The 278,255-nt window shown below is 40.7% G+C and overlaps 21 protein-coding genes and 1 non-coding gene across 43 annotated transcripts; 13 read left to right on the forward strand and 9 right to left on the reverse strand.

The window, feature by feature from the left end:
• Positions 1-14,980: 14,980 nt before the first annotated feature.
• On the reverse strand, positions 14,981-18,905 carry slc52a3 (solute carrier family 52 member 3). Its single transcript, XM_044038675.1, has 5 exons — positions 18,551-18,905; positions 18,319-18,396; positions 16,308-17,398; positions 16,100-16,223; positions 14,981-15,871 (listed from the first exon to the last, which is right to left on the reverse strand). Exons 3-5 carry the CDS (start codon positions 17,312-17,314, stop codon positions 15,662-15,664), a joined length of 1,341 nt encoding a protein of 446 aa, XP_043894610.1. The 5' UTR covers positions 17,315-17,398; positions 18,319-18,396; positions 18,551-18,905; the 3' UTR covers positions 14,981-15,661.
• Positions 18,906-19,291: 386 nt separating this feature from the next.
• Positions 19,292-24,646, forward strand: LOC122777435 (ubiquitin-conjugating enzyme E2 variant 1-like). 3 transcript variants are annotated; one of them, XM_044038678.1, is made up of 4 exons: positions 19,292-19,364; positions 21,040-21,188; positions 21,850-21,975; positions 23,592-24,646. In XM_044038678.1, the coding sequence occupies exons 1-4, from the start codon at positions 19,343-19,345 to the stop codon at positions 23,736-23,738; spliced, it is 444 nt and encodes a 147-aa protein (XP_043894613.1). In that variant the 5' UTR covers positions 19,292-19,342; the 3' UTR covers positions 23,739-24,646. The 3 variants fall into 3 exon arrangements, with proteins under 3 accessions (XP_043894613.1, XP_043894612.1, XP_043894611.1); XM_044038677.1 differs by lacking the exon at positions 19,292-19,364 and adding an exon at positions 19,414-19,619; XM_044038676.1 differs by lacking the exon at positions 19,292-19,364 and having other exon boundaries at positions 20,763-21,188.
• A 7,198-nt stretch (positions 24,647-31,844) lies between these two features.
• Positions 31,845-40,811, reverse strand: peds1 (plasmanylethanolamine desaturase 1). Its single transcript, XM_044038588.1, has 6 exons — positions 40,606-40,811; positions 38,536-38,655; positions 38,362-38,453; positions 38,128-38,272; positions 37,805-38,017; positions 31,845-36,709 (listed from the first exon to the last, which is right to left on the reverse strand). The coding sequence occupies exons 1-6, from the start codon at positions 40,739-40,741 to the stop codon at positions 36,588-36,590; spliced, it is 828 nt and encodes a 275-aa protein (XP_043894523.1). The 5' UTR covers positions 40,742-40,811; the 3' UTR covers positions 31,845-36,587.
• Position 40,812: 1 nt separating this feature from the next.
• LOC122777379 (kelch-like protein 12) lies at positions 40,813-81,534 on the forward strand. 5 transcript variants are annotated; one of them, XM_044038584.1, is made up of 13 exons: positions 40,813-41,104; positions 52,802-52,879; positions 73,633-73,859; positions 74,074-74,227; positions 74,809-75,026; positions 75,907-76,056; positions 76,169-76,283; positions 76,395-76,501; positions 76,592-76,787; positions 76,884-77,042; positions 78,466-78,564; positions 78,656-78,842; positions 80,589-81,534. In XM_044038584.1, the coding sequence occupies exons 2-13, from the start codon at positions 52,843-52,845 to the stop codon at positions 80,713-80,715; spliced, it is 1,776 nt and encodes a 591-aa protein (XP_043894519.1). In that variant the 5' UTR covers positions 40,813-41,104; positions 52,802-52,842; the 3' UTR covers positions 80,716-81,534. The 5 variants fall into 5 exon arrangements, with proteins under 5 accessions (XP_043894519.1, XP_043894518.1, XP_043894521.1 ...); XM_044038583.1 differs by lacking the exons at positions 40,813-41,104; positions 52,802-52,879 and adding an exon at positions 71,570-72,091; XM_044038586.1 differs by lacking the exons at positions 40,813-41,104; positions 52,802-52,879 and adding an exon at positions 71,570-71,876.
• Positions 46,081-47,783, forward strand: cebpb (CCAAT enhancer binding protein beta). Its single transcript, XM_044038589.1, has one exon. The coding sequence runs from the start codon at positions 46,305-46,307 to the stop codon at positions 47,223-47,225; it is 921 nt and encodes a 306-aa protein (XP_043894524.1). The 5' UTR covers positions 46,081-46,304; the 3' UTR covers positions 47,226-47,783.
• Positions 60,927-70,067, reverse strand: ptpn1 (protein tyrosine phosphatase non-receptor type 1). The gene is made up of 9 exons (XM_044038587.1): positions 69,795-70,067; positions 68,228-68,318; positions 66,219-66,319; positions 65,281-65,379; positions 65,035-65,172; positions 64,367-64,576; positions 64,021-64,182; positions 63,731-63,891; positions 60,927-63,335 (listed from the first exon to the last, which is right to left on the reverse strand). The coding sequence occupies exons 1-9, from the start codon at positions 69,849-69,851 to the stop codon at positions 63,005-63,007; spliced, it is 1,350 nt and encodes a 449-aa protein (XP_043894522.1). The 5' UTR covers positions 69,852-70,067; the 3' UTR covers positions 60,927-63,004.
• Positions 81,535-82,953: 1,419 nt separating the features above from the next.
• Positions 82,954-95,255, forward strand: tuba5 (tubulin alpha 5). 3 transcript variants are annotated; one of them, XM_044037679.1, is made up of 6 exons: positions 82,954-83,152; positions 84,940-85,165; positions 91,111-91,259; positions 92,071-92,751; positions 92,822-93,124; positions 94,954-95,255. In XM_044037679.1, the coding sequence occupies exons 1-5, from the start codon at positions 83,150-83,152 to the stop codon at positions 93,116-93,118; spliced, it is 1,356 nt and encodes a 451-aa protein (XP_043893614.1). In that variant the 5' UTR covers positions 82,954-83,149; the 3' UTR covers positions 93,119-93,124; positions 94,954-95,255. The 3 variants fall into 3 exon arrangements, with proteins under 3 accessions (XP_043893614.1, XP_043893613.1, XP_043893612.1); XM_044037678.1 differs by lacking the exon at positions 94,954-95,255 and adding an exon at positions 93,302-93,529; XM_044037677.1 differs by lacking the exon at positions 94,954-95,255 and having other exon boundaries at positions 92,822-93,529.
• A 2,629-nt stretch (positions 95,256-97,884) lies between these two features.
• kdm5bb (lysine (K)-specific demethylase 5Bb) lies at positions 97,885-116,868 on the forward strand. 2 transcript variants are annotated; one of them, XM_044037673.1, is made up of 28 exons: positions 97,885-98,268; positions 99,672-99,749; positions 100,677-100,799; positions 100,892-101,062; positions 101,545-101,601; positions 102,372-102,527; positions 103,120-103,213; positions 104,053-104,174; positions 104,413-104,571; positions 104,719-104,838; positions 104,929-105,087; positions 105,249-105,430; positions 105,594-105,756; positions 105,881-106,000; positions 106,204-106,398; positions 107,322-107,503; positions 107,689-107,813; positions 108,169-108,319; positions 108,436-108,550; positions 109,071-109,426; positions 110,223-110,361; positions 110,447-110,626; positions 111,073-111,234; positions 111,837-112,322; positions 112,423-112,501; positions 112,591-112,799; positions 112,878-113,144; positions 115,805-116,868. In XM_044037673.1, exons 1-28 carry the CDS (start codon positions 98,116-98,118, stop codon positions 115,934-115,936), a joined length of 4,635 nt encoding a protein of 1,544 aa, XP_043893608.1. In that variant the 5' UTR covers positions 97,885-98,115; the 3' UTR covers positions 115,937-116,868. The 2 variants fall into 2 exon arrangements, with proteins under 2 accessions (XP_043893608.1, XP_043893609.1); XM_044037674.1 differs by lacking the exon at positions 101,545-101,601.
• Positions 116,869-120,415: 3,547 nt separating this feature from the next.
• LOC122776902 (ras-related protein Rap-1A) lies at positions 120,416-129,899 on the forward strand. Of its 2 annotated transcripts, none has more exons than XM_044037680.1 (9): positions 120,416-120,478; positions 122,151-122,322; positions 124,516-124,603; positions 125,302-125,370; positions 125,461-125,517; positions 125,615-125,755; positions 128,016-128,159; positions 128,521-128,635; positions 129,187-129,899. In XM_044037680.1, the coding sequence occupies exons 3-8, from the start codon at positions 124,547-124,549 to the stop codon at positions 128,605-128,607; spliced, it is 555 nt and encodes a 184-aa protein (XP_043893615.1). In that variant the 5' UTR covers positions 120,416-120,478; positions 122,151-122,322; positions 124,516-124,546; the 3' UTR covers positions 128,608-128,635; positions 129,187-129,899. The 2 variants fall into 2 exon arrangements, with proteins under 2 accessions (XP_043893615.1, XP_043893617.1); XM_044037682.1 differs by having other exon boundaries at positions 122,151-122,318.
• Positions 129,900-131,491: 1,592 nt separating this feature from the next.
• On the forward strand, positions 131,492-141,210 carry xkr5l (XK related 5-like). Its single transcript, XM_044037675.1, has 3 exons — positions 131,492-132,077; positions 135,336-135,535; positions 138,673-141,210. The coding sequence occupies exons 1-3, from the start codon at positions 131,530-131,532 to the stop codon at positions 139,626-139,628; spliced, it is 1,704 nt and encodes a 567-aa protein (XP_043893610.1). The 5' UTR covers positions 131,492-131,529; the 3' UTR covers positions 139,629-141,210.
• Positions 141,211-143,550: 2,340 nt separating this feature from the next.
• On the forward strand, positions 143,551-152,097 carry cables2a (Cdk5 and Abl enzyme substrate 2a). Of its 2 annotated transcripts, XM_044038717.1 has the most exons (9): positions 143,551-144,101; positions 144,700-144,792; positions 146,486-146,563; positions 146,730-146,829; positions 148,321-148,495; positions 148,595-148,692; positions 149,015-149,121; positions 149,238-149,442; positions 150,175-152,097. In XM_044038717.1, exons 1-9 carry the CDS (start codon positions 143,551-143,553, stop codon positions 150,313-150,315), a joined length of 1,548 nt encoding a protein of 515 aa, XP_043894652.1. In that variant the 3' UTR covers positions 150,316-152,097. The 2 variants fall into 2 exon arrangements, with proteins under 2 accessions (XP_043894652.1, XP_043894653.1); XM_044038718.1 differs by lacking the exon at positions 146,486-146,563.
• Positions 152,098-152,403: 306 nt separating this feature from the next.
• LOC122777456 (proteasomal ubiquitin receptor ADRM1-like) lies at positions 152,404-160,357 on the reverse strand. The gene is made up of 10 exons (XM_044038719.1): positions 160,286-160,357; positions 157,483-157,714; positions 157,273-157,389; positions 156,126-156,249; positions 155,932-156,018; positions 155,747-155,846; positions 154,891-155,132; positions 153,511-153,668; positions 152,993-153,095; positions 152,404-152,737 (listed from the first exon to the last, which is right to left on the reverse strand). Exons 2-10 carry the CDS (start codon positions 157,690-157,692, stop codon positions 152,634-152,636), a joined length of 1,245 nt encoding a protein of 414 aa, XP_043894654.1. The 5' UTR covers positions 157,693-157,714; positions 160,286-160,357; the 3' UTR covers positions 152,404-152,633.
• A 1,782-nt stretch (positions 160,358-162,139) lies between these two features.
• LOC122777693 (oxysterol-binding protein-related protein 2-like) lies at positions 162,140-169,453 on the reverse strand. The gene is made up of 14 exons (XM_044039088.1): positions 169,367-169,453; positions 168,957-169,077; positions 168,773-168,854; positions 167,552-167,627; positions 167,027-167,161; positions 166,648-166,745; positions 166,357-166,539; positions 165,862-165,969; positions 165,688-165,777; positions 165,473-165,596; positions 164,850-164,969; positions 163,720-163,843; positions 163,555-163,642; positions 162,140-163,251 (listed from the first exon to the last, which is right to left on the reverse strand). Exons 2-14 carry the CDS (start codon positions 168,991-168,993, stop codon positions 163,149-163,151), a joined length of 1,368 nt encoding a protein of 455 aa, XP_043895023.1. The 5' UTR covers positions 168,994-169,077; positions 169,367-169,453; the 3' UTR covers positions 162,140-163,148.
• Positions 169,454-170,909: 1,456 nt separating this feature from the next.
• Positions 170,910-182,028, forward strand: si:ch211-197l9.2. Its single transcript, XM_044039143.1, has 9 exons — positions 170,910-171,733; positions 172,998-173,222; positions 174,118-174,276; positions 177,129-177,203; positions 177,286-178,473; positions 178,580-178,699; positions 179,990-180,039; positions 180,121-181,273; positions 181,544-182,028. The coding sequence occupies exons 1-9, from the start codon at positions 171,113-171,115 to the stop codon at positions 181,697-181,699; spliced, it is 3,747 nt and encodes a 1,248-aa protein (XP_043895078.1). The 5' UTR covers positions 170,910-171,112; the 3' UTR covers positions 181,700-182,028.
• A 4,252-nt stretch (positions 182,029-186,280) lies between these two features.
• Positions 186,281-203,237, reverse strand: dnmt3ba (DNA (cytosine-5-)-methyltransferase 3 beta, duplicate a). 3 transcript variants are annotated; one of them, XM_044038255.1, is made up of 26 exons: positions 203,155-203,237; positions 201,267-201,399; positions 200,691-200,836; positions 200,210-200,375; positions 198,381-200,104; positions 198,198-198,294; positions 198,021-198,080; positions 197,841-197,890; positions 197,390-197,539; positions 196,812-196,874; positions 196,529-196,678; positions 196,343-196,450; positions 195,897-196,026; positions 195,384-195,500; positions 195,240-195,284; positions 195,073-195,152; positions 194,807-194,919; positions 194,516-194,699; positions 193,872-193,956; positions 193,500-193,645; positions 191,453-191,543; positions 191,219-191,367; positions 191,033-191,118; positions 190,865-190,934; positions 190,053-190,171; positions 186,281-189,011 (listed from the first exon to the last, which is right to left on the reverse strand). In XM_044038255.1, exons 2-26 carry the CDS (start codon positions 201,388-201,390, stop codon positions 188,870-188,872), a joined length of 4,395 nt encoding a protein of 1,464 aa, XP_043894190.1. In that variant the 5' UTR covers positions 201,391-201,399; positions 203,155-203,237; the 3' UTR covers positions 186,281-188,869. The 3 variants fall into 3 exon arrangements, with proteins under 3 accessions (XP_043894190.1, XP_043894191.1, XP_043894192.1); XM_044038256.1 differs by lacking the exon at positions 197,390-197,539; XM_044038257.1 differs by lacking the exons at positions 186,281-189,011; positions 190,053-190,171; positions 190,865-190,934; ... (1 more) ...; positions 191,219-191,367; positions 191,453-191,543 and adding an exon at positions 192,706-192,978.
• A 1,961-nt stretch (positions 203,238-205,198) lies between these two features.
• Positions 205,199-241,431, forward strand: nol4la (nucleolar protein 4-like a). Of its 2 annotated transcripts, none has more exons than XM_044039057.1 (11): positions 205,199-205,217; positions 225,930-226,085; positions 228,446-228,557; positions 230,023-230,132; positions 232,587-232,728; positions 233,550-233,842; positions 233,966-234,151; positions 234,687-234,875; positions 234,998-235,117; positions 236,047-236,236; positions 237,547-241,431. In XM_044039057.1, exons 2-11 carry the CDS (start codon positions 226,014-226,016, stop codon positions 237,759-237,761), a joined length of 1,629 nt encoding a protein of 542 aa, XP_043894992.1. In that variant the 5' UTR covers positions 205,199-205,217; positions 225,930-226,013; the 3' UTR covers positions 237,762-241,431. The 2 variants fall into 2 exon arrangements, with proteins under 2 accessions (XP_043894992.1, XP_043894991.1); XM_044039056.1 differs by lacking the exon at positions 205,199-205,217 and adding an exon at positions 215,916-216,544.
• Positions 241,432-246,404: 4,973 nt separating this feature from the next.
• Positions 246,405-248,666, reverse strand: LOC122776898 (pancreatic progenitor cell differentiation and proliferation factor B-like). Its single transcript, XM_044037672.1, has 5 exons — positions 248,530-248,666; positions 247,243-247,332; positions 247,073-247,150; positions 246,898-246,964; positions 246,405-246,802 (listed from the first exon to the last, which is right to left on the reverse strand). Exons 2-5 carry the CDS (start codon positions 247,295-247,297, stop codon positions 246,610-246,612), a joined length of 393 nt encoding a protein of 130 aa, XP_043893607.1. The 5' UTR covers positions 247,298-247,332; positions 248,530-248,666; the 3' UTR covers positions 246,405-246,609.
• Positions 248,667-249,335: 669 nt separating this feature from the next.
• Positions 249,336-249,407, forward strand: trnae-cuc. Its single transcript has one exon. It is a non-coding gene; the product is annotated as a tRNA-Glu (tRNA).
• A 190-nt stretch (positions 249,408-249,597) lies between these two features.
• On the reverse strand, positions 249,598-254,193 carry LOC122776896 (tumor protein D54-like). 3 transcript variants are annotated; one of them, XM_044037665.1, is made up of 9 exons: positions 254,109-254,193; positions 252,667-252,791; positions 252,431-252,579; positions 252,130-252,177; positions 251,494-251,595; positions 250,652-250,678; positions 250,304-250,339; positions 250,124-250,172; positions 249,598-250,025 (listed from the first exon to the last, which is right to left on the reverse strand). In XM_044037665.1, exons 1-9 carry the CDS (start codon positions 254,119-254,121, stop codon positions 249,960-249,962), a joined length of 615 nt encoding a protein of 204 aa, XP_043893600.1. In that variant the 5' UTR covers positions 254,122-254,193; the 3' UTR covers positions 249,598-249,959. The 3 variants fall into 3 exon arrangements, with proteins under 3 accessions (XP_043893600.1, XP_043893603.1, XP_043893601.1); XM_044037668.1 differs by lacking the exon at positions 254,109-254,193 and adding an exon at positions 253,903-254,045; XM_044037666.1 differs by lacking the exon at positions 254,109-254,193 and adding an exon at positions 253,890-254,044.
• Positions 254,194-256,192: 1,999 nt separating this feature from the next.
• LOC122776897 (dnaJ homolog subfamily C member 5-like) lies at positions 256,193-261,986 on the reverse strand. 3 transcript variants are annotated; one of them, XM_044037669.1, is made up of 5 exons: positions 261,828-261,986; positions 260,869-260,988; positions 260,567-260,780; positions 260,294-260,465; positions 256,193-258,579 (listed from the first exon to the last, which is right to left on the reverse strand). In XM_044037669.1, the coding sequence occupies exons 2-5, from the start codon at positions 260,976-260,978 to the stop codon at positions 258,476-258,478; spliced, it is 600 nt and encodes a 199-aa protein (XP_043893604.1). In that variant the 5' UTR covers positions 260,979-260,988; positions 261,828-261,986; the 3' UTR covers positions 256,193-258,475. The 3 variants fall into 3 exon arrangements, with proteins under 3 accessions (XP_043893604.1, XP_043893606.1, XP_043893605.1); XM_044037671.1 differs by having other exon boundaries at positions 260,869-260,992; XM_044037670.1 differs by lacking the exon at positions 261,828-261,986 and having other exon boundaries at positions 260,869-261,821.
• Positions 260,485-268,420, forward strand: LOC122776894 (glucose-induced degradation protein 8-B homolog). 3 transcript variants are annotated; one of them, XM_044037662.1, is made up of 5 exons: positions 260,485-260,513; positions 264,738-264,865; positions 265,825-266,021; positions 266,289-266,486; positions 267,842-268,420. In XM_044037662.1, the coding sequence occupies exons 1-5, from the start codon at positions 260,500-260,502 to the stop codon at positions 268,013-268,015; spliced, it is 711 nt and encodes a 236-aa protein (XP_043893597.1). In that variant the 5' UTR covers positions 260,485-260,499; the 3' UTR covers positions 268,016-268,420. The 3 variants fall into 3 exon arrangements, with proteins under 3 accessions (XP_043893597.1, XP_043893598.1, XP_043893599.1); XM_044037663.1 differs by lacking the exon at positions 260,485-260,513 and adding an exon at positions 264,103-264,281; XM_044037664.1 differs by lacking the exon at positions 260,485-260,513 and adding an exon at positions 264,535-264,662.
• A 1,961-nt stretch (positions 268,421-270,381) lies between these two features.
• On the forward strand, positions 270,382-277,442 carry LOC122776758 (solute carrier family 17 member 9-like). Of its 2 annotated transcripts, XM_044037448.1 has the most exons (13): positions 270,382-270,497; positions 271,395-271,592; positions 271,713-271,852; positions 273,137-273,236; positions 273,919-274,043; positions 274,739-274,829; positions 274,942-275,038; positions 275,143-275,230; positions 275,339-275,373; positions 275,746-275,867; positions 276,217-276,272; positions 276,818-276,847; positions 276,952-277,442. In XM_044037448.1, the coding sequence occupies exons 1-13, from the start codon at positions 270,412-270,414 to the stop codon at positions 277,098-277,100; spliced, it is 1,317 nt and encodes a 438-aa protein (XP_043893383.1). In that variant the 5' UTR covers positions 270,382-270,411; the 3' UTR covers positions 277,101-277,442. The 2 variants fall into 2 exon arrangements, with proteins under 2 accessions (XP_043893383.1, XP_043893384.1); XM_044037449.1 differs by lacking the exon at positions 276,818-276,847.
• The last annotated feature ends 813 nt before the right edge of the window (positions 277,443-278,255 follow it).

The following is a 278,255-nucleotide window of genomic DNA, read 5'->3' on the forward strand; positions in this document are numbered from 1 at the left end:
CCCCCTCCTGGAGAAACTTGACACTTGGGTCGACCCCTCTTTTGAGTGCGCCCAGTCTAACTAGTTCATATGTGACTGTATGAATGGCTGGAAGGTATTACACTGCTGAATATGAATAGCAGACCAATTACTTTGGCCCAGATGGAGCTCTGTGCTCCTCAGAGAACACGCTATCCCTCCATAACACCCCTATCCACACAAACACACAATTCAGCACATACACACTATAGTCTCCCTGCACTCTCTAGTGCATGTGGAAGAGGGTTAATGAGGTTCACGCGTATGAATTCAGACCGATATCATGCCTCTGCAAAAATCTCCAGTCAATTCATGCAAGATTTGTGTCCTGGCAACAACAATTCCCCAGTTCCCAACAACGTTTTTGACTGTCAGCTTATTCCCGGGGACGGGTAGCAATTTGTCATTTCAACACATCCAAACCTCAGCAAGAGAGAAGGGGACTGTTGATGAAATGCTTCATCTGACCAGAAGTGAGTGAATAGGCGCCGCAGTCGAATCCTTCACCATCCCAGAGGAGCTTTTACTGGGCCGTTCCCAAAAGAATCCAGTCTCAAACCAAGCCAGTGTAGCTGGCACTCACACACACACACACACACACACACTCTGTGGACATATGGCCAATCTCTCATCATCTGCTGTGCTATTTACGGCTCAGTGGCCTGTCATTTGTTTTGCCTCTCAGAAACCAGTATGACACCTGTTTGAATTCTCAATAATAGAAGAGCTTTTTATGTCTGGGAGAAAGCTGTTGTCACTTAATATTTCTCCCTACATCACCACTAATTGCCACCGTGCTTTCCTCATGAGATTGATACTGGTTTTTATTGATGAGCTCACATCCATTGTTACTGTAAGTCAGCGGTCAGAAGTCAGGGAGTCCATTTTTCCATTTCACACGCTGACACCGCAGATAAAATATGATGCTTAAAGGAAGCTATAGAGAGCTGCTGACTTGGTGCCAGTTTCACTAATGTGCTGTCCATTATCTGCTCTCATGTTCTTAACACACTTCCCACTGAATGACTGAAGACTCTCTCAGCATACACCAAGCCAAATCGAGCATTTCTTATGGTGTCAGTATGTCATTTTGAAAATGCATGAAACCTAAATGTATCCTGACATCATAACTGCTGTTTATTATGAGTGCTGGCTGTGACACACTGGGCTTTGTTCAGGATGTACTTCGCCAGTTGCCCAGTGTGAGCTGGGCTCTGTCCCAGGAACCCCAGTGCAACTCTGCACATGACAAGCAAATATACTTTAGGGTTGGATGGATGGATGGATGGCTGGATGGATATTAATAACAATCTGATGAACACAAGTGATTCCATTAACAACCCAATTTACACCCGGAAAATTGAAATCATAGTTGTTGTTTAAGTAAGAGCGTGAAGTCACAGTAAAATTGCCTGTGATGTGGTGACTCATAGAAAATCAGTGTGCAGTTGTATATGAGGGGTTTCATTCCCTCCTACACTTGTGTTATTATATTTGTTGGCAAAAAACAAAACAAAGGACATGTGAATTCATTAGAACATCCCAACACTCTTTTTGAATATGTCAACATAATGGAATCCATGTAACGTCGAGTCATATTTGATTAGATAGGTTTATGTTCGGACCTGGTATTGACATGTCTCCTGAGTGATCTGATCACATGCTAAAGGTCTGAACTCATGCAATGTATCCTCACATCTGATCACAGAAAAACCACATAAATAGGTGGTTTGAGAACATGTGTGAACTTAATCCTCACGACGGATTAGAACCTCTGCACCTTCTTAGCTGGCGTTTCCTGATTTTTTACAGTTTTACAGTATTTTCACTTTATTTGTATCCAACACTGACCAACATGCAACTTGTTTTTTTTTGCAATTTAAATCTCATTTCATGTCATGTTACTCAAATCGCTCACTGAATCCGTCCTCACTTTAAAAATTAATCTCGGTACAAATACCTCTCCAGCAAAAATAAGTAGCAAAATCACAGGTTCACCACCAACACCACTCTCTGAACTATATCAGCGACCCATCTCGCCCACTCCATCACTCCTTTCGGTTACTGCCATCAGGCAGACGCTGTAAAGTCCCACTGGCCCTTTATTTTATTTATATAAAAAGTCCTTTATTCCCTTTGCAATATCCACCCCGAACAAAATCAAACAGCCATCACGCTGCACACGACTTTATCTGCCGTCGTAGCTCTTGTAACCGTGTTTCCTATTTTACTGTTTTTACCTTGTGAGTTTGAATGTGTCTTGAGAGGCTCGAATGTGTTGCATTGTATTGTTTCCGTTTGAGAGTGTCGAGTGTACTGTATTTCACTGCAGCCGTTTCAAAGGAAAACGTCTGTCACTGATTGGGACAGACAATAAAGTTTATCTATCTATATCACAGCAGCGGGAGTAGAGCTTTGATTCACACAGCTCCTATCGATCATTTCTCTCTCTCTCTCTCTCAAACACACTGACAGCAGCCACATCTGTACAGATGTTTAGAGATGTACCGTATGCGTTTGTATACAGCCTGCAGACATGAGATCACGTCTCATTTTAATACCAGGTGTAAACAGTCACTACTTGTGATCAGATCTCTCAGGACAAAGTGTCACTAGGCCTTTGGTACATAACAGTTAACACAATGACGTGGATTAGAAGCCTTAGACTTACATATGAACAGATCTATGCTGTGACAGGCAACACCGGTTTAATGGTCTCGCTGAGTAATCATTCGTGGGTCTCCGCTAACCTTAAACGCATCGATCCAGTTTGATAAGCCCGTGAGCAGAGGTTAGAGAAATGAATCATCCTTTAACTCACACATGCATGCCTCATCAATAACAGGAAAAGGGACAGGCTTTCATTTTCTGTTTGTAATGACGCCTTTCTTCATTAATTTGGCTGCAAGTCTTCGCTCTGGAGATCAAAGGTTGTTTCCGGAGCAGATGTTTGCTCAGAGCTCTGTGGGCCATAGGAGGCAAATGCACAAGGCCCAAGGGGCTTATGTGCCCTGGATGTGGAATCATCTTTTGTAACTGTGTTGAAATGCCTTCCTCCTCCACTGGCTATGAATGCAGGAGACAGCCACAGGCAGTTTGCACCGATAGAGAGAAAGAAAGGACAGAAGATACTCCAGAATGGAGATTAGCATTAGAAATGTGGGGGGAAATGGAAGAATAGTTTGACATTTGCAAGAGAAAGTGGAAAATAGTACATCTTGACCAATATTTGCCACTTCCCTTATAAACCTTAGCTGTGGCATGATTACATTCAATGGGCTGTGGTGGAAGACATAACTGGAGGCATTTTAAATCAAATGTTTTACAAGTTACGAACATGTCGACATGTCAATAGGGGGAAAATGGGACATAGAACAGTAAGGTCAGTCTGAATTGTGTCAGAAATGTTTTATAGTTCTTTTAAAGTTGACAAATTGACAATTTGAATTTAATTCAATTTTATTTAAAAGCATCAATATCCATGATTAAAGAAAGTAATGTGAAAAACAAACCTCCTCTATCCTCATTCACCTCTGAATTCCCAAGGCTCATTTGAATAAATGTGTTTTTCAATGTTTGGGGGATTTACTTAAACTCCTCTGCAGAGGCCTGTCTTGTTTTGAAGGTCACAAACTAAAGTATTAGACAAAGTTAATAACTGACGTGACGATTTGTGGAATTGTAATCAGTTTTTACAATTGATCCTGAGGGCTACATCAATGTCTGTACCCGATTTTGAGCCAATCCCTAATAGATAGTTAAAAATGTGTTTGTGTGAACTACATGGTGCAACTGAGGGAAGAGACGATTACCACTTCAGGTGTTGAGATACATTATTTGACAGCCATGAAAGTTTTCCCAAAATGTCACAGCAAGTTCTCGAATAGTTGTTGAGATATCTTCCACGTTACACACTTCTCGTGTAGTTGAAAGAAATGCTTTGACTACAAACTTTATCAGAACCTCGCACATCCAGTATGTGTCATTATACGACTGTGAGCGTGCCTGATGTTTTTTTTTGCTGAAGGTGACTTTCACACGTTACCAGAGCAGCTTCTGTCACGGCCGTGATAGTTGTGATAGTTGTGATAGTAGTGAAGTTGTGTCCACTGTTGTTCGATAAAATCCATCCAACAAAAATAAGACAAAAACGCTGACAAGAGAGAGAGAGAGCGACAAAAGCCTTGGCCAAGTTCAGCTCGAGGCTCTGTAAAGCTGTGTTTCCACTGAGTGGATCGTTATGGTATATATTTTTTTGCATTTCCATTAGGAATAGTACCAAAATAACTGGCCCCAAACCATTTTTTGGTAACCTTCCCTTGGGGTACCAGAGTAATGGTACGGTACTCCCTTGCGACCACTGTTTCACCCGCAGTCTGTTCTCGTACAAAGCTCTTTACGCCATGTTTAGACAAACAGCCACAAACCCAACCTGTCCTCCAACTGAAACGCAACCTCACTAACACTTACCGGTGCGCTAAAAACATTCAGGGGTTGGCCAACACGAACCATAGGTATGTTTTTAGCACAGGCAGCAAGTTACAGACAATGACATTAGAAAAAATGAGTGTCGCGAGGAATTGTGTGTAAATGTCTAACGTGGGAGTAGAACCCATGTCGATCACACCTAAGTACAATGATGTAACTACTCTGGAAACCTCATCAAAGCGACTTAATGACAGCACACCCAAGCTACCAGATTTCTGTTATTTATACTACCACTAGGGGCGCCTATTTTAAAAAGGTACCCGTGTGTTGCAATTGCTGAATTGCAACACACGGGTACCCACAGTTGCTTTTTGTTGTGTCCACAAACAGAGCAGGAAATGTCACGTTCTATGTCGTGTTGTAATTGCACCGGTACAACGTCACACATACATATCTGGTGGACACAACCTTTGTACACCGCGCGCACACCCCGCGCACACCCCGCCCCACTGTTTCCAACCAAAAAGTGGTTGGCCACATGAAATGGACTGGAGGAACGTGAGTTTGAGACCTCTGAATTAGATGGTGTACTGTTTTAGCGAATGCATGTGGTGGAATATTTGCATCATGTTTTTTGATTGGCATTTTCCAAAATCTTTTGACATTTCTGACACGCGACGCAGCCCCATTCAAAGTGAATAAGGAATGTTTCAGTTCAAACCTCCGGCGTGTGTGAGTGCGTGCAGGGTTGTAACACTCAGTAAATCCATAACAAGGCTGCTTTCTCCTTTCTTTTATCTGCTCTGTACTTACACGATCGTATGACCGCCGACACGGACAAGACATGCTGTTGCACCACAACCTGTTGTGGAAGGAACAGGATGCAACGCTCAAATATAGAGTGTCACCCTTTGTCCATGGAGTGCTGAGTCAGTCGTCACTGACAAGGTCTCCTCGCCCTGCTTTTGCCCCGACAGCTGAATTATTCATTAAAGCAGAGAAAAGCACAGGGGACCCTGCTAATTTCTCAATGGGATTGTTGGCTGTCCTCGCGGTAGGCCGTCCAATGAAAAGACAAGCCCAGAGGGTGGGTTTGGAATGATCTGTGAGTATTTTACCCAATATATTTATGAAATGGACATCACCCTCAATCCACACAATTAAAAGTGCTCTCAGTGACGCATTGACTTGTGGCAGAGCGGGGGGATCTTGTGTTTCCTGAACAGATATGGACATTAGCTGCTTTCAAGGACACTGGTGATGATGATGATGTTGTGTGTGAGTCTGAATCAGACCCACGCAGATTTATTGAGTGCACTCACACACCATCAGATACATTCAGCAGCGACAGCTCAGGACGGGGACTCTGCCAGTTGTCGTCATCACGGAGAGTGTGTCTGCGTTTGTGTCCTTTCATAACTGGCACCGGGCCAGCGAAGCGTGCAGAGGTTAACTTAGCATATGACATTCTCTGCAGCACCAAATCCCCGTAATGAACTAAATCGCGTTAAAGGAGAGAGCGCGCGGGGGGCAGAGGGCAACAGTATGAACATGACACATTACTGTTTTTTCCACTTACAAAGCAGAAGTGCAGCCGTGAGACGGATCAATAATGTCTATAAGATAAAACATTAAAGTTTAAAAACCCCACTCTGGTTCCTGCCAAACAAGAACAAGCAACTCCACTGATACCAATTAAGAGGGATTACAATGTCAAACACATTTCATAGAAGCACACAGAAACATTTAATTTGATCTCATTTTCATCACAAAAGAAGGAAACCATGCAGAACAAGGCCGCGGAGCAACAGTGCAACACATGCGTCTTTTCTATTATTCATTAATTATTTACCCTGTTTCTTATATATTATGTACATCAGATATGACCAAGGCCCGCGCAGCGAACAACAGTGAATCAGGTTACTTATCGCACATCTAAAAGGTTCAATATTTACAAGGTCAGTGGTTACTAAGAGCTCCACGGATGCACTTACTCTTCACGGTAATGCAAGTTTAAAATGCTTAGATTAAACACCGCGTGTCCCTTTTTTAGATTTACAAAGTTGTTGCCCATTTGTTTCTTGCCTTTTTCCGCCTGGTGTGTTTGTTATCTGGTTTTATGTGCGTGTTTTAAATATTCATCTCAAACCTAGAAAAGAGCCCTTCATTAATATTTTCTTTGGACCCTCCCTGTGACTTTAACATCCTCCCCCACAAAACAGGACTGAAAATGGTACAGTTTGTAAACGTGATAATATTAATTCAGCCTGTTCACAGGTCATTTTTAGTATTATTCTTAGTATGGCATCAATAAAACAATCCTTGTAACCATAAATAGCACACCTTCTGTATTTGATAGTGCACGTTTCCTCTTTGAAATACGTTTAAATAAGATACACTCAATGTAAGGTTATGATTGGTTGGTGTAATGGTTAATACACCAGTATATGAAGAAGCTAAATGCTAAAATAAGATAAGGTCAGATAATCCTTTATTCTAATTTGCGGTGTTACTGCAGCACACAATCACAACAATGTGGAAAAGTAGAAATAGTATAAGACTATTAAATACTATTAAATATGTGCAAGGCGACAAATGAAAACAAGGTAAACAATAACATCAGCAATTAAGACGTCAAATTATAGTTATTTACTTGCATTCCTGAAGAGAAAAGTTAGATTTAGTGGTTGAATGTTATGCTACATTCATTTCTGACTTCTTAGAGACGAAGCCCAGTGAGCCTGCTCAAAGTTTGTTATAATAAAATGTGTTGTTTTAAACAAGTTGTTTTTTTGAAAGATTTCTAATAGTTTTATGTTTCCTCATTTTTATAACTGATGGGCTAATGAGCACTGTATGTTTACACATTTTGCATTCAATGCCACCATCAAAAGGTTTTTCTGTAACATTCTCAGAGAAGATCAGGCGCTCATGAAATTGTAATGTGCAAACTCAGCAGGAAATAGAGACCTGCTGTTACAGTATGTATAAGAAAGAAGGCATCTTTACATCTTTATGTCTGGTGATAGAAGATAAGATAAGGTCATGATATACTTGTTTCCTCCCCAAGCGTTTCCCTCCAGCTCTTTATACCCACCTCTGTTTGGACTAATTACACACCTCACGTCTTTACCGCGCGCGTTTGTCACCTCTCTCTGCTTTAAATATCACTTTCATGACTGCACAGAGTGAGAGAGCAGCACCGCTGGGAGCAGAGATGTCAAACGGGCGTTAAAAAAAACACAAATCACATATTTTCTGCAACCGCCCACTCTTAACACACACACACACACAGAAACATGCCAACCTGTACACTGGCACATTCGTCCACATCCAACACATCCTCACAGCAACAGATGGACGGCCTTAAGGCAAAGCCTGAGAGGCTCCTGTATGTGTGTGTGTGTGTGTGGAGCTGCCGATTGATTGCTAAGATCAGGTGTGCGTCGACACAAAGGCACCTCCTGCTCTTTTCAAGTATCAGGGTGATACTAGCCTCGGGTTAAATGGAAACACAAAACAACAGTGGCATCTGTGGCAGGTAATGATCCCTTGGACGAAGAAATCTGGATAATGACATACCTCGACCATTTGTTGCACTTAAAATCACTGCTGCTCGTTTGGAGCTCCACGTGTGTCCTGCAGCAACATGTGCCGGAGCATGCAGAGCGGATTGGTCCGGTTACAACCCAATACAGTATCATTGCTCAGCACCTTTTATCTGTTGCCTGTTCAACCTGCATCAGCCACACACTGCAGAACATCACATACAGAGGTGCACCAGCTACTGAGCTTATTACTCTATGTCTTATTTGCATAGATATGTTTTCTGTTATCAAAATAGTACAAACAATTGCAAGGTTTTTAGGGTTTTTAGTAACTGCTTGTCCTTGTTCTGTCCTTGTACTCTGCCTTATCTGATGTTTTTAAGCCAGTGACTTAAACTACTATTGTTTTATTGCTGTATCTTTTAGCTTCTTCTTTCTTGCTTGCTTTCTTTCGATCGTTTGATCTATCCATCGTTAGTTCAATTGTTCTATGTATCGTTCTATCTATCATTCTATCAATCATTCTATCGTTCTTTTGTACTGTCATTATAACTATCATTCTCTCTATTGTTCTATTGTAGTATCTATCTCTCTGTCTCTCTCTGTCTGTCTGTCTGTCTATGACATTTGTCACAACAATAATGTGACCATTTACTTTACTTTCCCGGAAAACAAATCAAAATACAATAAAACCTAAAATATAGTATAATTTGTGCAATCACTTCAAACTTTATCTAACAGATAAAAGTTGAAGGACAAAATAATGTGATGGCTGCAACACACTCAAAATAATGTTTTGCAGTTACAACAACCATGTTTGCAAGACTGAAAAAGTAATGATGTTCTGGAAAGTTCCACACTGAGCAGGTTAAATAGTGACAGGAAAGGGTTCTGAAAATGAGGTGTAAAAGGAGCATCTACCAAAGGTTTAGTCTTGGCAAGCAAAGGTGGGTCGTGACTCACCATTTTGTGCCAAACTTAATGAGACAATGTTTCTCAGTGCAAGGGTGAAAGCAATTTAGGTCTCTCACTCGACACAGAAGATAATATTTTTGGAAAGATTCAGGGATTCACAGGGGAATCTGTGAACATCGAGCAGTCAGAAGGTATTGCACTTTGGAAAAATCCTTGTCATTTAACACTCCGTCCAGAAACTGTCACAGAGAGGACGCCCCTATTTCCATTTTGTGCAGAAACCTTTTCTGATTGTCATCAAAAATGGACTTCATGAGATTGGAAACGTGTTCTGTGGTCAGATGAGTCCATGTTTCAGCTTGTTTTTTGGGGAAAATGGACATTAGTAAAGCATTTTTTAATGGTGTGTTGCAGGCATCAATCTCTAAATCTGTTCATTCTTAACAAAGAGAATTAACTTTGTCAGCGAAAGCTCATAAAATCTTTTCTTTGTCCTTTCAGCTGTTATAAGGTTAACTTGAATGAACAAATTAGAGATTTTGGTTTTTATTTCATTTTCCAACTTTTGGATTTTGGATATGTGGTTTGCATTTAAATTGTAAATTTATACAGCCTTTAAACCTGTAAAGCACTTTCTAACTTTGTTTTGAAACAAGCCTCACAAAATGTATTATTAATATTATTGAAGACAGGACTAAAGACAGTGAATAGCTTTACTCCAGATGAATTATAATGCCACTATTAGAAGTGTAAATAAGCAACAGTTCTAAGCAACTGTATTTTTAGCAACTATTTTAAGTTTGCAGCATCAACTCAAGACTCTCTGATAGAACAAATCTTTTTGAATCAACTTCAAGGCATGTGTACATCTGACAGCTAGGACGAGGAAATGCATAAAAGATTGTGCGTATTACCGTTTTTATTTGGCATTTCGTGCCAAAGCATCTGAGAAAAAACTGTGAGAACAGGAGTTATGTGAGCTGCATAATCTGACTGAGGCACAGGTAGTTTAAGTGAAGCCAGATAAGACGGCGTAAGGCAAACAACAACACATCATCACACCGAATACATTCTTTCGCTAAAAGCTTGACTGACATGTTGGAACACAATCTCCACCTGGCTATGAGTGATCCCATGTCATGTTTCCCCCACAATGCCACCGCGGCGTGGATCAGACGAGCACAGAGCACTACACACAGACTCAAACATCCGCACCCAGTGTCTCTCCTTGATCCGCTCTCCTCTGCTTTTGCTTTAGTAAACACGATAATAGCGGTAATGTGTCCGTGTGGGCTCCGTGCTAACGCTGTGGCTGTCAAAGGCCATCATGCCCCTTCAAAGGATGATGGCTCTCTAAAGTGGGCTCTCTCGGCAGCAGCCATTTTCCACTTGACTGGCCCCACACACGAGGGGGACTGGTAGCCCCTAGCAGCTGGGCTGGTCACTGGGGGGGTGGGCAGGAGTAGGAGGAGATGAATAGGTTGGACGAACGTAAGAGAAAGGGGGCTAATAACACGATGGGAAGGGCTTCCATATGCATCAAATGGTGGTTTTGATATTTTGTCCTAACATACACCCTCTGTTGAAGTTTACCCATGTGGTATGAGTCCTGAAATATTCTACTCAAGTAAAAGTACCACTATTTTGATATCATTTTACTTTAGTACAAGTAAAAGTAGCTTGTTTAAAATCTACTCAGAGTAAGCGGGGTTCTTTCTTGTATCGTGTGAAAAGGACAAGGGGACACACATCTCACATGAATTGTTTTTTAATTAAATCAAACCTTTACAAATTAAAGTGCTGACAAAATTATGTAAACTCATAATGTATCCGTCAAAATGGGTCAAAGGTCACAAATGCTTTGACTGGCTCACTTACTCACCTAAATTAGTGCCTGTTCACCTGTCCTCATCGTTCACCTGTCCTCATTGTTCACCTGTCCTCATCGTTCACCTGTCTTCATTATTCACATGTCCTCATCGTTCACCTCTCCTTATCATTCATCTGTCTTCATCGTTCATCTGTCCTCATTGTTCACCTGTCCTCATCGTTCATCTGTCCTCATCGTTCACCTGTCCTCATCGTTCATCTATCCTCATCGTTCACCTGTCCTCATTGTTCATCTGTCCTCATCGTTCATCTGTCCTCATCATTCACCTGTCCTCATCGTTCACCTGTCCTCATCGTTCACCTGTCTTCATCGTTCACCTGACCTCATCGTTCACCTGACCTCATAGTTCACTGCCAAAGTTTCCGGTGCATGAATTTCCTTTATTTATTTTATGTTAAATTAAAAATAGTTAATACTTACGTAAAAGTAAAAAAAAAGTCATAACATGCAAAAAACTGCAGCAATGCGAGTCATTTGTAATTCATTGCAAAACCCAGATGAGCATGTTCTTCGTCTGCTTCAATTTATGGCAGCACAGCAAATTCTGGTGTCATTTCTGTTGCAAAGCTAAGACCAAGGCCATTGGTGCAAAGCTAAGCCTAAGGCCATTAATGATGAATGTTTGGAGCAATCATTACTTTTTAAAACTTCAGACAGTGCTCAATATTTTTTGTATTTCACGTGACTTCATTTAACTTCAATTTTAATGGATGTAGCTGCTAACGTTTAGATCTATATATATAATTAGTGATTTGCTTGTTTGCTTGTGTTGTGGTGGTTGTTTTCTGTATTGTGTACTGATGCTGCCGTCTTGGACAGGTCTCTCTTGAAAAAGAGATTTTAATCTCAATGAGACTTTTCTTACCTGGTTGAATAGGTTATACTGTATATATAGTAAGGAGAGTGCCGTTAATCACCTTTTGTAGCAGGTTCACCTTCGTTTTAAAAATGACATTCATGGATTTTAGTGTGAAAAGGGCTTTACTCATTATTACTTGTCATCAAATACCCAAGGTCTATTTTCATTGACCAGCACTGACATAAAGCATTTTTTTGTGTGTCAGCTGAAACACTTTGTGGCGCTCCTTGATGAGAAACAGACTGCCAATATCTCACCAGGAACTGGAAACAAAAGCCCATTGAGATGTTGTGATAAGACTGATAATTCAGTGAGTGCCTCTTGGCCGGGCAGTACGGGCTTTGTGTCAACACTGCAGGTCTGGTCAGGACTCACCCGGGACAGCGAGAGCAAGATGCATTTTCATAAATCATTTCTTGACACCACATCAAGGTTATGTGGCTGGCAGCCCGTAGCTTGTAAATTGCCTTTGCATTGACAATGCACGGGATTTCCATTGGGATTTATGTAGTTCAGTGGCTATTTATGGCTGGGAAATTAGGATGACCTTTTCCCCCAAACTGTGATAATGATGTGATTAATATAAACTAATTCCAGGTAAAGAAAATGCCTTATCTTTATTTAGAAGCCGTGAGCATTCAGTATATGCTAGCTTTTGTTTCCCATCCATGATGCACTGGCTCTTTACTACCCAGTGTGAAGGTAATAATTAGCTCACTACAGCAGGGTAACAAGTTTGCACCCCGTCCTGCTGCGCAGCACTGTAATTGGTCCCCTCATGTGGCACAGTCGGGCCCCAGAACAAAGGGTTCCCAGAGGGGGAATCTATGCTGACCCATGCTGAACCCTCCACAACAATGACAGGCAGGAAGCATTTACATATGCTGACAGACTTGTCTCTTCCTAGGGTGGAGTGCTAGGCACTTCATTAAAGCAACATCAATACCTGCTGATGGAAACTAGGGAGGGGGCCTGTGTGCATCACTGTCTGCTCCAAGACATGATAGTGGAATGACATAGGCCTGTCACATTCAATTTTGAATAAACAGACAGCATTTATTAAATGAGGTGTGGGTGGAAATTGATGGGAGAGAGGCTGCGAGATGCTGTCTGAGCTGCGGATCGTCTGCATGCATCAGCAATTGGTTTACCCACAAGCTGTTCACCCGAACATCAGCTGCCAAAATCTGTCGGCCTGCGGGTTTACCCAAGCGAAATTTTCACAATTTCCGTCGCGTTGCTTTGTTATTGTTGACCTGCTTTTCCTTTCCTTTAGTGTGGCCGTGCTCCTGCCGTGCTCCGTCAGAGGTTTACAAGCTGCTCAGACAGCCCTGCACTCATGCATCACAGCGGCGGGATCGTGCAAAGTCAGACACAGGTGACATATCTGTCGATTCAGCAGCCCGACTGCCGGAGCGGAGGTGAGTTCGTTCATTCATTGCATTGCGGTGTTGTGAATTCACTCTCTTATCCAGTTACAGGAAGGGTAAATCCTCCTTCCCTTTGACACGCTGCTCATTTAGCTGAGAGGCAGGGAGAACGGCTGCAGGGAGGGGAGCTGAGGTGGAGTGGGGGAGAGTGGGGGAGTGTGCTCTTTGGGAGGTGTCGTCCTGAGCAGATGGACCTCTCAGTGGCGTAGTAAGTGGAGTCTTCACATGGCAGAGGAGACTACAGGATCTCACAGGAGCGGGTGCAGCATCCAGGTGGCCGCAGCCCCTCCTGTCCAGCTGGAGCAGCGATATGGGACCATCTGACACTTGCAGGAAAAACGATACACTTTTCTTTCTTTGTTTTATCCCAGACACAAAAGCCCTGAGCCAATCAAGGAGCTCAGCTAATGAAGCTGAGAGAGAATCGCTTTGATTACATGTAAGCACTCAAGGTCATGTTGGCAACAAGAGATCAGTATTCACATTCAGGTGGACACTTTCATGCAGATTCTTTTTTGGTTTCGTGACAAAAATAGAAATATTTAACACACGGGGGTGATTCAGATTTCATACAAGCCCATATATTTTCAAATGTGCATCATCTACTGAGCACAGTGATTTGTGTACAGCTTACACATGCTGCATTGTAGATTCAACAAATCCAAGTGAGAAAGTCCCATCTGCTCTCATCCTCCACTGATCTCAGGCCCTGGAGGCTACATAGGGCTAATTGTGGCCCCATTTTCCCTTCCTTATCTTCCTTATCTACATAGGGCTAATTGTGGCCCCATTTTCCCTTCCTTATCTTTTTTGTTTTTACTCAGTGCTGGGGTCATGGAGGCTCCCAAGTGACCAGCGGCAGGAGCAACAGCCAATGGCCCCTGCTGAGCATCAGTAATTAGAGCCCTTCTCTCCCTCCTCCCTGTGCTTCCCTACAGACCCAGGCCAGGGAACCTCTCGCTCTCCTTCTGAAGGTTATGGGGGGCAGAGAGAGGGAACAGCTGCTGGCGGGGTAGCCATCCTCCAGCTCCCATGGATGACCAGCATCTCTCCCGTCTTCCTTGGTGGATGTGCAGCAGCATCTCTGAAGGCGATTATGAAGGCTTGATCCAGACATACACAGCATCATCGTCTCCTGCCATCTGGTTTCTGGCTCATTGTTATCACCTTCATGTGACTAGTTGGTTATATGTTAATCTATCGGTGGTTCATTACGACAAACATTTAAATTAGAATTCCAAAAGGTGCTGCAGCAAGACACGTCCATGCATCGCATGACAATAAATTACAGTAACTGGGCAATAACATTAGCATAACCTGTAATAAATGCTGCCTTCGAGAAGCTCACAATCACCAGTTTAATTGAAAATGAAGCTATCTGTTGCACTGTGTTATAATCCGTCGACAGGTGTGGTGAAAAAAGTCCTGCTTTAAGAGCTTTAATGTAAATGTAGTAACATTAAAATGTCGTGTCAGTGGTACTTTAGACCCCTTTTTAGAATCATGTGCACAATATTATTGCTATTTAACAAGACTACTATACTACTTGATAAAACATCATAGTGTATTATATCTATAAAGGCAAAAAATATTTCCCTCTGAATTAGTGAAGTGTCCAATAACAGAAGATTAACAATTAACCATGTATTTCACTGACAATCTGTGAGTATATCACACAAATTTTTTCAGCATTTTGAGAGACATAATAGGTAATTACATCATACATAGATATATTTACCGTTGTGTCATATTGTTTGCATTCTCATATACAAACAATGCACTTTTATCACTTTTGTCATATTCAGAGAGGTAAAACTTATTTTTTATGACTGTTTCTCATTTTATATTTGCATGGATTTGGTTTGAAGCTAAATATCCCATAGAACAGGTGTTTAAACGTCATCATTTGTATTTTATTTAATTTTCACATGAAGGCAGAATACACATATTTTATGGGCCAGGATTGGTGGTGGCTTCTGCAGTGTGGGGAAAAACTGATGTTAGAAGTGTGCTGGGGCCACCTAGTGGACAATGAACTGAAATAGTTTCATGGACGCTGCAAAGCACAAGAGGCAAAGGCAAATATGAAAAATGAATTTACTATATTTAATAAACTTAGACATTAATTAAGTGCAAACACGGTTTAGGAAGTTAAATCTGCAAAAATATGTAAAATATAAAAATCATTACTTAATACACATAACATAATATATGTTATAGGAAAACTACTCCTCATAAAAGCACAAGTTAACATGTTACTTATTTCACAAGCAGTTTTTTATGTGTTTTAGTTTGTAATCAGATTAAACAGAGAAAGTACAAGTTTAAGTGGTGTTGACAGGCGGATTTTAATAGGTGTGAGAGGGGATGGGAAAAAATACATGGCAGCATGTGCTGCTCTCTAGTCGTTCTGCTACTAAGCTAAATTCACTGGCCCCTTCATCGCCCCCCCATGAGAACTGTGTCAGTCGTTTCAGTAAACTCTTGGCAACCACCTAAATAAGAACAATGGCATGATTTGCGTGCGTCTCCAGGTGCCTTCCAGTGCCGTGGTTCCCAGATTAAAAAGCCATTAAGGACAGTAAGTGTTACAAAAGTCTCCCGGCTTAAAGAGCCGGTAAACATTTACCAGTGGAAACATGGTGAGTGAGCCGACGAGAGAGCCCATCTGTGTTACGGCTCCACACCAAACCAGGGCACTGTGGCTCCGGTCTCTCAGAATGACGCCCACCATTACTTTGACGTAAGACAGTGTTCCAGTGAAGAGGAGCCATGAAAGCACCTGGTGAGAGCACAAGAAGAGAAAAGACTCAGCACGTAACCTGAATGATCTGCACGCCTGCTGAAACCTTAGCGACAGACCAAAAAGCCAAAGTTACCAAGTCACCCATTATGAAAGGAAGCACAGTTGTGCAACACTCAGGTGTTCTATAAAGGCGGAGTTGAACTTTGCCACAATTGTTTCCCCACTCAAGCCACAGATACATGTTAGTAAGCTTCTTTTACTTACAATGACCACCTCTCCGATCACAGTCCCCTGAAGCAATGGACATGGACTCATAGCTGCCATAGCCATGTTATAGCTGCCAAATCCTGTCCCTAATGTTGTCAGTAAACCAAGGAACACCAGTGACCTGTAAACAAACAGCAATTGTTTTCTAGAGATAAGATAAACAAAAACTAAATGATACAAACTCATGATAATAATAAAATTGTACCTGTTTTGGAAGAATGTTGCAATGGTGCATGCCATTGGGTTAGCCACTGAAGCCAAAGCAGCAGAGAGGTGAAAGGCAAGGTTCCCATAGGGCATACAGGAGTATGTCTGCACAGACGGCAGCAGGCCGTTGGTGGCGGCATTAATCCACACCACCATAAGATAGATGAAGATCATCTGGTACAAGGAGTGTTCTGGACCATCCAGCAGAGGCCTGCTCTGAGCTGCACCCTCACTCTGGCCTTTCACAGCCTCTCCTTCAGCCTCCACTCCAGGGTTATCCAGGCCAGAGCTGACAGACGCCCCAGTGTCTGGCACAAGATTTTCAGTGGACGGCTCGGCTGTTCGGGGGAGCCTGTTCAATGCGACAAATGCAGCCAGGCTTATGCACATCATGACCGTTAGGAAGACAAAAAATACCTCTGTGGAAAAGTTTGGAGAGAGATACTCTGTTTGTAAGAACCACACATCCTCGCCCGTGTTATTTGCCACAGTCTGAGAGGAGTTGACACACTTGGCGATGCCCACGCCTTGTGCCAGAGCAATGATGCCAGGAACTAAACCACTTAACCCTTCCCCGATATAAAACGTTGTGATGTAGTTGGCTGGGAGATGCATCATGAAAGGCAGGAAGGTGACTGAAGAGGTGCAATCGACCAACGACAGAAAGAAGGTAAGGATGAAAAAGGCAGTGCTATATGTTCCCCCGGCCACAATCGTAGTCTTGTGCCAGAAGAAGACCAGCAAGATGCAGGCCAGGATACCAATGGAGAGGATAGTGTAAATGACAACATTCTCTTTTAGACGACCCGGGCACAGTTTATGCATGAGAGTGACCAGCAGAGGTCCCACGTTGGCCAGTTGGATGATGACAGTCAGGTATGAGGGGAGATCCCAGCCCTCGGGGAGAGTATTGACGATGAGTGGTAGTTCCACCCACAGGCCATTTACTGCCACCCAAGAGCCCAGACCAAAGGCACAGGCCAGTATATGGATGAGCAGGGCCATTCTGAAATTGGGTGAGTCTGATGAAACCCCCGAAGAAGACTAAACAGTCTGACCAAATGGATTTGATTCCGATGTGTGTAGTGCCTACAGAAACAAAAAATTAAGGCAGAAGCATTATTTTAACAAAAATGAGCAGTGAAAGTTATATCTCAGCTCCCTCTTGTTCTTTCTCTCCTCCACCTCTCCTCTGTCCCCCATTTTTCCTTTCATCCCAACCGGTCGAGGCAGATGGCCGCACATCTTTGAGTCTGGTTCTGTCAGAGATTTTCTTTCTGCTCTCTATTATATTGTTAAGATTTTAGCCTTACTATGTACAGTGCTTTGAGATAATGTACGTTGTGATTTGGTGCTAGTGCTACACAAATACATCTAATTGAATTGAAGTAATCAGGAAAATAATCAAGATTAATTGATAACGACAATAACGTTAATATAAAGCAAGGCCTCCAGGAAAAGGCTTATTCTAAGGCTACAAGTTGTACTTTACAGCAATTATCCACTTGTGCAAACATACTTATGAGGTAGTATATTCAACTTCTGCCAGTAAACCATCCTAAATGTAACAAAATGGACCTTTAAAGCAAGACAAGGACAAGAGTCTTTCGCTCATAGATCAATGATTGCCTTGATAGAAAAACCAGCATCACTTCTCAGATAGGTTGAGCAGACATGAATCAAGCAGCTGATACAGTCTTCACATCCTTTTCACAAGCACCATATGCACTTCCCTGCATCTGTATCTGCCCACACTAATCTCATAATGAAGGACAAAACAAGTCATAAAATGTTGTAAACCCCAATCATATGATTTGTCATTTCTATTCAAGATAGCCGACACTAGTGCTGCTGTGGAGGAAAAAAAACAGGAACCTGTTGTGCTAAACAGTGTGATCACATGATATCATATTTGAGACAATGTGGTCCAAGTATAAATGTTGTTTGGGGTGTTTACCATACAATAATGCAGCAAATAAGCTTCATTTAAGGCGAGGGAATGTACTTACAAGTGTCTTCAGTCCCTGGAGGTGTTGGAGACGTCTTGCTGTCATCTTCTGTAGAAGTCAGTGACAGATCTCTCTTGACTGTTGTCTCACACACACACACACACACACACACACACACACACACGCACACACACACACACTCTGATGAAAATCACATGGCTCCTGGGTAGGTCAGGGTCCACCGCAGCCACTGATCAGCAGCACTAGATAGCAGAGGGCAGTGAGCTTTTACCTTGCTGCACCCACGTTGTTATTAGGTCACGTCAGTGAGGCTCCTCGATATCCACTTGACAGTTTTTACCTCAATGCCTGTTCAAGTAAAGAAAGTAAAAGTGCCCTAGGAAGAAGTTTCCTGTTTCCACACCCATCCAGACTCAGCAGGGGGAGGTGCGGAAGGATATGTCCAACGTGCTCATCTGTTATAATGACTAAAATCGAAAAATGATAGTAGGTTTTTAACTTTTCTTTATTCTTAACGGATAATTAAACAGGACAAAGTTAACGTCCCCTTTACGTACTACATAAGTACGTAAAGTCTGAACACACAGACACAGACACATAATGTATAACTACATGTCCACAAATCCTCTAAGAAACCGGGAGCACGGGAGACCAATGAAAACCCGTCTGAGATATGCTTGTGCCGCCTACTGGCCTTAAGTGTTACTGCAGTACAAACAAAAGATGATACTCATCCGTAATTCAGTTTATACTAATCAGAATGACGTCACCTTTGCCATTCATTTGTATGAGGGGTCTACAGATAACTGTAACTGAAAAACTGTAATTTTGACTTGTCAGAATGACGTCACAGATGTTTCCAACTACACAATTCATTCTCGTCACAATTAAATCACGATTAGTGTAAATGACGTCACACATGATCTGAAATAGATCATTTCAGATAGTCAAAACAAATATTAAAACGGCTCTGTTTCACATCAGAGGAAGGGACTGTGCACGCGACCGCGCCGTTAGCCACTATAGCAAAGCTACGTGCGCGTGCCCGCCTAGTAGCGACAAGATGGCGGTCGCCGCCGGATCAGGTAATGTCTTAGAGAAATTAATAACCGTAAATGTCTGTCGTTGAATTGTTGGCTCAGTCAGTGTTCGCGGTTTAGCTGTCAGTGTTTGTGCTAAAGTTAACTGTCCACTAACGCGCCTGCTGCGAGTAAAAGTTACATGCTAACGCAGAGCTGCAGCTGCCGAAGAGAATGAATAGGAAGCTAAGCTAACGTAAGTTGAGTTGAATGGAAGGACATGGCAGTCTGACAGTCGATAAGAGGAAATGCATGTCGTCTGTGAGTATTTCATACGCAGATGTTGGCTTTTATTTAATGAACATAGGAACAGTGATCTGCGCTGACGCTAGTGAACCGTAGCACCACCGCCGTTGTGTTCGGGTGATCATTTGCGGAATAACGGGTTAGCGACTCAAGACAGCGGATGTTTGGAAAATTTGGTCATTGACATTAAAATAAAACTCAATCAAATAGTGTTGAGTTCACGTTCGGTCTTGGTGCATGTTGAAGATTGGGTGATGTGGTTGTAAACAATTCAACATTTTTTGCGACTCTCAGTTAGTCGAGAAACCGTGACCCAGCGTTTTAGAGGAGGCACCCCGAGCCCGACTGCTGCATCAGCTGGCAGCGCGGCTGTGTTTGCATGGCTCAATGCGGCTGCAGCATCATATCTCACTGCAGAGGCCAAATGATGCAGCACTGCTGGAGCCAGATGTTCATTAAATCAGGGGAATAACATTAAAAGAGAGACTGATGAAATCTCATATCATTCGTGTCTTTGCACTTGATCAGACTGCTGCCAGAAATAAATAAATTTTTCCCCCTGACGCATTAGGCAGATTTGTTGCAATCTGCAGTCTCACCGTTAGATGTCTCTAATTTTTACACACTGGACCGTTAACACAACAACACCTTTAAAAACAATAAATCTACAGAGCCATATCAGTGTCCACTCTGGCTAAGTTTGCCATGTGACATAGAGTAGTTATGGGAAGATACCACTCTTTTGTGTCCCATACCAATATTACAAACTTGAGTGTCTACTGATAATATTAGTCTGATGCTGTTAATTTAGACCATTTTTTGAGCTATGAATGAAGCTGTTAACAACACATTTGTGTTGAGTCTTTTCAAAGACATAATTCTAAAAACAGCCCAAAATTAAAATGTCTTTTTAAAAACGTTTTTACTGTCTGTGCTTATATATGTGTGTGTGTGTGTGTGTATATATATATCTATATCTATATATATATATATATGTATATATATGTATATATATATATATATATATATATATATATATATATATATATATATATATATATATATATATATAGATACATATATGTGTATTGTATCAAATTTTACATTGTTATCTGTCCCATATCTGATCCAGTGATTTTAACCATTATCAGACCAGATCATTATCAATACTGATTCCCATCCCTAATATAGAGGAGTTCTATTTTTCTGTAGAACTCCGAGCCACATGTGGGTACGACTACTCTGCTAGTCTACTTGCCATTGTGTTCTTGGGCAAGACACGTTGTTCCTGCGTCCTTAAAAAGATCTCTTTTCAGGAGAAAAGAAGCCATAACCATATTCATCGCTTCTGAGCAAATCACGCGTTGAAAGCTCATACATTTATTTCTGCGAGTCGTTTCAATGGCGAGCTTGATGTGTTTGGCCACACACACAGGTGTTAAAGTTCCTCGCAATTTCCGGCTCTTGGAAGAGTTGGAGGAAGGCCAGAAAGGTGTGGGAGATGGGACAGTCAGCTGGGGTCTGGAGGATGATGATGACATGACCTTGACACGGTGGAGAGGGGTCATCATTGGCCCTCCAAGGGTGAGTGGAGCAAATTTTATTTTTTTAACACTTTAATGTTCATGCACTTTCCTCATCCTTCAGGACAACATGTAAGCAGGTCTGAGCTTTGATCGATGCAGCGTCAGCTGTCGTTGGGCTACACCGCAGTAGTGTACTCGCTGTTCACTGCTGTGAATATATATGAATATATATGTTGTATATGTATATGAGAATATATGTCCTGCTTTTTCTTGCCATTAAATGGAAACTGAAATTTGTATTGCATTGTAATCTCACGCTCTGCACCAAAGTCACTGATTTTACATCACTGCACACAGGATGTTGATGATCCACTGCTGCCTCCATCTCCTCTATCAACTATGTGATGTGACTATGAATCCACAGGAAATACACACGTTTTTGTAGTTCATCACACCCCTCACAGTTTTCTAGCAACCCTATTGCATATTACTGTGTTAAGTTACTTTAATTTAACACAGAGAAAATTCCTTTACCGTGACAACCTCAGTCAGACAAGAGCTAGCTCAGACAATTCAGAGTTTGAATATAAGTCACAACTTGGATTGACGGCACTTTATTTCATTGTTTTCACATTTGTTACTTGCATTGTATATTGTTTTACAGTTTTCTGACGCTGCTGTACAGAAAACTCATGCCCTCTCACGTTCTCTGTCCACAGACGAGCTATGAAAACAGGATGTACAATCTGAAGGTTGAATGTGGGCCAGGATACCCAGAGTCTCCGCCATTTGTCAGATTTGTGACAAAAATAAACTTGAGTGGTGTGCACAGCTCCAACGGTGTGGTATGTATACTGGCTACTGTTCTAAATCAATTACCCATTTTGAGACAAAACTGTTCGATTTTTAGATATTCTCAGTGTACCACAAAAAAGCACCAAAAGCGTCTCCTCATAACTGCAGAAAAAAAATCTAGAAATTCCTTGAGGAAAACTTACTGAACACAGCTCAGTTTCCCAGTGTCAATACCCTCATCTGTCTTTCTTTTTTTTTTTTATCATGAATCCAGATCCTTATCTGCAAATCTATATAACCACTCAAATCAAATAACGTCTTTCTCGGGGACATAACTCACATTCCTGAAAAAATTCACTCCACTTTTCAAGTTATGCTGCTGCCAGACAAACGCAGCCAAAAACTCAATCTCCTCTGGTAATGTTTTAAATAGAGATGCAGAGATTATTGGCATTGGATAGTAACTGTCATAGTATTTAATGAATTGGATCTTTATTATGTGTTTACACCAGCTTGATAAATGTTGCTACATGCAATACATCATCCAAGTTTATTTGACATTCAGTTTTTGTCTTGAATTTAATATTTAGTTGACGTTTATACATCATTTCTTATTTACAATATACAGTAAAGGTGCACTGCTGTGCTGACACAACATGCAGATTAGAGAGGCATAAGTGTCGTTCGTTGGGTTTGTATTATGAGACTGTTATATATATATATATATATATATATTTTATCGGATTTTAGAGAAACCTTTATCAGTCGAGTTATTTGATTAAAAGTACGGGTGAAACGGTTCACAAAGTCCGCGGTTCGATTCATATCTCGGTTTTGGGGTCGCGGTTTTCGGTGCGGTTGTTTTTTTTTTCATATCATGCAAAAACTGAAATAATGAGGCATCTTGATTAGGGATTAAGCACATCATTGTAACAATCCAGAGATTTTGAAACAGTAAGAGGAGAGCCATAGCCGCATATACACATTTATATATTGTGTAGTAAGAGCCACGTAAACTGTGTCAGACAATTCTTTGACAATTTGTTGTTGTATTTCTTCATAAAGTTCAGAAATTACTGTGTTGCTGAAGTGACAACGGGATGGAATATTATACCGCGGCTCAAGTGCTGAAATCCTGCATCCTCCACTACAGCATGAGGCTGCATATCTTTCGCTTTAAACACCCCCATTGCTTTCCTTATGCTTGGTCTGACTTCTCACCGAGTGCCTGTTTAAATACTGCAGGGAGCAGAAGTTGCTTACCCGACTCTCTTCCGTGTGCTGTCACACTGGGGTGATGTCGCCGCAGATGCGGGAGTATATTTGAAATGTTGCTGCTAGTATAAGTAACGCGTGTTGGGGTTCCTGTCTTCTCTTGACATTTATGCAACTGACCTGCAGCACTTAACAGTACACGCCTCCTTGTAGCAAATGGGAAAAAAAAACTCCACTGGGATCCTTATGCTACATTGCGTGTCATAAACCCAACGGTACACACGTGTCCCAAACCGTGACAAGCGTACCGAACGGGACAGATTTTCTTTAATGAACCGTTCCACCCCTAATTAAAAGGTAGTAACTCAGTTCTGGTCTAACATTTTGCCCCAAAATGTAAAATCAGAGATGGACTGTCAGAGTGCATCTTCTCTTGTTCTCTGTTGTCCAGGTTGACATGCACGCAGTGACTCCACTGGCAAAGTGGCAGAACTCCTACAGCATCCGGATAGTGCTGCTGGAGCTGCGACGGCTCATGACGTGCAAGGAAAACATGAAGCTTCCTCAGCCACCGGAGGGCCAGATCTACTCCAACTGAGCCCCCTCTTCTTTTAACTTTTTCTCATTCCCTCTCTCTCTCCCCCTCCCCACCCAACCCAACTCTTTCTGTTACGCTTTTATCCTCTTAACTCCGATAATGAGCTACGTGACATTCCACATCCTGTCTACGCCATGGCTGAGCACACATACACACACATACACAGACAAAATGAGCTGTCATGAAACCCATTCCAGGCCTCACGCTCGCTCCCTCCTTCTCTCATCACTGGAGCTCTGGGTGGACTTGATGTGATTAGGCAAGGTGGAGTCCTCAGTCCACGCCAGATATGATCATTCGAATACTGTACATCTTACTAATCTTTTTTTTATTATAATTATTATTATTATTATTTGTTAAAGAAATGCAGATTGTACAATAACATAAATAATCTTATTGAGTGTACCTCTTTTGTCTGTTGCCTTTTTGTAACATTGCAATTGCCACTTACCATCTCTGACCATGGTTCATTAGAGTTTGGTGTTTTTTGTCAGGAGATGACCCTTCTCGTATAAAATTCCATAATCAAATAACTTGGCAAATGATGTTAAGAATGTCTTACGTCATCAATCGAATTAAATATTTTCGTCATTGTGTGTTGACATTGGCTTGTACACCGATAGTACTCACGTGATTATGGCTCAGGTGCCTGGTAATGGTCACCTTAGTTTCACATGGATTGTCCAAAGTGAACTTTTTAGCTACACCATTATATCAGATTGTTATATGCATATTAGCATAGTATGCATATCTGCTGTCGGTCTACAGAAGTTCCAGTTTAACCATGCTTGAACGTAGCTACCTCTTTGGTCCAGTGTATTGTCAGAACAATAATCAGACTTGTGAAACTTCTTCATGTCTTTCTTTTTTCGCTTCCTTCATAAATCCTACTTCATGCTTTTCATGCATTTGTGTCTTTGTGTCACACAATTATTGATCATATGTGCAGTCTTTATATATATACATACATATATATATACATATATACACGTGTATATATATGTACATATGTATATATATGTACATATATATACATATATACGTTTCCACGTGTTTGGAAACGGACTTCTACGTCCAGCTTAGCTTCAAATCTCTGAAAACCCAACCAACATGATCAGCTGTGCTCATTTGATGAATATCTTGCGATGAAAATTAAAACTGTTTTAAGCTCACCCTAAATATTAAGTACATTTTATTTCTATACAACATCACAAATGCAGTTGGCCTCAAAGGGCTTTATAGTCTGTACACCCCTCTATCCTTAGACCCCCACATCGAGGGACAAAATGGGAGGAACTTCAGGAAGGTCCACACAGGAGGGATCCCTGTCCCAGGATAGACAGGTGTGCAGTAGGTGTCATATATACAGATTACATGTCACAATTTCAGCAGATTGCTAACAAAAGTTTACAAAGTAAAAAGAGTAAAAACATAAAAAGCACAGAATGTGAAACGTAAGAAAAACAAAAATTGTGCCAGGGGCTAATATTATATTAGCCTAGGGTATTAAAAATAAATACCGGACAAGTTCTTTGCATGATCCTGAACTGTTGCCCCTAGTGATTTCTTTTGGATATATTTTGTATTCGAGATATGTTTCATAATTGGTGCGATTTCTCATTTTTGAGTTTTTGAATTTATTTTCATAAAAAAATAAATAACTTCTCCGTTTTCCTCCCACAGTCCAAAAACATGATTTGGGGATTTTGCAAATTGGACACTAAATTCCCTGTGATGTGTATCCTGCCTTTCGCCCTTTGTCAGCTGGGATTGGCACCAGCAGATAAAGAGGTAGATCAAATCCGAATTACAAATATATAGATTTTTTGCAATATTAAAAAAAAATAAAAGTGTTTTAATGGAGGTCTGTGTAAAAATGTGCCTATTTCACACTCATCAATCTCAATAGCAGAAACCTAGAGGTAAATAGGCAATAAAGCATGACATGAATGACTGGACACCAGTGTGATTGACAGGTGGTGTCATCCAATAGAAGCCTCTGAACTTTTGGAATCAAAACTTTAACATGGTGCCTGTCAAATCATGTTTTTGGAGGTTTCAAAGCGCTTGCTGCCTAATCTCCTTGGTGATCCTTTCTTCCTCTCACGCTGTGACCTAATTGTTGTCACAGTCTCGTTCATGATCCAGCTTCTTCTTTACCTCTGTTGTGACACATCCCTGGGTTCTCCTACTGCAGGTGGAGGTGGACAAACCTGCAGAGCTTTTCTGGCCCATCCTTTTGTCGTGTCCTAACCACAGAAAAAAGGTTTTGATTTTAGGCTGCGCGTCGTCATCATCCAGCTTTCTTTTTTTTCCTGATCTACGTGAGATTGGGCCCTGGGTGTTGTTGGTGCAGAGTTGCTGCACCATGCTGCTGCTCTCATTAGATTGAAGATGGAAAGCATGTGTGGAATTGTGCTTGTTGCTGCCAATTCCATCCTCAATGCATTTTCTGTGTTTCCTCCTCTCACGATGTGACCTCTCATTGTCGGCATGACCTCGATCCAGCGACTTCTTAACCTCTGATGCAACACACGTCTGGCTTCTCCTCCCACAGCAGGACGTGGTCGGACCTGCAGTTTTTTTTTGGCCCCGCCTTCTGTTGTTTTCTGACCGCGGAACATTGGTTCTGTTTTTAGGCTGCACATCTTCATCGTCCATCTTTCGCTTTTTCCCTGATCTGCCTGAGATGGGGGCCTGGACGTTGGTGCAGGGATGTGAGATGGTGTTGTTGGGCTTGGCCATGCTGCTCCCCTTTGCCTGAGATGTAGAATTCCTCTGGGCAATGTTGGCAGTTTTTAACTGTGGCCGCTGCCCTGACCCACACACAGTTTTCCTACTGTCATTGGTCAGGGAGTTCTTCAAAGAGGTCTCCATTATGAAAGAACAGGATCTGGCACTGCAATACAATGAATCCAAACAATAGCTGATCACGCATGTGAATTAATTAAACGGGTGATATGTAAGAAATGTATAAAGTCATAAAATTACCATGATGAAGATTCATTACACAACACATGCAAAAACATCTATCTCGTTTACCTATTCAAAATAATAGTGTTATTAGCTGGAATATTTCTATAACTTATGTTTATGTAAACATTTGCTCTTGTTGCATTTTATATTTTTTAATTGGTCATATAGTTTGTCATCTTTTATGATTTTACTATTTTATAATAGGAAAAGATTTGGATGATGGATTTGACGTTGGGCTTGATCAGATTCTTGAGTTTGGAGTATCATTTTCATGTGGAAGTTGTATTTTATTTTGTGGAGTATTTTAATCTAGAATAAAGAAACTGGTAGGATGCACATCTGAAAACTTTTAATCACACACTAAAATCTCACCCGCCAATGTATTTCAGTAACTGTTGTAAACTCAAAAGTAGAGGAAAATTAGTGGAAAAAAATAATAATTTGCATGTATGTAAAAAAACATATAATTAATTTGCATTGTTCCCTTACTATTTGCTGTAGCAGCGCATGGCGTCAAAGTGCTGCATGCTGATGAATCGATGCTGCAGCAGCTCCTGTGGTGTTGTCCGCTTGGTGGCTTCGAGCTGAAGCGTTCCCTTCAGCAAGTCCACAAACGCCTCCTTATCGGTCATCTCTACAAATGCGTCTACATAATGATGTGACCGCACGCACCAGATCTAAAACAGGACGACAGAGCAGTGACTACGGTCAGGGTGGCATCGTCAGTTTGATTGTATTCTGTCTATGCTGAAGAAGTGAAGAATGAAATGAATGAAAAAGTTAGAACTACATTCTCAATGTCATCCAGAGATTGTAACTTTAGCCTCCTGGTTTCCACTGACTGAAGTCCCCAGACCTGTTTTGGTGACTGATCAGAAATATACTTGTTAGCAGTCGCAATTGGCTTTTAGTAAATAACCAAACATACAAAATAAGTTTAAAAATCACATTGTTGATGGATTAGATGAATTAGCTTTCATGTTCACTGATTAACTATGATATTAAAGCCAGCATGGCGGCAATGTGAGAAAGAAACCCATCAGGTGGTTTTTAGTTACCTTGAGTTTCCAGACACTTCTAGTAGATCTGACGTTTTTCTGGAAAAATCTGTAAGTGTTCCATCCGGCAGAGAGCATGGAGTCAGGTGGCTGACCCTGAGTCTGCACAATGAGCCTCATCTGAAAATACAACACACTTTAAAACTGCAATGCGTAACTTTTAAATAGAAATGTCTGTTCCATTCAAACCATTGTCACATTCAAACGAGTTCACACAATGTTGTTCGGTCACAGTGCGTTTAATCGAGGGTCATAGTACGACTAAGGCAATCAGACAACTTGCCAAGTCCGTTTGTACATGCGGATGCCGTGTACGTCTGACTCCGCCTCCTTAGGCGCTGTATCTCTCTATAAGCTAGTGTGAATTGAATCCTGTTGCCATTTACAAGACAGAAAAACACACCGAGACTATTGTGTTGTGTTATCTTGGTGCATGCACAGAACGCCAAGTCCAACTCCAGTCCGATTAAGTGTATACATGCAGGAGTAATCGGACTATGTATCCCATTATCCAGGTATGTTAGTCCGACTAAGACTAGACTAAACCAAATTATTGTTTTAGCCCGACTAAAATCTGACTTTTAACATGTCAGAGGCAACAGCACTATTGTGCTAGTAAAGTGTGTGACTGAAAACACAAAGAAGCGCTCGCGACACGTTTCAGGGGCAAATTCTTCTGCTCAAAAATGCTGGTCATTCAGCAGTTTGACAGGATCAAACCCTCTTGTCCACACCTTCCCCCCGTACTGCTACTGTATACACACAAGCGCTCCCTCAGTCAGGTCCGATTGCTTGCTGATCGTTTCTGTTCACTGTTATAAGACCGAACAGTCAAAATGTTACACACAGCAGCTTTAAAGTCACTCTGGAATTCATGTTACCTCCACCTTTACATATTATTTCAGTAAAACATAAAACCAGATTCTTTGAGTAAAACTTTTATTAGTGCGCACCATATCATACTCATTCTTGCCAGGGTAGAGATGCGTGCCGAGGAACATTGTTGCCGCCAAGCAACCCAGAGACCACATATCTATGGCCTCTGTGAACGGAAGACCCAAAATGATCTCTGGAGACCTGAGGGAGGACAAGCAAACCATGATGACATTGTCCATCAGGTCATATAACTCACAGTTTGGAGGCTTGTGATTTTAATGTGACTGGAGTTAAGATCCTCACAAAGACATGTGAGTGAGGAGGCAGGTTTATTAACTCACCGGTGTGGGGTTATCTGTCCTTCTGTCTACCATTTTTGACAGACCAATCTGAATGAGTAATCACCCAAGTATCTCCCATTAAATGTAGGTAAGAAGCTACCGACTGATGATGTCACAAAGTTTTTTCAAATTTTCAAGAAATCTGTCTTTTATAATTGGCAAAACTGTCAAAACTCTTCAGATTTAAAAAATAATAATAATAATAATAAAAATGCAGGATCAGGCACTCCAACATCAGACTTCGATCAGATCTGATCACAAATTCAGTTTAGAATTTGGATCCAGATTATGGATTTGGCGGCAATTTAAATTTAAAGTTCAGTTGTGTCTATCTCAGTAACATCTGAACAGATCAGGATGAATTTTGTCATGTTTATGTAAGACGGCAATAGCTATGAGCAGGTAAAGTAAACATTTCAGGTGTGCAAAGTGAAACCCTTGGCAGTCTGCTCTTGTATAATTTCAGCCACTAATGCACCACCACAAAGCTGTGATCCGTTTACGGGTGTGTCATCCCACTCACCGGTATGGACGGGTCTGGAGTTTTGTGCCGACTTTGGCGGCGGACACTTCACAGGCAATGCCAAAGTCGATGACTTTGACTCTGTACGGCTCCCGCAGATGGTCCACCAACATCACATTTTCCAACTTGATGTCTCCATGAATGATCCCAGCGGCCTTCAAGTGACTGAGTGCGTTAGCGAGCTGAAAGTTATTCAAATTGTTAATGTCAGCAGTGTTGGATGAATAAGATTTAGTTAGGTTAGGTGTCTGCAACCTCGAGTATGAAAAGAGACAGTTTTGTTAACATCAACAACACACAGCAAGTGGGGGGCCGTATGAAATTGATTTGGGGGCCACATGTGGCCCATGGGCCCAAGTTTGAGACCTCTGATTATGTACGTTTTATTTTTGGTTTTCAGCTACTTTGACATAGCCTATCGAGTATTGTACTTTCTCCCTGCTATTTATAACTTTCGGATCCGACCTCTCAACCCCTTTTTCCTCCATTCAAAATGAATGGAGACGAAACAAAGCCAGATCACAGCACTGTACAGCAGCAGGACGTACCTGCAGGATGATGGGTCGGATTTCTTTCAGGAGAAGAGGATTGAAACGTCTCTCCTTCATGAATTCGTACAGAGTTTTGTCCAAGTGCTCAAACTCCAGGAAAATGTGTCTCCCGTCCGTGAAGGCCCGGTACCAGTGGACGAGGTTGCATTTGTCCGACTCCAGTGATTTGAGCTTCCTCATCATGGCCACCTCTTCATTCGCAGGCTCGACGTCAAGGCCCTGTATCTTCATCATTTTGATGGCCACCGTCTTCATGTCGTTTATTCTCGTGCATTTCACGACTTTTCCAAACGTGCCTGACCCCAGGAAAGACTCCATCAGGAAGATGGTGTACTCCGAGGTCAGAGGGCCTCCGGGGTCAGGTCCAGCAACATCCCTCTCCGAACCCATCACGTGTCTGTGTCCTCAAATACCGCTCTCAATAATGCTGGCCCGATGTGATGTGATGTGAATTCATCTTCACTGAGAATGTACAACACAAACGGTTTCTATTCTGTACCCAGTGATTGCTCGTGGTATATGTTGGGTTTTTCCATTGATATCCACATCTTTTCAAGAGAAACCAACAAGTTGAAAGGTTAGGTTCAAAGATTGAATGTCCCTGCTGAATGATGCACAGCCTTTGATTTGCACACAGGCTGGAATTAACATTAACTTTGATCTGTGCTCTACATTAGTTTCCTATGGGATTTTTTTGTTTTGTTTTTTTTTGCAGTTTTCTTTGCCACATTTACTGAAAACTCTAAGAAAAATAGACTTTGATGTGCGAGTTCAGCACGTACTAGTTATAGACTGGAAAAAGAAGGACGGGATAAAAACTTAACATTGCACTATAGTAACATCATTATGTGGTGTCAGTAAAGTATCTTATTTTGTATAGTAATAGCTTGATATTGTGGAACAGTGGAAAAGTATGTACATATTGTTATTACCAAGTTGTTACCACAATATTACCTCCATAATAAAAAAGTATTACCATAAATGAGTAATAAGTGACACCAAAGATGGACAGGAAAGAGAGGCTTTATCATCACCACCACCACCACCACTACTACTACTAACTATAACTAATAACTAACTTATGTCCTTGTTATTGTTTACCATTATTTTATATTTTTTACTACTATTTAACTATTGCAACCCAATTTAAAATAGAAATCATGACGTACATTTCTTATTATTTTAACCCTAAATTTGATCTTTTAATAGTATGATTTTTTGTTCTCTTCATGTGTGCCATTATTGTTGTACTAAATTCCCAACATAGTGGTATTTATGCTTGTTTTAGTTTCCTACAGTGACAAACTGTTTAAATACCTATATATTCAAAAAGTATTCACATATGAGCTCCGATGTTTGTATAAACAGGAAGAAAAGTTTAAAAAAACCAAAAAACAGTTGAGTGTAAACATCAGGCTTTAAGTCATTTAAATAGGCTCGATAGAAACTGGTTTACAAACAGGTTAGAAAGTGAAAGGTGTTTTTTTTTTTTTCATAAAAACACACTGAGACTATTGTTTACTACAAACAAACATCTCAAAATATCATAGGCCTTTTCCACAGCTGACATTTTAACACATTGCATCATGAAAAGCACAGGATAACAATGGCTCTGTTCAGTAAAGACAAACAGTGCGACAGTGTCACCCTGACACTGAGGAAGCCAAATGGAACTCAGCTGTCATTCCTTTGATTATTTACACCTGTGGTTTTCCTGCTGTGACGTCCAAATGGCCATTAGAGCACAAAAAAAACGTCACAAGACAGACGACAAACAAAAGTGATTATCAACTCTTTATTTAGTTTATTTTATAAATACAGTTTAATATGTACATTGTACGTCTCCCACGTGGAAGACAACAAAAAGGCATCGAGGCATTTTCCTAGATTTCTAAAACCCAATCGCCACCAGCAAATGTCACCAACATCCATGTTCAATAACTCGCCTCAGGAGGAGCAAGAGGCAAACGAGGGGCAATTTAAAGTGAGTCAGTGAGCTTCTTCTTTTTTCTTTTTTTTACTTATGTCACTGACAAGATCTACAGTAAAATCAATCAGGAAGAGGATAAGGCCATTCAGTAAAAAGTCAACGACTGCCAAGCCCGCTTACTAACAAGATGATTTGATTTCCACAATATTGTTTCCTAGTTGGAACATATTTACGGTCACAAAATACCCTTCAGAACCACAAATGAAAGCCCAGAACAAAAGAAAAAACACACACAGCTTAATCACAAATGCTACCTCAAAAAACCTTGCTGATGTATAATGTTTATGGCAGAACCCATTTTTGCATTTTAGCTATTTTAGTCAAAGTAATGTGAGTAAAAGGAGTGCTTTTTGTCCTTTTTTTTCTTCTAAATATGTCTTTACAAATGTAATGACCCTATAACCACAATCCTGAGATCATCTGGAGAATAAAAATGAACGATAAGTGATCTCCATATTCACTCCTAACAACTACCGCCCTATATAGTATTTATTTGTTTTATTACTGTATACTTTCAAAGTGAAATAGTCCCTCAAGTTAATCTTGACACCCTTAAATTACCTTTAAAATGACCACAAAAAGCAAGCGACTAAAGCACGGAAACATCACGCAGAGAAAAAGTTCAGCTGTGCTGAACGGTGGGTGCACCGACAATGTTTTGCCTTAAACTAATCCAAAAAAAAAAAAAGAATTATAAGTATAGAATATGTATACTGGTCTTAAACTGTGATGCAGTGACACATAAAACCTTCCATTTTTAAAAAAAAAAAAATGAGACTACTACGTAATCTATAGCATCATTTTGGTTTCAAAGTCAACTTTACTATAATGAAGTAATCTACTTGGAGGAAATCACTTTATCATTCATTCTTTCAATATTCAATTGAGAATCAAAAATTGGAAATTAAAACGGCATCATTTCATGACATGTTTTCCGATCTTGAACGAAAGGGTTGTTGTTGTTGTTGTTGTCGTCATCAAATGTGCATGAGAAAAACTTTCTCTAAAAAGAGCAGTCCACATTCCTAAGCACAAACAGCTCAGGACGGTACCAGCTGCAACTCGCTAATCACAAAGGCCTCGATGTAGCACTGGCCGCTATCATCTGTCTACAGAATGTGACTCTTTGTATTTCCACTGAGGCTAACCACAGGACTGATAACTCAACTACGCAGTCCTCCCCAAGGTCTGCTCTACAGGAAGGCGCCAGACATCTTAACCTGACGTCTCCCTTTTCTCCCCCTTTTCTCCAAAACCTTTTAAATACCATAACTAATCTCAGAATTTTGACTCATTTCTCAGAATTCCGACTTTAATCTCCAACTCATCTCCGACTCCAGAAACTGCATCCTTGCAATCGCCGCAACAAAATGTAGCAAATAAATCTAAAAAAAAACAAAAAAACAATTTGGGCTGAATGTGATGTGGATATTTAATTTCTCCCACTCACATTGAAACTGGAATTTAGTTTTATTCTATATTTAAATGTGGTTAGTTTATGGCTTTATTTGTCTTAAGAGATGAGCTCGTCGTAAATAAACAACTTCTAGTTTCAATGCGAGTGGGAGAAATTATAATATCCACATCACGTTCAGCCAAATTTGTTAAATTTGCTACATTTGATTAATGCACAAACTCAGTACGGAAAACAACCCTAAAGTTTCTTATTCTTTCATTCAACATTGGAAAACAGTTGGAAAACAGTTGTATTTATTTTTTTATTTAGATCCTCAATTGAATGTTGAAAGAACAAATGATGCATGGATCGGAGTCTTAACACCAGGGAAGCCAAGTTGACCCGGTGACTTCAACTCATTTTTGACCTGGAACCTTGGCATGAAGATAACATTTTGGTAGTTCAAACCTGGGACAATTTGGTCAAACGGTTTTGGGGGTTTAACTTAGTGAAAGAGGTAAAAATGAAGTTGATTTGGAGCAAAGCACAATTCTCATTGGTCAGAACACAAAAACAGGACAGCTGGTGACCCAGTACAGTATATCGCTCGCACAGGCCGACATGCTCTGTGCATGCATGCATTCTTTACGCCTACTGTATGTAAGTGACATCTTCATTAGTTTAAATCATGTTGTCATGCAGTTCATACGTTGGTACATGGTACATGAGCTCCAGGTTTATGTGTGTGTGTGTGTGTGTGTAAACTATTAAAAATAGAAAAGGCATTGAAACCCACTCATATTGAATTAATTAAGACATAGCCTCTTATTACACTGCATAGTCACTTGCTGTACAATACATTTACAAATTATTATTTAAAGCACTTAAAAAACTACTTCAACCTTTTTAGTTCAATGACATAATCTCATCTGAAGGAGTGAAGAAATAACAAGTTTTCGACAGCCGTCACCGAAGCCCTTGCAACGTCGCCACGGCAACGTCACTCACTGGGAATGTTCCGCTCTGAAACTGAGGCTTCCCTTTCCATATATATTAAAAAAGAGCAAGATGAGAGGAATGAATACAAGTACTCTTTTACACCTGGCATTAAAACACAGTTTTGAACCCAGAATTAATACACTTCTATGAACAACAAAGGTTGGTGGTAGACGTCTGTCGTTTGGTTTTTTCATGTGTCATGTGACAATGGAGGAACACCACTTCCTTAAGGGATAATTCAGGTTTTTCGAGTGGTTTTATGAGGTATTGACACAGTGAGTGCACTGGCGTTTCTGTGAACACTCCATCTTATTATTATTATATTATTGTTTGAATTTAAGACACCAAACAAAAGCCTCACCTGTTAACTTCTATCGTGTGCTTACATCTATGATTCTATATCTATGGAAAGGAAAAAATGAAATAGCATGAATATTGAGAAAAAAAGTCAGATAATCTTAAAATTCTGACTTTTTACTCAGAATTCCGACTTTTTTTCTCAGAATTCATGTTGTTTTATTCTTTTTACATGTGGCCCTAATACTCTTCCGTATACATGCTTTATTTGGCCGTTAGACACAATTTCCAGCTAGAAACTGAAAGGTGTCAGTACCTCACACAACCATACTTCCAAACCCCTGCAGAGTAGCTGTTGTCATGATTATTAGAGCGACTACACTTTGTGCTCAATGTGGTCAAAGAGCGTCTCTGACCACTTCTCTTGGCTCCATGCGTTCTCAGTACATTTTCCTGTACGTGGTCAAGCATCGTCTCATCGCACTTCGATCCCCTATTTTACTGCCTGGTGTAAACCGAGTACATGTTACATACATACAGATGGCACATAACTTTGGAGTATCTGTGTCTGATTCTCATGAAACACAAATCCCAGAATGATGCACAAGAGGTGCTGCAAATAAAAGATGAAATTAAGACACAAGGATTGCATTTCCAGTGTGTAAGGCAACCAGACGAAACAAATGCAAATGTCTCTTTTCTACAAAACTCCCAAAAATGCCCCTCTCTGGGCCTCATCTGTGAAGACGACTTAAGAGAATAACCCAGAATGATTCAGCGGCAACAATGTGATATGCATCAACGCTGACAACAGTTACAGTCATTGCCGTGTAACCTGTTGACATCGAAATGACTCGACGTTCCCACTGAGTCTGAACATTTCTGTGTTTATAGAGCGAAAATAGCCAAATCACATCAACAAATTCAACTGAAAACACCTGCTTAGAATCATCCGACAGCAACATTAGCATTTATTTATACATTTAAAATGTGGTGTTTGTTTGTTCGTTCATATGCTGGTGACTGATTTGGCTTGTAAATAACTGTAGTCGTTGTCCTTGCCGCGACTCTGCATTTTGACTTGTAGCTCGTCACTGGAATCAACAGTGGGTGCTGGTTAATACTGAAGAACACAGACCAAAAAACTATTCTCGTCTTCACCACGACAACAGTCAACAATTGTAACAATAATCTACCACTTTGTTTATGAGCTATCAACATTGGTAAAGCATCCTAGACTGTATCGACCCTGTCCTATGACACAATATGGCCTAAATCCAAATTTTATTTATTACTCCACAATAAATAGATGAAAAAATATATGATCCAGAGAATATAAAGCGGTTTTAAATATATGCTTCATTATCGACGTTTCAAATGAACAGTTCACGACTCTAAAAGAGAGGAGACTAATTCAATCTTCTCTCATGGGTACATTTAAATTTTCTGGTAAGAAGGGAAATATTTGAATCACCTTAGGACTGCGATCTCAAATGATGTATCCAACCAAACCCTCTTAGCCAAAGCCTTTGTAAATCACCTTAAACAAAGTGATGAGTGGTGTTAAACACACTGGGAGTTGAAGATATATATTGCAGTTTACACAAACGATCTCCATGAGTGAGTGATGAATATTTCATTCAACAAAGCCCTCCTCTTAAGAAGCAGACAAAAAAAATGTGCAAGACTTAAAGCTATGGCATCAGAAACTGTTAGTTTACCTTAAAATGGAGGATTCAGTTTAAGTGAGGCAAAAAAAAAAGTGTGTGTGTGTGTTTGTGGGGGTGAGAAGCCTGGACAGAGCCAGCATCTCCTGAGGTAGGGTGAAATTAGCCCGCAGCGTTACTTGACTTTTTGAGCCCATTTCAGGTCGTCCGCTCTGGGCTTCTCTCCCGTCACACCCTGGATGAGATCCTCCAGGTTCCTCCAGAAGCCCAGCTTCTCCAGTGGGTAGTTCAACCAACCTGCAGAGACACATGTCACTGGTAAATATGCCCCAACAAAATCTCGTCAAAATCATCATCTTTAAGATACTTTTTTTGGCCTGGCATACAATCTATGATTTAAGGTTGTCCAAGACAAAAGATGCCAAACATGAAACAATAACCGGGATTTATTTGATCTTGAGAAGTGAGAAGTCGTAAAACCTGGCCTTGCGACTTAAGATCGCTTGATAAAAGTTTCTGACACTCGTACGTTTACATGCACAGTTTAATGGAGCTAAGGCTGTAGTCTGACTAAGACAGGCAAGAGTCTGAGTATACAGGCAGAGGAGAAAATCGCTTTATTGGCCATAGGTGGTACTGTATCTCTCTGTCAGCTGGAGCGTATTGACTCCTGTTGACCTGACTTCCTGTTGACCTTTACATCGCAGGAAAACAACAGCATATGGCGTGATGGGGGCAGTGAAGTGAATGGTACTGGGGTTCCAAAGCATAAATGTTGTCTGTCCGTCAGTCCAGAAGTGGGTCTTCTTTTAGCTTTCACTCTTGCCAACGTCATCATGTTGTTTGTTCTTTTCTAACAGTACTGCAGTCTTTATGTCGTCAAAGACCGGGGAGAAAATCTTGCGTGTGTGTGTGCATAATTCCAAGTCCGACTTCAGTCCGACTAAGTGTTTACATGCAGGAGTAATCGGACTATGAATCGCATTATCCAAGTATGTTAGTCTAAGACTAGCTCGATTTTAGTCGGACTAATGTGTTTACATTAAGACAAACAAATTACTGTGTTAGTCTGACTAAAATCAGACTTTTTACATGTTTGTAAAACGTGTCAGAAACTTAAAATGACCACAGTTTGACTGGCTGCTACAATCTACATCTACTGACTTGCAGTGTTACATGAAATCAGTGGCAGCGTGAGACAGTCAATTTGCGACGGTTGTAAATGGAATGACAGTATGTGAGAATGTGGGTCAGTAGAAAAAACCAAAGCCAATCTCAAGTCTTGTGTCGTAACCTATGACTCATAAGTGTCAGCATCATACAGACTGTTTGCGTCAGCCTTGTACGATCATGATGATTGTAGAACAGTGTTGAAATCTCAAAAAGACGAACCTGTAGTGATGCAGAAGTATGTCTCATGGGGGGAGACATGGTGGATGCGATGGTGCTTGCGAGGAAGGATGACGTGGCAGTCCTGCAGCAACACAACCCAACCAGGAAGGCCGAAATACGTGTGCGACCACTTGTGGATCTGGTTGGTGAGCGTCACAAAGATGGCGAGTGCAAACAAGAAGCAGTACCATGGGTAGACGTGGTAAATCTCCGCTGCAATTAAAAGGAAGAAAGAAACAAAGTGGAAGGGAAACGTAGATCAGATTACAGTTTTTTCACGCAGCAGAACATGTCAGGCTCGGGTTGTTGATATAAAAACACACCAGGGCTGAGGGTGAGGAAGTTGAAGGCCATGTTTGCCAGAGGGACGATGGTCAGCATGCAATTGTCCCCGTTGGTCTCGATGAAGTCGTGGCGGGTAATGGCTGTGGGGTCGATATGGTGCTCTCTGAATGGTCGTATGAAGGCCTGCAGGTCAGATCACATCAGTTCAGAACAAAAATGGATTCTAGCTTTTTTAAAAAAAAAAAAAAAAACTTAATTAATGCAAACTTCACCTTTCCAAAGATGGGTAGATCCACTGATCCCCAAGTATCAGCGGCCCAGTGAACAAGTCCTGATGCAAAGTCTGCTGTGAGTATTCCTGCAACTAAAAATGAGTTGGAGGAGTAAATATTTACTATTCTTTTTCTTATTTCAATTTTTTTTTCTCTCCAATCTGCAACACTTACCAGTGCCCAATGGGATGTGCCACAAATGCCCAACGTTGAAATTGGCAAGGAGGTGAATGAAATTGAAGGCCATGAGAGAGAAGCAGAAGACGACACTAATCCATTCTTGGCATCTTTTACCTTAAAGAAAAACAACAGGAGCACACATTTTAATACAAACAGAGGATTGCTGCACATTCAAGTCCTTAGTCCACAGCACCTGGACTTGATGAGGACATTATGGAATTGAAAATAAAATGTCCAAGGGTTTGTAAACCAGAATTAATAATCAGATGCATCTTTATGACAGTGACAGTTACACATTACCCTGGACTTTGCTAGTTGTAAAACACCGTAGAGGAACTGGGTCAAAGATATCAGTGTGCATCTTTAAAGAGTCTGATCAACTCTTAACTCAAACTGTTTGATTACAGAGTGGGTGCACAGGGCAGAGTCTGTATGAAGTTTACAGTTTTGTTCTGAGAGTCATAGAACTCTGTGTACACAGTGTGACGTCATAACACATTTATAAATTCCACAAAGAAGAAATATTGCAAGTAAACAAAGACCAACAATGGAGGACATGCAGCATTTCATGTTTGTTTCTTCTTTGCTTTCTGGGCTGCACCAAACAAAAAACCCATTTTTCCTGTCACACATAAGACTTTGTGAAGACTCTGTGAACAAGGCAGGTGACAGTGAATAGTATCTGGACAGTAGGGTACCAAAATCTAGGATGGTACGGATCAGCTACTTTTGCTGTGTTTCCATCATGTTGCAGTTTGGTTTGGAACAGTAAAGCCCTGGGTCAGGCTTGGGTTTCGACTCAGAACAGTACCTTTTACTTGGTAGGCGGGGTGTGGGCTGTGCCCGATGGCCATGTGGCGTGACGTCATACTGGTGTGACAATGGCGAATGCCACACAACAGACAACAACACAGCGCACAATAACAGAGGACTTCCAGCAGCTCATTTTGCCCTACCTGGTTGTTTGTCTCAATAAGACATCAAACTCTGTATGAGAACAGACGTTAAAGAAACATCAGTCACAAAGGACCAACACTTTTCTTTCAGGTGTAGCTCCTCACATACCATACTGTACCATTACTCAGGGACCCCAAGGGAAGGGAACTGAAAAATGGAACAGTTGGGGCCGGTTATTTTGGTACTGTTCCAAAAAAATGATGTGCCGTACCTGTAGGATTTGTGTGACTTTCCCCCCACAACCACTATAGGAGTTGTATTATATTTCTTATATTCTGTCTGAGGCTGACACCGGCTCCTGGTCATGCAACAATACCTACCAGCAAACAATCAGAAGCCAGTAGTGCCACAGTACAGGACTTAGTCGCTACAGTACCGAAACATGGTTTTATGCACCCTTCTCTATGTTTGACAGGCCTGAACTGAACAGAATTGTACCACTTGGTGGGAAACAAGAATAAAGAGATGAGACAAGTCACACAGACCCATGCCCCAGTTCACGGGGAGGGGAGAGAGGGGCTTCTATTTGTCTGTGCCCAAAAGAGCAAATATCTCATGCTACGCCCATGTTCATAAAGTTCTCCAGTGTTGGTGAGCTGCTTAAAAGGAAGCCAGTATTTGTGCAATGGGCGGAAAGGCCTGTCACCCTTGAATGGTCAACTCCAAATGACAATATTGTGGAAGGACTGGGTCCAAACGCCAAAACTACGTTGTTTTTTTTTGTTGTTGTAAGAGTTATAGATTCACAAACAAGGGTCATGAAAGGTCACGGCGGGTTCCGTGCAACACGTGCAGCTTGTCACGAGAGCGTGGACATGTCAAAAAACGCACAAAAACCAGCCAATTTCAGATCATTCATGTTGTGTAACAACAACAATAACACTGACCAGACCAGAGCTGTCGCTGCTTGTTCCGCGTCACCTGATTCTGCCATTTCACTATAAACCGGCGATTTTTATTTTTATTTCGTGGTTTAACAAGTTGTTTTGTTTCAGTCTTGTTACTTGGTAACTACATAAAGACCGTCGTTACATCACGCCACTCACGTCCACTTGGGAGACAAGCGCATAGGACGCAGAGCAACCACACAAAGATCCACTCACTCACCTGGCGAGTACAGAGTGGCCAGTTCCCTAGCCCCGGCGTGTTGTGGACCCCATCTAGCCACCCCTCGACCCGGTCCTTGCGGGTCCGGGCTCTGATTTTCCTCTACGCAGCCGTTCTTGTTAACCATTCTCGCCATTTCTCCCCGTCAGAGTCTCCACTCTCAGTCAGGAACCATCGGAGTCATCGACTTCCTCAGCCCACGGCCAACGTAGAGACTTAAGCCAATCACGAGCAACTCGGTGAGCACCACAGCCAATCAGCGGAGGGAAGACCGTTTCGGAACGCGAACGTGACCAATAGTGGCTCGCAGCGGAAAGACCGCATTTCCCGGCCCCACCCGTCGTGTCAGCGCTATCCACCTTCACCGGTAGAGGGCGGTGTCGGTTTATTGATAAACACCGGAACATGTGTCACAGCGATTTCGCTCCCCCGTTTGAATATGCTTCAACGAGCTTCAACTATGGAGAAAAAGAGCCAAAAACTGACAACATATATTGAGGTGAGTTGTCAATTTGTGTTAGAACTAGTTGCTGCAGATTTAAGGAGTCTATTGAAATTGAAAAACTATTAAAATAAGTCACACATTTTTAGACTACTTGGGCCAACAAAAATGTGACAATTCAGTTTTTGAGGACGTCCTTAAATGCATTGTTTTGTCCACATATACCAAAGATTTTCTTTTCCTCGTTTTCTTCTTTTGTTATAGATAACAGTAACATTAGACGTAATGTTTCAGCAATGCTAAAACGACCACATCTCTAACACTTTATTGGAACACACCACAAAATAGAGAAAAAGCAGCTACTACCGGTTAAAGTGTCAAGTATTTAGTGTGACCTCAGACCTGCCCTTTCACTGAAACCTGGAGTAAAACCTGTTTGTCGTGTTGAGAAATATCTGCTGTGAAAAAAGTCTATTACACCAGGTTTATTCAAGACAATTCTGAGACTTACAGACACATGTTAATCTGAGTTAAACTCATTGCTAATATACAACACCAATTTTCAACCAATGATCACAGAATTAGACATAAAACTGACAACAAAACAAAACTGGTGGCGCCTGAATACTTTTGCACAATGCTGAGAAATGTGAGTATATGCTGTGTTTAAGTAAAAAATAACAACCTCAAACTAGTTGATATGTGATGAATCGATGAATCGTTTGCAGCCCTAATAATAACTAATAACCTGCCACCACCGAGGCAAAACTAAGTTCATAGGAAATTAAAGCAGCCTGGATAATCTATGGATTATGACAAAATGGTCCCCTGGTATAATAGGCCTACAGTTACTGGTAAAGAACAAAAGAGGCAGATTAGAAGAGAAACAAGACAACATTGTTTTGTGCTTTGTGTTCATTCTCTGTGTATTCAGCGTAGCTATTTACATTGTTTAGTATTTGAAAATAAGAAACAATGATAGTTGCTAGGGCCACAAGACTGAAATAGACACATACGTTTATGTTGTTTTGTGATTGTTTTTGTCTCTTTGTTGATATCTTGTTGTCATTTTATGTCTCATGCTCACTTGTTTAACTCTGACTTGCACAAAACAAATATTATTGGTAACAGTAGTGGTGGCCTTTGTCTATGGTCTATAATCCTGGGCCCGTGTCCATTTGGCATTTGATAATCCATCCAAGGCCCTGCTTAATTCATTGTATTCAAGGGGTTTACTGCCACTAAGATGACTATGGCTTTCCTCCAGAAGTAAAGTATGCAAGTTTTATCAGGGGAAAAACATTACAGGGAATTTAAATGCATTTTCCTTGTGAAGTGAAGTTTTTATTGTGATATTTATTCCTTAAATTAAGTAAATGATCTAAGTAATTAAAAATACTGTGTCTGAACTACCAATCAGGCTAGGCAAGCAACTAACCACCAGGGGGCTCAAAGGTTCCACAATCATATAATTTATTTTCTTTTTAATATAGAGGTATTTGTTTCCTTTAGACCCTTTATGATTTAGAAACACTGGTGTTTTTATTTCTCTAGGGCTTGTGACCATAACAATGCCAAACTGTGTGTGCATTCCATCTATGGAGTGATTTTTCTTGATGGCAGTAACAGTAATTAGCAATTGAGCCAAACCAAAAGGAAAAAAAAAAGAAAGTCAAAATTCCCAGTAAAGCCACAAAATCTAATTAGTCACAAAATAAAACGTAACCTCAGATCGGGCATATGCTCTGGATTCCACGTGGGAAAAGGGAAGAGTGTATGTTTCTGGGAAAGGCAAGCAGTGTTTTGAAGACATATCCGAACTGAAAAGTGTTCCTGGCCTAACACCAGGGGAAATGCTTTTTGAGGAGATACACACAAACTAAATATTTACACTGACGCTGTTGTCTTAATGCTTAGATCCTTTCAGCTCCCTCCTAGATCTCAGTTCAGCCAATCACAAATCTGTATATGACTAGAGCTGAGATTTAAGTGTGCTATTGGACTGGATTAGATCCTCTTAAAATCACACACATATATATATATGTGTGTGTATGTGATGCCTAGGTGACATCGGAGGGAATTAACTGTATCAGATTACTTGTTTGTGATGTTTACTTATTTATTTATTATGATGACGGCAAAAATCACAACATTTATGAAAATCAATTCTCTCAACACCAGGCTAGGACAGTTTTGACCAAAACACCCACTATGACTCTTAACACAGTATTGGAGTGCATGCATCATCGAGTACAACTCAACCACAACACAACGCAGACAGACTGGTTTAAACTAGTCTGTGTGTGTGTGCGCGCGTGCGTGTGAGAATGTGTGTAAATGTTGTGGGGGGACTGCTGTGAGTGTGAAGATGTGTCCAGACCAGGGGTTCTTCCATGAGCATCACTGCTTACAGATTATTACGATGGTAAACAGGCTGCCACTGAGTGGTATTTTTCCATTATAGTCGAGTTGATGATTTGTGACTGTAGAGGGCGTGGATGGACACTTTGTCAACAAATTCTGGTTAAAGTGTTCAGCAGTTAGTTGTGTGGTTGCTCTGAGTTAAGGAACTGTGGTTGGTTTGTGTTTTCATTTTGAGTTTTAAGTTTGTTATAAATCAGTGGAAGCCAAAGAGACATGTTCCCATCAGTCTGCTACACAAACTCAGTATTCGCCACAACCACCTGTATCAATATCTTACAAAAACATGTTTTAATCTAGTCTTTTTTATAGTGTTTCCAAATATTTTCTACATTTTTAGATATTGTGTAAAACATTAGAAATACTTTTTTTTAGTTAACAATCAAAGCCTTCTTCATTGTATTCAGCAGTTTTATGTTATTTTGTTATTAGGTTTAAGATATTCTGGGATGTGGTTTGTAAAGAGGAGACAGAAAGAAGGCGCAGATCTTCAGGCTATTCCCTTTTTTTGGTTAATGACTGTGTGAAATTGATCTGTGTAAATAATATGGACGAGCTGATGTGATCAGTATCAGTATTGGTCTAAATCACTGGATGGGATGTCGGGAAAAGAAAAGGAAAAGAAACCCACAAACTCTGACGTGCTCCAAAAAAACTTGTGCCCCATGAACATCATGTGACCAGAATGTGAGTGAGGGGTACACACGTCTGTCACTCTGCGTTGATCATGTCAGCTGTGTGGACTATTTTAAAACAGGAGGAAGTAAAAAAAAAAAAAGAAGAAAAAGAAAAGCGTGACAGCAGAGTGTCATTGTTGTTAGTGAGAAAATGTAAATGAAAAGCAGCAACAGTGTTTTCACGGAGTCATGTTGTGGGCTGTTTGTTTCTTATTTGTAACACAGTTACAGGAGCATTATGTTTTTGAAATGACTGGCTGAGACGGGGCGGCATAAATACATAAGCCCAGATGTGTTATTAAAGGTGCAGTGTGTAAGAGTCAGTAATCCTGAGACAGTAGATTGTAACATGTGGCCTTCACATACTAGGAAACTTGTTCTACTTCATTTAAGAAGAAAACTTCTTCAAAATGTGAAACCTGTGCTGCTGTAGAAACATGGCAGCACAAGAAGGCAGCGTACGTTAATCAAGGCCCTTGCCTAAAGCCTTATAACAGGGGTCTCCAACAAGTAGGTCCCAGTCTCGTTCCAAGTAGCTCGCCAAAGGTTTCAATAAACAAACTTAAACCTGCTTACATTTTCACCCTATCTCCCCTTCAAGCTCATTCGGTTTGTTTGGGTTGAAATGAGCTATGAGAATAATAACGAGGTAATAAAACACGAGTAGCTCTCAGAAGCAAAAAGGTTGGAGACTCCTGCCTTATAATAAGGCAGTGAAAACCAAACAATTTTTATTTTAAAGCAAGTATATGCTTAAACATGCTTGACCTTTTAATAACTGGTTTGGCAGATGTAAAACAAAGGAAAAGAGGAGGCAAAGGAAAGAGAATCCAGTAATCATGGACTTAAAAAAATCTAAACTTTGAAAAGTGAAGCAGTAGTCAGCCACCAGGGTGTGATGTCAGTTTTGTAAACTCCCATTTGGAGGAAAAGAGATGATAAACGTGGACACCAGAGTGATTGACAACAGGTTTTATTCAAATAGAGCCTGGTTACAGGTGTCTGTGAATTTCGATTTTCATAAACTCATAAGGCCTTTGTTTGGAGCTGCAACTAAAGATTACTTTCGAGTACTTCTTTGGTACTTAAAATGTCAGAAAATGTTGATTGTTGTTTCCAAAACTAGAAGTTTTCAGTTTTATGATTCCTTTGTCAAAATGGAGCAATGCAACCGGAAAATATTCACATTTGTGGACAGCGCATGTGCGAACTGAATTTCCGCCCCACCAGTAGGTGGAGTAGACGCCCCCCTCACCAAGCAGAAAAAAACATTTCGGCAACAGAAGAAGTATTCGCTAAGGATAGTCATCCGAGCCTCGACCTGGCGACCCATGAATCGGCTGACCCCTGATTCCGCTCCCCGACGGACCTTTCAGTAGTGAACCGCTCAAATCAGATGTGTCCGAGGGAGCTGTAGCATCTTCTCTCCTTCTTCTTCTTTGGTAGGAATGTGTCCTATGCCCTGCGTCCAGACTTGTACCGCCACCTGATGGTGAAGTGGGATACTACAGTACCCTGACGCACAAGTATACCCGGATCCGTGGTATGTGACGCGCACTTAGGCGCACACGGAAGTATACCACAGGCTTTAGGCATTTATTTATTTGTTATTATTGTTATTATTATTACTAGTATTATTAATATTATCACTTGTATAGTTATAGTTAAGCCATAAAAGAAAAGCGAAAAAAGGGGTGGGGGAACCAAATCCCAATCTCGCCTAGGGCACCAAAATTCATAGGACACCGCTGTCCAAGTATTTTATAACTTTATTATTCATACCACAAAATGAATTTATACCATTTGTCCAATTGCAAACAGTCGAACGAAGAGGAAATGTCCCCTCAAACAGCTTCAGGTTTTTCGGTTTGCTCCGCCTCATACACCTGCCCAGCTAAGCCCCGCCCCTCCCAAGTCATAAAAACCTCCCGAGACTCGACGACCTGTCAATTCCTACCAAACCGAGCGCGCAGTCTCTCTCAGAGTTTCCCCACACACATTGCTCCACACAGTTCAGTCTCAGGCGGACTAGAGTGCTACGAGGGGGGGATTTAAACTCGGCAACCGCTAGACAACGCACAAGAGTCAGTGAAGTCAGACCCACCGTGAGCGTCTACTCTGCGCTCCATGCTCCTGCAATCCGGCGGGTGTTAAGATCCATGGAAGTGGCCGGCTTCTACGACGAGGGCAGCTTTGCTTTCCACAGTCACAGAGACAACGCGATCAGTCCCGTCAGCTCTTACTGGAGGCTCGGCGACTCGATGACGGAGGTGGGCATTGAAGAGCCGGAGAGAGCGATAGACTTCAGTGTTTACCTGGACACGGCTCTGCACTGTCCGCAGCTGACGCACCAGCAGCAGCAGCAGCTCCAGCAGCAGCACCAGCAGCACCAACAGCAGCAGCAGCAGGGGAGCGTTTACTCTGATTTCCTGGCGGAAAACAAGATCAAGAGAGTTCCAGCTTTGCAAAACTACAAGAGCTACTCCCTGCTGAACGAGCTGGAGGCGAGTCAGTGCGACAACTTGCGGGACCCGAGGGAGCCATACTCTCTGGGCTACACTGAGCTGCAGGAGACGCGTGTGGACAGTGTCCTCAGTCCGGAACTCGTCGGGAGTCGCTACCGATCCGCTGCTGCTGCTGCTGCTGAGAGAGACGACACCCAGGAAGACGGAAAGATGGAGAACGGGTCGTCCGGCTTTGACATGAGGTCGTATCTTCACTACCAGTCCACCAGCGGCAGTCTGGGGAACATTTCCACCGCGTCCTCGACCTGCTCCAGCCCGCCCGGCACACCTGCCCCGGCAGGTAAGAGCAGGTCGCCGTCGCACGGCGGCAAAATGTCCAGCGGGAAGGCGAAGAAGCGACTGGACAAGGACAGTGAAGAGTACCGGCTGCGGCGGGAGAGGAACAACCAAGCCGTGAGGAAGAGCAGGGACAAAGCCAAGCTGCGCAACTTGGAGACGCAACACAAAGTGCTGGAACTGGCCGCGGAGAACGACCGTTTACAGAAGCGCGTGGAGCAGCTGTCCAGAGAGCTGGCCACCCTGCGCAACCTGCTCTCTGCCACCGGACAGTGTTAGAAAACCTGCTCCAGCTCAGCGTGACCTGCGCACGGATCACATCTCACATCTCCGGGCTCCGCACGTCTGATCACTGATGGACTTTATCCCCGGAGCTGATCCACTGAGCGAGTGTGTGTTTTTTTAAACAAAACAACAGAAAACGGTACGCTTCACAGGTGAAGACTGCGGCTGACCACCGGTTTACAAAGGACACTTTGAATGGGACTTAAGAAGTGGGTGCATGGATTGCGCAATCATTCTCGATTCTTCACATGTCACCTGCGCTTTATTCTCAGATGTCATCTTTATTTTTATTTCTTTGGTGTTTGCAGTATTTCTGTGCAGGTTTTTACATACGTGCGAGTGAATTAGTACTTTTTGTGTGTGTGTGTGTGTGTGTGTGTGTTCACAGCAGTGGTTGTCAAGGGAAGAGTTGTGCTGCAGTGAAATGATGCAACTCTTTGTAATAGTATTGGCAATGAATGAAATAAATCTAATTATTTAATATTAAAAGGTGAAATGCTTTAATTGTACTTGATATTTTATTGAATTAAACAGATTTATACTTTGTCTTAACAATTTCTTTGGCCATTTTCATCCTTTTTCGTGTGTGTTTTTGAGGGTGTAGGCTGAGACAGATGGCTGCAGTGCTGGCTTTAAATATTCACATGTATGATGATAGTCGCCATGTATGTCAATTACAGCATCATACAGATGAGGACTCACTTGACAATATAAGGCAACATTTCAGCCTATTTAATTCACAACAACATACTACAACTAACAAGAGGCACCCAAATTGTAGGAATTTAATGTTTTCCTTTTGGGGAAAAGCGTGAAATGTACAAATCCATTCACCACAGATAAGGACAGTCCAGACAAAACACTAATACTCTCATATGTAATCACACAATGCCGCACCATTAATCATAATTTGCGTCAGTGGTTTTACAAGCAGAGCTCTTAATATCAAACAATCTGTGTTTTTCCATTGCTATTGAATGTAGCAGCAAAATGAGGCAATTCCTTCAATTCTCAAAGACAGACTCTGTCACACTGTTACTGTGTAACTCAGCAACAGCCATTTTTGTTCCTCCATGTTTACTTAGCGATTGGACACAAAAGTCATCAGATCCTGAAATGCATCCAACCGATTTATGCTGAAATGATACTGCTGAGAGCAGCAAACAAAAAAAGGAGGGGGGACAAAAGGGGCAGAAAAAAAAGAAAAAATGACCCACAGCACGTAGCACAGAAATGTTAGTTTTATCTTTAGCACATGGCTCTGTCAATAGTCTGCTGGGTCCACTGGCCCAGTGAGGGGTTCAAGGTCGCGTGGAAATTAATCAGCAACTAACCTCCTCACACCACTTCAGGTCACGCTTCAACAGCCAAGAACTGACTGGGAGACGGCGCGAGCGAGATATGATTAATCCTAAGCAAACCTCCTTTAACCCCTCAAGTGAATAAACACTCAGCAGAAAATGTTGGAAGTTAAAGAGAAAAAAAGAAAGAAATGGGAGTGACAAAGGAGGTTACAGCAGACATAATAGATAAGTTGACTGTTGGTTTGCTGTGGAATTTACCAAGCCCTCGGACTGCATTTCACTGTGTGCACAACGTTAAACATATCTGCCACGGACAAGCAAACCCCAGACAGAGGAGATAAAGAAAAGGAGCACACAGGGATTTATATAGGTGATCCATAACAGTGAAGGGGGTGGGGGGATGTTTTTCCAAGTCTTTCAGTGCGCTAGTTAACAGAGAACATATTGACTTATCCAGCATGTATATGTTGTTGTTGTGTGTCGTTGCATTGGCTGAGTAAAGTATGGAAACTGTGTGATGTTGTTTTTGGTGGGCAGGCAGGGAGAGATGATATTTTGAATACAGTGGGATATTTCAACACACACACTCTGTGATGAACACTCAAGCTTGTAGCGGTTGTGCAACATCCTCCCTTTCCAACACATAACCACTTTAAGAATGTTACACCCACTGTTAAATAAGACATTGTTATCCAGCATGTACAAGACAATGGCTGAGAGTAGCAGTTGTGGCCTGGCTTTAGGTCTCACTAGGGCACAAAACAATAATCATTTGTCATGACAAGGTAAACAAAAATGTGATCCAATCACAGACAGTAATCTTACAATAATCTAGAAATCCAACACTCCACAGTTGTGTCTCTTCCAGCACACAAACCCCTCGTCTTGCTGCTCTCGTTCATGTTTTTGGCGCAGAGTCAGTGAAACATTCTAGGCATTCTTTTATCGATGACCCCCACATTTCCCATTTGAGCTCCTGCGCTGTCTTTTCCTTGCTCCTGGCTCAGATGCTGACAGGAGACAGGGAAATTCCCACACAGGGTGACCTCTTTTCTTGAAAGTTTAGCCCAGCCCCTTCTTCAAGCATTTTACCGTCAATGGGCAGTGTCTGTCCGTAAACTCCTAATTGCATCATGGCCCCTCCACAGTCCAAGTGGCCTCCTAAAAAAAGTCCTCTGATAAAGCAACACAAACACACACATGCACACCTGTCATTTGGATGTGCACTGTGTACCAGCTGTTGTGAAATGGAAGACTTTTCTCTTTTTTATGCCTATTATCAGTCGTTTGTTGCTTAAAACATGTATAGTAAAAAGGTTACATGCTGAAAACACAACAGCCTTAACACTTTTACTCATTGAATCTGGCTCCAGCTGCAAACAACAATTATTTTTTATTATTTATTAAGCTGTCGAGTACTCTGTCATCCCCGAATGTCTTGTTTTGTTCACAAACCAAAGAGTTTATTGTCACAGGAGGAGCAGAAACACCAAACATATCAAAACAGTTTGCAATTAATGAAGTAGTAATTCACTCACCAGTGAATTGCTGCAGGCCCACTCGTGGCTTTGGTCCAGTTTTTTGCCTCGACAGCTTCTCCGCTGACACAAAACACAACATTTGTTGCCGCTTCACATCGGCAAAGTGAAGTGTGTTGAAATGGAAAACACAATGAACATGGACTGAATGGGTTTTGTGGCTTTTAAAATCAGCAACAGTTTTTATTGCAAAAGTATTAACATACGAGGAATTTGCTTCAGTTTTCTGGCGCATAACAAACACAGTGACAAGAGAATGAGAAAAGACAAAGGCAGGTTAAATATCTAAAGGCAATTACCGGACAAGAATGGGGGGTGGGGGAAGAGACAATACAGTAACATTAAAACTCAAATATTGTAAAAAGCAGTAGACATAATATTAATAATGTGTGTGCAGGACATGAAGAGAATATCAGATTAGGAGGGGAAAAAACAATTGTTCAGTAGGCTTGGGTTTAAATTATATCACAATATTTCATCAAGATAAAAATATTGTGATGATATTTCAGAGAATTTCAAATTTAAAGTGTCTGTAGTGATATGGCACGATACATAGTTCCTAATTAAAAACCTATTTATGATGCAAAATAAATCAAAATTTAACTCATAACTTGATACTAAATGGCATTTGGCCTACATGTGTGACAGATTAACACGTCTCACAGAACAGCAGTTATGACGCCAATAGTAGACTGAAGTCATTTGTACCTTTTTGTATTTTGACAATTGCGCAACTAAATAAATATCTGTAATAGTTGGTGTTTCTGGCTCATGTGTCACATCAGTAAACTGAATATGATTGACTTCTGGACTTTTGAACAGATGAACCAACAACTGGGTTCAAGACAAGAACATGTGATGTACATTGTCACTGCACATTTTTATGTGTATGTTTGTCATTTTTACCACATTAATTTGCTTTTTATTTGTACAGATAAATGGTCAAAATCGAATCATTGTTTCAACAATTATTGTTCATTTTTGTCTCTTAAAAAACCCCAGAATCATACATTTTGGTGAGTGCATTCATAGTATTGTAAAAGTGCATGTATGTATCTGTGAATTGTATTTAAACTGGTTCAGGTGCACAAATGTGTACAAAATTGTCTTTAAAAAAGGAACGCATTTGTACCCTTTCATGTTCTCATCTGTACTTCTGATGACATTTGAGCATGATGTATTTATGTCACTTTTCAGGATTATTTATAGATATAGATAGATAATTGGCAAATAAAACAAACAAACAAATTGGCTCTCTATACTCAATAAAACTCACCTATAGCTGTATCAAAAATGCAAAGAGTTTGTATTCATTCAGAAAAAAACCTTCAAATCATTTAAAGAATAGTTGATGTTGTATTGCAATATCAATTTGTAAATTTTAATAATTTAATAATTTGTATTATTAACTTAACTTACTATTACTCCAGGTAGATACGCAGCCACAATTGTAGAATTGTGGAAGCTAATGTGAAATCAATAAAACAACACATCATAAACAATTGATACAAAGCAGAAAACAACACATTACAGCTATTATAAAGTAATTATTTTACAGTAATATGCTTAAAGATTGTGACTAAAAAAAGTTTTTCCAGGCATCTAAACAGAAGGCTGTTGGTGAATTATATGAATAGCACTATGTTTGTCAGTCACTCATAACATTTCTACTTCCCTATGTCATATCTGGGGATCCTGAATCTCATTGACGCTTACTAAAGATAAAAACCTTCAAAAAGAGATCAAAAATGTATGTTTTAATTTCCTTAAAAAAAAAGCTTAGTGACTTCCTAAAATGGCTGGCTGATGTCGTTCTGTGCAAAATGGGGACTATTCCCAGCCATACACGCACAAACAAGTGTTTTCGATGGGACGATGAGTCAAAATAAACAGTGTCCATGTTTATGGCAATTAGAGAACATGTCACGTATGGCGCAACATTTTGGGAAAGGTGTGTTTTGAAAAACAATCTGGCTTTGTGGCTACCCGGAAGGCAGTATATCATAGACTACCCATAGTATATATATATATTTCTTTTTTCTATTTGCTGTTGTTGGTTTGTATGTTAAACATAAAGTACGCAATTAGCTGATTCAAATTTTACTGATGGACCCCGCCCTCGTTTTGTCTCATGCTGTCTGTTGTTCTGCATCCACCAGACCACAGTGCAGACATGGAGTACCTCACAGTTCTATTCTGGGCCCTGTTCTGTTTTCTATTCATGTCCTTTTTTGCATATTATATGTCTTAAATTTATTTCGCTGACTGAAAGGATGTCACACCTCAAACTAGGTATTTTTTTATTAAAATGTGTCAGTGACAAATCACTTATAATAGACGGGAGATAACCGCAATTCTGGTCTGAATGTTGACAAATAAGAGATCTGTTGTCGTCGTTTCTTCTTCCATGGATCCATGTTTGAAGTAACCAGACGAAAATTAATTTTATTTTTGCCCAAAAATGTGCTCTAATTTGCCTTTTGAGTAAATTGCGGACCTTAAAGTACAAAGTTTGTGTACAAAGAGAGAAAAGAAAACACTGAACTGACCATTCTCAACATTTTTATTCTTAAACGTCAGTATACGAGGATGAGGATATCACTACAGCCACTAAGCCTCAGATATCTGTGTTCGCAAACTTGTGTCGTCTTTAAACCTATGATTAAAACAGTAATTAATAAACAGCGTTCCTAAGTAACAGTGTGATTTTTTGCTTGTTTTATTACAGTTTCTTCTCTAAGTGAAAGGGGAGCACCGGACATCCGGACCATGGGTTGTAACGGGAAGCCAGATCGCCTGAGCTACGGTAAATGCATCAGAACATGATCTGTCTTGAAGTTAACCAAGATTTCAACATCTTTGTTCACTTCTGCTATTTTGCTGTAGATGACTGTGAAAAACACAAAACTGACGAGCAGAAGTGACTTGCGGTCACTACACAGCAAGTACCACTGCCCAGGTCTTGTGTAACATCAGGTCCTCCTTGCAAAATGGACATTGGTTTATTAGAGTAACATTTGAGTGTGAGAAAGAGTTTATTTCAGTACAATTGCAATATGTGTGTTAAAACCTTACATTGACCTCTTCTTTTTACAACATTTTGGAATTTTACACGGAAACGTAAACGTTAACCATAGATATAAAACTTGTTTAGTGCAATTATGGCAGTTTAAATTATGCTTTAACCTCTTCAATTTAATTTTTTGTCATCCATCCAGTTATAAACTATATACAATTACAAATATAGGCCAGCTACATTAAAGTTATTATTATGAATAAAAAACTTTATTCACATATTTTTTAATGCAAAAAATAATAAATTCTCTCAAACTAGATATGTTTCCTTAGACTTCAGTCAGGTTTCCGTAAGTGTTTTTTTTTTTTTGCTATTTTCTAACATTATACACCCTTTCACTCTAATTTAAAGTGGGATTTTATTCATATTCTTCACTTGAAAATAGCAATACTGCAACAAAAACACATCCCAGTACTGTGAAAGAAAGAAAGAAGAAAGAAATCCTGAATCGCTATAACAATTATAACAAGTAAGCATACATGATTTACTGTTGAGTTTGTTCAAATTCACGCAAATTAAATTTAGAATTTATGTAATTAATCATTTGTAACAACAAGGTTAAACATAGAAAGTTATATATTGTATGTATGTATTGATGTACGTGCACCAAAATACAGCATAAACTTGAATGATTTATTTTCCACCAGTGAACAAAATCGGACATTTTCATTAAACAGTACAGTAATTAATCTTGAATTCCACGCAGGTGTGACTCATTTTCACTATGCAGTGAGTGTTACCTCACACATAAGCATTCATCACTCCTCACCAACAGCCTTGTGTTCATGTCACCGTCACTCACACTAACACTGATATTAATATTAACGCCAGTTGAACTTCTGTTACAATTCCCGCTGTTTTCTACATTTTACATTTCTGTATTTTACACACCTCTCTTTGTAAATGTGATGTTTTCTGCTAAACTAAGTTGTAACACTTTATGCGCGCCTGTGCGTCCTGGGAGAGGGATCCCAGAGTTTTTCCTCATGTGATGTCTAACGATATAACGGAGAGAGCGTGTCACTTAAAGATAAAGATTAAAGATAAAGATTCCTTTGTTGCCACTATAGGCAAGCACCGTACAGTGAAATTGGTTTCGGATTTTTCATTAGTTTTATTTTTTATTTAGTTTTGACTTTTTATTTTTAAATTTAGTTTGTTTCAATTAGTTTGCTAGTTTTTATTTTTGTAGTTTTAGTGTTAAATTTATGTAATTTGGAGTGTACCTACTGACGTCTGCACTTTGTTGCAGATTTAGGTAGGTAGGTACCTATGGAGTATAGAGTACCTCACAGTTCTATGATCTCTGATGAGCCAACATTGATGAAGTTTGGTCTTTCTGGTTTGTTCAGACACACTGTGACTTTAGAACAAGGAAGATGATGCTTAAGTGAGCTCTCTAGGTTCCAAATGTTCCACCCATATAGAAAGTTCTGTCCGTGGCACTGTTCCTCAAAGCTGCCTCTCAAAACTTTCCTAGATTACCAGAACTGTGACATTGCTGGCTGATGAAGTGAACATCCTGTTTTATTTCGACAACTGGGCCCTGAAAATTGTGAATATAATGGAAGTGAAATTTAAACTGTACTCCTGATTTTGAAGAAATGATCCTTCTAATTGCACAGACGTCATGGTGTGAGGTGAACAGTTACAGTAAACTGCACGTTTTCATTCAGCCCATGGTTGTAGGCCAACAGTGCAGGTCTGTTAGACAGGTAGAGAGAGGAGAATAAGGATCTGTTACGGAGCGCACTGTGTTCCTTATTTTTGATTATCAAGTCGGTGCAAAACCATGACAGAAAAATTAGTTCATTAATGAAGATTGTGCGATTTGTATGAGGGATAATAAATAAAGAAAATCCTCCTTTTGCTGTTAGGCCCTTGATCTGCCTGTGATTCATTACTATCCAACAAAAAATGGGCACTTTTAATTGGTCCCATTAGGGGTAGGTAGGTAGATCGGTACACTTTCGGTAAAATTGTTAAAAAAAAATCAATAAACACGATGTTGGAAAAAATGTACCCTATTTTCAGTAAAATAAAATAGATTTAATAAATTCATTAGGTTTCTTAAAACCATCTGTAAGGTAGGCACAAACAGTTCACTGGCCCTTTTTAGCAAGAGTCATTTTACCACTTGCAGTCTCTAAAAGCTTCCTTTTTATGAGTACACCATAGATGTGCAGTGTATAGTGCGGTCCAATATGCTTAAAACAAATACAGCTTCACTCCATCGGTGCAGGAACCAAATTTCCGTGACAGTGCATTTGCTTGAGCGTATAACACAACACAACACTGACGATAAATATCCTCATCATCTGCCAGTCGAACTGTACTGTTCTAAAATGTCCAAGACATTTCACCACACTGAAGATGCTCAGGACATTTTAAGCCAGACAAACTTAAAGTCAGGAAATTATGTTTCGGGAGATCATAATAACACTTTTTTTTGGGATTAGGGTTATTGTATTTACCGTCACACAGAACACACATTAAGCAGCTGAACTTGGGCTAAAAACATGAGATTCACTGCGAGTCCTGTGTATTGTAGCAACGAAGACGCGGCAGGATAAAAAAACATAATAAAATGACTATATTGAGTTTTATACTCATATTTAGTTGATAGAAAGTTACATACAGTGCTTAACAAATGTATTAGACCACCCCAAAGTCAGGTTTATGCCACAGCTGCCCTAAATTAACAGCACTGGTAATTGTCAAAATCTTTTTTTTTCTGTTTCTGGAATGGTTTATACATCAGAATGTAGAAGCTCTTTAACTGAAATAATAATGATGCACATTATTATTTCTTGATTAAGATGTCAAATTATACCTATTTACTTCTAAAATATATATATATATATGTATATTCTCGTTTTTATGACAGGTAGTTGTGAATTTGGACCCAGAAATATTCAACTGCTTCTCTTACTCAACTGTGAAAAAAAAGAATAATTTAAACTGAAATATAAATGGTTGTTTTGTTTTAGAAGATGTTGTGTGCAGTAACTTCCCGACTGTACTCTTGTGAAATCATAGATGTCAGACACATGTAACAATATTAATGATGTGTGGGGCTTTGACATGCACAGATTATGCAACAGGAAGTAAGGTGTGTTGACGGCAGTAGTAGGCCTGACAATATCCACCACCTACAACAGCTTAACTCCTCATGTTCAACATGTTTTTAATACCTTTTACCCAATTACCAAGTGTTGTTGTTATTATAACCACAGAGTCACTGGCGAGCGCACAAACACGCATCACATGCAAACGTTTTGTCACTTTTTCCTGCAGTTGCTATGATGAACACATCAACATGAACCCAAAAGAACATCAGTGACATCTGCGGTGAGGCAGGCCGGTCGACTAGCTTTGTTTACATGTGTCGCCGACGACGTCAAGCTTACAGGGAGAGGAAGTTTGTGGCAGCTTTGAAGCGTACCAAGGAGGAAACACCATCTCCAATCTCTAAGTATTTACGCTATGACCTAAATGTTACCTACGCTGTGACAGTGGAGGTAGAATATATCACATCAGTGTGTTTGTCTGACAGTTGGTCCTCAACAGCAGCAGCGGGGGGGGGGACAGGAAGAGGAACAGGAACTGCTCACGAGTGAATGTCTTAACAGACAAGACTGAGAGGCTGCAGTTTAATGAGAGCAACAACACGGTGCTTTTCCATTTTCTATTCAAAACAAACAATGAGGCTGCTTAGGAAAAACACACAATATACATACGTATATGTACATATATGTATATATGATTCAAGATTCAAGGGTTTTATTTATCACACGCATCGTAACACTCGTATAACCCACGGTGAAATGTAACCCCGGGTCGCTCTAAGACTGTTAACATACAAGAATATAAAGGGAAAAGGAAATATATATATGTGTATATATATATATATATATATATATATATATATATATATATATATATATATATATATATATATACATATATTAAGAAACTATATTTAATACTCTAATTTAAGTATCTGTAGATATATACATACTAAGTACTAAATTCTAAACAACATAATAAACAAGAAACAACAGCAAGTAAGAAAAATGAAAGTGAGTTAAAGTGACAAATAATGCAGGTTTAGCAGCAGCAGGACTTGGTGTGACAATGTGTCTATAGCCAAGTGGTATGTCCTGGTTGAGGATTCCCTATGCTACGCGGATAAAAATTCCTCCCAAGTCTTATGTATATGTATGTGGTATATTTACATGATTATTTAATCCAGACTACTGATGCGATGCTTAGAGGAGGAAACTGCGTTGCTCTGACAGGGGCCCCCAATGAGACGCTGCTTGTCGAGGTCACAAGCCAAATGATTTTGATATCGCTGCTTCCATCTTTACTGAGTAGTTGTTTCCATATTTTGGAAAGCATGTTGCACACTGAGACTTTAGAAGAAAAACAGTTGCCACAGCTTTGCATAAAGTATACATGTACATATATATGTATACTTTATGTACATATAGACATCCTCTGTCTGTGTGTGTGTGTGTGTCTTTGTTACCTGCTTTACCTGCCTTTTATGGCTTAAACATTGACTTTGTCATGTTCTAATCTGGCAGAACCTCTGAAGTTAAGATTAGGGATAAGTTTTTGCTCAGTTTGTCCAAATGAGTGGAAGTCAGAGTGCAGTGTCCTTCGAAGAATAGCAGCACAGACCTGTGTGTGTGTGTGTATGTGTGTGTTTTACACAATGCGATTTTAATGGTATGATGTAATATATTGGATTAACAATATAAAGAAGGATCATGGAAATACTCCCGTCGAGTGTTAAGTACTACAGAGGTGTAGTGTAGGGTTACATTCCAGCTGCGCTCGATACTGAAAGCTGTCAAAGTCTGACTCACTCCCACAACTGTTTTGAAATAATAAAGACATGAGGAGACATGGTATACCTGACGGCGTACTAAGTCTCCTCAGTGTGAAACTTCCAGTGTACTGCGTTGGCGTTTACGGTGACTCAGACTTTGCAGAGTCATGCTTGGAAAGACTTGACTCCCCTTGCCTTCAGGAATTTCCTGATCCCCGCTCGGCTCGGCTGTGAAAAAAGATCTGCATGCTACGAGTTACAGTCAAACATACGTAGTCCTCCTCCTCCTCCTCCCTCTCTACCCCCCTCACTTCTTTCACAGCTGGCCAGCCTTTGGGAAGTTCCAGGTTAATAACTAAACTCAGGACACATGTTGGAAGAGTCAGCAGGGCAGAGCAGATATCCCATGTCGTCGATTTGTGAGTGTGGCGTCAGCACTGTGCACAATTAGGCCGAGTAAGAAGTCACTGCCTCATATTTTCATACACATTTCATTTCCTCAAGTTACTTTTCTGTGCTCAACTGGAATTTCTCGCCAAAATCGAAAAAGGTCCGGTAGAAGACAAACATGGATATGACATGAATTCAAACTACTCTGTCATTTATTTATTTATTTATCATAAGCAAATGAGGGGTAATCTTCACCACCAGCCGTGAGTCATGCTCAGACAGACTATAGATTCAATAAAAAAGCAACTGTGGCTTTAAATGACTTCCGGTCCCTGGTCACACCTTGATTGTTTTCCTAATGCAGCTTGTTCTAGCTTGCTGGCTCGACGTCAGCAGAGCACGTTGGGAGTGCTATTACTCACTGTTGAACTTGCATTCCAGTACATGCAGCACGTACCAGCGCCTGCCGCCTCTTATTTCCCAAACAGGAAGTTCAAGCCAAGTTTCTTGCCAAATCATCTGCGCTACACCCCGAAAGGGAGCCAAGACTCAAGCAATACATATGCCTTCAGACATATTCTTCCTTCCTTTAGAGTAACTGTGAGGTCCTGTGTTCTAATAATAATAATGATAATAATAATCAAACCCAGAGAGACTTTGGGGCTGAGTTTAGTGGCACAGTTTGTGCTTTAGTCTCTGAGTGTTTGTGTCAAAAATAAACTGGGTGTGTTTTTTAAAAAACACTAATGATGTTATCAGTTTTGATTCTGGAGCCAGCAGGTTGAGTTTTTCATCAAGATTTCATGAAAAAGAAACATTGTCAAAATGTAACCACTCAGAATATAATGGCAACAACAATTCACGGCGTAGCCACCACTAATCCCTTAAAACCTGTCTGTCTGTCTCTGTAAAAGAGGAAATCTCATGACTCCACACTACTGACAGGTAAACGGTGTTACAATAGAGAGAACAGGAAAGAGTGGGCGGCAACAAAAAAGGCAAGGCTCCATATTCAGAGTGAAGCAATGTGAGAGAGACGGAGAGTTTGACAGTCCCACAGAGCCACCTGGTGTTGGTGTAAAAACACTCAAAAACTGTATTTACCCTCTGGTTACAAGTAAAGTTCCCTTTCCACTTGGCCACGGGCTTATAAATGTGTTTATATTGTGAACTAAACATCGTCCCATATCAGAACAAACACTTTGAAATGCTGTGGAACATGACCATAGATTTTGTTACTGTTTATATATAATATATATATCCCCAATCCCAACTTGATAGTCGTTTATTCCCAAACCGCTGACAACTAGACCTTTATTGGCCCTTAGGTCATTTGAGTTTGTAACTCACATTAATGGATTCAAGGTTATTTTGGTATATAATATTTTACTGCTGTCAATCATTTAAGACGATTTGCTGATTTACTTGCATCAAATGAATGGACTTTTGTCTATTTTCGATTGAAACAAATACATATTTTCATTGACTCTCATGTCTCCTCATAAATTCCACCGTTACTGCCATTTTAAAAACACCCTGGATTGTAAGAAAATCATCTACAGGATAGGACTCCTGTGGGATTTTGAAGACTCATCAGTCTGCTGTCCAAATTAGTGTAAAACCAAGCCAGTGTTTGTAAAAAAACTTCTAGTTCTAAAGTTCTAAGTTGCATAATTATGAATAGAATTCTGTTCCTGACACATTTTTAGTTTTCCGTTCAAGACATGAATTTATTTCTGTTCATTAAATTATTACTGCATTTGTGGACCAGCTTGGTAGCAACACATTTAGCAACACATTTTTCACACCAAGAATTAGTGGAACTAAGGACGCCATTAGTGTTGTTTACATCTTTACAGGCACTGCAATGTTGAGCAGTGGACGACTGCGTTTCTCTGCTTCGTTTTCATGCCCTGTGTGTGATTAAAGCAGCTGTATTTTGATTAATTCTGTTCCAATTAAAGCCACTTTTCCTATGGTATAGTGTTTTAAACACTGATATAGTTCTCATTTCCGCAGTAATACAATGTACATCTCTGATGGAAAAGTCCTAAAGTACAAATACACCTGCCCAGCCACTCATCATGCTACAGTAGCTGCAACACATCAGATGAAAACAACAAAACTATTCATGTTTTCGATTTGTTGTGATGATAAAACAGCTACAGCTCTTTCGACAATAGATGTGGTGCATTGCCTTCATTTGTAATAACCAGTACCAAGATACCATAGTGACTGCATTCATAAAAACTGCTGCTTTAATCTACATCAGTAGTAATTTGCTCTCTCATCATCCTCCTCTTCCTCACATATACTTCACACTGATATAGTGAAATTAGATTAAGATGGAGTGAGAGATAAGGTCTAATTATTGATTTTTATTTTTATTTGTTTAATTTTCTACACATTCTGGTCAAAATTCTTCAGCTCTGCTCTGATCACATACCCTGGTATATTCAGTAGAACAGTAGGTACCACCAGAGGAAGCCCGTGTACCACTGGTGCTACACATACCACAGTTTAAGAACCATATAAATTCTATAAATATATTAGTCAAAAAGGTTATCAGCTTTAATGTTCATGTCTGACCCACAATAAGTTTCATATTCACATGGCAATTGATCAGGACTGAGAAAGAGTTCAACTCAAATCTTTCACAAACCACAAAGATACAATCGTATACTTGTTTTTTATTTAAAAAGGAAAAGAACAAATGTAAATAAAAAAATACATGTTTTTTGAGCTCAGCATAAGTATAGAAAAACAGGAAAACCTGGTGCAATGGCTGCACAGGTGCTGAGATATAATCCCTCACTAAATCAGAAAAATAACAGAAGAAAACTCAGCACACTGAAACCTGATTTGGAAAAAAATATATATATCTAGTAAGGGTGTGTCCTTGTGACAGGACATTCATACATTCTAAAAGGAAGGTATACAGCTGTCAGACTCAAGCACTGGACTTTGTCGAGTCACAAAGGTAAACTGAAGGCTAGCAGCTTAACTAATCTCTTCTTAGGACAAACCTGTTGATTCACAAATGCAGCATGCTAAAAAAAAAAACAAAGAAACAAAGAAAACAAACTCAAATTATACAAAACAACACTGCCAGCTCAGAGCTGCTCCATGATGCAACAGATTATTATTACAGTGTACTGTTTTCATCCCTGTGCTGGTGTTTGATTTTTGGTTTGTTCAAAGTCCTTGGTTACCTGTCAAACTGAGTTTGTTTGAGTAAAGGGTGACACGTTATTCAGTATTTGTATTGCTGGCGAAAAAGAAGTTGGGTGTTGGCTACTTTTACGTCTCCGCTTATACTGGACTCGACACACATTCGATTACAACATGCATCAGCTGCTCTCAGGTTATGGTACACATTCTTTTGGCATTAAAAAAAAAGCCTCCACACTATTTTTTTATGTGACTGAAAAGTTGTTCTCCCAAATAAACACAAACAAAAAAAGCCAGGTGTTTCCTTTAAAAAAATACATCTATTATCCAGTGTCAATTTAAGAATGCCAAGGCAAATGGACAAAGTCACATATCACCCTGTTCTGGCACCATTTTTTTTTTTGTTTTGTTTTGCAGCAAGTCTTTTGGTGATGTCACTGTTGAACTCCCGGGGAGAGAAAATGTACGGAGAAGCAGTTCACTCAGTCTACATATCTCACATTTTACATACTGTAAATGTTACATTAATATTTCTCACTGAGTAGGTTTTAACTCAAGCATCAGTAGAACATTTTCAATAACTAACACTTGCACTAATATATGCACACAAAAACACTCACACACACACACACACACACACACTGTATGGGCTCAACCAGCATGCCTCCTGCAGCCCGACACGAGCTACAAGTGATGACAGATAACAATTCAGTGCCCACCCCAGCATGCATCTCCTATCTAGTGGACACAGTATGGTTTCCCTCTTACGTTCATACACTTCAGCTTACTGTTGGGTTTAATATTGACCCAAAACAATCAAACAAAAAAAAAAAAACTTACTTTTTTTCATTAACTGGCATATTTTCAGGCAGGCTGGTCAAAGATCTGGATCCATGATTTCTGATCCATTTGTGTAAGCAGAGGAAAAGAAAACGAGAAATCATAACGGACACATTCGCAAAGGATGAAATGGAAGAACTCATACAAGTATCGTTTGGTGAATGAGAGACGAGATGTGTGTAAATATGGGCTGAGAGGCCATTCATCCTGGTTCGTGGGACAGAGAGCTGAAACAAGCGCGTTTCCTCTACTGACTGCGATATGTGTTGTTATTATATTTATGAAACGGTTGAGTCTGTGTTTAAGTCGGTTCACGCGACATGCGACACCTGAAAAAACTGAGGCCCTGAGAGCATCTAAGATGACACACTGACATGATGTTTGGGGCGGGTTGATGGTGAGGGGTGGCGGCAGTTTGTCCCAGCCAGCCACGCCCCCTCGCACTGAATTTGAAAAGAAAAAAAATGAAAACGAGTGAACCCGAATCTGCTGGAGTCCAGATAATTCACTCACTTGCAGAGTAAACACCGGAGTCAAAGCAGGCTGATGAAGTCAGTGAAGTCCACTTAGCAACATCAATGGAGAGACGGGGACACAAAGGAGGAGGACAGGCATCAGTGGAAATAGACTCGATAGCAGACGTAAGCACTGAGAGCCAGCACTGTGCACAGGCACACGTTGGCTAAGAGAGGGGACCACGTCCCTGGAACAGGAGAGCTTTCCTTTGGCTGCTCTGCTGCTTTGGCTGTCTCCTGTTCACTGGCCTCATGCTGCTGCTGTTGTTGCTGTTGCTGCTGCTGCTGCTGCTGCTGCTGCTGGGATTTGGTTGGAGCTTCAGCGGTTAGATCCTGGATAACCATGTGGCCGTCTGGCTCATCGCCTTCATTGAGAGGAGGCTGGGAGGCAGCAATGTTCCTCTTTCGCAGCTCAGACTCTTGTGAGGACCTGAATAAGTGGAGAATGTGAGAGAGAAAATAGTACAGTTTAGTGTGAAGTATTGACACAACCTACTGCCTCTCTCACTGCATTCAAATTTAGCGATTTAGTCCACTCTTTTTTCACTCTTTAATTTGTCATTCTCTTTTCACTCAGTGTGAGGCTCAGACTCCGCCCCTTTTTTTAAACACTGGAGCTACCGCTCCGTCTCCTTTCTCTCTCCACTGCTTGAAGCAAGGTGTGAGCACCTCCTTAGACAGTTGTAACTCAGTGTCATATTTCACGACAAGGCCACGCCCCCTCACTGCTCCCTCCTCACTCAAGTCTCAGCCTACTTTTTACATAACGTTTCTTCAAAATCAGGGTTTGTGTGGCGTTAGCTGCATAAGCATTAGAATAAATACCCCAAACTCCAGATCTCCATGTGTTGAGTGATCTCCTCATTTTCTGGGAAAAAGGACGGCTCCACTTTGCCATTGTAAGGGTCTCTGGGCGGAGGAAGAGGAGGCGGAGGTGTGAACTCTGGAGGATCGTCTTCCTCGTTTGACAGCTCCTTCCATGACTCCTTTAGCCAAAAAAAAACACAAAATCCCTTTTCAGAAACACTTGATTAAATAAATTTTTCATGGTAAATGTAAAGATGGCAGACCAGAAAAGTGAAAAACAAAGAGGAGAATAGAGGAGAAGGACTTGCCTGCAGAGAAGTATCTCCTTTGATGTACTTGGCACCTTCGATGACAGCAAGGTAGGAGAAGCGAAGTTGATCTGCCGTCTGAATCAGACCCATTCGATGGCGCCGCATCTCCAGCAGCACATCGCGAATACGGACCGTCGACGGGTCTTTACGCATCGACATCTACAGTTCACAGTGAAAACATTGAATGAGCCTTAATCTTAGGTTTGGTCTACTTATAAATGTCAAGCAACTTTGCAAGACAGAGCTCCTTGTACGGATGATCAAGACAGATAAGTGTGAGCTAATTTCCTAAAAAAAGTGGTGCAAACGTCATGATTTCTCAACAGCAGAGGTTTGTACAAACCAACAAGAGGCACGTATCCACAAGACAAAAGGTCCCCGAGCGGCCGATGCCGGCACTGCAGTGCACCACCACTGGTCCCTGATCTGAATTGAGGCACCCGGACTCTCGGACCTTGAACAGGAAGTTAAGGAAGGAGGCGGGAGACTCTGGCACACCAAAGTCCGGCCAGGTGGTGTAGTGAAACTGTAGAATCTCACGAGTCTCTTGAGTCTGCAGAGGAAGATCAAAGTCAAAAACATCATTTTTGTATTTCCACAATTTAACTTTGAAAACTTCCCACTTGATTTAATCAATTCATGCCATGAACATCAACCTTGGAAGCAATCTTTTTTAATGATCAGACTGAACAGACGGAAAGATTCCAACAAGAAAAACCTGATCTAAAGGCACCAAACTCTTCATTCGCTTCATTCTATTGTATTGACAGACTTGCAAAACTGTAAATATGTGCTTAAAAAGACTACAGCACGAGACCATGTCAGCTTGTACACGTTACTTGAGTGATGGGCCATCGTTTTAGGCTTGTTGACTCAAAGTAGAAGACGTATGACCTGTTGGCTGTCTTTCTATAGCTTGATGGCCCGTTGTGGTCCACCATGGTCTAATTTGTCCCACCAAACTTTCAGTTTCCCCAGCTCCCAGCAATGCACCAGTGTTGGGGTACTTACGGACACATTTTCCAACTCCAGCTGACGGACTGTGTAGTAAGACTTGATGTCTTCTGAGACAAGGGTGAGCTTGAAATTGGTATCTTCAAAGATGGCATCTCTCTCTTCTCTGTGTGGCCAGTATTGGGCACATTTGACCTAAAACCAATTGAAGGGTTACATTAACAGTGTTACAGAAAGAGAGAGAGAAAAGCGAAGTGGTTAAAATGTTGGAATGTGGTGAGAAAACATTAAAACACTGCTTACCGATCCTTTCTCTATGACTCGGTTCAGCATCAACACACCACGGCTCCTCTGCTCCCACACCATCTCCCAGAAATGACCACATGTGTGTGGAAGGGGTCCCTAAAAAAACAAACATTGACCAGCATATTTTTAACTACATGACAACAGTGCATTTAACAATCTATCTATAAGTGCAAGGAACGTCTGTTCAACAAGTGTGGATGAGAAATGTGAGGCATATTGGTACACACTAGCTCTTAAAGATAAGTACAGTGAATTATGTATGCTGCCTTAATATCCAAGGCCCCAAATGCATAGTATTTTAAACCTGTGTAAAAAATACTAATGATCACAGTTGCAATTTCCACTAATGACAGATGAGATGACGAAAGCTGATACAAAACACTAAAAAAGGTCCAGGGTGTAACATTTAGGAGGGTTTATTTGTAGAAATTCAATATAATACCTATTAGTATATTTAAAAAAATAGCTTTAAAAACACTTGCTAAGATTTGTATATGTACTTCATGCAAGGGCCTTGCTTTATGGAGGACACCATCTTGCACCACCATGTTTCTACAACAGCCTGAATGAGCAAACCAGCCAGAGCATACATTTTACCTTTTGACGGCAGAAAACACAACAAACTTGGGAAAGAAAGAATCTAAGCAGAGAAGTCCTCAGTTTGTTACAATCTGTAGGATTTATTTTCTTTCACTTCATACTTTAATTACCCATTTATACCTCAGCTAGTTTTTGGCAAACATTAATATACACACCAAGAAAAAACTAATGAATAGTCCAGAAATAAATCTTCCCTTCATCAAGACTCAACTGTGGTGTTGATCTAACCATGTAATCTCTTTGGATTATGCAGTTTATAGTGCTGCTGATCCATCACCTTATTCAAAAGATTGTTTATAGTTATAAGGATAATATAGTTTTATCTCCACACTTACCTGAGTGAGAATGTAGTTCCTCTGCGCCTCTTCTACCGAGATAAGGCTGGCATTAATGTAATCATTCGTACCCAGCTGCAGACATATTCTGCTGTGGTCAACTGAGGAGGAGAAGAAGAAGAAAGAGAATCATGTAAATACTGCATGTGTGTGTGTGTGTGTGTGTGTTCGTCATATGCCACAACCCCCAGGGATTATCAGTGCACTTCTCAGATCCACAAACAGCTGCTGAGAACAAATGGCTCGTCTGTCTGTCATAACACAGGTGTTGGTTTGCAGCTTCAACGCTGAGGTGTCAATGTGTTTTGATATCCACTCAAAGAACATCTTAGTTAAAAGTTAAGAGCGTGTGACTCATTTTCATGTCAAGTTAAAAAAAACATGCCTGGTGACATTTACAGTAACTATTTGCAGCCTTATCTCTACAATTTGCATTTCTCATTTAGTGTAAGAAAGAGGAAACCACATAGTTAGAGAAAAGCAACTTGTTGACTGATAATTCACTTCAGACCCTGAGCTACATTATTTAGCATCAGAGAAACAAACAATTTAAGGCAGGATGACTGAAGAGGGGCAAAATAAAAGATATAACGTACATTTAGTAATACGTTTCCTTCTTAAGAACACAATTCATCATAAATGATTACTTTTAGAACAAGTGGAACTTCATGATGCTCTCAACATTTTTTAAACAGGAGTTCTGCATTTTCTACCGGTTTCTTGCATTATATTACTTTACTGTGTTTTCATAATGTTCTATTATTTCTTATAGAAAATAATATATTACTATTTTTAAATAAATCATAGTTTCAAAAGGATGGTTGTTAGCCCTTTTCCAATTTGTGGTTGTGGTTTTGCCAATTTGTGGTTCCTGGGTTCTCCCCAAATAATACAACTTTGTACCACTGCATAAAATCACACAAATTGGGGATAGATTAAAGCTGCCATCAGCAATGGCCATCACTTTGAGGACTTGTCATTCCTGATAGGTGGAGTGTTGTGCGGTACTAGAAATGTTCCTCATATCAGATTTACACAGAGACACCTAAAACATGGAGACCCATACCACTGACCTACCACTCTGCATCAGTGATGGCGGTCAGAATTGAAAACATCTATTTTAATTTAAATTAAAGATTTAAATTGAGACTTTTAGGGGCCCATACACACAAGTACAAGTCTATGAGAATGTTTTTTGTCCACAGAGAATGGGCATTTTGAAAACCATAAGACACTTTTATGTGTCTTTGTATATACAACTAATACATCCCTTTGGGGAAACAATAACATCATAACTCTTAACCTGCTTTTATGCACATGATCCATGTTGTCCTCACCATTCTGTGGCAGTATTACAGCGCCACATACAGGCCTGGCATATATACTACAGTGTTTATAGAGTCATTCTTGAAACAATGCAGTGGTTATGGAAAATATAGTATAGGGAAAGTTCTGTTTGGTGTGGATTAGGCCTAAATTGCCCTTACATGTGAATATGACCCGTCCAGTGAATAGATGGATATCAGATTCTATCCAGATTGCTTTTAACAAGTCTGTACATCAAAAACCTACATGAAAAGCATTTGGATTTGGTTTGTGATGTTTTTTTTTGAATAACAGTCACCTGGGTTAGGGTTAGCTTCAACTACATGTGCTATCACCAGAATGGCAACTTCAGTAAATACACAGCAATAACAAAAGTTATGAACTGGAAATGAGATCCTTTTTTTTTTTTTCTAAACGTCAGTCTGACCTCAGAGGAGCAATGTTCTTCTTTCTGTCTATTGTGCAACACCAACACTGCGTCATTGGACATGATTATTACAATACCTGACTTGAGAACAGACATATTTGTGAAGCCTACAGCCGTGGAAAATCCAGTAAAGAATAAGTCAACACTGGCTGTTTGGGGAAAAAAAGTATGCTGTCATAAACTTAGAAGAAATTTAAATGTTTATGACTGTTTAGCATGTAAGTGAGTGCACGGAGCCAGAGGAAGGGCAACTTACATGGACTAACATCTCTGTAACGATTCCGAGTCTTGTTTTCGGGTAATTTGGCAACTTTGCAGGGGAGTTCACAAGACTGGTGACGAATCTCCTGTAACAGAACAAATGTAAATAGCATTACATAAACGTTATGTCACACTACAGTTCTAATGTGACATGAAAAGTGCAGGCAGTGACTTCCAATGCTTAAATACAGAATCTAAATCTTTACAGGCAGGGTTGGCAAGGTGTTGTTACATGTTAGCACACACACACACACACAGGTGAGTTCATATTGTTTGTTAAACATATAACAATGTAATAATAATAGCTACGTTTAAGTAAATGATCCTGATTGATGGAGCATCAGTGTAGTCAATTTAGTGTTAAGTCTGTGTATACTGTTAAAAACAGCTTTAACAATAAAGCTGATATATGAATAGTATTTGTATTTGTTGTTATCCGTTTGTTATTTTTTTGGAAACACCTGCTTTACAAAAAAGGTTACTAATTGTTGGGTACAGCTTTACAGTGAACAAAAACAAAATAAATAATTGTAATAATAACAACATATGACAAATAACATTTTCATTAATTGTTTTTCTATAAAATGTCAGTAAAGGATTAAAAACAAATTGGTAAAAGATGCGAGTATGTCAAGTTGATTTGGTGAATTTCCATCATCAGAATAACCATGAATGGAGATAAACAATAATATCTCACATGAGTGACTTCAAAATGCTGACTACCTCTCCAACAAGGCACAAGACATTCCAGGACCTAATAATGTATAGCAATCTTATTAATATTATTATCTTATTAAGTGATCACTGTAAAGCTGTACCCTTAACAGCATATTTTTGTGACATTAAAATGAGTAACTTCTTTGTAAAGCACGTTATGTTTTTTTAAACATAAACAATGTGTGATCTTCACTTCATTTAGTAAAATGCTGCGGTAACTTAAGTCATGTTTTAGCGCATTTAAGTAAGATTACAACATGTTGTGACATTACTTATGGCAAGTAACGTTTTTTTGTAAACGCAAGTTGTGTGTGTTTTTGCAATGTTAGTAACGTGTTTTATAACATGAAACATGAAAACATTATCAGTTAATCGCAGTCCTTTTTTGAAAGACTCTTCTGAAAGCTTACAGATATGAACCAAACGTTGGTAGCGTGTGCAAAGAAGCCTCTGCCCATTAACATTTACATTTGCACTAGAAAAACTATTAAAACAACAGCTTCAAAGCACATTCAAACAATAATAACTGCAATGATATCGCGAATTATTTTAGCCACGTTAATCGCAACATGTTCGTGTCGTTCCATGCCTGCAGTGGTCTGTAAAGGGGTTTAGTCTTTGGTTGGGACCCAGACAGACTCATCAATCATCGGACTGGTATGATCAAGCGGAACCCGGGCTACACTACAGCAGTCCGGCTCACTGACTGACAGGCGGATCGCTGCTGCTGGTGGTGGTTGTTGTGCTCAGGCTCTCTGAGCTGTAGAAAAAGCTCAGGGCCTGTAAAGGTGACAGCTTCACCGACGGACGGTCTATGTCCGCCTTCATTTACCGACACCTCCTACCTGGTAAACGCTGTTCCAGCTCCCGTTCTGATCGATTTCCCGAAACTCGGCTTCCATTGCTGACAGTCCAGCTGCTGCCTCCTCCTCTTCCTCCTCCTCCGTTTCTTCTTCCTCGTCGTCTTCTCGGCGTGAACACCCGCAGCTCCCCGGCGGTCAGACTGACTGTAGTCTACCAGAGTCCCCCCGGTTTCACACAACTGTTCCGCCACTCTTCGGTAATTTCTCCGCACGGCTGCGTAGATCACCCCTGTGGCCTGTTCAGAGCGGAAACACGCCGCTTGCTCCGCCCACTCCGACGAGTTGCCGTCCTTGAATGTTTAAAATAAATAAACAAAAATATGCTCATGAGCCGTTTTTCCTCCTTTTTATGTGTTTTAAGTGATAATAACATATCACTCTTGTCTTTTCTGGGTTTAACAGCATTATAGCTCGTTTTAGACCCGGAAATGTGACTTATTACAGGCACTTAGCAGTCAGGAAGACATCTTTTTTCTTTTTCTTTTTTTTTTCAAATAATCTTTATTGAACGTAATACAAAAATACAACAGGCACAGAACGAGGCGGAATATACAATAAATACAATATATAACAAAACAAAGAATAGGGAGAAAAAATATCAAGCTGAGCAGAAATCCATCTAAAAATGTTGTTTTAGTTTGTCAAACATTCCACTGAATTGAGCTTCAGTGATGCTCATTATAAACCACACAAAAATCCATAGGACCACAAGCAACGTTTAGCTGTTTGTGGACTGGACTGCAACTTATTAACACAAAATGTATCTGGAAAAATATCCACAGGAAAAGAAAAATATTTATGATTTTTACTGTGTCACACTTTTCCCCTTTTTGTCCATAATGTTGTTTTCTTTATGAACGTGACTTTAAAATGATCAGTATGACCTTCTATTTCTGCCTTTTATCTCTTTTATCCCTTAATTTCCACTTACTCTTCAAATTTTGACTTTTCTATGGAATAATCTTGACTGGCAAAGTTTATCATTTAGGGTGTTTTTTCTAACTAATCTTGCAGGCCCATATATTATAAGAAGACTGTTAAGTAACACCACAAGATGGCAGTAATACCACACCTTGGTTGCCATCCGCTGTTGGATCTTGAGGAAGAAGAAGAAGCAGAAGAAGAGGAAGCAGAAGAAGGTCAAGAAGTAACTTTTAAGTAAAAGTCTGAAGTATATGACATTTACTGTACTTAAGTATCAAAAGCAGTTTTCTGATATAAAATGTACTTGTTTTAGAAGTAAAAGTAGTGAGGAGTAATTGTTGAGCCATTGTAGCTCAGTGGTGGTAGGTTGTGGGTTCAATTGCTGGCCCTCCTTGTCTATATGTGTCATTGAACAAGACAATTAACCCCATGTGTGAATGGCAAAACTGTAGTGTAAAGCAGCTCATCAAGACTAGAAAAGCTCTATATAAATACAGACCATTACCAACTCTTCTGATTTTATTTGGTAGTAACGAGTAACAAAGATAATTAGAGAAAATGTAAAAGTAAACGTTTTTAGAAATGTAAATAAAGTAAAGTACAGCTACGTGAATTGTGTACTTAAGTACAGCAACAAAGTATCTGTACGTAACAGTGTTTCGTATAAACAGTCATGTTTATACGAAATACAAATCCCAGTCTCATGTGCTCATCGCAGTACACAGGCAGACTATGGCCAGCCTGTCGCGCCGCATCTGGGTGATATCAGAACTGAAAACGCACATGGAGCGCGCACGGCACGCACACGAGGAGCGCGCACGCACACAGACACGTAATGGTGTGTTTATCAGTGTAGTCAGTGCAGCCGACGTGATCCGCTGCTGCAGTGCAGTCCAGTCCAGTCCACGAATTAGCTAGCCTGTACTCGTATGGAGAATAATATGAAGGAGTAGTGAAACTGTAGACATATGTATGTGTCCTCTCGGAGGCCACGCGCTCAGCGACCTGACAGAGGTCACCATGGATTAGCCGTAGTCCAGTGGGTTTGTTTCTGACTGACAGCAAGAACTGGTGCCACTGACATTAGCTAGCAGCTACAGCAACTTTAGCCTAGGCGTTTTTGAATCACTGCAGCGACAGGTATTCTGCAAACTCACGATAAGTCCTCGTGTGTGTGTCGCTTTATGTGTCGTCTCTCTGTGGCCGCCAGCTCACTTTCTATGGCTCTGTTTTCTTAGTTGTTGTTGTTGTTGTTGTGTAGCATTAGCCCTCAGCTGTTGTTGGCTCCTGCTAGCTAATGTGTAGTTATAGTTCATGCCTCCCAGTGGTGGAAAAAGTATTCAAATCTTTCAACGGTAAGTTCCATTAGCAATACTCACGTAAGAATAGAAAACACTGCTTTAAAACTAAAGCTAATATTCCTTATAGAGGCCATATTGAAGTGTCAACAGTTTCCCACAAGAGCCCAGTACTTATACATTGCTCATATATACATATATAGAAGTGGTTGATTATTAGTGGTAATTATTTATTAAGATAATCAGATAAACTAGGTGAAACACCTGCAACTATTTTGAAGTTACATTTTAATGTAAATGTACAGTGCATAGCTTTTGTCTTTGGTGATGTTCTTTTTCTCTCTTGTTCTTTTTCTGCTTCTCTTTGGTCTTTGTGAACAGAATGTTCTCTTCTGAAGCTTTTTCCTTGGTATTTTTTGTGTTTTCATTTACACTCTAATATGATTTCAACGCCTTGCTCTCGTAGCACAATGTTGCTGTTGCCTCTGTCTTGACGTACAACACATCACTTCCTGCAGCCTGAGAATGTTGCCTGGCAACATGTGATTTCCTCACCACTATACTGAGAAACATGTGGAGCTGGCACGTTTAATCATCTTTGTGTCAACGTATTTGATAAAGGTTTAAACCTAACAGACATTTAAATGTTACATGCTACAGATTAATTCATTTTTAAGGTGAAATATCAAATATTTGATAGATTATGCTTCTTGGCCAGTCTAACCAGCCTTACATTGCATTAAATATTATTGATTATTGGCCCACTGAATAAAGTTATGACAAGACAGCTCTGTCTCAGATTTATAGCTGAAGTAGGCAAGATGGAGAGATAGTTGAGTGTTTTATTGGCAAGTTATCAAGATACTTTCTTTCTTGATCACTGCTCACCGTTCTGAGCTCCTCATCAGATGAGCATGGCGACACTTGATCCATACACAATGAGGCAATCTATCCACCTTTGAAATTCTCTGCTAATATTCACATGTGTTTTATTGCTCTTTCTTTGCTGCACAGGAAGTATTTCTCAGTGCTGCATTACCAGAAAGGACCCTATGCAGAGTAGGTGTGGTGGAAAATCCGATAGGAGCACACTCTCTCTCACTCTTAATTCTTATCTTTTGCCGGTCACCACATTATTATTTTTATAGTTACACTGTTGCTCTCATGTTCTGGGTTCCCACGGGTCCTTGAAAGCCATTGACATGAGATTCCATGTAGAACAATGAGTGAGTAACATTAAGCAAGAGAGAGCAAATTATGTGATGCCTGGGAAATGCCAAGTCCAAGATCTCTGGCTGACCAAAGAAAATTACAAAGACTGACTTACCCAAGATCCCAAGGACAATCACATGGTCAGATGCAGAGAGTGTTGCAAATCAATAAAAGTGGACACCATGGGAGAAGTGGCTCTTACAAGTTGCCCTCCCATCTTTATCTGTGTCAGCACATTTGATTGTCGAAATATGAGGGAATTGGTCCTGGAAAGTCCTTGAAAAGTAATTGAATTAGATGTCAACCAATGTGTGGGAACCCTTCCTGTTGTCATAGTGTAAAAATGCTCCCTAGTGATTGCAATGGGTTTTGTTTGTGCGTTTCAGATTCCTTGAGTAGTTTGAGATCCTTGAGGGATTCTCAAGGCGTCATGGCACCCAAAGACATCATGACCAACTCCCACGCCAAATCCATCCTCAATGCAATGAATGCACTTCGCAAGAGCAACACACTCTGCGACATCACCCTGAGGGTGGAGAGCACAGATTTTCCAGCTCACAGAATTGTCTTGGCTGCCTGCAGTGACTACTTCTGTGCCATGTTCACTAGTGAGGTAACTCTTTAAATCTTTATTTGTTGGGTAAATGTATCAGGTTATTTTTGCCGTACTTCACTTGCTAAACAAGAGAATACTTTTCGTATTCTTATATAATTCTTGTCTCTTGAGTTTCTAAGACACAGCTACATACTTAATGCTCTAAGGTAAATCCTTAATGGCATGGTCCCAGTCATTGTACCTGACAATCTCTGGTGATTTGGTTCCACAGCTTGCAGAGAAGGGGAAATCTTTTGTCGACATTCAGGGGCTCACTGCATCGACTATGGAGATCCTGTTGGACTTTGTCTACACAGAGACAGTCCTGGTGACAGTGGAGAATGTACAAGAGCTTCTCCCAGCAGCATGTCTGCTGCAGCTGAAAGGTGGGAGTGAGAGAAGCAGCTGCACCTTGATGTGAAAGTTTGCACGTAAGCCAGCAGATACAGTTGTGAGGATAGTGTCAAAGGGCACATCTTAAAGATGGCATTTGATGGGTTTAAATAAAAACCTTACATGTAATGTATTCCAATGTAGTCAGCATTGATGTGACATAATCTTCTTTGTTTCTTGGTGTTGTTCCTCATAACCTATGTAAGGAAAACACTTATTGGTGGCATGTAAGAACGCGGTCACTGCTGTTACTGTCACAGATGGGTTGTGTTAGTGAGTTCCAGAGTTCCAGTTATGAAAACGTATCAGTGTCTCTGTAGTTTTAAAATTATAAGTTAATTATAAGTCTTAAATGTGAAACTTGCACAACTTTTGAGGCTGGACATGGCACAGTTTTTCATGTAGAGATGATTACATTACATTACATTACATTACATCACATTACACCACATGTCATTTAGCAGACGCTTTTATCCAAAGCGACTTACAATAAGTTACTTGCAAGTATTTTTCTGGATTTGAATGATACACGTATATGAACTGTCGATTAAACTGGATATTTGTGTTTTCTCAGGGGTGAAAAGAGCATGTTGTGATTTTTTGGAGAGTCAGCTTGATCCCTCCAACTGTCTGGGTATTCGTGACTTTGCCGAAACTCACAATTGCCTTGACCTGATGCAGGCAGCTGAGCTTTTTTCCCAAAAGCATTTCTCTGAGGTGGTCCAGCACGAGGAGTTCATGCTTCTCAGCCAGACAGAAGTGGAGAAACTCATCAAGTGTGATGAAATCCAGGTAGGAAAACTCCCATGTCATGAAGCGGTTAGAATAAAGACACACTATAATACTGAAAATGTTTGTTAGCAATTGGCAGATACAGTGAGCAGTGTTTATTATTATTATATTTGGGGTGGGTTAAAATATCAATTTGGTGATATATTGCCGTCCCTCCTTGCGCAATGGGAGAATTGATATGACAGTGCATTCGATATCAATACTTTAATTATCCCTGCCATTTTCACTCGGCAGATGTCACTTCTTCATGTCTATTGTAATACATATATATTAACCCATTTCCCCCAAAAAACACTTTTCACTTCACCGGTCCTTTCCTGACCAGGTCATTTCAGTTTGAGACCCTGCTACACCTGCTGTAGTGCAGTGTTTAAAACTGGTGTTTTTACATAAATATTGTGAATTGAGCTCCATTTTCAGTTTTCCTACTGTCTTTCAAACACCTGAGTGTGAAAAAGTGTGAATAGCAAGTACCAACCTGCTGTTTCCTCAGTCAGTGTGTTGCCCTCCAGTTCCACTCACGTTTGTGGAATGGCCTGACAATGAAATTGCAGAGAACAGAACCTGATTTAAGTTTTACCTTCATGCTCAGGAAATTCCTATTCCCAACCAAACATAGTTATTATCTAACAATGATTTATAGATTGTAGTGTGTAGTTCTTGTTTTCTTTGTTTTTGTAAAGATGTAAAGAATTGACTGCATAGTTTTTTCCACTTATAATAATTATGGATAAGTGGCTCAGCTACAGTGGTTGCATCACTAATGAATATTGTACAACATTTGCAACTGGAGCTGTCCACCAACTGTTAAATCATTCTGTGGATTTATGTCTTAAACGCAGCTGTAATTCTTCTCACTGTGCCTGCTGTCTGTACGAAGGTGGACTCCGAGGAGCCCGTATTTGAAGCAGTGCTAAATTGGGTCAAACACAACAGAAAAGAGCGAGAGCCGTATCTGCCAGACATGCTCGAGTTTGTCCGAATGCCGCTGCTGACCCCGCGCTACATCACAGATGTCATCGATGCTGAAGTGAGCAACAGGGTTTTTGTAAAATCACACAGCACCCTTCTAATAAAAGAATGCCTGTTGACATATTTATGACAGTTAACATCATAATGAAGTATGTTTTGGCACGTTTTAGCCCCTCATTCGGTGTAGCTTGCCTTGCCGGGACCTCGTTGATGAGGCCAAGAAATTCCACTTGAGACCGGAGCTGAGGAGTGAAATGCAGGGCCCGCGCACACAAGCCAGATTAGGTGGGGATTCTTTTTTTTGAGATGCAATTTAGCTGCATGTGCAGTTTTTTAAATATCTTTGTAATCCACTCCTTCTTTGACAAGTAGAATGATTTATGTCCTGTTGTGCAGGTGCCAAAGAAGTCCTGTTGGTTATTGGAGGGTTTGGCAGCCAACAATCACCAATAGATGTAGTTGAGAAATATGATCCAAAAACGCAAGAATGGAGCTTCCTCCCTGTAAGTATTAAATGTGTGGGAGACAACCTGTGAACTTCGTATTATATCAGTGAATTTGGTGATAAACGCGGATCAATGTGTCTTGAATAGAACATTGCACGGAAAAGGCGTTACGTTGCCACAGTGTCTCTCCACGATCGGGTCTATGTGATCGGAGGGTACGATGGTCGGTCGAGGCTCAGTTCCGTGGAGTGTCTGGACTACACGGCGGATGAGGACGGCGTTTGGTACACGGTTGCCACCATGAACGTGCGGCGCGGCCTTGCAGGGGCCACAACACTGGGAGGTGAGGAAGATTTTTGTTTCTCATGCCATTACAGTTTCTTATTTCCTGGTTAAATATCACTGTAACTATACACATGTGTTTCCTCTGTCTGCACAGACATGATTTATGTTGCTGGAGGATTCGATGGCAGCAGGCGTCATACCAGCATGGAACGATATGACCCAAACATTGATCAGTGGAGCATGCTGGGAGATATGCAGACAGCTAGAGAAGGAGCTGGTCTGGTGGTGGCCAGTGGACTTATATACTGTCTAGGTATGGATTGTAGTTTTCAGCTTTTTATCAGTAGATTATTGTCAAAACTGATCTATTTGTGTTAATTGACAGTTTTAAACTTGAAGACATTCAGTTTTACTTTACATTTCAACATTTTATCCATCCATCATCTACCATTTTATTCTCGCTGTGCCAATCTCAGCTGACATAGGGCGATAGGTGGGGTAAACCCTGGACAGTTCGCCAGTCCATTGCAGGGCCATACACATAGAGACAAACAACCATTCACTCTCACATGCAAGCCTATGGTCAATTTACCTAAATTCCATATTGCATGTTTTTGGACTGTGGGAGGAAATTGGAGAACGCAGAGAAAACCCACCCTCGCACACATGGGAGAACGTGCAAACTCCATAAAGAAAGACCCTTGAACTGGGTCTTCTTGCTGCAAAGGCAAGAGTGCTAACCACTACACCAACCGCGTGGCCTCAACATTTTATGTTACACTTAAATTCACATTTCATTGCTCTGAAAAGCTTATGTAACAACATAACTTTAATTAATTTCACTTTTGTAATATTTTTTTCACCAAAAGAAAATCCCAAACGTCTTAGTGGAGGTAAGGTCTGGACTAAAAAACAAATGACTCATGGTCCCTGAACCATTCTTTCACAATTTGAACCCGATGAATCTTGGCGTTGTCTGGTTATGTCCTAAGAACCTGGTCAGTCAGTGTATTTATAGGCAGTTGTTCTCTGTGTTTTTGGGCACGTTGCTGCGTGTAGACCAGACCAACTGAAGCAACCACAGATCACAATACTGCCCCCACAGGCATGTGTGGTAGGCACAAAGCAAAAATATTAGAGTGACCTTTTTCTTTGCCTGGCAGTGTGAAAAGACCAAACAAGTCCGGTTGTGAACTTTTTCCTGAAAGACTGCTACATCCTACAACATGAATACTGGTCCGGACATGTCTGCTGTTTACACTTGACTAAAATCCCAGCACTGTCCATTTGAGTTAAAAATGTCAGGCTAGCGTTAAAGTCTAGACGTGCAGAAACGTAGACCTTTGAAAATACCACCTATCCACAAACATCAGCTCCAGCTCCTTGTCTTAATTCCACAGTTAACATAATTTACATGATCAGTTAAGTTATTCGTTCATTCCTTGGTTACCAGTTTTGAGTGTCAGGGGGAGCTGGAGCCTCACATTCACACCTAAGGGCAATTTAAGTGTCAAACGCGTGTCTCTGCACGTTCACACGGGAAAAACATGCCAACGACACACAGAAAGGCCCACAGTCATCCCGGGTCACAAACCTGCGTCTTCTTGCTGTAAAGCAACAGTACGAGCCAATACCCCACTGTGTGGCCCTCAATCGAGTTATGTATTAATAAAGAAACAACTGCAGTTTCAGCTCTTAATCAATCATTAAAAAACTGGCCTAATATTTCCTCCCAGGTGGATACGATGGACTGAATATCTTGAACTCAGTTGAGCGGTATGACCCACACACTGGCCACTGGACAAGTGTTACACCAATGGCCACCAAGAGGTCAGGTAGGTGAGACAAGGGACACAGAAAAGTGATAAAAGATGACTACGTGTGTGCGTGTGACTGTTTATCTGAGACTGTTTATTCTGTCCTCAGGAGCTGGTGTGGCTTTACTCAATGACCACATCTATGTAGTGGGAGGCTTTGATGGCGTTTCCCACCTCGATTCTGTCGAAGTCTACAACATCAGAACAGACTACTGGACCACTGTAGCCAGTATGACTACTCCTCGATGTTACGTGGGAGCAACCGTTCTCCGAGGACGTCTCTACGCCATCGCCGGGTAAAAGACAGATATACTAGATAGATATAATTCATTGATCCCAAGCTGGGAAATGACCGCACTTTTCTATTAAAAGAAAAGTGTCCTGATGTGGGTCTTTCTGTGGCAGTGGGTTTTAAAGGGCTGATGTGAATGCACCCCTAGTGACAAGCTTGTAAGAACTGAAAGAGAAAGTCGATTTTAACTTATTTTTGTTGGCTAAGAATTGCAAGAGATGCAAGTTGGGTCAGGGTGTACTGTTCCAAACCACACCATGGCAAACTGAACTGTACCCTTTCACATCCTCTTGCCTATTCCTTTCGGAAAATAAAGCTCAACAGTATTTGTATTGTTTTTGCACTGAAATTCAAAACGATTGCGAGAAACTTTCCCACAATCTTAATATCCATAAATTGTTGTGCAATATGCTTTGGCAGCTGACGATCCTTCAAACTCATACGTCTATTACTCAAACTGGATGTTTTAGATTGGGTTTCCCACCTGGATGTGAAGCAACACGCCCTCACCAACACAGGTGTTTTTGTTTTTATTGCAGATTTTTTGTACAAATAATCATTAACATGTCACATCATGTTCATCAAGCAGTAAAATTGCCAGACTGGAGAGGATCAAACAAAGCAGATTTACTGTAGTGCTTTGTAGTCAGGTAATAAGCATAAAGAAACAACAGTATAATTATATACCACTGACATTTCAATTCAATGATGCGTTACTATTTAAAGTCCACTTTGTAAGATGTAAGAAACTAAAGATACTAACCATAAATAAGTTTGTATTAGTGTATAATGATTTTGTTTTTGTAGCCTTAGTATAAGCCTTAAGCATGTACTTTTGGCAAGGCCTTGCTTTATGTTGGACATCTTCCAACACCTTCTTTGCCACTATACTTTCGTAGCATGGCACAGCTCGACTCTGCAAGGTTTGGTTCGTTGTCCGTTATTATAGTATCTCCTCAATGTGAGTCGTCATACCACGGCTGCAACAGTGACTTGTAAAGCAGTTGTTGGTGATGACTCATTAGTTACAGTCTGACACAGTCACTGAACTAAAATACAGCTGAACAGGTTGAAATTTCCTTGCTAAATGTTGGAGATTAACGCACGTTTTCAGGGTTTTCAGAATATAAACAAACATGGAGGCGGACTGTCAGCTGTCATGTGTTGCGATGTTTTGTGCTGAGCGGAATCTACTTGGCTTGTACAAGTTACGGTTCTAAACAAAACTACGTAACATCCGTTTCCTGGTCAACTCGCTCTCGTAAATGTCAAACATGTTCAATACTTAGGATTTTAAATTGGGGAGACTCTGATGTATCCAATGTTAAAATCACATCTGTTAACCCCTCACACTACAGGATTATTTGACCCGATAATCTGTTCAAATCGGCCTATAATCAAAAGGCACCCACGATTGTCAGGAGGGTCAGATTGGGAGCGAAATCTGGCCAATTATCCTCTAGTGTGGGACAGGCTTTACGAAGAAGAGGGAGAAAGTGTGGAGAGAGAGTTGTGAAAGAGAAGTTTTAATCACTTCTGGTATGTGAAGGCCATCATTGTTCCCCTGAGATGCTTATGTAAGGGAGGGGTTAATGTAGGAGTCTCTCTATTTGTTGTGTCACTAATTCTTACACACTGCCACACAGGCTGTTGCTGTCTTCTTACTTAAACCATGTTTAACATCACTCTGTGAAATAGTGTCGATTGTTAATGTTGAGTCTCTTCACTTCTTCTGTGATTGTCTCTGCAGATACGACGGGAACTCTCTGCTCAGCAGTATTGAATGTTATGACCCGGTCATCGACTCCTGGGAAGTTGTCACTTCAATGGCGACGCAGCGGTGCGACGCAGGCGTCTGTGTTCTACGAGAGAAGTGATCTTTCGCAAAGACCCCACGAGAGGAAAAGCAGACAGGAGGACATGCAGCTAGACTTTGTTAAAAACGGCCTCTGAACCAGAGCCACAAAGGGAAGATGTTTTGTTCGCCAGAATACGACTCGCGTGCAGCAGTTTGGGCCGCCGCCTCCTCTGGACGGTTGTCGTTCCTCCAGTTGGACCACACGACAGAGCTTCAGCTTCGCTGTGGTCGACTTCACCGGAAAAAGAGGCCCCCGGGAGCCCATCATCACCACTTGCATGACTCTCATTTGGTGGTACTTGTTGCTGTCTTTACCTGTGAGATAATTTTTTTTAGTTTGTTTTCAAAGTGCAATATATTTTTACTCATGATAAGAAAACATCAAACGTTGGAGCACAGTTAAGACTCCAGTTGCTGCTATATGCCTTATGACTTTGGCCTACATCCAAACGGTGGACATCCATGTTGCCTCCCGTCTGACTTTGACACTAGCCACAGTACATTGTCTTTATCGAGCGTACACATTTGACATCTGCGAGGTCATTCATGGGTCAATAATCCAACCACTTTTTTTGTACAGTGCTTTTAGATTCCAATCACTTTATTACAAAGAGTTTATTTCTTATTGTCGCACACAGAATATACAGTATATTTAGAGATTAATATTGTTTTAGAGAATGACTGAATTATACCAGTTGACTTTATTTTGTCCTTCTGTTGGGCAGAATTGAAGAATCACAGAATGAGAAGCATGTGATTTGTTTTTGTTTGTTTCCTCAGCTTATACATTTGAGCATGTTCACTTTTGCCTGGAAAGTGAATAAATCCTGAACAGTGACACGTTTTTCTGCGTGGTTCATTTGAACACCTGTACACTCTGTGGATGTGAAAGACATCCACAGAGCAAACCCCCCAAATGTTTCTAATGTTTTATCGCTGTATGACTTCATGTCTATATTAACAGCACGCAAAAAGGTGAATTTCCACGCATGCCACCAAATTACTGGTTTCATTCACCAACTTCCCAGGATGTCTTTTTTTAATAAAGGTAAACATTTTGTCATATTTGGATTTGGTTTTTGTCTAATGCTGCTGAGAATGCCTGCTGACGTTTGTGTCGTCTGTTCTCTTTGGTCCAATCTGATCTCAACAATTATTGCCATGGAAAGTTCAGTTTTCACAGACAGCCATCTGCAGGGTTTACAGAGAATTGTCTGAAAAGGAGAAAATATCTGGTGTGCAGCAGTTCTTTGCCTTGTTGATGCCAGAGGTCCAAGGAGAATGAGCAAGTTATAAAAAGGCAACAGTAACTCAAATGAACCGCTCATTACGGCCACGTTAGGAAGAAGACGATGGAACTGTGAAGCAGCAGAAGACCACGTCTGGTGAGTGTAAGTTTGTTTTTTTTCCTCCTGAAATCAGACCAAAAGAAAAGCAAAATGTTGAATTGTAAAGGCGACAAGAAACGATTACACCTGTGTGGAGAGAGAATCTGAATTCTGTGTAAGTTTGATGCAAAAAATCAAACTTTAAACAACACTGTATTGACCTACATACACATTTAAATAAGGGTAGGTCAAATATTGATTTGGTGATATATCTCAATCCTTCGTTTTGCAATGCCGGAATTGATATGCCGGCACAAATATCAATATTTTGCTTAATAAATTAAGATGCTTTAAAGTAAACAGTCCCTGCCAGTTTACTGAATGAGGAAAACTCAGGTGGACGTTACCTTGCCGAAGAGGAGTGAGTTTGTTGTGAATAAATGGAGAAATCCTGCACTTTTAACTTTTCACATTTTTAACGTTTTGTTTTCTTCAGTGACAGATATCGTAGTGTATCGCTATAAAATTGTTCTGCAATGTATTGATTATCACAGAATCGCTGTATTGTGATATTATTGGCATCGTGGACCATGTATCGCATATTGTGAGGTAAATGTTTTCATTTTTTACAATTGATATATGTATGTATATATATGTGTGTGTATATATATATATATATATGTATATATACATATATACTTACACCTGCCTACTGTCTACTAACCCTATAAATGGTGAGTGTTTTCTAATTTATGTGCATATGTGTTAATTATCCAGTGAGACACTGCCTAACTGATCTAAACCTGAGAGGCAGCAACAAAAGTCCAACAAAAAGGTTTTAAGGAGGAGTTGACTTCAGTGGGAGAAAAACCATCACCTTTTTTTTCCCTCCTCCCCCATCGATCTACACCTTCCCCAGTCAAATCTAGCGTCGCTGTGAGACGACGCAGCAGTCAGTGACCAAACCTGTGTGCAGGTATAAAAGCAGCACCAGCAGCAGCAGGGACAGACAGACGGAGCAGAGCTGTGTTGACAGAGACGAGACACTTGACTTGTTTCCTGGGACACAGGTGGGATCTGTCTGGAACGTCCACTGTTCTCTACTCTATCATCTGCATCAGCAACATGGTACGGGAATTTAACATTTTCTTATTGATTGTGTCAATATGAGCATCTTTTAAATGCTTCAGTAATGTCTCTGCATGTTTTTATGTGTGAGTTTAAAATGACTGACAGGCTGTTTATTGCAGACTGTCTGCAGAGAGGAGCTCAAGCCATTGTCATTACTGTCATTAAATCTTAAATTTTTTTTTTTAAAGAAAAAAACTCCTATTGTTTATAATCTTTGTTTTCTTGGTTTTGAAGTATATTCATATTCTAGACTATAATCTACTCATATATAACAGATGTCACTCGGTGGCTAAAAATCATCTTGGGGGGAAGTTCATGTTTCCCTTACAGGAAGAACAAAAGCTGAAATTCTCAACATGTTCAAACACGTTTTGTTGGAAGATGCAACAGTGGAGTGGTGAAATAATCCTGTCCTCTTTTTGTTTACGCTTGAAAAAAAAGAAAAAAACTGTGATGGACAATGCAGTATCACCAGACACTGTTTGCAGTAAAGTACCTTAAAGGGATACTTGAGTAAAAGTAGCTTACCAGAAAAGGACTTTGGTAGAAGTTGGAGTCACTTTTTTATAATATCACTTAAGTAAAATCTTAAAGATGAAATTTACTTTACTTTCTGATATAAAATGGACTTAAGTTTTAGAAGAAAAGTGAGGAGTAAGGATTGAGCCATGGTGGCTCAGTGGTAGGGAGTAGAGTTGTCTTTCAACTGGAAGGTTGTGGGTTCAATTCCTGGCTCTGCTAGTCTGTATGTGTCCTTGTGTAAGACATTTAATCCCATGTTGAAAGATGTGTGAATGGCAAACTGTAGTGTAAAGCAGCTCATCAAGACTAGAAAAACTCTAATATAAATACAGACCATAATACCAACTCTTCTACTACTGATTTTATTTGGTAGATAGAGGAAATGTAGTAAAAAGTAGTAATGTAGTAAAAGTAAAAGTTGCTAGAAATACAACTAACAAAGTCAAGTACAGTAACACTATGTGTACTTTATTACATTACAACACAAAGTTATATTAGTCTTGGATTTTTCATTAGTTGAAATGTGTTAGCTTTAATTTGTGTTTCGAGTGGGTTTGCTAGTTTTTATCAGTTTTTATTATTTTTTTGTAAATGCTAGGTTTTAGTTTAGTTATTTATTATTGTTAGTGTTAGTTTTAGTTGTTTGTAATATGGAGTATTTTTATCTCAAATACAACCTTTAAAAATGGCAGGCATTCATATGAACCCAAAAAAATGTACAGATAAGATAATTAATAATAATAATTAATTAATTAAATACGATAAAGATAATTAAGCACATTCAAATTCACTATAATTTTAGTTAGTTTTAGTGATAACACAATTCAGTTTCATTTAGTTATCAGGGGGGGTTTTAAACTCTACTTTTCCTTTTTATTTCAGTTAACTAAAATGTTTTTCAATTTTAGTTTTCGTGAACTATAATAGCCTTGTTGCAACACTGCATGTTTGCATTGCAACCTCGTAAAAATCAATGAATATTTTAAATAGTTTTTGCTTTGAAAAACCATGTTGTCTGAATTTCTTAAATTCCTTCTGGGGAAAAAACATCACTGCTGCAAATTCAAAGTCCACAAATTCACTGTAAAACTCTAGTGGCCTAGATTTCAGCTGCTCCTCTTAGATCTTGTATTTAATATTTATTTTTCCTTCTGTTTTTGTGAAAACAAATAATCCCAAACATGTGGAAGAAAAGGTTGTGTTCACTCTTCAGTACTCTTCTTCTCCGGTCGTGATCATGGTTTTTGTTTCCCTCTGCACAGAGAGAGTGCATCTCCATCCACGTGGGCCAGGCAGGAGTGCAGACAGGAAACGCCTGCTGGGAGCTCTTCTGCCTGGAGCACGGCATCGCTCCCGACGGCACCTTCCCGGACGGCCATGCACAACCAAACTCACGTGAAGATCCATTCAGCACTTTCTTCAGCACTGGGAGTCGAGGGCGTCACAGTCCACGAGCGTTATACGTGGATCTGGAGCCCACGGTGGTCGGTGAGTATAGTCCTGGAGACTGTGTGTGTTTATTTTTATTTTTTATTTCTTATCTATTTTCTTTTATTGAGTGTTCCAGTCAAGTTTGTGTCTGGCATGAGTTCCTCTCCATCACTTATGGCCTTGTGCAGTTACAGTAACTGCTAATAGGATACAGACTCTGGTATCCAGGCAACGAGTGCAGCTGTGACTCCTTTTTTCAATGCTGCCAACATTTACAGAGGTGTTCTATGTAAACAGTAGTCTAACGCTCCAGTGAGTATTCAGTTGATTTTAGCAGGTGATTTGTGATTTATTTATATAGAAACATTATTATAGTTTCAATGAAGCCGTCTAGGATCACTACATTTATGCTGTGAGTTAAATTATTTAAATTTAATGATTTATTATTTTGCTTTTATTTAACACAATTTCAGACGCAACAGTTCATCCAGTGTTTTTATTGCATTTATGTTCATGACAGAATGGAATAGGGATTGGGTACCTTGCTCACAGGTGCCTCGAACTTTGTCCTGGCAGGGATTTGAACTGGCAACAATAATCTTTACGCTCATCCATGGGTTGTCAAAAATAAACAAAATAAATTAAACATTGATTTTATTAAAACAAATTCATACTATTCCATTTATCCTCTATACTCAACATTTGCACTTTTTTGTTTTCTGTTTTTTATACTATTATTAATATTATAGCAGCTCAGCCTCAAACTTCCGCTACTGAGGTTTCTGACTCCGGATGACCTGGTTGACGCGCTTTGCCTTGGCGATCGCTCTTTTGTACTCTGATTGAATGTCCAGGCTGTTTGTTTAGTTGCAATATATTGGTTTATTGCTGTGCGTTTCTTTGCATAATGAAATTCCTTCAAATAATCCACAACATTCACGAGTAGCGCCTCCGCGGTACAGCGGTCGAAAACCGTTTGCCCTTCCGGTTCACAAACCTGACAAGGACAGTGATATTGCCACCTATATACACACCTGAGCTCCCCCTCTGAGAGCACAGCGACCCCACACACACATTGAGTGAATTACACCAAACCCTCATACCACAATTAAACACATTCGGCTTCTATACACCGGCCCCTAATTGTTAATGGCAGCCTGACATAACAATTCAAACACAACAAGACAGGAGCAAATAATGTGTTGATACAGTTACATTAAAGTGCAGTACAGACAAATCTATATTCCATGTACCAAACAAAGTTTCGTCACTGGCCTTTCAATAATGTTGGCCCTTGTCTGTAACCTCACGGAACCAGCCCTTGTTTATCTGGAAAAACCTCCAGAACCCTGCCAAGCAGCCATGAGTGGTTCCAGGCCATAGCATCCTCTGAGAGCTTTGATTGGCTCTCTGTCTGTCTGTCCACTTCTGTTTTCAGCTGCAGATTCTCTTGCTGCAGAAGCCGATTCTTCTGAGTCTCCTGGTTTAATTCCTCCTTCTCCTTCTGACCACGCCCTTCATGCTCGTCCCAATTCTCCTTCTGCTGCACCAAAACACAATACTTGTTGTGCAGCGTCCTGTGTTCATTCTCTAGTGCCCTCTGTTTGCCTTTCAACGATGCATGCTGACTGATCAGCTGCTCATACTCGTACGCTTGCCTTTCCTGAACACTCAGCAGGCGTTCGTGGTCACTGAGCACACTTTCTCGAGCCCGCCATGCCTCCTCACGCTGTCGCTGCCATGACTCTACCTCCGTCTCCAAGGCTGTGACTTGACCTTGCAGCACAGCATTCTGGGCCGTCAGAGACACACTCTGAGAGGAGAGTGTGGAGTTCTCCACCTGCAGTTTTGCCGTTTGTGTGAGTAAGCCTGAATTCTGTTCCTGTAGGGTGGTGGTGTGTCGCTGCAGTGCCACCATCTGGTTGTTAAGAGAAGTGTTCTGGTTCTCCAACTGCTTGATCTGGTCCTTCACTTTTACCTCACGGACCCTCGCCTCACTGTTAGACTGAGCACGCTCCTGAAGAGACGCCACTGCCTCAGACAGGTGCTGCTTCTCATTTAACTCATAGCTGTACTGCTTGACCAGCATTTCTTCGAGCTTGCACACAGAGATCCTGTTCACCATCGCCAAGGGCAGCTCCACCTCCGAAGCACCACTGTTTCCATTCAGTGGTCCGTTAACAACCCATCCAAGCACTGTCTTTATAGCATATGGGCCATTCCCGCTACTGTTAATGACCTCCCAGGGTTCTAAAATCCTGGGAGCGTTAGTTCCAATTAACAGGTCGACGTTTGCTTTTATGTTTGGGATGTTTACCTTGGACAAATATGGCCACTTTGCCAGTTCTTCAGATGTTACCATGTTATTAATATTGACTGGCATTTGTGTCTGTGTGAGAACCTCTGGGAGAATATGAAAGTCATTGCTGTCCAGAGTAGATACCTCCAAGCCAATTAATGAATATGCTGGAACCACTTTTTTCTGCCCCATCGTGCTCAACAGGAAGTTGTTTTTTCTCCCTGTGATGTTTAGCTTCCGCATTAGTTGTTCTGAGCAGAATGTGGCTGAACTTCCTGGATCCAAAAAGGCATACGTTTTTATTATGTGATTTCCCTTTGCACTTTTGACCTTCACAGGCAGGATGGATAACACACACCGGTCCTTACCGGCCCCTGTATATCCACATGTTTTAGGTGAAGTTGGCTGGTGAGATGTTTCAGACTTTTCCGGGGCTGGTTGCCTTTTAATATGAAGCACAGTGGGGTGGGTTTGACTACATATTTTACATGTCAAGCGATCCTCACAGTCACGACTCATGTGTCCCACACATAAACATGCAAAACAAACCCCCCTTTGCCTCAGAATCTGAATCTTTTCCTTGTGCTTCCAACCCTTGAACTGTTTGCAGTCCTCCAAAGAGTGGCTACGAGCACAGCAAAGGCATTCAGTCTTTTCTGGGCCTGCTGTGGGCTCCTCAACCTTTTCCAGCGCTTCCATAGATGTTATAGTGGTGGCCATGACATTTCCTTTCATATTATATCGAGGTTGTGCTTTAAACCCAGTGACAGACTTTATCCCAGCAACACCAGATGACTCCTGTATCTCACCAAACAAAGGGTCAGAAAGAATACTGACACGACGCTCAATGAACATAACCATATCCATGAAGCAAGCTGGTTGATTGGTTGTCTCCATTATGTCATGGGCTATGGTCCTCCATTGCTCCCTCATTCTGAATGGCAGCTTTGACACAATGGCTCTTATATTTACTGGCATATTCAGTTCCTGCATGTACTGAAGCTCTTCCATTACATTGCAGCATCCACGCAGAAATAATGAATAGGCTTGCAGAGCTCTTACGTCCTCAGATTTAATTGTCTGCCAGGCCAGAGCCTTTTCCATATAAGCACTTGCAATTTTGTACTGATTTCCAAAATGTTTCTGGATTAGTTCCTTTGCTACTGCATAACCACGCTCTGGAGCCATATGCTGGCAGCTTCGCACCAGTTCACGTGGCTGTCCTCTTGTGAACTGTTCCAGATAGTATAAACAATCCGCTTGTCCTGCCTTTTCCTCTACTCCTTGCTCAAAGGCTTTGATGAATGTCCTGTAATGGAGAGGGTCCCCCTCAAATGTGGGAATATCTCGTGGTGGTAGTGTCATCATATGCTGTTGCTGTACCAGAGCTGCTGTTATTTCATTTTGCCTTTGCATTATGGTAAGTATGTCAGGTGGACTTTGGCCAATGTGGTGTTGTTGCATAGGTTGAGCAGTTGATGACTGGTGTTGAAAATGCAGCGATGTTTCAGATATATTGACCTGTTGCTGCTGTTTTTGGCTGCACTGATGCATTGAAGCAGCTTGGACCCATTGCTCAGTTTCCTTGGGTTGCACATCCTTTAATATGGTTTCCTTGGGTGGTAGTGACCATTTTGACAATCCATTTTGTGTTGATTTCCATCCAACAGGACGGTACATCTTTGCCATAGGGTTCAACGTGGTGACAGAGTTTTCAAGCCTTTTCTTTTTCTCCTTTTCCAAATAGGAATTCATGCCATTGCTGTGTGCTTGAGAAGAACCTCTCCACTCTGAAGCCTGTAATACAGCCAGCTTAGCAGTGGATGCAGCTATTTCAGCTTGTAAATCAAGCTGTTCTCTTTTTCTTTTCAGCTGCTGTTCCTGTTCCTCCAAGTCATGCCTTTCTTTTAAAGCTGCAGCCAGAGCAACAAGCGCTGCCCTTTCTGCTTCAACCTTTATGGCTGCAGAGGATACAGTACTTGATCTTACACTACTACGGCTCCTATGGCTCGAGTGCTTACTAATATTTGAAACACTGTCATCAGGATTAACTTCGTCCACAACATTACCATTTTCATTTGCAACACTGTCATCATTTGATACCCACATTTTTGTGTTAGCAATACACTCATTAATAGGCAACATTTTTGCCTTGAACCATATTTCATGTTTTTCCTTTTCCTCACATGGCAAAGAATCCAACAAATTATTATGCATGTATTTTGCTTCATGACAGACTTCCAATAATTCATCAAGAGCATCCTGTACCTTTGTTTTATCATGCTTTTGCATCAAATCTTGTATTGATTTTCTTATGATGGCTGTTTGATTTAACTTAGCCTTTCTGCCAGACTGCAACCTGTCTAATTCATTAGCAAGGGCCTTTGCAGTGAGTTTAACCACATGTTTTTTAGTTTGTGTTTCAACACCGCCACCCACACTACTAGATGTAATAACATTTTGCACATTAGTCCCAGCAGCTTCAATTGTGTCCGACATAGCGCTGCTTCTTCTCATGATGAATAGTCAGTTCATAAACAGCCAGCAGCAATCAACGGATGCGACGCAAAGTTTATTGTCCCCCTCGCTTCGGCGACCAATGCATTGGGTTTATGCCCGGCGATGTGTGCACACAATTTCAATGGCCATTTACCGGTGTAGCGCTACACATACCTCCGTGCGTTGGGCGCCATGCGGTAGTTCCATGGTCTGATGGTCCGATGATCCGATGGTAATGGTCCGATGATCCTATGCTCCACAGTCAGGTTCAGCTCCAGCACCGCTCTCCGGCGTCTCGATATCCACGTCCAGACGCTCTCCAAATCCCTCAAAGTCCAAACCGCTTCCAGCAGCTCCCCCCGTCTTGCGCTCTCGTGAGCGGGTGCGATGACGGCGTTCACGGGATCTGGACCTCCGGCGTTCTCTTCGTTCCGTACCAAACGTGCCTTAAGTGTCCCACAAAGTTCCAACTGGTGCAGGTTTTCGACTAATATTATAGCAGCTCAGCCTCAAACTTCCGCTACTGAGGTTTCTGACTCCGGATGACCTGGTTGACGCGCTTTGCCTTGGCGATCGCTCTTTTGTACTCTGATTGAATGTCCAGGCTGTTTGTTTAGTTGCAATATATTGGTTTATTGCTGTGCGTTTCTTTGCATAATGAAATTCCTTCAAATAATCCACAACATTCACGAGTAGCGCCTCCGCGGTACAGCGGTCGAAAACCGTTTGCCCTTCCGGTTCACAAACCTGACAAGGACAGTGATATTGCCACCTATATACACACCTGAGCTCCCCCTCTGAGAGCACAGCGACCCCACACACACATTGAGTGAATTACACCAAACCCTCATACCACAATTAAACACATTCGGCTTCTATAATTAATAATAACATTATGATGATTATTAATTGTTTATTAATTAATTAATAACTTTTGTCTTATCCTACCTTATATTTACCTCTTCACTAGTTGCTTTGTATAGCTGCACCACTATAGAATAATGGAAAAGTCAAGATATTGTGTATCCGCATTTTACACACAATTCTCTTCTACTTCTAATAAGTGTGATAACAAATAAGATAATAAAATGCACATTACTCTCATCCTCTAAATTCACACATGTAGTGTTTGTGTTGTGATGTAAATAGGGTCTGGTTTTGGAGGTTTCTTTTGCTCTTTCTAACACTGAATCTTTTGTTTCAGATGAAGTGAGGGTCGGTAAATACAGAGATCTCTTCCACCCCGAGCAGCTGATCTCTGGAAAGGAGGACGCAGCCAACAACTACGCTCGTGGCCATTACACTGTCGGCAAAGACATCATTGATGACGTCATGGAGCGCATCCGTAAAATGGTCTGTAATGAAAGTTTATGTCCTTCACGTAAATGATGAAAAAGGGATTCCAGTGAGACCTAATGTGGTTTTAATAAATGAATGAAACAATAAAACAGCAATTAAAAACAACAGTGACACGGAGAACATATCAGACTCTGTTTTAAAGAAAGATACTCAAAGCATAAAAGTAAAATTAAATTTATACCTAAAGAGATACACCCAAATGGTCTAAATTTGTAGTAAATGACACATAAAATGATACAGAAATGAAATACACACAGTACAGTATAATAATCACAATAAACGTAATAAAATACAAAGTTGATTAATAAAATAAATAGAAATAACACACAATGAGCCTCAGGATACATTGTCAGTTCAACACATGCAGAAGAATATGCGCCTTTATTTAGATAAATAAGCCACAAGTTCCTTTGCAGAGCCACTTGGAGAAGTACGACAATAACATTATGCATTCAATAACCCACATATTGTTATTTTCACGTCATGCACGCTCACGCAGCAGGGGATACAAATCCTGTCGTGGATAACTACCTTGGCACAACATCGGCACTAGGACACCCCTGGATACGACCCCAACCACAACCTGGTTGTGGGTGATATATCTGTGATATTCTAATTTTAACATGGCACACATGGTCAAAATGTTGGGGGCTTCACAAAAGGAGTTTGCTTTGCAACCAAAAGACAAAGTCCAGTTTTATATACAGTACAGGTTCCTCTAACCATCTTTTCTGTTGCTTTTTAATTGCATCTCATGCTTTTATAAGTCAACAGAGACTGTCCTGTCATTTGTCCCTCTCATCAGACGGACCAGTGCTCTGGCCTGCAGGGTTTCCTCATCTTCCACAGCTTTGGAGGTGGCACCGGCTCTGGCTTCACCTCACTGTTGATGGAGCGTCTGTCAGTCGACTACGGCAAGAAATCCAAGCTGGAGTTTGCCGTGTACCCTGCTCCTCACGTGTCCACAGCTGTGGTGGAGCCGTACAACGCCATCCTCACCACCCACACCACCTTAGAACAGTCCGACTGCGCCTTCATGGTGGACAACGAGGCCATCTACGACATATGTCGCCGCAACATGGAAATCGAGAGCCCGAGTTACGTCAACCTCAACAGGTTGGTCGGTCAGATCGTCTCCTCCATCACCGCCTCGCTTCGTTTCGAAGGTGCCCTAAATGTGGACCTGATGGAGTTCCAGACAAACCTGGTGCCCTTTCCACGCATCCACTTCCCGCTGGTCACTTACTCGCCCATCATCTCGGCAGAGAAGGCCTACCACGAACAGCTGACTGTGTCCGAGATCACCAGTGCCTGCTTTGAGCCAAGCAACCAAATGGTCAAGTGTGATCCTCGCGGCGGGAAGTACATGGCGTGCTGCATGCTGTACCGAGGTGACGTCGTCCCCAAGGACGTGAACAGCGCCATCGCAAGTGTGAAAACCAGACGCTCCGTCCAGTTTGTCGACTGGTGTCCCACTGGTTTCAAGGTGAGTGGAGGACAACACAGTGCAAGGACAAGAAACGTCCACTTCCTGATCATTTTCTTTGCATCAACAGGTAGGAATCAACTTCCAGCCCCCAACTGCAGTTCCTGGCGGAGACCTGGCCAAAGTCCAGAGAGCCGTGTGTATGCTGAGCAACACCACTGCCATCGCAGAGGCCTGGTCTCGCCTTGACCACAAGTTTGACCTCATGTACGCAAAACGCGCCTTTGTCCACTGGTACGTGGGTGAAGGCATGGAGGAGGGGGAGTTTGCAGAGGCCAGAGAGGATCTGGCCTGTCTGGAGAAGGATTACATGGAGCTGGGTCAAACAGGTGCCGACTCTGAGAATGATGACGACGAGGAATACTGAGCTCTGGTGATTTTTTTTTTTATCCTGTACTGACAGTATTATAAGTTAGAATGATCTGTTAGGATCTGCATAAAATGCATCTCCTCCTGTTTCCTCTTCCTCTTTCCCCTCCTGTTCTTTGGCTGTCTGTCTGTCTTTCCCATCTGCATGAGTGGGTGTATCTGCTTGTCTTGTTCCCTGCAGGCTGGCCGGAGAAACCCTGTTACCTGGTTTCCCTCCAGCTCACCTGCTGCAGATTAATCTGCAGACGAAGTAGTAATCAAGGATAGTCATCAGAGCCTCAACCTGGCGACCCTCCAACCAGCTGACACCCTGACGGGCCTTTCAGCTGTGAGCCCCTTGAACCAGACCTGTCCGGGGGAGCTGTAGCATTGTACTGTTCTTTTTTTTTGGTAGAAATGCATCCTATTCCCTGCATCCAGACTTGTACCGCCACCTGAGGGTGAAGTGGGATACTACAGGGTCCTCGATATGCGACATACTTCAGATTGCACAGAAATATACCAGAGCCTCAATACATATGTATGTATATATATATATATATATATATATATATATATATATATATATATATATATATATATATATATATATATATATATACATATACACATATGTACATACATATGTGTGTATATGTATAAGCTTTAGGAGAAGAATGCAAGCTTTTACAAATTATGTTTGAATTGTACTGTGAAATAAAGTGTCTTTACAGTATCCTGTGAGAGAGACTGTGACTGTGTGTGGTGGTCACATGTGACACCACACAATAACCACCATCCACATTGTTGGATGTCACGTCTCTTCACATTTCCTGTGCGTGCCTCTTCAATCTGTGACAAACTACCTTTTAAACTAATGTGCACGCAACCCAACCAAATGATCCTTTTGATAAAAATAATGAGGTAAAATCTTCTGACCGTTTGTTTTGTTTTTTGTTCTTATTTGTTCCCTCATGGTTCTGGGTCATCTCCAAAGTGACTTCAGGGACTGAAGTGTTTGACTGGGTGTAAAATGCTGTGTGATAGAGAAAGCATGACATATGACTGGGAGTGTGGAAGGGTGAATGTCAAAGATGTGGTATAAAGCGCTTAGAGGTGATCTTCAAGACAACTAAGGCTCGATATCACAGGTCTCCAACTTGCAGCCAGCAGGCCACATGCGCCCGCCCCATATGTCTTTTATTCATATTAATTTTGCATCCTAAATGTATTTTGTGAACTATCAAAACACTTATGTTGAAACGTGAAATATGATCATAAATTTTATAATTTAGATGTCTTTGTCCTCAAACAAATTAACTTTTTTTCACTTGACCAAAGGAGAATACATAAATAAATGTTAAATAAATAAAACATGTTGAAAAACCTCACCTTTTTATCCCCACACAGGAAAGCTAGGAAATATCTATAATTTGACATGTTAATCAAGAAATAATACTTTTTTTTTGTTGCTTCTACACACTGGTGTTTTAACCATTACAGAAAAATAAAATATGATTTTGATAATTACCAGTGCTGTTAATTTAGGACAGCTGGTGGTCTAATACATTTGTGAAGCTCTGTATTTCAGTCTCTTCTCCTCACATGGTCCCAGACTGGCTCTATGTGATGATGATGATGATGATGATGGTGAGGTCAGGACTTTAAGGGGGTCCACACCATCTGTTGCAGCAGGACTCTGTCTGTCTTTTGTCTCTGTAGTTCTTTGTGGCTGTTTGTGTGGGGGTCATTGTGTTGTTGTTGGAGGATGATTGTCTGAATCACACTCCTCCTCCTCCCCCTCTTATCGATTGGTATCGATTAATAATAATAAGTTGTTTGTTTTCTCCTCAGACAAACTTGAAGGAGGCTCTGACAGGGTCACAGATGAGCAGCTGTCAGGAAACATTTACAGGAAACAACCAATCAAACTGGCTATTTAAACAATAAGTCCCGGCGGTGGAGCCGTAAAAAGTGTCACCTGAACATATTCATCCGCGCAAACATAGGATAAACATACGACTATGTTTGTGTTTTTTACACGGCGTGAATAACATGATATGGGGAATGTTCCGAGGTCTGTTGTTCATTTAGCTACAGTTTATCGTTGCGTTGGTGAAGAAGAGTAAAGTTTTGAGAAAATGTGACTTGTTTGTTTTTAGGCTCCATCTACATAATCACCTATAGGCTAGATCCGCGTTCCTGCTGCTGAAAACGAGGAAATAATTCAGTGGCATAAGAGGAACTTAATAATAATAATACTCGTATTAACATGAAGTCGAAATACCATATATGATACATATTACATTAATTGGTTCCCCTTAATCACATAACGAAGACATTAGCAGTGTAAAAAAGTAACAAATAATAAACATGCTTTATAAACACCACAAAATACACTGTAGGAAGAAAAATAAATATGAAGTGATCTAATATATAATATAAAATAAAAAAAAGTATCCAATCCAATCCAACTTTATTTGTAAAGCACTTTAAAACAGCCACAGTGGACCAAAGTGTTGTACAGAATAATAAATAAAAGACACCATGAATAAAAGGCATAGACGTTCACATGAGGGTAATCAGATACATCTAAAACAACTTAAAGAATTCAGACATAAAAATGTGGATAAAAGTAACATAAACCACAATAAAAACAGATTCAAAATAAATAAATAAACATAAAACAAAGAGAAGAGATGAGAACTTAGCAGAAGAAGAGATTTTAAAACAGACAGGGAAGAGGCCTGTCTAATGTGCAGATGCAGATCATTCCAATCCACTGTTTTTATACAGTAACCTTTATTTAATCAGGAAAAACCACATTGAGATCTCTTTTTCAAGTGTGTCATGGCCAAGACAGACAGCAGCACAGTTACAAAGTATACAACAAGGTTACAGATAAACAGTCAGCAGCCATACATACTTTAAAAACATAACATAATTTCAGGATCACAATCATAATCATAAATACCCTACACAATCATGAAAACCCCATAAACCAGGGAGAACATCTACACACAGATGTGTCTGCCTCCAAATGTTCCTGTATTCTCCTGATAACGTCCAATGACACCAAGCCTTTAAGTTTCAAATCTTTCTCTAGTTCATTCACAAATAACAGCCTTTTTTCCCCCGATTCAGTGATGACAGGTATGTAGGAGGGAAGAAGACCAAGAATAGCCTTGTAAATAAATATCCGCCAATGTTTTAATCTACGTGTAGACAAAGAATTCCAACCAACAGTGATGAGTGGTGGTAGTAGTAGTAATAGTAGAGTAAGTATAAAAGTAGAGTAACAATGTAACAACAAATAAGATCAATATTAAGTCTAATACTGGTCCCAAGGCCCATCTCAACTGATGTGGTACACATTGCTGATTAATCAAGATTTTGGGGGCTTCATTTGTGGCTGTGAGACATCAACAATTGAAATGGAATGAGATTATGTCTGTTTTACCTCCTCTGTGGCTCATGGATACTGAGAAAAACAGTTTTAAAATGATCCCATGTTACAAAGACATATTTCAAAACAAGGGCCTTCTCAGCGATGGCTGTTGTGTGGCGCTAGAAACATCATATGATGGCTGTGACAAAAGTGATTACAGGAATAATTTGTTATGACAGAACTCTATGTGCGCCGATCTGATGTGCACGACATGTTCGCTGAGTTCTCCCGCATGGCACAACAATCAATAGTGCACTCAGTGATTAAGTGAAAGAAGTACAGATCAAAAGAAGGTATATAATCCCTGCAAAATTAATTGGGTGACCTCAAAACTGGACCAGGAACTGAGTGCAATTTTACACATGTCCTGATGTGCACACCAAGTTTGGTGAGTTTTCATGCATTGCAAGAGCCTCAAAAGTGCACTCAGGTAGTAAGTGGAAGAAAGACGATGCTTGCCCAGCTAACAATTCAGAACATTCTGGGAATGTTACTGGCTGTGGGAATGTTCCCTGAAGGTTCCCCCCAGGTTCTCCTGTTGTTGAAAATGGAAAGTTTTCCTAACGTTTCCCCAACGTTGGTGTTTGGTTGTACATTGGGTTCCCAGAACGTTACTTTGTCACAACCTTCCTACAACCTTTATAGAACGTTCTCTTTTGGTTCCCAGAACATTCCCCTAATGTTACTTTTCTACAACCTTATGCAACCTTTAGAGAACATTCTCTTTTGGTTCCTTTTCCCATGGCCCTTGGATCCTAATGATGTAATATTAATTAACGTTAGTGTAGTGTGACCGAAAAATAACGAAACTCTTGCAAATTTTATTTATTTTTTATTAAACCTTATATTACATTTTACACTATTTTAGTGTAATTAAAGTATACGTACGTACCTAATGAACAATTCAAGTTAAAAGAAAATCTTAAAATCTAAGATTATTATAAATAATGATGCCTACAATGACTGAAAAGATGCTTTACAGAATAAATCACTAGGACTGTCGATGACAAGCAAGCATTTCCAAGACATCCAAATTCCAAATCCCTTCACTATAGTCACAATGATAGAAATTCACCATGATACACTTAATGCAAGTGCTCCCAGTCAAAAAAAGAAAATTAAAAACAAATCGTGTGACAGTATACTGCATATACAAAATAGAGTGAAATAATGAACAACACTGGCAAAAAGTAGGAATAATGTTTATGTGTAGTGACGGAGTAAGAAGTCGCTGAAACAGCAAACCTCGTGGAAACAGAGAAATTGCACAAGCACTCATGAGAAGTGTGCGGTGTCTAGTTTTTTGAGCGGACGTGCTCACTGCCTTGGAACATTCTCCTCCTCACTGTGCGTGGATGTGTGAGTGTGCGTACGTGTGTGAGTGAGCGTGCATCAGTGTGTTGCCTCGTCTCGTATTGATGTCAACCGACTGCAACTGAGTCTGAAGGCAAACAAACGAAACGGGGGTTTGCTAAAAGAGGGACAAAACCCCCTCCAGGTGGACCGTATCACCGTTGTGTTCTTCACGACCGTCCTGCTCGAGCCTCCACCGGCTCTTGACCGAAACGATGAGCCAACCTCGGCCGGACGAGTTTCAGCCTCCTCCAGAGTGCCCGGTCTTCGAGCCCAGCTGGGAAGAATTCGCAGACCCTTATGCTTTTATTAATAAGATCCGTCCCATCGCGGAGAAAACAGGCATCTGCAAAGTCCGCCCGCCTCCGGTGAGTGCAAGCAAAATGTGACAAAAAGCCGCCGCTGGATGCTGGCTCCGTTGACCGTTAAGACGGTTGTGTCGATGGACTCGGGGATTTAAAGGGACTATTCAACATGGCGGATACACGATTATGATCATTCTTTGTGCCGCCACGGCTAGCCCTGCTAAGTTCTCACTAATATGGTTGCCTTTTCGTCGCGGTCACTTCGTGGTCGTCGTGACCGTAGTTTAGATGTGTGTCAGTGTGCTAAACGTGGATTATAGTCGCGGGGCAGCGCGTGTCAACAAAGCCCCGTGGTCCAGTCATTGAGCTGCTTAGCTGCTGTGCTAACTCAACAGCTAGCGGCTAAACCTGTCATAATTTAGCACTCGGCGTTGACTGAGGTGACTATGCGGAAGCCACACGGCCGCGTACAACATGATGTTATGATAATAAGATAAACGTGAGCGTCAACACTCATTTTGCGTCGTTGTCCTTGAGTGTCCGACGTCAATGTCCGCAGTTATTATGGGTTATTTGTGGAGAGCATCATGATGCAGTCGGGTCCTTTAGCGTCCATAAGTGTGTGTGTGTGTGTGTGTGCTTGTGTTTTCGGTCAAAGTGTCCTGTTGTGAAAGCATATTTATTTATTTCACCAGCCGAACACACTATATTGAAGGGTGAAAAATATTGCTCCATCCTTGGGACAAGAACACAGTGTAATACTATATAACGGACACAATTCTTGTTAAATAAGAAGTTGTGCCGTTTGAAGTTGTGGTCTAACTTGCCTCATTACCCAACATTAACTGTTGTGTTGCACGTTGTTATCAATTTTTCCTCATGATGAGCCACTCTGTTCATGTATGAGCCTGTGTTGTAGTAGGGTGTTGTCCTCCATGTTGGCTTTGTGGTAAGCTGGGCTTGTGAGTGAGTCTTCCATCTGGCCATTTTGTGTGCCAGTGGGGGGATGTTGGCTACCCACTTTAATCAAGAATTTGTTTTTCTTCTTTTTTCATAACATTGCTCTGTTGTTGTACATGCTAAAACTGTATTTAGATACACTGATTGACTGGTATTGTGAGCTATAAAATGGAAAGGATCACCGTGTTCTTTTTTTGCAAGAGAAGGCCTTGCTTTTCCTACAAACTTGATTCTAACATCAGTGACATGAAACCATGTTGTCAAATGCTTAATTGACCCTATTCTACAATTACAATTAAGTTTCTAATATAATTACAAAATGTGTGAATGATGCATAATGCTGGAAACGCTGGATCTCACAAATTTTAAAAGGAAAAACACATATGCTTGATTTTTTTTTATTTTGCATTGACCTAATTCAAGAATAGAAATTACTGTCAAACTATTCAGTCTACCTGTTGTAGTGACCTTCATGTGCCATTGTGTGTGTTTTTGTTGCTGCTCAGGGCTGGCAGCCTCCATTTGCCTGTGATGTTGACAGACTTCACTTTGTTCCTCGTATCCAGAGGCTCAATGAACTGGAGGTGAGTTTTGTCAGTCAGGTTCTACCAGGGATTGTTAGGCTGTGTCTATATTTGTGTGTTTGCATATTTTATTTAATTGTGTTCATGATGATGCTGTATCTAGGCCTCTGTAAGTTAGTAGTAACAATTATGGAATAGGGACGGTGATGTTTATGAATGTCTGAATGCAAAGGATGGATTGCAAATTTAGACTGATAAATATTGTGTGGGATCAATAAAGGTACATCTTAGCATTCGGCTTAATTGCTACTCATCCAGACTTAGAAATGTAGCTTTATTCCAAAGACTGCTTCTACTCCACCTGGTTCGTCTCTCATCAGCAAACTTGAAACCCTCCCTGACAGTAGTAATAATAATAATAATAATAATAATAATAATCCATGAGTGTCTGATCTGAAGTGATAAAACACAATCACACACAGTGAAACACAACCACTTTTTATTATTTTTGTTGTTGTTATTAGTAATCAAATGTATATTACATTACATTACATGTCATTTAGCAGACGCTTTTATCCAAAGCGACTTACAATGCAATTGAGTACAACCAGCCAGGGGTGGAGTCGAACTTGCGACCGTTGCGACCATGATGTCTTTCGCACACAGGGTACTGGTCTTAACCACTGAGCCACTGAGCCACTCCACAAAAAATATATTTATTTATTTATTTTATTTTCTCTTTTAGTTTTATTTATATAACTGTGTATCCACCCCCTCAAGATGCACCACCAGTGTGTGGGGATGGGGCAGTGGTGGGCGGTTGTGTTGTTTGTTTTTGTTTCTGTGATAAAGCAAAAATCCTACTGTAAAATGTAGCTCAGTGCAATTATGTTTTATAATAGGACAAATATTTGCCCACACTTTGTATAATTTAACCTCTTTTTTTGCTGATGTTGATCAATGCTTCATGTCATGGTTTTGTTCCAGGCACAGACGAGAGTCAAGCTTAACTTCTTGGATCAGATTGCCAAATTTTGGGATTTGCAGGGATGTACCCTGAAGATTCCACACGTGGAAAGAAAGATTTTGGACCTGTACAAGCTTAATAAGGTTGATAATTGATATCACAGTACATTTTACTGTATAGAAGCTATTATGCAATCAACCACTCGCAACATCAATGTATCTCACTGTCCTTTCAGCTGGTGGCAGAAGAGGGTGGATTTGACCTTGTGTGTCAGGAGAGGCGATGGACCAAGATCGCCGTACAAATGGGCTTCTCCCCGGGCAAAGCTATCGGCTCACACCTGCGAGGGCATTACGAAAAAGTCCTCTATCCCTTCAATCTCTTTCAAAATGGAGCCAACCTGCTGGTGAGTTGGACACTCCTGTTCCTGTTAATACACACAGAGAGACGTTGTGCATACAGTCACAAGTGGCTCATCTGTAAACAAAGACCTAATAATGCTAAGCCATCACTATGATGCAACAAAAAATTTCATGAAATTACAAGTTTATAATGCAATTTAATGCAACTTGAAATTATTCTTAATGATAATGTGGGGGCATTGTTGGGGATGTGCATGTTTTGTTTTCAACTGCAGCTTATGTTTATGTTTTATGCTATTTGTTTTAAATCCAAAAGGACACATTTTGGATTCTTTTGAGTCTACATCATTGTTCTACTGCTCTCCTGAGTGCAAATTTATTGTTTAGTGTCATAGTTTTTGCACCCTAATATGCTCTTAATATTTTGCAAGAGAGCTTATCCAAACTCTTTTGGATTGGTACTTTGTGACCTCCAGTAGGAGGTCACTCTAAATTGTTTAATTACCCCAGCTCTCTCTTGCCTCAGGCACCAGAGGCAGCTTCCAAACTGATGGGTTTGGAGGTTTATCCAGAACTTGAAGAGGTATGTTTGCGTCATGGTCAAGAAGCCACTTGGCTAACAACATGCATGTCTATGTCGTGGGTTTAATATTTGCAGACCTGACTGTGAATTTAACCCTTCTTAAAACAGTTCATGCTCGCATCCAAAAAGTAGTCTGTCCCTCTGTAGGTCACATGTAGGACAGAATAGTGCTTCTCTTTCTGTTTCAGGCAAAAGTCTGGTTAAATATTTTTAGTAGATTTTTCAGTTTTCATCTGTCCTTTATAATTAATGTAAAAAAAAACTAAGTCAAAGATAAATCTTGAGTTACTTGTCCTCCACTGTCTCAGCTTAATTCTGTCTTTGTACTACCAATGTGGCATGCACACTTTCAGTTTCAGTGCTACCTGTTTGTGGTGACAGACTCTAACTAACCACATGCCTCTAATCTTCTGGCCATTTCACTTCAGGAAACCTTGTTGGTACCAAACAATGTCTTTGAGACAGTTTCCTGTTTTTTTCTCTGAAACTCATTTGGTTGTTGCTAATACTAATCGTCACAGAGGATTGTTCAATTTAATTCATCATTGATGTTCTGAAGTTATAATCAAATAATTAATTATTTTATTTTTAAAAGTAAATGTATTGTCTGCTCAGTTTAGTCTGTGTTAATGTATTTATATTAAAGTCTCCCTTATATCTATTACTGTATCTACTGACCACTGCTTTTGTACAGGTATTCCAGTTTGGCACGTTAAGGCTTTGTGTTTATCATCGAGTCGTTGTTTTAATTTGCATGTTATATTCCTCAGTGTGTTCAGAAGCCACTCCAGTCGGTGGAGAGTAAAGTAAGGATGGAGAGCGTGGACGCCATGGTGCCGAAGCTGCAGGCACAGACTCAAAGACCACCTGCCTTGACGATGGACACTTACTCCAATGCTCGCAGAGGCAAACGCATGAAGTGTGAGGTGGGTGTTATTGATGTAAGAGAGCGCCACACACCTGATTAAGGGTCTGCACACATGAGAACATGTTCAGGAGAATCTGCCAGAGTTTTACATCGTGTTGGCTTCTTATCTGCACTGAACTGGCTTGTGTTTTCGTGTATACAACCAATTGGGAAAATGATGATGTCATAGCCCACCTTTCTCTTTTTCTTGCACTCACTGTCGCCATCTTTGTTGTCGTTGCCTTCTTCTTGTGTTTGGAGTTTGTACACAGCATGCTAGCTTTATGTGCAGGCTCCATTTGTCATATTCATCTCTGTTTTTGGTGTATTAGTGTGGCAGCACTAGAGTTCCACTTGCAAACCTGGCACACTTTAGTGTTCAGAGTCATTTTGGGGGTTTTACTGTGTATGAAGACGTTTCTTGACAGGATGCTGTGTTTATGGAAAATATTTTTAAAAAACAAAAAGAAAAAGATTGTCTAAGGAAAGTTTCTGAGTGGATAAGGCTTAAAACTGTCCCAGATCTAGCAGTACACACTTCATTCTTCATTCGTCTCCTATTTCCACACAGATCATGGTTTTAGTTGTTTGTTCGTATTCTGTATACTCAGGCTGTCTGTGTGAAGACTGAACCAGGAGAACCAGGAGATAACCGGCCCAACCTGAGACGGAGGATGGGTTCCTTTGTTGCCAAACCAGAACCAGGTCAGACATACTCCATATTCCACATACTATTATTTACAGTAAATTCAAGAGGTTTGATATGTAAATTTGCTGCTGTGGTTGGGCCAGTTAATCAGACCAATCTTTGCCCTTTTATTAATAATCAACATTGGGATATAATTATTGAATAAATTGGCCATGTATCACTTATTTATATGTCTACACAGTTGTGTTCTCAGCAACTTGATTAAAGGAGCTAAGTAACATTTGTCCTTTCTTTTATATTAAATGCACTGCAGTACAGACACAAATTGAGTAAAGGGATATAGTGCAAGTTTTGTTCGATTAGCATCAATAATATTTATAATAATACTTATTTATGTATTATTTATCATTGTTAAACTGTTGTACCTTGTCTGATGGAGTAAAAAACGAAAATCATCAAAATAATAATATAATAATAAAAATGTATCATAAATTGGCCACCTCAGTGCCACCGAGTCCAGCATTGGCCAGTCAACATCTGATTTACATATCAATTACTACTAGGTCAATGAAGTTATCTCTCTTTTGTGCTTGTGTCAGCTGACTGCAATGATGACAGTTTTGGTGATGATACCAATCTACTTAACAAGTCCATCAAAATCCTTTTTTTTTCCGTACTGTTTTGATCTAGAGACCTGAGGTAGCAGAAATTCACATACTTTGCATTTCATTTAACACAAATTAGTATTTATAAGCAGCATATTGTCATGTAAAAAATGTCTATTATGTGATTGCAATAGATAAATTGGCACTGTATTTTCTGAAAATGTTTTTGTTATGACCTGTTGTTAAATCACCTGTTAACAATGTTTAATATCTTTTTTTTTGTCTTGCAGAAAAAGAGATTCCCATTCCAGTAAAACAGGAACCAGTTGAAATTAAAGAACCAATTATTGAAGCTGACAAATTCAAATCACGGTACAAGAAGTTCATCCCGCCCCCAGTTCCTCCAAGTCCAGTAAGTAGAGACGTCTTTTGTATGCCATAAAATGACATTTCCACACCTAAAATGAATCATGGAATGAAAATGAATTAGGCTAGTTAGTCTAATTTGGTGTGGCTAGTTAAGAAAAGGTATGTTTATGATCTTAAAAACTAAGTGTAAATTAGTATTATAGATGTACTTTTATAATTTGTGTTACAGAAGTCAGTGGTTGTGGCTCTGAAGCTGATTCCTGCTTGTGTTTGTTTTCTAGGTGGATCTTGTTGTGTGCCTGGTGTGTGGCAGTGGAGGCGATGAGGAGCGCCTGTTGTTGTGTGACGGCTGTGATGACAGCTATCATACTTTCTGCCTCATCCCTCCTCTTCTCGACGTTCCCAAAGGAGACTGGAGGTGCCCCAAGTGTCTAGCACAGGTGAGGATGCGCTGCCAAGCTGCAAACTGACTCCTTTTTAATGAGCAGTGCAACATTTCAAAACAACAAGCCTCTCAACCTATACGAGACAGTCGATACATACATAAAAAATGACATAAAAATGTATAGAATTCTTTATGGTTACAGGAATGCAGCAAACCTCTCGAGGCATTTGGCTTTGAACAAGCCTTCAGAGACTATTCCTTGCGTGCATTTGGGCAAATGGCAGATGCATTCAAATCTGACTACTTCAACATGCCAGTTCATGTAAGTTTAACTGATTTCAAATTATATATGTCACCATCTTGGTTTTATTTTTATTTTTTTAAATCGATTGTCTTTTCATGTGTTTTATAGATGGTGCCCACAGAGCTGGTGGAGAAAGAGTTCTGGCGTTTGGTCGGAGCCATTGACGAGGATGTTACCGTGGAATACGGAGCAGATATTGCCTCAAAAGAGTTTGGGAGCGGATTCCCAATTCCAAATGGGAAATTTAAGGTTTCCCCTGCTGACGAGGTGAACTGATGGCTCTCACTTGAGCCATTCAAAACCTTAGGGCTGTGTGTGTGGAATCAGAATGCCGCAGCCATGTTTTTTGGCTGTATTTGGTAGCCTTTTATTAAATTAACTGTTATGATTACTCTAGTATAGATCTGAATATGCTGTCCCTCTTGCAGAAATACCTCAAGTGTGGCTGGAACCTCAATAACCTGGCGATGATGAAACCATCTGTGCTGACTCATGTGACTGCTGACATCTGTGGGATGACACTGCCATGGCTCTATGTTGGCATGTGCTTCTCCTCCTTCTGCTGGCACATCGAGGATCACTGGAGTTACTCCATCAACTACCTGCACTGGTACTTCAGCAAATACATCTCATCATCTCGCAGATTTCGTCCGATCAGTATTAGGCCCATTCCTGTAGCTGTCTGTAATCATTTTATTAATGGAGAAGAGCTTGAAAAAAACAGTAGGAGGAAAAGTAATTTTCTCTTGACAATTATTTATATTTACTTTAAGGGGTGAACCCAAAACCTGGTACGGAGCTCCTGGCTTTGCAGCAGAGCAGCTGGAGGCAGTGATGAAGAAACTGGCTCCAGAGCTGTTTGACTCTCAGCCAGACCTGCTGCACCAGCTGGTCACCATCATGAACCCTAACACCCTGATGGCCCACGGAGTTCCAGTATGTGTTTATATGACTTTCATCAGCACTATTCTTTTTTCCATTTCTTTAACACAGGGTTAATGAATGATCTGTTCTTTTAATCAAAGCAACATATCCCCCCCACCCCACCCCTTTGTTCTAGATTTATAGAACAAACCAGTGTGCTGGTGAGTTTGTCATCACGTTTCCTAGATCTTACCACAGTGGCTTCAACCAGGGCTTCAACTTTGCTGAGGCTGTCAACTTCTGCACCGTAGACTGGGTATGCATTGCTTCATTTGTCATATATTCAACACATAAAACTGACTCAGCTGTTACTCTTTCAAATGTATTTCTGTCTAGTTTCTACAGAATTTACCGCAAGGTGACTCAGTGTCTGGCATGTTTTCTATCCAATTAAGATTTTCAAAATGTTACTGATAACATTAACTGTCGTTTAATCCTAATGTTTCTGTTTGTTACCAGATGCCTCTTGGCAGACAGTGTGTTGACCACTACCGTCAGCTGCACCGGTACAACGTGTTCTCCCACGATGAGATGGTGTGCAACATGGCCTTAAAAGCAGACACACTTGATGTGGTGTTGGCCTCAGCCACCCACAAGGACATGGTCATCATGATCCGTGACGAGCGGGGAGTGAGAGAGAAAATAGCGAAAATGGTAAAATAGTCCCCTCAATCATCTCCATACACCGTCATACTTCTTTTCTATAGATCAAGTGGAAAGACATAAAACGTGTGTAGCTGTGGCTCAGACACGTGAACGAATGACATTGACATGGTTGTCGTTCATATTTTGAATGTAGCAAGCGCTTTCACTGCATCTTTGGATACTCATTGGATACTCGAAGAAGTACATCAGAATGGTCTTTATCTTTTAAATTAATTCCGAACCTCCTGAATCAGTTGGTGAAGGAGAGGATACACACAAACAATGACTCACTCAGTCACTCGCTCATTGTCTACTGCTTTATACTCCACCTGAGGGTCGTGCGGGGCGCTGGAGCCAATCCCAGCTGACATGGGTAGAAAGGCGGGGTAGTCCCTGGACAGGTCGCCACTTAACCTCTGCATGTTTTAGTATGAGTATCTGGAGAAAACCCATGCACACACATTGAGAAACCAGCAATCTCCACACAGGTGGAACAGTAGGATGCACACAGATGCAGCAAGAAAAACATGACTTTAGTTACACACCTGCTATGAAATGTGGTGCCTTTAATCCATTATCTTGATTATTTCTCTTAGTTTAATTTATTAATTATTTCACTTAGGCTGGCCATCTAAGCAGCTCTCAGGTTTTGGTTGCTTAGTAACAGATGCGACAGCATGGAGACCCTCATGCGCCTTGGTTAAAAACACCTCTGGCTTCCTCTGCATTTTTCATGCCTTTTTTATGCTGCACTTGTACACTCTGAAAAGTCTCTTTATGACTTTTTTTTATTAATAGCACCTTATGCAGGGGGGCTTTCCGTACAACAATTACATGTCTAAGTCTTAAGAGAACTCAGGTTTATATAAATCAGGGAGTTGGGCTTTATGTAGGTGTACTTAAAGCATGTTTTCTTTGTCTCAAACTTTCAGGGGGTAATACATGCCAAGCAGGCAAAATATGATAACCTCCAGGACGACGAGCGGCAGTGTGCCAAGTGCAGGACCACCTGCTACCTGTCTGCCATCACATGTCCCTGTAGATCAGGGGTACTAGTCTGTCCACACCACATCAACGACCTCTGCTCCTGCCCAGTCACCAGCTACACGCTGAAGTAGGTCATCCTTGTACAGCTGATGTAGAGATGGTTAACAGACATTGTGTGCAAAGATCAACACACGCGATGTTTGAGTGAAATTAATATTTGGGAAAATACATCTTTTTTTACTGGAAATTCTGGTTCTTCTGAGGCAGATCTTTGTGTTTCCAGTAACTTTAATGTGCTGTTTCCTTTTACAGTTACAGATACACACTGGAAGAGCTGTTTCCCATGATGAATGCAGTGAAGCGGCGGGCTGAGCTGTATGATGAATGGGCCGCCCGTGTCTCAGAGACTCTGGAGGCTAAACTAGAGAAAAAGAAAGGTAAAAATTGAATGTAAATAAGAAATCCAAGCATTCCAGATACTATTGGTTTACATGTTAAAGCCAAATAATAAAAGTCAGCCTGCACCTCAATAGTATGTAAGTTTAAAGTACGTAAGGTAACTTTAAAAGCATTTTAAAATAGAGAAAGCACTCTAGTTTGCAATGCACACATCTGCTCTAAGGCTGATCAGTTTCTAACAGACAGATAAAAACCGCCACAAACATCATCTCCTTGGCAGAGGTCATTAAATGAAAACAATAAGTAACAAGTAGAAACACTAATTGACTGGCTATTCACCAAACCATGCCTGACTATGATTAACTAGGTGTTCTCTCTCTTTTTTCCCCTCAGGCCTGCCTGTCTTTCGCACACTTCTTGCAGATTCAGAGGTCAATATGTTCCCTGAAAACGACCTGCTGCGTCGGCTGCGTCTGGTCACACAAGATGCAGAGAAGTGCTCCTCGGTGTCACAGCAGCTATTGAATGGCAAGAGGCAGACCAGGTAGCATTAATACACTGTTCTACATGAGTATTATTCTCAATGAACTAGTACCAGTGCCATAGTGGGATTCCGTTTCTCTGTTCTTTTTTCCCCATTCATTGAAAACTCTGCCCTAGGTATCGGTGTGGAAGTGTGAAATCACGGAGCCAGTTGACTGTGGAGGAGCTGAGTTCATTTGTGAGGCAGTTGTATAACCTCTGCTGCAGTCTTCCTCAGGCTCCCAAATTAAAGGTAGGCTGAGCAGAGGAAATGTTTCCTGTGATGTTACCACAATAGACTTAATACAATTTACCTGTGTTGGTTTTGATGTCATGCTGTTGGTTATGGACACCTTATTGTCTTTTTTTTTGGCGTCTCTGAGTGCAGACATGTCCATGTAAACATAATGACTGAAGAACAGTAAATACATAGAAATATCATATGCTTATACCACAGGTACCACATATGGACAATGTGGTCTATTAGACTTTGGAGCATCTTTCTGCATACATGGTTGAGAGAAATTGCTCTAATTATTTAACACTCAAGCCTAATAAGTTTGAAAAAACAGTTTAACTGGCAGAAATTCAATTCTGAAAGATATGAAATGTTCCTTACGTCAGTGTGCATTTTTTTAAATTGGAACATAAATCAATCAAAATTAGAACAATTATTGTATTCAGCCCTAGTCTAAACTACTAACATTGTGATTGATTAATGTAAAACCACTCATTTTAATCACCTGTACGTGCGTGTCAATGTCTTCCTGTAGGAACTCTTGAACCGCATTGAGGACTTTCAGCAGCACAGCGAGAAGGTCCTGGCAGAGGAAGTTCCCAGTGTCACCGAGATCCAGAGCCTGTTGGACATAAGCTTCGATTTCGACGTGGAGCTGCCCGAGCTTCCCCGCCTGAGAGTGCGGCTTGAGCAGGCGCGCTGGCTGGAGGCGGTGCGGCATGCCAACGCTCAGCCTGCCACCCTAACTCTGGAGACCATGAGGAGGCTCATCGATCAGGGAGTCGGCCTGTCGCCTCATCCGTCCGTAGAGAAAGCCATGGCGTGTCTACAAGAGCTGCTCACCGTGTCCGAACACTGGGAGGACAAGGCGTGCAGCCTCCTAAAAGCCAGGTGAGAGCAGCACCGACTCATCTATGATGATGTTATCATTCGAACTTCAGGGTCAAAAGAACCCCTGAAACATCAACAAAGAAGATGTGTGATAGGTTGTTATGCTCTGAAGATTTTTTTTATTCCTGAAGTGTAATTTTATAGTCAAAGCTTCAACTTTCTGTTCAGGTTTTAGCACTGACAGACAGCAAATGATTAATGTAATATTATGTCAGTGCTCCTGATTTTGCTTCATTTTAATTACAGCTAGTGCAAAATGCTGCCGCTAGAATATTCACCAAGATCAACAAAAAGTGAGCATCATGTTTAGTTCTGCCCTCATTCCATTGGTTCTCAGTGCTGTTCAACATTAACTGTCACAAGTGCTTTTCAGAGGCTTTTAATGGCATGGCTGCAGGAATGTGCATCTTCTCTTCATTATCAGAGAAACTAATTTAACGTCAGAACTTAAATTTCTACACGTTCTAAAAGTTAATGATCCTTCGCCATTCTTAGTCCATTGCAGCTTTTGGGTTTTCACGGCATTAAAATACTGTTTTTATTTAGGTTTGTGGCTGAAAGTTTTTATACATTTCAAGAATAAAGTTATACTCCCATGTAAAACAAATGCTTTAAAAACAAAAACCTGTAGCTTTTACATGATCCTATTAAAACAATTGTCCAGGATATGTTCAACACTGGTAAAACATTGGTTTATTTCTGAATAAAATGCAATGACTGATGTTGTAGGCAGTCATAAATTGGAGATGATGCAGGTGTTGTGTCCATGAATAATTTATGTTCTGTTGCCCACCAGTCCACCACACTCCATAGAGACTCTTAATGCTGCTGCTGAGAAGGCGTCTGCTATCCCTGCCTACCTCCCTAACTGTGTGATCCTAAAGGACACCATAAGAAAGGCCCAAGAGTGGCTTCAAGAATCAGAGGAGCTTCAGGTAAGGACAATCTTTACAGGATGATTTTCCCTATGTGGGTCAATTTGAGTGTGATTGTAACTCTGACACAATTTGTTCATTTCAGGCCCGTGGCTGCGTTCTGCTGGTGGACCGACTATCTGACATGGTGCTACGAGGACAAGCCATCCAAGTCCACCTGGAACCTTTAGACAGGCTGGAGTCTTTAATGGTCGAGGTGCGGGAATGGAAAGAATCTACAGCTGCGGCTTTCCTTCATAAAGACTCAGCTAGTACTGTGCTGGAGGTAAAATAACATACAGTTCTTTTGCTGGTTGACTACTTTCTCTGAGATCACTCATTTAAGTATCAAAACCTAACACAACGTGTATTCACATTAATATTGTTATAAAATTTGAAGAATTAGATCTGCAGGTTTGCAGACTGACTACCTTAATAACATGTAGCATTGCAAACCATGATTCATTTACTATTTCTTAATTTTTGTAAATGACAGCCACTGATTCATACTTCCTCGCTCTCTTGCTGACTCACTAGTTATACAACTCATGAAGTAGTTGCTGTAAAGTCGTTGCAAACAACCCTAGTAACTAATGAAATGTGTCATTAAATATTTATCATAAGTCCTATTCATGTCACAGTGTTATAATCTGCTTCTCGAAAGAAGATGAAAGAAGAAGTGCTGGGCAAACCGAGCTAAATGAGCATCACATATATTTTGGTTTTTCACAGGTTCTGTCTCCAAGATGTGGAAATGGAAATGCACATTCTCCAAAGAGGAAGGCCAAGAAAAGCAAAGAATCGCCTAAAAGTAACAAAAAGAAAATGCCAGGACTCAGCACTGTCAGCGATGTGGAAAAGGTGCTTTCAGAGTGCGAGGATTCTACCTCTGCAGTAAGTGTGCTGTTTCTCAGAGTTTTCCATTACATACGACTTTTCCATGGCAGATATTTTGACAGGTAACCATAGGTGTCAATAATCAAATGAATGTTTCAGGGAAACTGCTGTCACTGTGTCCTGACTCCATAAACTCCACAGAGCTACGTTAATGTTCTCACTAACACCTGTCAAAATGAAAACCGTGAAAAAGGCCCATAAGGAACAATAGGTGAATTTGAGTAGTCCTAACCACTTTCCCTCGATGTCGATGGAAAATGTTACATGGTCAGGGAAAGGTGTGAAAGAGAACTCTTAAGGACTGAGGAAAATAAAGGTTTTTAATTTGACTGCACATACACTAGACTTTGTAAATATGCAATGGCAGGCATTTAAGACGAAATTCTGTTGTAATGAAACAGTGTTTTGGACATGGAAAACAAAAAACTCATCACTTGATACTTGACCCTATGCAGGTTATATAAAGCTCTTACTGTGGCTGCCACTGAGATTCTTCTCGGTCACATCACTCAGTTAGGAACCTTCCTAAGAAAATGTACTCTGTTACAATCTATGTTGATATAGAATTGTTCTGATTATGCATTTGTTTGACTCTCCAGATGGCAACTCTGGAGGAGCTGTGTGTCAGGGAGATGGAGGCTTTCTCTAATCTCAGGGCAGCAAATGAGTCAAAGCTCCTTCCCACAGCAGACTGCACGGACCTCAAGGTGTGTGTCTGTCAGAAGGCTCCCATGGGGGCAATGCTGCAGTGTGAACTCTGCCGGGACGCCTTCCACAGCGTGTGTGTCAGGGACACGTCCCACTCCTCCCAAACACAGCCCTGGCTCTGTCCGCAGTGCCGGCGATCAGAAAACCCCCCGCTGAACAAAGTACTCTCCCTGCAATCGTCTTTACGGGGCATAGGCGTGCGCCTGCTGGAGGGCGACGCTCTGCACCATGTGGCTGAGAGGACAATTAACTGGCAGCACAGAGCTCAGCAGATTTTAAAGACGTGTAACCTTTCAGAGCTGGAAGAGAGACCAGGAACTCCTCCCACTCTAACCCGCTGGGTATCAGGCAACCATGATACTCACGACAACACTCAGGTCACTTATCACAGGCTTGTTTCACTTCTTTTTACATATCATTTGCAAACTTGAGTTAGCACAGATAAATCAAGGTTGATATTTGATGTGTTTGACACAGGCGCCCTCCTTAACTCCAGAGTGGAATAGGACAGGCCACGCTGTCTTCTACACTGAGCAGAGATGCATACCGCTACAGGGTTAGTGTCTGACTGACTGAATGAAGAAAAGTCTCTTTGTACATTGATTATTGTTAGTGTTAGTAGATTGTATTTTTCTGTCCTAACAGGCTTGAGCCATGAGCTGGAGGAGCTGATGGTTGAAGGGCTCCTGCTGCAGGTGGAGGTGCCAGAGGTGCAGATTCTCTACCACACATTACTGAACCGGGCTGTCAGCCAACAAAGAGACAGGTGCATGTCCCCACCACAGGACGAGTCCTCAGACTGTGACAAACAAATGCAGTTCAACTCTCAGGGAAATAATCTGCCAGTCAACCAGGTACAGGCAAAAAAAAAACCCATCATACATCATAACAACCTCAAAATCAGTGTTAATGGAAGTCATTTTTATATTCAGGATGATGTCGACGCCATGAGGGAAATAAGGCCAGACTCAGGAAAGAAGATGAAGCGGCATCTGGAGAGGGAAGGTTCAGACGCAGAGTGCAGGAGGAAGGACAAAAAACACTCACACAAAAGACAGAGGATAAATAAGAAGAACCCGCAACACAGACCGACCTCAACCTCATCCTCCCCACGCTCTGACTTCTCCCAGTCCGAAGAGTCGGATGAGGAAATGGCCGTTTGTCCTGCAGAGAGGTGTCAACTGCCAGAGGGAGATGAGGTGAGAAAGTTGTCTGAGAGACCACAGTCTATCCTGTGAAATACAGTTTTTTCTTTTCTCTGCAGAGGGCAACATCCTCCCTGTCACATCATGTGAATGTTGAGCAACCGGTTTTACATGTATACACATTTATAATATGGGTTACTTGTGTTTAACAGAGAATGTAGTCGTTGGTGATCAAATCTTTTTTTAAAAAGGAGGAGCATCCAGCACTGAACTGACTCAAGGAATGCAGGCAGAAAGTTTAGTTGTTTTTTTTATATTAAAAAACAAATAAATAGAATGTAGCTGAATCTTAATGACATTCAGCAGCCTGGGTTAATCGAATCAAGTGCTTATGCTCTAAAATTATAGTACATTGAGACTGATTTGGGACCCAGAGACGGGTTGTGGGCCACCAGATTTACAGTACTTGCAGAGTTGTTTGGCTAAAAAACTAAAACAAAAATAATACAGAATACATCTGTGAGGTAAGTTACCATGAGGATGGATATGAACCAACCCCTTTTGAGTTACTGAAACACAAAAGCCCACGTAAGGAACAAACTGCTGCTCACATGAGCCAAACTAAGGCAACAAACAAGTGGAATTTTCAGTTTTCTTCAAACTAAAGACAAAACACTGAAAGTCGCACTCTTCTATGGACTGGGATACAATACTGAAAAGCAAGCAGGCCTTCCAATTACATTAGAAACTTGTAAGTAAAATTCATATTCTGCTTATATTTAGCTTATATAAGTAGATATTGCGTTAACTCTGCCTAAATGCATTTACTTAGTCTCGTTCACATGTGTATATTGATTTTAATAACGCACGCCTGTTGTGACCATTAATCAAACATGTCTTGAAAATGACTGTTTTACCTGTTCAGAATCTCATATAAAAGGCATTAGAAATATTCAGAAATGTTTATATCATGATTTGGGTCAAAATAGTTTACATGAAAAGTTTGTGAAAAGTCTAAAGTTTAAATCCCCCCAAAAACATAGGAAGATATTAGAACTCTTATATTTCACTGGCAAGGGTTGTTTTTCTTGTACTGTTAGTCTTGAGTTGTTTTTTGCAGGCCACAGGACTAGTAAATGTGCTGTATATGTAGCTTAAATTGAATTGTTTTATCAGTGAATTGTGGGTTTCACACCTGTAGCAAACTCTGCCACTACAGTCATCAGGGCACAGCTCAAGTGGCAAACTCTGTTTTTATGCTCAAGCTGTGCTGCTCTGCTGAGAACAATATAAACTCAGTCACAGTGTCTGCAGTGGTCAGTCTGACTATGTCAAGGTTAGGGAGATGGAGAGAAGGAGGCAGATTGACGCAACCACAACAAACACTGTTTTGCTATTATGTGAAGTGTCAATAGAATTCCAGCAATTTATTAAACAATGGTGAGAAAACAACACTTTTGTGGGCTGCTGCAGTCGTACGTAATTAACGGTTAATGCTGGCTTTTCATTAACAACACATCATAAGGGAGCACTTACAGTGAAGCGCCCACAGACACTCACCACTCGACTTGTTTCAGCTCTTTGTTTTGGTTCTTCTAGTTCTACAAGGTCACCATTATGATTCTCTTTGACTAATCCCCACAGCATAGAAACTCTGTGCCACCACCTGCTTAGCACCAAACAGCAGTCAAGACAGTGAGAGAGCAGCTGCTGGACACACAGCACTGGAGCATTCAGCAACTAAAGTGTCACATGTGTCCTTCTGGAACTGGTGGGGCCAAAAGTCAGAGTTTAATCAGAACATTTACTCCCACTATTCCTCAAATTCAGAGGTTATTAGAGGCTTTTCCTCATATATGTCCTTTGGAATAATTTGGATATAAAATGTTTAAACAAGTAATTTAAAAGTTGACAGTATCATCTAAAAATAAAAGAAAATGTCTGTATTAGACCCATGCATGAATGAGAGCCACATTTGGCTCTTCTGCTCCTCTGCAGTGGCTTCCTGTAGCTTTTTATTATTATTATTTTAAGTTTATTTTCATTATTTTTTCATAGTCAACACTTCATTTTTAGAGATCAAGGTGATGCATGAAATATGCACTAAAATATGCATCACATCCTGTCTAGGTCTTATTTCAAAGTCGGCCTACATATGTGCCAAGGGTTTGCTGTTTTTCCTTAAAAAATAGTCATGAAATGTCATCGTTTTATTTTTGTAGTTATTAAATTTCATAAATGCAACCAACTATAGCTCTTTTATATATACAGTATATGCAAAACTTAATAAATGATGATCTCTTTATTTTATGGGTTCAAATAGGTTTTCTGGCTCCAGATTATATTTATTTGGATGGAGAGGAGACAAAAATGTCTCTTTTAATACTAGAGGTTACAGATCCCTGATCTACACACAGCTCCTGAATCAGTTAGTGAATGACAGGCACGCTTTTTTCTCCACGCACATCAAACAGACACAGCTGGGCCGAGGGGAAATTGGTGCTGCTAATCCGTTATTTATAATTGTTTTAAGCGTTAATTCAGTTCAGTAACTTGAGTTATCTCTGAGGCTCCCAGATAGTGGTTGCAATTCTTCCACACGTTTTTAGACACTGCATGTGAACGTCCCCTTACGCTTAACACTGACACTGACGGACAACAGCAGCAGGCAGAATCTGTAGTTTCAGGTGTAATGTGAACATGTTTGTCTGCAGGTGGACTGGGTCCAGTGCGACGGCAGCTGTAACCAGTGGTTTCACCAAGTCTGCGTCGGCGTCACGGCCGCGATGGCGCAGAACGAAGACTACGTTTGCGTCAAGTGTACTCTGAGTGACGGACACATGTGAGGACGCAGAGAAAGCAGAGGTCTTTTCACTGAAGACGTCTGTCTGTCTATCCGTCCGTCCGTCCACCCGTTCGTCGTCAGCCCGTTTATGGAGCCATCATTCTGGACGTGTCACTGATCCTGTATTTCCTCCCCCGTCTCACCTGTTTGACCCTTTTGTAACAACGGTGCTATCTCCTTTTTGACTTGTTGTCCACAACTATAATGTTTAGGGGTTGTTGTTTTTTTGTATTTTTACATATATTATATAAATATATATATATGTATGTATACATATATATATATATATATATTTACTCTTATGAATTTGTGGTTGTCTCGATAAAAGAAAAAAAGGAAAATCAAAACATGATGTGAAGCGTGCTGCATGGGATTCCGTTACATTGGTGCAAAGGAGTCTTACATGTTGCACCCTGTACAGAGGGTTAATTAAGGGTTAATATTCTCTTCTCTGGAACCTCCTTGCATGTTAAACGAGAGAAAAAGGGGACAGATGTCCCAGGTTTTCATCCCCTTCTCTCAAAACACTTACTCTAACTGTTTTTGATTTTTTAATTATTATTCTTATTTGGAAATCCAGTGTTTAGTACATGCATCTTAATATAATTATTCCCATTTGTTTTTTTGTAGAATAGGTTTATTTATCTGAGCAATAATTTTTTTGTCTGAGTTGACCTAACTGGCTTGATCTCCGCTGAGTTGTGTTGGTGTGTTAGCGATGGCGTAGTGTACAGAAAGCTACACGGGTGGACGGTTCCGCTGCCGTGGAGTGGAAATGTGGCAGACTGAAGGAACAAGAACTCTGCTGACGCTTCCGCATCCACATCCCACGGCAGCATCAATCTGCTTCATGATTCACCGGGAAAGAACTCGGGGAGTAGCTGAAGATGTTACAAGTTTATATTGTGGAATAAAGCCCTTTTGTTTTATTGACAAGTCTCATTGTTTGACTTGGAATGCGGTGGAAACAAAGTACAAGATGTTCTTCATAAACCTTGGTCAGTTTTTAAGAGAGCGTTAGAGTCATTTTTCAAACTTATAATTCATAAAAGCAGGAGGGACTGCAGTTTATCGTCCTGTCAGTGTTTAACACATTAACAATTACCAGCTCAATATGATGGATTATTTTCACAATTAGATTTAACACAAGAACTGTGGATTTTAAATGCTTTTTTTGACAACTGTGGGTCACAAATTTAATGAACTATCAGGTTAAAATAAGAATAATTACATTGTTTAACATGATTTTAATTTGTAATTTTAAAATGTGTTTTTTATGCAGAACATAATAGGTATTAGTCTCATTTTTTTATGTATGCAGATTGTAGACGAAGCCAGTGACAGGAGGTTGTGCTCGAATTGAATCCATCATCATATAAAAGACTATAAAACATCTATGGCAGCAGAGAAAAACAAATACACCACATGAGCAGCTGAGGCTTTCAGAGCAATGGAAGACAAACAGTTGGCCGTGACACGAATCAGGCCCTTCAACAAAAGCTTCGCTATCAGAGGGTTAAACATTTTCATGAATCATGCAGGTAACAAATGTGCGTAACGCCTTTTGTAAATCCTTGTAAACAACATAGTTCATTCATCTAGTACAAATACAAACTAATAATGGTTGAGGGCAACTGTGTCTACAAGAAGTGAGGTAGTTTTGATTGTTTTCATTTATCCAAAGGTAGAAAAAAATAAAAGGGAGAAGAAAAAAAAGGCTTTATCTCCACTGCACCATCAAATATAAGAAGGTCAACAGCAGCCTCTGCAGCCACAAGTGGAAATTCATTCACTGTGCAGCAAGTTGCAGCAGATATAATGAGAGATAAACTACAGGGAGCAGCTGTTGGACTCCAAAAACAGCTTAATGAAATATTTGATCAGAAAGAAAGAAAGAAAGAAAGAACGGAACTGTATTGATCTCTTTGGGAGTTACAGCACCATAAGTCAGAAAAAAAGAAGAAAAACATTATAATAAAAAAACAAACATCAATATGGATGTAAACAAGAATAGTGCAGACACAAATGTGAATAAGAAGACCGATGAAAGTGCTATTACTTCATAGTAATAGCACTTCTTATGTCATCTTATATTTAGAGATATATGTATGTGTATAGATAGATACATGTAAATATGACTACGTAAGAAGACCTATGAAAGTGCTATTATTTCGTCACACATTGTAAGAGTGCAGTGAGGAACACATTGTGTATATACAGTACATGTTAAATCTTCACATCCGACTCATTTGGTAGAATTACAAATTACCATAAGAAATCCCAGCCAACATCACAGTATTTCTTTGAGGTAAAAAAAAGACACAGGTTATTCAGTCAGCCAGTGTTGTAATGTAACAAAGTACAAATACCAAATAAAATCAGAAGAAGAAGAAGAAAAGGAAGAGTTGGTAATGGTCTGTATTTATATAGACCTTTCCTAGTCTTGATGAGCTGCTTCACTCACCCATTCATATACTGTACTCAAGGACTCAAGGACACATATAGACTAACAGGACCATTCCAGTTAAAAGACAACTTGCCCTACCACTGAGCCACCATGGCTCAATCCTAACACCTCACTTTTTTAATACTTTTACTTTCACTTCTAAAACTTCAGTACATTTTATATCAGAAAATTAATTTTGATACTTAAGTACAGTTAACTACCTAAGTAATTTTCTTTTACTCAAGTATCCCTTCAAGGTACTTTATACCAGAGTGCAGTCAGGGTTGACACAGTATTGAGAGAGAAAACAACATCTGCTTCACTCTCATAATCCAATGTTAGGCCTGTCATTCATAACGACTTTATCTACGGTATGATATTATTTTACGATGGCGACTGATAATAAAACTTTTAATTTGTTTGAATAAGGGCAGGGATGTTTTATTTGTGTAGCATGGCAACACTGACTCAGTGCACAGTCCTTTTCAGATGATCTTTGCAGCCATAAGTCATGTGATGACGGTGATGAACGGCCTCTGTTGTCTGACATGAACTCTCCGTTCATATTTAGCGAGTTATAAGGAAAACAACCCCGTTCACAGTCACAGAGGCGGTGACCGGCTGGACGTCCTGCTTCTTCATGTGATAGAGCAGAGACTCACAGAGACAGAGGAAATGTGTAAATATAAAGTGGATGAGCAACAGCTTGGTTCCAAACAAATATGTGACACACCTTCACACTGTAAATGTCTCTCAGCAAACCACTTGGCTCAGTCACGTGGCCGGATTCTGAGAATATAACCAGCTTAACACTTACCACTATCTGTTTAATTACCACTAAAAATGAAGTACAGCTGCATATTTGCTTGAGCATACAATGTACAACACGGACATCATCATCATCATCATTACATGAGTCATTCCTGATGATGTGACCCAAGTATTTCATTTTTGTTACAACAGTAAATAACAGTTAAATTAAAAAAGCGAGGAAACTTATCTTCTGGTCCTCCTTTGTTCTGGAACAACACACTGTTTGGGATTAAATTTAATATCATACTGCATTCCATAATTTGGACAAACTGTCAATAATTCCTGTAGACCAGCTACTATATGGCGCCGTAACAATTAAATCATCAGCAGACATCAGATGATTAAGAAGCCTGTCCACCAGCACATGAAAGAACAGGAGGCAATAATCCACTTTGTCTGACCCCATTGGTAGCAAGGAAAGAGGTAGATAATGTCTGTCTGTCTGTCTGTCTGTCTATGAGAAGTAATTTCTGAGGCTCTGGTTAAAGTTGTTAGTTAAAAGTTAGGGTTAGGCATTAACTGGTTATGGTTAAGGTTAGGGATAAGCAGTCTTGTATAGTACCTTAAAGGGATACTTGAGTAAAAGTACAAGTATCTCACCAGAAAATGACTTTGGTAGAAGTTGAAGTCACTTTTTTGTATCATATTACTTAAGTAAAAATCTTAAAGCATAAAACATGTATTGTGCTTAAGTATAAAAAGTAATTTTCTGATATAAAATGTACTTAAGTTTTAGAAGTGAAAGTAAAAGTATTAAAAAAAAGGGTTGAGCCATGGTAGCTCAGTGGTAGGGTGAGTTGTAGGTTCAATTCCTGGCTCTGCTGGTCTATGTGTGTCCTTGAGCAAGACACTCAACCCCATTTTGCAGTGTAAGGATGGCTGAATGACAAAACTATAGTGTGAAAAGCTCTATATAAATACAGACCATAATACCAACTCTTCTTCTGATTTTATTTGGTAGTAACGAGTAACAAAGATAGTTAAAGGAAATGTAGTGGACTAAAAGTAAAAGTTGCTAATGGAGATAATTGCATTTCTCTCCCTCTCTCTCTCTCTCTCTCTCACTCTCTCTCTGTACGTGTGTACCATTTTAACCTATAAATCATAAATCATTCATCACAGTTTATATAAATGTCACAATAAAGTGGACTTTTTTGCGCTCAGCTGTTTTTCTATGATTGGCTGATTGTGGTCCAATCAGCGGCTGCTCCTCTCCGGACCCTTTCGTGCGTCCTCTGTGAGATTTACCGCACACACTCACACACGCACACGCAGCGGATCACGGTGAGTGTTAAACCAACCTTGTCTTTCTGCTCAATGACCAACGCATTATCTAATTATTCAGTTTCAGAGACTTAATTGGTTAAATTACGGACACCAAAGTCGACCTGTGGCTCCAGAGTTCGCTGAGTAATAACTGTGGCTTAAATACTTGCTTAGCTTCCAGGCTACACGGGCTGCTAATGTCAGCTAATAACTTAAGTATCTTTAACTCTTGTTAGGGTTTGTGGTTTAACCGTGAAGTAACCCGCGGCTTGTGTCTCATTTGACTTTTAGACGTGCAGCAGTTACCCACGTGTTATTCACACTTAAAGTTGTGTTACTTTCAACAAGTTTTAAGAAAGATTTGAGAGTTCAACCTTGCGCTAAGTGGCTAACTTTATTAGCTCCCGGTGGTCGCTTAGCAGTTACGTCAAATTTAAGTGGAGTTTAATGAGAGTCAAAGTGGAACTATAATGTTGGCTTTTCTCCGCCAAAGTCGACGGTAGTTCACTTTGTAGAATGTATATGTACAAGTGTCTCGTTATTGTAGCACTGCTGAATCCATGGTGTTTTACTTAGCACTTAGCATCGCTGCTAGCCGAATGCTAGTGTTAAAGTTGTCAAGCTTTATTCAGCAACTTTTTTACAGCCACCTGTCAGACTTTAGGTAAGGAAAATGTTAGGTTTATGTTTATATTTAGGTTGACTTGTACCTATTTGAATCGGGTGAGCAGACACCGCCTGTAGCGCTAACAAACTAATAACCACACCCTTCCTTTCGAAACCAAACTACGGGCAAAGTTGTCACGAAAATAAGCTGCTCTTTATTTCGTGTACCAGGAAGCGAACGATGCGCATTTCTTCACATTTACAGCCACATTTATGTAAGATGGACCACTGTAAACTTTTATTTATGTTTTTAGTATGCGTGTGTGTATTAGAAGTATGTTTGTCTTCCTGCTAAATTATAACTCCTCCCTTTCCTTTTCAATGGACATTTGCTGTTGACTTGATCTGAAGAGTTCCACTCGCCCAGTTATTAAAAATACGAAATACCAGTAAATTATTATTTAAAGTTTTAGGCTGTCACGTTTCACGACGTTTAACCCTTTTGTGTCAAAAGGAAACCAGGTCTTTCAAAAAGTGATGTCAAACTGTTATGTTTATGCAACATGTGACACAGGTTAAACATTTTTTTATTTTGACAGATATGCTGTGATTTGTTATGCTATTCAGTTAAATTTTATTTGTATTGTGCTAAATCACAGTATACAGTGCCTCCAGGCATGGTGCACCGAAAGGCTGAAACCTTTTACAATATTATAGAGAGAAGAGAAACTCAAAATTCACACTATGAGCAGGCACTAAGCATCACAGAACGGAAGGAAGAATGTAAAAAAAAAACAACCAAAAACTTCACTTTAGTATTCAAGTGCAGGAGCATTAACACAACAACACACACGCACAAAATATATAAAATATCAACTATCTTCTAATGCAAGGAAGTAAAACTCAAAGATATTAATGTTTTTCAATGTGTTTGTTAAAAATCTGTGTAGAATGTATATCAATCAAAATTTACTCATCTTGTGCATACCTTAATCCTAAGAAGATCATAATGGTTACTGGTGTGCATTAATCTAAACCGGTCCGATTTTATGCAAAGAGTTGACCTTAATGTTTAATTGGTTAGGTTTAGGACCAGAGTCCTGTCTGAAGAGTTTGTTGGAGCCGTGTTTCCTGGCTCCCGGTCAAACCCACAGCACCTGCCCGCTGACAAACAGTGGACCTGAGGATCTGCTGGACCTCCTCTCCTCCCCAGATGTAGAGGGAGTTGTCATCTGCAGCAGTCTTGTACACAGTAGGTAAAGCTCTTTTTGTTTCTCAGATTTTGTGCTTGACAAACTTTAGAGATTTGCAAACAGGTGGCAGGTTTAAAATTATATTTTACATCTTCATAAATGTTTCATTAAGTGTAGCGCTTTCATCAGCAAGATCAAAGAATGTTCCTACGTGAGCGTTTTGAATTTCGGCTCATATCTTATCAGTGGATGCTTGGCTTTCTTATCCGACACCCACGTTAATTTACATCTTAAACACTATACGATTTGCCTTTGCATGCATTTTCAGGCTTATAAATACATCAGGCACACGTCTGCGTCACCCTCCCCCCCCCCGAGGCGTGCCCCCCTTGCACTGGTAATGATTTCATTGCAGTGGTGGAGCATGCACCCTCTGATCTCCTGTTTGTATGGTGTGCTTGAGTAGAGAAGGGTCATTACAGTGGCTCTTTGTAAAGTGCCTCGTGTGCCTGTCTCACACTGTGGGTTTCTGGTGGTGCTTCATACGTCGTCGTTAGAATTGCAAATGCCAGTCGAGTGTGACAGAGTGGTTTTTGTATTGTTTGGCTCAGCGTTTGACAAAGGTCCCACAGATGTAGGTCTGATTAGTTGATTCAAAGAGGTTTTAAATGGGATTTTACTGTGCGTCTCCCCCTCTTTGACATTTGTACATCAAATGAAATTTACATTTGCATATCAGAACGCCATTTAAAACAAAGCTCCTCCAATGCACCGCTTTAAAAATTCTCACCACGTCTTCCATTGTACATATTTGAACAGTATTGTCATATGAATTTTGGCTTACCCACACAGCTCATTTGTACTGCATGCTGTTGAGAATCATCTCATATTTCACATCCCAATTCAAGATTCAAGATTTTGTCTTTGTCTAACATAGTTTTCTCATAATAGTTTATACAATGATCATTTCTATTGAGAGGTGAGCGATAGTTGCTTCCCAGCATTTGTTGGTGCACGTATCTTGAGCATCCACAAGTCAACGAAACACATGTGTTTCCTGAGATTAATTATGATTTTATAATATAGAAAATCAACACCTCTAATCTCCTAATGATCCAGGTCTCCCCCCCTTCACTTCAAACACTTTTATGACATTTTCTTGGCAATGTACGCTCTTTAAATTGTCAGGCTGATGAAGATGATGATTGGTCATTCTCCATGGCCTTTCTACTCTGTATTGTTTACGTCTGCATCTGCTGCAACATGAATATGTCAGTTATTTTGTTACACAAGTGACTAAATGACTTCTGCAGTTGGGTGCATGGAAAAAGTTGTATATCAGTATAAGAACTTGTGATATATCGCATATTGGCAAAAAGTGCAATACCCTGCATCCCTAATGTTAAGTGTCATTCCAAGTCTTCCTACCATCCATGAACTTTAATATCCGATTCTTTTAGCAGATGGGACAAGAGCCCCCATTTTCCCACTTTTTTGTTGCTCTAGTCTAATTCTTTGTTTAAGCTGGGGAGTGAGAATTGTACACATGCGCAGAAGGCCCAGTCCAGCTTCAGTCTGACTCTGGTCCAACTGAACGGATACATGCATAAATGATTCACCTCCCAAACACATTGTCTAGGTGTGTTAGTCCAACTTTGGAAAGCTAAGTTTGTTCCTTTTCAATTTATTTTTAAAAGTCCAGTTTTAGTCAGATTGTGATAATTATTATAATTTTTTTCTAATGTCATGTAAACTGGCTGTCCTGACAGACTGAGTTGAAGAGTCAGACTATAGTTTTACTTCTCATTGTTTTCTTTTCTTTTCTATTTTTTTTAAGAGGCTACGCCCCTATCATCATGACAGCTAAAGTCCCATGGTAGTGGGTGGGAAATGGAGCTAATTTTTTTGGCAGTGATGTGACATTTTAATCTGTTGATGTCAGCGGTGATTTTTTTTCATGGTTGTTGTAGCTACTGTAGTGTAGTATACAGGGTGTTCAGTCTGACAACAATTTATAGGTTCACTACTTCCACTGGACATTGTTTATAATTCTGTGTCCTGCTGTCAACTGTGTCTAAACTGAATTTTCACTAATCTTTTCTTTTGAACACCTGAATTCAAATAGAAAATACAATGCATTATGAATGATTGTTACAGTAATAACTGATAACTAATACATTTCCTTGTCACAAGGTACAAAGTTTATATTCAGCTGACTCTGTCTCACTTTGTTGTCCTTCCTCTTTGCTATCACAGACCTCTGTGCTGTCCAGTGAACTTGGCCACCATGCGTGAGTACAAGCTTGTGGTGCTGGGATCAGGAGGTGTGGGAAAGTCAGCACTGGTGAGTGTGTGAGTGCAGCAGCACCAACCTGAGTCAAACATCTGCTCTTTTTAATGAAAGGATATTATGAGAATAAATTGTTAGGTACAAATGAGAAGGGTCAATAAAAAGGTCACAGAAATGTCAATACTTGTATACCTTGTAAGATTGTGTACCTTGTAGATTTGTGGTGTATGACTGAAAAAAACATTTTCAAAGTTGCATTTTGTGTGGTATTAAATAGTCTTACACTTACTGATTTTTTCAAAACCCCATTATAGGGTAGCAATGTTTCACTGTTAAAAAAGTTTGTAAGAACTCAGCCTCAGGGTTTCTGGAGCAATTCACTTATGTCTTTTTTCTGGCCGTTTTCTTCAGATATCTGATCATACTTATTCAATTGTGTGCACATTTGTCTTCGTTTTGTAATTCTTTGTTCAACCATAACACCCCCAAGGCTCTGTAGATATATAATTTATCAAATAAATTATTTTGTGTGGCTCACATTACCACAGGCAATAAAAATGTGAGGGAAGAATAATTCTGAGATTGGAGTTTTGGGATGAGGGTGATTCTTTTTAAGAAATGAATTGCACATGAATCAAATTTAGGTCCTTCCTCTGTTTTTAGTGTCTCCGAGCATCAGTATACAGTACATGTTTACAAATATGCCATTTGTTAAACACTGTCTTGAAGTTTCCTTCCTTTGTCAATTTTAGACAGTCCAATTTGTGCAAGGGATTTTTGTTGAGAAGTATGACCCCACAATAGAAGACTCCTACAGGAAGGTAAACGCTTTCAAATCTCTTCATTGATTTTGGCATTTTAAATTCTCCATTTGTCTTACAGAAATGCACTTCATGTTTTTCTCCCAACAGCAAGTTGAGGTCGATGGGCAGCAATGTATGTTAGAAATCCTGGACACGGCTGGAACAGTAAGTGGAGTCATACACAGGTCTGTGATGAAGGTCGTGTGAGGTACAATGCAAACAAACTTCTGATTGGTCCGGTTCCTCCGTTATCGTTGTGTAGGAGCAGTTCACAGCTATGAGGGACCTGTACATGAAGAATGGCCAAGGTTTTGCTCTGGTGTACTCCATTACAGCGCAGTCAACATTTAATGACCTACAGGACCTCCGGGAACAGATCCTGAGAGTAAAGGACACAGAGGACGTGAGTGTTGCACTGTTAAAAACATTTTGACCTTAAGAAATCTAATGAATCTTTAACCTTTCATTAAATACTCGCTTGTGAATATATTAAAGGTGGATGAGCTTCTATGTAGTGATTGTTAGTGAAGAGAGGAAATATGACACATGCATCAGGATAGTATCACATTTAAATACCACTGTCTTGATTGTCTGGTTTTTGAATCACTCAGGTACTTTTTTAAATAATGACTTTCACTATCATTGAGCAACAAAAACATGTTTCCACAACATTGCTAAGGATGTATCACTCCTTACAAAATCAATTGTTTTATATGGTTTCTATTAATTTGCTAGAGTTTGTAACAGCTTAAGCTGGGGGGGACACTAAAAGATTTCTTTGCCCAATTTTACCCACCTTTCACAGTTGGCCAGAGTCTGCACCGGTCAGCACTAGTTGGGGACAATCGGCATGGCTAGTTGACACAGAAATCTGTTAGTGTGTGAGGATTACAGACCCGACCTCAGTCACAGTCAAACATGTTTAAATTATTTGAGCCGACTCTGCACGCAATCAGGTAGTGAGTACTGATTACCGACCCAACTGCAAACACATATTGCCAACAGACCAGACAATGAAAAAGAGTGTGTGGGACACAAGTCATGGTGTTAGAAGACAACAGGAAGTAGCAGGAATATCAAAATTGAGAGTTTGCACAGGAGTTTGTCCGTTCAGTTACACATCATATAACGTGTGATCCCTCGTCTGTCAGTCAGTCACCAAAAAAATATCTGCTGAAACCAGTCAGTTGTCTTTTCAAAATCGGTAACAACATTGAAAGTTGTGTAGTGTGCCCCAGCTTTAAACTGCTAACCTATCTCCATGTGTCTCTACATCTTTGAAGTTGAGAGCAAATTTTAGAATTGGTTGGAAGATTTTATTGATCCTTTAAAGCTCATTCTTCACTTGCACCTTATCACATCTTGTATATTGTGATTGGATACCTGGATACCCTCACTACTTGAGCGTTTTGTTATTGTGGGAAAATGTGCAGCCTTGGTGGAGGTTTCCATTCTCTGAGTGCCTTTTCTAGTTATTAGTAGTAGTAGGGGGAATGATGATGACAAAGATATGTGTTTTAAATTGAACATTAGTACTAAAATAGCTATTCTTTTGCACCACTAAGCGCTGCAGTGCTGTAAGACACTCCCTCTGTGTGGAGTTTTTCCTTCAGTGATAAGTCTTTGGTGATACCCTGTGTAATCTGCCTCTCAGGCTCATCACTGCCTCATTAGAGTCAGCTCTGTTGGAGAGAGGGCAGAGTGAAGGGGAGGAAGGAACTGTGAGACATGGTGGAAATGTCAGCGCTGCCGTTAGATGTTATCTGTCTCCCTCAGCCTCTAGATAAACAGAGTGAGGATAAACAACCTGCTGAGAGAGTGCTTTATTTATTTATAGCAAACTGGCGATTTGTCTGTGAGTCTCATATTAGCCTGTTAAATCGTCAACTAAAAGTTTTCACAACGCTCAAATCAGAAGAGCTGTAAATGCTCATTTGAGGTATGTGTCCTTCTGCCTGGGCCACTGTAATTGTCTTCTCACTTGTATCATTGAATAAACTCTAAACTCTCCACTGTTGATAGAATGTTAACCAGATCCAGTAGAGTGACACTCAAAGCACCCATTTTACATTCTTTATGTTAGGTAAGGTTCGTGTTCTCACATGAAAGTGCACTTCATTGTCAGGCTCCTGAAGACTTCTGTGACCTTCTCCCTCTGTAATGTTGTCTTTGGTTTTCTTACTCTGGCGTTCTGGTTGTCTCATGCACTAGACTGACATTAAATGATGAGTGTACCTTTTTAAAGTTTGGGCTTCAACCAGTTGAAATCTTTGTCATTAGAGATTTGGTCTCCAGCCTCTGTAGAAGAACAAACTGGTGACCTATATATTAATCTTTCTCTGAGATGTATAGTGTTGGTTGTGTTTCTTTTGGGATCCTTGTTTGCCTGTGATTATTGTCTGTTTTTATTGTCTTTGACTTTTAGCTTTTGAGTGATGTTCTTATTGTTGTGTCTCTTTATTGCCTTTGTTTTTTTATATAGATGTTATAGTAAAGAAAGGTGCTACAACATAAAACATTAATTATAGAGCAGCAGTAGCACTGGGTTGAAAAGGCAAAACAAAATCTTGTACTACATCTTGGTTTTGGCTGTGTAGCTGCTGAGTGTCAAGATTTATCATTTTGTACAAGTCAGAATGTGTCACATTTTATTCTCAAATCAGGTTCCCATGATTCTGGTGGGAAACAAGTGTGACCTGGAGGGAGAGCGTGTAGTCGGCAAGGAGCAGGGTCAGAATCTGGCCCGACAGTGGAACAACTGTGCCTTTTTAGAGACTTCAGCTAAATCAAAGATCAACGTTAATGAGGTAAGTTTCTGTATTACATAAGGAAGCTAATGTATTTATTTAACGTGTTCCTCTGTAGGATGTGGTTGGGCCTTTATATGAAGATCAAATTATTATACTGTACATGAAAAGTTTAATTAAAGGCTGTTTGTATATAATAGTTATTACTAGCATGAATTGTATAGTAATGAAGTTTAAGAGTTGAACATGGCTCAAAATGTTGTGGCTCTGTATAACACATTCCCTAACTCGCTTTGTTTTCTAATGAGTGCTGCGGATCTTTAATATTTCCCGTATGATGCTCTACTTTCATTTTCCTGAGGAAGTGGCTAAAATGATTTTAGTTATGTTATTGATGAAACCACTGTACTTTCCTCTTTAGATTTTCTATGATCTGGTGCGACAGATCAACAGAAAAACGCCGATGGAAAAGAAGAAGATAAAAAAGACGGGTTGCACTCTTCTCTAAAATGCCACCCCACATTTCTCAATGCCAGGTAAGTGGGTGTTTGAAAAAAAAAAAGAGAGAAAAAAAGCAAGGACAGTGGTTGAGTTGCTTAGCTGCAACAAAAGAGGCACCAATTTCACAATTCCAAATCACTAAGCCGTTAAGAACATAATAAAGTACTAAAGCTACTGATATGGCTACAGAACATTATGCTCATAAGTTGGAAACTTCAAGAACATTTAAGAAGTGTCAAATGACAATGTTTCCTCTGCCCTGGAAAGCCAGCCGGATAAGTTATGGCAGTTTTCAAGTCCCTAAAACATGATATGTGAATTTTTGTTGCAAAGCCAACTTTGGTATCAACAAATGTTTACATAACAATCCAGCAAAGGCATTCAGTAGTATCTATCTGCAGACTGCAAGAGAGGAACTAAAATTTGCATTTGAAAATGGTGGTCCTTGTAGAACTGATATCAATATAAAAGGCTCGTTCTGGGCTAATGAAAAACAACAATTCACACAACAGGTGTGCCACATTAACAGCCTTGGAAGTGAGAATGTAAATGTATTGATTTCTTTTTTTCTTTTTTGTACCTACAGAAACTTGTAACAGTTAAAGTGTTTCCCAATGGATTGAGCCAGAATCCAAGTCCTCTCCAGAACATTTGAAAAAGCCTGACATGGATACACTCACAAAATGGCAGGAGACGGCACATACTGTCAAGATGTTCTTGACAGAAATCTGACTCCCTTTTTTTTTGTCAGTCTATTGATGACTCTGTTTTTGTCTCTTTTTTTTCCCTCCCTTCCTTTTCTTCTCCAATGTGTCTTTCTTTTGGCGACCAGGGGTTTAATCCATATATTGGGACTAAAAAAATGTTTTTATTAAATGTAACAACAGTCTTTGGCATATTGTGACAATTCATTTGCAGAAGAAACATGTGAAATGTTGGCCATGGCACACATTTCTGCACTACCTGTTAACGCAGATGCATCATTGTCCAGAAGTTACTCGTTCCTTACTTACAAGGATGTGTGCTGATAAATTAACATCTTTCCTAAGTGACTTTGTTTTTATATTGAGAGCTGCAAGCCTTCCATATTTCCCATAATATATACTACTTCAATTTTTGCATAAGAAAGCTAAGAAAATTAGTGTTTTTATAGACCGATGGGGGAAGTGGTGCATTCTAATGTCTTTTTGAGGCTGAAAATATATTGTACTAAACCAACTCTAATATTGCTTCTTGTTACTCTGTCACAGATGATTTTCCAGCTTTTATGAATGATTAAATTTTAGTACATTTTCAATACTTTTTGCTCCTGTTTTTTTTCTTGTTGAAAGTGTCTTGCATGTTTTTATTTTTATAATAATGATTTTCTGTGTGGTATCAAGTGGTGTTTTCTCCTCAGTGGAGCAAAAACTGAAGCAGCTAATGTTCTGGTAAAGTTCCCGTCTTGCTGTTGTAGAGGTCGCGCAGAGGGAAAAAAAGATCAATAACTCCGTAGAGAGCTAAAAGCATAACCAGATTCTTTTTTCTTTTCTTTTTCCAGTCGGCAGAAACAACAGAGATTTAGCAGAGAAGTTGGATCAGCTGATCTGCTGCAGAAAAGGAGGAACTGAGACTCCAGACTCAGATGCACACGCACACACAGGAAGTGAAGTGAAGGCAGTTTAAAAGCAGAATAGAAAATTATCAGATGTGAGCGAGGAAAGAGCTTACTCAGCTTCTCCACATCAGCACTGAGACAAAAGACCTCATTAATGCTGTGTGATAAGATTAACAAAGTTTGATTTTGAGTTTGTCACTGTAAAATGTAGTATATGAGCATTCCACTGCACATTTAATATCTACAGACATATATATTTAATTTGTATGTCAACCTGTTGTTTCCATTAATTAATTAATTATTAACTAATTCTCCCAGTCATTGAGTTTTAAAAAACAAAAACTTTTAAAATATTTTTTAAAGAGTTTTGTATGTGTGCTTCAAGGTGGAGGGAATGCCATTTTTTTCTTCAATTCACTTTCATTTCTGATTAATCTAAATGTTAAGTGTCCCTTAGTAGTTGCCTGCCTGACTTTCCCTAATCCACCCTTAATTTAGTCTGCATCTGGGACACTGTTTTTAGGACATTTCTGTTGAAGGTAGATGGATGAAAACAGATGGTGTTAATCATCCTTTGTGGCTTGTGGACTCTTGGCAGCATTCACTTGGATCCCTTCCTTGACCCTTCCATTTTATCTTGTGACCCTTTAATCATGGTTGCCTTCACAGCAGCAGTGGAGAAATGACACACAGAATTTTTCTTATCAGGAAATATCCTAATAACAATGTATAGTTATTGCACAAACGTAAGCTAAACATAATCAATATTGTGCTGAAAATAAAGGTTTTGTGTGTGGGAAATGCATAAATTTAAACTTTATATCATAGTACTCCCCAAACAGTTATTTTAACAAATGATCATAGACTCTTAATACTGATACAAAACCAGCTATAAAATTCACAACAAAAATATTGAACAAAAGTCACACAGCAAAGGCAGGTCAGTGTGATGTAAAGGGTCTGAGTGGCTCTGCTGTGCAGTTACACAGTAACATCAGTTAACTTGGAGAATAAATTAATAAAAAACTAACTAACTAACTAACTTAAAATTCAGCAGGTAACAAACAATTAAAGTCACTTGAGATAATGCAGATAACGTGGTTTCTGTAAAAAGACGTCAGATCAGAGCATCACTGTTAAAAATATCATTTCTGATTGATGCGCCTGTCTGTCTCTGCTCTCTGGTGCTCCTCCCTGCCTCCTCCTCTTTCCCCTTCCTCCCCCTCTCTCTCTCTCCCACACGTACAGACGGAAAAGCTACGCGACCACCCCCCCTCCTCCCCCCTTCCATCATTTTCCCATCTCTTACTCACTCTCTTCCCTACAACAAACATGGCCGCGAAATCTGACGGTGCACCAGGCTCTCATCGAAACGACATCCCACCAGAGTGTCCTGCCAGGTCGGACCCAAGGTCACCGCCGCTGCCGAAGCGCCTTCGCCCCAAGCAGCGCTACTCCCTGTCGGACTGCTGCTGGACCCTGTGCGCCCTCCTGGTCTTCTTCTCGGACGGGGCCTCAGACCTGTGGCTGTCCGCGGACTACTACCTTCGGAGCTACTACTGGTGCTTTGCGCTGACTCTGGTCTTTGTCATTGTCCCGTCCGTGGTCGTGCAAGTGCTCAGCTTCCGATGGTTCGCCTACGACTTCGCGGAGAGCGTCGAGAGCGGCACGGCCGCGGCCGCCGTGGTGGCGGCGTCGGGCGCGGAGGAGAGGGACTTCAGCACCAAGGACAGCGGCGAGCAGGGCGCTGGCTGCGGGGCCGCGGTGCTACCGCTGACGGGGCCGCCGAGCCCCGCGGGAGGAGCCCGGGGGTGCTGCAGAGTCTTCATGTGGCTCTTCCAGGCCGTCATTCATATCTTTCAGCTGGCGCAGGTCTGGAGGTGAGACTCTACACTCGGACCGTGTGCTGCCTTTGTGTGTGTGTGGATACGTTTATGTTACCCCTTAATGACCTTTCAGGACCAGTCCTCATGGGGACCTATCTGTCTATCTATCTGTCTATCTGTCTGTCTGTCTGTCTTTCTGTCTTTCTATGGTAGGCTTTGGTAAGGCTGTCCAAATGAATGGAATTCCATGTGTGTATGGGTGTATATGTATATCTGTTACACCTTAAAAGGGCTTATAACACCCTAGGTTTAGAGTTAGGTTTATGTTCAGGGGTTGTGGTTGTGATGGCTAAGGTTTATGGTAATGCATGATGTCCTCATTAAGATAGCAAAAAAAAAACCTGGTCCTCATTTCATTGGTTGAGGTGTCAGGTATAATGTGAATTGTGGTTAGATTAAGGTTAGGCTTAAGTACTAACTGGTGTTGGCTTTTTTTGCGCTGTACGAATGAATGAAAGTCAGTGCAGGGTCCTCACTAGGATAGCTGTGTGTGTGCGTGTGTGTGCGTGTGTGTGTGTGTGTGTGTCACTCACTCCCTGTAGCTAAACGCTTATGAAACACAATCATTCAGTGGGAGGACTGTGCCCAAAATGCCAGCATGTATTTTTTTTCCTCTCCCTGTATTGTTTGACATTTCCGCTCTGCCTTAGAAAAGAGAATTAGACTCCGCCCACCTACTCACCCCCCTGATATGATTGTAGGTTAGTCATCTCCCAGTGAAATCGTCACCAAATCGTCAGATGTATGTATATATATATATGTATAAAATAAAATAAATTGTTTTTTGAGGGTTTGTCTGAGAAAGACTCTCAGTTTGAAGTGACGTGTGCATTCTCACCTCCCGTTCTTGAGGGAGGCTCCTGCTCTTCTCCTCAAACCTCCCAGTCGTCATTTTCACCCAGCTAAAATCCCACACCGTGTTTAATAAGCAGGCATGCAGTGAGATTAAAAAACACAGGCCCGTGTGTGTGTGTGTGCACACGCTGCCATTACTCGCACATGGATGGTTGTAGGTCTGTAGGTCAGCGGCTCAGTGATGAGTGGAGCTGTGCTGTACTCTGATGGGTTCTGACAGGCTTTGAGCCGCTGCCAGCAGAGCAGGCTTCAGATGATCTGTGGTGGGAGGAGGGTTAAAAACACACACACACACACACATATTTAAGGGCAGTCTGTGTGTTGATAAAGACATGTATGGAGGTCACAGAAAGACAAATCATGTGTGATAATGAAATCAGATATGAATTGATTGATTTAGCTGCTGCAGGTCTACATAATCTCTCTGTCTGTGTCTTTCTTTGTGGTCTCTTTCTTCCTGCCTCTTTAGACAGCCCCATGGGTAATATATATTGATCCCTTATTTCCTCCAGGAAGACTAAGACCTCCCTTTCTTTCTCCCTTTAAGTGTGTGTACTTGTACGTATGCCTTCGCGAGGACCAAAACACTTATACACAGAGGAAGTAAAGACATTTTGACTGGTCCTCACTATGTCTCACGCCTGTTTATGGGTTCATGTCTGGTTTTCGGGTTAGGATTAGAACATGGTTTAGATTTGGGTGAGATTAAAGAATGTGGTTTGTGTGAATGTGAGAGTTAGGGTTAAGGCACTTAGTTGTGATGGTTAAGGTTAGGGTAAGGGGCTGGGGAATTACTTATGTCGATGATATGTCCTCACTAAGAGAAAAAAACAATTGTGTGGGTGTGTTCTTGTATGGGTATCTTTGTGAGGACCAAAACACTTATATACCTATGAAGTGAGGACATTTTGGGAAAGTGAGGACGTTTTGGCTGGTCCTCACATTCTGACACCCCTTAAATTGCTTTTTCAGGGTTAAGTCTTGGTTTTAGGGTTAGGACTAGAATTAGATTTAGATTTAGGTTAGGGTTGTGATGGTTAAGGGAATGGGAATGCATAATGTCAATGGATGTCCTCACTATGAATGCTATGCAAATATGTGTGAGTGAGTGAGTGAGAGAGACAGACAGAGAGAGGGAGAGAGAGAGAGAGACCTTGTCAGGACCAGTACTCAAAACCTGGCCCCAAAAAGAACCAGATTTCTGAGGAACTGGTTAAGTTTAGGGCTAAAATTTGAACTGTGGTTGAGTTAAGGTTAGGCATGGACTGGTTAAGGATAATGCTTTGGTAAGGCTGTCCAAATGAATGGAAGTCAATGAGAGTCCTTAAAAGGATAGCTGTGTGAACCTGTGCGTTTGTGTGTGTGTGTGTGTGTGTCTGTGTGTCTGTGTGTCTGTGTGTGTGAGTGTCCTGAAGCACATTAAAAAATTGTGGCGGCACAGAATTACCGGTAATGCCATTAAAGCTGTTGTGCTGTTGGCCTAGCTGCTGCTCTCGGATCTGCGTGTCCGCACATTAAGAGGATTAGCGCTGTGTATTTTACCCTGGGCTGTTAACTCATGACTGATCTGTCACTGATACACAGGTAGACAGGTGAACTGGGATCAATTTGGGGCCAGCTGCCAGAATTAAATGTCAGCCCACGTGAGACGAGATGTGGGGTTGTGTTTCAGACAGGCGGAGTGTGTGTGTGTGTGTGTGTGTGTGTGTGTGCGCATGTCTATGTGTGTCTTCCTTTGTGGTTGAGCCTTTGACCCTCATTACTGCACATATGCTCTATTTTCTCAGTGCGTTCATCCCGAGGCACACTTGACGAAGAGCAAACCAGAATAAAAGGAGGGTTACACAAACTCCCCTGTGGTTCAGTGGGCTTGTTGACACAGGGGTTGTTCTGACCCTTCTCCCTGAGGCAATTACAGAGACATTTATAGCCTCGGTCCTCCGTGGCAACCACCAGTCTTTTGCAAACACTGGGGTGGTGATAAGTGTAATGATTCACACGTTTGTTTACATATGTGCAGAGTGAAAAATAATAGATGTCACGTCATGTGTTTGCACTGTGTCTACACAATGATGTGTGAGGATGGTACGTGGGGTCATTATTGAAGAGATGGAGGCAGAGGTGCAGCTCAGCGAGGCATTTACAGTGAGTTTAACCCTCTGTCTGAAGTCTTTTCTCCACAGTCTCGTCATATTTTTGCCTTTTCCACACCACAGTTCACTAACGTACATTATATGAAGAGAGATCTCAGACTCCCACCTTCACTTTTTGATGAGAACTACTTACAGCTTCCAGAGTCTGTATTTGATGTCCAAAAAACGTTTGAAGCTTAATGTTAAATCTCGAAAATTCTGTTGGGGTATTATTTGTGAACCTACGTCTGCTTCTTATCCACAGGTACGTCCACGCCTTGTATTTGGGCGTGCAGAGCCGCTGGCACGGCGACCCGGAGCGCCGCCACTACTACTGGCGCATGATGTTCGAGAGTGCTGACATCAGCATGCTGCGCCTGCTGGAGTCCTTCCTGAAGAGCGCCCCCCAACTGGTGCTGCAGCTCAGCATCATGATCCAGAGTGGTCAGGTGCTGCCGCTTCAGGGTGAGTGCCCCAAAATGAGCCGTGATGTTATTCAATCATTCATCTGAGGTGGCTCAGGGTGGGTGTCACAGGATACCTCACGATAGGCTATTCAAATGGCGGCCCGTGGGCCACATGTGACCCATAACAAACTTCATAGTGGCCCAGCCAGTGGTTTCACCAGAAATGGAACTAGAGAAACAATTTTCACTGTCCCTTAAGCTTCTTACCATCAATTCCTACAGTAGTCTGATAGATTTGATAGCAGTGTTAGATATTTTGTTTTCTGGCAGGAGATGTTTGTGGGTCGTATATGACATATTTTTGTCTTATTTCAAAGACAAACAATTGCTAATATTGTGCACCTTTTGGATTTCATGCACTTTATGCACCTGAGATGACAAACAGGTTTATTTAAAATAGTCACAGCTAATACTGTGCACTTTTTTACACACTTTGAGGTGTGGTAAGTGTCGTTTACCTGGCCTTCTTTAAATAACATGCTTCAGCTCCAAGCACTGCGGTTTGAGAGAGTGAGAGAGAGAGAGAGAGAGAGAGAGAGAGAGAGAGAGAGAGTTTCACCTGAATCTTAGAACAACTCTGCCCTCCATGAGCGTCGCCATACATTTTATCTCATGTGACATCATCTTCATGGTATTCATCACAACTTATTCACAGTCGTTAATACTCAACACACAATAACAGATTTGACAGCATTGACGTCCTGTCTGCAGGAAGCATCTGTGCTCTTCTCCAGGCATACAGTCTTCTATAGTAAACATGTTGTATAACTGTATAAATAAAGTGTGTGTGGACCCAGAATCCGCCCTCTCAATAGGAATTTCCTGTTTGCTTCTCAATGCAATGTAATGCACATCTGTAATATATTCAAGACAAAAATGAGCTGTGTTAGTATATCCATCTAAGTCAGATGCTTGAGAAGGACAGGTACGACCAAAATCATTTTATTGCTAGTTCTTTTATTATTATTTTTTAATGCACTTTTGGTGTACGTTTTTAATTTGTCATCACCTGCTGCAGAAAATGTCTGGCCCAGCTTATTAGCATATAGCGATACATCACGATATCTGTCTAACTGAAGATAGGTTAAAAGTGCAGGATTTCTCTATTTATTCCCAACATTGAGAACAATGGAACAATGGATGGATGGAGCATCTCTTAACGTAGCTTTCTCCACCATCGTGCCGCTGTAAACTCGCTCTTCTTTGTCCAGGTAACTCAAGTTTCCCTCATTCATTTGAGCAGCGTCGCAGCGAGGAGACATCAAGTAGCGACGCCTGGAGACTGACACTGGCAGGGATTGTTGACTTTAGAGCTGTTTATTTTAATTTGTTCTGTCGACATTTGCCCTGGCTGTGAGAGAAAAATGTTCTGCAATGACGCCTCACTGTTCAGATGTCAGGCATTGTCTCTGTTCTCCTCGGATCTGAGCTGTCTTCTATAAAATCTTTCAACTTAACTCATCCTTGACTCCAGAGGTTCCATCACTGTTCATCTCACCTGATAATCAAGTTACACTCATATTGCGTATTGTATTGCACGAGGAAAGACGATGACATATCAAGTGGTTATTTAACTGGTTATTTACCACTTGTAGGGGTGGTGCCTGTTAATTCATTCATCAACAAGGCTTTTTCTCTCAGAGAGCTGTTGCTCACTGGATATTTCCTCTGCACCATTTGGACCATTCTCTTTAAACCCTAGGGATGGCTGTGCATTAAAAAATCCCAGTAGATCAGCGGCTTCTGAAAAACCCTGCTCATCTAGCACCAACAACAACCCGGCTACCACGTTCAAAGTCACTTAAAGCTGCAGTGCATATCTTTTGCTGATTTTTGTTGTTATTCTGTCTTTGTGAACAGAAACGATGTAGCATCACTTTTGAATGCTGCAGATTCGTCTCCAAATGGGCTCTGTCAAGTAATTCTAGAGCCCTGTTTCAACCAAGCGTCATGCAGTTATTTGGGTTACCACTGTCAGACATGAAAATGGTACTAAAATAACCAATCCATACCATCCCAGTTTTTTGGCATCTGTGTGTTTGCACTGTGGTCCGGCTCCTCCTGGGTGGATCTAGACACACTGTTGATTTACTGACAGTAGCAAACAATGGCTGTTTTTGATGTGCAGCCTACAAAGCTTGTCTTCCTCTTGTGATAAATCAGTTACGTGCTCTTTGTTTACTGTGTTTTGTTCTCTCTTGATGGAATTTACTGGTGAGCTTCACAGTGTCGTGCTGGTATGACGTCAGGCTATTTACATAGGTAACGCAGGCTCTGTGCAAATAGCAACGCCATTTACATATCCAGCCCTCACACCCCGTGTTGGAAACACAAGTCAGATCAGGGTGTAGCATTTCAAACTTCACTGTGGCAAGCTGGATTGTTCAGTACCAGTTTCAGACCAGACTGAGGGTGTCCAAACCTTTTTTTAACGAGGGCCAGATTTGTTAATGTGAAGATTTCTGGGGGTCAAAGGTCCATTCATCCCTTTTTTAACAGTAAGAGTTAGAAACAAACACATTGTGTCACAATTGTAACCAAATCTAAACCACCCAGGGGTGAAAAAATGATGAAGAAATTCACATCTGGTGTCAAACAACTTAATAACATAATATGAGATGAGTGCATGAATCTGTCCGTCAGAGGTGGGTTTAAAACTCTGGGTTCAAAGCGCAACTTTATCAGCTGACCTAAAGTGGGTGACATGTGACTGAGGCCAATTTTCTGTCCAAGCCCCTCCTGCGCCATTAATAATATGTTATAAAACCGGAGCTGGGGGCCGTACAATATATGACTGAGGGCCATGATTGGCTCGCAGGCCGGACTTTGGACATTCCGGGTGTATACACTGGAAGCACAGGGGCGGGCGGAGTTAGAGGTGTTTTATCAAATTGAACAAGCCAGGTTTTTTTTTTGTTTACAGTGCTGCTGTTGCCTCCATCTATCTTGACACAAAATAAATGACTTCCTGTGTGCATACTGAGAAACACCAAGCCTACAATGCATTGAGTTGCTGCCACGTGATAGCTTGTTAGATATTTGCATCATCAAGTAGTTGAACAGGTGAACCTAAAGATCCTAGTGCCATTTCCACCCTCTGTAACTTCTCTCTCTCTCCCTTCACTGTCTCCTCAGGACTTTCAGCTTCTGCTTCACTCATATCTCTCTCCTGGATGATCTCCTCCTACCAGAAAGTCTTGAGGGACTCCAGAGACGATAAGCTGCCCATGACCTACAAGGCCGTCATCGTTCAGATTCTGTGGCACCTGTTCACCATCGGGGCCCGCGCTCTGGCCTTTGCCCTGTTTGCCTCCGTGTTCCAGCTTTACTTTGGCATCTTCATCGTGGCCCACTGGTGCATCATGACATTTTGGATCATTCAAGGGGAAACAGACTTCTGCATGTCCAAGTGGGAGGAGATCATCTACAATATGATGGTGGGCATTGTGTATGTTTTCTGCTGGTTCAGCGTGAGGGAGGGACACACTCGCTGCCGGATGCTCATCTACAGTCTGACAGTGTTTGCAGAGAACGTGGCACTAACCACTGCCTGGTACCTTTTCCGCGGCACTCTTACCTCAGACTTCTATGCCGTCATTTTGGTGTGTGTGGTGGCCAGCAGCTATGCTCTGGGCACCTTCTTCATGTTTGTGTATTACTGTCTGCTGCACCCTGATGGGCCAGTCTCAGGCTGGGGCTACGTCGTGGAGAAGGAGGTGCCTGTGGAGTCGCTGGCCTCCCCGGCCACCAGCCTCCCCCCTGACCTGGTCAGCAGCCCCCCTAGGACCCTGCAGAGAACTAAAGGGTCAGAGCGAGAGCAGGGGCCTGGGGTAGATGGCGATGTCTTTCAGGTGCGACCACCTCGCGGAGCTCAGGTGCCCGCGCAACACCTCACACCCAGGACAGAGGGGCCTGTCATCCGAATAGACCTTCCCAGGAAGAAGTACCCAGCTTGGGACGCTCACTTCATCGATCGTCGGTTGCGTAAAACCATCCTGGTGCTCGAAAGTGCTGCCCCAGTCACACCAAGGATCCAGTACCGCTGTCTGGGCACACCCAAAGAAGTGATGGAGTTTGAGACCACTGTGTGATCCGCTGAAGGCGCTGGGACTCAGCTTGCTGCCAACATGGACACCCTGCCTTAAATAAAACGGCAGGCGGATGACTCTCTCACGGAGTGGTGCGTTTCAGCTCCGCGTCTCCTTCTTCGCACGCTGTGCTGTCAGGAGGCGGAGACAAACGCGACAGAGTGTGTTGTCCTTATTTTTTAAACAGGCAAAAATTGTGCGATGTTGTCTAACGACGGTGCGTATTTTAGTTTCTGTATCATTTCTCAGGTCAGGATGTGGTACAGGAAGAGGTCAGCGGCAAAGCTCGCCGCCCTGCTGGTGAACTCAGAGAGAAGCACGACGACGGGCAGGCGCCAAAAAAACTGAGCTGTGTGACGATCAATCAGAGGAGAAAAGTCCTCCTCGGGGAAGGTGCTTCAGCTCAGAACATCCTCTGAAGGCCATCAGCAACAACAGAGGCAAGCCTTCAACATGCATGACTACTTATGGCAGCTAGACGTGAAACATCACTGCACAAGATGTAGGCGGGAGACATTTTATAAAAATGTGTCATTTCCAACACAATCTGCAGACGATACACGGGCACTGATCATCACAATCCTTATTTTCCCATAGATACTCACTCATGTTGAAGGAAACTCTCCAAATGCTGCTTCAAACCAGAGAGCAGATCAAAGGCAACATTTTAGTTGAATGTAAAAAAAAAGAAGAAAGAAGATAAACAGTTGAAAATGTGATTATTTATGACAAGACTTAAAGCATTTTCATGCTTAGTGGTATTTATGACATTCTTGTGGTACTACACACACATATATATATATATGTTTGTTTGTTTTTTCTTTGAAGTATGATAGAACAAAAAAAAAGAGATTTGTGTGTTTACAAGCAATCTGTTGTTTTTTGGGGACACGCCATCACTATAAAAAAACAACAGCTACTTTATGATTTCCGTTTAATTCGCAGGACGTGTTAAAACAGCAGTGTTTTCCTTCTGCACACATTCATTTTCCGCGTTAATACATCTGTACGCTGACGTGGAAGTTTCGTAGACGGGGAGCGCGGCGTCTGTGGTTGTGCTGTATCCATATAGTTGTGATTAAAAAAAAAAGAAAATGAAATGATAGAAATAGCTACAGACTCCTATCAGAATAGTTTTGATATTATCAATGGAACAGGCATGTGGTACTTTTATTGTGAACACTTTATTTTATAGGTTTGCTATCTCCTTATATTTTCCTCAAAACTTCCCTAGGAAGAAAACATTTGGTTTGGTATGACTTTTCAGAAAAAAAAAAATAGAGGCAAAGTTTGACCACGTTTTAAAAAAATAACTGCTTCATCATTCACTGATTCTTTGTAAAATGTCTTTAGGGCAAACTGGACATTTTTAATAACAGTTAGAGCAGACACATGAACACAACATCCAAATATTTGCAGATTTTGGGGTTTGTTTTTTAACTTTTTTTGAACACTGACTACATTTTTTATTTATTTATATATTTATTTACCTTTATTTAACCGGGTGGATCCCATTGAGATTAAAAACCTCTTTTCCAAAGGGAGACCTGGTCAAGATAGGCAGCATCCCATAAAAACACAAATAGCAAAGTCACATAATTAAAACATATAATAAAATAAAAACAATGACAAATTAATAAACCAGGTTTGAGTAAAAAAGTATGGAAATTAAGCTAATTGTTAAATAAACCAAGTCTTTCAGCTCTAATTGGATTCATAATTTGGTATAGGTTATCAATTTGACATTGTCTGTACTCATATTTAGACCTAAATGATTACGTTTTCTCCAGGATGCTTTCCAGAAAGTGTTAGGGAATTTATGGAGCCATAAAACAATATAAAATTTTTACTGTGCTTTATTTTATCAGGGTCATTTTTTATATAGAACAGTCACAAGAGGAAAAGCTCCTGATCTGTGTGTGTGTGTGTGTGTGAGTGTCTCTGTGTATGTGTGTGAGCTCACACACCAGCATGTGTCTGTGTGTGTGTGTGTATGTGTGGGGTGGAGGGGGTGGGGTTTCATTTGAAGTTGTGTCACAGAGAACATGACAGTCTTGTTCTAAACACTGTCGACTCATCTTTTTTGTAAGAGACTCGGTCAGCTCACAGTGCACCTGCACCGCACCTGAACCACACCTGAAACGGGAACAAAGCCAGTGTTTAGGGCCAGTTATGGTGCTAACTGTTTTCCAGTCCATGGTGTCTCAGCATCAAATGAGCTGGTCGTGGCGCCACTCGGTCGGGGGTGGGGGGGGCTGTACCTCAAACACAACAAACACAAAGCTAGACTCAAAAAGCCTTAAACTGGTCACGCCAGACTGTTGCTGTTCAGAGCAAGAAAACGTTCATGAGAAGACAATTTCATTATGTTGTTGTTGCTACAATAAAGACCAATGTGTTTACCTGAATGTCTGATGTCCCGGTCTCTTTTTAACACAGAGGATAGATAGATAGATAGATAGATAGATAGATAGATAGATAGATAGATAGATAGATAGATAGATAGATAGATAGATAGATAGATAGACGGGCACGAGGACAAACAGACAGACCAATCAATAGATAGATGGGATTTTTACTAGGCAGAAAACAACAAACAAAGATGCATTCTAGGAGGACAATTATATCACAATATAAACTGTTAGATGTTGAATTACTGCCCAGCCCAAAAAGGATGGCATAGATACTGATCGATGTTTTGTTCTTGTAATCCTGTGAAGGAAAGCAGAACCAGGGTTTATATCTGTCTCTCTCTCTCTGTCTCTCGCTGCCTCTCAGGAGATGGAAAAGCTTTTACACTCTGAATGCTGCCTCATCAGACTCCCTCAAGCTCCGTGTTTACAAGTCAATGGGGTGTGAGACCGAAAAGAGAATTGTGTGCAAACGCTCCCATTAACTCCCTTTTGCACCTGTGAAATGAGAGAGCAGCCACAACAGCTGTGTGCCGGAGCTCGTCTTTCATCACAGGATCACAGTTTCACACTGGTTTCCTCACAAATGCTAAACAGTAGCTGCTGCTGCTACCACTTCCTCCAAAGGAAATCACTCTATGTGAGAACTGTTGGACACCTGAGAGGTGGATGTTGTTTGATGAATTGGTCTAATTGTGTTTTTATATTACAACCAAACAAAATAGACTTTCAGGACCAAGAAACATGGCAATGCAAAGTGATGGCCTCCATAAAAAATGCATTTGCATAATGTACATATAAAAGTCTTAGTCTAAGGCTACAAAACCCAAACGATTCCTATTTTAAAGTGATTATACACTCATACAAACATACTTATAATGGTGGCCCCAAACTCTCCAAAATGTTACACACTGAACCTTTGCTTTATATGAGCTGTTTTAATAATTGATGATAGTTTATGAACAGCATCTATTGATCAAGTTGATTATTATAATCAATAATAAAGCAGCAGCACAAACAGTGCAATCTCTACCCAGTCTCTAAAAGGAAAAACAAATATGATTTTTTCACATTACATATATCTGTTTTTATTGTTTTCCTCACTATATTCACTTGTTTAGATGTTTAAAACCCTTCATAAGAATGTTAAAGCATTTTATGTAATAGTGCTCACCTTGTAGACACTGATTTTAATTTGGAAAGAAAAATAATCCGATATTTTTCAAAATCGGGCATTTTTTTGTTATTTGGAAATAAAACTGAAATTAAAACGTGTCACTTATGTTGAAATGAGTGATTTTAATTCCATCCAGCCAATCATATACAAGCGCCTGTAATATGTGTTGCATAAATTATCTCTTATCCAATCGCATATGAGTATATACGAGTCAAAGGGCGTGTGATTTGCATAATCACTATCAAAGCCAATCAGCACACATAGGGGGCGGTGCTTACACTCGGGTGCCGGTTTTTTTTTTTTGCCTTCGCTTCCAACAGTCACATTTCAAACTAGCATGGCGACCGCTCTATGCGGTGTTCAGTCCACCGGCAGCAACAGTAAACCCGTGAAGAATTATCGAGAACACCGGAGGAGAGCGAAAGATTCCAGGCGGAGACAGGCAGCCCTTTTGTTCCTCACTAACATCTCCCTCGACGGACGGCCTCTGTGTCACATAAACGATGGAAATACCGAGGAGAAAGCCACCGAGGAGCCGCGGCTCGGGCATAGAGACAGCGGCGCTACGGTCCTGGCGCCGCCTGATGGCCAAGCACCGATGGCCCAGGTGACAGAGCCCGCGTTGCCCGCCGTCGGTAGCGGCTCAGCCTCCAGTTTTCCCGGGGTCCTCAGTCCAAGCCGACCTTCCTTGGTAACGTCGCCGGGACCCGCCGGGCCAGCTGCTGTCGGGGCCAACGAGGTATTTTTGGAAGGTGTCACTGCGGCCGAGACGCCAACCGCGGACACCCCCGTGTCTCCCATGGCCTCCGGCCACCAACACTGCTCCCGTGTCAGGTCCACACCCGCCGTACCGAGCCCGGCTGCTACTGCCCAGGAGTCACGGCAGAGGTGAGCACGTTAGTGTCCGTGAGTCACCATTTGAACAGAGGCTGCTGGTTAGGTTTGGCAGTTTTCATTCAAAATATTCCCATTATTACTTCTGTAGAGGTTTTTATGTGTGTTTCAGGTGTAATAGTAGTATGAATAAACATTTCACTGTAGATTTACAGTGGAGTTGTTGGGGGTAAAACACTGCTCCTTTGTTGTGTTTTGTAATATTGATTTGTGCTGATGTTGAGCTGAGAAATCAAACTAATCATGAATTCAGCTTTATCACAACCTCAAAACACGGTTTCCCTTGAAACTGATCAATATTAAACGATTCTAAAACATAAATACAGTATTAAAATATGGTTGTTTTAAGCATCCAGCCATATCTGCTTATTTAGTCCTAACCCAGTTGTCCAGAAAATGTCACTAGTTGTTTCCCACAACCCCAACATATCCACAACCCCCAGAGACATTCAATGTGATAAAGAAACATATTATCATTTACCAAGATGGTTGCTATAAATGCGATTGACAACTTATTTATAAATTACTGGAAGTCCTTTGTTTGGTTCATGCTGATGAAGTGGGTTTTGTGTCTTTCTGAATCCCTGCTCAGGTTGAGGAATGTCTCCGGTTCTCCTGGACCCAAGGTGCCAAAGAAAGTACATTTCATCAAGAGTATGAGACAGTATGACACCAGAGGCTGCAGGTGAGTCTCCCATTATATTTACATACATACAGTCACATACAGAGTACAATGGAGGGAAGCATGAATAAATCTGAGCTACTTCAGTATCAGAGAAACTCTCTAAAAACAAAGGGTTTTTTTCATTTTAGACTCTAAAGTAGGCCTTTGCTCCTCCCACCTCCCACTGGTGTTGTAATAAGCTGCTTAAGTCGGGCAGAGAGACATAGTGTGGCCTGCAGACATATTACTGTGGTACAGCTGCTGAGCTGAGATCGGTACATTGAATTTAATCACCCATGGGAACATAGCAAAAGCTAATAAGGGTGCAGTGTGGAATTGTAACCTCCTGTTGCACAGGGAAACTGAGGTAACACAAAGTGCAAGACTGGACGGAAATATCACATTACTCAGTCTGACTGAGCTGTTAACCAGTTTGACCAGAGTGATTATGTATTTGCATTTAATTATCTGTGTCTAATTACTGACATAAACATGCCATTGATTCTTCTTCTTGGTTTTTTTTGCATGGTTGTTCCTCATTGCTCCCACACACGTCATGTCATGTCTACGACAAATTCATATTTATACCACCCACATGCTAATGTGTTTTCTGCTGCCGTGTGCTGATCAGTGACATAGACGTAGCCATGGTCATTTTCACTCCAGCTGTGGCTCTCTGTTTGTATTTGAGGCAGTTTTTAAGTTTGGAGTAAAGGTTCTAGGTTAAATATTTAAGCTATTTTACACCGGTTGTCTACTGTTAAAGATCAGATATCAGTCTGTCGTCCAGTCTGATGTGAGTGTTTTCTGCTGAGTGTCCACAGCTGAGTCTGCTGACTGGAGGTCATTGATTAGTGTTTTGTTTGGAGCTGAAGCCCCTGGTGTTGGTGTAGGTTTTTTGTTGGTTATTGGTTAAGATTCCACTGTGAGTGAGTGAGTGATTGATTTATCCAAATTTTTTGGCCCATTTAAGTGAACATTTTGGTGACATTTTTTTGTACATATATTTGGATAATACTATCCATAGGAACATAAGTGTTTATTAGGGATTGGTGATTATTTGGTGATGTTAATTAGGGATTGGTGTCATCAGTAGTATCGGTTCAATACTGGTCGATGTCACTGGATCGGATACCAGACAGATAGAAATGTATAATCTGATACAATGCTAAAATCCTATATATATCGCATGCTTCACTATGCACAGAGTGTAAAATATAAATAAAATCAGCAAAAGCATTTTCACTGTTTCATGTTTGGGCTGGTGTGATTTCTGCTTATTGAGGGCACAATATTTGTTACACCGTTGGAGAATTGTGTCTTTGAAATGATGTTTTTAACAGCTTCATAGTTCATTAACGATATTGGTAGATTCTAGAGTTTGTGATATTGGTATCGGTCACAAAAAAGTGTATATTGTCCTGTCACCAGTTGCCAGTCATTTCTCTGTCAAGGGACAACTCATTCAGATTGATTTGTTGTATTTCTGTATTTTGAATGTAGAGGTAATATGAGAGGTGTTCATTGGTAGCTCTTTAGCTTCACGAGTGATGGCTACAAGTCGCTCAGTGACTGATTTCGCAGCCACTGCAGCTCCAGTGCAGATGAGTGTGGTGCGTGCAGGAGCTGTTGAGAAGCAGCGAGTGACTGTGGTTGTTGCCCGTAGACTGACACGCCATCTGTTTTGTCTGCCTGTACTTGCTGTGTCCTGCAGGATCATGCTGATTTGTGCCAAGCGGTCGCTATATGCTGCTTTCTCAGTGCTGCCCTATGGAGAGAGTGCTCACCTCAGGTACTAAAAACCAAGCACCATCCCAAAGCAGAGAACACAGACCACATCACTTTTAAGTTTTTCGTCACCCTCCATGTCATTCTCAGCAAATGCCAGTGAGTGTGTGTGTGTGTGTGTGTGGCACGTGGTGAAAAATGACATAATCAACATGACTCTTTGTGAACAGTGACCCTAAGATGGAGACTCAGAGGCAAAGGCTGTCTTCTGTGGTGACTGCAGACCTTCTGCCTTCCTTGGAAGGTGTGGAGCTGGGTGCATATGGCAAGGTAAATGTTCATCAATCAGCTGAAAGTTTGAACTGAGGTTGAACTTGTGCTTCATGTTGATCTGGCTTGTTTTGCTTTTCAATGTTATGAACACTTAAGACACTAACATGTTGCCCCTTTTACTTTATACGTATTTGTGTCGCTTAGTATTTCATCTTTGGAACAAAATTAGGGTTATATATTTTTTAGGGCTGCACCTAACGATTATTTTCATAATCGATTCATCTGTCGATTATTTTCTCTATTAAACGAGTACTTGTTTATTCCGTAAAATGTCAGAAAATGTTAAAATATGTTGATCTTTGTTTACGAAACCTGGAAATGATGGTGTTGACGAATGTCTTTTTGTCCACAAATCACATTTGAGAAGCTGAAAAATCAGAAAGCTTGTTTTAATTTTTCATTAATCAAATGAATCGATTATTCGATTATCAGAATAGTTCACCATGAATTTATTCATCGATCGGATTTTTGATCTTTGGCTCCTTTCTGTGTACTACAGACTGTACATATAAAAAATGAAAAGTCTTGTGATTTCCTTAGCAAAGTCAATCAGGAAGCGAAAATATATTGAATAGCCACTAGGGGGTGACTTTGATGGTTGCATAAAGTAGTTAATTTGAATGGAAGTGTAAGGAAAAATAAGCCTTTGGTTTATAATGTCGATAAACATTTTCCTGAGGCGTTTATGCACTTAATCACTATTTTCAGGTCTCCAATAGAACATGATGTCAATTTTATAATGTATGAGTGGACACCAGTGTGATTGACAGCTGGCATCGCCCGTGTTCAGATCCAGGGCCTCTCTGCATGGAGATTTGCATATTCTGGATTCTTCAGTTTCCTCCCTCAGGCCAAAAACATGCTGAAATTAATTGGACACAGTAAATTGCCCGTCTTTTGCCCTTTGTCAGCTGGGATTGGCACCAGCAGCCCTGCGACCCTCATGTGGAGGATAAAGAGGTAGACGGTGGTAGACGATGGATGAGGCATCCACAATAAAATATTAGTGTCTCTCTCCTTCACCCAGGATGTCATAAAATTGACAAATCCTTTACATTCTTTTCAAGGGCTTTTACAACCTTTTCTACTACTCGGCACAGTGGTTGTCTGAGTTACCGTAGCCTTTCTGTTGGCTATTCTGCTCTGACCTCACAACAACAACAAGGCATTTTCACCAGCAGAACTGCTGCAACATTGGACCTTTTTTTGTTATTTTAACAGCTAATGATGTCACTGAGATCACATTTTCTTCTCTCTCTGATGTTTGATGTGAACATTAATCACAGCTGCTGATCTGTATCCATATAACTAGGTTTCTTCCTCATTATGTTAAGTGAGCTAATGGATGTTGCGATTTAGTGATAAACACATTTGGTTCACATGATTTCATGCTTTTTCAATGCTACCGAATGATTGGCACTCGGTGAGCGCGCATCGCGCTGTTAATGAGAGACAGAAATACTCACATGAACCTCTTTACCTCCTCAGACGGTGTCATATGCTCAGTTCCTTTATCCGACCAATGCCTTGGTGAGGCAGAAGAGCGGTGGCGTGCAGGAGAGCTGCGGCTCAGCTCAGACCCCTCATTCACGTTTCCGTGGCAACGGGCAGCAGAAGAACTTCACCCAGGCTCGCTTGAACAACAGTGTGGCACAAGAGCCAAGTATGTATTCAATCTCACTCTCTCACACACACACACACACACACCTGTTCCTCTCTCTGTTAGTACACACACACTGATGTTATGTTTGTTGTTTCTCAGATGCAGAGGAGGTGACAGAGTACGACCCGAACCTGCTCAGCGACCCTCAGTGGCCCTGCGGGAGACACAAGAGAGTTCTTATATTTGCATCATACGTGGTGAGAGTTTGTTTTATTCTATTATGTTTCCTGTCTGTGTTTGTGTGAGACTGCGGAGGGGATCCACAGGGGAGATGGGAGTTCTGCACGGCAACCTTTAATACTAAACCGATGATTAAACTTCTGAACCACCACTCAGCTGCGTTAGGGACTTAAATGCGTCCATTATGTTCCAGTCACATGGTTTCGTCATTGGTGATCCATATACTGGTCACAAGACTGTGACCTCTGTCATGAGAACATGTGAACCGAAAGATTCACTGCTTCATTGTTGTGTAATTCATGCTAACGTGAGGTATTTCTGCTGATCTGGTCTCTGCAGACGACCGTTATTGAGTATGTGAAACCGTCCGACCTGAAGAAGGACATGAACGACACTTTCAGAGAGAAGTTTCCTCACATCAAGCTGACACTGAGCAAGATAAGAAGGTACAGAAGATCTCTTGTCTTGTGTGTGTGTGTGTGTGTTTTTTTTAAATCATTTAAAGTCACACAATGAAATCTTTGAAAGCCAATCAGTCACTGTTCCCCCTCCCCTGCACTAGCTTGAAGAGAGAGATGCGGGTCGTGAGCGAGGAGTGCGGTCTGCAGCCCGTCACCACGGCGATGTCGTTTGTTTACTTTGAGAAGCTGGTGCTGCAGGGTCGCCTCAACAAGCAGAACAGGAAGCTGGTTGCGGCGGCGTGCGTGCTACTCGCTGCAAAGATCAGCAGTGATCTGCGGAAGCCAGAAGTCAAACAGCTCATTGACGTGAGTACTTGTTTCCACACACACACACAGATTTCAGTGTTAGATTGAGACAAAACCTAAAAAGAAAAGCAGAACACACACCTGTAAGAGAGGTTTCCAGCTCAGTGTTATTTAGCTAACAGTATGTGTTCACTGCTGCACTTTATTCAGGATTAGAAACAGGTTTTTCACAATGACTCGCAAGTAAATAGTGTGTGGATAGTGTGTATTGAAGACGTCTGACGAGAACAGCAGCCTCTCTAACTCATGATGAACTGATTGAAAAAAAATTATAAATTATAAAGTTATAAAAAATACCAAATAACCTTTTTCAATCTTAAATGTATGTAGTAAAATGTATACTTTCCTGCATATACTTTCTGAAAACATAAATGATGTCATGAACATTGACCATAATAATAAATATTAAGGTTTTAATTTATGAAATGCCTGGGACTAGCACTGTGCCACGCATTCATGCAGCTGCTGTGAACTCATTTAAATTACTTTATACTACTTTATATAAAAATAAATAATAATCATCATTACATACATCAGAAAACATCACAACTGTTGACTAAATGAATCTTTAATTTCTGTGACGATGGTTATCGGAGACTAAGAGACTCAAGGAAATACAGAACATAACCCAGTGTAAATCTACACTCCTCTACAATCCTCTGCATCACTTGTAACCACATCGTAACATGTTTCCTTACAACCCCCCCCGTGTTTCTCCCCGTGGACGAGCAGAAGCTGGAGGAGCGTTTCCGTATAAACAGACGGGAGTTGATTCCTCTGGAGTTTCCTGTGCTGGTTGCCTTGGAGATGGGACTTTACCTACCTGAGAGCAAGGTCATGCCGCACTACCGCAGGCTGGTGCAGCAGGGGTAGACTGTGACACTCCGCTGGGTTCAATATTAACACCAGCATGTGTGCGTGTGTGTGTGTGTGATGGATTGACCAGTTCATAAGCTGTCATGTTTAAAACAAAAATAATTCCCGTACTATTTATTATCCGTCAGTCTGGCTCCACTCAGTCCCTCACTAGGAAGAATAAACTAGTTTTCACTCACTGGCACGTTTAAGACTTGATGGCGTGTGTGCGTCTATTTGAATGTCGTCTTAAGCGTTTGTATGTTTTGACGTTTCGATGGTGAATCAGTCCAGAGTCCTGCTCTATGTTAGAGACGTTCCATGAGCACGTTAATTGTGCTTTTACTTTTTCCTCGTGATTTGATTTTTTTTTTTTTGTGGGTACGTCATAGTGTTCCTCGCTCCGAATCCTACGCTGTGATATTTGTGTGTTTTTGTGCAAAAACTCGTAAGTGGCACCTTTTCTCGTTACTATACAACCTGTATAGTATTAATGACAAACGACAGAACTACACTGCTGATTTTCTAAATGCCTTTTTGAAGCCACTGTGACACTGAAGCATTTTTTTTTAGCTGAAACTGTAGATTGTGGATGTGTTTTTTGTTTGTACTGAATGTCCCACAATACTTCATGTGTCGTAGTCGTTGTGTAGCAGCTCTGTGTTAAGACTTTGTTGTTCAAAAACTGTGAAAAAAGGTGTTCAGTTTCTGTGGTGTCACGTGCGAGGAAATAAGTTTTCTAAGCATATTATTTATAATATTGATGTTTGTTTAAGAAAGAAAAAAAAAAGTTTTATGTCATTTGCCCAGGGACGTGTTTGTGTGAAATGCACTGAAACCTTATTATTCTTAATGTCGTTTGGATGTCAAATCTTTCAGTTCTCAGGAATTGTTCCTTTCTCATATCTTAATCATTTTTAATATCAATAATTTCAATATTACAGTGTTTTCTTTTCATGTCTGTGGAGACATGGGGCGGGCACGACTGATGGAGGGAAGTCGTATGCTGCGCTAGTAAAGCGAGATGGCAGAGGGCGCTAGGTTAAGGAAATATCCCTGGTTTTCTGGAACATGAGTGTAGTTTTCAGATACTGAAAATAATATTTAAGAGAGATCAGTTGGAATATGGACCTGGAGTCGTCCTTTCAGGCTCATCTGGGGCTATAGTGACACTAGCAGTGTTATGGCGACAGAATTTACACACTGGAGCTTTAAATCTAACCCAAAGAGTTTACAACTTGTTCCTGAAGCCATCAGTGCTGAATTCATCGCTTAAGTCCCTTCCTCCACTCCATTGGTGTCTGAGTTTTAGTCCTTTTGTCAGAACAAGAATGTATAACTGTGCAGTGTAAGAATGGATGTATGAGTTGCTTGTGCACATACTCGTTCAACCTGACTGCAGCGTCTGCTGCAAAGCAACGCTTCAGGTTTCTGTGCCATTGTATGGACAAGTAAGAGGGGAGAAAAAAAAAGTGCCTGGAACTACAGTGGCAGTGAAATGGTTAATCACCTTTATCGTAAGAGATATTGCGTTGACTTTTCTGTGTCTTTTTTGCCTCTGTAGAAATCATAAATGTTGTTTGGGACAGACGAAAACACTTTCTGAAAGGTCTAATCGTCGTAGCCTTGTCAGTTTTGTGTCTGCAGTGGTGGAAAATGAACATAATGAGCATCCAAGTATCCAAAATGTGTAGGTGCAAACCATGTATCTGTGTGGTGGATGTCACTGCAGAATCTTAACTGTTTTTCTTACTGTAAAATGAATGTTTTTCAAATATATTTTCAGAAACTGAAAAGACACCGGAGTTTGAGTCTTGTTTGTTTCTAATGTTAATGCAGCGGTTTCCATCTCTTTAGGTCAGTACAAGATCTTAAATCCAACCTCACACTCGGGGTCAATTTAGAGTGTCCAATTTGCCAAATCTGCATATTTTTGGACTGGAGAACCTGGAGAAACCCCACACACATGCCTTGTTCTGACCCGGGTCTTCTTGCTGCAAAGGCAAGACTGCTAACCACTACACCAACAAAGTGCCCCATTAAATCTGATCTTAATCTTAATTCAGCTAACTATAGACCTGGATATAAATAAACACAACAGATGAGCACGTTTCTCTACACTTTACTGTTCTCCGTTAGGACATGCAGGCAGAAAACCCATCTGTTCATTTGTTAAACTCAGTAAACGCATTATATATTAAGTCAACACACTGTCACAGGATGAACACATCAGCTAAGAGGAAGCCTCACACTTTTTAAATATTAACCACATTTCTTACTGTGTAAAAATAAAAGCAGCAGCTAAATAAATAAATTAAATAACAGTCAACGGTTGTTCAGTCCAAACTCATGTCTTCATCGTCGTCTTTCTTGTCTTTGGAGTCTCCGTCCTGGTCCGACTTTGTCTCCGTCTCCATGGCTTTGGCAAAAGCCTCCACATCTGCAGAGACAAAAGTCCAGAGATTCATGACTTCATGATTTACTTTCTCAACTAATCATTCAAGGATCAAACTTGATATTTTTCTCCAACAAATCCAAAGGACGAGCCAGCCACATCACAGTTAACGTTCCCTTTTCTCTTGGTAAATTAAAATCTTGTAACTGTAGATTACAAAAGAGGGGAAAAAAAAAGATCTAATGTTCTCGCAATAAAACGGTTGCACAGTGCGTCTATTGATGTGAGTGAAACACTGACCTCCTTTGTTGGCAGCATCCACGGCCTCTGCAGGCAAACCAAACTGGTTCATTAAAGGTCCCAACTGCCCAGACGCCAGAGCGCTGCTGAACATGCTCATGGCCTGCAGACAGAGACGATAAATAGAGGAAGGAAATCTACCACAGCACAGCAGTGTTAAATACCAACACAACACAACACTGCCTCGCTGTGAGCAGAATTCTGCTCAAAGGAGAAAACTCTATCTCACACTTTACACGCTATCTTTAAAATTCACTCAGGGACAGTAACAGGCTTTATGTCAAAAATCTGTACGTGATTGGAAATAAGAGCCACAAGTAATTTCCAGGTTTATCACATGAACACACTGAAACTAAACAGTTTGACCTTTATTCTTACTGTTGAACAAACTGTTAACCGTATATTAGCGTGGTGTGGTAAATGGAAAATAAGGCTACAGTCATCGCCCCCCCCCATATTTTTAAGTGATGCTGGGTTACGTGGTCTTTGGAAATCACAGAGGAGTGTGAACACGTCACCTGCTGGAACTGAGGTGAGCTGAGTGTGTTGTGCAGCTCCTCTGAGCTCTGAAGCAGCGACTCTCCAGAGGGGAGGTAGGGCATCAGTCTCTGCTGCACCTCAGGGTTGGCCAGGATGGGAGCCATGATCTCAGGTGTCAGGACACTGGCGAGGTCCACTACAAAACCAACAAACACTGGTTAGTCTGAATAACAACACATCCTGCATTCTTTCTTTTTAACCTATAGTTAAAAACTCCCTGTCTTCTAGTTTAGGCTTGGTGGTGTGACTCAAACTGGTTTTCAAATCACATTTGTGTCACTTCAGTATGTGGTCCTAGATCAGATCTATATCCGATATGTGGCCATGCACCATAAGTGAGAATGGTCATTTTATCAGAATCCATGTGACTTTCTGCCTGAATGCATGTGCTGAGCATTAACGTCATTGTCCTGCACTGTTGCAGTGCAGTGGAGGAGAGTGTTGTCCTCTAAGTCTCACCCCCAAATTAGCCGTGATAGCTTCAGTTTCTGAATTTCCCCTCTGGAGGATCAATAATGGAACATCTTATCTTACATATTTCCCACTTCAACACCATGAGGTCTCACTCTTTTCTTACCAGAACCAGTCATATGATGACAGCTTTAACCTCTTTTATGACCATCATGATATTCAGGTCTGGATTTATTTGGATTTTATGGTTGTAGGATTGTGTGTCAAAAATATTCAATGAGTGAGTGCTTTGAGTGAGATAACTATCACTTTCAATATCTGGCAGTTATTCCAGGAATAACAGTAACAGGAATTACAGTACTGAGAAGCTGACGTCACAAACGCGTGACGCGCTGGTGAGTCTTGTCTGTGATTGGACGGTCGTTCCGCAAAATGTGCACTAGTATACGCGCAAAGCTCTATTTCTCTGCTGAATTTTCTAGATAATACAAATCGTCTAGGAGTTATGGTAATGAGAAGTACACATGAGGGTTAACAGAAGGGTTTAATAACGTTCCTACTTTCTCTCAGCGTCTACCTGCTTTAGCCGTTTTCCCCGTGTCACACTGCAGGCAGAGCGATGGTGATAAATTGTGTTAATGAAGCATCGGAGTGGACGCAGTGTTGCCTCATGTAGTGTGACACTGTAAAACTAAATCTAACCAGCGACAGTTTGCATTGTTTGCAGTGGGTTTCCCGCTTCTGCAATAAACTCAATTTATTATGTGAACATTAAGCATCGTATTAAAGAAACAGTTGTGTTTAATGATGTGGTGCGTAATTAGTTGACATTGCGCTAATTAGTATGCCCATTATGCATTTCTCCCTGGAGGGCTAATTTGAGATTTTTTTGTTTTATATCAGCTCTGAGGAGAAATGGCTGTCAGTGTGACTGAAGCCGGACTCACCTCCTTGGCTGCTGGCCGGCACGTTCATGGTGGCCAGGATGCTCTGCAGGTCTCTCAGCTGGATGGGCTGTGTGGGGTTTGGTGTCCCCGCTGTCAGAGACGTCACGGCAGGAGTGGAGGGGGTGGTGGCTGTGGGTGAGGCTGCCGAGGTGGCAGAGGGAGTGATGGGTGTGGTGGGCACCTGGGAGGAGCTGAGGCGGCTGGCAGCAGAGGTCGAGGTGGGGGTGACGGCTGTGGACGGGCTGAGGAAGAAAAAGACAAATCCATTGTGTCTGAGGTGATTGAGGCTGCGTGAGCACGGAGCAGAAAGGCTGGAAGTACTTTTTTAAAGGTAAAAAAATGATTTCTGATACAAGTAAAATTTGTATAAACAGCAAACTTCAGCTTTACTGCAATCCCAGTTGAGAACATTGCAGGGATGCGGTTGACAGAAAAAAAAATGCATATAAGATAATGCATTTTTATACAAGTTCAAAAAGTGTTCATGCAGTTTTATTTCTACAAGCACCAAATCTATTTGGTTAATTTTCGCGTATCAGCAACAGGCGGTGATTTAAAGTGAGAGTGTGTCTGCTTTCCAGCAGCAGTGGAGAATTATCACAGGACAAGAAGAGGCCACAATAACAGACCGTTAAACTTTCTCTGCGTTAAATAACCACAGACAAACATTAAATATCCTTGCAAATATTTCATAGCAGCGTCCTGTTTTCTATGTTTGACTTATACCTCGAAATGATGATGAGAAATATAATATAAAACAAACAGGCTGTGAAAACATGAGGTGCAAAGCCACTATCCGTGTCGGAGGGAATATTTACAGTTACAGATTTATATTTGACTGGATTAAACATGAGACCTTGTTGAGGAGTTGCTGGCTGCAGGAATGCTGCTGCTACTGCTGCTGCTGCTGCCCAGGAGGTTGGCCAGGCCTGGACCGGCCAGCGTGCCGAGGCCACCTGATGATGGTCAGAGAGCAGGAAAACGTGAGGCAACAACATAGTTTTCACTTAAGAGCAAATATATCACAACAGTCCTACGTACCAATGCCGCCCAGTCCAGTTGGTCCAATGAGCTGCATGAGCTGGTTGTGGCTCATGTTACCCAGAAGGCTTTGCAGACCACCCTCCCCTTTACATGAAAACAGAACACGTGACAGCCCAGAGTAAGAATTTGTTTTCCAAATGCAACATTTCTGCTTCCTAACTACGACCGGGTTTAAGTATGAGCAGCGTTACCTCCCAGAGCAGACAGATCGTGTCCTCCACTGCTGCCGCTACCGAGAGCACCAGGCATCGGCGGGTTGTTCAGATACTCGTTCACTTTGCGGCAGAACTCCTCATCCTTGTCACTCTTTGGCTCCTAAGATCAGGGAAAAAAAGCAGAAAATGGAGTGAGACATCTATCACTGGGAAATTACAAATGTTTGATACAGTACCAACATTGATATCTTTAGCATTTATCTTGTAGTTGAATGTGAAGAAACTTACTGTTCTCATATTTCTATATTATACATTAATTGAAAATTAGGGATGGGAATTGGTATTGGTCAGATACAGTCTGGATTGGATATCACACAGATAACAATGTAAATACGATACAATCCCAAAATCCTATATATCGCATGCTTGACTATGCACAGACTATGCAAAAGCATTTTAGCTGAATCATGTTTGGGCTGTTTAATTCTTCTTTTTGGGAGAAAAATATTTGTTCGACAGTTGGAGAATTATGTCTTCGAAATGACTCAGCACAAATGTGTTGTTAACCGCTTCATGGTTCATAAATTGTCTAAATTGACTGTATGACTTTGGTTTGGGACACAAAAAAGTTAAAAATGTTCCCGCCTCTACACACACTCACATACTATTGTTAAACACCATACTGTATTTCTCTTCTTCTTCTTCTAACAAGCTCCATCTTTGTCGTAACTTCCTGCACAGGTTCATTAGCTCAACTACATGGCAGCTATCGATGCAGTTAGGCTTGTGTGCGTGGTCAAGACGACCTGCTGAAGCTCAGACGGAGCACCAGAATGGAGAGGAAACATGGCACGGTTGATGGTCTGAGCCACTGATTTAGAACCTGCTGGTTTACTGGGAGTTTCACACACACAATCATGTCTAGAGGTAACAAAGAATGGTCAAAAAAAGAGAAAATACTCCCAAGTTCTCCAAGTGAAAATGTCTTATTGATGCTAGAGGTCAGAGGAGAATGACCAGACTGGCAGCAACAGCAGTAACTCAGATAACCAGCCGTGACAACCAAGGTTTGCAGAAGATCATCTCTGAATGCACAACATGTCAGACCTTGAAGCTTTATACGTCATATGTGCTTAACACAGTGGCCAGTGAATATATAATGAATACAGATAATACTGCTTACCTGCATCCAGAAGAAGAGTCTTTTGGAACCAGCTTTGAACTTCAGCACATAAACTCGTCCAGTGGTGCACTGGTTCACACGCTTGAACTCACAGTCATCAGGGAAGATGATCAGGTCCTAAATTAAGGAGAAAAAAAAAAAAGGTGGCTATTAAGATTAAAGAGGTCAAACGCAGATGAGCGAGTTCACTGTGGAGACAGTGTCACTGACATCATCCACGTTCCCAGTCGTCCGATCCTTCCAGCAGAAGTGGATGAGGGAGTCATCCGTCTGCTGGATGTAGACCTGACCTTTACGTTTGTCGGGGGTGACCGTGCTGCCCTTCATGGTCATCTTACCCGCCCGAAACTCCACCAGGTACTTGCTGGACGAGCCGCGAGAGCCAGACACCATGCTGGGGAACAAAGCTCCAGAGGCCATGATAAAGATGAGGTACACACAGCTGCAGGGACACACAGGAGGAAGACACCAGGTTTAATACTTAACATAAACACATAATATTTACAGTGATAAAATAATACATCTCATTTGGATAATATCACATTTTAAGTGGATTATTCGTGCTGCAGGGGTGGAGATAAAGATCAAATCACAGTATATAATTTTCTCTACTAGAACCATGATATTTCTTCTAGCTTGTTGAAGAAGAAAAAAGTGGCAGTTGTCGGTTTACCTTTAAAAGTATCTAAAGTTCTGTTTCACAGTGTTTTCTGCAAGTTCCACTGTTAAGATAAATGTCAGACTGACTGACTCACATATGATTTCAAAAAACATAAGTCGTGGGTTATTGTCTCGAGAAATGTATCGTTCAAGTTGGCTGAAATAGAAGAAAAATTCCATTTATTGATATGATTGAATTACAACACTTGCAGAATCAAAATAAATCAGAACCACAATACAAAATGAATTGTAACCAGGTATCATGATACAATTGAATACACAATTCGGACTTAATTTCCATCTTAAACTTAATTGTTTCTTTACTCTCATATTTCTTTGATACGATACTCAATTTCCAGGTCAGTCTGTGTCCGTCCATCAGTCCATCAATCTCGTGCTTTCAAAGTTATCAAAGGCACGCAACAGCTAAAGACCAGCTGAGAAAGCAGTAGAGAAACAACAACTTAACATTTTAATCCTGGTAATTATCCCGTGACTCTGCCAAGGTTGAGGACATTTACAGACAAAGCCTCTGAGCTCAGACATGTAATTTAAAAAGGAAAAGACAAAAACACAAAATGATATTCGTAGTCACTTAACTGTTTAACCTCTGACTCAGTGCTGTCCTTTGTGTGTATGTGCAGTTCTGTGGTTTGCCTTATCAGTGATCCATCAGTGTTTACACCTTCAGTAAATGGATGGAGATGTGTGTGATGGCCCCCAAAATACTTTATACACTACTACTTGGTCTACTCATTTCTATGTAGGCTGTACACTGAGTGGTGTAATGCTGCCCAAGCAGTTAGAAGTTCTTTATCCCAGTTGTTTCTCTACTCTCTACACAGAACACTGACATCATAGCCCTGAATGTAATGATGCTGCAGCTCATGATCTTTGAACTTCCTCCACTAAGTTCAGGCAGGCTAAGCGGTGCAATATTGCCCTCCACGGTTTCTGAAGTCCCCATTGTGAAGTCTGAAATCACAGTTCTAAGTTATTTAATACAGATCAAAGTTGCCTTTCATTCTCATCCTTATTATTTCCCCGTTTATGCAGATATAGTACTGTGCTAAAGAAAGTCTTAGACCACCACCTACCTTTTCTTGTTTTAGCAAAGTTTTAATGGACCATTCACATTCATTTTTCAGTCTTGTTATTAACATACAACCAGAAAAACACAGAAAATATGTCCACTAAAATAAAATGAATCAATAACATTGCAGAACAAAATGGCTTCTACAGACAAAGTCAGTATTTAGTGGGACCTCCTTTGGTATGCAGCATATCTTCAACTTTTGAGGAGACTGTCTTGAGGTTTCTTTTCAGATACAGCCTTTGTTTTCCTTCTTCCGTTCAGGCAAATTGATACCACCTCTGTATATTGATAATAATTGGGGCATTTTGGTCAAAGTTCATCTTTACTATTCGCAGGTTAGTCAAGATTCAAGATTTGTTTAGTTGGCACACGAGATTGCATGAGGTACATTGTCAGTGAAATTAAAAACAAGATCAAAATTTAAATAAAAGGTAAATAAAATAAAAAGTGAAGTAGATTAGAATATAAAGAAAACTGTACCCAAGAATAAAAAAATAATAAAACTGTACATACAACTGTTAAATGTAAAGCCAATTATCCAGCTACATATACATACATGTATAACATGTAAAATGTGTATGTAACATATATGTAATGCTCAAGCATGTCTTGAATAAAGCAGCCATTTTGAAGTTGAAATAGCAGGACAGACACACGTGTTACCAATGAGTTCCACTCCATTTACATTTCACTTGGAGGCATTTTTTTTGTTAATGTGCTGCTATTTTAATACAAAATGTAGATTTGCTGGTTGAATTATGACAGAGAGAGGGGTTTATAAATAATTACATATGGTAATTAAATTGTAGGACAGCAAATCTACATAGAAGAGAAATGAAAGCATCTCTTGTTGTAGATGAATGTAATTCTTGCTGTGTCATTAGTGTCACGTCTATTTGTGAACAATCCTTTTATTGATTTGTGAAGCATAAGGGTGTTTGTATACATTTTTAATTCAAGTTAAAGCAGATGTTATCTTGTTACCGACACACGGGGATAAGAAAACACTCCTATACTGAATTTTAGCTGATTAAAATAGAGTAAATGTCTCTTCCCAGTGTTCCCACATTAAAAGAGCCAGTGGAGGAGCCACAGACGCAGATGACTCTGCTGTTCTCAGCTGTTCTTTGCTGTTCTCAGCCCACTGAGCTCTGAACACACTCACATATGTCTCTCACACACACAAGGACTAAACATGTACATTGTTTTTACCAAACGACCTCAGAACATGCGAGAAAATAACATGTTTGTACTCACATTTGTCTCTGAATTAGCGTTCAGCCGCAGGACGGTCAAACTCATTCACCACGATTGATTGTGATTGGCTGCCTGGTGCCGGTGCTTCACTCTGATTGGACGACGCGTGTGTCAATCATGTGACCTTTAAATGCTGCGCGTGTTCGGTAGAGAAGACACGCCACCTGATTTTTGTACTATATCCATGTATGTTTATCTTATAATAATAGCAATAAGAATAATTATGATTATTATATATTCAAATAAAAATACGGAAATAACAATAATAATATTAATAATATGAAATAAACTGATTATGAATTTAGAATGTTGTGGTTGTTTTTAGTTCATATAGCTCTGTCATTAAATAACTTTGGATTTATTATTATTGACCCTATTCCTAATACCAATATGATTATATAACCTGATATTATTTAACTGCTATATTTTATAATGTGGGATTAAATCTCAAATTTATGGCCCTCCGATGGATTTCACTTGACTAGCCATAATACCAATTTACGTGTTATTTCTGCACGTTATTTTTTTTTTTAATGAATAGATAAGTTTTGCATCATAAATACGTTTTCATGATGACCTATGTATATATGTTGTTCCATAGCTAAACAAACACTTTTATTTTGAAATTCTGTGAAATATCGTCACCAATATTGTCATTGTGATGTATTTGTAAGCTCTTATATCGACCACAGTCGAGTGTCTCTTCAAAACAGTAGTAATGAACCTCTTTGTTCTCATTTTCAAGTCACATTGTATGGTTATTTTGTGTCTCTGTGGTAGTGTTTTTGCTGGTTGAAGATCCCCAGTATAGTCTGGTCTGCATCTAGTTGGTATCTTTGAGTGTTTTGATTTATTTATTTTTTTTCAAATAGTTATTTGTCTAGTTTGTCTCAAGTGGGTTTCTGTCTGTGCCTTTGCAGTCTTTAAAAGAAATATAATAGAAGTACACAACAAATACACACCATTGTTTCTTAACACAATTAATAATTTCAGCTTGTGTATTTGTGGCGCACAATGTCACATAAAAAGTATTTTAAGTAATGTTATTTGTTTCTTTTCAATCCTATGCATCCTTTACATCATCCTGTAAAGATTTAGTTGAGAAGCACTGGCAAATACTCTTTAAGCAAAAAAACAATGACACAGTTAATTATTTCAATAATCTATCATTTATTTCTTTAATTATGAATTGTATGCATATGGCTATGTGTATAACTATTTGGAAGAGAAAACAGACCAATGAACATACAAAGTAAACATTTTCAAATTATGCTGGACAAAAAAAAGATTATGAAACAAAGAGCACGAGATCAAAAGCACCTCTTGTACATGTGCAGGGATCATTAAAAGGTGCTTTGAATTCAGGAAAAAAAAAAATATGAGAGCAGCCAGGGGGGAAGAACATGATGTCGGACATATTTCACTACACATCATGTGAGTAGGACTGTGAGTGGTCAAATGTAACGTAAGCACCACAGTACCAGCACACAACATTCATTAACTGCTGCCTCTGTAGTGTCTCACTCACACACACACTGGCTACGAGCTAAAGAGGTTTTTCACATTTCAGGAGGGCAGAATAGATGGATCAGTTTGCATAGGATCGTAGTGCCAACAGTGTCCGGTCTCATTCATTCTCGCCGTGTCCAAAAACAGATCTACTGTGAAATGACTTGAAGAACTCAAAATAGAGCCTTTGTATCCATGGAGTGTTATGACACAGCTTCTCTTCCAAGTGTGTCTGACACGAGGAGACATTTTTGTACTGTGGTTTTAACTTTCTCGTGATATCTTACTCAGATTATTCCACTGTGAATAAATAATCTGCTTGTAAATGACAAGGTTTTTTTGTAGTTTTTTTTTTACAGCATTATGAATTTAATGGTGTCAGTTTGTTAAAGTAAACAAATACAGGCAGGCTAAAAGTAAAAGTGCTGAAGAGGTAGCCCTCATGTAACTAACTGTATCCTTAGCAACATTCTAGATAGTGTTTACAGCTCCCATATGACTGGAGCAGCAACTACCAGGATGTGGAGTGTGAATATGCCTCAAAATTTCAGTTACATACAATAGACAGCAACAGAGTTACAAAGTCGCTCTGTATTCCTTCGCTTTTAAGTTTTACATTAATGCGTTTACAGTATTATACTCAGTGCAGAGGACATTTTTTATGGCTTTGACGTGTGTGTGTGTATTCTCATCTTGGTGACCATGCATGCGTCACGTATTAGACACATGAACTATGTGACTGCGAACATTATAATGTAATATCTGTTTACTGTGGCAGTAAACGTTGGTTAAAAGCAGCTTCCAAATATTTTGTTCATTACTAGTCACAGACTCATCACATTTGATGTTTAGTGCTAACTAAAATAGACTTCTAATATTTAAATAGGCTATACATATATATAAAAAAAGTAGCTGATGTGTTAAGATAACCCCTGATGTCTGAATGAAACTCGACAGAAAGTTTGCGTGGGAAGTCTACAGGTTAAATAGTAGAGTACCTGAACTAAACCTGAAAATATGCGGTTTTACAGTCAGCTTGGTGTCCTGCAGCATCGTGGCACAGGTGACTCTACGGGTGATTAACATACACGTTGGCTGTTATTGTTAGGGAACATAAAGATGAATACGTTTCATGTTACTCTAAGTAAATTGAAGTAAACTACGATTCTCCTTAATATTAACACATTGTTCCTGTGGCCGTCAGTTGCAGATAATCTGATAAAATATCTAAATCACATTTTCAAAGAGAGACACAGTACCAGTGAGCGTCTAGAGGCCACAGATATGAATCTCAGACGTTTAGAAAAAAAACCCTAAGTAAATCCTATCACGGAGACGTTCTTCACCGCCTGCGTCAATAAATGTTGGGACAGTCGGTGTAATTCCTGTCAAAGTATCCACCCGTGTACAGCCATTCCTCGGCTCCTGTGAAAGGGTGTGTTCCCAGCTGGAACCACCTGTAGGGACCAAGACTTGTTTTTAATGACAGGGTAATGGGAGACATTACAAATGCACAAATGTAACAGTGGGGAAATCACAGTAAGTCAAAGTAATGTTGGCCGAGTTCCATTTAGCTTCCTCCGTTTTCACTGTCACACTGTCCTGACTTACATTAACCAATCAGAGCCTCTGTTAATGTGATCAGTAACATCTGTGCTTTGTCATTTTTAGACACTTTAATGCATAAATGTTATATATGTTATGTTATATCTTTAAAATACATTGCATTCATGGGTAACACACATATCAGTGACACACACCTGGTTGGCCACATCTCGTCCTTGGAGCGTTCCCTACGCGCTGCCCTTTGTTTCTCTTCTAACCGCTCCTTCTCTGTACTCGCTGTGTCTATGAAACACAAAAAAATATAGAATTGAAAAAGCCATCACGGAATCTCCGTCTTCTTCACTTGATGTTGACGTTACCTGTGTCTCCATTTTCCATGGCTCGGATGTCGGGTCTCAGTCGGCTATCTGTTGGTGCAATCGCCCTCTCCGTGCTGGGCTCCAGCTCGTTTAGTGTCATGGCAAAGCTGGTGAAATTATACATCTATAACGGATAAAAATAAATAAATATTGTAAACAAGCTGTGTGACAAAATATGGTTTTAAGATTTTAAAACCATATTTTATTATCATGGACAATTAATGAAATACAGAAATGTATACAGTTCTAATCAGAGAACAGTGATGGAAATGAGTATTAGTTTGTCATGCTAATAACTGTTCGTAATCCCCCTCCCTCTTCCATGTCACCCCAATAACATGAGGCGTTGCATTTATTCAGAGGTGAACAGCCTGAAAGACTTGTGTCTTTGTAGAGTTCTGGCCCCTGATTTGATACAGTTTCTCCAATATTTACTGTCAGATTACTGAGACCGGGAGGAACCACGTCACTGAGCAAACACTCACATCAGTGATATCTGTGGGAGTGTAGAGCTATTCAACAAGTCCTTTCAAAAAATGCAGTGTGCGGCATTTAGGAAGACTGGCTGGTTTGTCCATTTATGCTGATGTAGGATTATGGCAGCCTCCGTAAAGCAAGCCCCTTGCCTAAAGTACATTATGGCATGGATAACCATAAAAGGGCCAGAAAATGTCCTGTGAGTAAGTGCTTTTTCTTTCAATATATGGCAGTTATTTACAAACAAACTGCATGTGAAAATAGTGTATTAACAATTTAAAATGTCCAAAAACTGTGCACAACTATGCACAGGCGTTTTTCCATTTCTCCCCTCTCTGGTGACAAAGACGCTGATTCGCCGGCTTCCTGCAACAGCGCGAGTGAAACCATAATAAGCACATTTTGACTTGTAACTTCCGATAGCACTTATTAATTACGTATAAGTAATTACGGCAATGCAAAGTGCCGTCTGCAGTACGCTTGGTATTAAAAGGTTAAAGTGATTATAGTTTTTGGTCATATCTAGTTCTACCAGGGAACCCTCAAACAAGTTACATACTGGTTGTTGTGTGTAACAAGTCAGAACTGTTTGGTGCAAACAAGGCTTATATGTGTGTGTGTGTGTGTGTGTGTACGTGCGTGCGTGCACTGACTTGTGCTGAGTGAGCAGGTCGCGGTGTTATCCTCCACAGTAAGGCACTTCCTGGTATCACAGTCACCGTTTCAAGAACTTCTGGCATCTCATCTGCCTCCTCAGCTTCACAGTAATTACCCTACACACACACACACACACAGATTAGTAACTTTATCAAACAGACGAGCTTAAACTCACAGTACACAGACTACATGTGCAAATGGGTGATATCGCAGAACTACATTTGCCACAAATTCAACATGTCTCTCTGGCAACAATGCATGTCACTGCAAGACATCATGGATCAGTGCTGGCAATGATCTCGTCATACACGGCACTCTGAACATAAATCAAACTAGACAACAGCAGTAGCACACTACACAGATCAAATACACTTTTTTTATACCTTACCTTCTACTAAAGCCACTGCATGTTATCGTGAAAGGAAAAGAAACCATTTGAGAAAAACACATTTCAGAGTTCAGAGTGATGAGCAGAATTCACACAGTACTTCACGCTGTAAGACAGATAAATGATGCCAAAGAAACTTGAGAACAGAGACACTTGACAGTATATCATCTCAGTGAAAGGTCACACGTGGGTCATTTTGTCAGTTTTCAGGCATATTTGAACACTGCTCACCGGTTTCTGCTTTTTAGGATCTGCTGCAGTCTTCTTGTCCTTCTTGTGCGCGTCATAGACTTTGGGGTCCACGCTGTAGATGCACTCTGTCCACTTCCCATAGATCACTCGCCGCTTCTTCTTACTAGATCCAGGGCAGAGACATAAAACTTGGCTCAGAGGGGAATAATCACATTCACCGTCTATTTACAGTGTCGTTGTGGTCAGGCCCTTACTTTTTGTCTTGAATATAACCTTCTACTTTATGTAGCTCCTTCCCAAACATCCCACATGGTTTAAAGTGTAGCACGCATGTTTCTCCTGTGCTGAGAAGTCAAAAAGAAAAACATAAATGTCGATAAATAAGCACTGGTCTAAAAAGTATTTTAACACCATTTCGGTCATGGTACCTGTGGTTGACGATCTCCACAGTTCCATACTGCTCAATCCAGAGTTTTCCCAAAATGATGTTGTGCACACAACACATTGGATTTATCCATGTGTATGTTTCTTTATGTCTGTGGAAAAAAAAAATCACAGCTTCTTTAAAGATTTCAATAATATCCTTTATTTGTGCAGCGAAACTCCACTCCTCTAGTTTCCATTCTTCTTCTTTGGTGTTTCACAGTGGTTGGCGTCAATATGGTTGCATTACTGCCTTCTTCTGTATTTTAGTTAAGTAGAAACGGCTACTTCAGCTGGAGCTTTGTATTCAACAGAGATAAAAGTGGTCATGACCTTCTTACCTAACTTTTTGCAAAAGGGAAAAATAAGTGTATTTGATCAAATGTGGAACTAATCCTTTAAAGCAGAGGTCTCAAACTCACGGTCTCACAAAAAGCACAAGCGCAACAAGTGCGAGGTTGCAGAAATCCACACAGATATAAAAGACACAAATGACTCACTTCACCAACTCCAGTGTCATGGTGCCTTTGGGCTCAGCCTCCACACTTTTGCCCCACAACTTGAGTTTTGGATAGATGGAGCCATGAAACTCAAACTCGTGCTTCAGAGACTGAGCATGGAAGGCACTGATGGGAGGGTGGTGGCTCACCTGCTCCGAGACCAATCTGTATCCCTCATCCTCCCTGTACAGGAAAATTGAAATCTCTCATCAGTGAAAGCTAGGAAATATTCTATTATCAAGGTACACATTAAGTGTGTAATTTTAAGTTCCACAATCTTGTATCTAATACCTTATGAGTTCATACGTCTCCCCCAGTAAAGGATTAAAAGGCTTTCCAGTCCTGTCTGATTGAGATGCTACAGCTGAAACTGCAAACGCAGCAACAACCTGTCACAGAAACATGAAGAAAATCAGATGTTACATACAAACCCAAGTTTTTATGCAACAACTGAGTATGTTATTCTCACCATTTTGTGATATTTTATCGACCAAATATTTATTAACATATCGAACAAAATAACTACATAAACTGTTGAGGAGAAAAAGTAGCTGCTTTAAATATGTGCAGATGTGGTTAGAACAATATATTCCAAGAGAAATAAAAATATATTATATCAACATAATGTAATAATTAATGAATACATATTATAGTGATCTGATATATCTACCTGCATGCGGTCTATGGAGTCAGACAAAGTGCAGGCTTCGTGGATAAGATGAGTGTGTTCCATGTATTCCGAGAGTCTCTGGAGAAAACTCAGCGGCTCATTAAATTCAACTGGCATCGCTATTTTGGACAGCTCCTGTTAACATCCCAAAAACAATGAACATAAACAAAGAGTGAAGATAAATAGAAAAATAGGGCAGAATAATTAACAGAGATGGACATTTAACTTTCACATGGTGAAACGTGTGCAAAATAGTCCAGGCATTGGATTTTGCTATTTTCGGACATAAATTCAACTCTGCTTTTTGTGAACAGCCTCAAATAAACCATTTAACAAACTAATTATAAGTAACTCATCAGATAATATAGCAATTAACTTAGGAGATAAAAGCTGATACATGTCGACAATTCAATTATTTTCAGAAAATGCATGTTTATACCCACAATGTGATTACACCTTATCTGTAACAAAGCTGGTGAAAATCAGGTTAAACTCATCTTAACAGTTTTCTGTTCTTGTACTCACCAAGCCGATGCATTTCCTCAATATACTCCACAGACTGAAGTTGTTTCTGGAGATCATTTCAGCCGGGAGGGTTTTCCTGGAGCACATTTGGACCCAAAAGAGTTTAGAGATGTTGAGTAAAGGGTTAGTAGACAGAATGTCAATGTTTAACAGTGAATCTGTGAACTGCTGCTCTCTGAGTCACTGAGAAAATGCCTAAGCCAGTAAGAGTGATGACTGCAGAGGAGGTGCTCATTGGCTGACATCTAAAAAATGTGGTTGCACTGGCCTGAAAGGCCTCCACATGTGAGCACATGTATGATGTGATGTCTGCATGTATATGTGCACACATGCACATATACATGCAGTTGGAGGCACGAGTTTGGCAACAAACCATCACTGGAGGGAAAATCATTTAAAGTGCATGTAAGGCAATAAAAATATTACTTCTGACTTTGTCACCCCACGGGAAAATGATTTATTAACCACCTTGCCAAATTTAAATGATTGAAAGTGGGGGCTTCTTGGTGTTCTCAGTCATAATTCAACAGCCTTCTCGCTCTACTACAATGTAGCTGTTGTCTCCGTCTGACTTTATATAAAACAAACTACTTCCGGTGTGCAGGAATGACACAAACTCTAAACACATATGTAGAAAACAGAGACAGTTAAGTGACAGATTTCCTCAGCATTGTGTGAACTCATGTAATAGTTTGGATGTAAAAATTACATTTGTTTATGTTTAAAAGTTACACATTAGAGTTACAAGTGAAGGACAGATTTGGATGAAATTGTCCAAGGATAATGATTATGATGATAATCAAGATATGAATTAATTAATCGTCAGCTATTTGATAATTAGTTATTCAGTTTTAAAGGTGTTTTTTTTTTTTTTTACAAATACTCTATAGAAAACAATCGTTAGTTGCAGCAAATGTTAACCTTGCAAGATAGACGCGTATTCCCACTGTGTGCAAGATTGACACAGTGGGGAACTGAGCAGCCTCTGTGGAGGTTTTCTCTAGTTATGTTGATGTTTGTATTTTAATTATTAACATTAATACTTCAAATACATGTCGAATAATACCAGTGTGTGTGTGTGTGTGTGTGTTTCCTCCCAGAGTCCAAAAACATGCAATATGGGGATTAGGTAAATTTAACCATAGGTGTGAGTGTGAGAGAGGATGGTTGTTTGCGGATGGATGAATAAATGTCAAATAAAGAGATCAGCCTTGTCCTCACCTGCGTTCCCACATCCCATTCTCCTGTGCTGTCACCTGGGCATCTTGAAAACTGACCTCACAGGAGTCATCTGACTCCAGCCCTGATGGAGAAGATGAACACAAAAATAAAGGTAAACTCGCGGTTAATTCATTAAAGTACAGAAAAACTATGCAATAATGACACCACTGACTGTCCTCCTCACCCGTCTCAGCGTCGAAAAACTCCTCCTCGCTGTTCATACTGAGCAGAGAAGGTAACTAAACATTACTCAGAGGACATGTTCCCACATCGGCCAAGCATCACAGACGTCCGAAAAACACCACCTGCAACACGGACAGCGCGTTACGAGGAGCAGGGCAGCAGTGTTAGGCTCGTCACAGACAAACTACGCTGAACAGCTGCTCGTTATTAGCTTTGCACCCTGGAGCTCTGAGGTAGTTAGCAACCTGAAGCGCTAACTAGCAGTTAGCCTCGCTGCTGTTTTGAGTTTAAAATGTCAACTAAAATCTGAAATACTGGCAGCAACTTCAAGAGTAAAGTTCGGAATTAACAGCAAATACTCTGCAAACAAATCAAACATCACATTTCACACATTTCTCAATTAAAAGGTACCTGTGAAATAATGTCACATTAGGCGGTAGCAACATAAACAATCGAAGAGTCTCTCTGGATCCAGGCGGAAGTGGGCGGGAAGGACACGGTGATTGACAGCTTCGTTTAGCCAATCAGGGCGCCGCCAGCATCAGCCACAGGCAGTCTACAAATAGAGCGTAAAGAACAGACGTTAGAGAGTCCAGCGGCTATTTACAATCCACAATAAATGACGTGACATTAAATACAAGGGCTACGTGTCACTTTGATAAAAGCTCAGAGGACGTGACTCAGTTTTAATCATCACAGTCAGACTACCGTGTAAATATTGTTGAAATGAGGTGTATGTGTCAAATAATTACATCTTATAACTAGACCTCATTATTAAATTTCATAACAATAATAATAATAATAATGATGACAATACACAGATGTTTGAACAGATATCAAAGGATACATACATACATGTAAAAGTGACAGGAAGCTAATATATAAAAACGTGGTTGTATGGGTTTTTATACTCACTCAATTGCTTGACAATTGACTGTGTAAGCCAACTCGCCATATAGATATTGTTGTTCTTTGAAATATATAATATGAGAAAATGTTAAACACCAGGATGTATTGAATATATAAATGTAGATCTACTTTTAATCTTTAATATGATAGTTTTTACAGTAGTTGTTGGCACCTGAGCTTTGAAAGTTTCCTTCTTAGTTCACACAGATTCCACTCTCTGCTCTTTAATCATTGATGTGTTATGGACATGTCTTCTAAAAGCCATAATCACATATGTAGCTCATATATCTTGAGATGAATATGACACTCAGAGTGAGTGTCTAGTTTTAAAGGCACTGGCCAAGTCAGACTGCTGTTCTTTAAATTCTGGCGGCCTGTTATAGGTTTCATACTTAACCAGACTGAACCCAGATTATTAGCAGTCCTTTTCTACTTTATATTTATTATTATATTTATATTTTGATCTTTAAATGAAATAAATTATCTATGTGTTCGGCTTATCATTCATTCCATTTCTGTTGGTGTTTTGGAAAAAGGAAAAAGAAGCAGAGACACATGGTGTCTTTGTTTCCACTAGGTGGCAGCACAATACCTGTGATCACATAAACATCATCTGCCTCTTTGAGCAGATCATAGTCCAACCATTGCCTTGCCTGATAAAATACACGTAAAGAGCCATTGTAACTAGTACAGTTTTAAAGTTTTTATTTTGGCCAAAGGTCTTTGCAGCTCCAACACAAGGACTTAAAAATTGATTCTTCCTCAAAATCACTCGATTTATTTTGTGAAGGAAAGGGACATTTTCTGTTGGTGCGCCCATATACTTGACAGGTTATAGTCCACTCAGTCCTTTTTTCAATATCAAAAAAACTTATAAAGGGCCAATATAACCACCATCATTCAGTATTTACCTGATTAAAAACCCGCTACGGGCCAAGAAATAAAAATAAAATTATGTTTCATCGCTCAGCTTTTATTTTGGAAAAGGTGACCGGAAATTGTTCTGAAATGTGGTTAGCCATTTACGGCCCTCATTGCTGTGCGTGCGTAATGGCTAAGTGTCCGTCTTCGGGATGTGGAGCAGCCAGTTAGACCTCTCCAACCACTGAGCTCTGAGCTGCGCATTAATGGACTTATTTTTGACCTGCTAATGAAAACATCATGATCATTTTGAATTAAACAGCTGCGTGTTTAATTCTTCATCTGAAAACAGAAGAGAGGGAAAGAGAGACACAGTGGAAAGTCGGGATGAACAGAGACAAGAGCGTAAAAACTGCGCTCCGGAGCCAGAAACAGTCCAAGACGCAGGTTTCTGTTCAGAAGAAGAAGAAAGATGCTCAAAGTGGTGCCTCATCCATTAAGGAGACCCAGTCCTGTATCCGTGAATCGGAGAATGAAGCGAGGACAGCAGGAGTGCATGGGAAGCGTCAGGGGAAAGTGTCCTCCAGTGGCACCGCAGAGTGCCAGAGGAGTCCCGCTGCGCACAGGAAACTCTCCGATGCCAGCAACGCTTCAGAAGACCTGAGCAAAGACTCCGGCTGCCTTTCTGGGAAACTCTCCTCCTCCGACAGCAGCTCGGAAATATCCGACTGCACTTCGGAGAGCAACAAGCGCGACTCTCCAAGTAGAGACAACGATTTAAGCTGGATAGACGGGAGAGCTTACGTGAAGCCGGACAACGCAAACGCAGCCCAGGATTCCTGCACTGTGCAGCTCGATGCTGCTGCTGCTGCCGCTGCCGCTGCTGCTGGAGGAGCCCTCGGTTTGTTTCACGCGTCAGGAACATTCATGGAGCTCATGATGGGGGAGACACACGAGGATCTGATCCGGGAGGTGGACGATTTAAGATCAGAGAACGAGTATCTGAAAGTAAGTTTCATTTGTGTATATATTTAATTAATTATTGTTCAATTGTTGTTTCTATTTGCATGGCATCCAGGTGTCTAAATGTCCACAAATCGCTGAGTTGCATTTTCCTTTTTATGAGGTCCATGTGAGATCATGTGAGTCTGATCACTGAGGCCCTGCCAGACTCTAAAACCATGAGCCAATTTTCTCTAAAAGCTCCTCGTGTCACTCTCATCATCAACTGTGTCTGCAGGACAAACCCGAGCTCATGTAAGAATCTAAGCTCAAGAGTTAACTTGCTAAATTATAAGAGAAAACTCAAGGGAATGGAGTTCCCACTGATATTTTTTGTAGCAGAAGCTCAGATATCAAAGCTTTTAGCCTTTAAGTTGTGTTGAACGCCAAAAGCAGTAATAACACAGGACATGGCAGCACTTCACTCTTGCTTTGAATGGGAAATTTCTCTTAAAATGTTCACATAAACCTGCAGTTAATGATTGTTTTCTAATGTTTGGTATCTTACTAAAAACGTGACACTTATTTCACCCATTATTTTCTGATAGTTAATTTCTCAACAATACATAACAATATTATCTATTTATTATTATTATTATTATTGTTGTTATTATTATTTCTTTTTAATATATTATTGTTTTATGCAGTTAGGAAGGTGATCTGTTTTTTGATCAAATTATAAATAAATTGGGTTATATGAGGTAATCACACATAAACAACTAGTGACTCCTCCATTCCCACTTTCACTGGCTGGCAGCAAGAAATGGAAGGAAAAACAAACTTCCCAGGCTGATTCACCTAAATGGCAGCACACGTGACAAAGCCAAGCCATGTATGATAATGAGTCAGTAACTCAAAGAAACTGACCTATCTCTTTAAAGGAGCATTCAGTGAGGAAGTGGTAAAAGGAAATGGAATCAAAACAAAAGAGTATTGTCATTTTTAGCCATTAAGGCCTACATATCCTTTCCTAACATCCTTCATCATGCAGAGTGGATGGAGGGAAAGATTCCTAGGTTTACATCTGTAAGCATTTATGAAAAGTGGTGGTTGTGTGAGGATTAAAACACTGTACTGACAATTAAAACAGTATTAAACTGTATCCTGGTTTAGTTACAATGAATAATGCATGTTATAAGCTCTGAAAACAGACATGTTAGAGCTTTAGTCCCTCCTAATCACATCCTGTTTTTATGTAAACATATTTTTTTTTGAGTAAATCCTGATATGAACACAGATGATATTTGGGTTTCTGTGACGTCTGTGCCAGGATGAGGTGGAGGAGCTTCGCTGTGAGATGCTGGAGATGCGCGACATGTTCCAGGAGGAGGAGGTGTATCAGCTGCAGGAGCTGCGGCTGCAGCTGGAGCAGGCCAACAAGACGTGTCGCATCCTGCAGTACCGCCTCCGCAAGGCCGAGCGCCGCAGCATCCGAGTGGCTCAGACCGGACAGGTGGACGGGGAGCTGGTCAGGAGCCTGGAGCACGACATCAAGGTCAGGAGTCTGTAAACTCCTCCGCGCCTTTTATGTGTGACCATGCGGTTAAAAACTCACTCATCACCAACAAACAAGAAAAACTCCCTTTCCTCTAAAAACTGTCCTTGGCCTGAATCACCACCGTTCTGGTTCGTGACATGAAAGTGAAAACTTTCCACTGAACATTAGTCCCACAGCCTTTTTCTCATCCAAGTGTAAAGAGTAATGGAGTTTTTCATACACACAGAAGGACTGTAATCAATTGACAGCACCCTGAGTCATGACTGTAAAGTACTCCCTGCTGTTTACTCACGCCACAAAAAAATCATTAGGTTGAAATGTCTTCATCATGCATCCTGTTGATATTTTTAACATACCACAGTGTAATTATGTGGTGGCTTGTTCTCTGTGAATCATTAAAGCGCAGCGATCTTTATCGTGATTGTGGCGCTCAATCACGCCACAGTTAAAATGAGACTCAGCAGTGGATGGCAACCAGACTCTTGTCCCTCTGAACCGACTGAATATGTGGTGACCAAGGATTCCCAACAGCCTCAGCTTCAACCCTGTCATCCACACATGTGGTGAACTCCTGTCACAAGTATTTCCTTGTAAAGTTTCTCAGCTTCAGCTGCAGAGAACACACTGCAGTCACACACAACACTGCTCATGAAAGCAACCAGGCACCAACAAAAGACTTAATATACAGGCCCAAGAGAACTTCAGTCTGAAATGAAACAAAGAGGCAAAATGAAATGACAAACTGACACAAAACATCTGCAAAGAAGCACAAAATGACCCACAAAGTCTGCGTCTTTCTCCTCTGTGGGTGTGGTATGAGTCCTTTTACGTGTCTGCGCCTTTGAGACCACTCTCTCCCGTGAGTACAGTGTTTTTTTGTCTTTGCTTACAGGTTGCAAAAAGTGTGTCCCTGCGGTTGTACAACGAGCTGGAGGCCGTGCAGAATAAGAACTCCCAGCTGGAGTGGGAAAACGAGGCGCTCCGTGAGAAGATGCAAGAGCTGGACGTGGCCAAGCAAGTCCTACAGGCTGAGGCGGAGAAAACCAGAGAGGTATGATATTAAAGCAAGCTTTTTACAAGTTTGAGCTTGACTTTGCAGAAAGACAAATGACGTCTTGAGTCTAAGAAGTAAGTTTTTATGTTCACCAGCCATAGAGGGAAAGTTCCTCTGTGCTCTGTGAATCTGAGCGGAGCATGTTTGAAGGCAAACGCTGGTCTGGTGTGCAACATAATTCAAGTGTGGTGTGAAAACCTACACTGACACTGGACTTTTCAGTGTAGCAGCAGTTCTTATATCTGTTGATATATATTTACAGATTCCACTCTTTCCCAAGTGTGTCACACAACTACAGTGGCCTTTGTTGCGGAGATTTTGATTATCAGGTGAGACTAAGATTAAGGATGGAGTTTCTGGAGTCAGTGATGGGTTAAGTTGCAAAGCAGATCCGAGGAGAGCCGAGACAATGCCAAGCATGAACAATGAGATGTTAACAGTTGTGCATCCTCTGTCATTCTGGGTGCCAGGGTTACACAGAGGTCAGCTGGTCTATACTGAGTTGTTTGTGCTTAGGAATGTAAGTGGCTCATTTAAAGAATGCCAAATAATCTGTTTTTTCTCTTACAACCTTCACATACCAGAAAGGATGTAAACGCTCTTGTTCTCTCTCTGCCATTTCTTCCTTCTTCTTCTTTGGTATATATGGGAGGAGTTTTCTGTTTGGGTGTTAAATGTCCATGTGAAAGTGCGTAAGATGTAAAGATGTCAGTGCAAGATGGCGGCCTCAGCAATGCAATTTTGCTAAGTATAGCTCCGGTGCGTCATCACGCCTTATTTGTAGACACGTCTATAAAAACCTGAACTGAAGACGAGAAGAGAGAAATAGTTTTCCCTATAATTCTTTACTCTCATCCACGGTTTTCTGACATATACAATGTGTGAAGAGGAGAATCATTTGCTTTCACATGCACTTTAAATCAGTCAAAACTTCACCTTCCACCACTGACACCCTTCACAAGTCCTCCATCCCTCTAGTCAGGAATCCTACCCACACAGCTGCACCCATCCCAGCCAGTTGTCCACACTGATGTCAGGTGACACATGACCCCGGTGCAGATCAACGATACGAGTGGAGGGGTTCGGCCCGCAGCTGCCTCGTGCCTGGGCGGGGAGACGGAGCCTGGTATGCTGAGGCCTGAACTCCAGGCACAGCTGATATTCTCAGCTGAGAGGACAGAGAAAAAGCAAGCGAGGGTGTGAGAGATTACAGAAATAAATTCTCTCTCCCTCTCTCCCTCTCTCCCTCTCTCTCTCTCTCTTTCCCTCCCCTCCCTTTCTCTTGTCAAGTTAAGCTCAGCTAAATCTGGATCAACGTGTACTATGGCATTCATAAAGACGGTTATTGGTGCACCCATACTGACCCACAGACAACACTGCACCTACTTTCATCAAAGTGTAACTACCTCACAGAGGCAGTGACTGCATGTTAAGTTTCTCACATGTCATTCTCGCAGCTGCCTCTTTCTTCAGTGGTAATGATTATGTTCCCTGTCCCACGTATTCGGTTTAATCCAGGATTCTGTTCTTTGGCATGAGCTCAATCTGATCCACTCATCTGAGGCAGCTGCTAGTGCCTTTCATCCCGGCAGGGAAATCCACTTAGTTCACCTAATCTATGAGCACAAACCACAGTCTAGATAGATGTGAAGGAAGATGAACGTTTCAGAGACTCCCACTGCTGCTGGACTGTGACCCTGTGTGCTTTGACTTGAGTGTGACACAACACTGTCACACTATAACATAGCTGCACTCGGCTGTAAAAGAAAAATCAGTAAAAAGACAAAAAATGATAAAAAGCTCTGTGTCACTCACTGTCATTTGTAATATCTCCTTTCAGGTCACAGTGCATCTCCAAAGCCGAGAAGGCCCGCTGACCTTGAATTGAAAAGATTCTAACTCGTCTGTTTACCACTTCTATTTTGACTCTAAAATGACTATTATTAACACACTGACATCCTGTCTAGTGTCTAAGGGGGAGACAATGGCGCCAGACAGAAGCTAACATTCCTCTCATGCTCAGACATACAAACTCTCTTATGTAGAGAAATGAGAAACTCGGGCATGAGACAATGTTTGCATCCAAACACACAATGACTCGGTGCATTAAGGCATCTCTGGAAGTAACATAGAGACATGGACATTTAAAACCATATGCATCTAATGGAACAGCTGAAGATCAGGGGAAATGTGCTTATTCCTCCCATGTATTCACAAATAAATGCAGACACATTTGTGTTGAAACATATTAACCACACTTTCTGCACATAAAGAAATAGACAGACTGAAGCTGAAGCTTATTTTGTCTACCCATCATTTTTATTTTATATATAAAAAAAAACTTGCATACATTTAAGACAAATTTAAGAATTAATTAAGAAAGAAAAATGTACTTATTTCCAGACAAAATATTACTCTTTCTTCAAATACCTATTAATAGTTCTATTATTATTATTAAAATTGGATGTAGGTTCAGGAATAATGCATTACTCAATGCATACATACTCTTTATGGCTTCAAATCTATAGCAATCATTTGTGAAGAACAAGGTTCCATGTAGGCGCTGGGCACAAATATAAATGAGATATAACTAGGCTTTTGGAGGAAGTTTCTTTCTGTTTTCACAGTACAATTAAAATAGTAACAAGTAACAAAGGTAGTTAGAGGAAATGTAGTGGAGTAAAAGAAAAGGTTGCTAGAAATATAAATAATAAAGTAAAGTACAGGTATGTGAATATTGTACTTAACTACTACTTTGATACATTACAACACTGGTTTTATCACAGTTTCAGATTAGCATTGTTTTATATTTAATGCACCTCTGATAAAATCACATTTTTATTCTTCAGAACACTCTGAAGAAGAAAGGAGGCAACAGATCGACAGCCACCAAGGCCGAGAAGAGGTTCTGCCAACAGGCTGAGGTTTGACACCGCGATCATTTTCGTTTTGCATGTCACAGTAGTCTTGAGTATGATTCTCACCACCGCTGTTTGTCTCCTAAAGGACGACAGTGCTGACCTCAAGTGCCAGCTCCACTTTGCCAAAGAGGAATTAGCTCTTATGTGCAAGAAGCTCACCAAACTGGTATCTGAGAGCGAGGGCATGCGCCAGGAGCTGGCCAAATACCACTCGGCCTACGGAGACATAGACGCCCTCCAGTTACCTGAAGGCAAACACAACTCCGCCCACACCAGGGAAGCAGAGGTCAAAGTTCACTTGAAACTAGTGGAAGAGGAGGCCACACTCCTGAGCCGGCGCATCGTGGAACTGGAGGTGGAGAATCGTGGACTGAGAGCGGAAATGAGTGACCTGAGAGAGAAAAGTGGAGGAGGAGGAGGAGGAGGGGAAAAGGAGGAAGAGGATAATCGGGATGTTGTGGAGGAAAATGTGGGGGCTTCGATACAGGTGCAGGACAAAGAGGGAGGGGAGCAAAGTTTCGAAGTGGAAAGCTCCTCCGCTCTTTACGCGGAGGAAACGGGCCAAAGTGAAGTGGAGACGCCTCCGATTTGCAACCAGACACAAAGTGAAGGGATGATTGCTGCCTGTCATGTCACTCGAGAAGGTCCTGTAGGTGGAGAGTGGGACCCTTTAGACAGTCAGGAGAGCGACAACAACAAAACACTGGACAGAGCTTTCAAAGCACTGACTGTGAAAGACTGTGAAACCCTTCAAGCTCTCAGAGATCATTCCTGCATTTTGAGCTCAGCCATACAGCTCCTGGCGACACCGACGAAAAACGGACACGGTTCGTCTCTCTCGTGTGCATTCACCTCTCCAACAGACGTGGACTCCAACGGTAAGAAGATATTCCCGCCGGGACCGTTCAATGAGGCCCTGGAGCTCCTGTGGGACATGCTGTTGGCTTTCACGGTGAGGGTGGAGTCATTTCTAACAGGAGAAGATTTAGACAAAAACTCTGTTCACAAGGACAGACATGTGTGGGATTCCTACACTCTGTCCTCTCTGTCTGAAAACATAGCAGATCAGAACGTGGGCAGCAACAATATAAGAGCGTCACCAAGTGAGCAGGAACATACTGAGGACCTCCGCACCACTGAGGTGAAGGAGAGAGCAACAAGACATGCACCGTCCCTCCTTCACACGAACCCAAAAATGCAACTTTCCATGCAAATTCTGTGGATCCTCCACCAGTGGTGTCGAGTTAAAAGACCCGATGTGGAGGGAAAAGAGGTAAAATCAAAGAAAGTTTTCTCAAGGATCTCATTGTGTCTTCCTCATTGATAGTTGTGTATCGTCTCTTAGAGATAATGTAAGATAGATCATTTTTTCTACTCAGGGCAAAGACAGGACCATGTCTGTGCTGCGAGGGTTGTTGCAGGACCTGAGTGCAGAGCTTCAGGATGAACAGACTGATGTGAACAGTAAAGTCAAGACCACACAGCAAAAGGCAGCTGAGGTACGGATGGCGTTCACCCCTGTTGTTGTGTGAGGCCGTGTGATGCAGCAGGAAGTCAAAGCTCGCGATCCGTCTCCCTGTCCTCACACTCGGTTCAACAAGCATCGTGAAAAGACTCGCGCCAGAATATTTAGGCTAATCTCCTGAAGGGGCAGCAGCCAAACAGGACAGGCAAGCTCAAATCTGCTGGATGAAAATCTGTAGATTCTCTGCTGTGTTCAAACACGCAGGGAATCAAAGTTACTGTGTCCACCACACAGAGACTTTGTATTTGCTCAAGTGCAAAAACAAAGTCTCTATTAATATCCAGCATTTATTGTTGATGTTTTTCCTTATTACACCATGGACTAGACTGTAATCCCACTATGTCTTTGTTAAACAAGACTAGGAGTGAGTTTGCTGCAGTAACACACAGCCATGCACAGTGTAATCTTTATGGTGTGTAATGCTGCATTCACATTATGTAGGAGGGAAGATATAAGATCCATCCATCTTCTATTGCTTCATCCTCCACATGAGGGTTGCCAGTCCATCACAGGGCCACAGACAAACAACATCCACTCTTACACTTACAGTCAATTTAGAGTGTCTGATCTGCCTAATCCCATGTTTTTGGATTGTGCGAGGAAATTGGAGCACCCGGAGAAAACCCATGCACACACGGGGAGAACATGCACACTCTATGCAGAAAGGTCCTTGTCCTATATGTATAGTATATAAAAATAATGTTACCATATGTAGGTCTAATCACGGATGTTTCTACAGGCTAGGAAATGAAGGCCATTGCCTGAACCCTCGAGCTGAGTGGAGCCTAGAATGGCAACAACAAGTGTGTATGAACCTCTGAAACATTATGATTGGCTTTATAGAAGTGACTTTGATGGAAACCCCTCACTAGGTTCAATAGACCTTGCAGTCAGAGTGTGCGTGTCATGTTTTAAGTGGAAGCTTACGATGCAAATGAAGAAGAACGGCTCCTCCCACATGAGGAGGAGAGTGAAGGAGTGAAGTGTCATGAGCAAGGGTTGACATCTGTTTTGTTCTGTCATTGTCGGTCCCTGCTGCACGTGGGTTAGGGAGGGGGGAGCAGAAGAGTCCTCTGTTTTTGTTGCACTCTGCAGTCTCCCCATTAGATGTCACTAATCCCTACACACTGGACCTTTAAAATACAACTTAGATGAGAAATCCCAACATTACTGTGCGTTTAATTATCTGTGCATGTGACTAATGTCATGAACATGATTTTAAGGTAAATGTGTGCTCATTGTGTATTTTCCTCTGTGTGCTCAGTGTGCAGCCAGTGGTATCTTCCATGATGAAGGTCCCTGTGAAGCTGACAGGTCAGTCCTTCCTTTATCCGGTCCATCACGTCCATGAGGTCACTGGAGTCATATCTCATGCGTCTCCTCTTGTTTTTGCAGCTCAAAGGGGAAACGACTGAGGCCACAGTCGAAGAGGAAGAACTGGTGCTATCTGAGCCAAGAGGCTGCCCAGCTGGACCGAGAGGACCTCATTAAGACGTGGGACCATCCAATCATGCCGCTTAGCTTCCCTGACCTTGATTTTGAGCAGATGTCCATGGAGAGAAGCCACACTGCCCCGGAGAAGTCAGCTTTTCGCATCTACTACAGCCCGCCATCCACTCGCAGAGTCCAGCTGGCTCAGCTGTGGCAAAGCCCCGTTGCAGACAAAGAGTCCGTCAACACGTCCTCTCCCTGGTGCACGCCGCTGTCCTCCTTCTCTCAGCTCTGTTTGGGCTCATCTGCGAACATGAGTGATGATGTGAAGGAAATGACAGCCAGCTGGAGGCAGTCACTTCATGGCAGTTCACAGGAGAAGAGTTGGAGGTTAGCGGGACGGTGGGTGGACGTGGCCTGCTCAGGCACTCAGACCTACATGAAGCCACAGATGGTGAGTGTTGGTCTGCAGACAGACGGAGCAGTCGCTTTGAGAAGCAGCCCCTCTCGAGTCCTGAGCTCCTCCTTAGTCACTGCCCGCTCGAGCCACATCTCCACCTCCCTGGAGGGAGTAACAGGTCGTGTTGAAAGGTCCAGAACCTCCACCTCTTCACCCAAACTTTACCGCAGACACTCGGGTGCATCCTCTCTCTCCTCAACTCCCAGTTTTAGCTCCTCCTCCTCTGTATCCGCCACTAGAGACAGAGCAATGTGGAACCTGAACCATCAAAGCCCCTCCAGACTCACCCGACAAACCAGTCACAGACAAGCCGCAGGACAGAACAACAGCTCCAAGCCTCCCACCAAACCTGCAGGCCCCAACCGCTACGGTCTGGTCACAGAGTTTCTGCGCAGAGTGAGCGGCCGGGCTGAGAAGCCAGGACCGGGGCCAGGACAGAAGACGAAGAACGGCCTGAAGAACCTGGAACGTGCTCCAACAAGAACCCCTGCTGCCTCGCTGCACAGGACAGACAGTGTGACGAGGATCGTCAACCAGAGGTTCATGAAGCAGAGAGAGGAGGTGGGCAAAGGCCAGAAAGAGGAGAAAATCAGCAGCAGCAGCAGCAGCAGCAGCCTGAACCACGGCATCAGACACAGTGGGAGCCTCACAGCAGAGGTGAGAGATTCAAACATGCTTCACTACATCAGTGACTCAGCTGCTCCTTCTTTTTACACTTGTCATCAGGGGAGCAGTGTAAACACAATCCTCTGTCTATGTATGTATATATATATATTTATATATGTATATATATATATGTTTATAGTACATTAACAAAGTATTTGTACTTGGTTACATTAAAACACTTGTATCTACTCTCCAGAAGACACAGAGACCTGATGACCTTTCATTGACCTCCTCTCTGTTTTTGTCTCTTTGTCCTCTCAGGACGGAAACTACGAGTGCAGCTCCAGCAGCACCTTGACCTTCTGCTTCGCCCGTCCATCTCGCTCCGCCCAGAGACAAACGTCAAACCAGAGCAAACTCCAGCGACACAGATACTCGCCTCCGGTGAGCGCAGCTGCAGGCTCCAACTGTGAGTGAGCGGGTGGTGGAAGAACAGCAGCAGCAGCAGCAGCAGCAGCAGCAGCTCCGCTGACACTTCTGGACAGCTGAGAGTGGTCAGGCTGGAATTTAATATTTGTAACATTTTGATGGGGGATGCAGTTTGCACTGGGAGAACTGGTTAGACTGTGTAAAAGTGTGTGTCTCCTTCAGATTAATCGTGTCCATTAAACAAAGCACAATCCTGCAAATGTTGGATATTCATTTATACAACGTTAACATTTTTGCACTTCATTCGTTTTATATTGTCTTCTATGTATATATATATATACTCATGTTCTATTGAATAAACGTCTAAGATAAAGGCTCTAGTGCTGATATTTTGTATCCACCTACATGAAAACATTTTTGTTTACACCCAAACTAACCATCTTTTCTCCTGTAGTGTAGGGAGAATTGTTTTTTTTTAAGCATCAACAACCAGAAATGAACTCCATATCTCAGGTTAAGAAAACAGTGACACTGGTTTGGTGTAAATAAGCAACTATAATTAATTCACTTTAAATTATATTACATTGGTATCAATAATAATCCAGCACCAGCTACTCTCCTGGTTTACAGTCACTCTTCACTCTAGATTCTGTAGATTTTATTCACGTTGAAGAAACTTGTTTACAGTGATAACTTCTTTACTGCTCCGTGTTAAGCTGCTTCAGGGTGGAGCATGTTATGTCACATGCTTAAAAAAGAAAATGTAAGTGCAAAGTAGTTAATAAGATGAGATTTCCTCGCTGGTGAGGAGAAGCATGTGCTCCCTCCTTCAGTCTCGTCCTCACTCTTAACTTGTTTAACTCTTGTTGTAGAGACAAACAGACGATTACCACATGAAAGCTTTGTTTTGTAGCTACGTCATAAAAAAACCTAAATAAATGAAATGAAATTTCTGTCTGAGATAAAGGAGCAGATTTTCAGTCGGGTCTGTTGCTGTGGACGAGGTCATGGCGAGTGGAAGAGTCCCACAATCGCACAGAGTCATGTTTCCTCTCACAGCATGTGTTCACCACCTCTACTGTCACATGTGACACACATACATGCAACAATGTGGCTGCTCTGTCTTCACTTTACTCTGACCCAGTTTCACACGAGGCGGCAAATTCTCACAAAACACAGCAGTGCAGAAAACAACAACCAAAGTTACACATGTGGCAACAACATTAAAGTGTTTGTCGAAGAGTAATTCATGCTAATTTTAATCAGTCATACAAACAAACCAGCTTCTTTAATATTATCCACACATGGTAATACTTCTGTATTATGTCACATACAAAGTAAAAAAAACAACCCATAAAAACAGATGCTAACTATAAAAATCAAGACAGGAACAAATGAATAATATATAAATAATATTTGTGAATATTACAAATGTACGGAAGAAAATTAGGGCCACATGAAAAAAAATAAAGAACGGCATGAATTCTGAGATTAAAGTCGGAATTTTGAGTTATATTTATTTAGTTTTCTTTTTAACTTTCTTGTGGCCCTAATACTTTTCCGTGTTAATGTATAAAATAATCCAGTCACTTATTTTATTTAGCGGTACGTGTGACAAGTTGCATTACTAACTCTGAACACTAGAGGCGCTGCAGCGGCAGCTCTGCTCTCTCTGTCTACTCTGTACCTTCTTTTTTCCTGCTTGTTGATGCTAAATAAAGAACCGCGTTAGCTTAGTTAGCAGAGGAGATGGAGGAGTGCGTTTACCTGAGGTTTGACTCTTATGACTTCGATTCTGACCAGAGATTTAAGGACGGATTGAAGATTTTACACCACAACAACAACAACAGTGACGGAAACAGACTGAAGGACATGAAACTGTTCTTTTATAACAGGTGTGTGTGAGAACTGAACTGCTGCTGTCATGTTTGTGAAAGTGTTATACGTTAATCCACAGTTAGTGCTCTTTCTTACGTTTATTTTATCTTTATTACATTTGGGGCACGTATACACAGTCCTGTATAAAGTACCTTAAAGTATCTCACCAGAAAATGACTTTGGTAGAAGTTGAAGTCACTTTCTATGATATTGCTAATAGGTAAAAGTATATGACATTTACTGTACTTAAGTGTCATGGTGGCTCAGTGGTAGGGCGAGTTGTCTTTAAAATGGAAAATTGTGGGTTCAAATCCTGACTCTGGTAGTCTATATGTCCTTGAGCAAGACACTTAACCCCATACTGAAGCACTTGTACGGGTATGAAAGATGTGTGAATGACAAAACTATAGTGTAAAGCAGCATATCAAGACTAGAGAAGCTCTATATAAATACAGACCATTAACAACTCTTCTTCTGATTTTGTTGGTAGTAACAAAGATAGTTGGAGGGAATGTAGTGGTGTAAAAGTTGCTAGAAATACAAATAACAAGGCAAAGTACAGATATGTGAATTTTGTATTTAAGTACAGTAAAGAAGTATGTATGCTATTTATACTCCAACTTTATTTATAAAACACTTTATCTACATCAGAGATAAATAAGACAAATAAAATATAAAAATGACATCATAGACCTAACAACAAACAATAAAATACTGTAGAAAGTATAAATACAACACAAATGAACAAGTCATACAATAAAACTATTAAAAAAAAGAAACCAATGTCTCATACTGGGTCGAAAGCCAAAGAGTAAAAAGGGGTTTTAAGATGTCTTTTAAAAGTGGACAGTGAGGGGGCGTGTGAGGGGGCGTCTCAAACATCCAATACTGGTCAAAATCACTGGATCGGATATTGGACAGATAAAAATGTAAAAAATCTGATACGATACCAAAATAATAATGTAAATAAAAATCTGTCATGTTTGGGCTGTTTATTTCTTCTTTTTGGGAGAACAATATTTGTTACACAGTTGGAGTCAGCACAAATGTGCTGTGAACAGCTTCATAGTTCATAAATAGTATAAAATGACTGTATTGGACTAATATCGGTATCAGTTGTGACATTGGTATCAGACACAAAAATGTGTTATTGTCCCATCCCTACTCATAATTACTTTTTTAGTCCTTTTTCTAGAATATAAAATATAATTTTTTTGTTTTGTTGTTATTTTTTTAAATGTGTGCTCTTTTATTAAAAAGAAAAAAAACCTGTGTCATTGACGTTCTCTGCTCCTGTGATCACCAGGTTTGTTGAGCCCATAGACCAATCTGGCTACAAACAGTGGAGCTCTGCTTCTCCTCCTTTGACACAGATGGACTCCAGGGTGCAGCAGCAGGACCAGGAAACTCCCTCAGAGAGAGACTGTGAAACCAGTAAAAACCAGGCCAGCGAAACATCTGCAGAGACAGAGGTAACACAGCTTTCTTTTGCCGAGGTGATGCGGCTGATTCAGGAGGGGAAGGAAGTGCCGGGAGCAATAAAACTGGACATAAAACCGAGCAACCAGAGCGCCACTCCTTCACAGATGGAGCGAATACTGAAACCCTGGGAAAACGCATCATCTTCCAAGTGAACTTTCCTTCTTTGTAAACATTTCAGAAGGCAACATATAGTAACATCAATGATAACTTTAAGCTGCTTGGACAAAGTCTCTTTAAATTTCCAAACACGTGTTGAGAAGCATCACTTTTAGTCAATTATTTAATTGTATTTATTTATTTTTAATTTCAACTGTACAACCTTCAATTTTATATGTGGCAGTTTATGGATGAAATATATCAGGACCAGAAAGCTGAACTTCTTCCTCCATATACCCTGCTTCAATGATGGTCTGGATTATTCACCCTTCAGAGGTGATTTCTCTTTGACAGCAAGAGAAGCTCTGCTTCCTCTAAAATGTCATAAAGTAAATGGTCAAATAATAGCAAAAAGGTTTGCTAGAACTCAATCAACTATGATTATTTTGTTCAGAGCTGTTTATCACAGTTCGCCTGATGTGATTTTCATCTCGTACATTCCCGCAGCAGCACAGCACATTGAAAACGTTAGAAGCTAAGCTTCAATTGATCTCTATGGGATGGCACGGAACAACTTTGTTCACTGTGGTGATCAAGAAATGTCACTTCCAGGGAAGTTCAGTGTCTGGGAATCAATGGAGCAGTGGGAGGGCGCGGACACTGGGCTGATGCGTGATGATTGGAGGAACTGTCTGAAAGGCGGAACCACTTGATTGACAGCATTGTAGAAATATACCCATCACCAAAGACTTTTCTGTCTCATGCAGAGTTTGCAAGTGAAGTCTAGAAACAAATAGCTACCCATTGTGTGTTATTTGTTTGGCGATATAGCCCATTTTCATTTGTACATATTATACACTGTAAATAAAAAACACTATTACAGAATTACCTTGGTTCAGATTTACATAATTATCCTATTTTAACGTCGGTTTGGGTGGAAGCAGAATTTATGTGCCTGAAATGAGCTTCCCCTGTTTCACAGAACAACGACTGTTACTTCCATTCTGTATTTCTGAAAGTTTAATGAATCATTTCATTATTATTAGTTTCCTAATTTTTATCCAATTTTTTATTTTGTGATGTTCAAACCAGAAACAACTAACAGTGACTGCATACAGAGGGTAGTTGAGAAAACATGTCCAGTGTCAGTTTAAAAGAAAAAAAACACACACATGCTGTAGAGTTTTTATTGCAACAGCTGAAGTTGTAGCACCACTGAGCTCCATTTGCTCTGTAGAGTTCTAATTAACTACATGTGATTACTTACTGTAGGGGGAACAAATGACTCAAATATGCTTTATTAATCAAATACAAGCCAAACTGAAATTACAGTAACTCAACCAGCCCCACTTCAAATTAAGTAGAAAGCACACAGGTTTCTTCATGAAGCTACTTTTTTTTCACCAAGGACATAGATTATGTATCACATGAATAGTATTCCTCAATGTCACGTTCTCATTTCATAAAAAAAAGAAATACACATTTAAATGAACAACACTACGACTACATAAAAAATACCAACGAGAAAAGTTCACTTTAAGGGATGAGTTTAAAGGGGAAAATCCAAATATGTACATGCAAAGTTAGCACCGTCAGGAAACAGGAGTCCAAACAACCAATGAGGTAAAGGAGACAATCATTGTAAACCTGTCCATCATGCAAGGACTACTTTACTCACTCACAGTAAACAATAATAAAAAGTTAACAACAGTAAAACTAACAGTGAGTCATTCCTAAGGCAGCACCGCTATCTTCACTTTCAGTAAAAATTTCAAAAGAAAAATCACTCGTTTGGAAACAATGGAAACACTGGCAGTGTATAAAATAATCCTAAACAGTACTTACGATGTATGATATATTTTTTTAAAGTGTTGGACAAACAAAGTCACTCTAAACAAAAAACAAAAGTATTACATTCATGCAAAAATAATGCCAGGTCATGTCTCACTGAGATTTGCCTGTGAACCGACATACAAACGCACAATAAACCGTTACATACTGTTAGCACTCTTTCACTGGTCTTATTACAGGGCTGCATATAATTAGTTCAGTGATATCAGAAACATCTCTTTAGAAAATTAACTGTCAGAAATCAAGGCAATAAATGTTTCCTATTTGTAAAGATGAGCTGTTTTTGTGCCTGTACATCATCATTGAATCATTTTGGTCTGTTTGAATGAATCCTTTTCAGTTTTAATTAAACCTTGCTAGATTTCTAGCATTTTATACAATGGAATTATTGGATAAAACATCATTTGGTTAATTCACAATTTTCTAAATAATAATTACGTGCAGCCCTAGCATTTACATTGCTTAAAAAAGAAAACAAAACAGATTCCCTCTTATGTGTTACATTGATATTTTGACTGTTTCTTTCAGAATTCACCTGAGGTTCATTTGTTTAAAAATGCAGAGGGTTTTTTTGAAGAACACATTTTGGGATAAAATGTGCAAAATCGTTATTGTCCTTTCGGAAACACGAGATGCTCCAGATGAAATACTGAAAAGTCACAGTTGAACATATTTTTGGTATAAATAACAGTCAGAAAAATAGCTAAAAATCAAACCCAGCGAGGTCATTTTTGAACAAAGTCACTGTAGCACCACAACATGATTTATGTGTTTGAGTGTTTGTTTAAAAAAAACCCAAAACAAAACACTGGCCAGTCACTGCTGTTAACAATTAAAAACAATGACATTAAACTAATGATTAACATGATTATAAAATCCCATGTAAGATGTATGATAAAACAGTATAAAATTCACATAGAAAGAAAACAAAGTTAACATTTTTTCATATAAATTAAGTAAAAAAAAAAAAAAGTAACTTGCAGCTGTTAAAATGATAAATCAGTGTTGAGGTAGAGACCTGGGGCCTTATGTCATGAGGCGACAGCAGGGTTACCTGGCTTTGCTGGTTGTAGCGTTCGTAACCATATGAAAAGCACAAATACTTGTAAAAATCACACTCACCCCTAACAACAGGTTTAGCAGCAATGGAAGCAGAGTCTGCGGAGTGTGCTGCTGGAAACCATGCAGTGAGTGAGATTACAACAAACACTAACAAGTTACACGCTGCAAAAAAACAAAACATAGAGCTAAAAGATGACCTAGTCTCCATCGAGCTGAGGGAGGCGTCAGATTCAGGTAAAAACTCGCTGCAAGTTTAACAATAAAAGCACCCACTTTTACAGTTTAATTTCTGAGCCTCTGTGAATGTAAGAAATACTGATTGTAGCTGCTTCAATGTCCATCTGAATTTACTTGGCAAATGTGAATCTATAATTGCCATTTATGAGGCTGACAGCATGGTTGACTGTTTGTTAAAAGACCACGGGCATGTGGAGAAATGTTTTATGGTATCCAAAGTGATTCTACGCCTTTCTATAAATGTCTCCACTGCAGCTTCGTCAATTGTGACGTCAGTGTCGGGAAAAGTGAAGTTGTTGGCAGGTTTTTAAGCTGCTCCACAGCAGGTTAACGCTACTGCCTCTAGTAACAAATACAAAACTGGAGTTGACAGCACTGGGTTGATCACAGCACTATTGACCAAAAGTGGCGGTGCCTGCTGGTGAGCGTGGATGAGTAACAAGTCACTGGATTAAAAGAACGTAATAGCAAAACATTTCTAAAGTCAATAAAGTAAAAGTCCTTCGGGAAAAGACCAGACCATTTGAGAGGTTGGAGCCGCGTAATACAACACAGAATAAGGCAGTAGGTTTTACCGCTGCTGCTCTGACATCGACATCCTCGTCAGGGTTGTTATTCACATTTATAATAATCCTTCAACGGGGCGAAAAGGTGACGGATGACGGGGACACTCCAGGAGCGGCCTAAGACTTTCTGCCTTTGCACACGGCCCATGTTGTTCACATCTGTGTAATGTTTGGGGAAGCCAAAGATCCTAGAAGATTCAACAGCAAACAAAAGTGCTTCAGTTACAAAACATCTGCCACAGCAGCAGAACACCATTACCACTGTTTAAAAAAAAACCTGTGAGAGAATGTGTTTAATCAGCATTCACTCCCAAGTCAAATTACGTTTTTACCAGCTTCAACTCCAATCAGCATTGGTGGGAACATACAACCTAGGTGAACACTCTAATTTCTTCTTCCAGCTGGTGGCGATCCTTACAATTTAAAACTTGGGAACAGTGCTCAATATCATTTATTTCATCAATCAGATCATCTAAACAACAAAGACCAAAGTAAAAAATGCAAACAGTAACCACCAAACAGTCTCACTGAAGAGAGTGTTTTCTTTTTCCCTCAACTCGATTTGTTTCCAGAATGTGTGTGGAAATAGTGTAAATCGCCTCTTTTTTTTTTTTTTGTGGCTTCATCCCGGTTTTAGTGTGAAAGCCGTTTCAGTGTTTGGCATCTTGTCAAAAAGGTTCTGGAGAAAACCCACTGTACTCCGTTAGACCCATTGACCCCTTTGTCAGTGAGACTGGGTTTAAAAAAACAGATCCATAGTCATCTTCTGTATCATCTGTACAAATTGTGGTTGTACAGGAGCTAACAGCTCCCTTGCTGGAAAATATTACTTCAAACTATTTGATGCGGTTCCAAAAACCACATTTTTGTACAATTTGCAGCATTAGTTCTGTAAACGTATTTTTCATAACCAAGTAAATAATACGGAAACTGAAAATATGTCTTCAAAGAAATCTAATTGAATGAGGACCTTATGATTCAGAATAAAATTGAATCAGGCGATCGGTGGTGATACTCAGTCCTATTTGGCAGATGAATTACTGCGACAGAGTCACAACAGTGTGAGACACAGTCTCAGGGAGCTGCAGCAGAGTGTTGCTGAGACACAGACAGTGTTGGATGTGTTGTTCAGAAAAAGACCAAAGTGACGGTAGAGACTTTGTAGAAAGTGGAAAATACAGGTTTCTTTTCTGTTGCATGAAAAACATGGTAATTTGAGAAATACTTACTGCTCCATTTCTGTGCACCACAAATAGTCCTCCTTGCCATTCATGGCGACGGGTAGTGGCCCACTTTTCCCCTGCCTTATGGAGTTTGACTTTGTTGTGATGGTGCGGACTTTATCAAACTGTAGGAAGAGAATTTTTACAATTTTAAGAATCATATATGATAGAAGATAGTTATGCAGTCTTTTCTCAGGATTGATAAAGTGTTAATCTAGATGAATGCAAGTCTAAACACACACAAGGTGTACCAACCATAGACCATATAATAAAAATTTACATAGTTCCTCTTGAAGGTGGGTGAAATGAAGTCAATTGGGAAAAAGAAATATTTTACCGGTGTGTTAATTGGCTCAGTTGCTAGTTCCAGCTCTTCTTCAATAGAACATGATGTCAGCTTTGTAAATAATGTTCTCATTTAGAGGAAAAATAGACCATAAGGCATGACACATATGAGTGGACACCATTGTGATTGACAGCTGATCAGGTCCAATAGGAACCTCATTGCAACTCTGGAGTCTTCAAAACAGGAGTTCAGGTTCTTATGGGTGACGCATGAGTGGTTGCCACTTGGTACCAACCATAGTAACCAGGGACTTAAGTTATTTTTATTCATCTTCAGTACTTCCCAGTGCATAGTCACAATAATAGTAATATAATAAAATATTATTACTGATAATGTATTTAAGACAAACAACATAAAGGAACAAATTGCTTGCTTAAATTCCTGTGGACACTGACTTGCAGTCATCGTCACAGTGTTTCCTTAAGGCCTGAATACTGACATTACAGGTTATAACATCAGACTGAACACTTGCCTTTGCAGTGCGTCCGACTTCCAAACAATCCTGGAGAGCTACTTTGTCATCAAGCGATGTGGCGAGCGGCCTACAGAGAAATGCAAAGAGACATTTAAAAAACTAAAACATGTTCTAGTTTTCTTTTTCTGTGTGAGAACCTGAATGAAGAAAGGAATATGACTGCACCTGTTCATGCCAGGGAGGTTTCCCCAAAAGTAACGTGCTCTGTGAGCAGGACTGACTTTCACCGCATCGATGAGAATGGGGTTACACTGTAAAAAACAACAACATAAGAAAGGCTCAGATAAGTCACAGCCTGATTCCTGCCACATGGCTAATGGGATAATTTAACCAATTATCAAATGTAATCACCTCAAGGAATCTGCAGATGTCTGATTTGTCGTTGGCACTCATGAAAACCACATTCTCAAACAACCAGAAGAACGGACGGTCGTCGTCCTCCTTCGGCTTCAACAAGGTCAGAATGCGGTAGAACTCAAAAAAGAGCCTTCCGGTGCCCTCTACAGGACAAGCAGAGGTGTTAAAGAAAAGAGGTAGACGATGTTGATGCTATGCTTATAACCTGTGAGTTTGTGAGATACATACCAAACAATCCTTTCCGTAGAGGGTTGACCATTGACAGGTCGTTACATGGACTGCCTCCAATCAGAAGATCAAATGGACCCCATTCAGCCAGCTGCAACACATACAGAGCTTCAGGTCAGGTCATACACAGTCACACACATTCTCCTCATTTCACATTATACACATTTCATTTGGTGTAAAGTGAGAAGCTACAGTGCATAACTTTAGGTGTTTTCTGTTAGTAGCCCGCCTTGGTTTGGTCGTCATGAACAGAAACGATGTAACTGTATTTGTGTTATGTGTCCATCACCTCAAAACAGGCTCTGTCAAGCAAAACTATCAGACCTGACTGAGGAAGTGTTTGTGTGTATACAGCGGCAGACGAGGGCAAGAAGCGCTTTTAGAACCAGCTCTTGGTGATTCCAAGTGAGCTGAGTTGATATTAATGTAACATGCTTTAATCTCCAACATTTAGCAAAGAAATGTCTAAAATCTCAATATTCAACAGGAGTCTGATGTATTTAGCGACAGCACTGGGGAGAGCTGCCGATCGTGAGCTGAATCACAACCCATTCAGCTGTATTTCAGTTCATTGACTGTGTCAGACGCACTCTGTGCTCCAGTCATGCAGGAAGTACTGGACTTATCTTTTTAATGAACTGATTCTAATGATTCAGTATAGGGATGGGTATGACACAGAATTTTGAGAGTCGATTGTCAAGGCCCACGTATCAAATTTTTGTCAAAATGTCAGCCTTTTTTTTTTACAGCAGCAGCAACAGCAGCAATGTGGAGGGTCTACACTGTACTATTTCATTTTAGCCTCAAAAACACAGCTGTAATGTCCAATATTGACCATCAAAGCAGTGGTAATAAAAACTAGACTTTTGCAAATTTTAAATGTTTATTCAACATCCTTCTTAAAAAGTAGAGATGCGCAGATGAGCTGTAATGTCATCCGCACCCACTGCTAAATATCAATAATCCACCCGCCATCCACCCGTTTTTTTCAACAAGTAATACCCGCACCTGAGCATCATTCATCGTAGTAGCAGTCTGTTAAACATATGGAACACAGCAGCTGACCTCTAGGTCAACTCATTTCTGCCTCCTTTCAGATCTAGTCAATATGTTAACCTACGCATTATTTATTTATTTCAACCGCGACCCGCCCACAATTCATCCAAATATTATTTTATTCAGGCAATCCACCCGCGGACCCTTGTGGGTGTAACCGCCAACCACGCATCTCTAATAGGTGAATTTACCTTATCATTTCGGCCTAGTTTTTGTTCAAGAACACAAGCATGTCCACGTGTTTGGGAAGAAGGCGAGTGCGGAGTCTATTCACTATTAATCCCCCGGCAGAGAAAACTCTCTCCGCTGGCACGGATGTGGCAGGGATGTAGGCTTTCACCAGACGGCTCGGGTTTCTGAACCTGTGCTCGTTATGTGTCCACCAGAGTGCAGGATCTTGACTGGGTGAGATGCCATCTTCATTTGTGTAGCGCACTTCATGGTGTTTATTTGAATAGGCAATGTAGTAACTTGAAAGACAAAATACAATTCATAAATACACATGAAAATCCCACAAGCCCCGCCCCCCGACATTTCAACTCTCTCTATTTTTTTGTCGAGGTGAGCATGTGTTGATTGTCGAAAAAAGAGTCCCATCCCTAATTCAGTACGCCGAAAATAACTGCTTTACAAGTCACTAGTTTGTGTATTTGTGTCGCCTGTAAAACAACGTCACCACAGTTTCATGCAGCTGTGCTGTGATGACCCTGTCCATGTTGAGGAGGTACTATATAGTAATGGAAAACCACATGACTGATACCAAACCAAGTAGAGTATAGCCGAGTAGTGCTATACCTGAATAATAGAAAAGCGCCAAGTGAGAGTCATGTGAAGCTGAATTCAGCATTGTGTGAAGTCATCTGGTTTGAATTTAACAAACTCAAAAGTTCCCAACTACAGTTTTAAAAGCACAAAACAAATGACTACGCAGTCAAAGGTGATTTGGGTTTGTGCACAGAAAGCGAGTACTCCTGCTGAAGCTTGTACTCACGTGTTTCCTGGTGATGGTACGGACATCATTGACATATTCGACCTTCCCCTCGTGCTTGATCATGCCCACGGCAATCGAGTCGTCACAAATCTCAGAGGCGATGTAGCGCTCCATCGTCATGCCCAGGTCTTTGAGCACCAGGTATCCTGTCGTGATGCCACAGCAGTTAAAGCCAGGTGAAAAGCACTGACTCATTTTAAGCCAGGAAATCTCTGTGACTGTTTACACATTAAACATGCATATTTGATTTAACAGGCTCTCTGACTGGAGCTCCCAAATCTGCTCTATATTGTACACAAAACATCATGAGCAGAGTAGATGAGTTTGGCCTGCTTGTTTTCATGACTAAAATGAAAAACATGATGAACCAACCTGTTGCAATGCCATCAAAAAGTGAGAGCACCTTGATTGGTCTGCGCTGATCAGCAGGGATGGAGGGATACACTCTGTGAGGCTCCTGTGACCAAAGAAAATACACAGCTTTCAGCAACTTTGTGCCAATTAGTTATTTAAACACATTTTATTGTGCACAGATGAGCATTTAGACTGTTTAAAGGTTTATTGTGTAAGCAAACCCTACGTAAACATAGCAGCAGCTCTGCCAGATGGATGACGTCATTAAAAGGCAACTGAAATAAATTAAATGGTTCATAACCTTCAATATAAATATGGATTTCTATGATTTTGATGCTGTTGTGAGATAATTGCACTCATTTTTCAGGATGCTGATATGTTCATCTCATAACTGTCAAAATTGTAGGATATAGACCCCTGGTGGGCAAGGCAAGTAATGCAATGGGACCTTTTTTAATTTTATTTTTTATTTTGTACTCAAGCTTCAAACGACCATGAAATATTTGGTAGAGGGTTTCCAAAATTTTTATAACCTGCAATAATCAATTCCCCCTGTGATCCTACCGACTGCAGATTTAAGTTTGCGAATGTCTGGATTAAATAATTAATCCTGAACTGTCCTACGTGTGAACTGTGTGCTGAGAGGCGAGTGTGGTACATACAAACTCCATGGCGCTGTTGTTGACAAAGAAGTCTTGGACTTTAACGCTCCAGTCTGGTCTGAGTTTGAGGTTTCCTCCACACTGTGATGGCTGGCACATGTAGCAGCTCCAGGGATCGACATCTTTCAGCTTGTCAAAGGTTCCTGGACCCACCAGGATGTCAACACAGTCCTTACAGAAACACCTAGAGAGTTAATGAGAAATGCAGAAAATAAGAAAAAAGACATTTCCATGAGTGTGAACGTTAATTATTAATTGATATTTGAGAAATAAGACGCCGGCACTGTTTACCTGCAGCAGCTGGCGTTGCCACACAGAATGACCTCTGATCCGGCACAGCACACGGTGCAATATGACTGGTAGCCGTCTTCATCGTAGCGGTACAGTGTTTCTATGAAGTTCTCCTACAAACGGTGACAATGTCGTTGTGCAGCATTTGGCATGTTAATGGCAGCTGCGTTTCAAATGGAGGTTATACATTTACAAACTGAGCTGTGGGATGAAGTTAAGCAGACCACACTGATGTAGACAGGAGATATAGATGATTGTTAGTTTACCTTGCATTTTTGACAAAGACCACCTTCAAACAGTGGGTGCTGCGCTTCAATCTCAAATGATCCACAAGACAAGCACACATCTGAAATACCAAACCACTGCCTTAGACTTTCTGTGTTTATAGCATATTATTTTAAAACATCAACTTCCACACTCTCTGAAAACATACCTGATATTTTTTTGCCCTTTTCTTTGACTGCGTCTACCATTGACTCTGAAAATAAAATCACAAAAAGGAACAAAGTGCATTGATAAAACCTCCTGAGAATCTCCTGGGTTTGTTGTCATGACTGTAGACAGAAATAATACATACCTCTGCTGTAGATAATAGCGGCTGCATTTGCCTTATTTTTTACAACGTATTTCCTTTTTGCTGGAGGCTGGTAGTCGGAGAGGGCAGACTCGGAGGAAGTGGCATGTGCAACAGAGTCTTCAAGATGGGACGAAGATAGAATAAAGACAAATTACGTATTTATAAGATGTGTCTTTGGTAAAACTTGACATTATAGTACAGTGATAGTAACGGTATGCTTTGACTTTTGTAATAGGGATATTACCATCTACAGTTATAGTAAAGTAATAGCTTCATAATAACAACTGAAAATGTGTGTGAGACCCCATGGGTATAACTTTGAAAATAATGGTAATTCCTTTTACTACACTATTACTATTATTATTTTCAGGCTGGAAATCACATTAAAAATACTGTTGGTACTGCATCTATTTATACATCTACTTTCCCTGATGGAGTCAAGACAGTTATTAAATAATTTAGGAATAAACATTAATGTCATTTTATGTTTATGACATGTTATTGTGCACATACCAGGTGGCAGGAATCCGTCCGGTCCTGTGGGCAGAAATCCTTCAGAAGCCCAGTCCAGCATCATTTTCAGCTCTTTTTCTTTATTTCCTTCTGACTCGGCAAAAGACTTCCCACATCGCTCACCTGCCAACTGCAGATTACAGGTGTGAACAAACTCTTGAGCACTTGTTAAGCATTGCCCTGATTGCATTACGCTGAATACTTGACACCTGTAGAGGATGTTTTTTTGTTTTTTTTCAGAATTTTCTTCTTTTTTTAAAAAACAACAAAAAACTGCATACATATTTTCTGGATGTGTTCCAGTCAAGTGAAATAGAAATAATTATCCTCTATTGTAGCATTAGTAAAACAACAAATCTAATGGTGGCCTATGACTTCTGCACAGTACTGTAAAATGGCAGCTGATGTGAAAATGAATCCTGGCACAAAACATTTAGTTCACTTACCTCAATTATTTGGTAGATGGCTTCTTTGTAGACGGGCAAGCTGGCAAAGGAATTTTTACAGAAGCACTTGGTGAAAGCATTGAACGGCAGTAAACCCTCTGTGTAAATCTGCAACACAAAGCAGTTGTGAGGTTCAAATCCAGCTCGGGTGATTCTGCAGCTCAAGCACCATAAACAACCACTAACCTCGGAGAACATCCCATCTCCGAACCACTCCACCTTCCTCATGCCCGGGGGAGATGACTTTGTTTTCCAGGGCATCACCATCCCAGGCCACCAGGAAAACCCCTTCACTTTCCCCCACACCAGCTCTCCTGACAGAAACCCTTTCCCATCCTGCACACATCAAACACAAGGAGAAAAGCAGTCATTCAAACTATGTTTTCATCTTTAAAGCAGATATTTTCCTGCTTTGGTCAATCATGTTTGAGCAGACTTCAGGGGATAAATGTTTGATTTTTGTTCTTACCTGGTAGACATATTTCTTTCGTCCTCTTGGTGTTGATTTATTGGATGGAGATGACTGTTCTGGCTGAAAGAACAAAGCCACATAATTAGTCTGTACTTCTCAAATAGTGGGGCGGGCCCCCCTGGGGGGGGCGCGGTGAGGTGTCGGGGAGCGTGAGAGGCAGGGCAGGACAACTCATACAGTGGTTTATACAGATAAATAAATAAAAATGATCAGGTTCTCAATAGTATTTCAATTCAAGGGGGTGTGAAAGCATTTCTGTCCTCTGGGGGGGGGCATGACAGAAAATAATAGAGAACCACTGGTTTAGAGGAATTTAGGTGGTGACCTGTAATAATTAAGTGTAGTCTATATTTATATCAGGAGCCGGGTCCACTGTGTTTTTACAATAGCTCACAGTGGACAAAATCAAACATCTTTTGAGTTGTGATGCTAACTGAAGGCTATGTCGGTTCTCTGACACACTTGGAAGAGAAGAGTGAGGAGAGGGTGTTTTACACACTGCATTTGTGAGTAGAGTTTCAGAGGGCGAAGAGGCTTGTTATGGGTATTCTGGTAGTATACTTCAGTATACCTACCACCTCATCTTGGGACTCCAGACCCTTTTTGCTTTCCTTATCAGGACCTACAGGTTCGGACCAGGAGTTAGCACCAGCCTGAAACACTGTACGGGCTTGTGGCTTCTGGCGTAAGCTGCTCTCCCAACCAAAACCTCCCCTACAGGTCCCCTGAGAGACAACACACTCATTACACACTCAAAAATCATGCACGTGCAAGTGTAACTCAAAACACTCGCACACCTTCAAACCACACTCCCATCATTCCAGTGATTAAGTTCACCATGTAGATTTAAAAGATAACGAAGCAACACAAGAGATGTAAATGAAGCCAAATGTGTGTCTGTGTTGTTCTGGTTTTAATTATGAAGCTATCAAGCTGACAAAATGCATTATTCAATTTTGTTATTGTCAGTTTTTACTTCATAAACCATTTTTTATGTAGATATTTATGTGGGAAAAAATCTGTTACCTCCACGATGCCATTATTTCCAGGTGAAAAATCATGGTCATTCTTCAGCTCTTTGAAAGGAAGCACAAAGTGTTGCACAACAGTATGTTAAACACGGGCAATTCAGTGTTCTGGCCCTCAGATTATCTCAGGTAAAAAAAAATTACACTTCAAAATGAAAGTAAAAAAGTTTTTTCTTACTATTTATCTTTGTAAGGCGGACTTCACATTGCGGCATTCTCCTATTACGGCCAATCTCATCTAGGGAAAAAAAGTATTGTATTAAATATAGTGACTTTTCATCATACAAACCGCTGTTAATGTTTCATTAAAAATGTTTCATTTATCCTATTATTAAATTAAGATCTTTCCTCTTACCATTATTTTGAACTAAGGCGTCAGTTGCAGCCTGGCACGCTCCTTCTCTAAAGCCTTCACTCTCGGAGACCAGTGCAGTGTCTCCATTCTCTAAAGCCTGAGACATGAAATACAACAGGTTCAATACAAACACACAAAAACTTAACACAAAAACAGATAAAGGATGTTCGTTTTTTTTCTTACCTGAGTAAAAACATGCTGACTATCAAGTGGTGGACATGGTAGAGACAATAGTGCCAAAAGAAGCTTTCTGAACATGTTCAGCTCTGTGTCCCTCAGTACACTGGCCCAGTGTTTCTCCAGTGAAACATCTGCTAAGTGGTTATTCTCTCCTTCTTCGGCCCGCTGATACTTCAGGAATTCTTTAGTGAGCTGGGTGACATCGTCGGGGGAAATACAGATTCCGAGTTTGCTTCCAAGCTCTTTGACGGCTTTTGTTGTCAATTTTTTACTACTTTGAGGGTTCAAGAGCAAAGCCATACTCCTTAGCAATCCATCATTTAAAGGCAGCTTTGTTAAAATGCAATCTGTCACTGCGATGTAGAAAGACACCATCTCCTCCTTTAACAGGGGCAGTGCCTCGGCAGCCACAGATTCATTCAGGAAATCTTCCACCGCTTTCCCACCCACACTGAGCTTGGGGCTTGTCAGGTGGAATTTGCTGTTCTTAAGGACATTGACATCACTTTCCGTGAGGAGGCAAACAACAGCTTGAGGATCAAGGAAGTAGGAGCTGTAGGTACTCAGCAGGTTACTGGCTTTTTCCAGGATGACCAGCAAATTAGCTCGAGAACCTCCCTCTGGTGTTTGCAGATGCATCTGAAAACTGTGCAGTGGCTTCAAGGCCTGCTCCAGGAACATAAAGGTTGCCCTCAGTTTGGGATCCTGCAGCTGGGAGCAGATTAACTTGGCTGCATCATTGTCCTCGTCACAAGAGCTAAAGTACGATACAAGATCCGTCCATATTGCCAACATTTTTGAGACTAAAAGGCAAAGGTTGAGGCAGCTATTGTTGATACAAAATGATGGACCGTCCACAGTGATATCTGAGCCAAAAAGATCCTTGAGTTTGTCATCCTTTGGAGAACAGGTGGAGTAGTGGGAGTGAATGCCTGTCAGTAGTTCTTGAACCTGATTGGAGAGCTGCTTAACCCCAACATGACAGGCAGCATCACAGATGCTGTACAGCCCTCCAAGGGCTAATGTGTTTGAGTTGACCTCCCTGAGGTGTGAGCAGATCTGCTCTGAGGCAACACCATTACCATCGAGGTAAACAGCTACCATGTTCTCTGTGGGTAAACCAAATTTCTTCAAGGTCTCCGACACCACTGCAGCTCTTTGTTCTTCTGCATCATCCTTCAACTGAAGAGCATCCAGAAACCGGATGCAGTGCCTGCAGGCATCAATATCAAAAAACCCAACAAGGACCACAGAGACGGTGTCACCCTTTCCATCTGTTACCCCTTTATAAATGTAAACACAGTAAGGAGTGTGCTGGCAAATTGATGTGATATCTTTGGGGTACTGCAGCCCCAGTTTGCGGCGTGCAAAATTTATAGAGCCCTGGACTCCTTTGTCAGAGGCTTTTTCAAAGTGACTGTGAATAAATCGGATAGCTGCATCACTGCAGGGGTTAGGCAACAATTCAGGGCATTGGCTTTGCGCATGGGCATTCTTGTAAATCTTTCTCTTCAGGTGTTTGTTTGTCTTCTCGTGTCGTTGAAGTTCAATGATGCCTTTATGAATTGTGGAAAGGTTTCTGGAACAAATTCTGCAGTAGGTGTGCTGCTCTCCAAGATTACTAGGTTCAGCCCATTCATAAATATTCTTCCATTTTTCAGTAAACGGGAATTTGTTTGTTTTTTCTGTGCCGTTCTCTTCCATGTCTGATTCCAAATTAGAACGTCCTGACAAAGTAAGAGAAAGCTGAATGAATGCGCACACACAGGTGATGATCAAAACACTGTCTTATTTTACTATCAAAGTGAAAGAAAACACAAAGCTATATTTACGTGACTCTGACGATGGCACAACAGGGCTGATATCATGGCCATTCCGAGCTTTCACGGGGTCATATTCTTCTCTTTTCACGTTTGCTGTGTAGAAAGCTTTAAACCACTTTATGATCTCAAAGTTGCTTTTTAAATCCCCCTTCAGGAGGTTCTCAACTGGAATGCTCTACATCAGAATAAAGAAGACAGGCACACTTATATACTGAACAGGGATACAAATGCTGTTTTGATCAAAAGGGATATCAATACCTACACCTACCACTAAATACAAAGCCACAAATACGTGGTTTTACTTCTTTTACTCTAGAACTGTGACAGCCTTGACTTTCTCAAGTCATCGTTGTTACCATTTGGTTCACAAAACACTAAGTGAGACTCTGCAACTGGCTCAATATTTTTGATGTGCTGCTGTTTCACAATACAACATATATATAAAATACTTTACTTATAAAAAACTTTGGCATAGTACAAATGTACGTACCCGTGTGATACCATTCTTGTTGAAAGCCTCTTGGAGGAGACTAAAGTTGTGCTTAGATTCATCTTCCCCCTGTGCATCAAACTTCACTTTGGTCATGTCAACAGAGCCAGGAGCAACACAATCCATGATCTGGCAGTGACAAGCACCTGTATAATCACAAATACATCACAAACAGTTCAGTAAGTGTGCAAATACAGTGGAGACAGGAAGATGCTGTTCCCCCCCTTCAGACCTGGTATTACCATCCATCTTCAGTGATTCAATCACTGCCAGATCGCCCTAAATATGACAGTTCACATCTGGCATTACTAAGTGTCCTGGATACATCTCCTGTGACAACATATGATCGAATCTAGACTTCTCCCACAAATGCATACAGACATCAGGATTTGTTTGCAAGAACAATATTTATGTTTTTAACAAAACTGATTGTACAGATGAGTCTGGTGTCTGCGGTTTCTGCTCATAATAATTCTCCCTACAAAATATTTACAACTGATACAACCTTCTTGCATTCATGGCGGCTTGAAGCAGACTGGCATGATTACAATGTGCTGAGTCATTCTAGTGAATCACCTGAACCCATTTCCCGCACATCTTTGAAGTCGGTTTTCAGCAGGTTGTTGATCCACTTCACCACCTGAAAACGGCTGCTCTTATCCTGGGAGGAGTCTGGACTCAAAACCACTGTTGTTGCCATATTGCAGCTCTATAATAAAGAAAACAACAAATTCATAGTGTTAAAGATTCATAATTCAATCGTCATAAACATAATAATAGTGCATCTGTGTTTATGTCTTAATGTTTTTTTATTGAATTCCGTACTTCCACCTATGTCAAACATAAAATTGCAATATATTGGACATTTTCACAGGTTTGCTGGTCTTTACTCAGGCAAAGTAAAGACCAGAGAACAAAGTGACAGGAACTTTTCATTCCCATGCTGAATATTTGAGTGCATAATGAACTCAAGAAGACCCGAGTTGGAAGACCCGAGTTCAAGTTGGAACAAGCGTTTGCATGTTCTCCCCGTGTGTGTGCGAGTTTTCTCCGGGTTCTCTAGTTTCCTCCCACAGTCCAAAAACATGCAGATTTGGGGATTAGGCAAATTTGACACTCTAAATTGACTGTAGGTGTGAGCGTGACAGTGGATGGTTGTTTGTCTCTATATGTGGTCCTGTGATGGACTGGTGACCTGTCCAGGGTGTACCCCGCCTTTCGCCCGATGTCAGATGGGATTGGCACCAATGCCCCCCCATGACACTCATGTGGCTTTTCTCCACCATCCCACTATTTACTTTAGAACACCTCCATTTGTTAACCAAAATATTAATATTTGCCCTGGTGATATCAATTATCTTATTGCAAGAGGAAGACCAAATCAATATTTTGGCCCACCCCATTATGTACTATCCCATTGGCCCCTCTACGTGTCCTAAAGTAAAAGTAGAGAAAATATGTGTTAATGCTTTTCTTCTGAAACTGCTGCCCCTGTGACCCTGATATGCATAAATAGATATCTTACACATATAGTACATGCCATCTACATCTCATTAACATATAGTACATGCCATCTACATCTCATTAATGTTAGCAGCTCATTATGTAAACCTGCTGTCAGTGCAGCCTGAGCATGTGTGTGCTACTGTCCCATGGCTGACTTCTTAGGGGGTAGGGTTGGTGGGTGAGACAGGGCCAATGGTTGTGCTGCCCGAGCTCCCATTGTGTGGGTGGAGCACAAAGGCAGAAGGACTCTCGCCTGAAAACAATCTTGTCATTAGCATCTTTTGGTTGTGTGTGATCTTTTTGTTTTTTACATTTAAGACACACTGAATTGCTCTGTAGCTTTAATGCTACTGATCACTGCAGCCACGCTGCTCTCCTCTCCCCTCCTACAATGTATAGGAAGCGTCTCTGAAATCTCGCGGTGTCCAATTTTTTGCCGCGAACGTCTCCGTTGCACAACTTTCACTGACTGAGTAACTTGAGCTTTAACACGAGACTCTGTTGGTTTACTAACAGAAAAACAACCAGAGTGTATCGCGACTGATGTGGACTGGCTATTTCACCTCTCTATACAACCCTTCCATAAATCTCAATACCGGGTAATATGTGCACAGCTACTAGTTTCGTGTAAGAGGAAGCCTACTTTATTATCTGCACTTGCATTAAAACATGTGTCCAAAAGTAATGCATTCCAACAGCCATTCAATGCATATGCGCCGACTCTCGGTGCATGTGCATGTTATTACTATTATCGCAAAAAGCAGCTGGGTGAAGTCGATGGCAAAGCCAGAGCCTGCCCCGGTCGGTCTTTGTGTTGTGAAGCCGCAGGAGGCTGGATTACAACTAACGAGGACAAAATCTCTAACGTGCCTGTATAGAACAACGTAAAAACGGACCACACGAGTGGTTGGGTTTGTATTAAAATACACCATTTTTATAAACTAAAAGTGTGCCCTACCTCGACCGTTCCCCCGTGGGTTCAGATGAACCTCCCGGATCTCGGTTTCATACGAAAGCACGATTTCCGAGAGGCAGACCTGCTCTTCTGACGTCCTCTTTATGGGGAATGGTCCATTGGACGAAACACTGCAGGAGGTTGTCCGCTAGTGGGACTATTACTAGCTACTAACTCTGAATAATGAGTTCGTTTAATTTCTGTTTTGAAAAAGGAAAGAGTAGACAAACGTATTTCTCAGATGTTCAGCTACTTGACAAATATGATTGCCAACAATTTCATGCGCTGGGTTTCATTTTGGAAAACAAATCAGTGCGCAGGTTAACACCCCTCCCCCAAAATAGCGTCGGCTGGTCCAGTAATAAATTAGTATGACTTTAACTCAGAACCAGCGCATAACGCAATAGTTAGCGAGCTCCTTAGCAAATCTGGTAATTACACAATCGTGTCGCTACCAGAAAGCGTCACATATTTTAGCTAGCTGAGTTTATAGTTTAAAGTCAGCTAGCGAATCTCTACGTAGGCTAATATAGTCGTGACGCCGCCCACTCGCAAACGTTTAACAATCAGTCAAAATGCTTTGTGTAACTTATATCGTAAAGCTGATTAACATGTAATGAATTTAACACTAGCCTAAATATAGCTGGCTAATAGATATGCTGTACTTTTAACCCAGTGGCTAACAACAAACTTACACCTCAAAGTTCAGCCGCATCGCAGGTAAAACACTCCCTCACGTCACCTCCCTGCTTAAGAAGCGTAGCCTACCCTCAACTTCTCTGTTACTTTTGTTGCCGCAAAAGTCATGTAAGCTAACGATGCCACTCGCAACCGTGAAGTATTGCATTATGTCTATATTGAACTGAGTCATAAATACTAACACATCAATACTTGTGGTATGTTTGTGTGACATCGAACAGTAATTATTTACTACTGAAAAGCATTTCTCCAGCTTTAGAACTCAGGTTTCGTAATGGCGGATATGTACTAGTGGTCACTTAGATTTGGGCCTGTTTTCTTCCCCTGCTCTGCCTCGTGTTAGTACAGTGTAATGGCGCCACATAGACTGTCTCACTGTGTTGCAACTTAAATAACACCAACTTGTGACGTTAAGTGGTACAACTGTGTGATAATGGGAAAGTCGGCGATATCATTAATTCGGGCTATACCCCGCTTATATTTCCGCCATATTATGAACTCTCTCCAGTCCAGAACACCAGGGAAAGTATTTACAATGGCGGAAAAGCAAAGTCCCTCCCCCAACCGCCTTCAACTGTTTCAAATGTTTGCCCCTCAAATCTCTTGTTTTCCCGTGTTATGTCACCAAATCTGCAGTTAATAATTGAAATAAAATCTTTGAATCAGAAAAAATATTGCAGTGAATATAATAGTGAGTGCCATCTCAGATACATACAGGTGACACAATTAAACTCTGCATACCCAAAATGTTTTCTGCTGAAGTGATCTACAAAATTCCTACATTTATTTACAGTCAATTTAAAGTTAACAGCCACTTTACTAGTGACAATCTCTTGTACTGGAAGTCAACAAGTAGAGCAAGTGTAGGCTACCATGTGCTGCTGTAGTTAGGCTACTAATTATTAATAAATTCCTCTCTCATACAGATTTAAAATATGCTTTCTAAATTTACACTAGTTTGATATCATATCTGAGGTATAAACAAAAGGGATGTTTCCAAGACCTGATTGAAAAAAGAGCTGCAACTTTAACCATGACAACTCTTTAGGTTACAACAATAGCAAAAACAAATAGCTTAGTGACATATTGTTGAGGATTACATGGCATTAAGAATGACATTTAAAAACAATGGTTCTCGGTCGATAACTTTAACATGAATAAACATGAAGTTATAGCCTAAAACTCTGTGATAACATGTAATTTTGGCTATATTGCTGAATTGTGAATAATTAAGTAATGCATTATAAGTCACTAAGCCATATGAATTTGATCTTATTCAGGGCTGCCAAGATGTGAAAACTATTCCTTCATCGTGACCCCTTCGACATACTAAGAGACCTCGTCGATTTGGGAAAAGGGCTTCAAAGGTATTCATTTATTATTATTACTTATTATTGATTTAGTATTTACTAAGTGACTAAGATTTGCTGATGAGAAGCCAGTAACCATTTACTGTAAGGCAAATGAATATCTACAAATTCACAGACCATTGAAAAGTAAAAGCTGGACTTGATGGGTTATAGTCATTTTTCACAAACTGGCAACCCCAGATTTGTCATTACAAGTGGTTATTATTATAGCTTACTTGTTATGAATGTATTTGCCTATAATACATTAATAATAGGTTATAATGGTTTATAAATCCCTTAGAAGAAAAGGTCAGGAAGTAATACCCACCATTTAATTTGTTTACTGTTTTTACAGTTTCACAATCACTTCCAGTTAATATGACCAGGTGCTCTCTTCTGTCTTTTATCACATTTGCATTTCATTTAAAAATTGTGCAAAGACATCTTGCTGTCTTTTTGCAATGTTTGTATGACTAAAATGATTTAGAGTTTTTCTATGTCATATATGTGCTGTAAAAATAAGATAACGGAGATTCGGTAAGGAGGTGCAGGGGTTAATGTGTGTGTGTGAATTTATGTTCAATCTCATCCTTGGAGTAAATGTAGAGATGGGACCCCAAATGCTGACCACTGATGGTTCTGTGTACTCAGGGGCACTGATGCTCATGGCATATGGCACAGTATTTATGGACTGATACTGGGGTGTTCAACCCTTGATGTGAAAATGCTCTTAGAATGTGAAATATTGCTTTAATACCAAAAAAGTCTCTTTATGATGTCATTATGAGGGTAACTTCGGGCATTTGTGACACCATCTGCAGTGAGAGTAGAGCCACTCCAGTGGTAGCCTGCAGCAGGGTTACAGGGTCAAAGTAGGCTTTGTTTGTCCAACCACCGGCCCATCCTCCCAGTGGGCAAGGTCTTTAAAGTGGAGAAAAGAAAGCCAAACATTGGATGCTCATTTCTCTCCATGTAGCTGATATCTAGTAATAGATTACCAAGAAAGTGTGAATATATATGTGTGATTTAAAACAATTAATTGTCCAAATAGATACTGAAAGCTTGGAGTTATCTGGAGGACTGTTGGGGTAACAGGGCAAACAAAGGAACTTAAGAGTCTTATTTGTAACAATACTCACAAAAAAGCCATAAATTCCACTGGTTAAAAGCTTCAATGGTAGATCTCACAAAGTCTAATATGTTGAAAGCAAAAAAAAGGCTAGCGTGCCTTTTGCATTGCATTTTTTTTCTGGGTAAGAAATGTAATTGAAGAGAGAAAGCTTCAGTGTGCAAATTTTTCCGGGCATCTCGTGGCGAAGTTGCTTTTTGTAGTTAACTAAATGTACTTTGTCTCAACCTCCATAGAGACAAATGTACGGTGGTCTTTTTTTTACATGAATATCCAAAACGTCCTCTTCATTGTTCATTCTGGATTATTGTTGAAACATAGCAGTTGCATAATGGCAGTGAAACACTGTGACATTTAATGAAATAACGTAGTCTTTACGTATAGACTTAGTGACTCCTGAACCTTTGTGTTTAGTGATCACATTAGCATTCCCAGCAGAAATAGACCATCACATAGAACTGATATTATATAAATAAATTGTCATCACACTATTAGAGATTATCAGAGAAAGTATTCAGACAGGTCAAACCTCCACCAAGGTCTCTTCCCACAGTGTCAAACATAGACTGTATATAAAAATGGGCATCATCTTCTGATTTGAAAAGTTAACCCTAGAAAGTAGGACAAAAATAGCGGTTAGCCACCAGGGGGCGACTTGTTGTGTTGGGGTAAATTAGCTTCTACTTCTCACTTGATTTATACCATCAGTAAAAACTTTTTTTTGATTAATGATTAATGATAATCACTTGTTTCAGGTCCTCTTTAACAGAACATGATGTCAATTTTTTAAATTATGTTCACATTTAGAAGAGAATAGTTGATAAAGCATGACACACATGAGTTGACACCAGTGTGACTTACAGTTGGTATCCTCCAGTAGGCTGGTTATCTATGAATTTCCTTCTACAAAATCTGTCATGGCACTGGTCAAATTGCAACGCTTGTCTTGCAATTGGAAGACTACTTCGATTTGTGTATAGTCTACAGGCTGACCTTTCTTGCAAGATAAACAGTTGTTTAAAAAACAGTTTGCTTGCGCCTTCTGGACCACAAAGACACAACTTACAATAACCACAAGACCATTAACCCAAAAACAAAGTTTAAATGTTGGTACTTGCCATAAATGCAACGGCATAAATATATAGATCAAACTACCAAACACGATATACAACTACTGACAGCCAAACATTTTAATCTCTCACCTTAACAAAAGTAAGGATTTGCTTATTAACACATCTTTAATTATCATAACAGTGAAATATAATTTTTTTTTTGGGATTCCAGGATCCAGGATCCAGATAACCACCAATATTGAATCATCCTGCATAACCTTCATCCCCATACATTTTTGTTACAATTAATCCTGTACTTGATTTATGCTCCTCCCAATTGACAGACAAAAATAAGAGAAGCATGGATAACCTTCTTGGCAGAGTTAACAATTTAACAGTGAGAATTAGAGGCAGAAAAGAGATTCACTAGACCACTTGGTGTAGTCTCGAGTCCTGGACCACTTAATGGAGTGTCCTGTGGTATGGGCAGAGAAGTTGGGCACCAAAAAGTGGTTTGAAAACAGGGAAGAAAAGAGTGAAAAGGGGAAGATAGCCAAAGGTCAGTTTGAGTCTTTAGAGGTAAGAGCCTGACAGATGCAATTACACCACAACCAGTCCCAGCCAATCATGAAGGCAGAGTGAGAGCTGCAGAGTGTTTTGGGGAGTTTTGGGAGTGTTTGTATCTCTACAGAGTGAGTGGTTGATGGGCATTATGGGCATTATAGCTACATGCAAAACAGCTGTTTGTGCACAGACAAATCAGGTATTGAAGTCATTTTTGGGGTTTCCTATATGATGATAGCAGTTGGCTTTTAGTTGTTTGACTCGACTGGCAGAATTCAAAGCCACTTAACTTGTTCCTGGCTGCCACAGATGCTGTGTCAAAGATAAAGCTTTAGTTATGTTGAGTGGTTAAGACGCCGGCGTCACAAACACAATCTGCCTTTGTGTAGTGGTAACAGGCTTCCTCTTAGCCCCTGACAGCCCCTCACACCACTGAGGAGTGTTCAGGAGGGTCGCGCCGACCAGCATTCAACTTCTCTAAGACTTAAGCTAAGGACAGCAAATACTGAGTCTCTCTGCAAATAGCGACATCAGTGTCTTAATGAATTAATTTTAAACCAGCACTAAATGTTTTTATGCCCAGTTGGGGGCAACAGAAACAATATATGTACAGACCACTGACCCAGCATCACATTTTAAGTTGGTAATGAGCATGTGTATTTATTGTGTTCACCTTGTTGAGGATCCTTTGTTTGGCAGTTATTGTTTGTGTATCTTCTGTTGTTGGTGTATTTTCCATTGATCTATAGTTTAAAAAAAAATGATATGTCACAACTCCAAAAAGTTGTAGTTGGATATGCCAATCCATTTCATGATGTCCATAACAAACAGACACCAGCCACTACCATTTGCCTCACTGTGTGACTCAGCTGTGCCAAATTATGCACACAGGAGACTGGTGTGGCTACTTCCCAGCTCCACCCAGCGTAATGGCTCCAGCACACCTGATGGATGCAAGTCCAAAATCCAGTCCACTTTAAGCTCTGGTTTTGGTCTCTACCCCTGAAGGAAATATCTGCCTCTTAAGCAGCTGCATGCTCCACAGGTTCACTGTCAAGTAGCTGATTGTGTCTCTCCGCTGACTTATGCTGTGTCTGCGGTTTATTATGGCTTTTTGATTTTTCACTGAAAACACCAATGGGTGTCCAATGGGAGCAGCAGTTTAAGTGGATAACTCTCTGTTCGTTCATCTTGACTTTGTTGTATTGAGGTGTTAAAAAAAAGAAAAAAACTTTGAGTAATTATTTCACCCCTGGTTGCATGAAACATTTGCAAATGCACACATATCAGACAGAATAAAGGTGAACAGCATGTAGTTGCAGTTGTGGCTGAACATGTGTAGAGCCCATAAGGAAACTTTACCTCCCTGGTTCTAACAGCTTCCTCTTTTTTTTCTTTTTTTTTTTTTCTTACAAAACTTAGGCCCGTATGCACCTTCTAGACCACAAAGACTTACAATAACCACAACACATTAACCGGTGGTGGAAAGGACGTTAGAAACAAAATTTAAATGCTTGTGCTTTGCATAAATGCTACCAAACATCATATACAACTGTAAATAACCAAACATTTCAACCTTTCACCTTAACCGAAGTATGATTTTATTATTTACTTATCTTAAATTCTAAAAAAAAAACATGAATAACAAAAATGATGAACCTGGAAATCTTACTTAAGTTGTGTCAAAACAGATGCTCTGAAAGATTTCACTTTGGACTGTTGGAATCTGTTTAAATTTTATGTATTTATTTGTTGTTGTTTTTTACCATTAACACGCAATGACAACGATAGTGGTCACATGATGGTACAGTAGTCAGTATTGTTGCCTCACAGCAAGAAGGCCACCAGTTTGGATCCTGATTTGGCCAAGGGCCTTTCTCGTCAACTTGCAGGTTGGGGATGAGGTTGATTGGACACTTAATTGACGGTAGGTGTGAATGTGAGCGTGAAAGGTTGTTTTTGTTTGCCCTGTGATGGACTGGCGACCTGTACACAGTGTACCTCGCCTTTCACCCTATATCAGTTGGGGTTGGCTCCAGTGAATGAATGAAACTTTCCCTAAAATACATTTTGCCGATTATAAGTATAGACTATTACGTTATAGAAAAAAAGCCAATATGGAGTAGTAGATTTTTACTAGTTTGTTATAGTTGTGTCTCCTTTACTTCAGAGGACATTACATTGTATTTATTGTAAACTACTATCTGACTGTCAGATCCATCCATCCATCTTCTACCGCTTTATCCTCCCTCCAGGGTCGCGGGGGGCACTGTGCCAATCTCAACTGACATAGGGCAAAAGGCAGGTACACCCTGGACAGATCGCCAGTCCATCACAGGGACACAAAGAGACAAATAATCATTCACTCTCACACTCACCTACAGTCAATTTAAAGTGTCCACTTGACCTAATCCTATCTGACTGTCCCTCAACCTAAAAATGACTTTACCTTTAAATATAATGAACTCTCCATAAGATAGACAAATCCCTATAACTCGACTATGTAAACAGATTCGAGTCCTTACAACGTGATTAATATGTGGACTACACACAAACACACACACACACACACACACTCACACACACTCAGAGAGGGAGCAGAGTTTAATGGCTGCACTCCAGCTTGTTTCCCCTCCTCTGGCAGTGTGTGCTCGTTTACACCCCCTCATGGATTCACAAAGAAAATGATGGTGAATGAAGGGTGGAGGCTGCCTCTCCAGCTCACTCTAATCCAGTGCCAGTCAATCCAGTGCACGTGGAGAATGAGGGTGTGGGCTCACACTTTGGAGGAGAAGAGTCTCCGATGAGCCTGATCTGTGCGGCCCTTATCTCCCTGTCGGTGTCCCTCTCTGCTCCCCCCACTCTCATTCTCTGCTCCCCCCTCTGCTCATGATTAACCACACTCATCGCCCTCCATGGTCCGTCGTTTCCTGTTACTTAGTTACCAGTTGCCATGATTTGCCTGGGCCGCCTGTGTTTCCATGGCGACTGCGCCCATTCTGTCATCTCCTGGCTGCCTCATGGCTGTGCTGTCCCAATGGCCTGTAGTCACCCCGGGCCCTGACCCACAGCTCTCTGCCTCCCAGCCTCACGCTCCCATAAGGCTGCCAGTGTGTGTTCCCGTCGCACTGCAGCCCCTCACCATGCCAGTCTGGTAATGCAACTTCTGGCCGGTCCATGTTGTGGCTGAGTGAGCAGACAAAGAGGGAGCTGATAACACAGACTCTAAAAATGCCTGCTCCCCTTGTCCTTTACACAGCTTATCACATGTCAAACACAACACCGGCGCACAGAGAGAGCACACCTGCTTTAGATTACAGCAAATGTTTTCGGCATCAAGGAGATATTCACTGTATACATTAGTGTATAGATAAAGACTGTAAATTTAAAACAGGTTTTTAGTCCTTTTTTTAGTAAGTCAGTGACTTGACATTTATCGTCATGAGGTAATGTGGCCCAAGAGGCGCCACATATAATGCTCACCTAACATAACCACCACTGTAACCCTCCCACTGTAAATAATAGATCATATGTCAATATGAACTGTTATTTACAATATCTACAGCACAGAGTCAGAGTTATTACCTCCATATTTACAAGGGGTACAATCTTATATCCTGAAACTATATGAAAGCTGCACTCTGCTATCATGCGCTGATTTACTACTCATTATTAAATATCTGCAATTATCATTTAGACCTCAATATCATTTTGATACAATCTCAATCGACAATTCATAGTTTATACTGTAAGTTTGTGTGCGATTGTACAATGTTGGGGACATGCAGTATCGATGTTGCTTTCTTTAAATGCACAGAAAGACACTTGCTCTGTATTGTCTGAACATGTAACTACAATAAAACAATGGAACAGATAGGACTCTCTATGTAGTCACTTTAGGTTTTCTTTGTCATGGTTTGTAGATGTAGTATTATTATTATTATTCCTGCCACAGTATCAGTATCACTATATCTGAATTATTGAACAACAAATACAGTACTGTTGAACTGTCAGTTTGTCAATCAGGCACTTCAAATTTCAACAACCCATACGTGCCTACAAATAACATTTTCTGTGATTGATTAAAGGATGAATGGTGTGAATGTAAAACTGCTGCATTTCTTCACAAACTAATTGAGTTAGACGGATTAAGCCTTAGACTTGACTGAAAGTTTACAGCAATCATTTTCCCAGTGAAAGGCTGTTGAGATTAGAGTATAGTAACTGTTTTGGTGAATCTTTTTCATTATCAGTGATAAAACTGATAACCCAGAAAATACCAACAATGCATCAAAATCTCATTAAAAGATGTTTCAACATCTCCGCAAATTACAAATATGATATTTTCATGGCAAGTGTTAATAATATAAAGTCTTGATTTGAGTGGCATTACCCTTTAATCTAGTGCAAGTTACATGTCAGAATATTTCAATCTAAAACGCACACTCACACACACACACACCAGCTTACTGAAGGATAATGGCACAGCATTGACTGTGCTCTTGCATGTGGGACCGGTCCGGTTCAGGATGGGTGACACAAAGAAGATGCAGTTTCCAGCTCCGCCATCAGGAGGCAGTAGTTAACAAATTGTCTCTGACTTTATCACACTCAGAGATAAACACCAGCAGAGCAGAGCAGAGGAAAAACCTGTCATCCTAAGACTGATTCACCATCACTCCCCCTCAATTGGTCTGACTCTCACACTTTTATTCAGTCTCTTAGTCACTGTCTGTCTCTCTGACTGTGTTTACACTGAGGCCTCGTTTTAGGTTGTAACACCATGCTCAGGTGTGTGTTTGTTAACTAACACCACATCTATACGAGACACGATCTTTACAGCATATGTAAACGTCCATCTTAATTAAACACTCCCCTGAAGAGACCCAGGTACTTTAGAGGACAACTGTTTTGGTGTACTTGTACAATAACTTGGATGTCTTGTTGTTGTTGTTTTTACATTTCACACTACTTTCATTCATTTTGTGAGCAAACTTTACAAAAAACGAAGCAAACTGAAAAATGAATGAAAACTGGCGATTGTTCCTGAGTTTCTGCAGCAGTGGAGCTAAATTAAGAACTTGAACTTTGGTTTAGATCATTTCTATGGGAACCCTGAATATGTGCTGATTACCTACAAACCCGCTCTGTCCTTCAGTAGTGCTCTATCTGCCTTGGTTTCACATGATTTTGAGACTATTCTGTTTTTGATAAATCTATATTGAAAGCATGGTGGAAAGTGTGATTTAACAGAGGAAGGTGCATTGGCCGGTCAGGAGTTCATCCTTCTCAAAAGAACAGCGCGGCCTCCACGTGTACTCTGCTGCTGGATTGTTCAAAATCTGACTGAATACAGGAAAGACACAACGTAGCATCATCTATTTCCTTAAATACTTGTGTTGATCTTGTCAATTACAGAGATGGTAATGGTTTAGCAGCCAGTTTCAGAGCCTTAAAGGGATGTTGCAGAGAGTTAGAGCCTCAGCGTGATGTCAGGTGTCTCCTGCTTGATCATGCACTCATTAACACAAAAGTTGTTGCAGTTTTTTAAAAAAAAGTAAATTTGTTCATTTCTTATTATGTCTTATTTTCATAAACACAGAGAATTAAATAACTACAACGGTATATCAATAATTTACTAAATATTAACTGACCATTTATCTAGAAAATGTGTGTCATATTTTGAAAGTAGTAGTGTTTTAGTGCTCTTGAACATGTTATTCTGCATATTAAGTACTTAAACTCTAATATCCTGAGCGTAAAATCTGTTGATTTTCTTATTAAGCTCCTAGGCTGTCTGTATAACTTATCTTACTCGACAACACAGTTTACTCAGACTCTGTAGAGTTTCCATCATGGAGCCAGAAAAGAGAGTGAGTGAGATGTTTTCAGTGGCTGAGCAGCAGTGTACGAACCATGACTTGTAAACCGATCCTAGTGTGTAAAATCAGCGGAGTGGCCCTTTAATTAAGGGATTTTTGAATATACACATGCATTGGACAAGATTCAAACAAAAGACAGAGGAGACAGACATTTAATTTATGGGACGAAGATGACACTGTGTTTGGAGAGGGTTTGTCTGAGAGTCGTTCTTCCACAGATCAGAGAGAGAGCAGGTGTGTGTGTGTGTGTGCATTGCTTGCTCTTTGGAACCTTTTCTGGCATAAACACTGAACTTGTCAGGACCAGTAGTCCTCAGGGAGACAAAAACCTGGTCTTGAATTGTGGTTAGTTTAAGGTTAGGGTAGCTGTCCTCATTAATGGAAGCAATGTAGTGTCCTGGGATGAGTGGCTGCACAAACGTCTCTCTGTCTGTGTATTATCAGGACAATCAAAATAATGCTTTATACTCTATTCACAGTGTGTTGTAAGTGCATTATTGCGAATTAACTCATGTTTACTGCTTTACCCAGTGCTTAATCAAAAAGAATTCACAAGGTAAAACACAGGGATAAAAGTTTTCGTTGCAGATGAGTCTCGTTTGCAGCGACAACAGATTTGTGTCTGAGACTGAAACTTTCAGAATAAAAGTGTGGACATGTTTCCTCCCGTGAGGGATGGATAAGGATCACATGCAGGCCAGTCCTGAGACAGGAGACCAAATGATGAAATGACATGAAACCAAACAGCTCTCAAAGGGCCCGACCACACACACACACACACACACACACACACACATACAGTACAGAAACACAAACACATGTGTTTTCCTGTTTGTCATTCAGGTGAGGTGGGGGCGGGGTTTGTGTCCAACATATCATTGTTTGAGTCAGGATGGAGAGATGGGGATGGGGCATCCCACTCACCCTCTGCACGGCCGGAGACACTGCTGAGCTGCTGTCATGGCAACAGCAGCCACCGCCAGCATGGGCCTGTAATGCACAGGCCAGGAGTAATCTTTCTCTTTCTCTCTCACACTCTCTCTTTCTCACACACACACACACACACACACACACACACAGGTTTGTGCAACTATTCTTCTTAGGACACTGTATTGACTTCCATTCATTTGGACAGCCTATAATCAAAGTGTTATCCCTAACCTTAACTATAACCAGTGAATGCCTAACCATAACCTTGTAACCTAACTATGATTCAAATCTTAGCCCTACATTTAACCAGTTCCTCAGAAATGAAGTTCTGCCTCATGAGGACCAGGTGTTGGTCCTGACAAGTTCAGTGTTTATGCCAGAAAATGTCCAAAGAGTTAACATCACACACACACACACACACACACACACGCACACACATACACACACGCATACACACACAATGAAAGCAGAACTGGGATAAAACTACACATTGGGGGTTAAGTGTGTGCAGTTTATATAGACACAAAAGTCCCAGTGAGTTAGGTATGAATATAAACACATTCCTAATTAAAGGACATTGAGACTTTTCCCCACATTTCTTTTGTTCTAGGGAGATCACCGGCCACACACATATTCATTGTGTTATCAGTGTTTTTAACACAATAAATTCTGCCTCACTCTTCCTCTCTGTGTCACCTGATAACCCCAGACTCTGCTGCAGTTTAAGTCAGTTAGTGAAATGCAGATTATGAGCGTGTTTTCTATGGGATAGAAGAACGTGCAAATCCCATTCTAACAGGTGTGAGGAGGAGCAGGAATGGCGCATGTTGATCGGATATGTGGCAACCCGGGAGGACATTGTGCGCATCTTTGCGCTTTCTTTCTTTTTTAAATTTTTATAAATGGTTGAGCAACCTGCATCCGAAAATAGTGATGTCTGTTAGAAAAGTAGGGCGATACAAACTGAGAGCGACGTGATTCCACGCTTGTGTCTGTCTTCTTTGTTGTTAAGCGAGGACTGTGTGGGGTTTTTTCCCTTTTTTTTTTTTCGTCGTGTGCCTCAGTGGAGAGGGTTTTACGCACAGGTGGGAGATGCCCGCTCAGCATAGGACAGCCCCCCTCTCTGCTCCTCAGCGGATGATGTGAGGAAGTGACATTTTTTTTCTCACCGCTGCGGTTCGGGACAGCACTGGCTCTCTCTCTGCAAACAGGTGTGCTGCTGCTGCTGCTGCTGTCCGGGTCACTTCTGCTGAGAATCCACGGGGAGTACAGCGTCCCAGAACCTGAAACCAAGCCCTCCAGGACGCGGGACAGCGGTGGACCAGAGAGGAGGAACATCGACCCGTTCAAGTGTGTTCTTTATTAGCCAGGGCTGTTTGAACGGGTTCAGACAGACAGAGAGAGAGGGAGCGCGAGAGAGAGCAAGAGAGAGAGAGAGAGAGAGAGATGGCAACGAAAAAGGCGTGCGTCGATGTCTCCAAAAGGAGCCGGAGTCCGGTCGTGTTGGAGGCGGAGATGTTCAGTGAATTTCAGGACTGGTGTCTCCGGACTTATGGAGACTCCGGTAAAACAAAGACGGTAACCCGGCGAAAATACAACAAAATCATGCAGACACTGTTGCAGAACGACGAGTCGGACGGCGTGTACGTCGACAACAGCCACATCAACGCCAAATTCAAATTTTGGGTGAAGTCCAAAGGATTTCAGGTCGGGACCAACGTTCTGGGAGAGCACAACAAGAAAGGGGCTCCAGGGAAACCCGTCCTATATGTACCGGTCAAGTCAACGGTAAAGTGTGTGTATGTGCGTCCCCGTGTTTGTGTTTGTGTGTGCGTGTATACGCGCACGAGATGTCCCGTTGCCGCCTATATCGCCTCTTAAGTTGTCATTATATCGGGCTGCACACACACACACATGCACCTGTCACATGAATAAAATGACAACTTGTTAGTGTGTGATGGTCCCGACTCGCCCTCTTCATCCTCCTCACGCCTGTTAAAGATTCACTTTGTCCACATCCCAACCAGAACAGCCCCTGTACGTCTCATCCCTTGCTGCCATAGCAACGCCGGTGCCTCCTGGCAATCGCAGTGGTTGAAGGTATCGTGCATAGCGATCTCGGCAGTGAGGTTGAAGTCCTGTCAGTGGCGCACGAGAGAGAGGGAGAGCACGAGAGCTCATTTGACTATAGTAACATTTTTGTTTTTGTGTGTGTGAACAGTGTAGTTTTAAGGTCTCGTGTAACCTGGTGTAGTGATGTTGTGTGTGTGTGTGTGTATGTGCGCGCGCGCGTGGATGCAACGGCATGTTAGTGGTGATGGTGGGTCGGGAATGTCCGGTGCGGTCCCGGAGGGTGGAAGCACGGCCCGTAACGTGGACTTAAAATGACATAAAATGACAGATGAAACATTTTCTGCTGAGAAGCTCAGCGGGTTTGATTGTAAGAGACTCGACAAAAGGAGCACGCGCCGTCACTGTCCCGTGTAAAGAGCAAAAAAAAGGGTCCGTGTCCGCGCGCGCGCTGGCAACATTTTCATTGCTCTTACTATAAGAAAAGCAAACGTTGGCCTCCAAAATACACAATTGTAATTATGTTTCTAGGAAAAAAAAGGAAACCCATTGTGTGCAGTCAGCCTGAGTGTTTTCACCCCACTTTTCATTGTCCTGGGCAGGATCGCAGGCACTCGTTGCTCTGGCAACACCTGTACAGTCCAGGATGGTCTGACTGTCTCAGTCTCTGCTGCTGCATTTTTAGCTCATTGTGCGCGTTCCTCCACCGAGCTTTCTTATATGAGAGACTGTGCAAAGGGGGAAACAAATGTACAATATTTAAATCATTAAAAAAAACACAAAAAAAATCTACATTTGAAAGAGGGCAGCTGTGCGTAATTGGGGACCACATCACGTGAGGGGCTGTGGCGGAAACAAAAGGGGCTGCACGGGACTGATGGAGACATACACACACACCCCGGAGTCAGCGCTCTGACTTCACCTGCGCACGCTTTCGTGTTATGACCGAGATTAAAGAGGTTAAAACCACACACATTATTCTTTTGCAACAGGAGATAAAACATACACACGACGAACTCTGCGCGTCTCTGTGTGGCGTTATTGGGCCTGCTGCTGTGCCGGCAAGGAGACAACCACCATTTTAAATAAGCGTTCTCAGGGGAGGATGCCCCCACCCCCCACCACCACCCACGAACACCTGACCTGCTGCTGGGACAGATCGAGACTCTCTTGACCACAAAGAGCAGGAACACATTTTGTGCAGGAGATATTGGCACCGATTACAGAGCGAATCCTTTGATTTCACTTGAATAGTGCTGGGCCATCAACAGGTGCTACACCTGTGTGGAAGCACAATTTAGATTTTAAGGCCAAGTGTCTTCACAAAGGTCCGCTAATCTCCACTCTATATTATGTTTCAGGTGCAGGTGTGATCTTTGTCTTCAGGTGCAGACGGATATCTTGAAATGTTAGTGATGTACAGATCACCAGCGAAAATCCAATCATTTCTTTCATTGGCCATAACTTACATCCCAAAATGTTTCAAAATCAAAATCCATTGTTTACTTTTTGAATTATGCTGCTCACAGCCATCACAGTATGTCCTGCCTTGAGACTGTTTCTGAGAGGTTGTGATTTTAATACATAGCCATTTTTGTGAGATAAACTTTGCAATATTTAATACTTTTGAGATTTTTAAGTCAACATTACTACTGTATATATTTTTTTAATAAAATAGGCCTGTGTAATACTTTCTTGGGCTGAAAAATGTACTTTTCACGATCCATCGATGAGTTTATGGATTAATAAATTAATCGTTAACTAGTTTTTGATCATCGATGAATCAAAACAAGTTTTCAGATTTTCCAGCTTCTTAAATGAGTGAATATTTTCTGGTCTCTTTGATCCATATAACAAAGAAATCATTAAAACTGTATCATTTTGGTTAGACATTTGAGAATATTATCATTTTCAGGTTTGAGAAACATTTTCTGACATTTTATGGACCAAACGATTGATTGATTTTGAATATAATTAGTAGAAGCTAATACTTTCCTACTTTTATATCTATTGGAGCACTTTTTTATCCGGTAATTGGGTTGTTTGTTTGGTTAGTTTTGCCGTGTGGGGAGAGCTCTGTAATTTTGTTGTTTTGCTCTACAGCTCTTCTAGTTTGATAAATAATAAAACAAAACAAAACAAATTGATTGATTCAATAAAACTACCTGTCCTCTGACAGATGATAAACCATATGCAGGTAAGATTTATTTCAGGACTGCTAGACTGCACTGTTGCTTGAGCTGTACCTAATAAACTGACACGTGTGTTTATCACTTCCGTTATCTTCAGGACACTGTGGTGTCTTTAGGTGCTGAGCTGATATCACAGAGGAGAGGCAGAGAAAAGCAACGTCTCTGCTGATTAAGTGCACAGCTCAAGGGAGCACATGCTTTGCGGCTAATATTGTGCGGCAGTGGGAAAACCCTCTCCTTGACTCAGCTCCACTTGGGAAATTTAAACTACAAACAAAAACACCAGCCACCGCAAGCTGCTTCTAACAATGAGTCAGATGCCAAAGATCGACCGGTTTATGTGCACGTGACTGTCGTATCATGACTTTGGATTCAGCCTGACTTTGATAGTTTTATAAATAGTCTGTCCTGGGCCACTGGAAAAGTGACATACACACAAATACACACAACGGTCAGTGCCTCCTCCCACGGCTGCAGGGTCGGGGGTGTGTCTCTGGAGCATGAGCATTGGAAGCCCCCGCTGCAGCTGCTCCCAGGGTGTGCCAAGTTTCTGTACAGGGGGCAGGCTGGATGGGGGTAGGGATGGATGGTGGTGGCTGATGTGCAGACAGAGAAGGTCTCTTCTATGTGTCAGTGAAGCAGACAAGGAGACTTCAGTGTGTAGCCAGGCAGAAAGAGCGGGCACAGTAGTAAAGGCTCAGTGTCGATGCCTCTTTTCAAGCCGGACACAGAATGATTTCCTTTCTGTGCTTTCTGTCCGTCTCTGTCCTCCCGCCCATGTCGTCTCACCCTCTTTCTGCACAACCCAGAGTCTTTGCAGTGTTCAGAGCATCCACGTTGCAACCTCGTTTAGCTCTCATTATGTCCTGATTAGAGGACGCCACGGAGGAGGAGGGGGGATAGGACCAGAAACAGACACAGAGATGCACCACAGAATTGCACACCGCACGAGCCCGAGCACTCCCCGAGACGAACAGAGTCAGAGTGCAGCCAGTCTGAAAGGAGATGCTGAAACAGAAAATGTTTTAATAGTGCTGTCGCTTTCAGTTGCCATGCCAACTGAAATCTGTAAATATCTTTGTACATCTCTCACAACCAGGTTGTTAGAGGGCATGCTTTCACATAGAGTTCATATACAGTAGCTGCCCTACATCATGATTCTGTGATGTGCTGTCACACATCATGAATCTGATGAGCACCTTTAACCTAACTTACACAGAGTCCAAAACCACTCTCCTAAAGCTAAAAATAATAAGCTGATCAACAAAATTGTATTCATTGGAAACAAGGGCCTCAACCTACAGAATACAAGTGTCCCATTCAGATCCAAGAGATTTTAGACACAGGAAATATGAACTATGAATTATAACCAGAGAATATTTAAAAAAATAAAAAACAAACAAACATCAAAACTATTAGTAAAATAGTCGCAAACTATTTTTCAATCAACAAATCAATTAATCAACCGTCTGACTACTACAGACTCTATTTAAATTTCTGCCTTTTCCATAAGCAGTATCATGAGCATTTTCAATTCCACATTTGGACTGTAGACACTGAAAATGCCTTTTAAATTGGAATCGTATTGACAAAGCAATGAATTGATTAATGAGGATAATGAATGCATTTGAAGCATTACAGTGACATACAGTGAACATCACTGCCCCAGACTGTTGTGTTCGTCTTTCTCGGGACGTCCTCTCCTTGCGTATAGAGAAACCATAAACCACTTCTAATCCATAGAAAATTGGCCTGGGATCATTTTGCCTCACCATCAGCTGGGAAGAGGAACATCATCATTATTATCTGATTAATTAGTCCACATTTCCCCAGAGAGCTCCTCCTTTTGTTGAAGGGCCACAGAGTCAAAAGAATACTGGCCCTATTATCCAGCAGCATTTGCATTAATGCTATTTCCGCGTACCGAATCTCCAGTGCTTTTGTCTGATGCTTTTTGTCCCCCCTCACTCTCCTTATAAGGGGCAACATATGAGTTTACGCTCATGGGTTCAAACTGCAAATGATCCCCACCCCAGACAGGAATCATCCGACTCTTCTCGACTCATTCGACATCAGAGCGACGGAGAAATTATACCTGAACCGTGCCTCGTGTGCTGCCGTAGGCCTTCAGATTTCATCCTGTTAGAGAGTCTAAAGGTGGAGACGTGTTGGTCTGAGGCTACGGAACACGTTATTGTTATGTTTTTAAAACGGAGAAATTAGTTCATGTCAGTATTTATTGTCTCAAGATGTTAATATTTTACTGTGACTTAGTGTAAAAAAAAAAGGGGGGGGCTGCGAAGCCCACGTTGTACATATGTTGTACTTTGGACATGGATGTGTGCACGTACAAAGAGGGGGTTGCTGATCGCTTGCTCTGTGTTTCCTCCCTTCAGCACCCTCTCTGTTGCCATGGAGAGACCGTTCTTTGCTTTCCCATAGGAGGAGAAATTAACACCATTTTTAACTGGCCCGGGGGCCTCCCCCCTGTGTGGGAGATAGTCTGAGTTCTGCTCCGCACACATCACACACACACACACACACACACACACACACACACACACAGAGAAAGAGAGTGAGCGAGTCTTTAAGATGGCGATAATCTTCCGACCACACCGCTACTGTCATTTTAATACTTTTGCAAGGCCAACATTTAACCAACTGGGACAGTATGGTAATAGCCTGAAATTGACGAAATGGACTCTGGGATGTGATGATGTATGTGCAAGTCATTTACATACCATTCTGAGTCAGTGACTGGAACGTCAACAGTGTCAGTTTGCCGGACCAGTGGGACTGTCAGTGTCTCTGGCTCAGTGGGATATTGGGGATGTCACACACTCTATCAAATAATGTTCATCATGGGAGCAGCCAAGGGAAAAAGACACACACACACACGGGTGGACATCAGACAGAGGGGCAGATCCTGGAGAACCTAATGTGGATTTAATGACAGAGCTTCATGAATAAAGGCAGAGATTAAAAAAAATTATGGTGAAAAGAAAGTAAATATAATGTGTGTGGGGGGGGATTCATTTCGCTTGACAAAAATTGCACAATATGAAGACAATTTTGTTTTTGGTAGTGATCATCTTCCCTTGTGTTGTCAGAAAAAGAGAGGGAGAGAGAGAGAGAGAAAAAAAGCAAGGGTTGTCCCATTTATGTGCCATTAACCAGTTGATAGATTTACAGAGGGGAGATGGGGCTTTAAAAGATGACCTGTTGTCACATCTGCAGTGAGATAATCTGAGTCATGAGTACTGTTGACACAGCCATCTTGTACGCACACACACACACACAGATAGAGAGGGGGACTCAGCACCCATCACTACTGTCACAACTTAAGCTACTTACTGTGCAGCCATGGAGTTTAAAAGTTAACTACAATGCTAAGCAAACACATTTCAGATTTTATTCATGTTCATCTCCTCAGCCGTGGCGCTAATTTCTTGCGTGATGCATCTGTTTCTGTCTTTGCCGGTTTGTCTTTGTGACCCAGCTGCTTCCAGTGAACCCCACCCCTCCTCTTCCTCTTCCTCTTCCTTGTCGTCCTCCTCCTCCTCCTCCTGACCTGCCTGAGTGCAGGACTGCTCCTCTCTCTCCCCTCAGTGACTCCCTGCTACAGTGTGTTTGTGTGACTGCCAGCGGGGGTGGGGGCAGTCGACTCAACCCCTCCAGTCTCCTAGCAACAGAGCGGTTTGGTGCGGGACAGGGAGAGCACGCAGAGGGGATGGGGGCTGGTTGTACAGTGGCTGGGGAGAGCAAAGTCCTACAGGATTAGAAAAATGGAGAGATGGGAGAAAAGGGAAGAAGATGGAGCGAGAGTTTTGCAGCGTTGGTGATGATTAGGGATGCTGACATGTCTCCTTTGCTCTTTAAAATGGCATGCTGTTGACGTGAGACCAAACATCAACAGCTGTTCTCCTCTGAGATGCCTCAGCTACGGACTCCACCTGGAAGACATGTAGTGAACATAAAATACAAATACACACAATGCTGTGTTTGGATGTGAATGTTTACCTCCAAGTTGGCTGGTGTTTGGAAAATAAAGCTTATCTTTGTCGAGGAGCGCAAGTAGGCCTTCAGGCAAAGGACTGATGTGGTGGCTAATGGAAGACAAGGTCCAGTATGTAGGACTTTAGAGGAATCTCTGTATATAGAAAGTGGACAGATTTCGGGTTTGCTGGTTGAAGCTAACCGGGAAGTAAGAATATACTGTGTAACCATAGTTTTGGCTCTTCTTCAATAGAACATGGTGTCAATATTCTAGATTGTGTCAGAGGACAATACAAGACAAATAATGACACGCTTGAGTGGACACCAGCGTGATTGACAGCTGGTGTTGTCGTCCAATAGGAGCCTGATTACAGGTGGTGTTTGTGTTGGTGTCAAACTTTGGAACTAACTATCACTAGAAATGAACAGTTGTGCTTTTGTTTAAAGGAGAATTAGCTCATCAGATTTACATTGAGTAGAGATTCCAACATGTGCAACCAAAACAAACACTGAGACATTTTGTCGTTTATTGTCACCTAAAGGCCACCATATGGTTGGAAAGCAAGGTTGATGCAACTTCACCACCACATTCAGTGCACCATAGCTTTAACACGAGGATTAGCACTGTTAGCTTCACAATTAGCAATAAACTGAATTGTCACTGATTAAACACTTTGTGTAAATAACATCAGAAAATTCCAAAATAATGTGTTTATATTATTTGTGTTAGGTTTTAGCCCATGAGATGTGCCATGTCATCTGTAAGGCAGTCTTGAGACAATGTTAATATAATTTAAATCCAACACATCAATACATTCAACAATTACAGTATTGTTGGTAATTACTGACCATGCACGTTTGTAGTGACACCTACAATAAGAGGACCGGCTCACATCGTTGCAGGTAGATTATTGCAATCTGAGGGAGCTCCAATCATCACATACCACTTCCTTTAGAGGCTGCAAGTGCAGTTTTACATAAAACCAGCAGCCCCAACATCTAAAAATACTCTGTTTTCAATAAGGTTATGATACTGAAAAGTGTCTATTGCACTAACCTCAGAGTGTGTGGAATTTTTTCTTTACATATGACACTCACAATTAATCACTTGCCAATTAAGGAATAAATTGTCCAGTCATTGCAATATAAGAAAGTAAAGCTGCAACAATTAGTCTGATTTTGATCATTCTTTAAACATGAATCATTGTTAACGTAAATATGACAAACAGTCCCTCCCTCCAGCTTCTCAAATGTGATTATTCACTGTTTAAAAAAATCACTTTACATTATATCTTTTTGGGTTTTTGACATTTAGAGATGTTTTACGAGAGTTGTTCCTTATCACCAGTGACATTCGATTGAGCAAATGATCAATTAGTTAATCAAGAGAGTAATGTGGAATAAAAAAAAAATATGGTTACATCAAATATTGGTTGCAGCAGAATTAGCCAAGCTTGGTCTGCAATGGTTGTTTGTGTTGGAATCCCTGGTGTGTATGCTGGATATTTTGTTGGGGTAGAATTCAGTGGAGAATGCAGCAGCCGTGTGGGTGCTCTGCACACCCCACAGTTGTATGAGATTATCTAAATCCAGTGTGAATGGACCTGACACCATTGTCCCAAGCAGCAGCAGCGGCGGTGGTGGTGGTGGTGGTGGTTGTGATGTCACCTGGGGAATGATGATGATACTGCGATAGATTACAGCTGTGATGAAGAGGAGGGGGATCACTATTATTTCATTTATTATCATTACATTTAGCCCATGTTGACAAGGGAGAGTGGCGAGAGGGAGAGAGAGAGAGAGAGAGGGAGAGAGGGGCCGGATTAAAACAAACCCGCTCTGTGAGCTGGCTTTAGTTGCCATGGCAACGATCATTACCTCGCACTTGGGAGAGCAGGAGCAAGGAGAAAGACGAGGAGGGAGGAGAGAAAGAAAGAAAGACAGAAAGAAAGAAGGGACAGAGAAGGGGGGATAGAGAGATGGAGGCAGGAGAGAGTACACAGTTGGGGAAAATGAAATGTCAGCTCTCAGAATCTGTGCAGAAATGTCAGGGAGAGGAGGGGGGAAAGTGTGATACCTCAGTGCCAGGGGGACAACTTTTTGAACTTGGGATCCTCCACTCACACAAACAGGGAAAAGATCACTCCCCACCTTGAACCCAATCCCCATAAAATGTCAGAGCATGTCCCGTATTCGCGTGGAGGAAGTGGCCTCTCAAACTGCAAGAAAAAAAACTAATTAAAAACTCCAAATCCATTAGTTCCATTTTATGGTTGCTGAGACACTTTACGTTGAAAATAACAGCAGGTGCTGGAATATAATGATAAGATCTTGTGGAAAAGGCAAAGTGTTGACTGCTTCGTGATGAGGGAATGAAAGAGTTACTTGTAGAAAAAAAAAACATGGAGGTAGAAGAGGGGAAAAAAAGAGGACAGCCCCATGTGGTGCTGTGGATGGAGGCTGTTGTCCTGGCAATCCCACTTCTATGGTGTGTCACATGACCCTTTGCCCAGCACACCTGCCCGGGAGATATCAGTGGTAGTTTCTATGGCGACAGGGTCAGCAGTATGGGAGGCAGAATGGCTGCCAGAGGTGGTGATAGGAGGGACTGCTGTTCCTGTACAGTGTTGGTGATGTTATTTTTAAGCTTGACAGAGACATGGGGTGATGGTTGCTGACCCAGCCACGGGGCGAGACTCCTCCACCTCCATGACTGCAGGAGGAAGGCTGGACCCAACACCTTGTGCGGTGTCTGTAACCACCTGACCCATAACTCATGGATGCAGGAATCTGTATTTTCCAGATTTAATATTCAATGTTTCTCTACTGTAGATGATGCAAACCTCTCACCCCTGTGAGCCTGAGTGGGTGGGACATTAAACTAAACTCCAGTCCATCTCTCTCTCGTCTTTCAGTGTTCGGATGGGAATTCAGCCCAAGACAACTCCTCCCTGAAGCGTGTAGCTGTGGTAGAAGACTTCTTTGACATCATCTATGCCATGCATGTGGAGATGGGTGCCGACCCCGGCAGAGCACCCAAACACGCAGGCCAAAAGAAGACCTACAAAGCGGTGCGTAAACGCTGAGAATCTTTACAGTAAATCTATTTCTGTATCTATAGTAAAAGCAGAGTGGTACACAGGTGTATGTATAACAAGACAAGAGCATTGAAAAGGAAAACACATAAATAACTTCATCAGAAAAACATAGATGTCAGATACCAGTCTACTAATACACTCACTCTGCTCATGTTTAACATGACCCCTGTCATACTTGAAAGGGGTAATGGATGATTAACTCGAGAGGAAGACAGCAGAACACCTGCCATTAAACACCACCACTAGCAGGAAACAATGGAGAATGTCATGGGGAATGTGCATAATTGTTAAATTATAATTATATAGTCTCAGATCCAACAACAGTAGAAAATCAAGTAGAATTTTGACTAATGGCTGCAGAGAAATTCATTAGGAGTCATCCTCTGAGAAACCCTGAACGGCTGTATTTCAAGTTAGTGGCATATTTTGTTTCTGAACCAAAATATTGGCCTCCCCTGTATATAAACAAAGACAGAACCTACTCATATGTCTTCAAAACAAGAACTCCACCTGCAGTTTGCAAATAGCAAATAAAAGCTGCACGCTTTCCTACAGAAGAACACATAGGAGGGGACAAACTGTGTATGAACACATGTGGTCTGTCAGTCACACCAAATGCAATACCACCAACCAACATTAGCACAAAGCACGGCTGAGTAAGTACAACATCGCAGAGTTGTCTTAGAGGGTTTACAATATAAAGTTCAAATGTAGATGTTCTCACTGGGGGCCACTTCGGACTCTATGTCTATGTTACTCTAATGGATGTTTCCATGATGAAGACCTTGCATCTGTATAAACTTTGTATTGTGAGCATGCATTTACCTTGTGTGTCCAAATATTCTCCTTTTCTTTGGGTTTAAGGAATCCCAGCAGACATAGACTGTATATAAAGATGATTGTAGCGCTCAGGAAATACCAGGGGAACAGAAAAAGACCAACCAGGTTTACAAATTAGACAAATGAGTTGCTTTTTTAAACAACAGTGCCTACTTTGTGTCATTATTATTGATGTTTTAAATACAGTCTCTTTGTTTGGAGATGTAAACAAATGTGTGGTCTCAGCTGTGGGTGTGATGGTGTCTCGACAAACTGAGAGGCTTTGTGTTCATCTGTGTTGGGAGTCAGGGCCCGCAACCACAAGTTTAGGAGAATATGCAAAATATATCCACATGAAACCGGCATTTTTGAAGCCCTAAAACACTATATTTTGAAAAAAAAGATCCGTCCAAAATCCATCCTTTACAACCTTCACTGTGCTGCTATCCTTCACATTAATGTATACATATGTATATGTATATATATATATATATACATATATATATATATATGTATGTATAAATATAAATATATATACATACATATATGTGTATATATATATATTTATTTATGACATTATCTACTGAACACACTTTTGCACTGTGTGGCAATCTGTTTCTTCTGCACTGCTGCAACCATGACGTAAGAATATCTCTATATTGTAAATATATGCAACAATAAAAGTTGAAAATTTATGTTTTCACGTATACAATCAATCAGTGTTGAGGGGGTTTTGCAGGACTTTGGTACTCCCTCCCCCGCAGAGGTGAAAAAAATAGTCATAGAGCCAAATTCCCCCTGCCCTGTAGTGAGGTCCTGTCACGTCTCATAGAGTGTACCCTTTTGAGGAGGCAGCATCACTGGGGCAGGGCATAATATGGAACTGTCACTGTGGCCTTCTGGGAGGTGCATGCTCCTCTGGGTGGCCTTTCCCTCTCAGCTGCCTCAAGGGTCCATGATGGGTGGGGGCAAAGGGGATAGAAAGCTGTGGCATTGGTGATGGTGGTAGTGGGCCGGTGGGGGTGGGCACCCCTGCTGCCTCTCCATGGTCACATGAAGGTCGCACTTTACAGGGAAACGCCAGAGGGGGCGAGGAGGGGAGAGGGTGGCATCGCAGCGGAGAGACAAACAGAGGAACGCTGAACATGAGAGAGAGCGAGAGAAGGAGAGAGGGAGCAAGAGAGGTGTAGCTACAGGTTGACTGCAACCTAAGAGAGCAGGAAAGGAAATGAACATGAAAAAGATGAACATCACTGCTTCTTTAAAGCACTAAAGCAGAAATGTACAGAGGCCCGGAGCTGGAATTAGGCCATCCAAAAGCAGGAGCAATTGCCCACAGGGAGGATTCCTGCCCATGCCACGTCAAGATAACACATTATCACCGACTCCTAACTTTCACGCATGCATGTGGAACAAATACCAACATGTGTACACCTGCACACAGTTTGAATTCAGCCACATCCTGAGTCTTTCTTTTTTAAACCCGGTCTCCTCCGCTCCCTCCCCTGACACAGATAGCTGAGACCTACGCCTTCCTGCCCAGAGAGGCGGTGACGCGGTTCCTAATGAGCTGTGGAGAGTGTCAGAAGAGGATGCACATCAACCCCAGCACTGCAGAGTTCAAAGGTAATGACACACATCTGACCCGTGGATCACTCACTCAATCTGCAGACATCATTAACTGATATGCTATTTTTGAAATCAACCTTTAAGAGCATGTTTCATTTGACATACTGACACAGAGAAGGGTTAATTACTGTGTTGAGTTGCATGCTGGGATTTTATTAACTAATCAGTCTTCTAATAAATCATTTAGGGGTAAAAAATTCATCATTACATTTATTAACAATCTTTGTTTTTTTCCGCATAGATATTTAATTGAATGATAAACACGGTTTTTTTGCACTTTGAAGAGTTTTTTTTATCATTAATAAAACATATTGTATGTATAATCATCACTAACATGATGTAACAAAGACTCAAGAGGCCTGCATCTCTGGGAGCCACTAAAATGATCACATAATCCCTCTAGTGGCCAGTGTGGAGACTACACTCAACTTTCAATTATATTGTTTCAGTTCCTTTTGCAGGATGTTGCTGCACTTCTGCTCAGTTTGCAATAGTTTGTTCTGTGATTAGATAAGAACTTCTTAAAGAGTGATTCAGGGAAAAAAAACAAAGCCATTATAGAAGTTATGCTGGTGTATTGGTGCTCTGTCCCGTTTTAATCCTAATCCAAATTCTATAGCATGGAGCAGAACGGATTTTTCAACCTGAAAGCGAGAACCAATCGAAAACAACGGCTTTAAAGTCAGTTTGGCTGACAACTTGTGTTCTTTGATGCCTACCTCTTTCATTTCAGACACTGCTGAAATATTTATTTTCACTTTCTTACACTTTCCAAGGATACGATAATATCTGCTGTGCATTGATTAGAAAAAGATTAGGGGAAAAAACACATTACTGAATAAACTCTAACTAAAAAAGGCTTTTAACTCTAATAACGACAATGCAAATGATAAATGCCAATTTGGCATATTTTCATTGCTGATTGTTAATGATGGCACAGTTGTGACATTAACCACCATTTCATAAATATTATTTTTTGTTGTAATGTCATGTGCACAACACAACGTTATAAATTTAACGATAATAAAGTCTAAATAAGAGCACAAATACATATTTTTTAAGTGTTGTTATTATTTATTTGAGTTTATTTACGTTTCACATTCACATTTAATGTCTCTCTTTATTACTTGTATCACCGTCTGGGTTTTGTCAAATGCATAATTCAAAGTATTCAATTAAAAGTGAAGGTACTGCATAAACAAAACTTGACTCAAAGTAATTTGTACTCAAAATGTATCTTACTTTAGAAATTAAACTGAACATGTAAGGTGTGCATTCGTTAATGTAGCTGCCAGATTATTCAGATTATTTCCCCTGAAATAAATTTTGCAATAATTCAATCAAATGGTATTTACAGTAAAAGTACCTCAAACACCCCCTGCTGAAGTGAAGTTCCTAATCTAAGTGTTTAATGTTTCATATTTGTTGTGTTTTCAATGTTTTCTTTTTTCTGCTTTTTCAGAAAATGACAGACCAACTTCTTTGGCCCCAGACCTCATTGATTACAATATGCCACTTACTGCCACCTACCTGAAACAAATGAAACTGCAGTGCATGACAACCACAGAAAGGGTAAGTGTCTCCTCCTGCAAGTGGACAATAAATGTTTGTGAAGTTTGGGCATAAGGCCTCCTGATGAATGAATTAAACCCCTTAATTTCCCATTAAATCTGCCACTGTTACACTTTCCCAAATAGACCATAACTGTATACAAGAGTATCCTGCGTTTTTTTCTTTCTTTCCTTATGTCATCGTTAGGATGTAGGGATCATCTCCTTAACTTTTTTTTAACTAGTCCTCTTCTGGCCTTGGAGGAGGAGATGAGTGTCAGAGGAGGATTAGTAAAGCTTGTGCACAGAGTGACGTCATGTGTGAGACCACTCCCCTGTGTAGCTGTGACAGTAGCACTCACAAGCCCCTGTCACTAAAGTGCAGGGGCTGAGCGCTACTTCATGATGATAACACAGACCTCACTCGCGCATAATTAGGATTATCCGGAACAATGACCCAGGTTGTGATTTGTGGGTGAGTACAAATTAACAAATACTCAGATTGTTGGTCACATCTGCATGTGTGTGTGTGCAGACTGCAAACTGAGAACGAAATGGGCAATGATTTAATAATTAACCACGAGCCGGGGTGATTTCAGCGCTCTGGTAATTTGTTCCATATCTGTGCTGCAGTGTCTTTAGTGTTCAGAGCAGCGGCTGCTTTAACCGAACAGCAGGTTTGTTCTGTTGACAAATGTGGAATCTTTATCTGGTTGTTTGCAGAGCTCACAGTCACAATTCGTCTTGTGCGTGTTGCTTTGCAGAGCTCAACCAACCTTGAATTTCTCTTTGAAACAAGATACAGACATGTTTTTTTTTTTAACCAAACTCTGACTTTATTGTGATGTTTAGTTTGGATACAGGCCTAGTTGTTCACACACCACCATAAAGGGACTAAAACCAATGATCCTCTGTCCTTACTATATCATAACATAGTGAAAAAGGAAATGTATTTTCTGTCTCTAGACACACCCAGAAACTCAAAAATATAAATATAAAACTCAAATCTCTTTTCACTCTTTTTATTCTAGTCTATTTATTTTTTATTTTGTGCTGAATTTTCAAAGTAGATCCTCCAACTTTTTCAAGTATCTTTTTTTCTTTTTTTACACACAGACATTAATGATGCTACATTTCTAACTACTTAGAAAATGTAATTAGAGAGACTCTCTTCCTCTCCTTCTCTATTTCTGTCGCTCCCTCTCTCGCTCTCTTTAATGCTCCATGGCTCACTTGGTGCCTAATAGAGCTGTCACTGAGCATTTTGGTCTCCCTCAAACCTCTTACAGAGGGACGGCTGCATATTCCCAGGAGTTTAGGCCTGTTTGTGTGCTCGTGTGTGGAGGAATGAGATGTAATTCTGCCCCGTCCCCATCACACAGTCATAGTCTTGCCTCCCGTGACTGAGATGCCAGCTGACACATGACGCAGCGCTGCATGGATGCCAAGTGAAGTCACCTTCCACGTTACCTTAACGTGTTCTGGACTCTGGGAGGCTTTAGCGCGGCCTGTGGGTAGTTTGTGAGATTACTTCCTCTGTCCTTTTAGTCTAATCCTCAGCTCTTCTGGTTTACTCACATTTATAGTGTGCTACGACAGGCGTCTTTAAGGTCTCTCTCTGTAACACAGTTAAAAAGAGCAGTGCTTCAAAAGATATATTACTGAACAGGGAAAGTCCAAGGTTTCTGTGTTTGTCAGCGCATTTTATTAACTGTCAGAATCCAAAGAAATTTCCCTTTATTCTAACCTTCAGCTGAAGTTGAAGTGATATTATTATATGACTTATTATACACACCTGCCTGAGGATGTACGACAGTCTGAGTCAGTGCCTTCTCACTGGTATCTGTTTTGTATTTGGAAGTGTGTGATGTGATTTTACCTGATAAGTAACAGTACGTGGTTTTTTAAAAATAGAATAGAACAGAATAAATTGTTATTGTGTACCGAAGTGGAAAATTGTCTTACAATTACAGGCGACAAAACAAAACTAGACTAGACTAAAAACAGGACCTAAACCCACAATAAAAGCACATGAAAATAAATTAAAATACATTACTTAATTTGATGACAATTTGACCTCACTGAATAATTTTATTTATTTTGCATTTTTATTGGGGTTTTTTTTGCACTGTTAGGCACTTTGTACATTGTTTTGTACAAGTACTCTGTAAGTGAAGATGTTATTATTCCTTACTCATTACTCCTTTTGCCATCACTTACACTGAAATGCATTCAGGAAAGGATTATTTTTCCCAAACAATGCCAGTGACAAAATCACTTTAAGTTCACAAAGGGCCGCAATAGTGTTGTTTGAAAACTAACTTTAAAACTCTTCTTTGACAGAACAGCTTTACAAGACAATAGGAAAACACATTTTTCTCCCTCTGTGTATCTAAAGAGACAAGTTTGAAGTTTAAAAAAGTGTATTGATAATTCTATCTCTCTCTCTTCCTCTGTCACTTCTGTCTCTCTTCAGGATGACAGTTCGGAGAGCAGTGAGGAAATGAACACCACTGAACCTACGTGGGTCGCAGCCGAGCAGCCCCCAGTGCCTGAGCCCAGTCCACCTAATGGAGAGCGAGTCAACAACACAACAGCTGCCATTAAAGAAGAGGACGGTGAGACGTCATTACCTGCTGCTGCATCATCATCTTTGACGGCAGTTGATTGTTTTGTTTTTAATCTTTTGAGTTTTATTTACATCTGGAGTTTGACTGTATCCTCCTGAAACAGGTGGGGGACAAAAATGGTGTTGTACAGGAAACAGCTTGCCTTGTTCTTAGTGGACTAATCCAAATAAATCCACTCTTACAGGGGGTGGGACACCATCGCAGCCCCAATCCATTGTGCACCCCTCTCTGTCTCTCAGGGTAGAAGGCTTAAAGAAGTAGGACAAAGGCCGATGTCAACCTTCACAGATTAGACGCCACCATAGAAAGGACTGAAAATGGGGCAAAGCGCTGAAAGGCTGAATTACCGGGTTTCAGTAAAAAGAGGTGTTCGCACATGTAGAAATGATCATGTGAAATTAGTACATGGCCATAAACTGGGTTAAAAAGCTATAATTTTCACACAACAGGGAGTGAAAGCTCCCTTCCCCCATAGCTCCCCGCCTCACTTCCTTCCCTGTTCATTGTAAAAACTCTGGACATGTAAGATTCTCCCGCTTTTTTTCCCCCTGTAACTTTTATTTATCTTGATAGTTGACCCCAATACTCACACTCGGTTAACAGTTTGTGAAAGCACAACATCATGAGGCAGGATGTTCCCGCCTCCTGTGGTAACACACCCACTCTGCTGCCAGCCAGGACAGAAATAGTGTCTATCGCAGTCAACAAACCCACGTTAAAGCTAAATGGTGCTGATGACAAATGTCCACACAGCTCATCAGTGTGTCTGCATATCTAACCCTGTCCTCCTGTTCCCTCCCCTCTGCCAGATGACGACTCCTCGGAAAGCGGCAGTGCCAACGGGTTGCCGGCCCTGACCTCGCCGGAGGTACTGGCCGCCAGTGGGAACCCCCCAGATGGTGGGGCCCCTTATGGGGAGGTGACGGAGAACGGCTTGAGCGCTCCCCTGGACTTCAGCGCCACCTCGTCCTCGTCGTCCTCAGAGGATCAGCAGCCGGTCAATCTGAGTGACAGACTGCTGCCTGTGGGAAGCTCGCTGTCCAACACCTACCCTGCAGACACAAACAGGAAGTACCCCATCAAAACAGAGTACGCCAACAAGGTGAGTTGCATCAATCTAATGATCTCCTCTCTCGTGTAGAGCCAACTTTGTGTTCAGGTAGAAATCCACATTTGTGTATGAGCTACAACAGTGTAATTTTTGTTTGTTTCTGGCTCTGTGTAGTCGCCTCCTTACAGCTCAGGAAGCTATGACTCTGTGAAAACTGAACTGAGCATGAGTGTGGAGGACTTGACCTCTGCTCGGGCGCAGATAATCGATGAAGATGATGATGATCATGACGACCACGATGACAGCGACAAGATTAATGATGCTGAGGGTATGGACCCGGAGAGACTTAAAGCCTTCAATGTAAGTGGCCAGTCATAGTCAGCCAGTTATGTATAATATCCTTTCATTCATACACAGTGAATACAACAGACCTATTTGTGGCTCCGTTGAATGTCTCCCTCTTGAATTATATCCATTTTTGTCATGTGCAGATTTTATACTTGTAAAATGTTAAAGATGAGGGGGGAAAAAACATCATGTCCAAATGTTCAGCATTCTCTTTTATTTTGTGAAAAGGTTATTTTTGCATTTTTGAGTCTAATGGAAACAAAAAGATTACATTAGTGAATAAGCAAAAGCCAGAAATACTGTCCTGCGTATGAGCAATGACTCCATTTTCAACATTCTTCTTTTCATCTCCTCCCCCTCCCTCTTTATCCTCTCTACCTCTAATGCTCTCCCATCCCCATTCCTTTCCTCTCTTTTGTTTTCAACTCTCACACCCCTCTCCCTCCCTCTCTCTTTTACTCTCTCCCTCCCTCCACCCTGCACCCCCTCTCCATTTTTCTGCTCTACATCCTCTCTTCCCCCTTCCCCCTCACCCTGCCTCTGTCAGATGTTTGTGCGTCTGTTTGTGGATGAGAATCTGGACCGCATGGTGCCCATCTCCAAACAGCCCAAGGAGAAGATCCAGGCCATTATCGAATCCTGTAGCCGTCAGTTCCCAGAGTTCCAGGAGCGCTCCCGCAAGCGCATCCGCACCTACCTCAAATCCTGTCGCCGTATGAAAAAAGGAGGTTTTGAGGTAGAAAGTCCTCCCATCTAAAACATTGTCTGTGAAAATACAACATGCACTCATGAATCTAAAAGAAATTCAGTGTTTCATGTTCATGATTTGTAAAAATCTTGCTGACTCCTTGCTGCCAGATACGACCGACACCTCCTCACCTCACCTCTGCCATGGCTGAGAACATCCTTGCTGCCGCCTGCGAGAGTGAGACCAGAAACGCTGCCAAGAGGATGCGACTCGATGTCTACCAGGCGACGGTAAATGTCTTGGCAGTGGCTGTTTGTGAATCTGCCCAGCAGGGATTTTGGAACGTGATGAAATGACCACGCATCAGTGGAGCATAGCTTCACCCTCAGCTCTGAGCAGAGCACCATCCAATCCATCCTTTTGAAATAATGCTAAAAGAGAAAAAAATAAACGTGGGCAAAGGACTTGGGGCCACAAAGATGGAGCTCAGGGGTGGTGTCTCTGTGATTTATCAACAGACTCTACCATCTACATACAGTGTTAAGCCACATGAGGGAAACACTGAGTCTGACCGTGCACCACATGAATAAATGGAACAAAATAGAACTTGTGTGTGTGAGCTGGAATAACAAGGAGAATGGCAAAAAATGACCTACCTACCTACCTGCCTACCTACCTACCTTCCTAAGTCATTTACAAATGTACAAAGTCTTTTGTTGTAGCTTTACAAAATTATACAATAGTCACTTATTGTACATAAATACAAACAAAACAAAACAACCTATCCATCTAACTATCAAATCAACTAAGCTGCAACAAGGTAACAAACCCTGACATTTTGCCCCAAAATATCATAAATCATTAATTGAAAATATAAATATTATACCTCATTATTAAAGCATTGTTTGTTTCCGAACATTCTCCAGAATTTGTCGTTTACATAGTAGTGGAGTAAAGTGGCACCTGACAGTAGAAGGCAGGAGAAAGGACACCTCATGTGCATGAAATTATCCAGAGTTTCTCCTGTTGTGTGAGAATTGAGGGTCCATAAACCCTTATAGGCCTTATTGACCCTCAATAAGGCCTATAAGGGCATTTAGCCATAGACTAATACATGGTTTTAAATGATGTACATATATATAGTATTTATTTTGATTTATATTTGAGTGTCACACCTCAATATTCTGCCCCCACACTGAGATAGTTTAATTTCTCATAGGATGAGCCAGTGTCTGTTGACAAGGCCAACTCGAAGGACCCATCCTCCGTGGCCCAGACAGCGTTTTGTATTTCCAGTGCAGCTTTTGCCCAGGACCAGCTCTACACCAACGGAGGCCTCAATTACAACCTGCGAGGATATGGGACAGTCGGCAGCAACCAGCAGAACTCTGGAGCTGCACAAACCAACGGTAAGAAGCATTTTAGGTACACAGAAAAACGAATGAAGTGGCAGGATTAACACCTGGTGCGGTCTTCAGGTTTATGTAGCGTGTGTTCAGAAATGGTTCTTCTGTAAACCTCAGTTGTGGCATCAACAAGGCATTTTTACCCGGAGAAAATGCTCCTCACCAGATGTTTTATCTTTTTTTTTTGTGCATGAAATTCTCAATAAATCAGCAGTTTCTGAAATATCCCAGCCCGGCCTTTTCTGGCACCAATAATGATGCCACATTCAGAGTCACATCATCTTTCTTCCTCACACCGATACTTGGTTTGAGATTCAGCGGGGCCGCCTCGACCATGTCTACATGAGTTGATGCTATGTGACTGGCTGATTAGATATTTGCATAAACAAGCATTTTAACTGTTTTTGTTTGTTATTTTTTCAATCTCAATTTATTTAATACAATATTATTTAAGATACAGAGTTCTTTGGCATACCTGCTTCTTTAAAATTCTGAATTCTGAAATTTTCATAATTATTCTTTTTGTTTCAGTTCTGCCAGAGATTTCTTCCTGTTTTTTCTCTCTACTGACACCTAGTGCTTGGTTTTTGTGTTAGGTTTTCCTCTCTCTGTCTCTCTCTCTCTCTCTCTCTCCCTATATATATATACATACATATATGTATATATACATATATATATGGTATATATAAACATGTAATAGTGTAAGGTTTCTGCCTGACTACGTTAAAGTGCCTTGTTGTGATTAGGCGCTATACAAATAAAACTGAATTGAATTTGTTGTACATTCCAGGGTGTTTAGTCCCTACATAGTTTGATTTTTAAAACAATGTTCTCTGTGTGTGTGTGTGTGTGTGTGTTTTCTCCGGGTTCTCCGGTTTCTTAGGCAATTAGAGTGTCCAGTTTGCGATTAGGCAAACTGGACACTCTAAATTAAAGGTGTGAGTGTGAGAGTGAGAGTGAGAGTAAGAGTTGATGGTTGTTTATCTCTGTGTGGCCCTGTGATGGACTGGGACCTGTCCATGGTGTGACCCCGCCTTTCGCCCTATGTCAGCTGGGATTGGCACCGGGATATACTGTTGTAGAGTTACGGCAGACATCGTTTGTTTGAGGATTATGAGCAGAATGTTGATCATATTGATCATGGGCCTTTATGATTGGAATTGCATGTTGCACTTGTTTTTGTTTGTCTTTCTACTCCTGTGTTTCGATGATATGAGAGGAGAAATAGCAGCACTATTTAAAGAATAAGGATGCCTCCTGACCCTATGTTGCGCGTTTCAATTGCTTAAATCCCATCCCGATCGTCTCCACAGGTCCCACAGATCTGAGTATGAAGTCCGTCTGCCCAAACTCCACCTCCAGCGCCAACAGTCATGGTCAGGGAGGTGGTGGCGGGGGAGCGTCAGCTCAGCTCAGCCCTCCAGAGGTCACAGCAGTGAGACAGCTTATCGCTGGGTACCGGGAGTCCGCGGCCTTCCTCCTGCGCTCAGCAGATGAGCTGGAAAACCTGATCCTGCAGCAGAACTGAGTCTGAACCAAACCGTGCCAACACCCTCTCCTTTAGCCTGTCCATCCCCGTCGCCCTCAGTCACACATACCTGGGCAGACTTTCATTATACAAAGACACAAATATACCCACGTGATACTGCAGTGCTACAGTGATACTGTAGGCATGGCACCTTTACTTTTCTCCCTCATGTTTATTATGTATTTGGACAGGCCAGAACATATCACAGGCTGAAAAATGTTTATTTATGCATTTGGTTCACTTTGACCTTAGTGCCCTCTTCTCTGTAGCCATTCATTCCATTCATTTTCCTTTTACCACCTCAACCTCCATTTGTCTCAGGAAGTGAAGATCTATGTGGGAAAAAAAGGTAAAAAAAATCAAATCTGCATTGGTGTATAAGGAAGTAGCAGAGGCGTGCGGTTAGTTGTGTCCATAACGCCACGCTGGCTCATTTGTGTAGATTTCTGGACAAATTAATAGTGAAAATAGCAGTGATTTGGTGTCGGTATCTTGTCTCTGTTTTTGACACAAATGTAAAATATGCTGTGAAGTGGCATGATTTGATCCTGTCTTCTGAATCAAGTCTTTTTTCTAACACCGGTAACTCAAAATTCATCTCTTGTCATGGAAAAATTTGCTTAGTCGAAGTCGCTGCTAAATCCACTGTCTTGTGAGCCTTAACGGATTCTTGTGTGTGTACCTCAGTTGTGTGGATCGCGTTCCAGATTTGTAGGCATGTGGTTACTGAGAGTCAAAGTCTCGTTACCCAATGTGATCTGATATTCAGTTATATTTATTTGAAACACGGACATCATTTGTCGACTATTTGTCGCTGATAAAAAATAAATAAATGTGGGAGGCTTTTTTAAGACACCTTGATATGCAAATCGAGGTCACAGACTTCTGTCAGGGACGAGCAGGAGATGACTTTAAAAAGTGGATAAAAAAAAGAAAAGGTGCAATATTGAAGATAATCAGTTACGTGTGTCTGCTTACTGGAATGACGAGGCATTTTGAAGGAGTTTTAACCCAAACCCTCCGTCTGCTGTAATTGTCAAGTTGTTAAAAAAAGAAATAATATCCCATGCAGCATTGTAGCCTCTTTCAATGTTGTTGTTTATTGTGGACGCCGATCTTTATCGCTAACCTCATAACTGAGGCACTTTTGTGCACTGGGATCAGTCGCCTGTGGAGTGATGTTAAAAGGAAATGGGACCTGGCAGAAAAATGAGACTTAATGTTGCACGTCTTTCTTTCTTTCTTTCTTTTTTTTTAACTTTAAAGTGATTTTTGTGAAGGTTGTTGTGCAAGTGTTAAAAGTGCACACAGAGCTCACACGCATCCATGGCATGAAGGCATATAACGTCCATGTGGCTTTTGCGGGAAGCAGTGTGAGTCAGTGTGGGCTGCTCAGATAAAAGAAACTCTACTGTCTGTCTGTCTGTCCATTGGTCCATCAGTCCACCTTTATTGTCCCCTCTGTGTCAAACCGTCTCTCTCTCTCCCATCTCCACTGTTCTCATTGACCTTGTGTCTGAAATCACACTGTTTCAAAAAGAAAAAAAAGAAGCAAGAGACAATCTTTGAAAAAGATGTAAGCGCATCACAGTTTACTCGCCCGGCTTTCTGCTTTTGTGACTGAGTGTGTGTGTGTTTATGTACTGTATATATGTGTGTGTGTGTGTGGACTGAGGGCACACAAAGAGTACTTAAAGCAAATCTAGAGCACAGTCTCACAACAGACATTTTTAAGGGTGAGTCACTCGGCACAAAAAAAACACTTGTGTAAGTGTGTGTTTCTGTGTGTGTGTGTGTGTGTGTGTGGGTGTGTGTGGGGTATTATCTTTTTTGTTTTGTTGTAAGCTTTGGTATTGTCAGTATCAGTATGTCGATTGTCCCCTTTGTGTGTACGTGGAGTGACACTGTTTTTACAACATCAGTCTGCGATGATTTGATTCAGTCGGCTGAAACATTCCAAACAAGGACAATGACTCTTCGAGCGGCCACCAGCGGCTCGCACCTTATTGATTTGTCAAAGTTTAGAGAGATATATTTCTGTATTTATTTTCACAAATCTATCATATTTTATCACAAGTCAGTTTTTATTTCAGAGTCGCCCGCTGCCATAGGACCAGGCTGCTCTCACGTCAGAGTTAGATTCATCCTTAAAAAGAACCATTTTACATTTTTATTACCACGTGTCACGATTGGGCTGCATTTACGTTTAAATTCTCTTATCTATTGCAAGTTTGGAAGCACTTTATAGCTCAGGACTAAGGTAACATAACATAGTGATGTGAGTTTGTCTTTACCTCATTTTGGAACATCAGCTTCAAAGGAAAAAACTTATTTTAGATTATTACAACTTTCAGCACGACTCGCGGTCAGAAGCAGTTTCCATTCTTCTTTGACTGGTGCTCATCGGTTTGCATGGTCCATGTGAGGGATGTTATCATGAAGGAGACCCAGAAAAACCAGGTTTTTACTGACAAAAGCCTTTCCTTTCCTTATCCTTTACCTCAGGATTTCAGCAGGATGAAGCTGGTCTGGAGCAAACGTCTAGTTTTATTTACATAAAGTCAAAGTGTGGAGAAAAGGATGTGTAGGGAGTGCAGCAGAAGCATGTTTGAGATCAGCATTGATCTCAGATTCCCTCAGAGTGTCTTCTCCTCTGAGAGTTAAGTCTGTTTTTAAGTATTTCCCTTTTATTAATCGTTTACATTAACTGCCTAATTAGTGCTGAAAATGAACATGTAGTAGATATGCGACAAAACCACTGGTTTATTTTTAGTGCAAGACAATATTTAGGATTTTAAGTGTCTTCAGGGTCTCTACAGGGCTTTATGTTGAGACTTAGAGGTCCAATGTGTAAGAACTGTAAACGTTACATCCTGTGGCGAGACTGTACAGATTGTCCTCCATTTCCCAAACACGGACTCTGATCTTCTGAGCTTGAGCATTTGTTTTAGGCTGGTTTGTCCATTTGATCTACTGTAAATCCAATTGCCTAAAGTACATGTAAAAAGAAACTAAATGATTAAAACGCTCATACATACAAACATACTTACTTACAGGAATAATATACATTTCTGGCCATAAACGCACCTAAATATTACACACTGGATCTCCAAGTCTGACTTTAGCTGCTCCGCCCAGAGCCTTACTATTTTTTTCTTTTACTCTGCCTCAAAGAAAACGTTCGAAACACTACCTGCTCATTGCCTAAAGAGCCACATTTATTTCCCTCAGGAACCAGAAAAAAGTTTACCATCAACTTCAAAAGTAACACTTAAGTTCTGTTAGAAAGTTATTCAGTTGCTGTGTTTTTATTTGAAAGCACAAGTATTTTAAAGAGAAACTGTATTCTAAAGACATGAGCGTCTCGTGTCAAATCAGCTTCATTCACACTTGACCCAGTGTGACACAGAGAGCGCAGATCTTTCCCGACTCTCTGACCCTGACTCCTCTGGTTTATCTGGTGACTCCCACTTCATGAACTATCCCTCTGGACTCTAAAACAGACATGATCGTAGACGTTGGTGGGAGCTGACTCCTCATACATGTCTTCCTCGTCTCCTCCAACCTGCTCGTTTTGTTACTGTACTACCATAGCAGATCCTTGACAGTCTCACGTAGAACTCAGTGATGCCACGCTGAATCTCGTCCCATTATCAACAAAAAAAACCCACAAAAAAAACACCATACACACAATAAACGCTTGCAGATTTGTATTCCGTCTGAAGTGTACACGCTAAGCAACATTTTAGCTGTTTGGTGGAGTTACTGTGATCAACAACGACCACTTGTTGTCATGTTGTTGTTGTTGTTTTTGTTTTGGTTTCCTCTTCTTCTTCTTGAAAGCCCAATTGATTTTCTCTTTGTATTGACTGGACAATGTAATCTATTGGTGTTGATTAAAAATGCCCTGGTAGCTTGTGGATTTGCTAAAGTGGTCAGATAAATGTACTGTATAGCTGTACAAAGAGTGATAAAAAAAAAGACGTTTTCAACCTTTCTTTTTCTTCTGTGGGTACAGCAATGTTTTCTAAAAAAAAAAAAAAAAAGAAATCTCAAAGTGGTTTTAGCCCTTGCCTGTTTTAACTTATAATTTGGTGGTGGTCTGTATTACTTCTATTGTTATTTATATGATTTCAGTTGTTGCCTCTCCTGCACTGATGACAGACTGTAGCTCTGTGCAGGAGCTTGTACTGTAAACCTGTGTGAAGCTTTGTATTTTCCCCTCTGGTTTTTTGGACTCAGTGAAAGTGTGATGTTTACATGTACAGTTTTTCAGAATACTTTTCTTTCCTTTTTTGGCGTCTTATTCAGACTCTTTCTTTCTTTACCCCCCTAATATATGTACATTTGCCCAGATATTTTTAGTTTTGTTGTTGTTGTTGTTTTTGTTGTTGTTACATTGCATCAAGTGCAGGCGTGACCTCGTTGACCCCCTGCGGTCACACGGTCACGGAGTGTGCCGTGACAACTGGTTGTGGTCGGCTCTTTGTTGTGATTGCTTCCAGCATTTTAATCTTAAGAAAAACGGGAGCGTCGCAGCTTCTCAAAGTGGACCAGAAACGATTTATTAAGGATCAAGACGACTTTAATCAGCTGTTTTAAAATACTATTGTGGCCTAAATGGAGAGCGGTGCGGTGTAGGTACATTTATTATGCTACATGAAGTGCTCATAATCTTTTAATATCCCAGCCTTGTTGTTGGGATAGACTCCTTGTCCTTAACCTGACAGGTATCCTGAAAGGTACACTTTGACCTGTTGTAATATCTCCTTGGTAACATAAAAGCCATTCCCCTCTCCTGGCCTTTTAGGGGGAACCATAAACCTCAGGAAATACTGAATCTCCAAGTTTAGTTTTTATCCAGTGATTTCTTCTGAAATGAGATTTAAATCTCTAAGGAAAAACCATCAACATTTATATGAGATGTCTATTGTTTTGTACATTTATCATTGTGATTTTAAAGTGGAGCTTTTTCCAGTACCTGTGTGACTTAATATTTTGTTGTTTTCTTTTTCTTTTTGGGAGTGTTTATAGGTATGGATATTTATTATTATGATTATTATTATGATTATGATTATTATTATGATTATTATATGTGAAACTACAAAAAGACAAAAGAAAAAGGTTGAACCTGTTTTCATTTGTATGTTTCATGCAAAACAGTCGAGGTGAGATTGTCTCTGCCTCCAACATATCATTGAGGGACTTGTGTTTGTTTGGGAATAGCGCTTTCTCAGTGTCGCATCAACGCTATGACAAAAAACTTAAAAAAAAACAAAAATCCACACACACACCAGTGGTTTACCAACAGCAGAGTAACACAGCTCTCCTCTTCTCCTGAGATGTCAGTAAATAAATAAAAACAGTGCGATGAGCTATCAAACTCACATCTGCTTTGTGCTTTCTTCTTCTATTTTCTGTTTTGCTGTAACGTCACTGTCAGGTGGTTTCCATACGTGTTTACTAAGTCACCACAAGAGGGCAGCAGAGATACAGAAAACAGAAAAAAACAATGTCCTCCTTTAAGGTGAGGTGCAGGGGACACAAGCTGCAGGCACATATGGACATGCAACACACACACACACACTGGTTTCCATGACTTCAGAGGACATTGCATTGACTTACATTCATTTCCTGGAGACATACTCTAAACGTAACCATATTCACTACTGGCCTAATCCTAATCCTAACCCTGACTCTAACCATAACCCAAACCTAACCTCAGCCTTACTTTAAAACATCTCTTAAAATGTAGTAATTTACACTATTCGGACTTGATGTCCCCGTAGAGAAACAAGTCCCCATGATGTGAGTGCATATATAAATTTAGGTCGCCACAACATCATGAATACCAGGCACACACACACACACTCAGGTTTGCACAGCTGTTCTTCATGAGACACTGCATTGATGTTCATTCATTTGAATAGCCTAAACAAAACTAATGAAAGATCCAAATGCAAATGAACAGAAACAACTAACTAACTAACCAACTAACTAACTAACTCGAACCTTGTCTGACACCTGTGCTCTAATAGAAAATAAGTTTAAAGAGGGAACTTAAACTCACGTCCTAATTCATCCTGACACTTAAACACCTGCTCTCTCTGTTAAAAAGAAGCTTGTATCGTCTTAATCTGCACTCACTGTCTCTTCTTCTCCTCATGGAGACACATTGATATAATAAAATGATCTTAAACTATGTGATAAAACCACCTTTAGCTTCACGCCCGCTGAATCTAAATCTGTTTTTCCAGGGTTTTTGATTTTTCTTTTCTTTTTAAAAAATCTGATGAAATGAAAAGAAACAAACACCTGTGACCTGTTTGCGATTAGTCACGCTGGGACTTGGACTGGCAGAGGGAAATTCTCAGTTCCACGTGGAGCTCACGCTTTCTGCTTGTGCTACTGATCAAATATAGACCTTAAAAAATCCAGGTCGTCACTTGACCTCCTGAAAGCAGCACGAGACACTTTTATCTGATGTCCTGCATCCTGTCCGTGGAATAGTTTCTAATTCAGCACTATTCAAACATGTTTTTGTTGGTTTGTCCTTGTTGCCTGTTGCTGCTTTTTGGTGATCCATCCTTTATCGTGTTGCACAAACTCTGCACAGATACACCCCGTGTGACCTCATTTAAAAAGGGGGGACCTGTATGATTGGAAGCTCCCGTGTCCGGGGGGGGGGCCCAGGATCACGGGACATTTTTAGACCTGAGAGCCAGGAATAGGTCTTTGGAGGACAAGTAGGACAGGTTGGACAGGTGGTTATGAGAGGCCTGAAGGTCTGAAAAGTTTGAGTCATGAATTTGGTCTTTTAAAATATGCGTGACCCTGATAAACGAGGGTTTGACTCTTGTCCCACTGACTTGTTCATCAGGAACGGAACTGAGACAGAAGCAGACTTTGTTCAGGTTATTCTTAGATGTGTGTGCACATTGCAAAACCTTTTTCTACATGCCATTTCATGGAAAAGTTTATTCAAGGGACCAGGGAGTTTATAGTACAGTATGTAGATGCTCTTTAACCAAAAATTATATTTTTAATGCTGAAAAATAAATACAAAAAAACCCCAGAAAAAAACAGTAAAACACATTATTATTTCTTGAATAGATGTCAAATTATAGTTATTTACTTGCATTCCTGAACAGAAAAGTTAGTTTTCGTGCTTGAATGTTATTTTTGATTAACTTCTGACTCAAATTTTGGTATAAAAAGGTTGCGTTTTGTTATTTGCCAAATGTATAATATAACATCATGTTATATGATGTTATATTATATCATATAGAGACCACACAAATTAACTCTCCTTAAAAATACAATATTTCTAGAGCACTTTTAAAAACCACCCAGACAGATTTAAAGGCACCGCAACATTAAAGGTATAAAACATCAAAACTATAGATTGAAAATAGAAGTAAACAGTTGTTAATTACTGCCATTTTCTCTGACCATAGACCACTCAACAACAGAAATGCCATCTGAAGAAAACACAGAGGAAAACACATGGTAGAGATTTTAGTCTGGGTTTAAAATTGAAAAAGAAATAATGCTGTTTTGTTTTCATTATTTGTTGTGCTTCAGTGTGAAGAGTCTGTCTGGGTGTTTTTTTGGACAGGAGGTGAGAAAAGAACATCTGCAGTGGGAAGCATTCGTAGAACAGCATGACTGACTTTTCATTCATTCTTTCATTCATTGGCCATTTTCTTTCATTTTGAAAGATGATGTAAAGCACAGAACTTAAACTTCAACATGTGTGTGAGGCCGAGCATGTGTTGCAGTAGATCAACCTGATTGAACTTGAGTAAAACATTCTTCTTCTTTGTTATTTATGGTTTGTATGTTAGACATTAGATGACTTGTGTATATTGGATTTTTATACCCATAATTGAATTTATTTAATTAATTTATTTGCATGTTTCACAGGAGTGTTACGAGCTTTGTTTCTTTGACTGTCACAACAATCTCTTCTCTTATATGATATATACATATATATATACATATATACATGTATATATATATACATGTATATATATATACATATATACATGTATATATATACATATATACATGTATGTATATATATATATATATATATATATATATATATATATATATATATACATATATATATACATATACATGTATATATAGGGATGCAACATGTGTTACTTCCAGAGCTGTCTTCACCTTTTTAATTCATGTGACTATTTTTTGCCCAGAGACTGATGAGTCACATTTATAATGATGAGGTGAGGTATTATGTTATGTATCTGTATTAACACCTGAATGAATCATTGCTAATCCCATCAAAGCTAAAGAGATTAGGACGCGTTTTGTCAGTGTGTTCCATTATATAACAGATGAAACAGCAGCTCTTTACACGGAACACAAACCAGATAACAGTGATGTAATGTAACAAAGTACAAATACTTTGTTACTGAACATAAGTACAAAATTCATGTATCTGTACTTTACTTTGTTATTTATATTTCTAGCAACTTTTACTCCACTACATTTCCTCTAAGTATCTTTGTATTTGTATTTGGTAGTAACTACTCTTGCCAGATAATATCATAGAGCTGAAGTCATAATAAGACTGTGCACATATGTGATAACAGATGAAAGACAATGCAAATACAGACTACAAGCATTTTTTTTTTATTTGTGTCAATATATATATAAGAGGAATACATGAGAAAAAAACACTTTTTTACACACTTGAGTTATTTGGTCGTAATGAAACATATACATACTATTTAAACTTGATTTAATAAAGTTAAAAAAGAAATAATGTGGATGTAATGGCAAGATGATGGTGAAAGAGGCGGGACAATGAAAAAGGACTCTAGGAGGACGTTGTTGGAGGGGACATTGGTGGAGGAGACGTTGTTGGAGGAGACATCGGTGGCGGGGACGTCGGTGGAGGAGACGTTGGTTCCGATTTCCCGTTATCACTGGATTCACTGGCTTGTCTCTGCAAAACCATTTCCCGGGCGATGCACGTCACCTGACCATTGGCCACTGTGTAGGTTTTGTTCCTGCAGCACAGAGAGGAATCAGAAATATTATTAATACTGAAAATAAAAGAAGAAAAGAAAGGAGACACTGGTCCACGTCACGTCACAACACTCACTCGGGCTGATTGTGTTTCCCGAAGAAAAAAGAAGTCCACCAGTGACCGGAGTCTTGCCGTGGAAGTCCTGAAGAAAAACACATTTTGTAGATAATTTTTTTTGCATTTGTTGTGGTTTCACTTTTCCCCACATTTTTATTATACATTAAAATGAAGCGTCTTCCTGTGAACATACCTGGGTGATGTGGAATGACCTCTCCCATGTGATCAGAACTACCACACGAGCTGTTGCTGGAGTTGGACCCGAGCCGCCCTGGAACAAACGCACAGCAGATTAAGTATTAAATAAACATAGAATAAAGAATAAAAGACAGCATAAACGCAAACAGGTCACATCTGACTCACGTCTGTAATAATCGTGCGTGGCGATGAGGGAACCACTTGATGGTATCGCTGCCATTTTCTCCAAACTTTGACCTGCTTGACGGTAGAAATCTGAAGAAAACACAGAGGAAAACAGATGGTTCAGGTTTTAGTCTGGACATGTAGTCTGGGTTCTTTAGGAACAGGAGGTGAGAAAAGAACACCTGCACTGGGAGCATTCACAGAACAGCATATCTGACATTTCAGGGAAACTCTGGCCCCCTGTGCTACATTCCCTCAGTGCAGGCCAGGAAAGCAGCTGCTTTAAAGAATCTCATTTCCCATGACTCAAATAACACATGTGAAAGGGAGCGTGTCCCCATGCACAGCTCCAGGCCTGTGCACGAGCTGCCTGCGTGACTGCAGCAGCCAATGGCTGAAGAGTGAGTAAGCCAGTGTTCCTGCAAAGGCTTGCTTTGGCTCAAGAAGCTGCAAGTGCTCTCCAGCATATTCCAGACTCTATTAAATCCCCAGATCCAAAGAGAAAATTCAAACTAAACATTATGTCATTCAAGATTCTGTGCAATCGGCGCAAGGAAAAATAATTATCATCTGTGTCGCAGCCTGGAGCCTGAGAAGCAGCTGGAGGCCGTGAAAGCTTAACACGAGGAGAAGAGCAGATAGTTTTAGAGGATTAAAAAAAAAAAAAGCACCTCAAGAGCCAAAACAAACAAAATGTACAGACACAAAAATGATAAAAATGATAAAGACCTCATCCAGTGCATTATATCAACAACAACGGGCAATAGAACACCAAGGTTATTACAGTTAACTGAAATGAAAACTAACGAGTGCAGCTAAAATGTGCTTAGTTTTCGTCTTTGTAAATCAATTTCATACATAATCTTTTTGGGTTCTTATGAAGTGTATTTATTTCCTCTTTTTTATTTGAGACACAATACTTTTTGAATCTTGCACCTGGCAAATACTCCAACACTAATGTAACCTTGTATAATGCTCTCGTAAGTGCTTCGAGGTGGTACTTTACTATTTACGTAGATTTTTTATAATGTGTACATATTTAGTTTCATTTTTATTTCACTCTGGATTGACAAGAGGAGCAAATACTAACTGTAACAGTGACTGTGCAGGTAAAATGGCTTGAATCTTTGAAAGTCAACATTGTGTTGGGTGTGTGTGTGTGTGTGTGTGTGTGTGCGTGCGTGTGGATGATCCACACCTGAACCAGCTGGACTGGATTATTGACTGTTATCTTCAGTTATATTTTCAGTTGACGTTCAGACATGTGTTTGATTGTGAGTGACTTACCTTTTAGATGAGGCTGGTGTTTTTAAGGCGCAGGTGGTTTCACGTGTTGGTTCAGAGGCTCATCAGTGGGTCTTTTTCTGTGGACTTCTCTCTGTCTTTCGCTGTTTCTTTTTCTGCTGGCTCAGTGGCGTGCGTGCAGCATCTTATATAGTAGTTTGGGATCCCTGCGCGTGCTCCGGTGGCGCGTGGGGCGGGGACTGTGGCTTGGCGAGTGAGCTCAGGTCAAAGACACGGAACGTGTTGTGCTGTTACGTGAACGTGAAACAGACGGGAAAAGAACATTTTGTTGTTGACGCCTGACACAATAGATAGCTTTTCAAAAAACGACCTTTCTGAGGCGCCCGGGCGTGACTCACACACTGTTTATACGCGTTCATATGAGCTAACAGGCGTTTTGAGATATCGGATGTTTCGTGACCGACATTTTACAGCATGTTCACCTCTCACCCATATTCTCACCCCCTCCCCTCATATGTGGGGGTGTAGTGTCACAGTTAGCCACTGTACTTACTCACTGTTTAAATCATAGCTCATTGTGAAAAGAACGTAGAATAACTGTGTTTCTTTGCTGTATTTACACAGTGGGAACAACAACATCAAGCTGCTGCTATTGAGCCTCTTTGTTCTCGTGAAGTTCTGCGCTGAATGTGTGACGTCACTGAGGCTACGAGAAGCGGATGCAGCGTCGTTTAAAATCAAACTTTTGTTTGTAACAGCATAATATTTTGTTTCGACTATAGAAATAATTAGCAGCGATATTATATTAATATTGATAAATCTCTACGATTGCTTAGACGTCGCAAGTGTCCCTGGTGGTCTAGTGGTTAGGATTCGGCGCTCTCACCGCCGCGGCCCGGGTTCGATTCCCGGTCAGGGAACATGTGTTTTTTCCTGCTTCCTCTCAAGTTTGTTCCAACCAGTACGTTGAAAAATGTTGCTTTTGACATTGGTACATTTTTTCCCGTTAAACATTTGAAACTAAAACATTTCACTGCTCCTAGCACCAGCTAAAACACCAAAATGGCTGCCACTGACAGTGGTTATAAGGAAGAGATAAACAAGCAAACAAACTAGAAAAATCGTATTTATTTACGTGACTAAAATGAACAACAAACACTTAATTTAATTAACTTTAACTAAAAACCATACAAGTACAAAAACAGTTGCATTTACATCATAGTGTGTAAATAATATCAGTCCTTCAGAATTTGCTCACATCTTAATGTAGATAAACTGCTGAAAATCACGAAAATGAGAATGTAAATGACATAAGTTAGAGATAAATGAGTTCACATTACAAATGTCATAGTTTCTATAGTTCTATTCATAATTCCTGTATTAAATGATGTATTAAGTGAGAAATACCGGTAGACAAGGACATTGTTAGCTTTACAAGGTATGAAAAAATAATTAGTTAGTAGTGTAGCGTCTCATGTGCTGTGGCGTGAGGATCCTCTTTCAAACCCAGACGTGTCTCCACCGCCCGTCACCTTATCCTGTGTGATTCAGACATCAAACCAGTGGCCATTGTTACACAGAGTAGTGAGCAAGTAGTGTGTCCTCCATGTGTACTTGGTTGTCAAGATGAACTCACCTTTACGTTGCCAACCATCTCCTCAAAGGACTTGAAAGTAGACGAGTGTCTGCAGAGAAATGAAAAAAAAAAATGAATGAATTCACCAGATAAATGACCACATTTTTGTCCTTGTGACTTCAGTGAAACATTTACACAAATAACAGCAGAGAGAGACACAGTCATGGGGGGTTTGTTTACCTCATGGTCGGGACACTCATAGTGTGGCTCAGAGTGCTGGGTAAAAGAGAGGAATGTAGAGAAGAAAAACACACACACACACAAAACAACAACCGTTTAATTACTTAATAATACTGAGATGGTCATCAGAGTCCTTGAGTCATATCTGGTCCTGTGTGAAGTGCTTTCAGATGCGATCTGGACGTAGTTTAGCACTGAGTCATTTGTTTTGTTTGTTACATGTATGAAATATTTGTATTTATGTACATTAAGTAACTATTGTACAACTGTGTAAAGCTACAAGTAGACTGTACATTTGTAAATGACGTACTTTGTAGATAGGTAGGTTAGGTAGATAGAGTCTCTTACCGTGCTGGGCTGGGCAGAGGCAGAGCACTGAAAAGATCGCAGCATGTAGATAAAATCAGACACACACAGATAACATCACACTAGCATCTGCTCTGTTTCCACGTGGATGAGAACAACAACAACAGATGTAGCAGCTGATGTGCAGGTGCACTGGCATGATTGGATTAAGGATGCTTTAAGGCAAAGAGGCCTTTGAACTTAACATGTTACTGGAGTATCACTTTGTGTCCAAAGGCATATTTTCACATCACATTACATGAAGCAGGACCAGGTCAGGACCTACAGATGGGTCAATATTTGAGCATGGAAACACTGTTTGTTGTGATACTTTATGCTGTTTTGCTGCTGTCTGTGTCCCCGTGAACACAATAACAACACACACTCATATCCACCACAGGCACTACACGTGTGTCAGATAATCTGATTAGATTTCTGTTGCACACATTTGCATATTAACGAGGGCGCGCTGATTTCCCTGAAACAGCTTCCAACTCCTTTACACATCAAGCTTATAACAAATTAAAATTGATATCGGATATGAAGTAGATGTTGGTACCAAACCTTTTTGCTTATCTATAAATTGATCAGATTCATTTGGAAAAAACTAATATTCTTGTGCGCATGTTAACTATGCAAAGCAGAAATGTGATGCTTCTTGTGAAGTAGATGATCAGATTAAAATTGGTGTGCCTTGCTGCATACATTTGCATATTTGTGAGATTAACTGTTTTTTGTGGCTCTTAACAGATCCCCGTTCTAAAGGCAACATAAAAAGGAAATGTAGTGTTCTTGTTTTCCTTTTGAACATGAGGAGGGAGGATTTTATGTAGATCAGGGGTTACCTCATCTCTGCTAATCTCCTGGCGATGACCACACCCATGTTGGACAGCGCAGAAGATGTCACCTGGCCAGCATGAGAGAGACCGTCCCGTGTTCTTACATACCTGATTAAGTAAAAAAGAACATGTTAAAGCCAGGATCTCAGTCACAATACTGTCAACTCACACAGGTACGAAACAGTTCTCACCAAGCTCATATACGTCAGTGGCTCCACGTTAGCCCTGTTAATTCTACTGCTCCTTGTACTTAGTCAGACTGTAAAGCTATTAACAGGGTACCAATCCTGTATGACCTGGAAAATCCCATCACTTGTTTCTTAGAATAGATCCTTTCTTTAGCACACAAGCACAAGACAAAAGGTTGGAAAACCTTTAAAAAAAAAAAAAAAAAAAAAGGAAGTACAGCTGCAACTAGCAATTATTTTCATAATCAATTGAAAAAAATGACAAAGAATGTTGGTCGGTGTTCCCCAAACCTCAAAATCCCGACATTCTGAAATTAAATTATTCACTTTCAATGATTTATTTGTGATATGGAAACCTAATAATAGAAGCTGAAAAGCCAGAAAACTATCTGATTAATCGATTCTCACAATAGTTGACGGTTAATTTAGTGATCAAATGATAAGTGACACTCACACATCAGAGTGACGCACATCCTCCAAAGTGGCAGAGGCTGTGAGAAACCTGAAAGAAAGAAACAAACATGTCGCAGTGAGCAGAGCATTACCACGGCTTAAGAGAGGGAGCAGTCATTATTAGAGTGCTTTCCTTGGTTATGTAACCATGTCACACTGAGACAATGTGTGCCGAACATTGTGCTAGTGTAGGAGTTAAATGTCTCACTTCAGGTAGGATCGAGTGGATGGGTTGCATTTAAGCATCAGGCAGACGTTACTGCTGTGTTTATGTGTGTTTACGTGGATACGAGTGCACTCACGGAGCCGAGGTCTGGACTTCATGCCAGCCTTTGGACAGGTTCTGTTTGACGTTGCTCAGAGGACTCATACCCAGCTGCCTCCGGATGTCTGCTGCATGTTTTTCTTTGTCCACAAGCACCTGCCGCAAGGTCTGAATTTCATCCTCCGTCTGTGTAAGCAGAGAAAAATTAGACTTTTATCAGAGGAGGGACAACAACAATAATAATAAGACACTATGATAAATAATTCCCATTACCTTTGCCAGTTCAAACTGTAGACTGTCTACGTCATAATCTGTCAGTTCCGAGGGTGAATACCCATTGGTGGAGGTTTCTGTGATCCTTGTTGAAAAGTTCATGGATGGTGCAGCTGCACCAAAGCCTTGGAAAAATGAGAGAAATAAATAAAAAAAGACTTTACTTAACGCTCATGTAACCAGTATGATAACCAGATGAATTATACTGGATATACCAGACGAATAGAGTAGTTGTAAGTGAGTGTTTTAACTCCTTTGCATCCTCCTGTGGGCATGAGTACAGTCACCAGCCACTTTATTAGGTACACCTGTTCAACTATTTAAATTTAAATCTCTCTATCTACTCATGACATGAAGTTTAAACCAAGCATCAGAATAAGGAAGAAAAGTTTTTAAGTGACTTTTAACATGTCATGGTTGTTGGTGCCAGACAGGCTGGTCTCAGTGTATCAGAAACAGTTGATCTACTAGGATTTATTTAACGCGCACAAACATCTCTAGGGTTTTTTGGCCCAAAAAAGAGCAAATATCCAGTGAGCAGTAGTTCTCTCTGCAAAAACATGAACGATTGATGGTCAGAGTAAAATGATATTAACTCAAAAATAACCACTCGGTTACGCAGAAGATTTTCTCTGAATGAACAAAACCTTGTATCTTGACACAGATGGGGTACAGCAAAAGGTCAAACCTGACACTAAGCACTGGACAATATAAACATTTCCCACCACGATTGTCCTGACCAGAATAATTGTGATTCACGATATTATTGCGATGACTGATAAAAAGAAGGTTTTTACACATTGTGACACATCACAGATAGGACACACTTCTTTGGAGAAAAAATAATTCATTTAATAAGGAGGAAAGATGCAGCTCCACATTGTGGCACATATGATTATGATAGAAATTCACCACAATTAACTTACAGCTTATTGTAAGTGATTTTTCATCACGACGAGCGATAATATCCTCTATTGTTCCATTACTACCTGACACTTTGACAGGTGCTCTGTGTGCCTAATAAAGTGGCTGGTCTATAAACACATTATGAACAACAATATGATAGAAACATGTATACAATACTGCTGAAGTGGAAAAACAGGAAACATGCTACCAAACCACAATGGTTAGATCTACTAAATACAAATAACATAAATGTAACAGCAATCAGTTGCATACACAAAAAAGTACTTGAATAATTCAGAAAAATATACTTCGCAAACCTGAACTCTATACCATTGTCGATGAGTTAAAAGTTTATAGTTCTTATAGACGTGGAGCTGTCCGCGGTGCTGAACGTCACTCTCTCTACTAGGCTTACTGAGGCTAGCAGACATACAGCTAACGTGTTGCACACTGAGTTAGCGTTAGCTACAGCATGTTTAAGCTAACCACAGTAAAACTTTACGGTTCCACAGACAAACGTGAGGTGACGGTGTTACCTTGTCGCTTCATCGCTGCCGCTCTGGAGAGTTTATACCGTGTGTATCTCCATCCACTCAGCTGTACTCAGAGTAAAGAGGCAGGCACACACACACACACACACACACAGGATCACAGAGGCGATTATTGGAACTCATGTTTACACGTACACACACGCGCACCTTGCACAGCTAGCATTGTTAGCTTTCCTTGTTGGGACACTTCACCCTTCATGATGGTGGACTGCTTCACTAAAACTTTAACTAGTTCATGATTAACCATAACCAGGAAACACAGGCACGTTTTAACCAGGGGCATTTTAAGAGAAATCAGGTATGGAGTTCATTTTTGTGTCTTTAATGTTTTTCTAATTTAACTGGTGGAAATTAAGCTTAAATCTGCTCAAGTCAAATTCAACACAACACAGTTATGACAGTTCAGACGTCCCCAAATGTGCTTGATCCTCAGGCTACAGAAGCAGATACAACTGCTCATTGTTCGCTCTGAACTAAACATGGAACCTCCATCAGCCAGAAGAAGCTCCTGAATCAGCTGTTGGAGAAAATGCAGGAGGCATGGCAAGTTCTTTCTTTCTTTCTTTCTTACTGTCCACACATTTGAATGTGTTGATGTTAAAGAGATATGGATGGAAATGTGCTGCTGATCCATTGTCTTTGTTTAGATCATTTTGGCCCACAGACCACATGAGGCTGTCCAATCAATTTCATTTCATCAAGTTATTTTTTTGTGGCTTTTTTCTTTAAATTTTGCATCATTGATAAATTTTTATTGTGAACTACACATATACAGACACTTTTATTTTTGAAATTCTCTGAAATCTATCACAACTCTTATTTTTATTGTGATATCATGTTAAAGAGAGTTTAGTTGAAGCTGTGGAGCTGGGAGAGCACGCTAGTTTTTGGCCATTTGAGACTCCTGCTCTAACGTCTTGGTTAAAAAAACCCTCTGACTTCACACTGTATGTGAATGAGCCCTGAATCGATTTCTCCTTCTAACTTGGCACTGCTGAACAATTGCTGCCCTACAATAAGTTGGTAAAATAATTTGTCTCCATCTACTGGCAACACAGGAAGTGACACCTGATGTTCCGTCTCCAGGTGAAGCATTTAAACTTCAAGCAAAACAAAGCAATTTAGTGTGGGGATTTACAGTGTTTATGTTCATTGCTCTATATCTAAACTGTATATTATACCAATAGCATAAACCATGCAGTGCTGAATATTGTTAATAATGAATTTAAAAGAAAAGCACTATATTTTTAGGGCATTTAGTTCAAAACTAAATTAAGTACATTCTTTTTATATTTCCTCATATTTATATGAAATCTTAGCCACTAGTTAATTACTGTGCAGTGCAGAATAATGCAAACCATGTTTAACATCAATTATCCTTATTTGTTATTGTTACTTTAGATACTCAGCAACATAATGTAAGTAAGTTTATATTTATAGGATTTGTATTATAGGACTGTATTTTGACAGTATCGTACTGATACCGGTACTGACGGAGAGGGATGCACGATATTACCGACACAATATCAGTATTGGCAGATTATTGGCTTTAAAATGTATTATCAGATATTGGCAAACACAGAAAGATCTGTCGACATGACTAATGACTACAACATTAGGCTTAGTAAGCTGCTACCTCCTTTACTCTCTACAACTATTATTTTTTTACATTTATATATTTTGTTCAATGAAGAAAATGTATATCTACAACTGCTGCAACATGAGTAGGCAAAATATTATGTTAATTTCACTACAGAAGAGACTAAATGACCTCTGCAGTTAAACACAGGGAATTTTTTTAACTGTATATATCGGTATTGGTTATTGGGCCAAGCACTCCCGATATATCACCATAGCGGATATCGTTATAAATTCAGATTTCGTGCATCCCTAATTTTAATTTATTTGATGCTAATACCTAAGAGTAGCCTTCGGTGCATTTTGTGTTCAAAAATATTAACATTTATCTCACTAAATGTAGTGAGTGAGATTGGAGCCTTAAACCACACAGACTGTGGTCAAAGGTCATGTAGGTCATGTGGTGTGACGTGCAAACATGGCACGAGTCAAAATGTTCATGAACATTTATTCAACAACAGCAAATCAGATCAATGATCCACTTGTTTTCTTCCAGACACACAGTTACCATGCTACAACATAAACGTTAAGGTTTATACTTTATATGGGCCGAATGGACGTACTGTACGAGCGACCTCAACCATTGAACCATCCCTTGCAAAAATGTAATGGTTACTTTACAACACCATACCAGTAAAAATTAAAGCCAATCATTATTTGAGACATGAAAAGTATGAAAAGAATGAAATCCAAATCAATGCATTATATAACCATTTCACTATAATTACACTTTATACTATCTTGTCTTTTTATGGAGTCATTTCCTGATCGTTGATCCATATTATTTTTCTTCTCTTTTTTTTTAACACACAGTGCATTCAACTTCAAACATGTACAGGAGCATTTTTCAGTATTTCAATGAAAAAGCCATGACGGGAACATCTATGTTTCATCAAGGGTTACACGAAACATCATACAAGGGCCACAGAGGTCAACATCCATACTGTTAATAGTGGGTGGGGGGTGGGGGTGGGTAACTGGACCTCATCAACTGTAAACCATTAAAACACATTGTTAGCAGTGATGACACTGACAAAAGATGCTAATGGATATTTGGGGAAAGTTGCAAACGTACTGTACTATAGTATGTAACAGTGGTATCACTCAGAGCTGCTGAAAGCGTGGTTGAAAAAAAACAACTATCAATAAACATCACAGCATCTGACAAAACGTCAGTCACCAGTCAGACTTTAGTTCACGTAAATATTTTTCCCCACCCAAAATCTCCCAATATGAATATTCTATAGTCTTTATTTCTCAAAATAACTCTGCATCATCTTTTTTTCCTCCCCTCACACATCATCACATTAACTACGTATATAATATTTTCCCGACAGCTCCGAGTAAAACCACATCACCCTCACTAATGCAGGTCTGCTGCTGACACAGATCTGTTACTTCTGACTATTAACAGCTCCGATCGATCAGCTGGATTAAAGTAGGCTCCTTCACATTAAACTAAATTCTGTGAGTAAATACAATAATTGCAAATGATTAGATGAAATGAATGTCAGTCCTTCTCAGTGAATTGTAACGTCTCCAAAAACAGTGTTGCCATTATTAGAAACAAAAAAAAATGATGTAAAAAGAAAAGGCAGCACCAGCTCAGCATATGATTCCAAACGACTGAGAAAAAATAAATAAATTAAAATGTCCATTGTCAATATTTTGTATGAGATGCATTTAAAAGCTCATAAATTATGAATCCAATGGCAACATTTTCAAATCACACGTAACGGACGATATAACAATTAAACAATAAACAATAATAAATTAATTATGAATCAATAGAAAAGTTTAATGATAGAAATATCCTGCAAGGACGGGCGGAGATAAAGCTGTGTGGCCTGTGACAGAGACACCAATACTGATGAATAATAAAAGTATAAGTGCTCTGTCAGCAACACTAATAATGTCCGCAAATAAAGCTCTGTGCCTTAAAAACCTCACGGTTCACAAGAGAAGGGAGAAGCAAACGAAGAATAAACAAAGACAAACTGGGGGTTCTGACGATGGCAGGAGGCATTTTCATCTTAAGGAAAACATCACTCACTGTAAATCAGAGATGAAGATTTGTAATAATAGATGACAACTCTGTTTCTGACGGTTAAATGACGACACCACTTAACCCAACAACAAACACGTCACTCCGACCAGCAGCTCCCTGAACCATGGCTCTCCTTTCCTTTTACTGTAAAACATCACATAAACGTTACTGCCTCCTCCACGTGATCTGTACTCACATGAACATATTGCACAGTATGTATGAACCTACGTTATGAGCTTTGCAAAGTAAAACTGTCGCAAACGATGAATGGACATTTGGAGACCATGTTTTACAAACAGTGCATGCTACACCGTGATGCAAGGTACGGGAGAGAGAGAGAGAGAAAGTGGGGCGGGTGACCTGTGTGGTTCAAGGCCAAGAAATACAAAAGAAGAAATTATAAAAGAAACAATTTGGTTGTTTCTTTATTCTTATCATAGCGCGCGGGGGGGAGGGGGGGTAAATAAGTTAAGGGAACCAATCAGGGAGTAGTGTAAGGGATGTGACTTCATTAGTTCCTTTCATGGGCCATGCTTATTAGTCCCTCTCCTCTACATGGCTCCTTTTTCTGAAGTGGAAAGATGGATTTGCCCCTTTCTTTTGTCTCACTGTGGTGGAGCAGGGAAAGCAGGCAGGACCACAGGCCAGGACTGATGAGGACAGACGCTTAGTTGAAGCCGGTGTCAGTGTGGTAGGAGTAGTGCCCATCCGATGTTAACTGGGTCGTCTCTGTTGCTGACGGTTGCAGCACAATGGGGTCACCACCAGCCTCTGTTTGACAAAGTAAAACAACATTTTAAGGCCCAATCCTATTTTCTCTTGTCCCTTGGAACTGGGTTGCAACAGACAGAGGTTCAAATTTGTTTGTCATAAAGGGTAGAAATTTGACGTAAAACAAAAAACACATTGCTATCGTGGATTATAGGAATTGTGCACTTGTCTGAAGGAAAGCTGAGAAAACATCCTTAACCAGTTTACGGTTTGTTCAAAATCACTATGAAGCAGATTTGTCGTGGTTAGCATAGCAACACATCAGGCCAAACACAATTAGCTTTATGAGAGTAACATTAGTTTCCTTGGAGACAGTTAATCTGGGAAAAAGCTTATCGTCCTCCATTTGACATTTGGCCCTGTGAGTAATTTAAAGACTGTCATGAAGGTTTGGCTGGAGCTGTAACGCCTCATAAAGACTGAAGTGAATTTAGTTTAAAGAAAGCACACACTGCTGGATCTGAAAGATCTCACTGCACTCAGGCGAGTGGGTCAAATTATCGATTTTGTGATATATATCGTCGTCCTTCCTTATACGATAATCGATATGCCAGCGCAAATATCTATCTTTTAATTTACAAACCAAACAGTCTCTGCCAGTTTCACTCGCTGGGCATTGCTACTCAATATCTCCTGGCGGTGGCACTGCTCAAATGAATGAGGGAAACTTGGGTGGAAGTTAATAATAGCCTATTGGTATTGTGCACCATGTGTCATATATCATATTACATGTCATTTAGCAGACGCTTTCATCCAAAGTGACTTACAAGGGAATTGAGTACAATCAGCCAGGGGTGGAGTTGAACTTGCGACCATGATGTCTTTTGCACACAGGGTACCGGTCTTAACCACTGAGCCACTCCACCCCCAATGAGGTACCCTACCCTTTACTTCACAGTAAAGTATCATATTGCATTTTTATTATTCACTCATTTCTAAAAAACACATGGAGGAGAGATGATCAATTTATGTCTCTCTTTTGCTCCATGACAGGCAGCGGAGGCATTTGAATATTCGATGAAAAATACCATAGAATGTTCAAATAACTTTAATTTTTGCTTGAAATGGCCATCCCTAGTTAATTGATCACTAATTTAGAATAATTGTGAAATTATTGCATACTTAAATTAGCAAAGTTAATTACTAATAACAAAATAAGTAAAGCAATAATCACTGATCTTCTAAAAACAGCGATCATAGTGTTAGTAATATCAAAAGAAATAGTCCAGGGCCAATATTTAACCCATGTATCTAATGTCTACTGGTGAGGGTTAACATTTGGTGGTCCCTGCATGACAAAATTTGACATCTTCTTCTATGAATTCATTCATTTATTCATCATCTTTCGCTTTATCCTCAATATGAGGGTCACAGGGGGTGCTGGTGCCAATCCCTGGGCAGGTTGCCAGTCCTTTACAGGGCCACATAGAGACAACAACCATCCACTCTCACACTCACACCAACGGTCAATTTAGAGAGTCCAATTTGCCTAATCCCCAAATCTGCATGTTTTTGGACTGTGGGAGGAAACCGGAGAACCTGGAGAAAAGCCACGCACACACAGGGAAAACATGCAAACTCTATGCAGAAAGGCCCTTTGCTGCAAAGCCAAGAGCGCTTAACCACTACACCAACCGTGGGGCACTGCCTGTTAATTTAAAATGAAACAAACTCAGAAATGGGATGTGGTGGTTGATAGGGCGGCGAGTCTTACCTCGCTCATCAGACTGCAGCTGAGCCTCCAGGTCCTCTGGGGACACATAAAACTCCTGGTCCTGTCCCTCCCGAGGCCGTGGTTTACACTTTCCACAGCAGCAGTTACAGCAGCAGCACAGGCAGCAACAGAAGTAGCAGCCAGTAGCCAGGCCACAGAATACAAACAGAGCCTGCAGGAAAGCAAATACACAGGCGGAAGCATGGATGAAGAGACACAGGTGAGTAAATATATATATAAATAAGAAAACTCAGATCTTTTCGCCACTCTCACCTTTGCCCACCAGCTTGAGAGGACAAAGTAAGTGTTCACATTCTCTTCTCCAAACTGCTCGGCAACGTACAGCCCCAGAGAGCCATATTTATCGTAAATATTTCGCTTTGTGGGGTCGTTCAGAATGGCGTGGGCATTGTTAATCTCCTTGAATTTATCCGCCGCTTCTGGATTGTCAGGATTCTTGTCAGGGTGGAACTTCAATGCCAGCTTCCTGTGTGGCAAAAAAAGAAGAAGAAAAGACAAATCAGAAGAGAAAAGGAGAACATTCACCTCGGTTTCACGACGGAGCGACGCCTCACCTGTAAGATCTCTTGATGTCATCCGTTGTGGCCACCTTCTCAACTCCCAACACGTGGTAAAGGGACTCACCAGCGGTGGACAGACTGCGCTGCCTCTGGTGCTCAGCCATGGTGCCTTATCTTCCTCCACAGAAACAGAGAAACACATGTCATGTTACACAATGTAACCTCAATGAAATAGCAGGCCTTCAATGACAGCGAAGCCTGTGTGATTGAATCCTCTCGACTGCAGGCAACAGCTGGTCCAATGCTGCTTCTGTGACACACAGCTGTCCTGTGCCTGTGCACACGGAAGGAAACACCCAGCTCTGTGTGAAATATAAAGATAAGTCAATGACGACATGAGGCGTCTAAATGCAGGATTTACTTTTTTTTGCAGTAATCTTTTTTTCTCAGAACAAATGATATACATTGTCCTGCATGATTCTACAGTACGTTTGGCTGTATCTTGGCAGGAGCTCAGGCTGCCTCTGCTGCTGGAGGTAAATCAGTCACTGACATCCTTACAGTCAGGAGGTTTATTGCATTGATGCTGCAATTTTAACAAAGAAAAAAAGAGGAACAAATGAAGCCATATTCCTGAGAATCCAAATGGGTGTCATCATCATCATCATCATCATCCTGACACAAATGAATGGCCTCTGCTCTGTGTGAAGTAAAGCGTATTAAACTGCGTGTTACAAACCGCATTCCTTTATAAAATGACTTCATGAGAGATTAGACGATGCTAGAAGCATAATCTGTGTTCAAACATCATCATCATCATCAGCAGCAGCAGCAGGAGGAGGAGGAGGAGCAGCAGCAGCAGCAGGAGCGCGGCTCTATAGCGCACAGCATCCATGTTGGTTTGCTTCCTGGCCTGTTCTTGATGCAACACACCGATGGATCGTCAGCGCTCGATGTTCAAAGCTCAGGGTCAGTGTCGAGGAGGAGTGAAACCGTGAAACATGAATGCTCACCTTTCAGTCGCTCCTTCGTGCTGCTGTGAAACGAACGAAGGACTCCGGTGGCGGGTTGTAATATTTGCAGTCAGTGTATAGCGTGACTATGAGCGCATCCCGAACGTACCCGTAACCCTCTCTCTGCCTCTTCCACTACACAACCATGGACAGCTGCAGCAGTGCACAGACTCCGCCCCCCCCAACCGAACCCCCACGGCGACCCAACGTGCGCGTGCACGAACGGACCGAAATGATGATGATGAGAAAGGATGCTGAAGATCTTAAACCCTATAAGAATTCACCATTTAAATCAGATAAAATAACATCCATATTGTCTTTATTTAAAAGACCTGTGTTTTTATTATTATTATTATTATTATTGTTGTTGTTGTTTTTATTTTATTAATTATTTTCAAGAAAAAACTTTTTAAATTTTTTATTCTGTAAGAAATGACAGACTCTTCTGCTCACTCCCCATTCCCAGGTCAGGAAACCATGTCGGCCTTTGACTCCTCCCCATTCCCAAGCACTTTGACCAGGGAACTATGGTGGCCCTTTCTCAACTCCTCCCCTTTTCCATGCACTTCAGGGAATTACGATGGCCTTTGACTCCTCCCACTTCTCAAGCAAGTCAGGGAACCACGGTGGCCTTTAAATCCTCTCCTTTCTCAAGCACTTCAGGGAACTACGGTGGCCTTTGACTCCTCCCCTTCCGAAGCACCTCAGGGAACTATGGTGGCCTTTGACTCCTCCCCTTTCCCAAGCATGTAAGGGAACTACAGTGGCCTTTGATTCCTCCCCTTTCCTAAGCCTGTCAGGGCCGTTGCAAACTAGGAAAAATGTCACTCTGCTTCAAAATGAACACTCTGCCCGGTTTGTCCATTCTGGCTGCTGTAGAAACATGACGTAAGATGGAGGCTTTCACAAAGCAAAGCCTTGCCATGGGGGAGCCCATGGCCAAGAGGAAAAGGAATGGAATTGTAACTAAGGTTAACAGGCAGGTAGTTTCAAGCAATAAAATACAGAAAGATTTGTGGACAAGACATTTTAGAATATCATAATTTTTCAGTATTTTATGACATTTTATGGCATTTCATACAGACCATGACCATGTATGTAGAATATACAGGGACATTCATTTTATCTTCTACTCTGCTTTATCCTCCACATAAGGGTCAGTGGTGCTACTCCCAGATGACATAGGGTAAAAGGCAGGGTACACCGTGGACAGGATTGCCAGTCCACCACAGGGCCACATACAGTACAGACAAACAACCATATTTATTTATTTATTTATTTTTAAAAAAAAACAAGGACTTTGATCTGCGATGAGGGGCTTTGAACTGCATCAAATTTGCCTACAAGTAGTATTTAATATGAATAAATATTGTATGTTGAAATGTTATATGAAAGGTAAAAGATTATATGTAATTTGGAACCATGAAATGCTTTGGTGACAACATTATTTTCCTGTAAAACTACCTTAACTGAATGAAAGATGAATTGATTTTTGTGCAGTATTAGTAAGAACGTGCAGGCAGTGGTTGTACAACATGTATGTAACATATAACAGTCAACGTGAGCATGTATTGTATATATTTAAACAAATGTTCAAATTTATTCAAATTTTTATTATTTTTTAATTTAATGTGCTTATACAGTGGATGAGTTGTGAGATAATAATATTAAAGAATAAAGATTAAAGAATTATATAGTGTGACAGAAAAGTGCACATGTGTGAAATGAACAAGTGGACAACAAAGACAATGATAGAACTTAGGAGCAAAATAAAAGTACACATGTATACAAATAAAATAGTTCAAACATAATTAAGCCAATAAATTATAAGAATACATTACATTTGGAGCACACCTCTAATGTTTTCACAGCTTTTCTAGAGGTAAATACTGTTTTATGTAGAACACCTCATTATTAAAGGTGCAAAAAAAGGGTTTAATTTTTAACACCTTACATTTATCAATGTAAAACTGGGCCAGGAATATGATAAGATTAGAAAGGGAAAATGTGTTTTCTAATGATCTCCTATAGCCAGTAAAACCAAATAATACGTCGTTCAAACAAAGGACAATGTGTGTTCACAAGAAAAAATGGAAGTATATGACAGTCTCATGTTACAGAAAGTGTAAGACAGATCAACGTCCTTACTGAATTTTACTAAAAAAATGACTTGACAGGGCTTCACTCAACTGACAACTGTTCCTCGGCAACCGTGACGTCACTTTACCCACCAATTAGAGAGCTCGCAGGACAGACGGTCCTATCGCGAGGTTATCACGTTAGCTTAGTAATTTAGCTAACCGCGAGTATTCCTCTGACCGTGTCGGCGCCGTTTACGGTGTGTTTTTTATTTTTATTTTTCCCGAAGCACCGAGGGGACCACGCATTTGTGTTCGCTTACCGTCTTCTCACGTAGGCCAAAGAGGATAAATCACCGGAGCTTGTGTTTGAACGGTGAGTTGAGGGAATGCACACTGTCCGCTAACTAGGCAGGAGGAAATGGGTTTGTTTTGGACGCGGCGGAGACTCTCGAGGTTCATTTTGTGACGCTAGCAAGCGGTCAAACACGGTATTCGGTGCAGAAATACCGCGTATGTCGCTGTGATCGAGTTGTATGTCTCGAGACCGGTCTTGACACCACTTTTACGTGGTCTCTGTCTTGTCTTGTCTTGGTCTCGATACACTCTGGTCTTGGTATTGCTTTGTCTAGGTTTAGGTGGTCTTGACTACAAGTCTACGCTGTGGTGTTGTCTCTGAGGGGCATGTGTCCCACGTTTAACTCCAGTTTGTGTCACCGGTTTGTGCACAACTGCTGCAGCGTCTCCCTCCGTGCAGGTACACGCTGTGACCGAGCTGTGTCAGCCTTGCGCACATTTTGCGCCATTACTAATGGATTTGTTGCTTTTTCAGCATTCCAATGATGAGTTATGCTGAAAAGCCAGATGACATCACGAAAGAAGAGTGGATGGACAAACTGAACAACGTTCACATTCAGAGGGCGGACATGAATCGGCTCATTATGAATTACCTGGTGACAGGTGAGGCCTCCTACCGTCCGCTGAATATTTGTTGTTAATGTAGTTAATGTTTCAAACACATCACAAGTGTCAAAAACATGTATACTTACAGTATGTTCAACTCTGTTCATACTGTAAATATCAAGCTCATATTGTATATATTCTGGTAACACCTTTTCATAGTCTTCTTGTTATTTTTCTATATTGTACATTCACAGGTGTGAAAATACATGTTTATTATTTGTTGCCCTTATCTTTACTATCTTTACTGCTGCTGTGACACAGCAGCAGAAATTAACAGCATGTTAATTTCCTCATTGCAAGACTAGTAAAGGACTATCTTTTCCTTATCAAAAGTCTTAATTTCAATTCAGAAACAGCAATCAGATTTTTCAATATTTACTCACATTTTATGGCCCAAACAACTAATCAACCCATTAATTGATTATGGAAGTCTTGTTAGTAGTCTTAAACTTCAAAAATGCTGCCAAGTGTACTCAAACTTAATTCTGTCTCAAACGTGTATCTGAAAAAGTTATGTATTTGATATACTAAATATACACATACATTTAAATAATGCAGAATGAAGAGACAAGTATTATTTTTGTGTACCAAACATGGAAACCTGGCCTAACAAACTGATTAATGCAGCCTTTTTGATAATTTTACTATTGTTTCGCATTGCAATTTTGAAATGAAATGCGCTTCAAGTTGGAACTGGGAGCGACGTCACTTCCAAGTTGACCTCGTAAATATGGATGTAAAGTTATCGCAGACTGGCTATTGATAGCCATTATTAGTAATACCACTTGATAACGACACTACATGGTATTTTGCACACACAAATAGTGGAGCAACATGTTCATGGGCTTGATGCTCCCGTCCCCAGAAACCTGAGTTGATCTCAAATTAATAAACCAGTAACTGCAACTTTATTTTTGTCTATACTTTCCTCCTTTGCTCCATGTCTGTGTCTCCAGAGGGCTTTAAAGAGGCAGCGGAGAAGTTTCGGATGGAGTCTGGCATTGAGCCGAGTGTGGACCTGGACTCTCTCGATGAAAGGATAAAGATCAGAGAGATGATCCTGAAGGGACAAATACAGGAAACTATTGCACTCATCAACAGCCTTCACCCAGAGCTACTTGACACCAATCGATACTTGTATTTTCATCTGCAGGTAGATTTGCAAAGCATTGCAATGAGTAGTTGTAATTATGGTATGTGCCTCTGTGAAGTGGACATGGTTTAATTTAAGAAAAACCTTCTCTCATTTATTACTTATGGCGTTGGGTATTCCGCTGTTTTTCGACTTGGGCCCTATGTTTATAAATGTGGGTTTGTACGTGAATAGTATTTTAGGTCAGGCTGCTATTTTATATATTCTTGCTCATCTTCCTTGGTTCAATATGTGGTACTATATTTGTGTCCTTAATTCTCATTGCAGCAGCAGCATTTGATTGAGTTGATCAGGCTCAGGGAGACAGAGTCAGCGCTGGAGTTTGCCCAGACACAACTGGCTGAGCAGGGGGAGGAGAGTCGAGAGTGTCTGACAGAGATGGAGAGGACACTAGCTCTTCTGGCCTTTGACAACCCAGAGGAATCGCCCTTTGGAGATCTTCTCAACATGATGCAGCGGCAAAAGGTCAGGATGACTCGTTATTTTCACTCCATTTCTGTATTTCACCTTAAGTATCAGGGTCACTGAACACATATGAGAGAGGAAAAGTGATTTTAGGTAGGGATGTCCCGATCTGATATTGATATAGGCCAAAAAACGCACATCGGAATATATCGGGCTGCCTCTAAAATCTCTAATATAAGCGCTCAGATACAAGCAGTCCATTCCGATCCAGCAGCGCCCATTGTGATCACGTGGGCTCTGCGTGTTGGATGCATGTAGAGCCCACATGATCACAACAACAGCATGTGTGTGCTACTGCTATTTCAGAGGTTACATTTTTTTTTTAACCTGAAATCAGAGGCTAAGAAGCCGCACAGCGAGCGCGACATAGCTGTTAGCACCATGCTAGCTCATCCTGAGGCAAGCTGCTAAAACATTATTTCATAAACCAGCGCCACCTGTCGACTTTCAACAGCCTCCGTTTGTTAATTATACCCCAAAAACCAGCCATGCCAAGAGCTTTCTGTGTTTTAAATGTGTCCTGAAGCTCCACACACGGAGCTAAGTGCCGGTCCCCAGGCTCTGGGTTTACCTGCGGGATGAGCCACTCACCCTGTGTGGGTTGGGCTAATCCAAAATAGCGAAAACAAGGTGGGTGTTCTCTGAAGACGCGCTGTTACCTGTGAAACATGGGTGCTCTGAAAACACCCCCATTAGCACTTTCCTCCTGATGAAATTAACCATAGACTGTATGAAATTAACATGGCAAAATGTCGAATATTCTTATATTGAAGGTTCAAATTTATGTAACCCATTGGTTAATAATAAATTGGTCAGTTTTACCTACTGTTGCTGACTATTCTTCTCTGTTTAAGTAATATCACTTGATATCAGGCTTGATATTAATATCAAGCCTATTCTAACATTCCACACTACAAAATATGTAATTAAAGTATGTGTGATTCGTGCTGATATTGTTTCGGATCAATATCGTTATCGGCCAATACTTAAGGCTGCAATATCGGCATCGTATCGGAAGTGAAAAAGTTGTATCGGGACATCCCTAATTTTAGGGCGTTTTCACTAATTACAGAAATGACAGAAACATCAGGGCATTTAGCTCTTCACGTGTTAAGAAATGATGCATTATTTATATTTTTAGTTCATGATTACAACTTCAGAGCCGCGTTTGCAGAAAGTTTGCATTTATGACTCAATGTTAATTTAAACTCAAAGTTTGAATGACCTAAATGACTGTGAGTTTGTCTGAACACATGCTCTTAATCAGCCCAATGATTAATTGCAGAGGTGCATGAAAAAAAAGAATGTGAAAAAAGTACATTTATTTTGACATTAACAGACATCTTTATGCACAGGTTTGGAGTGAGGTGAACCAAGCTGTGTTGGACTATGAAAACAGGGAGTCAACACCTAAATTGGCAAAGCTCCTGAAGTTACTGCTGTGGGCACAGAATGAGCTGGACCAGAAGAAGGTGAAATATCCCAAAATGACTGACCTCAGCACGGGCACCCTCGAGGACCCCAAGTGAACGCAACGACGAACAGCCTCCTTCCACGTCTCTTTAATTTATAATCAGTCAGTGACTGTGTGACAGCCAGGTAACATATGTACAAACAAAAGTCTACATTGTTTTTGTTTTTTTTGTTTCACTCATAATTTAACTCATTGTGTAAAACTGTAAGATGCTGTATTTGCAAAGTGACAGAAATGATGTAGTATAAATACTGACCATGGCTTTTTAGATTGATCTTGGAGACAAACAAAATTCAAATTGCTGTTTTAAATCTTGTCGTTCTAAAGCTGAAAGTCAGTAGTATTATTTATTGCAACCTCTAATCCCCCACCAAATACTTTGTCAGAGAGAGCTGGTGATACAAATGAACACTGTTGATGCTGTGATGTGAGGAGCCAAAAAATTAAAGGTCAACTGTAATGGTGCTCACTTTCAGATCAATGGATAATGAAGGTATGTTCAGGTTGGGATGACACATTCATTTTGACACAAAATGTGAATATTTTTCAATTAAATAGAATAATACTCTTAATAATGTAATATAATTTTAATTTATATGATAGTTAACTATTTCATTTCATGTGATGATTGGCAATGTGCCATATTGTCTTGGGAGTTTGATCATACCTTTACAGTATGTTTATGGGGTGAACGGCCTTGAACAAATATCATTTTAAATGTTTGTTGGAGGAAGTGACGGACTGTGACTAACAGGTTGAAATAAGCGATCTCTTTCTTGCCAAGTTAAGTGCCCTGGGCCTTTTTGACGCGAGAGCATGCACTGCCCCAGCATGTTCCAAGAGATCGAGTCTGTTGAGACATACTGTAGGAGCAGAGGTTGAATTTAAAATGAGATAGTCTAGATGATAGGGTAGGATTTAGGTCTGCTTGTTCTAATCCAGAAATGCTAAGGAATGACGGCCAGTTATGCCTGTTGGTATATCTATAAAATACAGTCAGACTAGAAATAATTATATTCCCTGACTTTCTTTTAAATAATGATGATCAAAAGCTTGAAACTCTGAATCTGAACTGACTAGTCATAGAACCTACTATCCATCTTGCCACTTTTAAGCGTTTCGCTTTATGTGCATGTAAGTGTAACTTTTTTTTTTGTTTGTTTTTAATGAGAAAAGGCACTTGTGCTTGTTTATTTTGTTTGGTTTACTTTTATAAAAACAGGAAAAAAAACAAAAAAAAAACAACTTTGCTGCTAGCTTTCCATCTTTATCTTCTATTTCAGGTTGAATTGTCTTTATAGATATTGGACTTGACAGACACAGACCCAGAGAAATCACACCCCTTTTATTATTAAACATTTTTAAGATCAGATTTGCAATTATTTAAATAAACAAAACTTTTGTGAACCATAAATTGGCTGTTTCTTTCCTCACAAATAGGACTTTCTGTGGTTGTATTGTATAGTAAAGGTTTCTCCAGAAATAATCTTCATGTTGAAGTGTGGTTTTAAACGTAAGAGTCACATTTTAATGGCCAGTATGTTTATGATAATCCCAGGAAAATAACATAATTATGGTTCTGTGAATTCCGTGCTATTCCGCTATTAATATCACGTGGTTTTCGTGCGCCCAGCCTCTCGGAATCTTCTCGCTATGAGAAGGTCCGAGTGGCCAGCGCGTCAGAGGCACTGACACTCACCTACTGATCATCCGTAGACGCCAGTGTGGTCCCAGAGGAAACATTGAGGCGGAGGTGCCGTCCAGGATACTGCTTCATATATCGTTGACAGTGATGATTGCCCAGGACGTGGATACTCCCCTGGTTGAGTGACGGACATTAAAAAACACCAGAAGTGTCTGAAGCTTTATGTTGCGTCTACATAGCATCCCAACGCACGCTCTCCTCCAATGCAGAAGTAAATGGAAGATGGTGGTATGCCTCAAGTTCTATGGCTTGATCATTAGCACTTTTTGCAAAAGGTCACATTTAAGAAGCTGAAAAATGACAAATAAAAAAAATTCACTGTTCAGAAGCTGAAAAATGACAAAGTAGAAAACATTCACATTTTAAGAGGCTCACAAAAAACAAAGCCTCAAAGACATCAAAAGACATTTTTTTAATCTTTCATTATTGACAGCAGTAAATCAAAGAGGCCTGATGCAGTCGACCATGTACAGTAGTATTTCTTTACATATGATCTCAATCTCCATGAAGCTTGTTACAAGACCTATAGCCACTGGTTTACTGCTACTGTCTGGAGGGAATGAAACTGAACTAATCATAGCTCCACTGCCAGACAAATCACATTCAGGGATTTTTCAGAGGTTTGTTTCAACAAGTTTTACTTGTTGATCCTGTCTGCCTGGAGAAAAGAGTTGCGTCTGCAGCAGAAGTCTCAGTGCAGCACAGTTGCACCGGTAACACAGAGGTAACACACTGGTGCTCTCTGAATGGCTGGTTCTCTACTGAAGCACAAGATCTACACTGACACACAATGCAACAACGAGGAGTTCCGAAATCGGAACCTGTGGCCAAGGTGAGAATTCAGAACTTAAAATACCACGTGATTCTTTAATATCTGCCCTTCATATCCCTTTTGTCAAGTCATCCAAGATCTGCATCTATTTCAATGTAATTAATTAATAGAATAATGAAATACCTGTTACCGCTTCTCAAAAGGGAACATTGTAGTTTGTCGAGTCTCTGATTCTCTCACACTTTTTATACCATGCAACCACCACCTGAGAACATATTGAGCTCTTAATGGACAAGGATAAAACACATTGCAGAAGAACTCGTGGCTATTACGGCAGAGTTTCTGGTCATGACGACGCTTGTGCTGTGCTCGCGGACTGTAAGCTAACGCGTTAGCATTTAAGCTAACAAGTTATTTCATTTCAAATATTAGGTTATTATGTCCAGTTTTTTTTGTTTTGTGTATGTATTGTTCCGTGTAGCTCACAAAATAGTACATGTGCTCCAGTTTCTGTGATGAGAAGTAGCACCTACAGAGAGGTGTGGTTTCACTGACAGCGAGAGCAGGAGGGGATTGGACTATGTAAATGTGATGATTCTGTCTCTTGGCTCCCAGAGGGTGTAAATCTTTGAGGCTAAAATTCTCCCTAAAGAAGTTTGAGGAGTGCCTACATTCAAATGGTCACATCTTCAAATATTTTCAGATTCCCATGTGTTCAACACTGATGGAAAGCTTAGAAATCACACTTTCAGAATCTGTAAATAACAAAAGATGTCCCTCGGCCCACTAGTTGTAGGTCAAACCATTAATCACAATAACTGATAGTCAGTCGTCTATTCTTGGATGTGCTCAAGTAAAGTTTCCTGCAAGCTCATGGTTCTGTAGAACCTGGAGTAATGTTTTAACCATGCTTAAACATGAATAGATGATATGAACTTTTCTGCTTCCTCCTTGTAGGCCTTTAGCTCGAAAATGGACCTTCATGCTGTTTGTTGGCACCTGCCTCCTCTACTGTGCCAGGACAACCATGCCAATCTGTGCCGTCACCATGGCAGCCACGTTTCACTGGAGTAAAATCGATTCCGGACTGGTCTTGGGTGGATTCTACTGGGGTTACTGTTTCACACAGATCCTGGGGGGCTATGCCAGTGACAAGTGAGTAACAAAGCTTGTCCAACAACCGATGACAACGTCACACACAAACGATAAGAGAGGGACTTTTCGTAGGATGTTTTACGGTTGAGTTTGTTTCATGAGTGACTGTTGTGATGTCAGATTGGGAGGAGAACGAGTGCTGTTCATCTCTACAACCTTGTGGGCTCTCACCACGTGTGCGACGCCTCTTCTCGCCGAGCTCAGTAGTCACACTTTCGCCCTCATGATTATGGCCAGATCCCTAATGGGGGTATTACAAGGTGAGTACTGCTCCAGTTACAGTGTGGCCCTCAAATACCAATGTGTCCAGAGAGTAATAATTAGTGATGTCTAATGAGACTGCAACATGCAACAAATAGAGGACTCCTCCGTTTATCCCTCCCTTTTTCAAAACACACCAGGGAACTATTGTGGCCTTTGCATACCAGAAAGGATCTAAAAACAATTCTCCCTCATCTTCCACTATTGGAAGATAGTTTCTATTGGCCCTTTTCCACAATACAGTTCTAGCATGGCTCAGCTTGGCACGGCTCGACTCTACTTTTTTTGTTTTCTTGCTTTTTCATTAGTGATAGTATCTGGTACCTGCTGCTTTTTTAGTATCTGCTCTGGCAAAGAGAGAGAGTGTTGTCAGTGGAAGTCTCATGAGTGCGAGGTTCTACACAGAAATCAAACCAAACAATTCTGAACTGCACATCAGTGACCCCTTTAACACCTGAGCCTCAAAATGTTCATCTGGACTATTTTGGTTATTTTAACCATAGAAGGACCAGATAACATCTTGTAACTAAGTGCTTTTGCCCATTTTTCCAGAATAACTTTCAGTATCTGGCAGTTATTTACAATGTACTGCATGTTAAAATAGTGTGTTAACAATTTAAAATGAAGAAAAACTTTATTTAGAAAAATCCCTGTAGTTGTACACGAACACCAGATTTTGTGTGTTAAATTTTAAATTTAAACAGTACAAAACACATTCAAAGTAATATTTGTTTGAGTCTTTGTCTCAATGTCCAAAAACAGTCCAACACATTTCAGTTACGTACAGGCGTTTTTCCTGATTTGCCGGTTTCCTGCAACTAAACATGATGACACAAGATGGTGGCTTCTGTAAGGCAAGGCCCTTGTCTTAAGGTCTTTGTCTTAAGGCCTTTTCTAAACCTATGAAAAACAAACAATTTTTGTTTTTAAGTTATCATACTCTTATACAAATATTTTCATGGGTATTCTATATTAAAGGAGAAGTATTCCAAGTCTTCATGCGAGGCGTAGTTGGAAAATAATACCATGCTTATGTAGGTTAGCATAACTTAGCGTAGAGACTGCAAAGAATCTGGCTACATGTTTCATGCTAAGCTAAGCTGGCTCAATATCACTTAATCTCCACCTTACAGACATGAGTGCACAAGGACATAAAACAGAAATAAGTAATACATCCACAATGGAGAATTTGATGATGAAAAAAACAATAAAGTAGCAGTAGTAGATGTTGGTTGAACTTTTCAGGGTCCTATATAATGTCAGTGTCTCATAATGTCTCACAGGTGTGTTCTTTCCATCTTTGGCTAGCCTTTGCTCGCAGCGAGTAGTGGAAGGGGAGCGAGGCTTTTTAATGAGCACCATGCACAGCGGGTGTTACCTTGGGTATATCACGCACACACACACACACACACACACACACACACTACACTGCCCTCCACCTACTGTGTTTCGGTCAAGTTTTAGTAAGTAAAAGATCTGGAAAAAAAAACTGGTTAAATTTAATCCGACTGTATTAGAATGTAAATTAAACAAACACAGATGAATCATAATTCATAAGTTTATTCTTCATTGACCAAATGGGAAAAAAAGGGTGAAACCGCCCTTCAATGCCTAACCCTAAACCTAACCATATAGTGCTAAACTTAACCAGTTCCTCAGAAACAAGGTACTGCCTCATTAGATCCAGGTTTTGGTCTCCATTAGAACTACCGGTCCTGACCAGGTTGGCAACAAATATAAGAACACACACACAAAAAAAAGAACGTAACCCGCAAATCTGAAATCTTAACCCCCCAAAAACCCTCTGACGTTATTTGATCAAAATATCTTATCACATCCATAGATAGTCATACTTATAATCACAGGTCACTTTTTAGGACACTACATTGCCTTGCATCAATTCACAAGAGATTCACCCTGAATCCTTAACCACTAAGCCAAAAATAAGTTGTACTCCAACGTTTCTAAAAGTCTAAAAATTGCTCCAAAAAGGTGGAAACACACACAAGACCATTGATCTCTGCTGGTGACACTGACTTTTTGTGCTCTGTTTTTGCTCTCTCAGAACGCTGTTGGCCGGGGGGATGGGATCCATTATGCTGGACTCGTACAGCTGGAAAAGCATGTTTTACTGTACTGGGTTCCTGTCCATACTGTGGTCGCTCCTCGTTTGGCAGTGTTTTTTAAGAGGTGCAGTAAACTACCCAGTGTGTCATGTATCCCTGAATCCCCGAAAGAGTCTTTAGGTCACTGATACCTGACAATATCTGACAATTAACTGGATGGATTGTCATTAAATTCTATCTCAAGACATTCATGCTCCCCAGTGGATGAATACTTGTGATTTTTGAGGATCCTCATTATTCCTATAGAACCACTGTGAGGTTAACTTTTCCATCTCTCTGCAACCTTAAGGTGGATTTTGTTCCACCATAAAAGTAAGTTTTACTTACTTTTACACTCACATGAATGTGAGTGTTTTATTGTAGTTGTAATGTCTGTAAACAAAGTTTCCCAGCTTTTTTCCCCCACACCTGTACTGTGTATGCGACCAATGTCATTATTTTCCCCCCTCTCCATCTGATAAAATATTACAGGTAAATAGTAAAAAGTAATACACAAAATAACTTGACTGACGTCAAGTTTTCTTGAATGACTTTTATAGTCTGTCTCTCCAAAGTGCAAATTAGTCTATAAATAAACTTTGGAATGAGAACGTTAATTAAGTAATGCTAAATGATTATTTAAAAAAGGGCAAAAATCAGCGTCATTAATGTTTCTGCCTTTATTAGGTGCACATATTTATGGGAATAATGTTAACCTTCAGTCTGAATGACAAACAATCTCCTATCATTCACAACAAATATCTGTAATCTGTGGCTCAGGTGATGTCACCCCCGCACCTCTGGAGATGAGTTCTTCCTCAGCGTGGACATGGTCGCGTTTGCTGAGTCTGCTCAAGAAGCCGCCTGTCTGGTACAGCTCATAATATTTAATCCTTCCACTATTTCCCAACACTTGTTGTGAGTGCATCATCTGTCCCCCCGGTCCCCCTGTCTCTGATCTCTTTGTCACTGTCTCTCTGCAGGTCCATGGTCTTTGCTCATATGTGCATTGCCTGCACCTCCAACACATTAATGTCATGGTTGCCAACATACTTCAAAGAATCCTTTCCACATGCCACGGTATTTATTTCTGTAATGTTTTGTTTTTTTAAGTGTGAGTTAAGACAAACAACCTTAAATCTGTTTTCTTTGATTCCACCCACAACACTTGTCCACACTTGCAGGGCTGGACATACAATTTGATTCCGTGGCTTACTGCAATCCCATCAGCACTCAGTGGAGGATACGTTTCGGATTTTCTCGTCAAACAAGGTAATAAATAAATCTTAAATAAGTGTCTTAACATTTTTGTAATTTTATGTTTACAATAATACAGCCCTTCAGGTGAAATCGGTTTACATCTTGTGTTTGTTTCTGCAGGATATAGTATATCGGCGATGAGAAAGATAATGCAGGTGAGTACGTAGAGAATGACTGTTGTTTTTGTACTTCTTGAACGTGCTGTGCTGACGAGTGACTCGAGTGAATGTTGTGTGGTGGAATGTTTGACTCTGTCTTTCAAACGTGTGACTACAAGCCCTCACAAAACTTCAACCCAGTGCTTTGGGAGACGTACATGCACTCCCTTTTAACATATAGAGCTATGTGAGGAAATGCCTATGGGGATCATGGTTATTATTTTGACCATGTTCTAAGTATTGACATGGAATGAGAAACTCTGAACTGAACAGGTTGGTCCTGCCTTTTGTTGAGGCCCTGCCAAAGTGTGGCCATGTGACCACATTGTTTTTGACATTATCTGCATTTCTCTCTTGCTCTCTCCTCAGTTTTTTGCCATGGGTGCATCCAGTCTGTTTATTATGGTCCTGTGTGGAGGGATGTTTACCTCATTCAACTCTGCACTGGCTTTTCTTTCTATTGCAGTGGGTTTAACGACCTTCACCAGCTGGTATGTTTATTCAAGATAAAACATTTTTTAACAGTGACTCATGATGAGTAGCACTCTCAGAGTTGTGGGAGATATGCATGTAATTAGATATGTGTCAATATTTTCAAACAACACTTTTGAAGAAGCAAATAAAATATCAATTTAATCATTCAAAAATATTGTATTTTATTGTTTGAAAATACATTTGTTCTTTGTGCTTCCTCACTTTATGACACATTTCTGATTAATCTAATATTTATTTCTTTGTGGAACTTGTGGAAAATTGTGGAGAATAAAGCAGAGTTATTCCTGTTGATTATACTGTAGGTTCCTGTTTATGTGACCATATTAAATTTACTGTATGTTTCAGTGGTGTCTCTGTGAATGTACAGGACCTCGCGCCATCATGTGCTGGCGCCCTCTATGGTGAGTTTCATCAACCTACAGTGTTTAACAAAATGTACTATGTAATGTAATGTGAATGATGAGGATAGATGAATGAAGAAGACAGGTGGACAATTGAATGATGAGGACAGGTGGACATGTGAATGATGTGGACAGGTGAATGAATGAGGAGGACAGGTGAATTGGCGCTAATTAAGGTCCCTGAGTGAGTGACATTTGTGACCTTTGACCCATGTTGACTGTTTCTATTTTCTCAGTTTTAATTTGTAATGGTTTGCCAAGTAATGTGAGATTTGTGTCCCCTTGTCCAACCTTGTTTAAAAAAAGTAACTAAGTAACCTTTACTCTGAGTACATTTAAAAAAAGATACTTTCTAAACTTTAATTTGAGTACATTTTACTTGTACTTCAGTAAAATGTTTTATAAAAATAGTCATACTTTTACTTGAGTAAAATAACTTAAGTACTCTTTCCACTCTGCATATATACGTAAATATGATGTACAATCTATGCTTTAAGTGTTTTATCGTTTTGTGATTTATTGAGTTCATATTTCTTTCCCTACAGGTTTTATGAACATGTTGGGTGCTTTCATGGGTTTGTGTAAAAGTTATAATTTCAGTATTTAAAATGTCTCTCTCCTTGTATGTTGTCAGACAGCAGCACTCATGTCACTGTTTTCTTTTTGATGTGTTGCACAGGACTGGTGGTGGTGGCTTTGTCAGGATACCTGATCGAGGTCACTCAGTCGTGGGCCTCAGTTTTCTCCCTCATCGGTTTAATAAATGTCACAGGTCTTGGGATCTTCCTCGTATTTGGAGACGCTCACCGCGTTGATCTGGAAGTTTAGTGTCAGGTTACTGTGACCCAGAGTTCTGTCTCTGTCAAATCTGCGAAACCTGGGCTGTACATTATACAGACTTGTTCATCACTTTGTTTATCAAGAATCCCTGGAGTTTGGTTTGCTATTTATTTATTTGAACATTGAACAAACACCATTTTTTCTGCTGCACAAAACTTTGAGGAAAGTGATTTCTGCTCCTGAAAATGAAGGAAGTGGATAGAACTGCCACAGTAGTTCTGTTGTGTTTACTGTAAGTCAGTCTTCTGCATAGAAACGGATTTATACAAATTGACTGTATGAATATTTAATGCATGTACAGCGTTTGGTTTACATAATAAAAATTTAAATGTAAAATGTGACTCATTATTTCACAGAATGAGAGAGAATGAGAGAAATATTCCTTTACATGAACGAGTTACTTTTCAGAGAGTCCAGCAGTTCATTAACATATGTATATATATATATGTGTATATATATATATAAGTGTATACTACATGACTTTTTAGTGACATTTTGGACAACATACCTATAACTTTTTGTCACATTTTGGATGACATACTAACTATGACTTTTTTGTCAAGTTTTGGACGACATACTAACCTATGACTTTTTTTGTCAAATTTCAGACGTTATACTATACTATGACTTTGATGTCACATTTTGGACCACATATTTACCTATGATTTCTTGTTAAATTTTGGACATCATACTGAATTACGACTTTTTTGTCACATTTTGGACGACTTACTAACCTATGACTTTTTTGTAAAAATTTCAGACGACATACTAGCCTATGACTTTTTTGTCAAATTTTGGACGACATACTAACCTAGGACTTTTTTGTCAAATTTCAGACGACATACTAACCTATGACTTTTTTGTCAAATTTCAGACGTCATACTAAAGTATGACTTTTTTGTCAAATTTCAGACGTCATACTAAAGTATGACTTTTTTGTCAAGTTTTGGATGACATACTTAAGTATGATTTTTTTGTCACATTTTGGACGACATACTAAAGTATGACTTTTTTGTCACATTTTGGACACCTTATTATACGATGACTTTTTTGTCACAATTTGGACGTCTTACTATACTATGACTTTTTTTGTCTCATTTTGGACATCATACTATACTATGACTTTTTTGTCAAATTTTAGAC

The sequence above is a fragment of the Solea senegalensis genome, linkage group LG11, assembly GCF_019176455.1.
Source record: "Solea senegalensis isolate Sse05_10M linkage group LG11, IFAPA_SoseM_1, whole genome shotgun sequence".
NCBI classification, from domain to species: Eukaryota; Metazoa; Chordata; class Actinopteri; order Pleuronectiformes; family Soleidae; genus Solea; species Solea senegalensis.

Excerpts from the sequence above, each read along its gene's own strand:
- slc52a3 (XM_044038675.1), bottom strand. The coding sequence starts at position 17,314 with ATGGCCCTGCTCATCCATATACTGGCCTGTGCCTTTGGTCTGGGCTCT. Across the intron at positions 16,224-16,307 it reads GCAACATTCTTCCAAAACAG|GTCACTGGTGTTCCTTGGTT; the intron begins GTACAATTTTAT and ends GTTTGTTTACAG. Across the intron at positions 15,872-16,099 it reads TGATCGGAGAGGTGGTCATT|GTGCTTTCATGGCTCCTCTT; the intron begins GTAAGTAAAAGA and ends TGCTCTCACCAG.
- LOC122777435 (XM_044038676.1), top strand. The coding sequence starts at position 21,006 with ATGGCGAGCTTGATGTGTTTGGCCACACACACAGGTGTTAAAGTTCCT. Across the intron at positions 21,189-21,849 it reads TCATCATTGGCCCTCCAAGG|ACGAGCTATGAAAACAGGAT; the intron begins GTGAGTGGAGCA and ends CTCTGTCCACAG. Across the intron at positions 21,976-23,591 it reads TGCACAGCTCCAACGGTGTG|GTTGACATGCACGCAGTGAC; the intron begins GTATGTATACTG and ends TCTGTTGTCCAG.
- peds1 (XM_044038588.1), bottom strand. The coding sequence starts at position 40,741 with ATGGCGAGAATGGTTAACAAGAACGGCTGCGTAGAGGAAAATCAGAGC. Across the intron at positions 38,454-38,535 it reads GCACATCCCATTGGGCACTG|TTGCAGGAATACTCACAGCA; the intron begins GTAAGTGTTGCA and ends ACTCATTTTTAG. Across the intron at positions 38,273-38,361 it reads ATCTACCCATCTTTGGAAAG|GCCTTCATACGACCATTCAG; the intron begins GTGAAGTTTGCA and ends TCTGACCTGCAG.
- cebpb (XM_044038589.1), top strand. The coding sequence starts at position 46,305 with ATGGAAGTGGCCGGCTTCTACGACGAGGGCAGCTTTGCTTTCCACAGT.
- ptpn1 (XM_044038587.1), bottom strand. The coding sequence starts at position 69,851 with ATGGAAGCCGAGTTTCGGGAAATCGATCAGAACGGGAGCTGGAACAGC. Across the intron at positions 66,320-68,227 it reads TTACAGAGATGTTAGTCCAT|TTGACCACAGCAGAATATGT; the intron begins GTAAGTTGCCCT and ends TCTCCTCCTCAG. Across the intron at positions 63,892-64,020 it reads AAGGAGATACTTCTCTGCAG|GAGTCATGGAAGGAGCTGTC; the intron begins GCAAGTCCTTCT and ends TTTTGGCTAAAG.
- LOC122777379 (XM_044038582.1), top strand. The coding sequence starts at position 73,554 with ATGTGTGGGAACCCTTCCTGTTGTCATAGTGTAAAAATGCTCCCTAGT. Across the intron at positions 76,057-76,168 it reads CAGATGTCATCGATGCTGAA|CCCCTCATTCGGTGTAGCTT; the intron begins GTGAGCAACAGG and ends GGCACGTTTTAG. Across the intron at positions 77,043-78,465 it reads TGGACTTATATACTGTCTAG|GTGGATACGATGGACTGAAT; the intron begins GTATGGATTGTA and ends ATTTCCTCCCAG.
- tuba5 (XM_044037679.1), top strand. Across the intron at positions 85,166-91,110 it reads TCTGGAGCCCACGGTGGTCG|ATGAAGTGAGGGTCGGTAAA; the intron begins GTGAGTATAGTC and ends CTTTTGTTTCAG. Across the intron at positions 92,752-92,821 it reads GGTGTCCCACTGGTTTCAAG|GTAGGAATCAACTTCCAGCC; the intron begins GTGAGTGGAGGA and ends TTGCATCAACAG.
- kdm5bb (XM_044037673.1), top strand. The coding sequence starts at position 98,116 with ATGAGCCAACCTCGGCCGGACGAGTTTCAGCCTCCTCCAGAGTGCCCG. Across the intron at positions 106,399-107,321 it reads GAGAGAAAATAGCGAAAATG|GGGGTAATACATGCCAAGCA; the intron begins GTAAAATAGTCC and ends TCAAACTTTCAG. Across the intron at positions 108,320-108,435 it reads AATGGCAAGAGGCAGACCAG|GTATCGGTGTGGAAGTGTGA; the intron begins GTAGCATTAATA and ends ACTCTGCCCTAG.
- LOC122776902 (XM_044037680.1), top strand. The coding sequence starts at position 124,547 with ATGCGTGAGTACAAGCTTGTGGTGCTGGGATCAGGAGGTGTGGGAAAG. Across the intron at positions 125,371-125,460 it reads TAGAAGACTCCTACAGGAAG|CAAGTTGAGGTCGATGGGCA; the intron begins GTAAACGCTTTC and ends TTCTCCCAACAG. Across the intron at positions 128,160-128,520 it reads CAAAGATCAACGTTAATGAG|ATTTTCTATGATCTGGTGCG; the intron begins GTAAGTTTCTGT and ends TTTCCTCTTTAG.
- xkr5l (XM_044037675.1), top strand. The coding sequence starts at position 131,530 with ATGGCCGCGAAATCTGACGGTGCACCAGGCTCTCATCGAAACGACATC. Across the intron at positions 132,078-135,335 it reads CAGCTGGCGCAGGTCTGGAG|GTACGTCCACGCCTTGTATT; the intron begins GTGAGACTCTAC and ends TCTTATCCACAG. Across the intron at positions 135,536-138,672 it reads TCAGGTGCTGCCGCTTCAGG|GACTTTCAGCTTCTGCTTCA; the intron begins GTGAGTGCCCCA and ends CTGTCTCCTCAG.
- cables2a (XM_044038717.1), top strand. The coding sequence starts at position 143,551 with ATGGCGACCGCTCTATGCGGTGTTCAGTCCACCGGCAGCAACAGTAAA. Across the intron at positions 144,102-144,699 it reads GCCCAGGAGTCACGGCAGAG|GTTGAGGAATGTCTCCGGTT; the intron begins GTGAGCACGTTA and ends ATCCCTGCTCAG. Across the intron at positions 148,693-149,014 it reads TTATATTTGCATCATACGTG|ACGACCGTTATTGAGTATGT; the intron begins GTGAGAGTTTGT and ends TGGTCTCTGCAG.
- LOC122777456 (XM_044038719.1), bottom strand. The coding sequence starts at position 157,692 with ATGGCCTCTGGAGCTTTGTTCCCCAGCATGGTGTCTGGCTCTCGCGGC. Across the intron at positions 157,390-157,482 it reads CGACTGGGAACGTGGATGAT|GACCTGATCATCTTCCCTGA; the intron begins GTCAGTGACACT and ends TCCTTAATTTAG. Across the intron at positions 156,250-157,272 it reads GACTCTTCTTCTGGATGCAG|GAGCCAAAGAGTGACAAGGA; the intron begins GTAAGCAGTATT and ends CCCTGATCTTAG.
- LOC122777693 (XM_044039088.1), bottom strand. The coding sequence starts at position 168,993 with ATGAACAGCGAGGAGGAGTTTTTCGACGCTGAGACGG. Across the intron at positions 166,540-166,647 it reads GAGACGTATGAACTCATAAG|GGAGGATGAGGGATACAGAT; the intron begins GTATTAGATACA and ends TTTCCTGTACAG. Across the intron at positions 163,252-163,554 it reads GACGAGATGTGGCCAACCAG|GTGGTTCCAGCTGGGAACAC; the intron begins GTGTGTGTCACT and ends TGGTCCCTACAG.
- si:ch211-197l9.2 (XM_044039143.1), top strand. The coding sequence starts at position 171,113 with ATGAACAGAGACAAGAGCGTAAAAACTGCGCTCCGGAGCCAGAAACAG. Across the intron at positions 174,277-177,128 it reads AGGCGGAGAAAACCAGAGAG|AACACTCTGAAGAAGAAAGG; the intron begins GTATGATATTAA and ends TTTATTCTTCAG. Across the intron at positions 180,040-180,120 it reads GGTCCCTGTGAAGCTGACAG|CTCAAAGGGGAAACGACTGA; the intron begins GTCAGTCCTTCC and ends TTGTTTTTGCAG.
- dnmt3ba (XM_044038255.1), bottom strand. The coding sequence starts at position 201,390 with ATGGCAACAACAGTGGTTTTGAGTCCAGACTCCTCCCAGGATAAGAGC. Across the intron at positions 200,376-200,690 it reads ACAAGAATGGTATCACACGG|AGCATTCCAGTTGAGAACCT; the intron begins GTACGTACATTT and ends ATTCTGATGTAG. Across the intron at positions 195,285-195,383 it reads CGCTATTATCTACAGCAGAG|AGTCAATGGTAGACGCAGTC; the intron begins GTATGTATTATT and ends TTTTATTTTCAG.
- nol4la (XM_044039056.1), top strand. The coding sequence starts at position 216,203 with ATGGCAACGAAAAAGGCGTGCGTCGATGTCTCCAAAAGGAGCCGGAGT. Across the intron at positions 230,133-232,586 it reads GCATGACAACCACAGAAAGG|GATGACAGTTCGGAGAGCAG; the intron begins GTAAGTGTCTCC and ends GTCTCTCTTCAG. Across the intron at positions 235,118-236,046 it reads TCGATGTCTACCAGGCGACG|GATGAGCCAGTGTCTGTTGA; the intron begins GTAAATGTCTTG and ends AATTTCTCATAG.
- LOC122776898 (XM_044037672.1), bottom strand. The coding sequence starts at position 247,297 with ATGGCAGCGATACCATCAAGTGGTTCCCTCATCGCCACGCACGATTAT. Across the intron at positions 246,965-247,072 it reads GGTCATTCCACATCACCCAG|GACTTCCACGGCAAGACTCC; the intron begins GTATGTTCACAG and ends GTTTTTCTTCAG. Across the intron at positions 246,803-246,897 it reads GGGAAACACAATCAGCCCGA|GAACAAAACCTACACAGTGG; the intron begins GTGAGTGTTGTG and ends TCTGTGCTGCAG.
- LOC122776896 (XM_044037665.1), bottom strand. Across the intron at positions 251,596-252,129 it reads GATGTGCGTCACTCTGATGT|GTATGTAAGAACACGGGACG; the intron begins GTGAGTGTCACT and ends TTACTTAATCAG. Across the intron at positions 250,679-251,493 it reads AGGAGATTAGCAGAGATGAG|TGCTCTGCCTCTGCCCAGCC; the intron begins GTAACCCCTGAT and ends CGATCTTTTCAG.
- LOC122776894 (XM_044037662.1), top strand. Across the intron at positions 264,866-265,824 it reads TATGAATTACCTGGTGACAG|AGGGCTTTAAAGAGGCAGCG; the intron begins GTGAGGCCTCCT and ends CTGTGTCTCCAG. Across the intron at positions 266,487-267,841 it reads ACATGATGCAGCGGCAAAAG|GTTTGGAGTGAGGTGAACCA; the intron begins GTCAGGATGACT and ends CTTTATGCACAG.
- LOC122776897 (XM_044037669.1), bottom strand. The coding sequence starts at position 260,978 with ATGGCTGAGCACCAGAGGCAGCGCAGTCTGTCCACCGCTGGTGAGTCC. Across the intron at positions 260,781-260,868 it reads GACATCAAGAGATCTTACAG|GAAGCTGGCATTGAAGTTCC; the intron begins GTGAGGCGTCGC and ends TTTGCCACACAG. Across the intron at positions 258,580-260,293 it reads GCTGCAGTCTGATGAGCGAG|AGGCTGGTGGTGACCCCATT; the intron begins GTAAGACTCGCC and ends TTTGTCAAACAG.
- LOC122776758 (XM_044037448.1), top strand. The coding sequence starts at position 270,412 with ATGGCTGGTTCTCTACTGAAGCACAAGATCTACACTGACACACAATGC. Across the intron at positions 271,593-271,712 it reads GGGGGCTATGCCAGTGACAA|ATTGGGAGGAGAACGAGTGC; the intron begins GTGAGTAACAAA and ends TTGTGATGTCAG. Across the intron at positions 274,044-274,738 it reads TTGGCAGTGTTTTTTAAGAG|GTGATGTCACCCCCGCACCT; the intron begins GTGCAGTAAACT and ends TCTGTGGCTCAG.